Consider the following 262236-nt stretch of genomic DNA (forward strand, 5'->3'; position numbering starts at 1 on the left):
GAATGAGAGGTAGCTGATCCCATCTGCCTGGTGAGTTCCCATCCCTCAAGGAGAATTGGATGGCCTAGTAGCCAGGGGCTGGGGCAAATGGGGACCAGCACTGAAAATGTACCCACCTACTTAAGGACAGAACAGTCAACAAAGCTTAGTGCCTGGGGTTGACCTTCAGTCAGAAAATTCCTTCAAGGTCTTTAGCATCTGTATGCGGCTCTGGCAGAAATGACAACACCCCTTTCCATCTGGGGAGAAAGTCCAGGGAACCCAGCTCCTTGGAGGAATTCTGGAATGATTGGGAAGGGGGGGAGTAAGACCCAACCAGGATAGATAAGATGGGGAATTGGGACCATCTCTGCACATCTGTCACACTCTTTCTCATCACATTCAGTTTGCCCACACCTCCCAGCATTGCAGGTGTTAAGTGTATAAAGATTAGACAAGATCCTGAGCTTAAGGAGCCCATAGCTGTCAACTGCTGAGATAGAGATCCTCTAAATACTTCGTCACATGCACAGTAGCAAGAGGAACCAAGTGCAAAAGCTGCTGTTGGGGAAAGAGCCTTGCAGTGAGGTTGGTTACTCCCTCACGTTTCTCAGTGTTGTCTCCACAAAGGGAACCTGCTGGGCTGCCGTCTATGGGGTTGCACAGAGTTGGACATGATTGAAGTGACTTAGCAGCAGCAGGACAGAGGCCAGGTTTCTGCCTCTGAGCCTTGCAAGAACCTAACCCAGTTTAGAGTTCCTAGTAAGTGGGGGGTCAGTGCTTCTAAACTGACCAACCTGCCTTGAGCCCTGAAGCAGGAGTGGGGATGGGACTGATGTATTTAGAGATGACAGCCCCACAGTCTTTTTAAGGGAGAGGCAGATTAGCTTCCACAGCTGGTGAACTCAGGCTCTGCTTTCTGAAATGCCTGTTTAAAGTATGTTGCACATCAGCTGAACTGCTCTGGGCAAGTTACTTAACAGTCTCTGAGACTGTTTCCCTCTCTGTGAATGGAGAACGATGCTGACTTCACAGGATCAGTGCCCAGCTGTGATGGACACTCCAGGCAGGGCTTCACCGGCCTCCAGCTCTGAGTCTCTTTCTCTTCTTTCATCAGGCACTGGGTCTGTCTAGAACCATCCTTCTCCTTTCTACTCTGAGCCAGATTCTGTGGAGATCCAGAAAAGGATTCCTCCTGGAGGTTTGCTTTTAATGAAAACAGGAGGATTAAAAAAAAAAAAAATTTGCTTTGCCCTCCTATTGGCTTTTTGAAAGATGGGAGGTCTAACTAGGAGTAAAGACCAGGGGACAGTGGGAGTTTGCTGCCAGCAAAAAATTTGTGAGGTGAGACTTGGGTCCCATGTTGAATACTGTCTAGTTCCTCCCAAACCTGTGCATCCATTGACCATCCCTGTCTGAACCAACTTTGTCATTGGTGTTGCAAAAGGTGATTTCCTGATTTTTTTTTTGTTCCTTCTACATTTATTACCTAAACTCTGTAAAGAAAAGCTCTCCCTTGTTGCATGGGACTATCTGATTACCCTGAAATATAATGCCTTCTGAAAAGATGGGGTAAATGCTAGATTCTTTCCTTTTCATGACCAGTTTTTAAAGTAAGGAGTTGAGGACATCTTTGGGGCTGAAGATTGAGTGTGATGAAAGGTTAACATTTTGTCTTCCTTCATTTTCTCCATGTTCACCTATAATCTCTCAAGTTTTCAGAAATGGGCTGAAGCACTACATGGGGCTGACAGCCCTTCCTCAGCAGTGTGCCCACCTCAGCAGTGGACCCACTCCTCAGAATCTTCTCCTTCCAGGTGAGGTCCTTGAGTGGGGTCCGGGGAGGGGAGGCTTCATTCCTGGGTCCTGTGTTTGCTCCATTTTTGGAATGAGCTGGGAGGGCCTTTGGAGGGAGCGTACTGTCATTATTTCTCATCCTGAATCTCTTCTTGTGGGAGATCATAGATTTCATCAACCTCTTCCTGAATGTTCAGATGTTTCCAGCCTTTATTTTTGCCCCCTTCAAAATATTAACAGTGGGATCAATGGATATCTATCCATCATCCACCTGATATTTATGGAGTATGTCCTGTGGGCTTCATCCTAGGGCTAACTCCAGAAGAGGTGCCCCTTAAGGAATTCACCATCCAGTTTGGGGGGAAAGACATGTATACATTGGAAGTGGAGTAGCAAAAAGTGTCAGCCCAAATACACTTGTAGAAATAAGCACCAGTGGATTGTCTGGCTTGATAGCGATTATTTATTGAACACTTCTCCTGTACTAGGCACTTACCTTTAAAATCCCTGGAGAATAGGTAAACGTTATCATCCTATATTTCAATGAGGAAACTGGAGCTCAGAGAAATTACATAATTTACCGAGGGCTTCACAGCTCTTAAATCCAGGAGCTCAGCTCTACCTGAAAGTTCATGCTCCACTCACCACATCATGGTGTTCTGTTTCCAGCAGTTAAAAGAACCAGGAATTTAGAGAAGGTAGTAGACTAACTACAGTTATTATCCATAAGGCATTTGTTACTTTGGAAATTAAAATTTTTCCTTTTTACATGTGATTGTCAAAATAATATTGTGCTAGCAGTGTATTAAGTATATTATAATAGTAAAGAAAATATTTGCAGGAAAAAATATGTTCATAATCTCACCACTTGAATCTAATAAATGCTTCCAGCCTTTGTTCTTGGGTATTCATACATGATGTCAATCACAGTACCTGTATTATTTCATTTTTTTTGCTTGGCTTTATATGCATTATAAACATTTCTATGAAGTCTTTATGATTTTAAAGACTGCATAATATTTCATGGAAGAGATGGAGCATAATTTCCTTAGCCAATCTACTCTTTTGGGAATCTAGACACTTTTAAATTTTTGTTGTCTGATAAAGTCCAAAGGAGGACCTCTGTGCAGTTTTCCTTTTATCATTTTTATGATGTATTTCCTCAATGAATTCCCAGGAGTTGGTTACCTGGTTCACAGATCTTAGCATTTTTATGAATCGCTCTTATACACCATTCCTTGCTACCAGCAAAAGATGGAGTGCCATTTCTTCCACAGCCTGCTCAGCCCTAGGGAGGTTCTTGTGGTTTACTCTCTGCTGATATGAAAGGTATACCATGGTCCTTAGACTTTTTTTTTTTTTCCTTTTTTTCTTTTTTTTTTTTTTTCTTTTTTTACCGATTTGACATTAGAAACCTTTTATTGAGACAAGGCCAACAGAGGGCTGGACATATTACAGGGTCAAGGAAGACTGAGGAAACTAATCTGATTTCTTTCTCCTCTGTGGAAGAGTGGGCAGCCCAAATAATGAACAGAAGCCACTCGAGATTGCTACTTAAGGCAATTTAAAAAATGAGATCTTAGCCAAAAAGCCTATACATGGCATAAATGTACATCTTTTGGATGGATGGACAAAAAGGCTAAACTGTCTACTCAATTCTGTACAGCAGGAACCTGTTTTCAGCAGGTAAGCCTATTTACAAGTAAGATCCTCTTACTCTTGTAACATTGTCCTGTTTTAAGAAAATATATAATACCCACCCTCTGCAGAGTTAGTCCATAAGGCCTCTGTGACTCCACAGAAGTATAAAACTGTCTCTACTATAGAACTATTTATGTAGCAATGTAAATACATATAAACACACTTGCCCCTCGCCCCATCATACATTAAATACATTGGATACTTGCCCACCATTTGTTCACTATTGTGTACTTCTTTTTTATAAGCTATCTGTTTCTAAGTTTTTTTCATCATTTCTTGGGGCCTTTGTCATAGTTTTATATTTTGTATGAGAGGTTTTATATGAGATGTTTACACAAATGAGTCAGGTCCGGACAGGATGTAGATGGTACATTCAGCTGGATAGTTTGCAAAGGGTATAACAAAGGACCAGTTTTCTTAAAGAGGTGGGAGTACCAGACCACCTGACCTGCCTCCTGAGAAATCTGTATGCAGGTCAGGAAACAACAATTAGAACTGGACATGGAACAAAAGACTGTTTCCAAATCAGGAAAGGAGTACATTAAGGCTAAATATTGTCACCTTGCTTATTTAAGTTATATGCAGAGTACATCATGAGAAATGCCAGGCTGGTTGAAGCACAAGCTGGGATCAAGATTTCCTGGGAGAAATATCAATAACCTCAGATATGCAGATGACAACACCCTTATGGCAGAAAGTGAAGAAGAACTAAAGAACCTCTTGATGAAAGTGAAAGAGGAGAGTGAAAAAGTTGGCTTAAAGCTCAACATTCAGAAAACTAAGATCATGGCATCTGGTCCCGTCACTTCATGGCAAATAGATAGGGAAACAGTATCAACAGTGACAAACTTTATTTTGGGGGACTCCAAAATCACTGCAGGTGGTGACTGCAGCCATGAAATTAAAAGACAGTTGCTCCTTGGAAGAAAAGTTATGACCAACCTAAATAGCATATTAAAAAACCAGGGACATTGTTTTGCCACCAAAGGGCCATCTAGTCAAAGCTATGGTTTTGCCAGTAGTCACGTATGGATGTGAGAGTTGGACTATAAAGAAAACTGAGTGCTGAAGAACTGATGGTTTTGAACTGTGGTGTTGGAGAAGACTCCTGAGAGTCTTTTGGACTGCAAGGAGATCCAACCAGTCCATCCTAAAGGAGATCAGTCCTGGGTGTTCATCGGAAGGACTGAAGCTGAAGCTGAAGCTCCAGTACTTTGGGCACCTGATGTGAAGAACTGACTCATTGGAAAAGACCCTGACGCTGGGAAAGACTGAAGGTGGGAGGAGAAGTGGACGACAGAGGATGAGATGGTTGGATGGTATCACCGACTCAATGGACATGAGTTTGAGTAAACTCCAGGAGTTGGTGATGGACAGGGAAGCCTGGCATGATGCAGACCATGGGGTCACAAAGAGTCGGATACGACTGGGCGACTGAACTGAACTGAACTAAGTTTTTGACAATGTGAGTTGGGTTTGAGGAGCAGAGATAGAGTGTCAGCCTTCCCAAGCACTCTGGCACCTCAAGGAGCAAAGAGGGAAAAGGTTCCAGGCCCCAATAAGGGTGGTATATGCAAAGGATCCCTGCCAGGAGCTGTGGCTTTGAGGGAGGGCCCAACCAGCTCAAGAGGACTCTACAGGGAGGAAGCCTGGAGAATAAATCCCCACTCTACTCTCCTTTCCTGCTGGTGACCTGAGCTCAGACCTCTGAGCCCTTTCATTTGTGTTTCCCAAGTTGTGAGATGACTTCAAGAGATACATAGATAAATATTTTTTTAAAGTTTAGCAGTCATGTGTTAAAATATATACACATACACATTAAATTCTTGTATCTTATCCATGTAAAAGCATATTTATAAAATATTATTTCATAGATGTTTATGTTTAGTATAAGACTAAACTGTGTATTTAAGTTTAAAAATGGATTTGCTTTGGTGGACTGTATAGAATATAAGAGTACAGGTGCTACAGGGGTGTGGCAAAACTGACTGAATGTGGGGAAACAGGCTCCCCTCTAGGGACTCTCCCACAGCATCGTGATTCTTTGATTTTCAGTTTCACACACACTCTTATCTGAGGTGACTATCCTGGGAAGTCAAGGATTCTTGGTCACCAGTGGTCTTTGTTCCTGATGTCCCCACATGACAGAGGGGATGCAGGAATACAAGGGAAAGGTTGCTGAGTCACCATCCCAGAGTTTGCCTCACCTAATAGGGGAGCCAGAGGGGTGCCCTGTGTCTGCTTGGGGTTATCAAGGCGGGATGCCCTGAGCCCCCTGGGTCCTGACACTGAACCCTGGGCTGCAGTGAGCTCCCACAGTAGAGCCAGGAGGATGGAGAAAGGAGAGCCAGGAGCTAGGCCCATATTCTGCTCTGGGGGAGGGCAGTTAAGTACCTCTCCATTATTCCAACTGCCACTTCCCTGGAGCATGTTGGTGCACCCCAAAGGTCGACACCCAAAGGGACTCTACCTGGTTGTTAGTGGCTAGGCTCCCTCCCCTTCTCCACCTGGGAAAGTTGGTTGAAGGCCCTGCCTCTCCCTTCTCCCCGCCCCACGCCCCTCAGAAGGGGCAGTACTGACAGACGACTTCAGTAGCACAGACCACTTAGTGTCACCAGTCCTCTCCTTTGTGGGTGTTCTGCCCTGCTCAGTGGAGAAGGAAGTGGCAACCCACTCCAGTACTCTTGCCTAGAGAATTCCGTGGACAGAGGAGCCTGGTGGGCTGCTGTCCACAGGGTCACACAGAGTCGGACATGACTGAAGCGCCTTAGCAGCAGCAGCAGCCCTGCTCAGAGAATGCCCTTGACATGCACCTCTGTGTAGAGCATCTACAGAAGAAACCAGAGGACTTCAGGCAAAGGCCAGATTACATCATAATTTATTATGTATCTTATTATGTTATTCAGAGAAGTGGTTGGCCAAAATCTTTATGAGAAGTGGCTATTTCTTCTGGAAAAGTTTGAACAGTGTTTCCAGGTGTGGAGTTAGGCAGACCTGAATTCTGGGGAAGTGTTGCTTGCCCTCAACCACATCGACAGAGGGACCAGACATCCCAGTTTGCCAGGGGGTAGACCCAGTTTATGCCTGTTTGACTCCTTTTATTTAAAAAAATATCTTGGTTTGGACAATAAATTGTAGCCACCTAAACTGTAGATACCTCTGACTAGCCTCCAGCAAGAACATAAAATGTGGGGGTTGGAAAGAATTTCCTATAGTTCTTTTAGTCTGCTGTGTTGCTGGAAGACCACAAGCAAGCCCCCCAGTCCTTCCATGGAAGAGGAGCCCTGTGCTTCCCTCCCAGGTCCTGGGTCCAGTCCTTTACAGGTGTCTCAATGGGAAGATGCCCCCCACCCCCATCAGCCCCAACCAGTTCCTTTCTGCTCAGTTTTTTGATAAGAGAGAGAGGAAAAGCTGGGACTTCTGAGGAATGGCCTCTTGTTCTGACAGGGAGAAAGCCCTTGGCCTTGAAGACAAGCCCAGGAAGTAAATTGCTCTACTGACTTCCTTGGGATAAAACAAGGAGGTCATGGAGAGCCCCAGAGGGGAGGCCAGGTAGTGGCCTGTAGGAAACTGCAGGAGCAGGAGGACTGCTGCTGTGGCCCTGGCTGCGGGGTCAGGGTCACCACCACCCAGAGCCGAAATTGCCTTGAACCACTTCAGCCTGAGCAGCACCTGCCACCACCAGCACCTGCAGCAGAAGGGGGAGGAGGCCATGGCCGGCAGTCCCTGGGCCTGGACCCCTGCCTGGCCCTCTCTGGGGAGGAGTCTGCCCAGTTCTTTTCTTCTTTTGGCTCCACCCATACCCCGTTGGTCAGTCCCTTCCCAGAGAGCTGAGAGGGGACTAGAAGGGGCGTGTCCCTGGGTCAGGGAGGGGGATTGTTGGGAAGGACGTGTGTAATTTCACTTAATTGCAGGACTTGTGCTGGGCTCGTGCTGTGGGGTAGGCAGGTGACTGTGCTAGGTGCTGGAGGTACAGTGGCACTGGCTCTGGACCGTGCTTGGGTTGTCTTGGGTTTGTGGCATGATGCTCAGGGCACAGAGCAGGGCGGGGATGTTCTTCCTGGGCTGTGTGGGGCAGGGGCGAAGGGAGTGTGGCCAGGGAGGCTCCAGAAAGGAGCAGGATTTGAGTACAGTCTTGTAAGTCAGGAAGGGCTTTCCAGGCCAAGGAAAATGCTTACACACAGGTCCTAGGTGTTTGAGGAATGGGTGCAGTTGGGTAGGCTTGGAAGCTGGCACGGGTTGGAGAGATGGGGTAGGAAGGCCCTCTGGGGTCTGACAGACTGGCAGTGTGGCCTCAGGCAAGTTATTTCACTTCTCTCGGCCTCAGTTTATCTCTATAATGGGAGTAACATAACCTCCTTTCATCCTTGTGATGTAAATCAACCAGCATGAGGCCTGGCATATAAATGTTCACGAAACATGAATTATTGGCCCTGTTCCTACTGCTAATAAATAATGTAGACTGGAAAAAAAAATAATGTAGACTGTTCTTTTCTGAAACATGTGGCTTGAGTCACTGGAGTGAGCCAGCAGTGCTGCCCTCCTGAAGCAGGTCTGAATTTGTGCTCTCATTTAGGCATACATATCCTGTTAATATCTGGTAGGAGATGCTGATGGAAGAAATCTCACATGGCTGGCTTGCTCCAGGCTCTGCTGCCATCTTACTCTGACAGTTGCATAGGGCCAGCATATGGCTCCTGATGTCAGTAAATGCATTTTTACTTACTTTTTATTCCACAAGTATTTAATGCAAACCTACTATGTGGTGTCAGGTTTTTGGGTTCAATGTCTTAGTAAAAGTATGTGGGTAATAGGTGAAGGGATTAAAGAGAGAGGAGAGATGAGAACTCAGTTCCAAAACTGATTTTATAAAATTAGAAATGAGTTTGGAGGCTGAATTTAACTGCTTTTTATGACCTTGCACTTCCCAGGTGGCTCAGTTATAAAGAATCTGCCTGCCAGTGGAGAGACAAAGGAGATATAGCTTCAGTCCCTGGGTCAGGAAGACCCTGACCCAGGAGGAGGAAATGGCAACCCACTCCAGTATTCTTGCCTGGGAAGTCCCATGGTCAGAGGAACCTGATGGGCTACAGTCCTTGGGATCGCAGAGTTGGACATGACTGAGCATGCACACATACCTAGAAACTTACTGAAAGGGGAATTTCTTTTGACGTGTGCCTTTCATTGGGGTGTGGGTGCCTCAAGAGTAGCCACTGTGGGGACAGATCACTTTTATCCATTTGGTTGTTCAGCAGATATTTATTGAGCACCTGCTGTGTACCTAGCACCATTCTTTGCACTAACTGTTTGCATGTTCTTTTAGATATGAATAGTTCTTTCAGGACCATAATGAGTACTTGTAAATGGCCACTCTTGCTTTAGAAAGAACCAAGCCCACTACCTTCTGCCTTGCTCACATGGTCTTGGGAAGAGAAAGGGGAAAACCCGTGAACCTACATCGTTACTTGTGATTGAGTCAAATGCCACTCAGTCAACTGATGGGTGGGAAAGGGACTGGAGGAAGAGGAACTTTAGCTCCTGTTTCCTGCTTTTCGAGAGGAGGGATTCCCTGAAGGACAGCCTCCTCCAGTCTGTCACTTTATGCCCTCGGTGAGGGTCGGGGGGGAGGAGGCGATCCCCCCTTTAATGGAAGGAGTGCCTACTCACTCTCCCCTCACCTCCCACACACTTTGAACTCAGTCTCTAAGGAGGGAGTTTATCCTCTTGTGTTTCATGGTAGCACATAGCTGCCTTGGACACATGGAGGAGACTGCTGCTGCTGCTGCTAAGTCACGTCAGTTGTATCTGACTCTGTGTGACCCCATAGACGGCAGCCCACCAGGCTCCTCTGTCCCTGGGATTCTCCAGGCAAGAATACTGGAGTGGGTTGCCATTTCCTTCTCCAATGCATGCATGCATGCTAAGTTGCTTCAGTCACGTCCGACTCTGTGTGACCCTATGGACAGCAGCCCACCAGTCTCCTCTGTCCAGGAGATTCTCTAGGCAAGAATACTGGAGTGGGTTGCCATTTCCTTCTCCTGTGGAGGAGACTAAACGGTAATAATTCAGCTAATTTAATAGTAGCTGTCGCCATCATGTTTGAGTCCTTTTTAATATTCCAGACAAACAAGTGCTTTTCACACACTATCTCATTTAATCTTTTCAACTTTGTCAAATTCATACTGTCATCTCCATTTCACAGACAAGGAAAATTAAGACCAGAAGATGGATTAAGTAAGTAGTTCCTGGTCACATGCTGTAAACAGAAGAGCTGGAAGTTGAGCCCATTTCTGTTAGGTTTCGGGTGATTTCACCCTCACACCATCCTGCTGGAGGGATTGACTCACTTCTCTCCTGATCCTTTGCTTCTCCCATCATGCCCTCCCTCCTTCTCTTTCTTAAAGATTCTACAGCTAACAAACCAGGCTTAGAAAACCCTGAGGAGCTTTCTCTAGAGTAGGACCACTGATGACACAGCACCCACACTGGGGCTGCAAGGGTTAATGCTTGCCTGTGCTTCCCAGATGAAGGCCTTGGCCTTGGGAGGTGGCTATTAGTCCTCCTTTCTAATTAAAAATCGCCACCACTGGCTTTCTTCTCCTGCTAACTAGAAGACTGTGTGTGTGTGTGTGTGTGTGTGTGTGTGTGTGTACATAGCCTCTTTATCTTTGTTTTCTGTTTCATATTTAATTCAGCATTTTTTCCAGTTTGTGGATGTGGAACACATGTAAGGTTGGGACATGGTCTGTTAGTAATCATCCCCGCATCTTGGGACTGGCTTGCTCCCACTGAGTCCAGCCAAAGGCCTGTGGATGCTAATCTTCCTGCCTCACAGGAGTTCCTTTGTCTGATCACCCTGGTTTCTGAAGGGACTGCCTTTAGGGTGGTGGTTTGGCCTTGCAGATTGCTTTCTGGAAGGTCTGGGAGGGTTCTTGTGTACAGGTGGGGGATTGCATGGAATCCTGACTTAGTGGATGAAAATGGAAGGCTCTGGGAAAGACAGCACCTATTGGTGGTCTGTTGGGTCAGGGTGCAATGCAGCCAGATCTTTGTTTTTTGTCAAGGCTGCATGCAAGTCAGGTGAATATGAAGTGTTCACTTTCTGCCCTTTCCCTGAGGTCTGAGAGACCCTACCTTTCTGGACTGGACTCTCAGGCCGGGCTGCCCTGCTCAGCAGTGTGGCCTTGCGAACCCCATTGTGGAGTATGGGGTTGAGGCCCCAGGAGGGGATGGTGGTGCTGGGGACTGGGGACCCCTGGCTTTCTCATCAATACCTCCTCAGCCAAGCAGTGGGTCTCATGAGACAGATGGCAGTCATGTTGGGCCTTGAGTGTCCTAAGGACCCCTCCCAACATCATGGGTAAGAGTTGGGGTTCAGCGTTGGTGTCCAGGGTCTTGCTTGAATGCCCTGTTCTCCCCACTAATAACAGTTCTCATACTGCCAACTTGAGCTTCCCCACTCGACTGGGTGTTTCTGAACCTCGAAATTCTTTGTGTAATTAGCCTCTGATTGCTAAAGATTATCCCATGTAGAGAATGGAACCAAAGCAGTTGTAAAATAAGAGCTGGGAAGAAGCTTACCAGTCAGTCTGATCTGGGAAGGACAGAATTTGGGGTCCTTGGAGCCATAAGATATGCTTGGGGTCCGAGGTGGAGCCTTGAACCCCTGATGCTGCACAGTTCTGTGTGAGGGGATTTTTCTGGGAGGAGTCTGTGGCCTCTTTGAGTGTGCTAAGATGTTTGGACTTCTCCAGAACATGAAGCATCACTGGTCTAATCACTCCCTCCCTTCAGGAGGGAAAGAGTGTGGTGGAGGAGTCTCAGAGGAACATGAGACACAGGAGCAGTGCCTAAATGCTTCTAGACCTCATGCTTCCAGGTGACTCTGGATGGTAGGTAGGATACCTGTCCCCTCCCCTTGAAAGGGCAGATGAGATAGAAGTAAATAGTTTGTATTTCTTTACAGACAGGAGTAATCTACTTTTATTATTCACTCTCAGCTTGAGAATATACAGTGAGGAGTCTACAGTATAAAGAATTACAACTGGCCTAGACTCCCTGACTTTGAATAATCCATTATAAAGTACAGTTTTGTTTTGTTTTTTAATCACAATAGTCTTATCTTCTGTTTATTTCTAAGCTGAACAGAAATGCCCTAAGCTACACCCCAGCTGTGGAGTTTTTAGACCAAAGGCTACTGTTTTCTTCCTGCAGGAACCCTGGGGTGTTCGGGGGTTAAAAGGCCTGGACCAGCCATGTGTGTTTAAAAAACAAGGCTGATTCCGCAGCCGGCGGCTCCAGCCTGACTCCATCCTGCTGTTAATGGAGGACAGAGGACCACTTATAGCTTCCTCTTCACCCCATAACAAATAGCCCAGTGCTCCCCCAGGCCTTCCTGCCCCCCACCCGCACTGCCCTCCCCGTGGTGGCAGCAACAGGCCTGTTCCAGTCTGGTTTCTCGGCAGGCCCTGTGATAAGACCCTGACTAACCATGTTAGCCCCAAGTGGGCAGGCTGCCTGTCTGCTCTTTGGCTACTTCACAGCCTCTGGATAGGGTGGAGTCCCTTGTCCTGTAAACAAAGCTTGTTCCAGCTTTGAGCACTGGCTTGTGTGATACCTCTTCTGGGCAGGCCTCCTTGACTGCTCTAGCCTAGGTAGGTTACCTCTTTGTTACATTCAGTTAACTGATATTTGTTGTGTACCCTTTAAAAAAAATTCTGTATCACAGCCTTCAGGTACACAGTTTAGCTGTGTATGGAGCTTTCGGGTACACAGTTTATCATCATCATCCCTTATCATAATTCCCATTTACCAGCATTCACTCTGTCCTCAACTTAGTACTAAGCATCTCACATGAAATATTTTACAGACTCAGCACGAGAGTCCCATGAAGTTGGCACTATTGGTATCCCATTTTACAGATGTGAAAACTGAGGCATTTTTTGTATTCTCCTTTCGTAGTTTTTTATCACTCCCTGTGATCCGCCGTGTGTTTACTTGGTTACTTATTTCATATCTGGCTCCCATATTATAAGCTCTGTGAGGGCAGAGTTTTCCCATCCTGAGGTGCTGGAGAGCTGGCATGACAGTGTCCAGCACCCAGGAGGTACAATAAAGGCTCACTTGATGGCTGAATAAGATACAGGAGGCCGTCACTTGTCCACAGCCTCACAGCTTGTCAGCAGCGAAGCTGGGATTGGAACCCAGATCAGTGAGTGCAGGTACTGTCGGCAACAGCACCTCTCAGCTGGGTGGGTCCTCTTCCCCAATCAGACCTTCAGCTCCGTCAGGCAAGTCCCCGATCTTCCCTGAAAGGGCACCCAGGCTTTGGAGTGGGACCTATCTGAGTTCAAATAGTGGTTCTACCACTCAGTTGAGTGACACTTGTAAAGTTGTGTGTCCATTCTGAACCCAAGGGTCCACATTATCTGAAATAGGAAAAATAATGCCTACCCACATGGGTTGTTGTGAGAATTATAAATAATACATGGGTTTCCTGGTTTATTGTAGGTGCTCAGTGAAATGATGGCTAGCATGAAACTGGGCATTTCCTAAACTTTCAGGAAGCCAGTGTACTGCGTTGAAAAGACCTAGGAATCTGTTTATCATCTTTTATTAGATTTTAACACTAATACATGAGTACATGCTCATTGCAAGAAACAAACAACTCGGAAATCAAAAGTAGAAATTTCTATATCCTTCTCTGACCCCAGAGATGGGGTCAAAGATGGGGTGACCCCATCTTTCTCCCCTGAAGTCACTACTATTAATAGTGGTTTGGTGTGTATGCACTTACCCAAATAATACATATTTTACATAAAATTATGCTAGCCATATATAATTGTTCAGAAATTTGTACTTTTCATTAACCTATCTCCAGGAGACTTTCCCCATCACTACTTTCAGATTGACTCCAATCTTCTCAGTGGCCACAGAGCATTTCTGTTATGACTGGGCCATTACTTAAATACCATTCTTCTATTGATGACCTTTAAGTTATTTCCAGTACTTCTGTATGGCAATGAGTATTGGGATATTGGGTGTTTTTTTTTAATCTATTGCTGAGGAACAGAGCCCTTGAAACTTAGTGGCTTAAAATAGCTTCTTATTTCCTCAAGTTTCTATGGATTGAGTGGTTTTTTTACTTTATGTAGTACTGTCAAAGTTGGAGCATCTGAAATGGTCTCACTCACATGGCTGGTTTCTGGTGTAGGCTGTTGGCTGGGAACTGAGCTAGGCTGGCACCAGGAGCGCCTTGGTTGTCCTCTAAGTGGTCTCTACACATGGCTTGGGTTTCTCAAAGCATGGGACTGGGTTCCAGAATGTCACTTCTGCCACATTCTGTTGGTTAACTCCAGTCACAGGGCAAGCCCAGATGCAAGGGGGCAGGAAACAAGCTTTAGCTCTTGATGTGGAAATGGCCTCTGTGCCTGTGCAGAGGGCGGGGAATTGTTGGGGTCCCCTTTTGGGATTGGTTATACATTTATATAGGTTAATTTGTAGAAGGGGATTGTTGGCTCAAAGGGCACGCACATTTCTGATCTGGATAGCTAGAGCAAAATTGCCTTCAACAAAGCTATAACCTCACACACTCTCCTTAGTAAGGAACAAGAATGTTCATTTCTCCGAACTCACTTAGCGTTGAATATCATCAACTGTTTTCTTCTTTGTCCATCTGATGGCTGAAAAATTGTATCTTGTTTTTACTATTAATGGTATTGAGCATCTTTTTAGACTTTCATTCTTCTTTATACTTGAGAGTTCAATTTGGGGATGTGCCCACAAGTATCCTATCCCTCTGGCACCATCAAGGAAACAGGGTGATGGTTTGAGGAGCTGAGGGTCAGATATGGCATACAAGGACTCTGATTCTGGGTCTCATCAAATAGCTCTGCTGCTCGTGACCTGCCTTTGAGGGAGAGGGTTTCATGGTGTCAGCGAGAAAATTTTGTCAATCCTGCACTGTCGTCAGGCTCATTACTGACTTAGATGAGTTTTCAGAAGGCTCTGCAGTTCCTAGTAAGAGAATGTTTTACACTTCACTGTAATTGTGAGACTAGCCCTGAACTCTGAGCCCACCAGCTGGGCTGAAAAGCTCCTTCAGTAATGAGGAGGGAGTGGGATACAGGCAGCCAGATCAGGGGAGTAAAACCTCTATTTAATGCCCTCTTGTTAAGAGGCTTTTCAGGCTTTTTCCCTCTAGTATTCCCACTTTTCCACAAAAAGAAGATAAGAAGATGTTGGCGATGATACCTTTGATGGGTTAGTCTACGGTTTAATTCAGAGATACTCTCTGGTTAGGATCACTCCCACTGCTTTTCTAGCTTTGAATCCAAGCTTTGTCTTCTTAACTTTGCACACTAGCATGTCGGGATGGTTTTGGTCCCGACATGACCAAAGAGGCAGAAAACTCCAGCACACACTCTAGCTTAAGCATGGGAATAAAATACCTTAGTATGGATCACATACTATGATGTCTAGGGGTAGAGATGGGAATGGACTGGAATCAGGGCTGAGCCCAGGACTCTATCTCTCGGATCTCCTCTGCTCTCCTTTGACTCCTTGTGAGGCGTGGGGTGGTTTCTTGGACCCTCATCCTTGGGGTTTTCAGGTCAGAGTGCCTGTCTCAGTATCTGGGTCCCCGGCAGGGCCCTTGTGGCCCATTTGGTCTGGCTCCTCAGGGCCATTTTCCCATCCTGGATGCAAGCCCTTTGGCCCAGAGAACCTGGCACAGTGATTGGCAGAGGCTGGGCAGTGTGTTTCACCACAAGCCCCATCTTCTGGAACCTCATCTTGAACCTAGAGGAGTAGAACCCAAACCAGTGCTGACGGCTGTTTCGTGAAGACAGAGGAAAGGACCTGGGGATATCAGGGACACAAGTCCTCTCCCTGGTTCTTTTGTGGTGCATTATCACATGGTCATTCATTTAGGATAAAGAATCCACCATGGTGGGGACTTGGGGATCTAACAGCTCAGGTAAAGCCAATTCACTTCATCCTAGGATCAGCAGTGGCAAACAGAAAATTGTAGGTAGCCTAAGAATAATTACAAATAATTCCAAAGCCAGGGTTTCATTCCCAGTTATAGTTGGTTTTTGACCTTCATAGGGTGGGTGAGGATGCAGCCGGATGCTTCTCCTCCTCCAGCCCTCGTGCCCTGAAGGAGGTGGCCGAGTTGTTGAAAGACCCAGATGGGAGGGAGGGCAGGAGCTGGTAGAGGGCCTTCTTTCAAAATCCACGTACAGGATGAGTATCGTAAAATCAGTTATCTTTATTGCAAACTGTGCAGGTTTAAGTCAGGGGTATATATTTTCTCCAACCACAAACTTAAAACAGTTTGGAGAAGTGAAATGTCCTTCTTGGCCCAGCGGGGCGAACAACCGTGGGATGTGTTAACAGTTCCCGATGGGGTTATTAGCTTCCTGTTAATCCCTTTATGGTTTACTTTTTTGGTTTTGTTTTGTGGAGAAGATTCAGGCTAAATATTTATTGTAGAGGAAAGGAACGCTGCTCCCTCCTCTTCCTGCTTTGTCGTTGCTAGCTGTCTACTGGGCAGTAGCATGCAAACAGGATAAGCTCTAAGAGGCCCCAAGTGCCCTATGGGAAGAGTCTATATCTGGACCCTCTAGTCCAGTGGCCTGCTCACCAGCCCAGAGGTATCCTTTCTGAGAGTCCAGTCATAGAAAAATGTCCTACATACCCATTACTGAATGATGACGTATTCTTTTGTTTAAAATATTAATAAAGCAACGAGAATTTTCCACAGTAGCAACTTCAAAAGTGCCTCCCCAACCCCCCGCCCTCATCCTCCCGGAGTTGAGGCCACAGAATTAATCTGGCCTCACCTCTAGTCACACTGCCTCCAGCGGTGTACATACATCTGCATGTTCTCTTCTCAGTGCTCCCCATTCACTAGGCACCATGTTGCAAACAGCTTCCTAGCTTGCTTGATAAAAAAAATGGTTTCACTCAGCATTCTATGACACCCTCTACCCCTACCCTACTCCTTATTTGCCATCTGGACTCCAGACACCCCACAGTTTCCAAAACTAAAGCCCATCCTCAAAGGTGAAGATTCACCACCACCAAAACTGCACCATGAGACAGCTGGATGGCATCGCCGACTCAGTGGACGTGAGTTTGAGCAAACTCTGGGAGATAGTGGAGGACAGGAGCCTGGCTTGCTATAGTCTTGCAGAATGAATCATGACTTAAGAGACTGAACAGCATCAACAAAAGCTGCTCCAGAGCTGCGGGTCAGATCCTGAACCAACAAACATGGCACACAGGGCAAGACTCTACTGGGGGAGCTTTCATGTCGCCCTCACGATGTCACAGGCCCTGTGTGGGGCCCTGGGGATGAAGTGTTGAAGGATGCACAGCCACTTCCTGGCAGAGTCTCATGCCATCCTGGGGCACAGGCTTGGCTGTGACATAATTAATTGTGTGGGTCTTAGTCCCGTGGAGATAGATGACTGTGAATGAACTACATTCATTTTAGACATAAAAGTTCCGCTGGTTTTTTTTTTGTTTGTTTTAAAGTCACTCATTAGCACTGTGCCTTAAAATGCAGCAGCAGAGAGACATGGAAGTCATAATAGTAAAAATCCTTGCTTACCCATGAGCAGAAATAACTGCAGAGCATAGGGGTCAGGCTGTGTCCCAAGTGCTTCTAAACTTATCTCACTGATCCCTCAGAAGAGCCCTCTGAGGCTGAGCTGATGTTACAGGAGAGTAGGTGGCCTCAGAGAGAGATGGCAGCTGCAGGGCCCGGAACTCAGTGCAGGCAGTGTTTCACACCAGGTCCCTCTGCTTCCTTCTGCCTTAGGCCCTGTGGGGAGCACAGCCCACCTGGCAGTGTCAAGCCACTCACCCATCCTTGGGCAGTTTATTGTGAAATAGAAGACTTTTTTTAAAGTGAACAATGAACTAATTATTTCTAGAAGAACCTTGAAGAAACACCTCCCTTAGTTTGTAGTAGAGACATAAATTTTGTTCATACCACTTTCAGGTGTGCAAAGAAAGTGTAACTTCTTTTTGATAGTAAAATATACTTTATTTAAAAATTTTTTAAATCAAAGTATAGTTGATTGACAATATATTAGTTGCAGGTATACGGCATGAGTCAATATTTTTATAGACTCTACCCTGTTTAGGGTTATTGCAAAATAATGGGAGAAAGTATAACTTCTATATTTAAGGCTGTACCTGGTAGAAACCCCTGCCCTACACCTGCCTGCTGGGTGGCAGAAAAAAAAAAAGCCAATGCAGCTTATGATGGAGTCTGAACTTTTAAACAGTCTCTTGAGGTTTCACTCAGTCTCTTCTCCCTGGTCCAGGAAGCTGTGCAAGGGTCTTAAGGGAATTCACGGTGTGGAGTAAGGGCACCTTCTGTCCTGTGCTTGCCTATGGGTGTGAAGTGGCTGGTGTCACACAGGACTGTCTGAGAGTCCTCTCGCTGGGTCACCTTGGTGTCTGCCGTGTGCTGAGTTCATTCCTACTCAGCTCAGACAGTGGCTGATAGGACATTCCTGCTTGCCCGTGTCACCTTCAGTCGGTTCTCCACCAGGTCTTCCATCTGGCCCTGGGGAAGAGTTCCACCCTCACCCCCTGGCTCTTTACTCAGTGTGTCCCCGTGTAGGAGCTGAGGAAGCTGACGGCCTGCCAGACCCTCTCCTTTGGCCATGCTGCTTGGCTCACTTACCTGTATTGGAAACTCCTAGAAGCTCCATCAGAAGTAGGGCGATGTGCTCAATTGCAGTGTGCTCAGGTCCCTCTCAGTGTGCTTTCCCCACCTAATCTAGCTCCCATTTCCTCTCCGAGAGAAAGCTGAGACTGACATGCCTACATTAAGCACCTCCTGATGCTTCTGCTTGCCGTCTTCTCCCCACAGTCCTTTGGGCAAGAAAGTGTGGGCCTCTCTTTTCCTTCCTCTCCATTCTGTTCATTTTCCCAGCTCCAGCTTCATGGCTACGTCTTAATGGTCAATGGCAGTGAGAGATGCCTCTTCACACCAATCGTTTTCTCCAGAGAAATGATCATTTCTAACTTCTTCAGTCTTTTCCTTTTATGTCCTTCAAGTAGATGTTTGTCGAGGATTGTGAAATCGTTTTTGACCACCTCCTTTTCAATCTCGTGTTGATGAGTTAGTTCCCTCCTTGGCATCAGTGATTTTGTTCTTGGCTACCGAACCTCAGGGAAAACCAAGACATCAAGTCATGTTTGACGCATGGTGTCCAGAGCCTTGCAGTACACTGAGAGTGTAGCCATACACTCCATTATGAGCCTCTTGACCACCCTGGAGGGTGGACAGGTGAAATGAAGCTTAAAGAACTTAAGTTCTTGAATAAATCAAAGTGAATTGAGCTAATAAAGAAGGTCATGGTAGATGTTGAATTTGAGATGTTTCCAATTTTAGAGTTTTTGTTCTTCTGTGGATTTACCACATGTTCGTTTGATGTTGATGTTGCTTGGCTTGTCGAGTTCAACTTCCACATTAGGTAGGCTTATGTTGATTAAAATTTGTTTAATCATTTAATTTTTAAAATATTTCTATATTCATCTTTTTTGAGATGCAGAGGCCACCTTCATAGAAGAGAGTATATTTTCAGAACCAAAATGTTCCTGGTTCATGGATGGAACCAAGTAGGTAGTATTTTATGATGCCTGTTTGACTTCCAAATTCAATCCCAGTTGGTAAGTTGGCAGGGAATGCCACTTCCTGAAATGTGTCCTTATGCTGATTGTTAATAAAGAAGGAGCAGTGGCAGGAGGTGTGTGTTCCGGGTCAGAGAGGTTGGGGAAATGGCTAAGCAGAGTGAACCAGGCGTCTTAACCACTGGACCGCTCACCGCTTGTACTGCACACACTATTGTATTAATTCCAGGAGGAACCATCATAGATAGTAGTATTACTCAAACTGATTTTTTTTAATTGAAGTATATTTGCTGTGTAGTATTATATGTTACAGATGTATGATACAGTCATTCACAGTTTTTAAAGGTTATCCTCCATTTAGAGTTATTATAAAATATTGACTTTATTCCTTGTATTGTACTGTATATCCTTGTAGTTATTTTATACATAATAGTTTGTATATCTTTTCTCCTATTCCTATAACACCCCTTCCCCCTCCCCTCTCCCCACTGGAAACCACTACCATCGCTTGTTCTCTGTATCTATGAGTCTGCTTCTTTTTGTTATATTCACTAGTTTTTTTGTATTTTTTAGATTCCTCATATTAGTGATATCATATGGTGTTTGTCTTTCTCATCTGACTTATTTCACTTAGCATAATACCCTCCAAGTCCATCCATGTTGCTGCAAATGGAATATTTTGTTCTTTTTTTATGGCTGAGTAGTATTCTGTCTTATATATAAACCAAATCTTCTTATCCATTCATCTGTTGATGGATACTCAGGTTGCTCCCATATCTTGGCAATTATAAATAATACTGTTGTGAATATTGGGGTACATGTATATTTTTGAATTAGTGTTTTTGTTTTTTTCACATATATAACCAGGAGTGGAATTGCTGGGTACTAATGGTAGTTCTCTTTTAAATTTTTTAAGAAGCCTCCATACTGTTTTCCACAATGACTGTACCACTTTATGTTCTCAGAAACAGTGCACAATGGTTCCCTTTTCTTCACATGCTCGCCAACATTTTTTATCTGTGTTCTTTCTGATGACAGCCATTCTGACACATATGAGGTGACATCTCACTGTGGTTTTGATTTGCATTTCCCTTATGGTTAACCGCATTGATCATCTTTGCAGATGCCTGTCGGCCATCTGCATTTCCTCTTTGGAAAAATGTCTATTCAGTTCTTCCACTCGCTTTTTAATTGGGTTATTTGTTTTCTTGCTGTTGAGTTGTATGAGCTGCTTATATATGTTGGATATCAATCCCTTATTGGTCATATCATTTGCAGGTATTTTTCTCCCATTCAATAGGTTGTCTTTTTGCCAAACTTACTTTTTGATGAGCATTTTATGAAACTACTGTTGCATGGAACCCTCTCTGGAAAGTGCTGACCTAGAATGAAATGCGTAGACGAAAACAAGGAACTCATATTATCTTAGTATTTCCTTGTGAGCAGAATCCGTGGTCCCTGAATTGGAAAGGGAGCCTGCAGGACGGAACGATTTTCATCATCCTTGTAAACTGAAGGTCATAGTGCTTTATTGTTCTGGCCCAACAAGTTCTTTTCCACAAACAAACCAGCACCAGCTTCCCTGTGCCTCTGACAGGAGCAAATCTCTCCTGAAGAAAGTGTTGGTGTTATGCTGCTTGGCTTGGAGGTGAGAGAGGGTCTGTTCAGTTGCAAGAAGTTAATATCCTTCAACCGTCCCCTCACCCATCCCTACATCAAACACCTCAGCTCTCCTCCCACCAAAACAGCACTCCAGAAGGAAGAGGTGAGGGGAAATGAACAGGAATTTCAAGAATTTGCCTGACACTTCTTTCTTTGCCCTAGTACCATATTGCTTTAGACTGCAAATATAATCCTAGCCGTGTGAGATTTGAATGACAACTGGAATTAGTTGGAACAAGATTCCACCTCTGTTTCGTTGTCATGTAGCCCTTTTAGCCAAGGTTTTAGAGATGGTAGGATTAACTCCAGCAGGAATTTGAGTTAACTCTCAAATTGAGTTAACTCTCCAGGTTGTGAGCTAACAACAATTGAATGGCTCAGTGAGCTTTTAAGGGCTTCAAGAAGGAGCTAGGCCCCATCTTCCAGCTACACTGGAACTGTAGATTGGGTTGGCTTTTCCAGTGAACAACCCAAATGCTTGGGATGAGGGGTGGAGGGGTCAGGTTAGAAGGGCTCTGAAAGAGTCTATAGATGAGAACAAAATCTTGCCCACCTGGGAAAGACCTTTTGGGCTATATACCACCCCCTAACAGATTTATATGTCTGAGGTATGAAACCAGCTCTTGGAGAAGCAATGCCATAAAAACAAAGCCACGGAGGGTATAAATTTGCTGACTGCACAAGCCATAAATCAGTGCTGAGGTGGTCTGGAGCCCTGGAGAGGCCCAGTGCCCGCTGAATCAAGGACAGCCCAACTCACGGGACTTCTGCTGGGCTACTCATGTCCACTGCAAAAGAACCAAAGATTCCCCTCCCCCCAACGACTCCCATCATCCTCTGTTTTGGAAACTTAGATACTGTTAACAGAACCCAGTGATGTGTGGGATTTTTCCATTTCTGAAGGCCATCAGTGCTTCTTGGAACTCCTGCCATGTGACCCTGGCTGTCTAGAATCATTTTCTTACTGTTTCATATCTTTGTTCTCTTCCGAGATTATTGGATTAAAGATGTGGCTTTTGTCTTGTCTGTTTCTGTGTACTTCACAAGAGCTGCTGGCCCCTTTGCATTTAATAGATGAATAGGTGACACTTTGAAGGTGTGTCTGACCTGCCCATTGACCCCTAGTCCCTGAGAAGTGCCCCCTCCCTCATCAGAGGTAGGTCTGGGTGCCAAGTTTGTTCTGGGGGACTCTATTCCCCTGGCTGTAAGAGGTAAGCTGCTGATTGATGCTTGACTCCTCAGCTTATCTCTCATGGGGACTTGGGACTGGGAATCAGACACTAGCTGGTTTCCTCTAGCCTTGAAAGGGACATGTAAAACAGGAGCTGTGAATCATCATTGCCATCTTCTGTCATGTGCATGCAGAACAGAGGAAGGAGGTCTGCCAAGAGAGGAGAATGCAGCAGATATGCAGAGAGCAGCACAGACAAGAGGCCACAGAATCAAAGAGAGAGGAAAGTGCCTGTCCTGAGTCCCACTCATTCTCCAGGTTCTGGTTCCTGCCCCTCATGTGACCTGGATTCTCCTCCTGCCTTTGGTTCTGAGAGATATATGTGAATCCTTATAAATTCATCTTCTTTGCTTCAGCTAGTTTGAGTGGGTTTCTACTTGAAACCAGAGGGCCTTTACTAAACAATATGAAAAATAAGTGATCCTTGGTTGAATGCCCAAGTTATTTCATCAGTACATCTTTCTGACTTCACTTTTAGAATACATCTGGAATATGACCATTTCTCCCCATCCCCAGGTGGCAGTAGTGGTAAAGAACCTGCCTGCCAGGCAGGAGGCATAGAGACGTGGGTTCGATCCCTGGGTGAGGAAGATCCCCTGGAGGAGGGCATGGCAGTCCACTCCAGTATTCTTGCCTGGAGAATCTCATGGATAGAGGAGCCTGGCAGGCTATAGTTCATAGGCTTGGACAGAGTCGAACCTGACTGAGTGACTCAGCAGCAGCAGCCCCATCCCCATTGCTACTAAGTCTCTGTTATCTCATTTGGATTGTTACAACAGCCTCTCTACCATCTCCTTCCTTTCACTCATGCCTCCCTACAGTTTGTTCTTCACCCAGAAACCAGAGGGGCAAAGGGTCCTTCCCTTCCCTTCCTATTCTTTCCTTCCTGTATTTTCCCACCGTTTAATGAATAAATTGTTTTTTTTCCACAAAGCCATTGGATGGGACAGAGGAAGGTTGGTGCTTGTGTGTCTGCAGAGAGCTCCTGTGGCCCAGAATGAAGTCAGGGCCTGAAAGGAGGGTGTCTATTTATAAAGACTGCCTGACTTGAGGAGTCCGAACCCAAAGGGATGATAAAGTATCCAAGGAAGAGGCATATCAGAACCTTTGAAAGATGAATAAGGCTTCCAAGTGGTACAGGGAGCAACTTCATGTAGATAGATCAGAAGACAGACCTGGGTGGGAGAGAAGGGTGCCCGTGGGGAGATATAGACCTACACCTACATAATAGGTATATGCCCTGTTATAGGATATCAAAGTCCAAATAGAGTGAGGAACTTGCCCCCATGAGTTGTCCCAGCATGAGAGTCAGAGGGTAAGAAGGGCCTCTGGGGGAAAGGATGGTGATACCAGATTGGTAACATCAGAGTGATCAAATAAGCAGGTTTATTAGGACTAATGAGAGTCAGGCTTCACAGTGTCAGAGAAAAGACTAACAGTTATGGAAGGGATAAAACTTAAGTGAACCCTGTGATATTAGACTAGAATTGGAGATATCTATCAGAACTCATGACTTTCAGTACATAGGTAGGTAGGTAGGGTAGATAGATAGACAGACAGACAGATGTCCACTGTCTCTGACCACTGAGGGCCTGGGAACAGTGACACTTCAATAGCAATGAACACACCTAGCACTCACATTTTGACTTCCAATTATCATTTCCCACCAACAGAAACTATGACTCCTTGGAGAAATGGCTGATTCCTGGATTAGGGCACAGAAAGTACAAGAACAGCATAGAACATCTTTTTGTGGCATAGAACATCTTTTTGTGCCAGAGAACAAGTAGGTGCTCAAAAAATTGTGGGGAAATGTTACATGGACACAGAAGCCAGTTTGAAGGGGCTTCTGTTGGCCAAATCTAAGACCATTTAAACAGCAACATAAATAGTGATAGTAATCAATTATAACCCAGACTGAGTTAGGAAACCCTGACTCCATGCTAGTATAAATTATAAATGAATATTTACATAGTTTTAAGTATTCTCTCCATAAGATATTTTCAATTTCAAAAGGGAACAGTAATTTTACAGTGAAGTCTGGCAGACATCACATTAATCAAATGATCAAAGCATTATCAGCAGTGGGACACACTGAAATCATATGCCACTGATAGGATATCAGTCAGCCTTACTTCTCTGTATTCTTGCTAAAGACACATAACCAACCAGAAGCTAATCGTAAGAACCACACTGAAAGACATGCCCCAAAATAACTGACCAGTGATCTTCAGAAGTGTCTAGCTTGTGAAGGCTGAGGACCTGTTTCAAATCGAAGGAGGCTCACAAAGTATGATGCAAAGTGTGATGCTGAGCTGTCTCTTTGCCACTGGGGTTCATCTGATCTAAGCCAGGCTCTCTGGGTCTCAGCTCCAGGCTGTGGGTTGAGTCCAGGTCTGCACCATGTGTCTCCTGTCCTCCTTGGGTTGTCAGGTCCCTGAGGCACATTCTTTTCATGGACGTAAAGCAAGTCATGCACAACCATATTTCAGATTTCTTCTCACTTCACATCTGGACTGTCTTAATTGGCTAATGTAAGTCACAGGCCCACAGTCAAGGGTGGAAAAACACATTCTGCCCTCCCACCGCTCCTAGACCTTCTCAGGAGGAGTGCAGCTGTAGGACAGTAAAGAATGGAGACCAGTAGCCCCACCTCCCAGGGCTTCCCTGGTGGCTCAATGGTAAGGAAGACATGAATTCAATTCCTGGGTTGGGAAGATCCCCTGGAGAAGGAAATGGCAACCCATTCCAGTATTCTTGCCTGGGAAATCCCATGAACAGGGGAGCCTGGTGTGCTATAGTCCATGGGGTCGCAAAGAGTCTGACACAACTTAGCAACTGAACAACAAACAACAACAGCAGCGCCATCTCCCACACTTGCTGTGTACCCTAACGTTCTGCCAGGCACACTGCATGGCTTGCAGATTCCCATGTTGGTGTGTGTTAGTGCCACCCACACTGCTGAACCCCAGGAAGGTGCTTCCCCTTGACTGATCAGTAGCTGCCAAATGCTTTTGTGTCCTTATTGGTGAGGAGACTAAAATTACCCTGTGAATGTTCCCTGCCTATTCTGGTTCCAGGCAGAGGAAGCCTCTCTGCATGTAAAATGTGTCAACTTTTGGAGTCATCAGTTTTGTATCTCTGTCCTAAAATATAAGCACAGATGCAATTTTAAAGGGGGCATGAGAAAGGGTGATTTGGGGGGGGCTTTACTTCGAAGTGTACAGGACCTTAGTTCCCCAACCAGGGATTGAACCTGTGCCCCCTGCAGTGGAAGTACGGAGTCTTAACCAGTAGACTGCCTGGGAAGTCTCCAAAAGGGTGCTTCTTATAGCATAATTTATAAAAGTGACGAAGTAGAACCTCCTAAAGATCCTTCAACAGGGAAAGAGTTGAATAATGCTGGCATTTCCATAATAGTTAAGAAGAATGAAGTAGTCATGTGTTCTCAGCAGTTTTGTTAGAGAAGTGGAACCACTAGGAAGTACCCTCTGTGTGTGTGTGCGTGCGTATGAGAGAGAGAGGGAGATGGGAGATGAGATTCAACTTTACACAATTGGGAGAGATGGTTGAATAGTCTTTGTAAGGCTGCAGTCTCCTCATCTGATGCAGGAGCTTGAAGTCCACCAGGCAGGCAGGTAGAGTCCAGGAGCAATGTAAATAAAGTGCAGAGGCTGCTGGGGGTGGGGGGGGGGAGTGGGCAGGGAGAGTAGAGGGATGGCAAGGACCAGCGGGATTTCACTGAAATCAGTCTCCCTGCCTCCAGCTTCTCTGTCAGGAGAAGCTGATGCCCTTCATTCCAGAGCGAGACACGGAGGGGCAGAGCAGCTGTAGGTGAGCAGATCAGTGGCAACATGCGTGACCCGAAACTCTGCTCTCACCTTTTTGAGAGTTGAAAAGAATATGGTCACTATGTGACATCTGCCCTCCGAATCTGAGTGAAACTGTTCCCTGTCCCAGCCTAACCTGAAACACACTGGGAAGGGAGATCCCAGAGTTTGCCTTCAACCTTGCCAAATCTCTGCATTACAAAGCCACCACTCTGCTGCTGGGCAAAGATTTCCAAGACAAATTGATGTGTGAAAAATGCAAGTTGCAGGGAGACATATGTTTTAAAAAATACTTCCACAAAAATTATTTCCATCTGTACACATATAGATAGGTATAAGCATGGAGGCAGATTTGGAAAGATCGGCACTGACTGTGGTCATCTCTGGAAGGGTATCATAAGCAGGGAAAGGGGTGCTAAGGGGTCTTTGAGTTACCTGGATTCAAGTGGAATTGAAAGCAAACATTGAAAAAAAAATCCTTTCTGTGTTAGTCACTTCTCAAGTCAAGGGAGCTTGGCCACCTCATGCAAAGAGTTGACTCATTGGAAAAGACCCTGATGCTGGGAGGGATTGGGGGCAGGAGAAGAAGGGGACGACAGAGGATGAGATGGCTGGATGGCATCACCGACTCAATTGACATGAGTTTGAGTAAACTCCGGGAGTTGGTGATGGACAGAGAGGCCTGGCGTGCTGCGGTTCATGGGGTCGCAAAGAGTTGGACACGACTGAGCAACTGAACTGAACTGAACTTACTTCTCTCTCAGGGCTCTAGTGCTTCATTTCAGTTCAGTAGCTCAGTCATGTCCAACTCTTTGTGACCCCTTGGACTGCACGTCGCCAGGCTTCCCTGTCCATCGCCAACTCCTGGAGGTTACTCAAACTCATATCCATTGAGTGGTGATGCCATCCAACCATCTCATCCTCTGTCGTCCCCTTCTCCTCCCACCTTCAATCTTTCCCAGCATCAGGGTCTTTTCCAGTGAGTCAGTTCTTCGCATCAGGTGGCCAACGTATTGGAGTTTCAGCTTCAGCATCAGTCCTTCCAATGAATATTCAGGACTGATTTCTTTTTGGATGGACTGGTTAGATTTCCTTGCAGTCCAAGGAACTCTCAAGGGTCTTCTCCAACACCACAGTTCAAAACCATCAGTTCTTCAGCACTCAGTTTTCTTTATAGTCCAACTCTCATATCCATACTACTGGAAAAAGCATAGCTTTGACTAGATGGACCTTTGTTGGCTAAGTAATTCCTCTGCTTTTTAATACGCTGTCTAGCTTGGTCACAACTTTTGTTCCAAGGAGCAAACATATTTTAATTTCATGGCTGCAGTCACCATCTGCAGTGATTTTGGAGGCCCCCAAAATAAAGTTTGTCACTGTTTCCCCATCTATTTGCCATGAAGTGATGGGACCAGATGCCATGATCTTAGTTTTCTGAATGTTGAGCTTTAAGCCAACTTTTTCACTCTCCTCTTTCACTTTCATCAAGAGGCTCTTTAGTTCTTCTACGCTCTCTGCCATAACGGTGGTATCATCTGCATATCTGAGGTTATTGATATTTCTCCTGGCAATCTTGATTCCAGCCTGGGCTTCATCCAGTCCAGCATTTCTCATGATGTACTCTGCATATAAGTTAAATAATAAGTAGGGTGACACTATACAGCCTTGACGTACTCCTTTCCTGATTTGGAACCAGTCTATTGTTCCATGTCCAGTTCTAATTGTTGCTTCTTGACCTGTATACAGATTTCTCAGGAGGTAGGTGGTCAGGTGGTCAAGTGGTCTGGTATTCCCATCTCTAAGAATTTTCCACTGTTTGTTGTGCTCCACATAGTCAAAGGCTTTGGTGTAGTCAATAAAGCAGAAGTAGATGTTTTTCTGGAACTCTCTTGCTTTTTCAATGATCCAACAGATGTTGGCAATTTGATCTTTGGTTCCTCTGGCTTTTCTAAATCCAGCTTGAACTCAGTGGAAGTGCAGAATCTCAATTACTGGACTTCCAGGAGAGTCCCGTGTGTCATATTTTAGATTCTGCATACAAGTCATATATGATATTTGTCTGTTCTGATTTTTTATTACTTGATATGATAATCTCTGGGTCCATCCCTGTTGCTGTAAATGTCATTATTTTATTCTTTTTATGGCTGAGTGGAATTCCTCGTGTGTATGTACCACACCGTCAGGATCCATTCCTCTGTCTGTGGATATTTAGGTTGTTGCCATGTCTTGGCTGTTGTAAATAGTGCTGCTGGGAACACAGGGGTGAGTGTATCTTTTCTCTAGATATATGCCCAGGAGTGGGATTGCTGGATCATATGGTAACTGTATTTATAATTTTTTAAGGAACCTCTATACTGTTTTCCATAGTGGTTGCACCAATTTGCAGTCCCACCAACAGTGTAGGAGGGTTCCCTTTCTCTACATACTCTCCAGCATGTATTATTTTTCGACTTTTTGATTTCCTTTATGTCCAGTGTGAGGTGATACCTCATGGTAGTTTTGATTTGCGTTTCTCTAGTAATTAGTGATGTTCAGCATCTTTTCATGTGGCTGGTACAATTTTTGAAAAGATATCTCTCACAAGAACTTTGCTAGTGTTACAGACTGTGCCCCCCCACCAACCCTGGAACTATTGAAAGGTCTCTTTGTGAATATGGTCGCCACTGATCTCTGAGGGGTTTATTCAGGACCTATAGTCTCAGCTACTTTTCCAAAAAGTAAAACTAATAGATAGCAAGTGTCAAGCATGCCTAGTCCTCTAAAGGCAGCCACATTCCCAGGCTCAGGGGACACCATCCCCTGTGGAGCTTCTCCATACAGGTCTCTCCCTCTCCTGTCTTCTGGGAAAGCGCTAGACTTTTTCCCTTTGGGAAAGTCTCTCCCTTCTTTTATTTTCTGTTGAAATGCCATGCTTCAAATGGGGGAAGCAGTATCTTTCAGGGGGAAGAAGTATCTCATCATTTAAAATGGATTGGAGTTCTCCTTTACTCCTCAGGTCTCCCTTCAAGGCAGGACTTCCTCGCTGTCCAGCTTCGGGGCTGTCAGCAGGCAGCTCCCAGCTCCTTACTTCCTTAGAATCTGCCTCTGCTGCTGGGAACTGTCCCACCCGAGGCCATGCCCTTCTCAGGATGGCCCACATCTGATGGCCCAGGGAAATGAGTATCTAAAGGCCCGACGACTCCAGCCTGACAGGGATGAATCTGGTGCACCATTGGCTCCAGAGCTTTCCACCAGTTTGGCTGTGTACTGGACAGGCCTGCACTGCAGCTTGACTTCCTCTTCTCTGCTGGTTCTGCTTCTGCCTCCTTCCTTTTGTAGATGTTGACCACTAAGAAACATCTTGCACTCCAAACTCCACATCTGTGTCTGCTTTTGGAGAACCTCACATGTGACAGTGTGTCCAGGGGATGGTCCAGCAAAGCACGTGATAAGTTGGGGTTTGGAGCAGCCTCCCTGATCCCAGGGCTGAGAATGAGCAGAGGTGGAGCCAGGCTGTCCCTGGGATGAGATGGTGCCCACTGTTAACTTGCCTGCAGGTAAAGTGGAGGATGCACCAGCAGCCATGGAGGTTTCACAGGGCTGTATGGATGAAGGGACTGGATGGCTGTTACTCAGCCCCACTGATGCTGTACAGAAAGATGATGGACAACTGTTATCAGTAACAGGCACTGAAAGGCAGGTGTGAAAGCTCAAGGGCCTCTCCCTTTTATACAAAGATGTTCTAATCTCCAACAGGGAGCAAAGACCCAAACCGGTTCAGTGGTTAAACTTCAAAGAAAGTGAAATGCCTAACCAGCCACTTCTATCATGCTGAAGTTGAGACCCCAGAACCCTGACAAGTGGGATACAGACATTCCATGTGGGTGCCCAGAAGGTTGTGAGTTCTCTAACTCTGCTGAACCTTTGGAACCTGCAGAAGTGGCCCAGCCCTCCCTAGTAAGGAGAGCAGTGTACTGGGCAGCAGTGCAAGGATCTCTCTCCTGAAGGCAGCAGGGGCCTCTAGGATTTGTCCTCCCCTTCCTTCCTGGCCATTAGGCCTGAAATTACAGTTAAGTCGCAGCATAACCCAGTGAGGGATACTATGGCTGGATGTGGGAGAAAAGGGCCCATCCCACAGGGTAGCAGGATGGAACCACCCAGGGGAGCATGCATGGGCCTGAATCTGAGGGTGTCAATCAAAGGAACAGAATGTAACACTGAACAGGAAAGAGTTTGACTTTGGTGTGCTCTCCTGAGACACAGGACCCTAGGAGATGGTGCTGACTCACTGCTAGGATGCTTCCAGAGGCATAGAAAAAGTGACCACCCCTTGCTAAGCAAAGTTGACATTGCCAGAATTGCCATGGCAAATGATGGAGGAAGGGATGAAAGGACTCCAGGGAGTAGGTATGCTGACATAGACTGACTCAGTACAGCCAGAACACCTGCCTCCTCATCTTCCACGGGAGGCCTCAGAGCACACAGCAGTTGCCAAGGTGTGAAAAGGATATGCTGTTGAGAGAAACCCCAGCATCACTCAGAGTTCAGTGATGGCTTTCCTTTACAGGCCAGGACTAAGGATAGAGTGTCTTCTGAGACTCTCTAATAACTATGGTAATGATAGGATCTCCCAAATAATAGAGGTCAGGGACAGTGCTTTAACCTGCAGAAGCCAGGGGACCACAATGATCATGACAGCTGGGAAGACTGAAGTGGCAGCAAAGGATGCCTGACAGAAGGGTTGGTATATCACAGTGTTTCTGGGGCAAATAGCTCAGTAGTTGGTAAGGGTGCTATCTAACTTGTACCAGCCAAAGAAATCAAGGGGAGATGAATTAGAGACTGGGGTCCAATAAAAAGACACAATCTTTTGCCCTGTTTCCAGACCTAAGCCAGTATTTAGACCTGAAAGCCCCTGACTTAAGAGGTGACTTGGTCTCCAGAAAAAAGAACCTGTAATACTGTGACATGTAATACCTATATCTTTCCTTCAGAGGGATCTATGGCCATTTATTCAGGTCACTGCACTGGAGAACTGGGAATACCTAGATATCCGAAGACTGTTAGAGACAGAGTCTGCACTGATATCTATATCCTAACACTGGAAGTGTCCTGATAGTTTCCCTTTGAGGTGAGACTATAGGGGTCCACATAATAAATGGGGTCCTGGCCAAGATCCAGCTTATGATGGGTCTGCCGGCTCCTACCATTATCAACAGGCATTTCCTGCCCCATCCTGACCCCACCTCCCTATCCTCTTGGTTCAAAATTTCTTGAGAATAGGACCAGGGTCTTTTAAAAAATATTTTCTTTTATTGGAGTTTAATTGCTTTACATTATTATGGTGATCTCTGCCATACAGGCCTAGGGTCTCTAAATTAACCCCACTGTCTGGCATGATGCCTGGCATGCATCACGGGGTCGGGGCTTGCTAAATACCTGATGACTTGAAGCTTTTCTTGATCACTGCCAACACCATACCTCCCCTGGAGCTGACAGCTTTTCACATTCATTCTTCACATTTGGAGCTTTAACAATTATTGACCTTACTTATTATTTTCTGAAGTTTTTATTTTGAAGTTATTATAGACTTGAAGTTGCAAAAATAACACAGAGCAGTCCAGTCCATTCCTGTACCATTCAGTGAACTTCCCCGATGGTAGCATCTTACGAAGCTACGGTACATTGACAAACCAGGACATTGATGTTGGTATAGTACCATTAACTAGGCTGTGGATTTTGTTCAAGTTTCACTAGTTTTTTTTACCTGCACTTCTCTGTATGTGTGTGTACACTTTGTGTATGTGTGTGGTTCTATTAAGTTTTTGTCACCTTTAGAAATTTGTGTGACCACCACTATGATCAAGATATAAAGTTGTCCCATAACACAAAGGAACACTCTCTTGCTATTCCTTTATGGTCACATCCTGCCCCCATTCCTAGCCCCTGGCAACCACTGATATACTTTCCATCTCTGTTGTTGTGCCATTTTGAGAATAGTGTGTAGCCTGTAGAGCTTAGCTTTTTGAATTCAGCTTAAAGTCCTCGAGATCGCCTCACATTGTTGAATCTGTTCCTTTTCCTGCTGGCTGCTGTGCTGTTGTGTGCAGTATCACAGGATGTTTTTCTGGTCACCTGTTGAAGGACATCTTGGTTGCTGCCACTTCTTGGCAATTACAAATAGAGCTGCTTTGAACATTTATATATAGATTCTTGTGTGAACATAAGTGTTTTTGTTTTCTCCAGGATAAATGCCTGGGAGAGTAATCGCTGGGTTACAGGGTAAGTGTGTTTAATATTATAAAAAACTGCTGAGCTCTTTTTCCAGAGCAACTGGACCATTTTACTTTCCACCACCAATGTATGAGAGTTCCACATCCTCACCAGCACTTGGTAGAGTTGGTATGTATGTTTTAGCTGTATTTAGTTATCTTTGTGGTTATCTTTGTGGTTTTAATTTGCATTTTCCAATCGAACACATTTTCATGTGTTTCCATCTGCATGATTTCTGATAAAGTGTAGAAAACTTTTGCCTGTTTTCTAATTGGATTCTTTATCTGCTTACTATTGAGTTTATTTAAAGAGTTCTTTTTAGATTCTCGATACAGGTCCTTTGTTGGGAATGTGATTGCAGATATTTTTTCCCCAATATGTGGCTTGTCTGTTCATCTTCTTCTTTTATTTTCTTTTCGTCTTTTCATCTTCTTAACAGAGTCATTCACAGATCAAAAATTTTAAGTTTTGGTGAAGTCCAATTTATCAGTTCTTTGCCTTTATGGATTGTGATTTGGTGTCAGGTCTAAGAACTCTTTGTCTAACTCTAGCTCTTGAAGATTTTCTTCCATGTTTCCTTTTAAAAGTTGTATATTTTGCATTTAGATCAGCAAAACATTTTGAATTAATTATTGTATAAAGTGTGAGATTTAGCCGAGTTTCATTCTTTTGCTTGAAAAGTGAAAGTGTTTGTTGCTTAGTTGTGTCTGACTCTTTGAGACATAGACTGTACACTGTCAGGCTCCTCTGTCCTTGGAATTCTCCAAGCAAGAGTACTGGAGTGGGTAGTCATTTTTTTGACCCAGGAATCAAACCTGTATCCTTCGAATTGCAGGCCAATTCTTTACCATCTGAGCCACCAGGGAAGCCCGTTCTTTAGGTTAATTCCTGAATTATTCCAAGACTGTTTGTTAAATGCTGTCATTAATTGGTTACCTTTTTCCACAGAGCCATCTTTTTCACTGCCCCAGTAGTAAGACTAAAGGTAGGGAGCACACCTATGTCTCTTGGCATCTCGTTCTGAACTTAGGATTCATTCATTCATTCAACAAATATGAATTGAATACTCAGTATGTGCTCATTATGAGGAAGTGATCATTATTAAGAACTCAGTTATGCAAGGTGCTTAGAATATACCTCTGCTCATAGAGCTTATAATCTAATGGAGGACAAAGACCATACACAATTAAAAAATGTCTAGTTAATATTGTGATGAAGTAATTGAAAGGAGAAAGAAAACCTTACAGAGGTAAAGACCAGTGAGGAGAGAGGACCACTGAGAAGTGGTTAGGGAGGGGCACTCAGAAGAAGGTTGCCCAAAGCTAAGACCTCACAGCAGAGGACCCTGGCATGCTGCAATCCGTGGGGTCGCAAAGAGTCAGACACGACTTAGCGACTGAACAACAACACAAGAAGACCTTACAGTCTTAAGATCTGTGACACTGTTGTGACTACAATCGAGCAAGAGGGGCGAGAAGCCACAACACTTTTTTGGTCCATCCACCTCTATACCCTCTAAATTGAACAGCTTGAAAAAGTCACCTGAAAGTATGTATCATTTTGTATTAAAAGGTACAAAATGGATACAGTGCAGTTATATCTCCTGACACAGAAAAGTATCCTCAACATATTTACTGTTCAGTAAAAAGGACCAGTTTTAGGAAATTCTGTAACATTGCCCCTGTTCCTCCTCCATACCATTCTTTAGCCACCGGAGTCCCCAAACTCCTTGCCTCAGTAACAGGCAAGGAAAAGGCTCCAGATATTTGAGAAGGTGCCAAGTAGTCTCCTTTGGTTACTGACCCTCTGAGCTATGTCACGGACCACCCACCTCTGGTGCCCTCCACTGTTTCTGATTCTCAAGTCTATTTGGTGAGACTTCCCTCATGGCTCAGCTGGTAAAGAATCTGCCTGCAGTGCAGGAGACCTGGGTTCGACCCCTGGTCTCATGAAGATCCCGTGGAGAAAGAAACAGCTACCCACTCCAGTATTTTGGCCTGGAGAATTACATGGACTGTATAGTCCATGGGGTTGTAAAGAGTTGGACATGACTGAGCGACTTTCATTACTATGCTATTGCTACCTGCTGAGAAAGCAGGTATCCCAGCTCAGAGGGCTGGATGCTGAGACTTGGACGGCCGAGGCACCTGGTGAACAGGAAGTGGATCCCACCAGTGCCCCGTATGGGGGCAGAGCCCAGCAGCAGCCTCCTTCTCCAAAGGTTGTCTGCAGCCCAGCGTGGTTTTGTGGTTCCCCTTGGATTTTGGATGTTCATAAAACAAGCTGCCAGCTGCCTGCCTGCCACGTGGGTGAGGCTCTGTGGGAAGAGTGTCTTGCTAGAAGCAGGGTGGGCTGATAGGGCCTGACACAGCCAGCCAGCCAGCCGCTCCGTCAGCTACATGGAGCACTTCCCCAGGTTGGGGAGAGAGACCCAAACTACCAGCTCAGGGCCTGTTGGCAGATGAGGAGGTGGGCAGGATTACACAGCCGTGTCTCTTCAAGGTTCTCAAAGGGCTTCCCAAGGCTTCCCAGGGCTTTCATCCTTCCCGGTCCCCTCTCGGCTGTACCCCTCTCCTGTCTTGCCCTTTGGCATTCAGATCTCCAGAAGCCTGGCAGCACTTAGCACAGGCCTGGCACAAAGTGGGCAGCCTGCATCTTTCCAGGACACTCTCAGCCTGTAGATGTTTAGGGAGGCCCAGACTCTGGGGAGTGAGGCTTGATCAGGTTCTTTTTCTCTTTTGAGTACAGTTGACCAGTAAGAACTTTGGGGCAGAGACAAAAGTTGTTGCTTTTAATATTGGGGGCAATCAGATCTCTGCTGGAGGAACTGGCAGGGCCTCCCTTGCTTCTGGGAAGAGAGTGATGTAGTCCACGCACCTTGGTCCTGGCACTCTGGGAATGTGGCCGGCCAACTCTGGAGCTGGGGGCCGTTCCAGCCCTCTGGTCTCTGGGTTATTAAACCTTGTGGTTGCCCTGGTGACGCAGGTTGAAACTCACTGAGCCCAGTTACTTATTAGCTCTCCCCAGACTTGATCTGACTTGAGAAGGCAGTGTCGCCTCCTAGTATTTGGTCTGCCTACCCAGACCTATTCCTCTGGGTGGGTGGTTGGGAAGAGATGTTTCCCAGCTTCCATCCAGACATAGGGACAAAGGCCACTGAAGCTGGGACGGGACTCAGTCTTTTCTTGCACTTGACCCTGCCCTCAGACTAGACGTTTGACCCCAACACCTTGCAGTCCTTTCTGGCCCTGAAAAGAGGCCCTTTTCCTCCTCTGTGGAAACCAGAGGCATCAGGACCCCTGAGAATGGCCTGGGACTGCCAGGTGGTCTGCAGGCCACCCACTGTGTCCATGATACGTGATCTTCCTGTTTCAGATAGCCCCTCACTACAGAGACTCCAAGTCCAGAGGCCAGGATAACACCCAAGCTTCAAATCAGCCTAAAAGATTTGACCTCAGCACCAGAAAACCTGAGTTCAAGCCCTGGCACTATCATTTATCTGCTTTGTCATCTTGGATAAGTCACATGACCTTGCTGAGGTTTGGTCTCCTCTGTTATATAATGGGAACAATGATGCTACCACTTGTCTTGGAGATTAGATAAGATAATGTTTGTTAAGTGCCTGAAAGTGAAAATGAAGTCGCTCAGTCTTGTCCGACTCTTTGCGACCCTGTGGACTGTAGCCCACTAGGCTCCTCCATCCATGGGATTCTCCAGGCAAGAATACTGGAGTGGGTTGCCATTTTCTTCTCCAGGGAATCTTCCCGACCGAGGGATCAAACCCGGGTCTGCCACATTGCAGACAGACGCTTTACCCTCTGAGCCACCAAGGAGAACTGTAAAGTGCCTGGTACATTTTAATTGCTGATTAAATAGTGGTAGTTGTCTCTGTCCGGGGCTTCCCTGGTAAGTTCAGCTGATAGAGTCCTCATGCAATGCAGGAGACCCCAGTTCGATGCGTGGGTTGGTAGGTTCCCCTGGAGAAGGGATAGGCTATGTCCTCCAGTATTCTTGGGCTTCCCTGGTGACTCAGAAAGTAAAGAATCCATCTGCAATGCAGGAGACCCCAGTTTGACCCCTGGAGTTGGGAAGATCCCCTGGAGGAGGGTATGGCAACCCACTCTAGTATTCTTGCCTGGAGAATCCCCATGGACAGAGGAGCCTGGTGGGCTACAGTTCATGGGGTTGAAAAGAGTCGGACATGACTGAGTGACTAAGCACAGCTCAGTTGTCTCTGTCACCCCTTTCTAAATTTAGTCATCTAGTGTGAGGATTGTTCTTCCTGTTCACTGACAGTGGCTGATAGAAATTAACTTACTTTAGCTGGGTAAGGTATTAATAACACCAACAGTGAATCCTTATAAAGCACTTTTACTGTTCTAAGCACTTAATGTCTATTTTATACTCAATTTTCCTAAGACCTGTTGAGGATAGGTTTTCTTTTTTTTTTTAAGATTTATTTATTTTTATTTTTGGCTGCTCTGGGTCTTTGTTGCTTTGCATGGGCTTTCTCTAGCTGCGATCAGGGGCTACTCTTCATTGTGGTACACAGGCTTCTCATTGAGGTGGCTTCTTTTGTTGAGGAACATGGACTCTAGGGCACATGGACTTAAGTAGTTGCAGCACATGGGCTTAGTGGTTGTGGCTCCTGAGTTCTAGAGCACAGGCTCAGTAGTTGTAGTGATGGGCTTAGTTGCTCTGAGGCATGTGCAGTGTTCCCAGATCAGGGATTGAATCCAATGTCCCCTGCATTGGCAGGTGGGTTTTTTGCCACTAGACCACCAGGGAAGCCTGAGGATAAGTACTATTATTATACCCATTTAAAATTAGAAAAGTGAGGCACAGAGAGGTCAAGTGAGTTGAGTTGACTGAGGATACACAACTAGTGAGTGGCAGATCCAGGACTCAGAACCAGGGAATCTGGTTCCAGAAGCTACAGACACACTTGATTTGCTTCTCTCAGAAAACACAGGATAGTGAGAGAATGTGCCTTAGACATGTGTGGGGTGATGGTCAGGCTGGGCTTTTAGTGCTTTTCCTATCACCCTGGGCAGAAAGCCACCATCTCTGCTTAATGCCTGGTGTGTCTGCAGCATCTCACTATGCATTTTTCACACATTGCAATTTTACTGCCTCTTCAGCAACCAGGTGGGGCAGGCAGAAGAGAGTAATTGTTATTTCTATTTTACTGAGGCTCAAAAAGGTGAAACAACTTGCCCAAGGTCACCCAGCTAGTGTAAAATTACAGGTCTTCAGTTTTTGAATGCAAATTCTTTCTCCCATATTATCTTGCCTTTTGTTGATGCCAAGGGCAAGTACTTATACCTAAAAACCATAATGTAATAATAAAATCCAGAAAACTGAAAGGTCCCTTAGAGTCAGTCAGGCAGTTTGTGTTTGAATGTGTATTTGAATAACATATTTGAATATGCTTGACGATGAAGAGCTCACTACCTATAAAAGGCAGCTGGAGAGTGGATTCTGGTACATGGAATGGGTGGCCAGGGATGCGGCTGACCTTGGGGATGTCTGCCCTTGTGAGTGAGATGCTGTCTGAGGAATGGCCCTGCAGCCAGCCAGGCCCATGGGGTCTCCTCTAAACCCTATCCCAACACCCTCTCAATCCTTCTTCCCTAAAACCACAGTCTCTCCCTCGAAAGGGAGCCCTGTCTACCCAGACTGGTTAAGGTTTATTAGCCCTTAAAATTCCTCGGAGATGAGTTGGTATTTATTTCCCTGCAAAGCTTATGTAACCGTAAGAGGATACTGGGCTGCCAAAGCTGTCTGTGGTTTGGATGGGGCTTGCAGTGGTTTCTTCTGGGAGCTAAATATTATAATGAATGATCTCATACTATCATTTTCTTTGGACCTGAGTTGTGCTTGTCCCAGTGGTACCCAGAGCTACCTCCCAGGCCCCTGTTGTTTTCATTCAGGCCAGTACCTACAGGTAGGGTTAAGGGGACAAGGAGAGCAAAAATTAGTCCCTTGACACAACCTGGCCACTCAGCTTCTTCAAGGAGGCTCAGGTCTGGGTCTGAAGACAAGGCTGAGGTGCTGGGTGTGTCCCATAGTGATTGCGCTGCCAGGGAGATGACAGGGAAGGTCTGGCCACTGTCTCTTCCAATCTAAACTTTTATAAGGAGGAAGATTGGGGACTTGGAACAGGTCAGGGAGAGCGTGACTGCTGGGAGATCACAGACCAGTCCCATAGAAGTGTCAGAGCTGGGGCAACCTTATATTGGATCCTCTAGTTGCTTAATAAGAGGCAACATTTATTGAGCACTAACTTCATTCCTCTTTTCTTCCTTTCTTTAACTTCATACCAGGCACCAAGCCTGTTCTTTGCCTGATGTGACTCCACAGGGAGGCCATATAAGGCCATGGCTTGTAGTGTAGACGGTAGTTAAAATGGCTTGATCTTCATCCCAGCTCTGCCACTTGCTGGCTAGGTGACACTGGACAATGATGTAATCTGTCCTCAGCTCTAAAAACAGGGATGATAACAGCGCTCCTTATAGGGTTGTTGGGAAGATTAAATGTGACAATTCAAACAAAGCTCTCAGCACAGTGTCTGGCACTAGTAAAGAACTCCAAAAATGTTAGCAATTATCATTATCATCATCTCACTTAATCCTCATAACCACTCTTTGGAGTGGGGATGCTTGATTTCAATTTGCAGGGGAAGAAATGAGGTTTACAGAAGTTATGTGCTTAAGGTTATGAAGTTAATGAGCCACACAGCTGGGATATGAAAACTTGAAGGCTTCATTCCTGGTGTCCTCTTAACCTGAAGTCAGTGGAGGTAGGGTTTCCTGCATTGATTCCTTCCTTGGTGAACTTGAAAACTGCCACATTCAGGGTGAAAGGGAGGGGAAAAGCTGGATTCCCTGGCTGTAGACATCTGTCCTGGGAGACCAGTGGTCCTTGGAAAAGCCTGAGGGGCCCATGAGATTATGAGCTCCAAGAGGGTCTGGGACCAGTTGGTCTTATCCACCATGTCCCAGCTCAGAGCACTGTACCTGGCATATGGCCAGTATTCATGGTTCTTGTTTGAAAAACATGTATCTGCAGTAATCCTTTGAGTACTATCATTTAACAAATGAAGGCTGGCTTTTCTTTCTGTTATTAATAACCTCTTTGACCTCAATGATTTGGTGCTCCCAGCAGTTCCCTCCTGGGAACACAGCTCCTGGGGACAGAAGTTGGCAGTAGTAGTCTGAGCTGTGGGGCCCGAGAGAGCCCACAAGAAGGAAGGTGTGGTGGGAACTTTCAAAAACCTGGTTGAGTGCCTTGGGTTTAATGGGTAAATATAAGCCACCTACTCTGAGTGTAGTGTGCTTGAGGGCCACGAATGCAGGTTGAAGAGACTCTATAGGAGGGCACAGACCGGTGGAGAAAGAATAGCAAAGGGTAATCAAATGAGTCATTGGTAATTATAAATTACGACAATCACTATGAACTTTTAAAAAAGCTCCTATGTACAGACATAGAGAATAACAGAGAGATGGAATTCTTTTACTTTTTTTGATACTGATTTTTTTTTTTTTTTTTTTTTGAAGATTAGTTGCTTTACCCTGTTGTGTTAGTTTCTGCTATACGGGAAAGTGAATCTACTTTAAGTATACACATATTCCCTCTTTTTCACCACAGAGCATTGAGTAGAGTTCACTGTGCTATACTGTAGGTTCTCATTAGTTATCTGTTTTACACATAATACTGTATATATGTCAAGTCCAATCTCACAATTCATCCCTCCCCCTCTTTCCCACCTTGGTATCCATACTTTTGTTTTCTACATCTGTGTCTCTATTTCTGCTTTGCAGATAGGTTCATCTGAACAATTTTTCTAGATTCAACGTATATGCCTGAATATACAATATTTGTTTTTCTCTTTCTGACTTACTTCACTCTGTAAGACAGTCTCTAGGTCCACCCAGGAGGTGGAATTTTTATTTCAGAGTTGTCAGGCAGGCCTCTTGGAGGAGGTGACATTTGAGCTCCTTGGAAAGCATTTTATGACCTTAAATGGGACTCAGTCTTCCTTCTCCAGGTCATGTGGGAATTTGAGGCTCCGAGGCCCGAAGCTGGCGCCAGAGCCTAAGTAAAGCCATGCTAAGGCATTTCTGAAGGCTGTGTTGGCCTGGAATCTCATGAGAAAAGGTCCTGTCCCACCCAGGAGCTGGGAATAATTAGCAGTGAAGGGGCTCAGAGAAGAGCTTAATTAAAGAAAGGAGCAGATGGCTCTAGCCAATGGGGTGAGAGGCGCCATACGTCCCTGTTTCCTGAGGGCATACATGAGACTTGTTTTTCAAGAATTTTTCCATGTTTATCCACTAGATTTGGGGTCTTCTGAAACTTTTTAAGTGTCCCTAACAAGAAGGCAGCTCTGAATTTTTGCTTTACTCCTTCGTAAAATATGTTCACCCTCTGATGCTCTCCCTTGGTCATCCCTGCCCACATCCAACAGGCCCTCTGGGTTTCACCTCCAGAATATCTCTTAAGTTCAAATCCATCCTTTTCCTTCAAGTTCTATCACTCCTCCCACCCCATCCTGGCCCCAACTGCTGACACTGCCATCTTCACACACTGCTAGGGTCACATTTAAAGATGTTAATTTTTTTTTTTTCCTTCATTGCTTTCTTATTGCAATTTGTAACCAAATAATGAAAGCCCTTTCCATGGCCTGGGAGGCCCCATGATCTGACCCTGCCCCCTGTCCATCTGTATCTTGTACCTGTGCCTCCTTACCCTGCATTGGTTTTCACCCACATTCAGAGGCTGCACCTTGGCTGCTCCCCTCTGCGCAGGATTTTGTCTGATTGGATCAGATCTGTGCTGCACTGTCACATCCCAGCTGGATGCCTGCAGCAGAACCAGTGAGCAGTGCCTAGGCTTCAGTGCTCAGTAGCTGGAGGAAAGCTGCTCTATGAGCCTCAGCTTCTGCTCACCATGGAGCGGTAAAAAACTACCCTTGGCAGTAGATATTTAGTAAACATTAGAGTCTCTTGCTACTTAAGCTGCAAAAAGAGTGCATCCCCTTGGTGTTCCTTATACTTTACATTTTCCATTCATTTCCTTATTTAAAGTTGTTGAAACCCAGTCTTTAGACTGGGTGAGTATTGTGATCTCCCTATCAACTGGGAAGTGATGTCAGAGAGCTTAAAGTTCTGCTCAGGGTCACACAGGCAATGGACAGCGAAGCTGGGACAGTGATGACAACCACACTTGACCCAAGGGTGTGATGATGTGGAGTTGCCAGAGCAAGAGAGCAAGGCCCAGTCAGAGGCAGGGGAAGAGCTTTACTTTCAGCACCCACCCCATCTGTCTGGTCATGGGGGGAAGCTCAGAGTCCCACTTCCCTGCAACCCACACCTCAGGGTCTTAACATCCGATTTTTCATAACTTTCACCCTTTCTCTGAACTTCTCTTGGCCACTTCTCTTGTCACTGATCTTGGCTTCACCAGACTTCTCTTTCCCCTTTAATCAGCTCAGGATAAGCCAGGCAGCCCCCACTCAACCAGCAGTTTGGGGAGATTGAACCCAAAAGTGGAATGAGCAGTGAATGGGGCAGGAATCCCTGGACAGTTTAAGTACCTTCAAACAGCTTTACACTGGAGCCCAGTTCATCACCTAAATCCTTACAGGTGGAGAGCCAGAGGAAGAAGGTCTTAAGGTCTTTAACTTCCGGAATTTGCATTCTTGGGATGATGACCTTGCCCAGCTAAGGCATAACAGGACCAACTACACCCATGATGGAGGGAGGTTTGGCAAGAAGAGATTTTGCTCTGTGGCTTGGTTTTAATGCTCTCCCAGCTGGTTGGATGGGTGCCTGCTTCTTGAGGGTCAGTGGGTATGGTGAGAAGGTGTAGGGGGCAAGGTGGGTGGGGGAGAAGGGAGGCTTCTCAAAAAAAATCAAAAGGGCTGTGTAGCTACATGGGAGGAAGCTGTCTGAACCCCAGCTCTGCCATTTACCTGCTGTTTGATAGTGTATGGTGGTTTAGTCACTCAATTGTGTCTGACTCTTTTGCAGTCCCATGGACTGTAGCCTGCCAGGCTCCTCTGTCCATGGGATTTCCCAGACAAGAAGGTTGCCGTTTCCTTCTCCATTGACAGTGTATGAAGTGGCTTAACTTCTCTGAACCTCAGTTTCTTTCTCTCTATAAAAACAAGGACAGAACTTCCTTTATTTATTTACTTATTTTAAACATATTTTATTTATTTGACTGTGCCAAGTCTTAGTTGCAGCATGCAGAATCTCTAGTTGTGGAGTGAGAACTCTTAGTTGCAGCTTGTGGGATCTAGGTCCCTGACCAGGGATCAAATCTGGGCCTCCTGTATTAGGAGTGCAGAGTCCTAGCCACTGGACCACCAAAAAAGTCCTAACACTTCCTTTATTAAGCAGATAACTTGTCTGTTTCCTGTGTGCTCAAGCCTGTGCAGTGAGTAAGACAGACAGGAGACAGAATCTCTAATCCCATGGTGCCTGGGGTTGGGGGTGGAGGGTGGGAGTGGGGGAGGAAGCAAACAAGAAATACATCAACAGTGAACACACAAGATAATTTTGGTAGTTCTCAGTGTCAGATCAAAAGCCAAAGGGAGTGGGGACCATGAAGTAGGCCTCTCCGAGGAGGTGCTATTTGACCAGAAATCTAGAAGAGAGAAGTCAGTTCTATCCAGAAATGGAAGAACATTCCACGCAGAGGGAACAGCAGGTGCAAAGGCCTTTACGTGGGAATGATCTTGATATGTTTCAGGAATAAACAGTGGCCATAGAATGTATGGTATAGTGAGCAAGTGGAAGAAGCAGGCAGGAGATCCAACTGTGACAATTCCCTGTGGGACTTTCAGGTCATAATCAGGAGTTTGGAGACCATGGGATGGTTTTAAGTTAAGCAGAGAAATGACATCACTGGATTTGTATTTGAAAAGTTCACCCCCTTGAACTTTCTGAGCTTTATTCTCCCCATCTGTTAAAATGGGCATAGTAATACAAATCTCATAAGATTACTGAGGGGATTAACAGACATGAAAGCAAAACACAAATTGATTCACACGTATTAAATGCACAACAAATGTTTAGGGCCACCATGTAAAGACCTTGCAGGAGCCATGCAGCTCACTGCTTGAGAGTGGGGTGGCTCCTAAAGGGTTAATCCAACCTGTCTGGGGAAAAGCTATCCCACTCTGCTAATGTCATGGTAAGGGATGCAATTCAGGCTGTTTATTTTTTAGAGATTTGGCACCCCTATTAAGCAATCACCCTGTTTATGTCACTGCTAATTGAAGTAAATTGCTTTCTGCAATCAAATCGGGAAGTTCCCCCTTCCGATCATGAAGGGACTTGGACTCCAGTTCCTGATTTCCAGTATTTAGTCTGCCTTCAGTCTTACCCTGTAATTAATTGCATACATTACATTGATTTCCTTAACCTGCAGTTGGCTTGTTGTTGGGTCCGAAGTGCATTGATTTTGAAATTGCCCTCTGGGATGGGAAGTATTTCCACCCCTTCCCCCTCTCCCCAGCCCCGAGCTGCCTTGGGGCTGCTGGCAGATGTGAGAGGTGGAGGTGAGTGGCAGGTGTGACTGCTGTGGCTTCAGCAGTGGAGAACTTCTGCAGTGCATTAGAACCAAAACCTCATATAAATCAGGCTGGAGGCTGTCCAGGGCGTGGGTTGGGGGTGCAGTTTTATGCTCACAAATCTGCTCTACCTCTAGCTCTTGTGAGGGGCACAGAAGGGGCTCTTGTAGGCAGAAAGTAAGCACCCCAATGAAACCGGATTCTCCTGGCTCACTGGCCACTACGCCCTCCTCCTACCCACCCCCCAACCCCCACCACCACCAGACACATATACCACCAGCTCTCTCTCACGCACACAGGCCTGGCTAGAAATGGGAACTTGGGGAACAGAGTGGGTGTGGGGGAGGTTACCAGAAGACCATGAGCGGGACAGAGGCTGGGACCTGGGGCTTTAAGGATGGGTGGGAAGCTGCCAGTTCAGTTCAGTTCAGTTTAGTCACTCAGTCGTGTCCGACTCTTTGCGACCCCATGAAACGTAGCACGCCAGGTCTCCCTGTCCATCACCAACTCCCGGAGTTTACTCAAACTCATGCCCATCGAGTCGGTGATGCCATCCAGCCATCTCATCCTCTGTGGTCCCCTTCTCCTCCTGCCCCCAATCCCTCCCAGCATCAGGGTCTTTTCCAATGAGTCAACTCTTCGCATGAGGTGGCCAAAGTATTGGAGTTTCAGCTTCAGCATCAGTCCTTCCAATGAACACCCAGGACTGATCTCCTTCAGGATGGACTGGTTGGATCTCCTTGCAGTCCAAGGGACTCTCAAGAGTCTTCTCCAATACCACAGTTTAAAAGCATCAATTTTTCAGTGCTCAGCTTTCTTCACAGTCCAACTCTCACATCCATACATGACCACTGGAAAAACCATAGCCTTGACCAGACAGACCTTTGTTGGCAAAGTAATGTCTCTGCTTTTTAATATGCTATCTAGGTTGGTCATAACTTTCCTTCCAAGGAGTAAGCGTCTTTTAATTTCATGGCTGCAGTCACCATCTGCAGTGAGTTTGGAGCCCCCAAAAATAAAGTCTGACATTGTTTCCACTGTCTCCCCATCTATGTCCCATGAGGTGATGGGACCAGATGCCATGATCTTAGTTTTCTGAATGTTAAGCTTTAAGCCAACTTTTTCACTCTCCTCTTTCACTTTCATCAAGTGGCTTTTCAGTTCCTCTTCACTCTCTGCCATAACGGTGGTGTCATCTGCATATCTGAGGTTATTGATATTTCTCCCAGCAATCTTGATTCCAGCTTGTGCTTCCTCCAGCCCAGCGTTTCTCATGATGTACTCTGCATATAAGTTAAATAAGCAAGGTGACAACATACAGCCTTGATGTACTCCTTTTCCTATTTGGAACCAGTCTGTTGTTCTATGTCCAGTTCTAACTGTTGCTTTCTGACCTGCGTACAGGTTTCTCAAGAGGCAGGTCAGGTGGTCTGGTATTCCCATCTCTTTCAGAATTTTCCACAGTTTATTGTGATTCACACAGTCGAAGGCTTTGGCATAGTCAATAAAGCAGAAATAGATGTTTTTCTGGAACTCTCTTGCTTTTTCGATGATCCAGCAGATATTGGCAATTTGATCTCTGGTTCCTCTGCCTTTTCTAAAACTAGCTTGAACATCTCGAAGTTCAGGGTTCATGTATTGCTGAAGCCTGGCTTGGAGAATTTTGAGCATTACTTTACTAGTGTGTGAGATGAGTGCAATTGTGCGGTAGTTTGAACCTTCTTTGGGATTGCCTTTCTTAGGGGCTGGAATGAAAACTGACCTTTTCCAGTCCTGCGGCCACTGGTGAGTTTTCCAAATTTGCTGACATATTGAGTGCAGCACTTTCACAGCATCCTCTTTCAGGATTTGAAATAGCTCAACTGGAATTCCATCACATCCACTAGCTTTATTCAGTAGTGATGCTTTCTAAGGCCCGCTTGACTTCACATTCCAGGATGTGAATTCCTGATTCCTAAGGAGGGAGGGAGCATTGAATTCCAAGGTCTGTGTGGCCCAGCCCTCTGAAAGGGGACCCCAGAGCCTGTTCCTAGGCTCAGTGGTCAAGGGCAGAGGATGGAGAAAAAGATTTGATGCTGGAGAGAGTTGTCAGGCTGCATGACCTTGGAAGACCTCGCATCTTTGCTGGACAGTGGAGAAAGGAGGCAGAAAGTACCCCCACCATTCTTCTTCTGAGCCAGAAAGAAAACAGGGCCCCAGGATTCAGTCCAAGGTGAGGTGTTTTAGATGCTTTACCTGAGATGTGAAGAGTTTCTCTTTAGGGATCAAGCCTGTGCCTACAGAAGGCAAACTTCAAGGTCCAACTCAGTGACTGCTGCCTCCAATAAGTCCTGTCACACATGCTCAGAGGCACCCTCCCTCTGGATCCCCATGATACTGCCTCGGGGACAGCAGACACTCTGCTGGGTCTGAGGATAAAGACTCAAATCAGACACATTCCCTGCCTTAAAGGGAGAATTACTCAAGTAATCAGGAGCTAATTATACCAGCATTTCCTGAGCACTTACTGCTAGCCAGGCCCCGTGCTAAGTGCTTACATACATTGACTCATTCGTTCATTGACTCACTGCACCCAGACAAGGTAGAAACTCAGTATACTGAGTTTCCGATAATAAAATCAAGGCTGAACCACTTTGGAAATTTGTGTGACAGATTCTTAAAGAGTTAGATATCGATTTACCATACAACCTAGCAATTTCATGCCTAGATATATACCCAAGAAAATTGAGACCAGATATCTACACAAAAATTAGATGGAAACATTTTCATAGCAGCACTATTTATAATAGCAACAAACTGGAACTATCTCTCAGTAAAACTCAAATATCTATCAGTTGATGAATGTATACGTCCTTGCATGCTGAGTTGCTTCAATCATATCCAACTCTTTTTGACCCTGTGGACTGTGGTCCTCCATTTTCCTCTGTCCATGGGATTTTCCAGGCAAGAATACTGGAGTGGGTTGCCATTTTCTTCTCCAGAGGATCTTCCCGACCCAGGGATTGAACTTGTGTCTCTTACATCTCCTGCATTGGCATTGGCCATCAGGTTCCTTACCATTAGTGCCACCTTGGAAGCCAGATGAATGTATTTTATAAATATATATATATACACACACATACATATATATACATATATATACGGTACACACATATATATACGGTAGAATATTATTTGGCAACAAAAAGGAATAAAGTGCTGATACATGTTATAATATAGATAAACCTCAAAAAATTATTCTCAGTGAAAGAAACCAGACACAAAAAGGGACACATATGATTTCATTTATATGAAAAGTCAAAAAAAGGCAAATCTTTTTTGTAGATTGATGGTTGCCTGTGGCTGAGGGTTGAAATAAGGATTAACTGTAATGGTGCACAAGGGACCTTATGAGGTCACAGAAATGTCCTAAAACTCATTTATGGTGATGGTTGTACAACTCAGTAAATTTCCTAAAAATTATTAAATTGTACAGTCATTAAATAGTGAATTTTATATGTAAATTATACTTCACTAAACTTGTTCTGCTTTATTGACTATGCCAAAGCCTTTGACTGTGTGGATCACAATAAACTGTGGAAAATTCTGAGAGAGATGGGAATACCAGACCACCTGACCTGCCTCTTGAGAAACCTGTATGTAGGTCAGGAAGCAACAGTTAGAACTGGACATGGAAAAACAGACTGATTCCAAATAGGAAAAGGAGTATGTCAAAACTGTATGTTGTCACCTTGCTTATTTAACTTATATGCAGAGTACATCATGAGAAACGCTGGGCTGGAGGAAGCACAAGCTGGAATCAAGATTGCCGGGAGAAATATCAATAACTTTAGATATGCAAATGACACCACCCTTATGGCAGAAAGTAAAGAACTATAGCACCTCTTGATGAAAGTAAAAGAGGAGAGTGAAAAAGTTGGCTTAAAACTCAGCATTCAGGAAACTAAGATCATGGCATCTGATCCCATCACTTCATGGCAAATAGATGGGGAAACAGTGGAAACAGTGACAAACTTTTATTTTTGGGGGCTCCAAAATCACTGTAGATGGTGATTGCAGCCATGAAATTAAAAGACGTCTACTCTTTGGAAGGAAAGTTATGACCAACCTAGACAACATATTAAAAAGCAGAGACATTACTTTGCCAACAAAGGTCCATCTAGTCAAGGCTATGGTTTTTCCAGTGGTCATGTATGGATGTGAGAGTTGGACTATGAAGATAGCTGAGTGCCAAAGAATTGATGGTTTTGAACTGTGGTGTTGGAGAAAACTCTTGAGAGTCCCTTGGACTGCAAGGAGATCCAACCAGTCCATCCTGAAGGAGATCAGTCCTGGGTGTTCATTGGAAGGACTGATGTTGAAGCTGAAACTCCAATACTTTGGCCACCTGACTTGAAGAGCTGACTCATTTGAAAAGACCCTAATGCTGGGAAAGATTGAGGACAGGAGGAGAAGGGGACAACATGAGATGGTTGGATGGCATCACCGACTCAATGGACATGGGTTTGGGTGGACTCCAGGAGTTGGTGATGGACAGGGAGGCCTGGTGTGCTGCGGTTCATGGGGTCACAAGGAGTCGGACATGACTGAGCAGCTGAACTGAACTGAACTGAAACTTGTTTTTAAAAAATTGAAGCTGAAAATGGCTATATAAAAAAAGAAATCCCCAAACAAATGCTGGGGAGGGTATGGAGAGAAGGGAAACCTTCTATACTGTTGTCAAGAATGTAAACTGTTATAGCTACCATGGAGAACTGTAAGGATGTTCCTTCAAAAGTTAAAAATAGAGCTACTGTATGACCCTGCAATTCCACTCCTAGGCGTACATCTGGAGAAAAATATGATCTGAGAGGATTCATTCACCCCAGTGTTCATTGCAGCACTGTTTACAGTAGCCAAGACATGGAAGCAACCTAAATGTCCATCAACAGAGGAATGGATAAAGAAAGATGTGGTATATATACACAATGGAATATTACGTGGCCATTAAAAAGAATGAAATAATGCCATTTGCGGCAACATGGGTGGACCTACAGAATGTCATACTGAGTGAAGTAAGTCAGAGAAGGAGAAATATCATATGACATCCCTTATTTGTGGAGTCTAAAAAGAAAGTATACAAATGAACTCACTTACAAAACAGAAACAGACTCACAGACTGAGAAAGAGCTTATAGTTGCCAGGGGGAAGGATGGGGAGAAGGGATAGTTAGGGAGTTTGGGATGGACATGCTATATTTAAAGTGGATAGCTGACGAGGACCTACTGTATAACATATGGAGCTCTGCTCCATGTTATGTGGCAATCTGGATGGGAGAGGAGTTTGGGAGAGAATGGATACATGTATGTGTATAGCTGAGTCCCTTCATTGTTCACCTGAAACTATCACAATATTTTTTGTTAATTGTCTATACCCCAATACAAAATAAAAAGTTAAAGAAAAAAATTGAGGCTCAGTCAGATCACTTAACCTGTCTACAGTGAAACAGTAAAGCCAGAATTCAGTGGGTTACAGAGACCACATTCTTAACCACTGGGCAGTGCAGCTTCCCTGAGATAACATTGATCTCTGCCTTGCAGGGGGAAGCTCACACAGGCCTGGGAGGAGGTAAGCATTCTTGGGATGTTTCTGGAGGATGTAGTAATAGTGGGGTTGGGTCTTGAGGTCTTATGTATAAGTTTACCTTCTTCACCAGGAAGGCTTCTGGGCTCCCATCTTTGACCGTCACTTCCTCTGAAGAGCTAGATCTCACTGAGTAAACAGAAGAGGGAATGTCCACAGAAAGAGAAGGAGGATGACACCAGGCATCTTCCTGGCATGTGGAAATCCATATTAGGTACTAATGTGGCCTCCGGAGAGGTGCTTAGCTGGAGCTGGGGATGGACCGAAGACTCAGGCTCAGATCCACCGACATCCAGGGCTGAATTTCCCACAGGCTGAACTTGTCCCCTGCCTCCCTACAGGCTGGCAAGAGGGAAAACTTCACGCCCCTTGTGAATTCTTACAGGGACTTCTTGCAGAAGGACATTTGAATTAGGGTTGGGAAAACAAGGGGAACACAGTCTTTAAGAAACATTTTCAAACCCCTTCCAATCTGATTCTCAGACTTAGTCTCTGCGGTGTCTGAGGAGTAGGGTGGTTGGGAGCAGCAGCCAGTGCAGGCACTGAAGGGGCACGTTGTCTGAAGAGGATGAAAAGTCAAGAAGGAAATGGAAGCAGAGGACTACTCGTCATTCACCAGCAGTTCTAAACAATGTCAATGTTAAAACTATTCCTTCCCATGGGGCAGCCAGCTCCTCTACCCTCCCCTGGTATGCTGCTGCTACTGGCAGGTTACACAGACTCGTTACAAACTGACTTAAGCCAAAAAGGTTATGTAGTGTAAGGAACTGAGCTGTCTCGTGGAGACACCTCGGGGATACCTCTCTCCTTTCTTTGGGACCCTGAGACACACCTCTGGCCTCTCTTTGTCAGCCTCTCTGTTCCCTCTCCACATGCTGGCTTTCTCAGCTTTACTGAATTGACAAGTCCTCAATTTCAGCAACCAGCAGAAACTGACCTGCCTCTCTTAGTTATAATGCTGAATTCCTGGGAGGCAGAAATCCACTGGGACCAGAGTGGATTCTAATCTAATGGACAAAGGAGAAAGTGCTAAGATTTTAGGACCCATGCAGGACTGTGTGCTGGCCAGAACCCCCAAAGCATGTCTAAGTATTTGTCTGCATGTAGTTTGAGAGGAGTAGGACAGCTCTTGCTTTGGGATTCCTATGAGTCTGTCTGTTTTTAAATATACCCATTTACTCATGATATGCCATTTTTTACTTAAGTTAACTGTTGTTGTTGTTTAGTTGCTAAACTGTATCCTGCTCTGTGTGACCCCGTGAACTATATATAGCCTGCCAGGCTCCTCTGTCCATGGGATTTCTCAGGCAAGAATACTGGTGTGGGTTGCCATTTCCTTCTCCAGGATAAATTACCTGAAGTGGATTTTTATTTCTTGCAACAGAACACTCCTTAACCAAAATAAAACAGTACAAAACCCTATATAACTTGACTGGCAGAAGGGACCACATAAGAAATAACAAATATTCAGTCTGCAAATAATAAATACTGAAAATAGTGTGGAGAAAAGGGAATCCTCCTACACTTTTGGTGGGGATGTAAATTGGTGCAGCCACTGTGGAGAACAATATGGAGGCTCCTTAAAAAAAATAAAAACTAAAAATACAGTTACTTTATGATCCAACAATCCTGCTCTGAGCATATATCTGGAAAAAACAAAAACTAGTTCAAAAAGATACATGCGCCCCAGTATTCATAACAGTACTATTTATAATAGCCAAGACATGTCAGTGACCTAAGTGTCCATCAACAGAGGAATGGATAAAGAAAATGTGGTACATGTATGAAGTGAAGTGAAGTCGCTCAGTCGTGTCTGATTCTTTGCGACCCCATGGACTGTAGCCTACCATGCTCCTCCATCCATGGAATTTTCCAGGCAAGAGTACTGGAGTGGGTTGCCATTTTCTTCTCCAGAGGATCTTCCCAACCCAGGGATCGAACGTGGGTCTCACGCATTGTAGGCAGATGCTTTCCCATCTGAGCTACCAGGACATGTATATACAATGGAATATTTTGTTGCTGTTCAGTCACTAAGTTAGGTCTGACTTTTTGCAACCCCACGGACTACAGCATGCCAGGCTCCTCTGTCTTCCACTCTCTCCTGGAATCTGCTCAGATTCATGTCCATTAAGTGATGCTATCTAACCATCTTATTGTCTCTGCCCCCCTCTCCTTTGGCCTTCAGTCTTTCCCAGCATCAGAGTCTTTTTCAGTGAGTCGGCTTTTGGCATCAGGTGACCAAATTATTGGAGCTTCAGCTTCAACAACAGTCCTCCCAATGAACATTCAGGGTTGATTTCCTTTAGGATTGACTGGTTTCATCTCCTTGCTGTCAAGGAACTCTGAGGAGTCTTCTCCAGCACCATAATTCAAAAATATCAGTTCTTCAGTGCTCAGCCTTCTTTATGGTCCAACTCTCACATCCCTACGTGACTATTAGAACAGCCATAGCTTTGACTATATGGACATTTGTCGACAAAGTAATGTCTCTGCTTTTTAATACGCTGTCTAGGTTTGTCATAACTTTCCTTCCAAGGAACAAACATCTTTGAATTTCATACCTGAAGTCACCATCCACAGTGATTTTGGAGCCCAAGAAAGTAAAATCTGTCACTGCTTCCATTTTCCCTTTCTGTTTGCCATGAAGTGATGGGACTGGATGCCATGATCTTAGTTTTTTTAATGTTGAGTCTTGAGTCAGTTTTTTCACTCTCCTCTTTCCCTCGAGATTATCATACTCAGTGAAGTAAGTCAGACAAAGAAAGATAAATATCATATGATATCACTTATATGTGGAATCTTACAAAATAATGCAAATGAACTTATTTAGAAAACACAAACAGCCTCACAGACATAGAAAAACCTATGGTTACCAAAGGAGAGAGGGAAGGGGAGGAGGGATAAATCAGGAGTTTGAGATTAGCAATTACATAACCACTATATATATAAAACAGATATTTTACAACATTGTAAATCAACTTCAATTTTTAAAAAAAGCAATTAATACTTTTGAAAAAAAATGAAGAGTGGCAACCAGGTGAGGATTCTGAACAATTTTACCAAATCACTGTTTCTTTAATTTTCAATCTGTGTAGATCTAAGGAGTTAATGATAACTTTGCTGAATCCTTGAAGAGTTACCTCATATTTCATATTTGATTATGGATGTAAAAGCAGAAAATAATACATAAATAAATACATGAAACAAAAAGGCAGACACCCTTGGTTGTGATTGGGTCATGCTGGGAGTAGGGGGCAGCTCACCTGTGAATGAGGCACACATCTGTGTGTGTGGCAATCTGTCCTTTTCCTTGGAGTCCTAAGGCTATTACACAACTGCTTAGAGAAGACCAAAGGCTCCCTGATGGCAGGGCTGTCTGTCCCTCCTCTCTCTTATCCTGTTCTTTCTCATGGAGTTTTCCATTTTTCCAACCCACTGACAGCCATCAGTAAGGAATTCCTCGGGCTGGATTTTTCTAATGGTCAGCAGCAAGCTTTCTCTAGCCCTACCCCACCCACCCCTGCCTGGCTGAGAAATTGATTGGCAGGTCAGAGTGCGGGCTCTGAGAGTCACTTGGCCCCCTAAGGAGATGCAGTAGGAGGGACCAGCATCACTTGTAAAATACTCTTACTGAGAATGTTTTGCTCGAATCTAATCCAGCCTCCACTGCAGTTTACAGAAATAAAAGGAATACAGAAACAAGTTAAATAACTCCATGAGGAAACAATCAGACAAATCAAGAGTACAGAGTATTCCATAAGGCAGCAGGCCTGGACTCATCACAAAGCTGATACAATTAAAAAAAAATAGTTGGGAGGACCTTTCTAAATTAAAAGGATCTTAAAATACATTAAACCAAAACAAAAGAAAATAAACAAAAATACATAACAACTGCATGCAGTGTATGACCTTTAATTGGCTCCTGAGTCAAATAAGTTAAAAGATGTTTTAGGGAATACCAGAAAAGCTTGACTCTCAACTGGTTTGTTTGTTATTAGAAAATTGGTGTTAATATTCTTTGGTGTGACAGTAGTATAGTGAGTAGGAAGAGAATGTCAATATTTTTGAAGATGTGTGAAGAAATATTTGCAAATTATTTTATATTTTTCCTAAGTAAAAGTCTACATATTTATATTTATAGATAAAGCAAATATGGCAAAGTACTTACAGTTGTTGAATCTGGGCAGTTGATATAGGGATGTTCACTGTTCTATTCTTTTTTCTTTTCTCTATATTTAAAAATGTTCGTAATGAAAAGTGGAGAAATAAAAATAAAGGAATAAGATGTAATTTGAATCCATTTAATAAGTGTGGGTCTCGAGCCAATTACATAACCCTTTTGAAACTCAGTTTTCTTCTCTGTAAAATGGGACTTATAGCAGCACCCCCTCCTGAAGCCACTGTAAAGACTGAGTAAGACCATTTATGTAATGCCCTTAATACCATGCTTGGTAAGTGCTCAGTGCACACACAGTGATACACAAAAGGGCACCAAGAGGCCTCTTTCCTTTTTAGCTTCATCCTTGGTCAGAGGCTAGCTTCTCAGTCAACCGGCAAATCCATACTGAGGGCTGGGCTGGATGTCTTCTGCTTGCCCTCCAGAGCCAGAGTCTCCTTTCTTTACTTGCTCGTGTGACCCAGGTGGGGGAGTGTGTGTGTGTATAGACTGGGCTGGACTGCACCTTGGGCTCAATTCCCTCTGGTTTGATTTCTGAGCGGGTTCAGTCAAGGAGAAGCACCAGCTGGAGGCTAGAAGGAGGGGGACGGATGAACTGGATTGCCTTGGTGGGCACTCTCCCCTCCTCTGGCCCCTCAGGCTCCCCAACTGTGGCTCACCCCAGAGCACTATACTGTCCCTTGTTTCTTTCCTTCAGGTTTGTAAATTGAACTTTTATGAAACTTCCTATTCATCCAGTTGGAGTGGACCCCTTATTTCCTACCAGAACTCTGACAGATACAAGGTCTTCTATTTGTCATCCATTTTGCCAGGCAGGCCCTGAGGGATGTCACACTTAGTAAACAGAGTCCTATTCCTCCTGTCACTTATGTCTTAATCTCAGGCCTGTCCCCTTAGGGTTTTCTAAGCTGACACCAAATTCCCTATTCCAATGGACTAGTGTACACAAAAGGACAAGCCAGCACCCCCAGCTCGCCTCCACCCCCTAACACACTGAGAATGTGCATCCTGGGATCCCTTTGTTGTTGTTGTTGTTCAGTTGCTCGGTTATGTCTGACTCTTTGCAACACCTGACTTCACTGTCCTCCGTTATCTCCCAGCGTTAGTTCCCTTGGCTCATCCCAAATCTTCAAATCAAGAAGGACCTGTTGGTTGTGCACACTTCCTCTTGTACCTGTGTGTCTAGATGCTGAGGAGTTCAGTGGAACCTACTTAAGTGTCTGAGACGCACTGATAACAGACAAGCAAAGGTGGTAACACTTAGCAGGAGGCTGTGTGCAGTGTGAGGCTCCATTAAATCAAGTTTATAGTGAGAAGGACTCAGAAAGCACATTTGTCTAAGACAATAGGGTTATATCACGCTTTCCTCAGATGTTTCCTCAAGTCTTTCAATATCTGTGTAAATGGCCCCCAAATGAAGAAGTTGGGGTTTATGAGCTCATAACAGTAGGGCCTGTTTTATTTTCAATATTTATTTATTTGGCTGCATCGGGTCTTAGTTGCAACATGTAGGATCTTTATTGCAGCATGCAGGCTTCTCTCTGATTGTGGCACGGGGGCTCAGTAGTTGTAGCACTGGGCTTAGTTATTCTGAGGCATGTGGGATCTTAGTTCCCCGACCAAATCCAACCCACAGACCCTGCATTGCAAGGCAGATTCTTAATCACTGGACCATCAGGGAAGTTCCAGAATCTTGTTTTATATCTATTTGGAGAATGGTTTGGCCTTCCCAGGTGGCTCAGTGGTAAAGAACCCACCTGCCAAACAGGAAATGCTAGAAACGCACGTTTGATCACTGGATCAGGAAGATCCCCTGGAGAAGGAAATGGCAACCGACTCCAGTATTCTTGCCTGGAAAACTCCTTGGACAGAGGAGACTGGCAGGCTATAGTCCATGGAGTTGCAAGAGTTGGACACGACTGAGCTCGCACGCACAGAAACGGGAGAATGGTTTTCCCTCTCCAATTGCAAATATGAAGAGGTGGATATCATTGGTGGGCATTTGTGATTTATTTGTGACAATATGGTCACCAGTCCCCACCCTGGTCCTTCCCCTGCTGTGTTCAGTGAATGCTTTCAAACCTGCTTGTGTTCACCCAGTTGGGAAGGAAGGTCCTCGGGAGGATGGGACCTGCCTTTTTGTCCCACCATGGAAGGAGATAGCTGATGAGACTAAGTCATCTTCCAGTTTGGTAGCTCAGAAAGGATCCTCTCAGAGGGTGCTCATGTCTCTCCAACAGCCCAGTGACATAATTAGAAACCTTCCTGGGTGTGTTTCTCAAGGACCTCAGAAATCTGAACCATATGGCAAGTTTGTTTGCACTTGGATCCTATCTCCTGGCTCCATGCATTGGCTGCAAGGTAGCGATTATAGCTCCTCAGTGTAAGCCTCACCCAGAGGCTCCTTGGTGTTTGTGGTAAGCATATGGACAAATGGAAAATAAACAGCCGAGTGAAAATCTTGGGGGGGGGGGAGAGGTGGGGAAGCTGGCTCACGATAAGATGTTGCAGAAAAGGGAGCAGTCAGGGCAAGTGGACTTTTAGCAAGTACATAGGAAACCAGAGTAAAGAGTCCTTCCCCAGCACAGCTTCCCCGTGGAGCAAGGGCCCCATGAGATCATCTGATGTTAAACCGATCATTTATTTATTATGTGCCCCATACTGGGCCGAGCCTTTGATATATGTCTTCTCATTGGAGCCTCATAACAACCTCTGTGATAACTAAATGTTATTTTTAACAATAATGCTTATCTCCATACTAAAACTCTACTTTCCAAATGAGGAAATTGAGACGTAGAAGGCTGAGGAAAATTCTCTTAAGGTTATACAGTTTGCACATGGGTAGAAACAGGCCTTGAACTCAGGTCTAGTTTGCTTCAAAAACCCTACCGTTAACCACTGTGCCACACTGCCACATCCTGGTCAGATTGCTGAGGAAGTATTTTCTTGTCACATAGACCTGGCACACAGGTGACAGCAGAAGACGAGGACATAGCGTCATAAGGACAGGAATCTTTGTTTGTTTCACTGTGTGTCTCCAGTACCTGGCACGGATTCATTAAAAACAGTGATGACTGCAATGCAAGAAACTGATTTTGATCAGCAGTCTCTACCCCACGTGGTTGTAGCCCTGGGATTATGGTGTGAGGTCTACAGACTAGGGAGAGGTTTGAATTTTAGCTCTGTGGGTTGAGGCTGCAGGTCGTTGAGAAGGAAATGTTGCAGAGAACTTAGCAGACAAGCAGGGGCTGGCAACAGGTAACAGGCACCAGGGCTGGGCGCCTGCCCTGAGCGTCCTGTAGATGGTAGGCACTTTGGGGGGTGGGGTGGGGAGAGGAGGAAAAAGAGGTGGTGTGGGAAAATCTAGGGGAGTGGGGAGGGAGCAGACGACAGGAGGGAGGTTGGAATGCCCTGGTTATTGCTGCTCTGGCAGGTCAGACAGACTCCCAAGGCACCTCCTTCCTCCTACTCCTTCTCCCATTGTTGGGCGGTCTGAGTGAAAACAATGGGAATGGAATCCTTCTTCCCCTCCTGCCTGGCAGGGCTGGGCCTGCTTCCTCCTCACCCCACCGAAAGGAATGCTTTCTTGTCCAGGCTGTGTGGCACCCGCAGGCAAGAATGGCACTGGGGCTCCCCAGGGACGGAAGGCTTTGTGGCTTGAGCGGATGACAATTGGGGTTGGAGTAGGGAGGGAGTGGATGTGGGGAATCTTTTCAGAATTCCTCTTGGGTTTCTTGTGTTTCTGCTCTTTCTCCTGACTCGCTATGGGGTCTCTTCCCTGGAGCAGACCACTCAGGCAGATCTATGAACAGAGAGATAGAGCCAAACAGTCCCAGCCCTTTGAGACAGGTTAGCTGTGCCTGGGTGCTTCACATCTAGGGCTTCCCATTCAAGGCTGTACTCTTGATCTGTGGCCTCCACATAGTCTAGGAGCCTCTGTGTTTTGTGTGTGGAAACAGTTTTGTTGCCACCTGTCTCAGAAGGCTCTCAGACAGACGTGATTTACTGTTTATTTCGGCCAGTTTAGGCAGCAGTGGGGCAGCATGAGCACGGAGACAGGTTTGGAAGACGCAGAAGCTGCTGCTTCTCTTTCCCTGCACGTGATGGTCTCTAAGCACTTATTTAACCCCTCCCTCACTTGCAGGGGTAGGGGGAAGGACACCCATTCACCCACAGTCTGTGAGTCTGACCAGGAAGCTCTCAAGCGTTGGCCCTGGAGGACCAGATTCTGCCTCTGTTATCATCTCTCATTCCAGGTCCCAGACCCTTGGGGACTCTGCAGATCTCCTCCAGACTTTCAGAAAACCCTGAGGAGTCCACTGTGGACAGAGAACCATGGCTGTGGGGCTGTGAGGGCTGAGCTTACCAAGGGCAGGGAAGGGTGGCCAGGCCCTTGACGTGTCTGACAGGATGCCAGCTAAGTCTTTTCACCAGTATATTGGAGTTGGGGACAGTGGGGTGGGGCTGTGGAGTCAGAGGGAGTACCTATCTGAGTTGGGGGAACCACCAGAAAAATGTGAAAGAACGTGGGTTTAGAAAACTTGGGTGGCTGCTGGGTTCCAGTCTTGCCACTGCACTGTGGGACCAGGGGAGAGAGACACAGTGACATCACAGGGAGTTGCATTGACGACACAGTGATGAAGCCTGGCACACACTGAGTTATTCAGGGTCCTGATCACCACTCTTAGTTCCCCTGGCTGCCAACCTCCTGCCTTACCTAGGCAGGAACCCATGGGAGCAGAGGGCTGGCATATCTCCACGCACCATAGACAGACATGCACGTTTTATCCCACTGTTGTTGACTGAGCTGCTGCCCTCAGGAGAGAGACCCTTTGTGAAACAGTCTTCAGAGAGTAAACCTCCCCAGTCCAACCAGCCTAAGGAAGAGGCAAACCTGGGACTGCACGGAATGGGGACAGAAGGAGTCTGGCTTCAATTTACACAGACTTTGGATGCATCCTCCAGCTTACAGACTCCACCTTTGCTCCCACTTCTGTGGATACTTGGTGTTCTCAACCCTGAGTCCCTTGTGGGGATCTGTGTGCAAATCATATGACCTCTCAGCCTGCCCTGCTCTGGCTTAGGAGCCAGCTTTGTGGTCCCGCCAAATGGAAGACCACTCATCCATCTGCTTTCCAGCGTTCTTTTTCTTGTTGTTGCTGGGTTTTTGTTTGCTTTGTTTTGCTTTTTCTGCTGCTGTCTCTTCTATGCATGTTGTCCTTCTGAGTTTATATCTTTCTTTTAAAAAAAGATGTTCCTTCATCTTATGTTAGTGAGCTTTGGGATGTTAAGTGCATGTGTTCAATCTTCCATTTTTAAGTGGATGGAATTTATACAATCAGCAGATTTATTCCTTTATCAAACATTGAAAACTTTCAGGATTTGGGGTAACAGAAAACACTGTAAGTCGCAACCCTTAAACACATTTCAGTTTGCAGATTAATTTTGCAGATAAGTCAGTGTGTGTTGTCTCTTCTCTCAGCTCCTAAGACTTCTACCTGCCAATCTGTGCCTTCACTTTGGAGCTCAGAGCCTAGCACAGTATCAGCCCTTCTTGGAGCTTGGCGCCTATGTGTTGGGTTACTGACTGAATGACTTATGACCTAATTAGCCCCTGTCCTGTGGCATCTTTCATCTAAGGAGAGACACCCAGCGTACCAAAAAGGTTCATTTCCATAAACCTGTACTTTCTTTGTTAATTCATTTTTACTGGAAATCAAAGATACCAAAAAGTCCCTAAAAGGGACATGTAATAAGAAATACCATTGTACCCAGTATCCAGCTTAAACCCCACAACCTTACAAGCCCTTAGTCCCTCTTCCCTCCCAGAAATAATCGTAATCACCATTTTGTGTTAGTCACTTGCTATTTTTTATAGCTTTACTACCTGCACATATAAACCTAAACAGTACATTATTTCCTTCGCCTATTTTTGAAATATATATAAATGGAAGCATATATTTGTAGTTTTCTCTGACTTCTTTCACTCAACATTTTTTTTGGAGGGTCTTTCAAATTGGCCCATGTAGCTACAGTTCATTCATTTGGAGGTCATGTTCCCTTGTGAGCTAATACCAGAATTTCTTCATGTATTCTACTGTTGATGGACATTAGGATGGGTTCCCTTTTTCTACTCTTCTGAACAACAGAGGTGGGGCTACTGTGAGGCAAGAGAGGCCCTGTATGAGCTTCTGTGACTGCTGTAACAAATGACCACACATGGAATGGTTTAACACAACCAAAATTTATTCTGTCACAGTTCTGGAGGCCAGGAGTCTGTAATCATGATGTTGGCAGGACAGTGCTCCATTTAAAGGATATAGGAGAGTCCTTGCCTCTTCTAGTTTCTGGTGGCTGTAAGTGTTGCCTGATTTAAGGCCTGTGGCAGCATAACTCCAATCACTGTTTCTGTCTTCACACAACTGTCCCTCTTCTCCCTGTGTCTCTCCTCTGTGTCTTTCTTATAAGGACATTTGTTTCTGAGTAAGGGCCCACTCAGATTATCCAAAATGATCTTCTTTCTAGATCCTTAACTTAATCACATCTTCAAAGACCCTTTTCCCAAATATGGCCATATTCAGAGGTTTCAGGCCCCCTTTTGGGGGGTTACCATTCAACCCACTGCAGACACCAAGAGTGTGGTTATCAGAGGCATTGACTTGCAACAGCCTTTGGAGTGAATGCCATCTTAGCTTTAGTGCCTCAGGAGCCTCTCTTCCTCCCTTAGGTCTTATCTTTGCTAAACAACCTTGCAATGAACATCTGTTGTACATGTTGCCTTGAACTCTTGGGTAGGAGTTTATCTAGAGTGCGTAGCACAGGAGTTGAATTGCTACATGATAGAAAGTGAGCATACTCATCTTTATTAGGTAAGGTCAAGTTTTTTTCAAAGTGGTTGTACCAATTTATGTTACCACCAGTAACAGTTCCTGTTGCTTCACATCCTCTCCAAGCCCTGGGTTGACAAGACTTTCTTTCTCTTTTTTAAGAGAAAATATTTATTTGTTTGTTTGACTGTACTGAGTCTTTGCAACGTGCTGTGTCTTTGATCGTCATTGTGGTGGGTGGACCTTTAGCTGTGGCATGCAAACTCTTAGTGGTGGCATGTGGAATGTGGTTCCCTGACTCAGGATCAAACCTGGGTCTCCTTATTGAGAGTGCAGAGTCTTAGTCACTGAACCACCAGAGAAGCCCCTAGGCTGATTTTCAAGTTATGATTCATCTGGAAGGTGAGAAGGAATAGGTATGGAAGCCTAAATGTAAAAGGGTAGCTCATCACCATTTCAGTGTGCATTTCTCTGAGGATTGATGAGATTGAGCATCTCCTCACGTGATGGGCCATTTGTGTTTCTTTTGTGAAATGCTTTCTTAAGACTTTTACTTATGTTTGTAATTTATTTTACCATTTTATTTTTTATAGAAGTACTTGTATATAGTCTCTGTATTAATCCTTTGTTAGTGAAATATGTCCCAATCTTTCTTCACAAAGTAGTCTTTTTGTACTTTCTTTTAAAAAGGTCATTTAATTTGTCAGATGTTTCCTTTATCATTTAGGCTTTTTCTTCTTGATTATATTCTTGAGGATATAAAAATATTTTTAGTGACCTTATAAAGATTTTTTACTTGTGTATTTCATATTTAAGTCCCAGAATGGATGGACCTTTTGGTTTTTCAATGTAATTTGTAAGACAGGTATGCATTTTCACCTATTTCTGTTTAATTTACTGATTGAACACCATTTCTTAAATAGTTCAGGCTTTAATCACTATCTGAAATGTCCACTTGGTCATAAGTCAGACTTCCATATATACATGAATATGGTTTGAGGTTCTCTATTATGTTCCATTGGTCCATCTTCTGTCCTTGTTGCAATAAACATTGTTTTTATTAATCCAGCTTTAACAGTAAGTTATGGTATCTGGTTGGGTGCCCCCGCCGAACTCGTTCAGAAGTCTTAACTTTCTTGGACAGCTTAAATAGTTGCTCTACCATATACATTTTTGAAACAGCTTTCAAGTCCCTGTAAAATACCTGTTGGGATTTTTTTTTTTTGTAGTCATTAACATTAAAGATAAAGATGAGTTTGGCTAGAATTAATAGGACTATGATTTAAAATTTTCTTATCTAAAAACATCGTATTTCTCTCTGTCTCTGTAGGTATTTTAAAACAACATTTAAAGTTTGATCATTTTCTGCAAAGGGTTGATGTATCTTTTCTAGATTTATTCCTAGATACTATATCCTCATATGATCTCTTCTCTGTACATGCAGAGAGAGAGCAAGCTCTGATATCCTTTCCTCTTCTAATAAGGACACTAATTCTGTCGGAGTAGGGCCCCACCCTTGTGCACTCTTTTAACCTTACCTCCTGATAGGCCCTATCTCCAAATACCTTAGGGGTTTTAGACTTTGATATATGAATTTGGGGGAGCACAATTCAGTCCATATTACCTTTTTCCAGATGAAGAAACTGAGGCTCCACTAAAATAGATGATTCCTCCCAAGATACTTTAGAAATTAAGACCTGAGATTAGACCAGAAACTATGCAGTTCTGGGTGTGAGCACAGTGCTCTGGTGACCTGGTGGTTCAATAAGGTCCAGAGCTTAGCAGGGACCTCCTGGCCTCTGCTCAGAACCCAGCACTCCACCTGGTCCCTGAGATTGGGTGGGAAGGCACAGAAGCACCTATGAGAAGCACTGCAGACATGGACATCCATGTGGATTTGGGGCATTTTCCCCAAGGGGCTTTGTGAGCTGAAAGAGAAGAGCTGAGTAGACCCCACATGGTGACTGCAGTCCATGCACATGGGGTGGGGGAACACACACAGGAACTAGGGGACATAGAATTTCTACTGTTGCAAGGCAAGGGAGTCTTAAGGTAGCAGACCTTTGGGTTGGCTGCTGCAGATCACATTTATCAAGTTCTTGCCATGTGCCAGCTGTGCTGAGTGCTTTAGAAAGCTACATCATGGGACCTCCCCACGACCACTAGTGAGACAGGAGCTCAGGTAAGCACCCAATATGATACAGCTAGGAAGTGGTGGAGCCCAGACACACACAGACTGGTTGGTTCTACCGCCTGGGTCCTCCCAGTCCCTCCCTTTAAACTTCCACCTTCTCTGAAGTGAAAGACCAGCCTCTTGGTAATACCACTGAGCTTGCCAGGTCTCTTCCCACAGCCTGGTCAGACCTGGATGATTCTCATCTCCAGGAGGGAAAATAGGGAAGGGAAATGTATGTTGCTCTCCAAGCCCCATCTAGGAGCCAAACAGATCAAACAGGGTGGGGGTGGGGGCCTGGAATGTCCCAGGCTGTCTTTTCCCAAGTTGAGGAGCGGAAGCCATGACAGCTAAGGGGATTTGTGGAAATTCCTCCGTGCATTGTTACCAAGCAAAGGAAGTGTTTCAGAGCTGAGCTCTCAGTTTCTGCCCTAGGGAGCCAGGGCCAGTTTCCGCTTCTGAAGCTTGTTTGTGGGAAACTGAAGGGACTGTTTGAGGATCTCCGTATGGGGGGCTCCAAATAGTCCTCCATCCTTCCCTCCTCGAGGTGAAGGGGGCAGAGGGTCCAGCGAGCCAGACAAAACAGCCCCAGAATCTGTTCCTCTGCTTTTTCCTTCACTTTGGGGTGGATGGCTCAGAGCCGAGGCAAATGAACAGCAACATTTTTTCCAGGCCTGCTGGTATTTGTTTCTGGCACAATCAGCACAAGCAGATTAAAGAAATAGTTGCATTCTTCAGTCTGTGTTCGCCCTCTGGACTGGACCTGATCATGCTTCGTACATGTGTGGCCCTGCACGGCCACCAATCCTTTCTGGAGGGACAGCCAGTCCTGACATCCCTGGCGTGGCTGTCTACACTCTGCCAGCTGGTGGGTTGACTCCCAGCCTCTTGGGAAGGTCATCACTGACTCACCAGGAAAGCTATCCATGCATTTGTACATGTGTCTACATGTGGAGACACCACTTATGGACATACATGTGTGTATACCTAAGTGTGTCCCGTGGCTACCTGCATCCTGTCCATTGCTGTCCTAGGCTTCCTCTGGCTCCACTGTCTGATGGAGGGAGTGCTCTGTGGGAGTTCTCCACGGACCGCAGAGGAAAGGGAGGCTTGAATTCCCCTCCCACCCCCAGAAAGGAGCCAGACACCGAGGGCAGTACCAGGCTGTTCTATCCAGGCCCTGCCAGGAAAACCCTTTCCCAGAAAATCATCTTTGAGGTGTGACAGAAACCTGGCGGAGGAAGGAGGGGTATGTAGGCATGTAAGGTTATTCTCAACCCTCACATTCTCTTCGGTTGGAAAGTGAGGGTCTGTCAGCTGGGCTGAACAAACCTGAGAGGGAGTCCCCAGCCTGGGGGAGAACTTTTACAAGAAGAACTAAGCAGGAGATGCTCCCTTGCCTGCCTTTCTTCTCTACCCCCACTCACTCCTTTCCTCCCCTCCCTCTACCTCTCTCCCTTCCTTTCCCTCTTCCCTCTCCCCCTTCCCTTACCTCTTTCCTTCCTTTCTCCTTTTCCAACATTCTTTCTTTCTCTTTATTGCACCATGGAAACAGAGCACCAAGCACCTCTGCTGTTTAATCTTTTAGTGTATCCGGCCCAGTTGTAAGTACTGAGGTTGGAGGGTGGAACATGTCACAGCCCAGGTACCCAAGAGTTACAAAATGTCTCTCCTGCTCAAAACTCCATGCTGGGGGCTTCCCTGGTGGCTCACTGATAAAGAATCTGCCTGCCAGTGTAGGAGACGCAAGTTCAATGCCCAGTCCCGGAAGATCCCACATGCTGCACAGCAACTAAGCCCATGAGCCACAATAGTAAGCTTGTGTTCTAGAGACCAGGAGTCGCAACTGCTGAGCCCACGTGCCACAACTATAGAAGTCTGCCCACATAGAGCCCATGCTCTACAACAAGAGAAACCATTGCAATGAGAAGCCTGCACACCAACTAGAGAGTAGCCTCTGCTCGCCACAACTAGAGAAAACCTGTGCACCAGCAAAGACCCAGCACAGCCAACAATAAATAAATAAAAATAAAATGAGAAAAAAAACAACTCTGCACTGGGCGAGCCTTCAGGAAGGCCAGAGTCGAACCTGTCATAATTGCACCTTCAACTCCTTCATTCTCCAGCACTGAGGAAAAGGGTGTTTGTGGAGCCCTAGTTGCAGACTGAGCATGCAAAAGCCTAGGAGAAATGGAATTTGGGGTCATTTGTCCAGCGATATAGTCTATTTGGGAGCATTATGACTTCAGGGTTAACAGAGAACTTTTTTTTTTTAGTGGTTTCTATCCATAAGACTTCTGGGAAAGGGATGGTTTCCCAGTGTGTAAAAGATGAATTTTTCAGAGTCAACATTCCTAATGCCCAAATACACTTTAGGACTATGAAAACTTCATGTACAATGATATGTTGTTAGGAACTAAATCGTACTGAGCAGTGAGTTGTAAGAGGGCATTTTATGTTTTATTTTTATTTCCATTCGCGGTTTATTTTTGCTCTGACATTTTATTATAATTTCTTCCTACAGTAGGTGAAGTGCTTGGGAAGTTAATTTAAACCAGCCTGACTTTCTGTGTGTTTTTTTAATATTTGTTTAAGCTTTTATTGAGCTTGTCAGGCAAGTCAGTGTGCAAAAATGCAGCCGAAAACCCCGTTTTCCTTCTGCGGTGCTTGCCCATTAATACTAGGTGGTGACAACAAGATTCGCGCACACTTCAAATGGGGGATTATTCTGGGTTTTCAAGGAAATTCGAGCCACCTGTTTAAGAAACCTCTTACTGACTTAGCAGGATGATGAAGGCCATCTCCCCACTCAGCTGTCACTCAGAGCTCCAGCTCCTGGTTGGGGGTGGGGTGCGGCCCGGGGGGCCCCCTTCTGACCTGGCCAGGCTCTACGGGAGCAATTTACATCACAGGTCGGAGACCTGTCCTCCCAGCTTGTGGCTTGGCCTCAGCCTGGGCCAGAGAAGCAACTGCCATCTATCTGCCTGTGGGGAACTTTCCAGATCCACAGCAGGCTGGCTTCCCCTGGGTTTGGGCTGCCCAGTCTGGAGCTGTTTATCATGGACAGCAGAACAGCATGGGATCACCTTGAGGAAGTGGGTTGTGAGAGCTGATTGTGTGGCCTACGTGTCGGGGAGCCACGCTACCCACAGACTTTGGCCAAGGGAGAAACAGAAAGTCAACATTTTCCAGCAGGCTGGGAAGCAGCTGGGTATTTCTGGAGGCCAGGACTCTTTGGGAGAATAGTGTTGTGGTGGTAAGAGGCAGAAAAGTGGTGGTAGTAGGGGCACAGCCTGATCTTGGCTAGGCTGGGGGCAGTTTGAGAACCGCTGGTCAGATTCAGGCCCATCAGTTATAGGTGGGAAACAGGCCTGGTTTGGGGTCAAGACGAAGTACCATGAGCATCTGCACTCAGTTTGTTTGTGGCAAAGCCAGGACAAGGTCTGCCAGGCTTGATTTCTTTCTGCTGCTTCTCTTGCTGGTCCAGTTAGGACAAGACAGTGATTTCTGAAATTCTACCAGTTGCCACACTTGATCTGCTCGTCCCTCCTTCAGTTGGGGTTGGTCCTTTGCTCACAAAATAGCCATCTGCAAACTCTAAGGGTGATCCATTGCCTTCCTCCCAGGGCACATGTTGATCATTCAGAGGTTGGCTTTTTTGGTAAATATTGTAAATAAGAGAGCTAGATGAATTCTCTTTGGCTTTAAGAAAAAAACAGGTTCATCACAAGTTGAGTTTGCTAAATCTGGGCTCCTGCCCCTTGGCCTTCTCTTCTAAAGAAGGGCTCTGTGCCTACTGTTCCTGCTGAGGGGGCAGCATTTTTTGCTTCATGTGACAAAGCCCCTAGTCACTGACATGGATCCAGGGGTAGCCTCCTGACTGAGGGGAGGGGATAGTCACAGGCTGGCTAGGAATCTCCAAGAATCATCGACTTGAAAAGATGGTCTGGGCCAATCACATTCCTCCCCTGGGAGTTCAGAATTGGGAACCTCAGAAGCAGCGGTCATTTGCAATGGAGGTCAATGCTGACAGGCTATTTGGGATTGTGTGATGTGGAAGGGGCATGGGTAGCCCTGAGGGGCCTTGTGCAAACTGGGGGCAGGCAAGGGAAGTTGAGGAAAGTAGCAGTGGAGAGAGACCAGGGAAGAAATAGAGAAGCGGTAATCCCACGAGAAAAATCTGCAGCTATAGTCGTTGTTCCCCTGAGGCCTGATTTCTCTGTGGTTTATTTCCCTGGCATCTAGCACATTCCCTGATATGTCTTGACCACAAACATCCTTTGCTTGAGCTAACCTGAATGGATCTCTGTTTCTTGCAACTTCATGTTGCTACAACAGGGATTGGCAACTTTTTCTATAAAGGGTTGATAGCAAATATTTCAGGCTTGCTACATGGTCTCTGTTGAGTCACTGTTGCCTTCAGAGGGTGAAAACAGCCATAGATAACATGCAAAAAAATGGGCATAGCTGGATTCCAATAAAACTTTATTTTTGAACAGATTACCAGCTTGCCAGCTAAGGTTTGTCTGCACCAGGTGGAAACTTTAGTGTTGCATAGAGCTGGGATGGAAGGATCTAATTCTTAAGGAAGACTGGGCTCCTACCCACCCCTCTCCCTATCCCCTTGAGGCCATGTCTCATTTGAAGGATAGGTGGAATAGGAACCCCCCATTTCCTCTGGGCCCTCTTTTCTCGCAGTGCTCTGCCACTTCTCTAGGCTGGTCAGCTACCACATGAGCCGTGATAGGAGCCCCACACCCAAAAGTTTATAGAAGTCAGGATTACCCAGCTAGCAGACCAAGCCCAAGTTATCTGCAAAGCAAGGGCACACCCTAAACTCAGCTTTTGTTATGAACAAGGCCAAATTTTACACAAAGGAAATCTTGTTATTTCAACATGAGTGCTGTAATATACTGAAAAAGCAAATAAAATACTTAAATGGCATTTTCATAATGATTAACATGGAACAGGGTTAAACAATAGGGAGTGGTGGAGACTGTGGCAGATGGGTCAGAGGAGATACCACCTTGTTTAAAATCAGTGCCAGATGTTATTCAGCTCTGGTTCATTGTTTCCTATGGGAATGCAACCCATCTGATGTTGTTAGAGTTTCCAGTTCCTGGATATCTGAACTTTAAAAAATATAAAACCTTCTTTCTTTCTTTCTTCACCTCTCCCTCCGTCTCCTCTCTCCCTTCCCCCTCTTCCTTTCATTACTGTTAGCAACTAATTTAAATTTAGGGGAAAAAAATAGTTCTTTTAAAATAATGTATTCAAATTATACTCAACCCATGAGATTCTCAGGGCCAGTTTTCTCAGAGTTCAGCTTTCACCTGAACCCACATTGGACTGAGCTCCCTTTAGCATATTCACCCCACACCTCAGAGAAGGAAAGCCCTGCACGTATCTCTGAGGTCTTGAGAAGGAAACTGAATCCAGAAAGAGTGGCTTGCTTATGGTTTATTGAGGCAGGGCCAGAGCTGAGCTGAAATCATATAGGTCCAGGTTTCTATTTGAAATCTGTACTCTACCTCAAACTGAAGCTGGCCTTACAAGCATCTCTCTCTGCTAGCTCACACTTCCACATGTGGGCTGTGTTCACAGTGGTATCTGCCTGTGGTTGCTACAGTTGGCAGGAGGGCCTCTGAGAAACCAGCAGAGTTGGATATAGTTAATAAGTCAGAATATGAACCAGGATCTCATCCTGCGACGTGGGCAGCTCTCATCCTGCCCTTCAAGCCTGTGTTGAGAAATGGACCTTCTCCTGGTCCTCGCGTAGAGTTTCCCAGGAAGCATCATAGGTGGTTTTTTCAAATTGAGGTATATGCTTTCATCCTTGGGGTACAACAGGAAGAAATACGCTATTTGCAAAACAAGTGTTATAAGTGAGACTTCAGGAAGAAAGACTAACATATAGGAAGATATCTTCCAGAGATGTGGGTGGACATTGTTTTTCTGGAAAATCTGAGGGATGCCCTAGCCCCAGGCAGCTGGGAGGGTAAGATCTGGACCCTTTGAGGATCCTTTGCAGAGAATGTCAGCCCTGGGTACAGATTGGGGTAAAGTCCAGATGGTTTGAATATAGCTGCTCCTCAGAGAATGTCTCTGGCTGTATTCCTGAGCCAAATGAAAATGGTTTTTGGATTATCCACTGTTTTGTTTTAATTCAGGCTTCCTCTTCCTTCCATTAGTGCAAGCCAATCCATTGTTACCAGTACTGGTTCAGTAATTACAAGTTATCATTTAATTTCTTTATGGCCAGTAAGGGTAGTAGTGATATTTGGAGTCAGATTGTCTGAGTTCTACCACTCTACCAATAGTGGTATTCTATCACTCTACCACTCTACGTTGCTTTGGCAAATCACTCAATCTCCCTGTATCTCCATTTTCCCATTTGTAGAATGGAAACAATAACAGTGTCTACCTCATAAAGTTTTTGTGACATTAGAATGAGAAATACCTTCATTCAATTCTAAATATTGAGCACCTGCTTCTAGGTGCTGGAAATATAGTAGAGAACTAAACACGCGATGCTCCTGCTCTTGAAATGCCAACATTCTCACATTTGCTCAGCAAATATAAGGTGCCATTTTTCCTGTTGATGTTTTATTGATGCTGTTGTTATTGACATTCTTGCCACCCAGTTCAGAGAAAACAGGAGAGATATTATCCCAATCTGTGGCTCAATAGTTTTCCACATTAAGCAAGTTCTAAAAGATACATCCCTCACTGTACAATAACCATTTCTTAGAGCCTGCTTGGTGTCAGAGACAAGCTCCTGACATACTTGGACATTTGCAATATGTCCACAAGTTATATCATGTTTTTCTCTTTAATAAGTAGGGCTGAGGCCTTCCATCATGGCCCAGGGGTTACGAATCTGCCTTGCAATGCATGGGACACAGGTTTGATCCCTGGTCCAGGAAGATCCCACATGCCGCAGAGCAACTCAGTCTTCCTGTGACAACAAAGACCCAGTGCAGCCAAAAATAATTAAAAATAAATAAACAAAAATTTGAAAAAAGATTTAGAGCTGAATTCCATATCCGTTGAATTTGGGTTGTATTTAGTGATTTACTTCTAACAAATAGAATGTAGCCAAAATGATGGGGTAGGTGGCATCTAAGGCAGATCACTAAAGGCACTACAGCTTCCTCCTTGCTCTTTCTGGAATCAGTTTTTCTAGGGGGAGCCAGCTGCCATGTTGTGAGGTCACTGAACCGCCCTAGAAAGAGGCTCATGTGGTGAGGAACTTAGGTCTCCTTCGAACAGCTGGCAAGAAACTGGGATCTCTTAATAACAGCCATGTGAGGGGATCATCTTGGAAGAATAGCCTGCATCCTGTCAAGCTGTCAGAGGACTATTGCGGCCCCAGTCAACATCTTGACTACAACCTCATGAGAGACCCTGACTCAGAACCACACAGTTTCAGCTGCTTCTGGATTCTTGACCCACAGAAACTGCAAGTGGGTGAGGAGATCCTCCATTCAGATTGGAATCAGAACACTGCAGAATTGGTGCAGCTCGATAGCTTAGTATTAATTCTATAAACCTGAGAAGTCCTGCATGTGCTGGAGATGCAGAGGGAAGGTTTTCAAAGATTCCATCTCCCTGTCCAAAGATGGTGCCCAGTGTACTCCAGTTCTTCACCGATGCATCTACTTGGTGATGATGCCTTTACTGCCAGAGAATTCCTTCCTGACGGGAGCTGTTTGCCCCAGGAGCCAGAAGGGAAATAACTTTTCTAAAGATAGGGGAAGACAGAGACTGCAAGAGAGTCTCAGTGCTGAGGCAGTGACTCAGTTTTCCCCTCCATAGGGTAGCATCCACCAGCCTCTGGCCTCTCCCAGTTCTACCTTCTTCACCTTTGCCATCTGGTCCTGAACTAGGCTATGCAGTATGTATCTCTTCCTGGAACATGAGACCCCTCATTCCTTTCCTCCCTTAACTCTCACCTGTGTTGCTTGGTTTTATGTGTCCACTCAACTGGGCCACACAGTGCCCAGATACCGGCCAGTTGTTATCCAGGGTGTGTCTGTGAGGGTGTTTCTGGCTGAGATGAGCATTTGAATCAATAAACTGAGTAAAACAGATTACCTTCCCTAATGTGAGTGAGCCTCATCCAATAAATTGAGGACCTGTCTGGAACAGAAAAGACTGGGTAGGAAGGAACGCCCTCTGCCAGGCTGCAGGAGGAGGGCCACCACTTTGTTTCTGAGAAGAAAACATTGGCTCTTCTGGTTATCTCCAGCCTGCTAGCTTTGGAACTGGAATTTACATCATCAGTTCTCCTGGTTCTTGGGCCTTCAGAGTCAGCCTTGAACTATATCTTGGCTTTCCTGGTTCTCCAGCAAGGTGACAGCAGATCTGCGGACTTCCCAGTCTCCATAATCATGAGAGCCAGTTCCTTACGGTATGTATATATATATTCCTTTGTGTGTGTGTGTGTGTGTGTGTGTGTGTGTGTGTGTGTGTGTGTATCCTTTTGGTTCTGTTTCTCTGGAGGACCCTGACTAACACACCCTCCATCCAACATTTCCACCTTTCTCCATCACCAGTTTACCTCTCTAATCCATCATCGTCTCTCACCTGCATTCCCACTGAATCTCCTCACAGATCTCTGTGGTTGGTTGAACAGCAGCCCCCAAAAGATACAACCTCTAACCTGTGATTGTTGCCTAATTTGAAAAACAGATCTTGGACTTCCCTGGTGGTGCAGCAGATGAGAATTTGCAGGGAGTGTGGGTTCACTCCCTGGTTTGAGAAGATTCCACATGCTGTGGAGCAACTAAGCCCATGTGCCACTACTGACCCCAAGCTCTAAAGCCCATGAGCCGCAACTGCTGAGCCTGAGTGCTGCAACTGCTGAAGCTGACACACACTAGAGCCTGCATGATACAACTACTGAACCCAAGCACCTGAAACCTGTGCTTCGGAACAAGAGCAGCCTGTGCACTGCAATGAAGAGTAACTCCTGCTCGCCGCAACTAGAGAAAGCCTGGGTGCAGCAACGAAGACCCAGTGTAACAAAAAAAATTATGGTCATCATAATACTAATAATAGGGCTTCCCTGGTAGCTCAGCTGGTTAAGAATTCGCCTGCAATGCAGGAGACCCTGGTTCGATTCCTGAGTCGGTAAGATCCCCTGGAGAAGGGATTAGCTACCCACTCCAGCATTCTTCGGTTTCCCTTGTAGCCCAGCTGGTAAAGAATCTGCCTGCAATGTGGGAGACCTGGGTTCGATCCCTGGGCTGGGAAGATCCCCTCAAGAAGGGAACGGCTACCCACTCCAACATTCTGGTCATCATAATACTAATGATATTTTAAAAAAAGAAAAGAAAAACAGGTCTCTGCAGATTTAATGCAAGTTAAGAATCTCAAGATGAGATCATTCTGGATTAACAGAATGGGCCCTAAATCCAATAACAGGTGTCCAGTAAACTCACTGGACAGAAGAGACAGAGAGGAGACCATGTGAGGCAGAAGCAGAGACTGAAACTGTGCCATCACAGTCAAGAGGGTCACAGAAGATGAAAGAGACAAGATTCTGTCCTGAAGCCTAAGAGGGGGTATGGCCCTCCTGATGCCTTAGTTTTGGACATCTGCCCCCCCGAGCTGTGCGAATACATTTCTGTTGTTTGAAGCCAGGTGGTTTGTGTGTATTTTTTGTGTCTACCTTGGGAAACGAATACAGTCCTTCTTTCCAGCCTTGATCCACTGGGATGCTTCAGTACCAGGAGCCAGAGTGACCTTTGAGAAATTAAAGTTTGATAACCATTTGTATTGAAAAAACTACAGTCTTTTCTAATAGCTAGATTTCTTTTTTTTTTTTTTTAATGTTTTTATGTATTTGTTTATTTTTGGCTGCACTGGGTCTTTGTTGGTGCTTGGGCTTTTCTTTAGTTGTGGCGAGTGGGGACTACTCTTGGTTACAGTGATCAGGCTTCTCATTGTGGTGGCCCCTCTTGTTGCAGAGCGCAGGCTCTAGGGCACCTGGGCTTCAGCTGCATGGGCACGTGCAGCCCAGTGGCAACTCCTGGGCTCTAGGGCACAGGCTCGGTAGTTATGGTGCACAGACTTTAGTTGCCTGCAGCATGTGAGGTCTTCCCAGACCAGGGATTAAACCTGTGTCTCCTCCTTTGGCAGGAGGATTCCAACCACTGGACCACGAGGGAAGCTCCTACAATGTTTATTTTTAACCACATTTAGATTAAAATATACTGCTCCTGCCCCCCAGTAGCCTACAGAGCCCAACTGACCAGCCCCTGGCATCCCTCTCACTCAGCACATCCTGTCACCAGGTCATCAGTCACTGTCTGAAGCGCAGCAAGCTCTCTCCTGTGTTGAGGTCTCTGCAACCGCTTTTCCCTCTGCCTATGACGTTCTGCCCCCAGATCTTGGGAGGCTGTTCCTTGGCCATCCATTAGGCCTCAATTTGGGCTTCCCAGGTGGCGCTAGTGGTAAACCCACCAGCCAATGCAGGAGATGTAAAAGATGTGGGTTCCATCCCTGGGTCGAAAAGAACCCCTGAAGGAAGGGATGGCAACCCACTCCAGTATTCCTGCCTGGAGAAGCCCATGGGCAGAGGAGCCTGGCGGACTATAGTCCATGGGGTCATAAAGAGTTGGACACAGCTGAAGCAACTTAGTACATGCTCATGCATGCAGAGGCCTCAGTTAAATGTTATGATCACAGAGAGGACCTCGGTATCCTATCTAAGAATCTCACCATCCACACCTGCGTTAACCATGCTCTTACCACATTTGTTCCCTTCATACTCTCTGTATTCAACTCATTTGTCTAATTGTTAGATTTATTCCCTACCCTCACCATGGACACAGAGACCATGTGCTTCCCCCTGTCTGCTTGATCTCCAGGATAATGCATGGAGTAGTTTTTGACAAAATGATTGTAATTGCATGCAGTTAGGAATTGCTTCTTCCCATTTACCTATTCACTGAATAAATGTATTAAGCACTAATTTTGTGCCAAGCATATATCACAGTCACACTCAGTAACAGATGTTAAATTTTCTTTTAAATTTAAAATTTATATATTTTTAAAGTTGGCTAATATATTCTGGGGACCGAAATTCCAGAGGTCACCCAACTAATCACTTTAAATCCTCTGCACCAGTTCTATATTGTTGTCTCTCAGCTCCAGACCCATCCCTTTATGCTCAGCTTTTGGATGCTGGGGCTCTGCATAGTACATTTCTGCTTTGTAAGTTGCCTTATGAGAGACCTTCCCAATAACAGTGTCAGGGAGATTCTAAAGCCAGAGGAGGCAGAAGAAACTTGCCTCTCCTGTGGGCTTCCTATCTGCTTCCTGCGCTGTGAACAATCCCCTTACCCCATCATAATTGCTTTTTCATCCTGCCTTCCTGAAGAAATAGCTGATTCCAATCTTGTGATTTTTCTAATATCAGCCTCCTTGCATCTCCCTGGAAAACACAGCAGTAGCCATTGCTGCTCCCTCCTTAGAGGTCTGTATCCTGGCACATGATGGGTCCTCTCCCCAACTTATAAGCCTGAATCATACACTTAATTCCAGCTTTTCCCTTGAAAGTGAAAGTCGCTCAGTCATGTCTGACTCTTTGTGACCCCATAGACTATACAGCCCAAGGAATTCTCCAGGCCAGAATACTGGAGTGGGTAGCCTTTCCCTTTTCCAAGGGATCTTCCCAACTCAGGAATCAACCCAGCGTTGCAGACGGATTCTTTACCAGCTGAGCTATCAGAGGAGCCCTGTTCCTTTGATATTCACAAACTCTTCCCTTGGCACCCCCGCCATATTCACTGGAAGGGGTGGTGGCAGCTTCCTATGGTTGTTACCACCATGAGACCTTGGGGTGTTGGCCTTTCAGTCACCTGGTAAATAGTTTTATGTCACATTAACAATTCTTTATATTAAATTTTATCTGATCAAATAACTCAATGTGGTTTCTGTTTCCCGGGTACCTTGGCTGATTCAGCCTCCTTCCCACATCTGTTCCCACTTCCCCCTGTAGGTAATCAACTAACCTGCTGCTTCTGTATTCTCCAGAGACCAGGTACATTATTTATTTATTTTTTTGAATCAAATAGTTTCATGAAATGTGGAGTATGAGAGAAACCATCAAATTTTGTCAATAATTAGGGTTATGATAACTAACTCTGTTGTTAGTGCTAGGTTCTGTGTGAAGTGCTGTTTTGTGTGGAAGACCTTATTATTCACTCTGGTTTACAGATGAAGCAGACAAGGCAGAGAATGACAAAATAATCTCACTCCAGGTCACACAGTGAGTGAATGTCAGAAGCAGTGTCTGAATCTAGGCACCTGGGTTCCGACATCTTGATACTTAGCCTCTTTGCAATATTCTACCCTAGGGTAGTGTTGAGATCTTGGACTTAAAATAGGAGGCTTGATTCCTACTTTTTTACTGGCTGGTATCTTTGAGCAATGGCAACCCACTCCAGTATTCTTGCCTGGAGAATCCCAGGGACGGGAACCTGGTAGGCTGCCGTCTATGGTCGCACAGAGTCGGACACGACTGACGTGACTTAGCAGCTTGGCAGCATCTTTGAGCGAACTATCTAATCTCTTTGGACCTCAACCCCAAACATGTATAAAAATGGGTAAAAAATAAATATCTACCTCATCAGACTTTTATAAGATTTCATGAGACAACATACAAAAGCATCTAATAATAACATATGGCATACATTACTTACCATAAATGTTAGCTCTTATCATTGACACTATCCCTATGCCTTCCCTGTTCCCTCAGTTGATGTCTATATTCCCCTCTTAACACATGTTGGCAGAGGAGTGCTGATAAGTGTTCAGTAACCAGCTTTGTGAAATTAAAGCAAAGCCCTAATTCATAGCTTGCACTGATTTCCAGGGTGCTAATACTCCCATCATGGCAAATTTCAAGCTACCAACACAATAACAATTGACTGAGAACTCCTCCCACAGTCCAATGGTTAGGACTCCACACTTTTACTGCCAAGGGTGCAATTCAGTTCCTGTTAGGGCAACTGGGATCCTGCAGCATGGTGTGGCCAATTTTAATAAATTAATTAAACCCTGTTCTTCAAAAAACAATTGTCTTACAAATTTCCTAAAAATTTAACTTTCTGCTCTTGAGATCTGCTATTGAACCTGTCCAGCACACCATCACATCTAGGTCTTGGTGCAAAATCTGATATTCAAACCTTGTCTAATGAGAGCCTCAAAGGCATACACTTTCCCACTACTTAGAGTTCAGGAAGGTGAATCTGAATTGCTGAAGAACCCCTCCCTTTTGCTCTTGCATTCATGTGTCCCATAGATATCTCTGAGCTCCTGCTATTTGCTTTGTCTGGAAAGAGTTTTCGTTCAGGAATGTAAACCTGCAGCTGCCCTGCTGAACAGGCTTTGTCCTGGGCTATGTTCCCATTCCTGTCCAGGGAGCATCCTTTTCCCTCCTCAACCGCCCTTCCTTCCTCCCCTCCCAGCAGTATCTCCACTGGGAGCCTGAACTTCTGTCTCCCATGGGCTCCTGTTTGCCTGTGCTCCAAATCCTCACACACCCGCACTGGAGCCGTCCCTCCTCGTTCCCCCACTGCCCTTAGTTCAGCAGACACCTCGTGTTTGTTCATTTACCCTAGCACCTCTCCCTCTGTCTCACTAACTGTGCCCCGGGCCCCTCTCTCTCTGCAAGGTGCAGTGTCACCCACCAGACGTTCGGGTCCACTCCAGACCAAATGAAAACCTTGAGGGGGTCAGTGTCTTGTTGTGTGGTGATTTATAGAAAGTTGTGTGGAGTCAGATGAAACTAGGATCAGACCTCAGCTCTGTCATTTACTAGCATTATGAATTTGGCCTAGGCAAGTTAATTATTTCAACTTTCATTTTCTTTATCTCTTCCTTCCTTTTTCCTTTTCTTATGCCCCTTTATCTTTCCCTTTCCCTCTTTTGTTGCTTAATGGTTATCTTAGTTAATGGTTATCTTAGCCTGTTCAGGGTGCTATAACAAAATCCCACACAGAGTGGGTAGCTTATAAGCAACAGAAATTTATTTCTCAAAGTTGTGGAGCCTGGAAGTCTGAGATCAGCATGCCAACATGGTCAGGTTCTAATGGAGACCCTCTTCAGGATTAAATACCTCTCACTGTGTCCTCATATAGCAGAAGGGCCTAGAGAACTCCCTGGGGTCTCTTAAAAGGGCACTAATCCCATTCATGAGGGCTCTAACCTCATGACCCAGTCACCTCCCAAAGGCCCCACCTTCTAATACCATCACATTGGATATTAAGATTTCAACTTGTGAATTTAGGGGGACACAAGCCTTCAAACCATAGCAGTAGTTATACCTTTATGTTTTAGTTAGTTTTTTTGAAGTCAGAGTACCACCTGTACATGTTAATAGTTTACAGTCAAGTACTTCTATAAACTATGAACAAAGCTAGTGGAGGTGATGGAATTCCAGCTGAGCTGTTTCAAATCCTAAAAGATGATGCTGTGAAAGTGCTGTACTCAATATGCCAGCAAATTTGGAAAACTCAGCAGTGGCCACAGGACTAGAAAATGTCAGTTTTCATCTCAATCCCAAAGAAAGGCAATGCCAAAAATGTTCAAACTACCACACAATTGCACTCATCTCACACACTAACAAAGTAATGCTCAAAATTCTCCAAGCTATGTTTCAACAGTACATGAACTGAGAATTTCCAGATGTTCAAGCTGGATTTAGAAAAGGCAGAGGAAGCAGAGATCAAATTGCCAACATCCGTTGGATCATAGAAAAAGCAAAAGAATTTCAGAAAAATATCCATTTCTGCTTTATTGACTACACCAAAACCTTTGACTGTGTGGATCACAACAACTTGTGGAAAATTCCTAAAGAGATGGGAATACCAGATCACCTTACCTGCCTCCTGAGAACTCTGTATGCAGGCCAAGAAGCAACAGTTAGAACCGGGCAAGAAGCAACGGACTTATTCCAAATTGTCACCTTATTTATTTAACTTCTATGCAGAATACATCATGCAAAATGCTGGCCTGGATGAAGCCCAGGCTGGAATCAAGATTTCTGGGAGAAATATCAATAACCTCAGATATGCAGATGACACCACCCTTATGGGAGAAAGCGAAGAGGAACTAGAGTCTCTTGATGAAAGTGAAAGAGGAGAGTGAAAAAGCTGGCTTAAAACTCAACATTCAAAAAACAAAGATCATAGCATCTGGTCCCATCACTTCATGGCAAACAGATGGGAAACAGTGACAGACTTTATTTTCAGCTTCAAAATCACTGCAGATGGTGACTGCAGCCATAAAATTAAAAGACTCTTACTTCTTGGATGAAAAGCTATGACAAACCTAAACAGCATATTAAAAAGCAGAGACATTACTTTGCTGACAAAGGTCCATATAGTCGAAACTATGGTTTTACCAGTAGAAGGAAATGGCAACCCACTCCAGTATTCTTGCCTGGAAAATTCCATGGGTGGAGAAGCCTGGTAGGCAACAGTCCATGGAGTCGCAAAGAGTCAGACACGACTGAGCGACTTCACCTTCACTTATGATGGATGTGAGAGTTGGACCATAAGGAAAGCTGAGTGCCAAAGAATTGATGCTTTTGAACTATGGTGTTGGAGAAGACTCTTGAGAGTCCCTTGGACTGCACAAAGATCCAACCAGTCAGTCCTAAAGGAAATCAGTCCTGAATATTCATTGGAGGACTGATGCTGAAGCTAAAACTCCAATACTTTGGCCACCTGATGTGAAGAACTGACTCATTGGAAAAGACCCTGATGCTGGGAAAGATTGAAGGTGGGAGGAGAAGGGGAGGACAGAGGATGAGGTGGTTGGATGGCATCACAGACTCAATGGACATGAGTTTGAGTAACCTCCGGGAGTTGGTGATGGACAGGGAGGCCTGACGTGCTGCAGTCCATGGGGTCACAAAGAGTCGGACATGACTGAGCGACTGAACTGAACTGAACTTCTGTAAACCTTATTTTAAAATGGCAGATCTCCCCTAAGCCTATTTTCTCCTCCCTAGAGATGACTACTCTGAAGCCCTTTAGCTTTTTTTTTTTTTTTGTAATTACCTCTGCATATCTAAATAACATAGTTAGATTGATACTTCCTGCTTTTTCAATTTTAAGCATTACCTTTGGCTTCCCACTTTGAAACAGGATCATATATATCATACTATAAACTGTATGTATTTGTCTGTTTGGCAGTACTTTCACATGGTATAAAATTGGGTCAAATAATCAACTGAGAATTCTAGATTGAGATATGAGGATTGATCCTTTAGCATCTTCATCCCCTCCCACCATGTACATACTCCCCAATCCCTTTCCTGTCTCCCAATATAGTTACATCTAATATTTATTAGATCAGTATTCAGCATTCATACTATCATGACTGTGGAATGCTGTTCACAGCTGAGCCATGTAGTATTCTAGGAATATTTTTCCTTTCTTCTTTAATTGTTATTTCCCCTGGAGGTCATGCTTGCCCTGATTTTGCTTTTTTCCTAAGTATTTGCACGATTATCATAAACTCTACCCAAGAAATCCCTAATTGTGAGTCTTCTGTCAATATATTTCAATACATGGAACATTCTGTCAACTTCACCTCAGTGAAATCCCTGGAGATCCTCTGACCATCGGGCCTGGCCTGGTTTTCTCTGGGTCTCAGGCACAGCTGTGGGTTGAGGTCCTCCTACACTCTCCTCTGGGGTTCCTGTCACTGCCCTCTGCTGCTTTGTATCTACCTTTGCCAGAACCTCCTATCTCTTGGTAGATCACATTATTCAACAACTTCCTCAGACTACACATGTCTGAAAGTCCCTTATTCTACCCTTACCTCTAAGTGGTAATTTGGGTGGAGAATTCTAGCTTGGAAATCATTTCTCTTCAGAATTTTAGACATAGCTTGTTTTTTCTGATTTTCTGATATGCTTTTTTGTGACCTGATGTCATTGTGGTTCTTCATCTGAAACCTATTTTTTTCTTTCTGGAATCTTGTTTTCTCTCTGTCTCCAGATTTTAGAAATTTCACAGTGGCATGACTTGATGTGAGTGCATTTTCATATTCAGGGCACTCTGTGGACTCTTTTAATTAAAAATGTCCATCATGATAAATGCTTACTTTGTGCTGTGTCATCTTAGCTAAGCTGGAATCACATTTCCCAGAACCCCCTTCTCTATCTGGTATCAGGCTAGTGTTGGCCACAAAGGACATTTTGTACCAGATTTGGAAGGTGAAAATAAAGCAGCAGCCATATTTGTATGTTGTGAACTGTGGTGTCTGGTGTCAGGCACTGAGGCATCCCTTAGCTCACCTGATTGGTTTGGAGCAGCATCTGGACTCACAGTTCCATTAACACCCACCATATCTGTTCCTTCAGCCTTTCCATCTTCTTTGGCCAGTGCATGTGTAGCTCTGTGATGGTGAAAGGGTGCCAGGTTCTCCTATAGGTCATCAATGGCATTCGGGTTGGAGGGAGTGTGAGAAAGACATGGGTTCCAGTTTGCCCTTTTGGGTTCCACCTTATCTTTGCTCTTATCCACACCCAGGTTTCCTTCCCAACTGCCAGTCTCTATAGACTAGGCTCAATACTAGTTTGTAAAGGCAGCAGTCTTCATAGACTCCTGTCCACCAACTCCACAATGATGGAGGGCCTAACCTCTGCAAGAAATCCCATATCCTGAGTTGTGTTGGTTCTGTTTCTCTGTTCAAACCCTGACTGATTCATTTCTTTAATGTTTGATTCTCCTTCGTTTAACAGAAGATTGACCTCCTAGATAGGTCCTCTGCTTTTCTTTCCCTTTCTGTCTTAGGTTCTACCTCTTTGGTTTTTATTCTTTGTTCTGGGAGAGTTCCTCAGTTTTATCTTCCAACAGTTCTCCTGGCTTTTCAATTTAAGCTATTTGCAATTTCCAGGAGTTCTTTTTTATTTTCTTGATATTTCTTTTTTTATAGTATACTGTTCTTTTTTCATGAATGCAAAATATCTAACACCCTGGAAATAGTAATTATATATTTTATTTTATTTTTGGCAGCATATTAAAAAGTAGAGACATTATTTTGCCAACAAAGGTCCATCTACTGGTTTTTCCAGTAGTCATGTACGGATGTGAGAGTTGTATTATAAAGAAAGCTGAGTGCCGAAGAATTGATGCTTTTGAACTGTGGTGTTGGAGAAGACTCTTGAGAATCCCTTGGACTGTACGGAGATCTAACCAATCCGTCCTAAAGGAAATCGGTTCCAAATATTCATTGGAAGGATTGATGCTGAAGCTGAAACTCCAATACTTTGGCTACCTGATGCTAAGAACTGACTCATTGGAAAAGACCCTGATACTCAGGAAGATTGAAGGCAGGAGGAGAAGGGGACGACAGAGGATGAGATGGTTGACTGGCGTCACTGACTCAATGGACATGAGTTTGGGTAAACTCTGGGAGTTGATGATGGACAGGGAGGCCTTGGCGTGCTGCAGTCCATGGGGTCTCAGGGAGTCGGACACGACTGAAGGACTGAACTGAACTGAACTGGCTGCACTGGGTCTTTGTTGAGATGTGTAAGCTTCTCATGTTGTGTAGCACAGGCTCTAGGCATTCAGGCTTCTGTAGTTACAACCCACAGGCTCAGGAGTTGAGACTCGAGGGCTCCAGAGCACAGACTCAGTAGTTGTGGCTCACAGGTTTAGTTGCTCTGCAGCACGTAGAATCTTCCCAGACCAGGGATTGAATCCATGTTCCCTGCATTGACAGGCGGATTCCTATCCACTATACCACCAGGGAATTCTAGTAATGATGGTTTTTAAAAGAGATTTCCTCTCCATGTACTTAATGTACTTTTTCTGCTTCCTCCAAAATACTTTTCTTATGTTTACTTTGGTTTCTACCTTTCATTTGGCTTTCCTCAAATGTATAGTGATCCTTGTTTGTTCATATTTAAGAATGACGTATTTTTTGGAAGCTGTGAATGATTGTGATCTTTGCTGTAGGCTGACCTGGCTGGCTCCTTCATTGGGAAACTCCTGGTTTTAGTATTTTAAATCTTTCTCCTTGGGCTAGTCACATTCCCAGAGAAAGTCTTTCTTTTCTTCTTTTAGGAGAGTACAAGACTGACTGCCAGCTCTCTGGCATCCAGAGGAGAAAGGAGGGCTGGGGACTCAGCAATTCAGTGTGTCACTCACCCAGCCCCTCTTTTTTCCATAATATTAATACCTTCACTCTCAGTTGTAGGGTTTTCTCTAACCCAGATTCCTCCTGTTCCACTTTCTCCTGAGAATAAAGCTTAGGCTTGTGCCCAAGTGGGAAAGGGGGAGTCACATGGCTGACTAGAGAGGGTGATGGGATCTGGGATCCACCAGCTTCTTAGACTACCATTTAAACCAACCAGCCCCTGTTTTTAGCTCTACCCCACCTCTACTGTAGGAGATAGCTAGTGCTCCCCATCTTGAGCCCTTGGTGAAAGTCTGAGCTGTAATCTAACTGTTCCTTGGCTTTCCCCACAGCTAATTTAGGATTCAGATTTCTCAGGTCTGCAAAGTTCATTCATATTCATTTCAATTTCCAAAATTATTTTGGTGTGAGCTCAGTGTCTGTTTTATTTACTTTGTAGGTTTATTAATTTTTTCATTCATTACTTTATTCATTTATTCAGCAAATATTTATGAGCCCCGTATTATGGGCCAGACATTGCTTGACTTTTAAAAAAAATCAATTAACACTTTTAATGGAGTTTCAAATGGGAGTAAACACAAAAATTTGTGTGTATTTAGTCCTTCATTTTTACCTGGAAGTCAAAATCTTTTTTTTTTTTTTTTAAATCAGTGAACAAGGGTGGTAATATTTACTCCTGGGATGGGGAAAGGATTAATTGAGATAATGTATATAAAGTACCTAGTATAGTGCTCAGCACATAATAAGTGCCCAATAAATTATAATCACTGTGGTTAGCATTTTAGTTTTTACTGGTCTAAGGGAGACCCCAGTCTGGGTGGTTAGGAATTATATGGACATTTTGTTTTGTTAAGGGCAGTGTGTTCAAGTAGATTATGCACATTGTGGATTATATTGCAAATGTTAAATTTTTGGCAGACCTCTCCAATTAGGCCATTAGAAATGTGCCCAGAGGAAAGCTTACAAAGAATTTAGATGGTGACTTGGCAGTTTGGATGGAGAGGAAATCCTATATAAAGATCCCAAGTCAGATAGACATGACTTCAAAATTTTTACTACTGGTTCCCTCCATTAATGTGATACTTGGGAAGTTTTGTTCAATAAATGACACTCTACAAAACATGGCCACATTTATTTTCATGTCAGCTATGACTGGTGGGCAGAGCTGGTGGTGCTGTTGTATTTCATATCTCAGGAAAATGAGTTTTCAAAAAGCAATATTCCTTTTCTACTGACGTGTAGCCAACAAACAACTAAGCTGAGATTAGAGCACCGAGTTGTCACTTTTTTCTCTTAATTCTATTAAATGGAAAGAACCTAGGAGTCCTGAACTTCTATTGTATAGTCATAATAAGATCCAGGAAATAAGCTGTTTCTGTAGGTAGGAATTCAGGAAGGTCTTGACTGGGCAGTATACACTTGGGGTTTCTTATGCCGCTGTAGTCACATGTCCGCTAGAGCGGCAGCTGTCTGAAGGCTGGAGGATCCAACATGCCTGACTCACACGCCTAGCACACTGGTGCTGGCTGTTGGCTTAGGGCTGGTGTGTGGCTCTTAACTACCTGATGCTGCATAAGAAATTACCCCTAAATAAAAGGACTTTAAAAATCATTTTTTTAAAAATAAAAAATAGAATGAGGGCATAAGGTGGGCTTATTGCAAGATAAAATCTGTCTAGGAGATAGTCAGGATGTCTCTGAGGGAACTGACGAGATTGAACACTGACAAAGATGAGGAGTAACAGGAACTTTAATTCATTGCTGGAGGGGTGCAAAAAGTTACAGTGACTTTGAAAGGCAGTTTCTTACAAAACTAAATATACTCTTACCATATGACCGAGCAGTTGTGCTCCTTGGTATCTATCCAAATGAGTTAAAAACATGTCCACACAAAAACCTGCACATGGATGTTGGTAGCAGTTTTATTCGTAATTGCCAAAAGATGAAAGCAACCAAGATGTCCTTCCCTTGGTGAACAGACAAACAAACTGTGGTACATCCAGACAATGGAATATGATTCAATAATTTAACAAAAGAGGCTGTTATGCCAAGAAAATACATGGATATCATGTATTTTTATGCATATCATATTTATGATATGCATATTTTAAATGCATATCACTAAGTGAAAGAAGCAGATCTGAGAAGGCTACTTGCTGTATAATTCCAACTATATGACATTCTGTCAAAGATGAGGCTACAGAGGCAGTACAGGATTAGTCAATGGGTGCCAGAGTTCTAGGGAGAGAGAGGTATGGATGAATTGGTGGAGTACGGAAGTTTTTAGGGCAGTGAAACTGTCCTGTATATACTGCAGTGGTGGATTCCTGACATTAATGCATTTGTCAAAACCCATTGTATGTACAACATCAAGAGCAAACCTTAATATAAGCTATGGACATTAGTTAGTAATAACGTATCAGCATTGGTTCATCAGTTGTAACCAATGCACCACACTAATGCAAGATGTTAATAATAGAGGCATGTAGGAGACAGAGAATAGGGCATATGGACTTTTTCTGTATTTTCTATTCAGTTCTTCTATTAACCTAAAACTGCTCTAAAAAAATAATGTCTATTTAGGAAAAAAAAAAAAGAATGGGAATATATGGTGGGTTGGTTACAAGAGAAAACCTTTCTAGAAAACATAGCCCAGATATCCCTGAGTGCTTTGTGTTAAATGTTCTCTGAACAAATCAATTGTGAGGTAAAGATGCTTTAAGGATAATGATGTATTTGGGATAGACAAGAAGCAACAGTTAGAACCAGACATGGAACAACAGACCGGTCCAAAATTGGGAAAGGAGTATGTCAAGGCTGTATATTGTCACCTGCTTATTTAACTTATATACAGAGTACATCATACAAAATGCTGGTCTGGATGACTCATATGCTGGAATCAGGATTGCCAGGAAAAATATCAACAACCTCAGATACACAGATGCAGAAAGTGAAGAGGAACTAAAGAACTTCTTGATGAAGGTGAAAGAAGAGTGAAAAAGCTGGCTTAAGACTCAACATTCAAAAAACTTAAGATCATGACATAAGGTCCCATCACTTCATGGCAAATAGATGGGGAAACAATGGAAACAGTGACAGACTTTATTTTCTTGGGCTTCAAAATCACTGCAGATGATGACTGCAGCCGTGAAATTAAAAGACCCTTGCTCCTTGGAAGAAAAGCTATGACAAACCTAGACAGAGTATTAAAAAGCAGAGACAGCACTTTGCCAACAAAGGCCTGTCTAGTCAAAGCTATGGTTTTTCCAGTAGTCATGTATGGATGTGAGAGCTGGACCATAAAGAAGGCTGAGTGGTGAAGAATTGATGCTTTCAAACTGTGGTGTTGAAGAAGACTCTTGAGAGTTCCCTGGACTACAAGGAGATCCAACCAGTCCATCCTAAAGGAAATCAGTCCTGAATATTCATTGGAAGGACTGATGCTTTAAGCTGAAGTGCCAATACTTTGGTCACCTGATGCTAAGAGCTGACTCACTGGAAAAGACCCTGATGCCAGGAGTGATTGAGGGCAAGAGGAGAAAGGGACAACAGAGGATGAGATGGTTGAACGGCATCACTGACTCAATGGACATGAGTTTGAGCAAACTCCAAGAGACAGGGAAGAACAGGGAAGCCTGGCGTGCTGCAGTCTATAGGGTCTCAAAGAGTCAGACGTGACTTAGCAACTGAACAACAATCCTGAAATGAGGGCCTGGTTTGAATGACTTTGAGATTGTTTGGAGATCTCTATTTTTAATGCAATTGAACTGGAGGAAAAAAGAGGAGCTACTGATGTTTATAAGTTTCCTCTCCTGTACATCCCCACCCCACCCCTGCTCTCTCTCTCTCTCCCTATTATCATTACCATATTTTCCCTCAAAACCTGTGCCGTGAAGCTCCAGAGACCCAAAGGAAACTGGAAGCCTGTTCTAAAAAGACAGAGTGAGTCACACTCAATGAATAGGAATTTTCAGAGAGGGGCATTGTTCAAAACCAGGACTGATACCCCAGCCCCCACACCCACCTTGGTGACTCACACCATTACCTTTAGATTAAAAGTGCATCTGAGGACACTTAGCCCTCAGAGATTCCTGGGAGACAGATGACACTTCAAAAAACCTACCTGGGCACTGACAGTGGTACTGCTCCAGGGAGGAACGGCACCGTCCAGCAGCCATAGATCCTGATTGGTCTGAATCAATCAGTGTATCCCATCCCATGACCACGGTCATAGTTTGGAGAGGGGCATTTGTCCTTAGTTCAAGCCAAAAGCGTAGAAGGAATCTCAGCCTGTGTAGGAACCACTAGGAACACCCTCTTCCTTCTCCTAGAATGGGAGGTATAAAGGCATATGGTTTGAAACTGTGGCTACTATGGGAGGGTGAAGGTGACACTGTGGAGGCAGAGCAGAGGTAGAAAGATATGAAGTCCTTCATGATATCACTTGAAATGCTGGATCAAACCTCACCTGAAGGCAAATATTCCATGACATTTTTAGCTACATTAGCCTATATATCCTCCTTACTGTTTGAATTGTGTTTTCCCATAATTTGTAATTAAATGTGTTTTAATTTATGGTGAAGAAAGAAATATATGAATCAGGATAAGAAAAGTGATGAGTGATATTCCACATGTCTGCAGGAAGCACAGAGAAGTTGTCTGTAGTCAAGAAATTGGGGGAAATCAGTGTGTAAAAGTGATAGAGCTCCCTGCAGCTACCCAGCATCTGACTGCCCTCTTATGGAATCCTCCATTGTAAGAATCCTGATGGTAGGATCTGCCTCCTACTCCAGAAGCCCACTCCACCCACTGGAGGTAAGGGTGGGGCAAAGTGAGTGATGCTCTGCCAAACACATGTTCCCACTGGGGCTTGGGATCCAGAATAGGCAATGCAGAGAAGCTGGAAAAGAGGATTCATCCCAGGCAGTGGCAACTGCATCCAGTTTCCAATAGCAGCAAAGTGTCCAATGATGTAGTGAGAACATTGGTGTCCTCACCTGGTGGATGACTGGTCTACCTGGATTCCTGCTTGTTTTCCAAGCTTGATTCTTCACATTTCTGGCAATTTCGTGAGCTACCTCATAACCTCTAAATAAATCCCCTTCCTGCCAAAACAATCAGAATTGGTTTCTGGTGTTTACAAATGAGAACTGACTCTCCAAGGTAGAGGTCAGTACTGCTAGGAAAGGAGGGACTAGTCAGGAGAGGAGGCTGTGAACATCTCCTGGAGAGAAACAGCCTCCATGTCAATTGCCAGGGATGTGGGGACAGACACACCCAGATTGAATCCCAGCCCTGTCATTTACTCCATGGGTAACTGTGGACAAGTGACCTTGATCTGTCTGAGCCTTGGTGTCTCATCTGTGAGAGGGGTGTGGCAGTAGGTCCTACCTTACAGCAGTGTGGGATGAGTAAATGAGATGATACACATGGCAGCCTTACTCCAGATTCTGGCACAGATGTGGTCTTTAAGGAATGGTAGTGTCACTCGAGTGTATGCTCCTCGGTTCTTTGTCTCGTCACAACAAAAATTTGGAGTGACGGACATTAAAGCCCCTTGGCGGGTCACAGCTCTTGGAGGACAGAGCTCTCAGGTCTCGAATGGACCATGTTATAGCTCTTAAATAAATCAGTGTTACAGCTCAGTGTTACAGCTCTATTTATTTAGATAATAGCAGGAAAATCCATCTTCGAGGCATGAGGGCACATTGATCCAAAGACGTGAAGAGAAGATCGCCCCATCGCGTGGGGGCGGGGGGGCGGAGAGAAGAGGGCTTTGGTTCCTCTTTTTATATGCTTCTCTGTCTTATGTAAATTGGGCCAGCCAGGAGTGTTGTTTGTTTTACCTGAGGTTCTCACTCTGGTCTTCGGACCTTCCTTTGTTCTATTTTCCCGGGCTTTCCCTTCCAGGTCTTTTAGCCACCGCCATTTTGGACTCTTTTTCCCTATCTAACTACCTAACAGTAGCATTGCCATTACCTTGCTACATGGGGCTCCATTGAACCCTTTTATGAGTTTACTCAGGCATAATAATTACTCTTTACTCTTTACTTTATTCTTTACTCTTTATTTATAGGCAGAAGGGAGAAAATACTCCTGATGTTCAGTGGAAGACATTTCAGTTGGATCCAGGCACACGTGTGCTTTTAAATGTTTAACAACCAGCTCCCTGTGGAAATAGAAACACTGATTTGTAGTATTTTCCAGTTTCCAGAGTGTAAATACTCACAAGCAGCCAACATGATGTTGCTAAACGTGGAAGTGGGAAGAAATGTTCTCTAGCAGCTGAGTTGTATTGAGAGCCAGCGCTGGTAACATCTCTGGACCCAGGGAAAGATCTCTTTATTTTATTTTATTTTTTATAAGTAAAGAACATTTATTTGTTTTTCACCAAGACTTTATCTTGAGGACGTAACTAAACTGCGCCTCCACTCCCCACCCCAATTTGAAGGAGGATTAGTACAGTGGATGTTATAAAGCAGGTATGAACAGTTTGAGGGACTGGAACCAACGTTAACTGACAAAAACCAACTTCCATCTAAATCATCATAAAAATGTTTAAGTAAAAAAAGAGGGGGTAGGGGGGCAAAGGGGTCTTCAGATTGGACAAGATCATCACATTTTATCTAATACATTCAATTCTGGCTAGGGTATACCAAAATGGAAACAGGATAACTATAATACAAAACTTCCACTACAGCACACTGCACACATCTGTGTTCCAAGCCCACCCCCATTCCCCTAATGCTTCCAAACTCAACTATTTCCCAGCCTATTGGGCCTGTCGACGAAGGAGCACGTAGATTTTCTCTTTAATTCAATCTTTGTTATAAGGCTGGTATGTCTGGGTATCAGCTCAGTAAACAAGGCAGCTGAGGTCTGCCAGGTCATCAATAAAATCAAACAACTGACTGATATCATATGTGATAGAGGGGCTGTTGGGATTCATTCTCTTCAGATGTTCTTCATACATTTTACAAACACCTTCCATGCACTCATTCACAGATTCAGTCAACCTAAGTTCTGCCTTCTGGCCTCTTGGTAGGCTGTACCAGCAAGATGGTGTGAGACATCGTGCCAAAGTCTCCCGCTGCAGCCGATGCCGACTCCGCCGCCACATACGAGCTTACCCCGGGAAAGATCTCTTTAAAATGCTGGAGAAAATAGGTGGTTCCTGAACTCTGGTGCAGATTGTCTATAGAAACTCCCTAAGTACTGTTGAAAAGATGGGAGATGGAGCCATATTACGCCGTCAAACTGCAGAATTCTCTTTAAACAATACATTTTGACATCCAACACTTAACAGCTAGTCAGCTTCTAGGCCCTGACTAATCCTTCTTAAAATCTCTCCTACATTCACCCACCCCTTCCTCGTTATGTCCACCATGGCCACCCCTGCTCATGCACTCAGCTTGTCAACTCTGCAACATTATCTCTCCCTTCTGTACCATTGATGGACTGGACCAAGTCTGCCGTCCCTTAGTCAGCTTTCAGTGCATCATCCCCACTCAAGGTTTAAGGTCATATCCACTGTAAGTGCTGCTGCCTGGCCATCCCAGCCTTCCTCCAGTCTCACTCGGTCTGAAGGTGGTCTGAGTGGAAGTCTCAGGTCCTATGCTTGCTAACTGTGAGCTCCCGTGGATTACAGAACACTCTCCTAGCTTTAACTTCCTTCCCTCTCGATGGACAGCATGTATGTGGGAAGAGATGTTCTCTAAAATGATGAGGATAAAAGAACTTTCTTAGGGTTGTTTTGAAGATTAAAAAAAATAATTCTATAAAAGGCTTGGTATAATACCTGGTCTGTTGGAAATGTTGCACTGAATACGAGCTCTGTGATGATGATAATGATTATTGCTGCTCCTTCTAGTGGAAAATGGTAGCCGGTAGAAGGATGACCTTCTTCCCACCTGGAATTCTACCCTACTCTCTTTTGTTATTCCAATTTAACTTTCCCCTCAGCTTTGGTTCTTTCTTTTTCTGATATGGTTTTTCTCTGCTCTCATTATCTCCTTTTTTTTCCTCTGAGCTTTGGAGGCCGTTACACCCCACCATGGAACATTTAATTCAATACTGTCCCTTGTTGTTCCCTGTTGATGCCAATCATGTCATCCTGGCTGCTCTGTAATCATCTTGCAGGGAGTGGCCTGTCTCCTTCATTTTTCCCCCTGGAGGGTCTTGAGACCCAGCACAGAGCAGCGGCCAAAGTGGCTGATGCTGTTAATGGTCCGGAACTGTGCTGGATATTTTTCACTTGCATCATCTCATTTTTTTTCCCCAAGCCAAGATTTATTTGAGCACTAGCTATGTGCTAGGCACTGGGACCACACAGTGAATAAGGGCCTCTGTCTGCTGAGAGTCTGCAGTCTACTGGGAGGAGCTGGCCTTCAACAACGAGATCACCCAAATTGGTATCTGATGATGAACGGGGCCAAGTGCTGTGAAAGGAAAGAAGAGCTGTTGCAGGGGATTCAACCAGGAGCCTGATTTAGAAAGGGCTGGTGTTAAGTTAAAAGTTAAAACTGGAAAGAGTTACCCAAAGAAAAGATTTTCCGGGAAGCCGGTACAATGGGTGCTGAGTGGAATGGCTCAGAGTGCGAGGACCTAGATAACATTAGAGAGCCCGAGGTCCAAGCTGGAAGGACAGAGCAGGCTGCCATGGCAGGCTGGCAGATAACCTAGGGCCTGCTGAGCTTCCTAGGCCAGAGGGTATGTTGATCTCCTAAGAGCAGGAAGCATTTGTCCTCTCAGAAATCTCATGAGGTAGTTGCTATGATCAGTCCCATTTTCCAGCAAAGGAAACAGAGGCCCAGAGTGATCAAGTCGCTTGCCCAGGGTCACACAGCTGTTTGGCAGCACAGCCAGAATGTCATTGCTGCTCAATGTGGCCCAGACCCCTACCTGCCGAGTGACTAATGGCAACACTGACCACTCAAGACCCACCAGCCTCATCCTTCCCACAGGCTATTTGGAAAGGGCCCTCTAGTTAGTACTCTTCTCAAGGGAGAACCAGCCTGACACCCATCGGGCACAGAAAACCAGTTTGGCGGGAGTAAAATGTCAGCAATTTTGATGTCATAGTCAGGCGTGTATAGTGCGTGCCTTGGACACGCTGAGGACTTCCCTGGTGGCTCAGTCGGTAAAGAATCCGCCTGTAATGCAGGACCCCAGATTCGATCCCTGGATTGGGAAGATCCCCTGGAGGAGGACATGGCAATCCACTCCCGTATTCTTGCCTGGAGAATCCCATGGACAGAGGAGCCTGACGGGCTACAGTCCATGGGGTGGCAAAGAGTCGGACACGATTGAGCAACTAAGCACAGCACTGGATGCATTGCATCCCATGGTCACGTCCCTTCCCAGGCTCTGCATAGCTCAAGAGAAACTGCATTTGTTTTATTTTGTTTGTCAGAAGTCTGGGATTGTGGACCCACGTCAGGGAGGTGGTGGTTTACCGTGAGCGGATTTTCAGGAGTTTTGCTGGGATATCTTGGCTGAGAAGCCCAGGCACAAAGAGCCTGAGGAAGTCTTGTGGAGACAGGATGTGCTCAGGAATCTGAAATAGGCAGCGTTTGTCCTCACAACTCCTTGGAGTCCCCTTCAGCCTAAGACCTCCTTCCTTTCTCACCACCCCCCAGGGAGATTCAGTCTGGAGCCCCTTCCTTGGGCCTCCCTTAAAGCCTGGCTCCCATCCTGACCTCTACGGCCCCTCCCAGAACATTAAAACTTACTTAAGATGCTAATAGGTGATAATGACACCTCCCAGGGCCTGGGACCCCGGCAGTTAAGGGTGGGAATTTCAGGCACCAAATGGAGCCAGCCTTTTGGCCCCCCTCAAGTCACCCCGTCACCCCTGGGAGATAACTCCTTTTATTTCCAGAGTCTTCCATAGTTGGGAGATGTCCCCTTATCTATCGGGAGCCCCCCCACCCCCACTCCTGGTTCCGTGGTGAGGAAGGAGCCCGCAGCTCAGTGAGCCGAGGGGCCACTGGCCCGGCGAGAGGCAGGAGAGAATGAGGCAATTGATTGAGCCTCTGGGTGGCTTCCTGCCAAGGAAGGTCCCTTTGTTCACCCTGAGCCTGGCCCTTCGGCCACAACATGACCAGAGGCCCTTGGGTCAGGAGGCTCGCCCCCTTTATGGCCTTCTAATGGACCTTCCTTCCGGCCACTTGACCAAATGCCCCTGCCTGTGGAGGGGGGAGCGGCCCCATAGCTCTGCCGTTGGTCTCCCCAAGGACCCCTCCCCCTAGCCTAACCCTGTGAAAAAAACTAGCACCTCCCAGGCTGGAAGAGGAGGATGCAGCCTGTTTTCCCACGGGTTCTTTCATCTGAAGAAGCTGGAAGTTTCCGTGTCTCCCGGCCGTGAGGAGATGCCCCCATCCCCATGCCTTTCTCTATGTTGTTTAGTTAACTATCCGTTCACGGCTTCCCCGTGCTGTGTGTCTGAAACTCCAGCACCATTTAGTCAGGAGGGGTTGGCCTGCAGTTTGCATAATGCAGAAATGGTGTCAGCAGGTTCCAGGAACCACTGGGTACCCCCAAACACCACCCCCCAACAATACCGTCAGCTCACCCTGACACACCCCCCTGCCTTCTTTGTGTCCATTTACCCCCAGTGTGTACCTTGTATCCTTCCCTGCTCTTTCCTCAGAGCCACACTCTAACTTAGCACCTACTCGACTAATCTTCCAAGTGTCTCCTGCCTCCCTGAGCCGTCCTGTAAATGACTAGCATTTGTGTACCTAATCACAGCTGCTACCTCTATTGAGCCCGTACTAATGGCAGCTCACATCCTGTGACAATGTCCTGTGAGTCAAGAAGTGTACTAGAAATGTACATTAAGCTGCCAGTATTACCTCCTCTTTGCACTTGAGGAAACAGCCCAAGTCACACAGCTTGTGAGCAGCAGTCAGGATTTGAAGGCAGTCAGCCTGTGCTCATGACCGTCATTAACACGGCATTTAAAATTTTTTTTCCGAAGTGTTTATTATGAGGAAAGCCGGAGGTCCTGAGAGCATTTAAACATGAGTAGATGAAACATACTTCCTCCTGCAGCTCCCACCTCGGGGAGCTGATGATAACAGAGGTCATCTGGGAAGATGAGTAAGACAAGCCCAGAGATGACCTACTGCGGGAGAGGGCAGAGTACGTGCCGTGGTGAAGATACACAGAGGGCCTTTGGTACAGAGGATGGAGAAGCCACATCCGTTTGGGAGACTCAGGAAGTCAGGAAACGTTCCAGGGTGGAGGATGGTGTGGAAAGACAGATGGGGTTTGTGGCATGGTCCTCGGGTGAGGAAGGCCCATACTGGAGTGAGGGTGAGAGGGAATTGAAGGGCATGAGGAGGGCAGTCTGATGCTTAAAAACTGCAGAAGAATGAGAGAATCAGAGGGGAAGTAAAAGTATTCTGATTACAAGATCCAGATCCCCAAGAAGTGAGTGCAGTAGTTGAAGACCGTGCACTGCTTGGGTCTAATTTCTGCTCCAGCACTTACTTCCCAGCTCTGTAACAAGACAAATAACTCCTCCCCCATGTACCAGTTACCTCATCTGGAAAGTGGGTTTAATTCAGGGCCAGGACCAAGGTGAGGTGGCTGAGGCACTTGCCTTGAGAATAGAATTTAAGTGATGACTCATAGCCCCCACCCCACCCCTGCCAAAAGCTCAGAGATCAAGACAAATAATAATTTCATGCAATAATTTTTGAGAGTCAAAATCAATGCCAGAAATCCACAGTAAGCACACTGTCAAAAATTTAAATAATGAAGGGTCATACAGAGCCACACTGGAACCTAAAGCAAAAGGAAAAATCAGTAATATGATCCTGTTTTTAGTTAAGGTAAAGGCACTCAGCTTACCCTTGCCCTGGCCCTGATAACAATGCTAGGCTTTGGGTGGCTGCAAGGATTCCATGAGATAGACATGGTGACTGGCATGGCAACTGACCAGGGAGCATCCTGGAGAGTCTAGGAGTCCAAGGCTGGTGGTTGCGGTGACATAGAACTGTTTGAGCACCTGCTCCATAACTCTGCACCTGTGAGATTCTGGTGGGAGCCTGTTCCTTCATCTATAAATGGGGAGAGCACCTTGCTCATTAGGCTGTAGGGTAGCCTGGGATGAAAGATGGTCAGTGCTTCACCCAGGACCTGCACGTGGAGACCAAGAGTCCCCTGTGATACTCGGCAAGTGGACCTACACATCACGTAGGCTTTCTGGATGTTCTTGGCAAATTGCTGTTTGTTTGGCTTAAAAAAAAAAAAAAAAAAAAAAAAAGCAACAAAAAACCCCCTGGTTTTCATTTAATTAGATGTTGAGGTGAGGGATTTAGCTTTATCCCATGGTCCTAACCACTAAACCAGTGCCTCACTCATATTCCTCTATGGCACTTGCTTCTGTGTGCTACTCCTGACCAGGCTGGTAGGGATTGCATGCCTCCCGACTCACAGAGTCCTAATGCTCTGACTGTAGCCTGGTCCACACCTGCTACATCTCTGCAGGCCGGGAGGGGTTCTGGATTATCTGGTAGGATTATCACTTGAATGCTAGGGGGCCTTGGCCTGGCCCTTCTCTGGTGCTTTAGACCAAACCATTGTCATTCAGTGAATGTCATTAGAGTGACCCCTTTAAAATTCATCCCTGCCAGAGTCAACTTAACTGTGAAATCAGCCCAGAGCCATTTCCCATTGTGTGGCCCTCAAGGCCATCTCAGAGATAAGGTCTGACTCTCCTATACAGAAGGGTAACATGGCGCTTGCTCTACATTATGCCAGTTTCGCAGGGTAGGTCAGTCTGGACTAAAACCTGGATTCTGCTTTTTACTGGTTGTGGAACCCCAAGCAAATCTTTGCATGTCTGTAGCCTCAGTTTCCAAATTTGCAAAATGGTGCTGGTCTCTATGGCTTACCATGAGGATCAGATGGAAATTCAGTGGCTGCTTCCATGTCAGTTGTTTATCTTGACTCATTTAGAACATGAATTGAGTGAATTCACTCACTGGGCTATGTGACTAGTTCTAGATTGTACAAGGAGATACAAAGATAATATATAATCCTTCCACTTAGTCAGCCGTCACATGGAGGGGAAAAGAAACAAGAGCAAAAGATTGTATTGCAAGATAGAACTGTGAAGTGTCTGACACGATAGGCACATGATAAGTATTTGTTGAATGAATCAAAGAAAGAAAACTAGAAAGACATTAACATTCAAGAGAGACTTCCATGGGGGCAAGCAGGCAGGCTTTGTGGAAGAGACTGAATTTAAGCTGTCAATATGTCATAGTTATTAAAAGATCTTTTTAGCAGGCACCAGAGATAGAACAATATATATGACAGATAATACCCATACCTTTAAGAAGTTGACCCTTTAATGGGGAAGATGAATCATAGCAAATACTTAAGCATAACTCATAGTCACAAGTGTAAAAAGTGTTAGGCAGAGATGCTGGGGGACCTAGCATCCTATCAACTCCTGGAAGATAGGAACTGTGCTAATGTGTTTTGCTTTCTTTTCCTCTGTGCTTATGTAAGCTAGACCTGAAGGACAAAAGTTTTTAAATTTACAGATAAATTTTTAAATTTATGTCTTCTTTGGATAGGTGTTACTTATCCAAGTGGTAAGTGGTACAAAAATTGTAAATGCCAGAGTGTATAATGAAAAGTCTCTACATATCTCCCTGGCAACTGTGAAGATGGCACCTGGCCTTGGATATCATCCCAGATGTCCAGCCATGAGGAGTCACAAAAGTGGGGTCCTGCCATCCTCACTGGTCAAGACTTACCTTTCTCTTAGAGATTGTTCTAAACCAGCACATACTTTTTATGACTGATTTGTTCTGTTATAATTGGTGGACACTTGGTATGTTGTTTTCTTTTTTTCACTTAAAAGCCTTTATTATTTTTTAAAATATTTATTTATTTAACTGTGCTGGGTCTTAGTTGCAGCATGTGGAATCCCCAACCAGGAATTGAACTCAGGCTCCCTACTTTGGGAGCTCAGAGTCTTAGTCACTGGACTACCAGGAAATCCCAAGACTTCATTTTTTTAAAGAAGTTTTAGGTATACAGATAAGTGAGCAGAAACTACATACATGTTACCCCTTCCTCCCCCCAATTTTTCCTATTATTAACATTTTATATTAGTGTGGTGCATTTGTTACAATTGATGAGCCAATATTGATACATTATAATTAGTTAAAGTCCATAGTTTACATTAGGATTCACTCTGTTATACATTCTGTGGGTTTGGACAAATATATAATGGCATATGGGGCTTACCCAAGTGGCACTTGTGGTGAAGAGCCTGCCTGCCAATGCAGGAGACTTAAGAGACATAGGTTCTATCCCTGGTTTGGGAAGATCCCCTGGAAGAGGGCATGGCAACCCCCTTCAGTATTCTTGCCTGGAGAATCTCATGAACAGAGTAATCTGGCAGGCTTCGGTCCATAGGGTCGAGCAGAGTCAGTTAGACACAACCGAAGCAACTTAGCACACACATAATGACATATAGCCATAATCACAGTATCATACAGGACAGTGTCACTTCTCTAAAAGTCCCCTGTGTGTTGTCACTCTTCATCCTTCCCTTCCTCCCTGAAAACACCTGGTGAAATGTAGTTTTTTCCAATCAAAGTTATTTGTAGTTCAGCTTCACAGCCTTTGTAGCCTACTTGAGCCCTTCTTTGCAGCCTTACCTCCTGCCCATGTACTCTGGCAGCCCCATGTTACTCCTGCTCTCTGAAACATACCAGACACTAAGACATATAAGTGTCCCCTGGTCCACATTCCTGGGGGCTGCTCTTCCCAAGGGATACCCTCATATGCCACCTTCTCTCTGAAACTTTCCCTGGTCCAGTCTCACCTTCCGGCCCCCACAACATAGTCACGGTTCCTCCTCTGTGTGGTTCTTGTGTTAATTTATTCATCCATGCAACAGATATTCAAGGGAGTGCCATCCACATGCCAAGCAGGGCGCTAGCGCTAAGGATCTGGCAGGGACTTGGGCATAAAGCCCAGCTCACAGATGGCCAAAAGTTCCTTGAAGAAAATAAGACTAACTAACATGATGAAAGATGCCAGTATGGTCAGGGAAGGACTTTTGGAGGCGGTGACACTTAGGGACCAGAGGGGAGACTATTCAAGGTAGATGAAATAGCATTTGATGCAAACCTGGTGGAACATTTACCATCACTCACAGAGCTGCCTCTCCTACTCTTTGAAGGAAGGGAACAGTCCCTGGGCAAGAGGTAACCTGTGTGTGCTCAGTGACCAGCCCCAGGTCAGGGATGCAGGGGAGAACAGGGGGACGGGCTGGGCTTGTAGGGGCTCCCAGCGCACACTCCAAACCTCCCTCTCCCAGCTGGGTGCTGGCAGCTTTGTTTGCTGAAGCATTTGAGCCCTTGCTACCAAAACCCCAATTACCTGTGAGAAGGCTATTGCCTCTTTAAAGAGTTCAAAAGCCCCAGACTTTTCTTTCTTTCTTTTTTTTTTTTTTTTTTTATAAATAGCTCGTATCCTTTCACCAGCCCTTAAGACCAGGATTTATGGCCCACTTCCCCAGAAGCAGACAGACCAACAGACAGGTTACTTCCCTTGGAGTCCAGGTTCCTACAATTGTGGGATGTTCCCACTTCCTCTGCATTTTATGACCTCCTGGCTGGCTAATCCTGCAGCGGGTTACATGGGAAGGAGGTGAACTGTGGACGGCTGCAGCTGCCTGGGAAGCCAGAGGGCCACGCAGACTCAGGAAAGGGCTGGCAGGGGTGGGGAGCCAGCCAGCTCAGCCCCTTGGCCACACTGGCTCCTCTGGTTCCCAGGACCTTTCTCCAGCAAGACACCCTGAATGGAGACCTCAGCGTGATAGGTACAGGGTGGAGTCTGCCTCAGAGGGACAAACAGATAACCTTGGTTCATAATCTCAAGATCTAGTGGGGCGATGTGGCACAATTAATGAAGAGTCTCTTGTCACAAAGAAACATCCCCCTTTGACCTTTAGAACATGGGCATATTCCTTGTTGCCTTTCATTTAGTTCTTACAGGACTCCAGTGAAGTAGGTCTATGACATCCTCATGACAGACAAGGAAACTGAAGCAGAAACTAGCCCTGGTTGCACAGCCAAAATGTGACAGGTCCAGGTTCTGATCTTGGCTTCCAGTGTGAGGTTGGGTTGGGGGTGGGGGCTGTCAGAGGCAGCGAGAGCAGTGGGAGGTCAGGAGGAGGAGTGGACATTGGGACAATGGGTCAGTTTTCAAGAGACCATGAGGAGGGGCTGGATTTTCTAGGAGGGGACTTAGCATATGAAAAGGTGAAACCACTGTCAGGGCAGAGACAGGTTTGGGGAGGCACAGACTTCTGAAGATATCTCTGCAGGTCTCTTCCATTGACCTCCAGCCTCTCCTTTCCCACAGCTTTTTCTCTAGTCCTGACATCTCACCCAGAAGGGCGAGGCAGTGATCAGGAGTTGGGCTGTGAGGTTGAATCCCTTGCACCAGCCATGGGGCTTCCATTGTACCTCTCTGAGGTTGGTCTGCCCCACAACCTGATGACAGTAAGGCTGGAGTGAGCCCAGGGCTCAGCTATGAGAGCTGACACTATATTTTATACTTTCTCCCCCTCTCCCCCACCAGACAGTGCTTCTCTGTCAAATACAGCGCCTAAATTGTCATTTGCCCTGCTCAGAAACCAAGACTGAATGTGCTATTTTGGCCCTCAAGGCCCCTTGACCTTTGATCCTAAATTCCCCCCCAGTGAGACCATCTGCAGATGGTCTGAAATCCTCAAGGAATGGGGACGTACTGTGTTAATTCCCTGTGACACAGAGGAAGGAACAGTAGTTTGGGGGTCAAGAAAAACCAGTGTTCAAATCCAGGCTCTTCCAGCAGTCCCCATATGAGGGGCACCTGGCCTCTCAGAATCCAGCAGTCTTAGCTACATGGAGGGGCCTTCTTTTCTGCCAGCTGCTCTGAGAGCCCAGGACTACAAGGTGCTTCGTCTTCTGGAGCTTCGTGGGTGCTTCAGTGTGTTACCTTTCCTTCATTTCAACGATAGTCTGTTCATTCCACACCATCTCTGATTTTCCCTGTAACCAGGAGACTCACCAATAGAACTGGCACCACGCTCCCTGCACCTAGGTGGCTGGGCTTCCCAAGGGTGAACCTCAAGCCTGTCTTGCTTATCCCAGATCCTGGCCTGACAAGCAGTCAGTGCTCAGTAAGTATTTGTTGGGTGAATTAATTATTGAAGAGAAGCCCTGAGCACTGTGCTCAGTGTCCAGGAGGCATGTTTGAAACATGTGCTATGAATCTCAAAGGCCTCTGAAAGTAAGCATGAGCTTATAGAAGTTGACTCGGCAGGTACCTTCCAGCCATGGAGCCTGAACCAGTGTGCTTGCAACAGGAACGGGGATCCCTTGTGTGGGTGGCGTTCTCAGTTTGGCCCTGGTCCTTTTGGCTGGGGTCCCTCTCCCTCGGGGGAAATGAACTAACATGACACAGTGCCCCTACTTTGTCCTCTGTCCTTGGCATTTTACAGTCGTCGTCCCCTTAAACCCAACAACTGTGTAAGGTGAAAATTATGATCCCCACTTTACAGATGAGAAAATCAAGATAAAGAAAGGACAAGAAATTCATTCAGATTTCCCAGTCAGTGGGTGGTAGAGCTGTGCCAACCCCTGAGCCCATATTCTTTGGACCAACTACTCCCTCCTTCCTGCCTCCGCCCAGTGAGCCTGCTGTGGCTTTCAAACTGTGTATCTTTCGTCCTTTTCTTGGCACCCGTTTCCCAAGCTAGCAGGACCACTTTTGAAAGACCAGACCAACACATCAGAGTTTCTTTCCAGCCTCGGACAAGCCCAAACTGCTCTGTGTGCTGGGTGCTGGCAACGCTCAGCCGTGTGCTTCCGACAGTCCCCGAAGGGGGTTGAAACACAGGGCAAGTGGAAACTTCCCCCAACGTGGTGTTCAGAGATGGAATTTTTTTCTCTCTTTCCCAATTTTGAAACCGTCAGGGACCGGGGCTGCTCTCTAGACGGGACTCCTCCGGGCTGGATGATTTATTCATCAGGTGGCTTTGGTGTACACATTCTTCTGCAGGAATGTGTTGTAGAGGAAAGTAGTGATAGGAGGAGTCCCGGGCCCTTGTGTCCCCATCGGCCCGTCAACCCTCACCCAGAGGTGAACAGTGACAGTCCTCTGGCTCTGCACCCCCACCCAAGTCGGGTGCTTGGCTGCCAGAGCGATAGCATCTGGGCAGCAGGAAACAATTAGCTGCCGTTATATTATTTAGGCTGGAGCCAGAGCAAGGTTGGGGATGGGTGGGAGATTTGCAAGTTATTAGCTCTCTCCTTCCCTTTTACACACAAATGTACACAAATCCCCTGGAGCCGGGGTTGGCAAAGCCAATAGTAAGGTCAAGTTTGGTTTCCTTCCTTCCTTCTACTTTGAATGCTGGCTTTATCACTTGAATGTCAATTTGCCAAATGCCTCAGTTTCCTAATCTGTAAAATGGCAATATTTATAGTGCCTTGTGAGTTTGTTATGAGGCTCAAGTGAATGAATCCATTTTAAGTGTTTGGCACCTGGCCTGGTGCATAAAAAGGACAAACTAAGTGTAAGCTTTCACTATTACTGCTGTTGACTTAGCAAACAGTAATCATTAGCCTCCCATGTGCCGTGCCATTGTGCTGGGTGTCAGAGAGGCTTCATGCCTTCCAGTAACGTCCAACTAGTAGGAGGAGATGATGGCATATTAAATAACTAATTACAACACAGAATGGTAAGCAAAAAGACAGATGAAACATGATATTAGGACTTACATGCCAGACAATTTTTGGAGGTCATTACTTATTTCATCTAATCACAACAATCTCATGGGGCTGGAACTTTTTTTTTTTTCCTGCACTTTTTGGATGCAGGAACTGAAGTGCAGAGGAGTGAAGTCACCTACCCAAGGTCACCCAATTGTTGGAAGTAAGACTATTGAATAGGAACCAGGCAGACTCTCCCGGGTGCCAGAGTGCACCTGGCCCACCTGGGCAGGAGAGGCTGCGTGGAGAAAAAAATGTCTCAGTTGACCTGGAAGGTCCAGTAGGCCAGGAACACCAAGCAAGAGTGAGCATCGGCAGGGGGAGCAGCATCAGGGGCCCCTTCTGCTTGGGGCTTACCCTGCTGTGAAACGTTCAGTGATTGGCCAAGTTACCTTTGGCTTTAAAATGGGAGCTCCACTTAGTAATACAATGATTTGATGACTGAACAAAAGGATGTGCAGTATGTAAAGTGCCTGTCATGGTGTTAGAGTGCTTGAGTGCCCAGTCAGTTCATGTATTCATTCATTCATTCATTCATCCATCACCCAGCATGTTTTTATCAAGTTCCTACCATGAGTCAGGCACTTTCCTGGGCGTTTGGAATATAATGGTGAAAAGGACACCCTCCTCGTCCTCATAGAACTTACAGTCTAGTAGGCAAGAGAGATGACAAACAAGTAAACAATGTATGCATATGTAATATGAGAGCAGGTAGTGGTGAAATACAAAATAGGCTAAGGGGAGGCAGGAGATTGAAGGGGAACTATTTTGGACAGGGAGGTCTGCTAAGGCCTTTCTGAGGAGGTGATAATTAGGCCAAGACCTGAATGATGTGAGGGAATGACTTATACAGATGTCTGGGCAAAAGGCTTTTTGGACAAGGGACCAGCAAGTGCAAAGGCCCTGAGGCAGAGCATGCTTATTGTGAAGGAAGGTCATGTGGCAGGAAGGAAGGAAGTAAGGGAGGGGTGTTGGAGCAGATACAGTCAGGAACAGATCATGTGAAGCCTTCAGGGCCAGAGTGAGGCTTTAGATACTGTTTTAATGAATGAGACGCCACCAGGGAGGATCTGAGCAGAGGGCGGACTTCTGGCTTTGTGCTGGGTGGTGGGTATGGTCCATGACTTCCCACAACACCCAGTCTAGCAGGAAGAGATGACTCTTAGAAAACTAGTTACCAAAAAAAAAAAAAAAAAAAGAAAAGAAAACTAGTTACCATACGGCATGATGAGGGAAATGATAGACCGTACTACTAAGCCTTACTGTGTGCCAGACACTCTTTAATTTCATTTAATCTTCACAGCAGGCTCATGAGGCAGGTCCGATTATTTTCTGTCTTGTTTAGAGGCAGACTGAAGTGCAGAACAGTGAAATCACCTGTCCGAGGTCACCCAGCTGGTGAGGGTCCCCAGTCAGTTCCCTTTGACCACTGCACAGAGGGTCAGTGAACTAGAGAGGCTACAGGAGAGCGGTCGGAAAGCTGGTGCAACAATTCAGGGGAAAGAGAGGATAGGTGGCTTGGGTGGTGGTGGTGGTGACAATAGACCACATATCTGAATATAAACCAATGTGATTTGCTGCTGGAGGATCAGATACGGAGTGGGAAATCAAGAGAGATGCCAAGACCAAGCCTAAGATTTTTGGCTGGAGCTATTGGGTAAATTAAATATTTACTGAGATGGGGAAAGCTGCAGGAAGAGCATGTTGGGAGAGAAAGTCAAGGGTTTGACTTGCTTCAGATGTGTAAAAATACATGTTTACTGAATGGAGGACACTGTCTGCCGAACATCCCATATCCGCCCTTCCCACACTCTTTTATTACCTTTGAGGAGCATCTGTCGTTGAACTGATTGGAAAGTGATCTTCAGTCAAATCCTTTTCACACCGTCCACCACCCCAGGGTTCCAGAGAGAGAGAGAGAGACCCATCCCCTGTGACCTTCTCACTTTGCTTTTACACCTTTCATTTTGTTTTGGCAGCTTTGACCTGAAGAGAGCAATTTCAACTCAACTTGTGCTCAGGGTCAAGGGGAGGCATCTTGCCTTGAACTCTTTCCCTGGCTTCCCCTGGGTTCCCACCCCTAGGCATTTTTTTTTTTTTTTTGCCTATAGATTATAGTCCTGTTGGCCTTGGGATAAGGTGGAGGTGGGTTGGGGGCCTATGGGGCTAGAAAGTGTGAGTCCCCCTCACCCCTGCAGCTGTCAGAGGAAGCCTGGGTGATTCAGTGAGCGAAGGAGCTAGCATTAGGAAAGAAAATAGCATGCAGTGGAGAAATTTCTATCTGGGCCATTTGTCTGTGGCCCCCTCCCCACCATGGAGGGTGACCCTGAGGGCTGGCAGCCTCTCTTGCCTGGGAGGCGGGTGGCGACTGAATTGTGAAGAACTGGCTGTCTAGTTCATCTCCGGCCTGTTTTATTTGGGCAGTTCCTGCAGTTGACTTCCCTTTGTGGTGTGTGTGTGTATGTGCGCGCACGTCAGGCCCTGTGTGTGTGTGCACGCATGTCAGGCCCAGGTCCTGGGAGGGCCTGTGAGTGAGGACCATTTCTTTATCTTGAGGCTCAGTTCTTAGATTTCTCACTGGGTTTCAGCTCAAAGATGCTTTCCTCAGTGAGGCCTTCCCTGACTACTCTCTGGGTCATTCTCCACCAGGTCTCCCGATTTCTTTTCCCCGAAGCACTTTTTACTCTTTGAAGTGATGTTGACCATCTCTCTCGGACAGGGTCTTCATCTGTCCTTCACTCTGCTCTTGTGAGAACCATGACGGTGTTGTGGGTGACTAGCCCTGAAGCCCAGGCCTGTGCCTGCACATGTGTGGCCCGTGGTCTCCGGAGGTGATGGCAGTCCTGGGGCAGGGCCACTGCCAGGCACCGCCCCCTCCTCTCTTGGCACTCTGCTTGCTGTGTGAGAGGACCCTGTTAGGACTGTGGCACATCCATTACCCTTAGGCAGTGGGGAATCCAAGGTGAACATTAAGCTCAGCTCCCAGCATAAGGCCCGGGCAGTGATTTATGGACCCTCCACTAGAAGAGGAAGCCCCTCTGCCCCTCCTCTCCCCTCAGGACTCCTGGCCTCCAGCTCCCCGTGTTTCTCTCTGGTTCTGGGCTCTGCCTGTCTCTCCCCGCAGCCCTGTGTCTGTGATTCCCTCTGTTTTTCTCTCTCTTTCTTCTCCCCCATCCCTCTTTTTCTCCCTCTTCTCCTTTCCCTCTTTGTTCTGCCTTCTTTCATTTACTGAATTCTTCCCTCATAGCAAATGCTGGTCACACAGACCGTCACTGACCCCTTACAAGAGTCCACGTAAGACAGATTTTTATCATGCCCATTTTTCAGATGGGGAAATGCAGGCTCAGGGAGACTTGGTGACTTGTCTGTTCCCACAGCCAGTGTGTGGTCCAGCAGGGACTGGAATCCAGGTCCTCTGGTGTTTATGCTGTGTCATGGTTCTGACAGATAACCAGTGCTACCTGGTGAGAGAGAACATGGGGACCTCAGGTCCACTGCTCCAACAGGCTTCTAAGCACAGAAAGAGGAGGAGTGAGGGAGATGAGGCTCGGCAGGCTGAGGGGGTCTGGGTGGGTAGGCTGTGAGGTCATACCCTGCAGTCACCCTCCATGCACACCGTGCGTCTGAGCCCTGCCCGAGGAAAGAAGTGAGGAGCCCTTTGGGTCTCTGGCCAGGTGCTGCCTGCCAGCCAGTATGGGTTTATTTATAATCCCAAGGCCAGAGCAACTGGGGGAAGTTAGAGCTGGAAGCAGAGAGGCAGCTAAACACAGCCTCCACCAGTTCATCTGTGACAGATGTAAGTGAGAGGCTACACAGCCTCCACCAGTTCATCTGTGACAGATGTAAGTGAGAGGCTAAGTCCAGCAGATCCTTTTTTGGAGGGAAGTGAGTGGTGAGGGCAGGAATAAAATTATCTTCTTATTCAACCTACCGGTAATACGAGCTCTCCAAACTTCAGCAGGAGGATAGAATGGCGAGGATGGGTCAAGCTCAACCATGATCTTCCAGACTGCATGTTCAAGAGGAGTCTGGGACAACCTTGGAAATATCTACTCCCCAGCTCTCCTGGCAAATAGAAATAGAGAGGGAGGGAAAAAAATGCACCTAATGCATTACGCTCCAGGCCTGTCCCACTCAGGAGACCGGCGATGGTTATTTACAAGGCTGGCTTATTCATGGCCACTGAAGCTAGGAGAGGCAGGATGGAGACAGAATCTAACAAACGAGTTATTTATATCTACACCCCCCCCCCGACCTCAGAAGGAAAATTCCCATACTTAGGCATTCCTAGATGGCCTGCGACACAGGATATTTAAAGTAACAATGGGCCAAATTCCTGCTCACATTTTTGGCAGTGTGCCAGTCTGAAAGTCCGCAGGAGAGAGATTTGTTGGGGCTGTGTAGCTTTAGCGGGGTGGGGGGAAAAAAGATTGTTTCTATTTCGGGACTTATTTAAGATCTGACTTCCCCCCTCCTTCCTGGAATTACGTGGAAAACATGAATTAGAGACAACAATCCATGTAATCTACTTTGGAAGATTTTAGGAACTCTGTGGGTATCCCCATCTTGGATAAAGTGAGGATGTTAAACAAATGAATAGGACACACTTTGAAAAAACCCTTGAACTCTTCCTACATTTCTTTACCTGGGGTTGAAAATAGCCACTACCTGTGGGCAATCTAATAGCCAAACTCTGAATGCTGCAACAACTGTATGGAGCTGGATGGACACGGCTATAAAACAGTCATTGGCCCACTTAAGTTATGACCCTGTGGCATTAGTTCCAAGGAAACCACAGAAAGAGCTGAAAATGGTGACTTCTTGTACTTACACAGTTGGAAGTTACTATTGACTTCTTATAGCCCCTCCGAAGCCTATGATATGTCTAAGCACCAGCCTTGTAAGGAAGTAAAAAATCTACAAGCTCTATCAGCAAGGATGCCTTTGACAGTAAATCACGAAAATTACCCAGCTCAGACTGGCTTCAATATATGAAAGTGGGACTTCCTTGGTGATCCAGTGGTTAAAACTCTGAGCTTCCCAATGTTGTATGCCAGCCTGGATTGGAGGAGAACTTGGGGGGAGAATGGATACATGTGTATGTATGGTGAGTCTCTTTGCTGTTCACCTGAAACTATTACAACATTGTTTGTTAATTGGATATACCCCAATACAAAATAAAAAGTTTAAAAAACAAAAGCAAACAAACAAAAAAAGACCCTCCAAGCTCCAATGCAGGAGTGTGGGTTTGATCCCTGGTCAGGGAACTAAGATCCCACATGCTGCATGGCCACAATATATGTATATATACTTCGTATACATATATGAGTATGAAGAATTTATTCACTTAGATAAAAGAAATCTTCAGGTAGAATGACTTCAAGACTGGCTAATTAGGCAGCTCAGTGATGTCAAAAAGGACCCAGGTTTTTTGCCTGTTTTCTCTCTGCCATCCAATTTCTGGCCTTCAGCCTCAGGCGACCTCTGTTTATGGTACTAAGAAGGCTGTTGTTTCAGTGTCATAAGACACTACAGTATCTTCCTTTCTTCTTGGTTTGTCATTTTAAGAATGAAGAAACTTCCTGGATTTCCCCTCCCATCCTCTTGGTCATTTCTGTATTACTTATTTCTTATTACTTATATATATTATTATTACTTATTACTTATTTCATTTTAAGAATGAAGAAACTTCCTGGATTTCCCCTCCCATCCTCTTGGTCATTTCTATATTACTTACATGAACCAGTCGCTAGCTAGGAGACTGGGGTCAACATAATTTGATTACACTCCTTAGAGCTTATCCCTGCAGCTGTAATAGTTACTTCTGCCTGTAATAGTTACTTCTGCCTGGAAGAAATCCAAACAAGAACAGGGGATGGATATCAAGGTGTCTGCCTCATTAGCTATGAGGGCAAAACTTTGGAAGTAACTTAAATGTCCATCAATAGAAGATGGGTTCCTTTGGAAAAAGGGAAAAATGATTGATAACCAGTATGCCAAGAACTGTTTAGACCTGCAGATATAGCAGTGAATAAAACAACTCTTGACAGGGGGAAGACAGATAGCAATAACTACATGAACACATATATGTATAATTGCAAATTAAAATAAGTGCAGTGAAGGAGAAGACCAGGACAAGAGACAGCCCAGGAAGTCCTCTCTGAGGAGGTGACTGTTCAGCTGAGAGAAGAGACAGGTGAGCCATGGAAGAATTAAGCAGGAGCAAGAGGCAGTGCAGGGGTTCAGAAGCAGGAAGCAGCTTCCTGGGGTTGAGAGTCAACAAGATAAGGGTGGGAGGGCTGGATTAGGCAGGGTCTTATGGGCTTTGGTAAGGAGTTTCATTTTCATTCTAAATTGAGTGGGAAGAAACTGAAGATTTAAAAATACATATTCCTTTTTAAAACTTTATTTTTTAAAAATTAATTTTATTAAGTTGATTTACAATGTGTTAATTTCTGCTCTACAGCACAGTGATCATTATACATACATACATACATACATACATATATACATATACATATATTCTTTTTCATATTCTTTTCCATTATGGTTTATCACAGGATGTTATAGTTCCCTGTGCTATTCAGTAGGACCTTGTTATTTATCCATTCTATATGTAATAGTATGCATCTGCTAATCCCAACTCCCAATCCATCCCCTCCTTCCCCCTTGACTATTACAAGTCTGTTTTTTATGTCTGTGTCTGTTTCTGTTTTGTAGATAAGTTCATTTGTGTCATATTTAAGATTGCACATTTAAGTGGTATCACACAGTATTTGTCTTTTTTCTGACTTACTTCACTTAGTATGATAATCTCTAGGCTCACCTGTGTTATTGCAAGTGGTATTATTTCATTCTCTTTTATGACTGAGTAGTCAGCCCATTGTATATGTGTACCACATCTTCTTTATTCATTCATCCATTGATTATACATTTGGGTTGTTTCCATGTCTTGGCTATTGTGAATAATGTTGCTATGAATATAGGGATGCACGTATCTTTTTGAATTATATTTTTTGGGGGATATATGCCCAGGAGTGGGATTGATGGGTATATGACAACTCTATTTTTAGCAAAAACTTTGTATTTTGAAATAATTTTAGATTTACAAAAGAGTTACAAAGATAGTACAGAGAATTCCTGTATTCTTCACCCAGCTTCCTCTGATGTTAACATTTTACATAAACCATGGTAATATATCAAAACTAGGAAATTAACATTGGTATAATACTCTTTATTCAGATTTCATCAGTTTTTCTACCATGTTGCATGTCTCCTGTTTTTCCTAGTATGTGACAATTTCTCACTTTCATTCTTTTTATTTCCTTCTTTTCTTTTACTCTTTCCTTGACATTTTGAAGAGTACCTATCAGGTATCTCATAGAATCTCCCTCAATTTGAGTTTTTCTGCTGTTTTCTCATGATTTGACAGAGTCTATGAATTGGGGGTTGAATAGGAAAGGTGACAAGCCTTCTATTCACGTGATTCAGAGAGTATATGACATCAATGTGACTTTAACTGGTGATGTTTAATCTTGATGACTTGGTCAAGTGGCATCTGCTAGGTCTCTCACTGCAGAGATACTGTTTTTCCCTTTCCATGATCTATTGGAAGCCAATCGCTAAGTCCAGCTTACACTCAAGTAGAAGGAGGAGCTGGAGGGTTTTAAGGGCAGTGACAAGAAAAGATTGGATAAATAACTGTCATTGTGGAATACATGTCTCTAGTACAGACCTGGAGCTGTCAGTGAAAGTTGTGAAAGGCAGTCGTCTTTAAGATACACATTACCCTTCAGTTAATTTTCATGGTCCTCTGTAAGGTGCATGCTGTGCTATCTAGGATTCTGCTCTATGGGAGAGAGGTTCCACTTGGCAGTTCTTCTGAAGAGAGAGGACTTTGCTGTGTCTCCCAGTGGACTGCCCTGTGCACAGCCCCGCCGCCCAGCTTGCCTTGTCACACACACACACTCATGGGCCCAGTGAGGCTCCTGTTTTTAACCAGGGGCCCCCTTGGGCAGGATGAGCAGAGGGTGTGTCGAGTGTGGTTTAGTTAAGGTTGGGTGGTTGATGCGGAGAGCAGTGCATATGAAAGGGAAGGTGGGAAGAGGAGGTGGTGAGGCAGAAAATAAAATGACATGTAATACCAGCTATTAAAAATCAGAAAGCGGAGTGGTGGAGGTGTGATAGAGAGTCCAGGTGTGTTGTTGAGTGCAGGAACAGCTTTATGCAGTATGATCCCATGTATGACTTTACAGATGGAAGGATAGTCCCTAGCACATAGTAGAAACTCACTATTTGTTGAATGAATGAATGGTATATAGCAAAATGTTAAACTGAGGCTGGGAATGGGGGGGTGAGTTTTTCCCCGTTATTTTCTTTCTTTCTTTTTTTGCGATATTCATGTTATTTAAAAAAAAAATTAAGTACCACCTTGATTTTCCCCTTGAAGCTGATGAGTAATAGTTCTCAACTGGCCTGGTCTGAGTGGTGGATATTTAGTACTGACCCTTAATAAATGCTTTTGGTAACCACACCTCTTCTAGAAGGGCCAGGAGAACCAAATAGCTTAAGTTCCTAAACTGACTTCCTCTTTTCCTCCTTGGGGATGTTCTGTCACAGGCAAGTGATGAAGGGAGCAGAGGACTGGGAATTTGCCAGATTCAGTTTTGCAAACTACTGGCCCCAAAGACCTTCGCATTCCATGAATGATCCTAGAGCATGCAGCCAGGGTTCAGGTCTCTTCCCACACATCAAACATCCCCATAATCCACTGACCAGACACCCTCTTCCCAGTGTCCAGGGATGGGAGCACAGGTAGGAAAGCAGGGGTTCTGGAGTCAAGCCTGTGCAACCTTGGGCATATGACTTCACCTTCTAGAGCCTCAGTTACTTCAACTGTAAAATGGGTGTAATAGAAGTATAGGCACAGAGTGAGGACGAAACAAAATGGGTCAAAAGCACTTGGTTGGCATCAGGCCTTAAATACTCAAGTGTCAGCCACCGGAGGTAAAAGCTGGTCTTATCGTTCACATCATCCTGGTTATGTGGTGGAAATCCTCCATCCTCTCACAAGTCTGGCTTTGGGACAGAAATAAAGCCTGAGGCCACTTGTCCCTTCCCCTTTGACTCTCCTTTTGGTATATCATTAATTAATTAACACATTTAACAAATATTTATTGACTGCTACTCACATGCCAGATGCTGTGCTGGAAGCTTCCCAAGGGGTGTGGTGTGTATGGGAATGCTGATCCCCAAGCTCGGGGCAGTGGGTGTGGCTGGGGGCAGACAGAGGCCTGGACTCTGGAGTGTTGCCAGTCACCAGCAAGCGACCTGCTGCTTTACCACAGTGGACAGTTTCTAAGTGCGCCATGACAAAGGCCAGGTGGTCCTGAAGTCGAGAACAAGAAGCCTCAAAACAAGAGCTCATCTGCTGGGGGGAACAGACAGGCTGTGAGCAGACAGGTGTGAATAGGTCATCACAACACTGCATGTTGCAGGAGTGTCGGGAAGGAGCCCAGTAAAGGTCAGAGAGAAGCAGGGTGAGACCGAGTAGGGAGGTGTGTTGCTCCTCATTACTGTTGCTATTACTTTGGGGAAGTTTTTGGTAGAAGACACTATAGACTGGCACATAAGTGCTTGGAAACCACAATTTCCTAGGCAGACAGAAAGCCTGGCTCCTCTTCTTGGCTCTGCAGCTAACCTGTGGTGTGACTTGGACAAGCTGCACTCAGGATCTCATCCATATGATGGAAGTGGGTGGATTGGACCAGCGATTCTGAACACTATAGTGGGTCACATACCCCTCTGAGAAGCTGGAAACTGTCTCTCAGACAAAAAGCAAAAATACACAGAAATCTATCTACAGTGTCAAAGGGCTCCTTTTACCCCCTCCTCCACCCTCAAATCCTAGGCTAAGAATCTCCGGCTTCCATGACCTCAGATATCCTTTCTGGGACTATGACTCTGACACCTGTGCCTGAGAGACATGCCTGCAGGGTAGGCATCCTTAGGAAGCCTTCTAGATGGGGGTTGGGACATCTTATCTTGGGCTCAACTGCCCAGGGAGGCCAGTCAGACTTGACACCAGCTGGCATCAGGAACGGAGAGACAGGAAGATGATGTGAAAAAAGAGAAGCAAGGTTGGGCTAAGGGACATCAAGGTACAAACACCATGATCAGTGCCAGCCAGCACTCAGCGCAGGGGATTTGGTCAGTGAAATGTGTGTGTGTGGGGGGGGATGCTGTGCGAGAGTGAGGGGACCCTGCCCAGTTTGCAAAGGGTAGTCAGTTGCCTTTCAGCTCCAGCATCTGCTGCCACGGGCGATGGGGGGCCCAGAGCAGCCAGTGCTTTTTGTTTTTCATGAGAAGTTTTAGATCTGGCTTTGGAAGCCTCTTCATTTTCAAATAACCGCCAAGTTTCTGAAAACACTGTGGGCCACTGTCTGTGATCCATATGTCTAGGCTGCAGATGGAGACGCTGCGGCTAAGGGGCGAGGAGATCGAGTTCTTACATTCTCTACTCTTCTATGAACCATGTTTCTGCCTCTAAGATATGAGTGACAACGTTATATTAGTGCTGTGCACAACCAAAGTCAAACCCTCCAAGTGTCATTAGAAGGGCAGTAACCCTCCCAAGGTCACAAGAGAGAAGGTGGCAGAGCAGGGCCCCGGGCAGTGGGACCATCAGGCTCAGCTGTTCTTCCCCACACATGGCCCTAAGGGGAAGGGTCTGCGGAAGTGGCAGTCACTTCTCAGAGAGCCCGAAGGCCCTGGCTGTGCCCATTCTGGGAAACTGCTCCACCTGGATGGACACTAGTTCTTTAATCCGATTAGATCCGGCATCTCAGAGAGCCTTGGTAATCCAGGGCTGGCTGGAACATTGCCTGGAAACTCGTCAAGCAGTGGCCTTGGGTTGGGAGGAGCTCTCCTTAGAAACATGGGGGTCCCCAGCCCTGCTGCCTTCTGCGTCCACCCAGGCAACTGTGGCTCCTTGGTCTGTGCCTTCTTTGTGCTTTGCCCCGGAAGCCCAGAGCGGGGGTGGGGGTGGGTGGGTGTGCTGCGCCCTTAAATCCTGTGTATGCATCTCTCTGCACACAGCTGCCACCGCCCCACCCACCCACAAAGGCACCAGGCCACACTTCTGAATTATCTGGGGTAACTTAAACCCCCCCTCACCCTGTTAAGATTCTTGCCTCTGGCCACCACAGACCAAGTTAATTCCACAGGTTGGGGAAGCAATTCGTCTTTTGATTGCAGAGGAAATGAGAAAGGCTGGCCAAGAGCAATGTTGGGAGGGTTGTTACCATGTCGTGCGGTGACGCAGCATCCTTCCTGAGATCGGTTTGAGGGGCCTCAGCATTTTATATGGGGTGTTGTGAAGTGGTGCTTAGACCCAGGTTCCAGTCCAATTTCAGTCTATGTAATCTTGTTTAAATACCACCTATCCTATTGACTTCTGTAGAAGCACACGGTGGGCGGGGGGTGGGGTGGGGTGGGGGGATGGGGATCCTAGGAGAGGTGCTATTTGGGGTGAGTTTGAAAGTTAGAATAGGCCCTTAGCATTCAGTACACAGGCTGTGGGGGAAGGCCTACCACTTATCAGCTGTGTGGCCTTGGATGAGTGACTTACTCTCTCTGAGCCTCAGGGGTTTCTCATCTATAAAAGGAGACTGATTATATCAACCCACTTTGATTGTTTCTCAAGATTGTAAATGATAATGCAGCTCAGAATAAATAGCTTTTGTAATAATTTCCTAAGGCCATTTGACCTCTATAACTCTGTGAAGACTTTCTAGAATACTGACTCCAAGTAGAGCATCACCTGGAGCTCTTCTCTTGCTTTGTCTTTGATGGATTTTCTGTTCAGAGTCCAAAGCCCAGTGAGAGAGAAACCAGTCAGGAGACTGGTTACCTAGTCTCTGCAGATACAGGGAAGAAAGAGGGTAGACCCAAGGGAGAAGATAGGGGAGGAAGGGAGCAGGGAGGGTTCCAACCTTGCAACAGTTAAATTTTAATATAGGTGTCGGCATAGGAAGTGTCTTCTAATGACAGAAGGAAACGAGGGAGTTTTTCAATCATCTCCTGCTTAACAGATACAGATGTATTCATAATTATCCCTTGCCTCAGGCCTTGAGGCCCAGGTGGGCTCCAGAAGGCCTGTGTTCCTGCCAGACAACAGTCCTTAAGGAACGTCATGTAGACAATTGGAATGCCGTTTATCGTGCAAAACACAATAAAACCCTGAGCTCTCTTCCTGTCTCAGAGACCCATAAATTATGAAAATTATACCTGCCCCAGGCCATGGACATATTGTTTTATTAAAGTTCCGATGAATAAACTTAGGGCTCCTCTCGGCTTTCATCTGGCACACACCTCCAGCACGGAGCTGTCTGCTGGGGTGCGTTCTGCAAGTTCACAACCCAAGTTGGCCAAGTTGAGCTCATTTCAAGGTGCAGGTTCAGCAGGCTGCAGGGGCCAGCTGGGGAGCTACGGAAGGGGCTCAGGGCCTCCTGGCCTCATGACAAGAATTGTCCAAGGGGTTCTTGTTTTCTGCCATCAGCGTGGGGACTCCCCCTTGTCCTCACCCTTTTCTTTTTTGGATGAGCTGAGGCTTGTGGTGCCGTCATACGAGGTATGTGGTTATGGATGTGGAGAGTTGAAATCCTTCTCTATTTTTAAATTTAGTTGCTGGGGAGTCTTTTTAGTCCATCCGGTGCTTCTGCCCCAAGTTGAGTTGCTAAACCTTCAGCTCTCCATTTTCCCATCTACCCTTCAACCGTTGACAGGCCTGTAACTCCTCTCTCAATTTCTGCATCTCGAAGAGGTAACTAACAATGGTATCGGTCAAGTATGTTCAAGACTTGGCAAAAAGGAACCATTCACTATATTCTAAGCGTTATTATTACCCCAAGTCGTTTCATAATTGGGAGCCACGAGGAGCAGGGCCAGTCTAGGAAAGACGACGAAGGCGCGGGCAGGACTTTTTCTCTGGTCATCGATTTTTAAGAAACAAGTTCACATTTGTTTAGCTTGTTTCCTCAAGAGGTTTTGGGTGGGTGAGACAAACCCAACATCCTGTATAGGTTTCTGTTATTTTTAATCTCTAAACTGTAGGGAAAAAAACAAGGTGCAGGCCTGCCCCACGTCTCCACCTATCAAGACACCCAAGACTTAAAGCCTGGGCATCAGTAACTGGGACTGAGCCAAGGAAAACCACCTCCAAGTGTCATCAGTGAAGGAAGACGCCATCATCCAGAAGTGGGAGAGACCACAAGTTCTGGCTGAGGGGGAGGCTGGTGTTGTCTTTATTCTGGAGCAGTTCTAGAGCTGAGAAGACCACAAGGAGGATGGATATCCTTAATGCCTTATCCTTAATGCCTTTTTGGGCAGTTACCAGGGGATCCTTGGGATGGGTTTGGATGTCTCGAAGAGGAGCCGAAGGTTTTTAAAGACTGGAAATATGCCATCCCTGGTGACCCCAGAGACCACTCAGAGCTGGATTCAGGGCTCCAGACTGCACCTCTCTGTCTAGCTTCTTCTGTCCACCATTGTTGGACCGCTTATGGCTAACAGAAAAATACCTTTAAAACAGGAGGCATGTGAACATGAAACAGTTCAGTTTCAAAATAATAGTCTCCTTGTGATTGGCATATGCAATGAAAGTAATTAAAGTCTCTCCTCCCCACCTCCCCCCACCAGCTACATCCTCTGATTTAAGTGTCTGCGTGGTATGGGAGAGACGGATAGATGGAAGGTTTACTAGAAAGGCAGAGGCACGTCATTTAATAGATGGAAGTCCAAGGGGACGGGTTTGTTACAGTATCCACCAGTCCAGACAAAGTAAGGAAACTGTCGAGGGTTTTTGTGTTTGCCTTCTGTAAGCCTGTGTGTGGGTATGTATGTGAAAATCTGCTTGGGGAACACCAAGGTGAAAAGAAAAGAGCTGCAGAATTTGTATAAATTGGACAGGTAGATGAACCTCCCCCATTTCCCAGTCATCCCTCTGTTACCAATACACTCTTGTGTAGGGGAGGGCTTGCCAGAGTAAGATTTAGCAGCACCTGGCATGATTCAGCTTCATCAGAAAGTGAAGCTTTCCTCCAGGGGCTCTAAGGTCATCCTCGAGGCAGGACCAGGGCCAGGAAGCCCTGTCCCCCTGCCACACTCTCTGCCAGAGCCTGGTCACTCATTTCCATTTGGCAGGTATCCTTTGACAAACTTTTGACACCTTGCTGGGTGAGGATGTTGGGGGTGTGAACACACAAACACACGAGAAACGTCAGTCCTATGTATATTTAACAATATATATTTATATATATTTTCTAGATCAGTACATTCAGTTTTTAACTTGCTTTTTCTTCACAAACAGAAGAACTCTTACAATAGTAGACTTTCTAAAATAAATACTATTAAAATAGAGCTTCAAAATAAATATTCTATACAAAGGAAACCTTCTGTGGTAACTTTTGATGTAGGGTGAGAAAGGGTTACAGAGAAGAGGGAAAATGTGCCGGGATGGGACCCTTGAATAGCTTTTCTATTTCTAACACAAAACTGAACTGTGGGGCAGTGAGAAGAGAAAGCAAGACAAGACACCACACTGAGTTACCCACAGCAAAAATGGCAGCTTAAGATTTGTCATCGACTGTCACAGTAAGCAGAGGGCATGAAAATGCTTACCAACGGCATAAACCAGAAGGCCAGTGAAATTCATAGGATGCCCTAGTGACGTGTACAGTGCAAAGTGGTGGTGCCTACACCCCTCCGGACACCTCCTGGGGCAGCACAGAGACCATGAAGGTGATCGGATCTGGTCCCAACCCACACTTTCCACACTTGGGACTTGTCATAATCTAACTGGGCCTCACTCGATGTCAAGCGGGGATGTATGCAAACTCCAGAGCGCTGAAAGAACCAGACACATCACATGATAGTCTTCCATCTGTCAGTTGTGAAGGGGCCAGTATCAACAGCAGGGCCAGTGAGAAGCCTTGGTGTACCCCATCTTCTACCTAGAAAGGCTTGGCTCTCCTAGACCCAGTTCTCAGGGCGCTTGCTGGAGTGTTGGGACTTTACGAATCCACCCTCCAGAGGAAGCAGCTGTGGCCCCTTAGGACAAGGGTCCTGGGCCCAGGCTTGTGGATCCCACCCCCAGTTCCAGGCAGAACCACCAGCCATCCCAGATTGAACCTTAGTGGGAAGCAGCTGGCACTCTGCTAAAAAGGTCAAGATGAGGAGGCATAATCCAGCCAAGCAAGCCTTTGGTCACAGGACACACAATCAGCCAGAAGTGGCCCCAGAAATGCATTGTGTTCCTGAGAGCTTGATCCCTCAGTGGCCCTAGACTGGCCCCTGGGGGCCACAGACAAGCCAGTTTTATTTTTTCTTTTTGCCAGAAAAACATGCTGAGGGACTGCTATGCAACCGAGCTGGGAGAACGAAAGCTGAGTGCATGGGACACAGAATTCTGCAGACATCCACCTAGCAGGCTAGATGCAAACCATAAAGAACAAGCCAAAGCAGGAGAAAGAAAAAAAGAAAACCAAACCCAGAAAAATCCGTGTTTACAACTATATACACAAAGTCGGGGTTCAGGAGGCTACTTGCCAGGAAACAAGGGTCTTTGTAGAGATGGTGGGTAGGGGTAGGGTGTGTGTGTGCACAGCTTATGTAAATCGGTTCTCCACAGAATGGGCACGTAGAACACCAAAGATCACCAAAGTGCAACTTGCCCCTGGGTCAAGCTTCCCGTGGAGACATTTGAGGGAGGGGCTTTGGGGAAAGTTCTGAGGCCTCTCCCAGAGTGGACGTATGCCCTCTCTTTTGGGGGATAACCTCTGCACACCTGTTCTGAGCAAAAACATCTCCAGTCCCTTCAGTACACATCTGATACATTCAATTAGGACAAGTGGTTGGCTGAATGTGTTTTTTCTTCTATCATTCCCTCTGATTTGTGCAAGAACATCCATACATCCATGACAACTGTGGCAAGGGTAGCTACAGGAATCAGCCTTAGAAAATGCAGATGCAGTATTTCATATTCGCCTTTTACAAGCTAGCAAATGTTATATAAATAAAGCCTAAAATAATAAGACCATCCCCTCCTTTCCTCCAGTCAATAAATACCTACAGTTACAATTAACTTATTCTAAATCATAAGATGTTACTACCAGTCTTCAAGAAGGGAAGAAAAAAAAAGTCCTTGAGAAGCATTGGGTGCTTGACCATCACAGCTACCTGCCTCCTTCCAGGAGGCTGTTCTGTTCCTACAGAACAAACTGAAGTGCTACAAAGGCTGTGCCTAGTACACTTCCAACATTGCCCCGGGGTAGCTCTTCTGACCCAAGCTACTTTCTCTCACGGCGGGGAGGGGGAAAGAGAGGAGGCACAAATACCACATGAAGCAAAACCCCACACAATTGCTGGGGAGTAAGGACCAGACACACTACAGCTTTTGCATGCAACAAGTACCTACCCATCGGACAAGCTGCGCTTTCTGAGTCCTTTAGCACCTTGAGAGAGTTGCTACGTCTTTGGGGGTTGCTGGGAGGGGCTCATGTGGCCACGCACAGAAGCAGGGCTCAATCCCAAGAAGCCCCCCGGAGAATCTTTCCCCCACCTGCATTCTTCTGACTCCCCCCACCAGGGCCTCCGAACACTAAAATAGACTCTTTTGTCACCATCTGTCTATTTACATTAAAGATACAGACACTGTACACAAAAGGCTAGGACAGCAAGCAGCAGAATCAGGAGAGAAGAAGCCCACACCCAGCCGTCACTCTGCCAGCGCGAGGTGCTGCCTCTCTTCTCTGCTGTTAAAATCATCTTCTTGGTAGGGAGGGGGGGGATTGTGTTCCTTGAGGTTGCTCGCCCCCCAGATTTTGAAATCAGCCCTTCCTGGGGGTGGCCCAAAAGGAAGCAAGTGTTTTATTATTATTTTTTAAAACACCGTTAGTATCTGATATAAAAACATGTAATGACTGGATCCAGAGACCACAGCCTCAGACTCATTGGCAAAATGCTATTTGGTCTCAAATTTGCTGCCCCGGTCTTCTCTACCCATAGTGAAGTTTCTGGAAGGGATCTGAGTAGAGAGAACTGGGGGCACACAGCAGGCAGGTGAGTCTGTGACTCAGTAAGAGCCAAAGGACGGTATTAAGAGTGGAACACCCCCGAGAGTTAATGAGGAAGTTGGAAGGGAGAAAATGTACTGTGCAGTGGTTCCTAAATCCGTCCATGGCTCCAGGCAGAGCAAGGAACGAGGGGCGGGTGCTCCCGGGTATATACAACAGGGATTGCCAGGGTCTACACCTTCCCCAAGATGGGGCAGACTGGGGTGCAGGCTGGGAGGAGAAGAAGGTACAGACGGTAAGACTCCAAGCGTCTTCTTCCAAGTCCCCTGGCCACTCAGATTCCTCCCAGGCAGCCAGAGAGAATGCAAAAGAGCAGGGAGAAAGCGAGGGAGGAGAAGGGCCAGGAAGGCATTCAAGCAGCTGCAACTTCCGGATATGTGTCCACATCTGTGTTCCATCTTCTGAAAAAGAAAAATCGCCCCCAAACCACACCACACCCCTGCCACTGTCTGTTTCACACAAAGTTCCAGGATCCTGAACAAAACAACCCCAAAGTGCTTCTTCATCCTTTTGGGGAAGAGAGGGGTGGGTGATGGTGGTCCCTGTTTCTTCAGCAGCTGGGGGTGGGGGGTGGGCGGACTAGCAGGGTCAGCCTCAGGATGCTAAAACCTCTGGCTGTGCCGTGGTACTCTTCTCAGGTGTCAGAAGGGAACCAGGGTTCCAGGCGGAGTGCTGGGACTTGACCCCGAGCGTCAGAAAGGCTTGTCGGGTCTGCTGGCCTTGGCGTCCCCGGCGGCTGCCTTGCAGATGACGCTGTTCGTGTGCTTGCAGCGGCACCCAGGACGGCGCAGGCGGTCGTAGCCACGCTGGGCCAGCTTCACACAGCCAGTGGCGGGCAGGTAGCAGAGCAGACAGGGCAGCACCAGGGACAGGGCCCCCATGAAGGACCAACGGGCACAGCAGTTTGAGCGAGAGCAGGAGCAGGGGTGGTCGGCGCAGGAGCCCTCATCGTCCTCGTTGGTGCAGTGGTAGAAGATGCCCTGCACCAGGCACATGCAGGTGCCATAGTTGACCAGCGTCTGCGCCGAGCACAGGCACTCCTGGTTGCAGACCCAGCAGGAAGGCAACGTCCGGGGGGACGCGCACTCCTTGCACTTACACTTCCCGCAGGCCTCGCACAGCAAGAAGTGCTTGTCCAGCTCTGGGGGCCCAGCGGGGCCCTTGAGGTCCAGTGGCTTGCAGTGGATGGCCTTGGGCTGGATGCGCACAGCCCTCGGGGAGGCCTGATCAGCCACGGGTGGGGGTGCCATGTGGTCTAAGAGGCGCTGGTCGGAGGACGTGCTGCTGCTGCTGCTCACAGAGCTCGGGCGCCCGCTGAAGGAGATCCAGTGGTGGGTGACGTCCTGGTCACAGCGGGCCGGGGCTGGGGCCAGCTCTGGGGCTCCACCCCGGGTCCGCTTGGGGCCAGAGGGGGGTGCCAGGCCAGGGTTGTCGATGTAGTCATTCTCCACGTGGCTGGTCTTCATCTGGTCGATGGGAAGGATGGTAAGAGGGTGCTGGAGCCGGCTGTGGGCCGTACGGCTGTCCAGTAGGGGCTGGACCATGACTGAGCTGGGAGTCAAGGGGACGCTCTGTGGGATCGGGGGCTCCATGGGGCCGGAGGTCCTGGGATGTGCGGAGTAACAGGCTTCTAGGGGCCCTGGGTGGGGGGGGGAGGAAGAGAATGGATTCCAGGCATCAATAGGTGGCCTGTTAACACCCCCATCCACCATTAGGTCCTTGGGAGCCCAAATGAAATAGGATCCCTTTGGTGGACTACCCAGCATTAAGGCTTAATGATTAGTACTAACAGCAATGACAATTTCAAGTGGTAGAAATAATTTATTTAGCACTTACAAGGACTCTTCTAAGCATCATACTATTATGTTATCAACTTTTCACAATGACCCTAGAATGTAACTACCATTACCCCTTTTCTAGTTGTAAGAAACTAATGTTCAAAGTAACTTGTCCAAAGTCACACAAAACCATCAGTAGCAGAACTAGGGCTCAAACTTGGGCCATCCAGGTTCATTGTTCTAATCCCCATGAAACATGCTTCTGATTTAAGACAGACAGAGCTTAGCAGTTAAAAACGCGGGTTCTGTAATTAGATCCAAGTTCAAGTTCTCACCTTTGCCTAGCAGTGTTGCTGTGAATGAGGTTCTTTAACTTCTATGCCTTAGTACTGTCACCTGTAAAATGGGTTCTTGTGAGAACTAATTGAAAAAGTGCATATCCAGAACCTAGCATTTTGCATGACACACAGCACGTACTCTAATTTACCACCATCCCAGAGAGCAACCGTTTAGATTTCCTGAGCACTAATAAGCACGACTAATAAGTACCAAGTGTTATGCTGAGTGCAAGAACGTAGTGACTGCAACAGTCAGTCCCTGTGGGCTCCCATGGAGTTTTTATCACCTAGATAAACAAAAGCCTTTATTTCAGATAGTCACAAGAGAAGGAGGAGCTGTATCTGATGCCTACACATCCAGGATATTAACTCATTACCACTACTTCTAAGAGCAACAACCTCCAGTGGCTAATAACCCCTGGGCAGGTGCCCTCCGACAACTTGGATGGGAAATCCTCTCTGAGGGGCACTCACTTCACCCATTTCCAAATACTGAGCTGAACATTCAGCCTAAATGCTGTTTACTAGAATAGCTAAGCCAAGCCTGGATCAGTTTCTAATTTCACCGAGAGAGTGCAATTTTAAGTTGGAAACTGGCCAGAGATTCAACTGCAGTGCCTGACACGGAACCCCAGGAAGTCACTTAAATCAAAGAGCGGAAACGGCTTGGTTCAAATTTAGAAAGTGCACATTGTTTTCTATTAGAAGTGCCATTTCCTCGCCTGCTGACCTTTACATTCGGAATTCGGCTGGAGATCAATTTAAAGAAATAGCAGCAGAGGCCAAGACCTCTGCCCAATTTGGAATCCCAGAGAAAGATTAGACTCTGGGAAGATTCCACTGGGCTTGTGGCTGGGGGATAGAACAGACAGCCAGGGTGAAGATAGAAGGAGATCATAACCACCTTTGAAAAAAAAAACAAACCACATTGGATTAATGTGCTATGGGGTGGGGTTTCAGTAAATGCTTTTTCAAGATGCTAATGATGTTCTAATTTGGGGAGCTGACACTATACCTCTGCTATTAGGTTCATCTTGCCTCAAAGGTGATAGATACCTAAGGACTTCCCTGGCAGTCTAGTGGTTAAGACTCCCAAGTTTCCACTGCCGGGGGTGGGGATTCGATCCCTGGTTGGGGAAATAAGATCCCACATGCAGTGACAAAAAATGAGAAAAATCCTTAAACGGAATAAAAATGAAAATACAACACATCAACTTAAAAAACAATTAAACTTAAAAAAAGAACAAAAACAAAAAGTGATACCTAAGAAGAGGATGTGGATAGGTTTCTACTTCCAGTTCTAACCTCACATCCCTCCAGACTTGGGCCACAGCTGGTCATCCTAGTATTCCAATTACAGGAGAAGGATACCTGGCTCTGAGTGACACATCCATACTTATCAACGTCTATAATAAAGAATGGAGAGAGAGAGAGAGAGAAAAGCCATTCAGGACAACGCTGTGTTATACTTCCTCTGCTTGGAAACAATGGTTTGATTAGAAATGATTCAGTTGTTGGGGAAGGACTTCCTTAGATGCTTTCCAGCCTGACTGAAATAAAGAGCTCGGTCTAGGTGCAAAGTTCATGAAGTGAATGAAAGGGAGCTTATCCCCAGGGTTCTCATCTGTGTACTGCAAAATGCAGAAAAAAGCACTGTCTTTTCTACAAGGTTCATTGCTCAGTCAACTGATATTTCCCCTTCACAAAGGCCATGAACCCACAAAGGCTGTGGGCTTTGGTCCCACAGCCCTATCTACTTAAGAGATGCTGATGTTTCTGTGCAGTTTTTCCCATTTCGGAGAATGTCTGCCTAGGGATAGCCTCTCTCCTGCCTTGTGTTCCCTCCACATGTCAGGAAAGCATCATCTTCAAAGAGGAGACTTTCCTATGGCAGAGTTTGACTTCAGTGTCAGGCAGGTCTGCCACCAAGAAGCCATTCTTTGCTGAGACAGCCTGCTTTAGGGGTCCTGGGTTTGGGGCTGGATGGGAGATGTCAGTTGAGCCTTTTGGGAGAGGAGTTTTTTCCAAGGCTCAAGCCGGTCATGGGGCAGAACTTCAGAAATGCTAAAGTGGGCTCACTTTGTTCTTTGCAGGGATTCCAAAGTCTTGCTTCTAGAATAAATGGGTTTGGGGTCAAAAGAAGAGGGTTAGGAGCCCCGGGTTTCAGCTTCTTGCCTAGAGAAAAAGGTGTGACTAGGCAAAAGAATGGAAAATGCTGACAGAGGCTCAGGAGACGACTCTCTGGCGCCAGCCAAGAGGTGCCTCCGCCAGAACCCCCACCCTGGACAAAGACAACGTGATTCCCTCATGCCAGAAGCTCAGGTCCCAAAAAGCTCAGGGTCCTGCCAACAAAACGCCAGTGGCAGTTGAAGGACGTGCTGCCCGTGTAGCTGCGCTTTCTTCTCTGAGGACCGGGGCTGGGACTTGCCATGCCGTGGGTACTCCCTCCCCTAAACCGATTACCCACTCTCCTTCCTCCGATTCTATTCCTGAGAGTCTTTAAACAACAAGCACACTTTCTATGCATGAATCAAAAGGCATGGGCAGTGCTCAGGGATTTTAATAGGCCCTGGAGTCACTAGGCAGATTCATGGAAAAGTCCCACCAGGAAGCCAGGGTGGGGACAGTGACTGCTGGCGACGGGATATTGGCATTACCCCACTCCCATCACCCTCCAGAGGCAGCTGTCAACATCTGGGTCTGCACTTAGGGTCAGACAAGTGGGTGGGAGCTGGGTCCCTGATAACTCAGCTCTCTTGGGGCAAGCCACGCCCTGGATGGCTCCAGCCGGCATATTCTAAAATGCATCTTCCCCATCATAACACTCATGCAGGATTCCTTCTGGCTATAGCCAGCAGCTGGCTCAGACCTATAGGTCTCCAATCTTCTCAGGCCTCATCTCCTAGTTAGCTGGGACCTTCCGTCCTCGGTTGAATTCATTTGACTCACATGAAAAAAAAATACTTGCCGATAGCCTGAGGGATAACACTTCAGCACAGCTAAGTGAAGTTTCAAACCCCACCTCCCCATTCCTCGGTTTCAAAGATCGATCTCTACTCACTGGGACACACCTACCCTCCAGTCTACCCAACACTGCTGAACTTAAGTGCAGTTTAATATGTACTCTGTTTCCCCTGCAAGGAAGGAAGAGATTTGTAATATAAATAGGAGACAGGAGGCTTTTGCTTCCTTTAGATCGTTTGGGAGACTGATGGCCCATTTGGAAGACTGTGGACAGAGAAGCAAAGCCAGCACTCCACTTAGCCAGAGAAGCACCTCTGTGGAGTTGTAGGTGACAGCCTTATGGATTAGCACAAGGAAAGGAGACTTTTACCTCCACTCCAACTTTCTAATAATAATTAATAGTTAGGAAAGCATCTAGTATTTATGAAACATTTCTTGGTGCCAGGATCTGTGCTAAATCCTCAGTGATGTTCTCCTTAAATCCTCACCATCCCTTTGGAGAATAACACCTACTTTGCAGAGGAAGAAACAGAAGAACAGAGGGTCATAGAGCAGCCAAGTGGTCAGGGCAGGACTTGAACCCAGTCATCCCTGCTGCCCAGACTTGCAATAATTTCTGGATATTCAGGGAAGGGCGTGAAAGCACCCTTCTCTCTTGTAACTAAGAGCTCTGCCAGTCTCTCGGGTCTGCCATCAGCCCTCGGGGAATCTCATCAGGCCATCTTCGGGCTGTTAACACAACCAGCCTGGAAATGAAGCCAGACAGGGCTGGTATGAGACTGGCCTCCAGTTAGGGAAATTTTCAGTGTGAAGAATGGAGGCCAAGGGTTTGAAACCTATCACTAAAGGAAGCGTCAGTGCTTAAGACATCTTTGCTTCCAACTCCATTTTCTTTGCTTCCAACTCCATTTTCTTTGCTGTCCCTTTTGTCCTCCACACACCCCCATTTTACTAAGTGTTTTCATTTTTAGTTTTCTTAAGGTTGAATGGGTCTCACTTGTAGGATCTCACCACAAAGCAGCCCCTAAAAGGGAAGCCTATAGTGGGTGGGAATCCCCTCTTCTCCCACCTGTAAAGCTGAACTTCAGGGTCCCCAGGGCACATTCATGGATGTAGCTTCCTGGTCCAGGTCTGTGGGGAAGAGGAGGAGCTAGGGTAAGAGGAAGGCAGAAGAAAGAATACTCCATCAGTGGATATTAAAAAGCCTAGAGCACAACGCCCTGTATTTGTAGTCTGTGATACCTGCGGGGAGGGGCTGAGCGACAAGGTGACACACTCAGTGCAGGCTGGCTGCAGAGAATCAAGACCCGTGTTCAATGCCAGCCCCAGCCATCCACCACTTCCGCTGGACTTAACCCGGAGAGAGGAGTTGGGAAATATTAGGAAAATCTGACAGCTGTTTTTTGAAAACTACAGGTCAGCTAATGCCAAACTGACAAGAAGCTCTGAATGAAGGGGCACTTTTTGCACTGCCTCATTCAGTCCTAGCAGGTGCTTTCAGGGAAGGTTGTTTAACCCCTTAACAGCTCAGAGAAAAAGGTCTCTAAGCGATGAATGAAACACGGGTTCTATCCCTGGGTCAGGAAGATCCTCTGGCAAAGGGAATGGCAACCTACTCCAGTATGCTTGCCTGGGAAATCCCATGGACAGGGGAGCCTGGCAGGATGCAGTCAGTACATGGCATTGCAAAGATTGGACGCTACTGAGCAACTAAACAACAGGCTGCATGAGAGCCCACTGCTACATCTGCCCCTATCCCTTGGCTTCTTTGGGACAACATCTCAGTTCATTAAGCTCCAATTATTGCTTCAGAAAGACTTTAAAGGAGAGGAAGGGGGGAACTTCCCTGGTAATCCAGTAGTTAAGATTCCATGTCCTCAATGCAGGTTGCCAAGAGTTCAATCCCTGGTCAGGGAACTACAATTCATCAAAGATCCTTAAGATCCCACATGACACATTAAAAAAAAATAAAGGGGCTGAGGGAAAGCAGAGCTTGTCTTCCCTGTGCCCTACACAGAGGGAGATCATCTTGGCTGAGAATAAAGCATTTAGACAGCTGGATTTGTCTGAGAATCCTTGCCCCCACCCCCACTCCACCCCACCCCACTCCAGCACCACACTAGGAGCTGATCTCTGGCCATAACCTGTCAGAGATCACAAAAGAGAACAGCTGCTTATCCTCACTTTGTCTCATCCTCAGTTATCAGTTTCCAAACTTCTTTTTCCACAACCAGTCAGCTGCGCTCCAGAGCCCCTGTGCAAGGCTGAGTTGGAGAGGTTTTGTGTACTTTTTTGGTTCTGGACTATTCTAAGCAGCTACACATTTTGGTTTTGACGTGTTCCCCTCATAACTGTTGTCTGCTCAGATCCCCTTAAAGAGGGCTTAGAAGTCAAGAGTGAGAAAAAAAAATGGAGCTAGAAAAAGCCTGTTAAATACTGGTACAGTTTGGGAACCCCTGGCCTGCATCAGAATTTGGGGGTAGGGGACCAGGAACCTAAACCCCAGGGGAGGGGACCACCCCCCATTTTATTTTATTGGTCTCACCACCCTCCACTAAGAACTGGAATTACAATAATAGGTTTTAGCTTACTCCTGGGATGGGGCAGGAAATGACTCCCCCTCCCCCCAGCCAGAAAAAGACAAGGGAAACCACTTTTCTGCAAATGGCCACCTGCCCCAGAAGGGCCCCTTCCCTCCTCCACGAGATCCAGCACATCTGTGCTCCCTCCCTGGTGCCCTTGCTTCCTCCACCGACTGTCCTTGGAAAGAACAATCATGATCACAGCTGAACGGTGGAGCCTCTTAAACTCAGCCACATGTCCCGGATACATCCCCAGCCTTGTCAGCTGTCTGGATCTGCAGGGTGGCCCCAGGCCCCCTTGAGAGCTCCACATCCTCCACCCTGTACATCAAGAAGTACCCCATGTCTCCTGTGGAAGAAGGGGCTTCCTAACAGGCACCCCTAGTAACAAGGGCACAGCCCCAGCCCTGCACACTTGGCTAGCTGCTCAGCTGGCCCCAGCCCCTGGCTGGGGGTGGGGGTTTTTCTCCCCACTCTGCAGATGGGGAGATTAAGGCCCAAGTTTAGCATATTTCCTAACCTCTCATCTGCTCTGACCCAGTTCCCTACCTTGGTCTAGAAGAGGTAATACAGTCTTCCGTTATGTTGCCCTTCATCACCTTCTTCCTCTGGCTCTTTTGAAAGAGTAAAAATATATTGCAGTGAGTCATTGCTTTCCCTTCTGTCCAATAGCTCCAGGTTGGCCATGCAATGGAAGCTTCTCCACTCTTACCCTTCACCTTCCTTAAAAACAGTCATATCGACATCCCAAATCCAAAATTTTCAATTCTGTCCCTAGACCCAGAGGTTTTTCTCACAAGGAAACTTCTACCTCAGCTGGGGCCAGATGATAGACAACTTTGGATGCAGAACCAACTGAATCCCATACTTTTTACATTGAACTCCTTCTCTGAAGAGAAGGGGCTCCTTTCTAAGCACCCTGGTACTATTACCTGGGCCCTATCCAAGAGGATGGTCTGGTTAAAGAAGAAGGCTTGCGGGGGCGGCCCAAAATCTGGTGCTGGAAGATGTGACATGAAGGGACAAAACAGCATCAGAAATTGGAAGAGAATTCCACACATGTGATCCCAAGCATTAAGCTCCAGAGCAGTACATCTCAGGGGCCATTTCTGGAAGTGTTAATGGGTGTTTTTTCCTCCCTTAATTTTAAAATCACTGACTTTCAAATTTTGCACTGAAAGGCTGCCTTCATTTGTTATTCAAGTCAGCCAAACCTCTGGGCAGAGGCACTGTCTGGTTTACCAGAGTGGGGGATGGAATCCCAAGAGCCATCTCTTCACCTATTCTGGAAGGATAAAAACAAAAATGACATCTGCAAGCTCCAAATGTCTTCAGCCTCTGCCCTGCTTTAACTAGGAATCATTCTGTTCCATGTGGTCAGTCTCCTCCCACAAAGCCCCTTGGAAGCTCTAAGGAGATGTTGCCATTTCAGAGGGTACTAGAAAAGGTGGTGGCAATGAGCAGGAGAGCACTTTCTCTCCACAGAACAGAGAGTAAGAATCTAAAAAGGAAGATAACCAAGAGACGTCTTCCTCATTGAGCTAACCAGCATTTGTCCATCAAGGAGATTTTACAAATCTGCCACCAAAAAGCCTCCTACCTTGTACTAGCTATGCAGCTCAGTTGGTCAGGATGTGCACTGTTCATGTTAGAATTCATCTAGAGCCTTCTGGCAAGTGAGGACCCTCCCAAGGGCTAGGAAAGAGAGGCAGTTTGATTTTATACTGGACGTGTGTCTACAGTTTCTTTGCCACCCTTCTGCTTAAAGAGATAGAGGGAGACAGAGAAAGGCGGCGGGCGGTAGAGGGAGGGAGGTAGAGGTGGATGGATGTCAGTGGCTGTCCTCTCTTTCCTAGTCTGCCCCATACCCACATACTAAGAGGGAAGACTGAAATTTTCAGATGTTTATGCCCCATTTGTGTTACGATCCAGGGAACTCTAAACATTGTGTAATCACCAGTGCAATATTGGGTAGGGCCTCAGGCCAGACCAAGCTTAATAAGAGATTGTTTATCAATCCACATTTCCTAAATGCTCTGGGCCTTTACCTCCCAGCTTTGTATCCCTGAAAGGCTCAGAGGCACTGGAGAGCCTCCTCAGCTCTCCAGCAAACCAGACTGACAGGCACTTTCTCTTACCCAACCCCCAAAGTGGAGAGAATCATGCCACTGGTTTGGAAGCAAGAAAGAGGGGGTTCATGCCGGGTCTGGGCACCCCACTGAACACACACCCTTCCTTTCTTCACAAATCATCCTGGGGGGAGAGGTGCTCTCCAAGCCCTAATGGGCCACAAGGCAGCCTTCGCCATCATCCAGGCCTGGCAAAATGGATATCCAGCCAGCCAGCAGCTGGTGCATGAGGCAGCCAGCATCTCTCCCCTCTGCCCACCATCCAGCCCTCCAGCCCAGTTCTCTCCTTTTTTTCATCACTCAGCCCATCTAGCCATGCAACCATTTTCTACCTCTCTTGCTTCCTCTGCCCACAACCCCCTGCCCCCAGTCAAAGAGAATTGAGAAACTGGCTTCTTGCACAAGAGCAGCTACTGTCTAAATGCTTTTTGATCGTCTGCAGGGAGGGGAAACTGGGCACAGCCTGGCCCCAGCCCTGGCCCCAGTGATGGAGCCAAGCTCCAGCTGTCCTGGCTGGCCAAACCTGCCCTTACCCCCCTTCATTGCCCCCCAGGCCTTGGCGATTCAGAATTTTCAGAACATACCGTCTCTGTCCTTCTCTCTTCTCGGTGATGTCAAGCCTGGTACCACCAAGAAGGAAGGAGGGAAGGCGGGAGCCTTATCTCTCCTACGCACGCAACCTCTTCCTCCAGCTCCCACACGCCCGGCGTTATGTAAACGCACCTTCAGCCCCCACCACAGCCCCAGCGCGGCCGGGGGCCTCGGGGCCTGGCACAATTCGGTGCCAGGGGATAGGGGGACACGAGGAGGCCGAGGAACCTCGGCCCCTGCAGAGGCCGGGGAATGGAAGCTGCACAGCATAAAATGCGGCAGCAGAGCAAAGGTCAGACGGCGAGGAACCGCCTCGCCAAAGAGAGAGAGCAGAAGTGCCCAGTCCCGGGCCAGCCCTGCGCTGACCATCGAGGAGTAGGCAGAAGGAAAGAAAACCTAGTGCATCACGGCTCCGAAGGGTAAACTAAAACCTCCGTCGAGTATAGGCCGCTGCGGCGGGCTGGGGAGATCTACGGCAGACTGGCACCGTGGGCAGAGAGCCCAGGGTGGGCGAACCGCCCAGGGCGAGGGCGCCCGCCGGACCCAAGAGGTGGCTCCTCACGGAGCCCAAAGTCGCCTGTTCCAGCGCCCGAGGTGGATAGTGGCAAGCGGAAAGAGGCCAGGCCAGAAGCAAACTCCCGGGACACGCACGGGGCTTCTGAGTGGTAGAGTGGGAAAGCCCGGCTTGGCAATGCCCGGGGGTCGGGAACGCCGGTGCCAGGCTGTGAGCACCCTCGGCGCCTAGCTGGCCCAGCCGAGGGCGTCAGGGAGCTGCGTCGCACCGCAGCGGCTCCAGGAGGCGCAGGAAGAGGGAAAAGAACATTGAGGCGCGTATAGAAATAGCGCACCATTTGCCCCAGCCCGAGGGGGAGTCGCGTCGCGACTCAGAGAAGGGTAGCTTCACATCCCGAAACCGGTTGAGGACTTACTTTGAGGAGCCGCAGAGTCACAAGCATTGCTCCACGTCTATGTAAATCCCCGAACCCGAGCGGGTCGGACGTCGCTGTCCTCGCAGACGCCGGCCGGGGGAACCGGCTCGGCTGCCTGCGCTCCGCAGCGCCAGCTCCGCGCTGTCAGCCTCTCTCACTGCCTCCGCGGCGATGTTGCAACCACTGCCTGGGAAAATGGCTTTTTTATGAATGGGAGGGAAGGTAGCTCCAGTGCGCAAGCGCGCCGCTCGCGATTCTATGAATGGGTGGGCACAAGCGACCCCGCGCGCGCATGCGCCGCGTTCCTTTTTTTATGAATGGGGGGCCGGAAAAGGACTTAACCCGTGATTGCTGGGGCTGGCTCTCGCTCCTCCAGGGGCCGTCGCTCTTTTGCAAAGAGGGGTGGAGGTTGTTGTTGCTTTTTTTTTTCTTTATGAATGGAGGGCGGCGGCGACTGCTGCAGCTGGTTCAGCTGCGCGGGCTGTACCCCCTCCCAGCCTGCGAGAGGAGGTAAAGGCCACCTTCACGCCACTGCGGACCTGGGTTGGAACCGTCCGTGTTGCTGGGGGTAGGGGGGGCGGGGGACACTGCGACTTCAGGATCCTGGGCTAAGAGCTGGGTGGGGGAGGACACACCTAGATCCAGGGATTTCTACTCGCCGCAAGTAGTCAGAGGGCGGGGGAACGGGAGGACCCCTGCTAGGGGCCTTCTCTTCCTCTAGAGTAGCGGCGTCGGGGGGGAAGGGTCTTGAAGCTGTGTTGACCAAAAATTTTAAGAAAATGTCAAAGGTCCATATCAAAGAAGGGCGGAGTGGGGGCTACTGAGTGAATCTGGTTCCCTTCCTGAGGCTGAGTCTCCCTTGAGTAAGTGCAGACCACCCCTCCCCCACTTCTTGGGTGTGGACAGGGACTGGGCCGAGCCTCTTCCGGCCCCAATACCCCCCGGAGTGAACTGGCTACTCAGCTAGAGACCTGACTCTCGCCTGGTAGCGCCCCACTTCCTCCCGCCCCAGTGTAATGTCCGCAGTGCCCCGGCGTCCGCCCGCCCTCTGCTGCCCCGGCTAATGCTCCCCTCCACTCCCGCGCGTTTCGCAGCCCTCAGGGGACGCGGGCCTGAGGAAGGCCACAGCCTTTGCTGCTGTAGGCGCCTCTCCCCAACCGCCCTGACTAGTGCTCCTCCGGAGAAGCGGGAGCGGTGGAGAATTGGCCAGGTGGATGGGTGGAGCCGTCTGCGCCAAGGATGCTGCTGGGGTGGCCGCGGGATTAAATAACAACAGGGCTCTTGAGCCGCAGAGGAAATGGAAATGGCCAGGATCTTTTCTTTGCAGTTAATGATGGGGCGGGTGGGGCGAGGGTGGGGGTGGGAAGAGCCTCAGCCCCGGCGGGTGAAAAGAAAAGCCCCCGCCATTAGGCCCGACTCCGGGAAGGCGGGGAGCCCTCGCAGCAGGCCCAGCTCCGCCCAGGAACGGAGGAGGCTGTAGCCTCCGGGGAGTACGGGGTAGGGGGTGGCTTTGATGCAGGGATAAGGTTGGGCTAGGGCCTGAATCCCCCTCAAAGGTTTATTTTGGTGGTGTTTTCGCTTCACCGGGAGGTGGTGAGGCTGACTTTTTCTTCCTACGCCACCATAGGACTGCGCTTGGCAGTTGTCAATGAAGCAGATGCAAAGCTCCTAGCCCAGACCAGAGGTCTGGCCTTGGGCTGGAGCTGGGACCCAGGGGATCGGCAGAGGGAGAGACATTTTACAAACCCAGACCAGGGCCCAAGGTCACCGAGTCTAGGTTAAAATGGCTTCTCGCTAGTCAAATGCACCTGTGTAATGTGATTTACTTACTCATCTCCTGGGGGCAGAGCAGGCCCTCCGCTATGAAAGCTTAGTCTTCCTTTGAGGATCAAGATCGTACTGAATGCCAAGAGAAAAACACTTTACTAGGATAAGAGAGTATTTTACAGTCATTCAGTTCTTTTTGTTACAGGCATCCTAGTTCAATATCATTATTCCTATTCGTCAGATGTAGAAATTCAAGCCAAGGGTCCTGCTCCTGATAAACGAAAGATTTACCAAATTGTGGTGCTGATTCCCTAGACCTTTGCAACCTGGATCTTTCTATCACCCCATCGTCATATCACCAGCCTTGTTGTTGTTCAGTCACTCAGTCGGTGTCCCACTCTGTGACCCTGTGGGCCGCAGCACACCAGTCTCCCCTGTCCTTCACTATCTCCTGGAGCTTGCTCAAACTCATGATCACAAATCTAAAAACCTGTTTTTTGCAAGTCATTTAAGCATGTTAAACAAGGAGAGTTGGAGCAGTAATTTTCCAGCCAGTGGTTGCTCATGGCCTTGCTTAAACAATTAAAAGAATGAGAATAAAGAAATCCTTTCTGAACTCTACAAGAAAGTCAAGATGGGGGTGGGGGGGGGGTGGGGCGGAGTTGTTGTCCTATGTTCTTTATTAGAGAAATCAGCCAAGAAACGTGTTCCTTTCATTCCTGGTCTTTTCCCAGCTTTTCTAAAGGAGGAGTGAGGAGACCCCAGCTCTGGTGGGATGGTGGGTCCATGAAGGATACCAGTCCTGAACTGGGAGGAGCCTCTGATGCCTGAGTGGACTGTGACTCAGTGTCTGGGAGGGCACTAGGGACCATATTCCACTGTTCCTGGAAACCTAAAGAGCGGAGAGGTTTGGGGGTTACTTATGAGAAATCATCCATTCATTCATTCAATCATATATTCTGTGCTGCAGCCTGCCGTGACTCTGGGGACTTGGTCGTGAGGGACAGACAGGCCTCCCTGCCCTGATGAAGCTCACAATTTGGGGAGAAGGCGGACTACGCAATTTGAGTCTATGATAAGTGCTAAGAGGGAGATATAGCAAGATCTGAGGGTATGTGGGGAGCCAGGAAGGACCTGATTTTAATTTGGCATGGCGGTGAGGGGGTGAGTCAAGTCTCTTTCTGATAAAGTGGTTATGAGTTGAGACTTGGAGAACTCTTGGAAGACTTGGGAAGGAGTGACCTGAAGGAGGGTGAGGAGACAGGCAGAGGGAGCCCAGCGGGGAAAGAGAAGTGGATGGTTGCCTGGGGACAGCCTCATTAAGCTGCTTGTGGGAGGCCTCTGTGGCCACAACTTGGCGAGCAGGCTTGAGATCAGCCTGGTAAGGAGTTCAGATAGTGTCCTCTTCAGTGTTTTAAGCAGGGTCCTTACACACTCTGATTTGTGTTTTAATACTAGCCAGAGGAGAGGGGACAAAATGAAAGATGTTGGGGGAATGCTAGGCATCTGCGCCTTCCCAGTTTGATGGTACCACTTTCATTCTTTAGATTGAGTGGCAGGTAGACCTGGATTTCTTTTTTCCCCCTATTTCCTGGGACTTTGTTCATTCCAAAGTTGGCCTGTCTATTCCCCAGGTATAACTTTCCTGCCAGAGGTGGATCCTAACAGCCCTGCAATTCTACTTATGCAATTCTAGTCCTTTCACCCTAACACAGGTGTAAACGTCTTCACCCCTACCAGATCATGTCCAGAGAGTCCAGTGGCTTCAGTTCTGTGCTTTGTCCTTTTATTAAAATGGGAGCTGAGTACAGTGGGAGTGAGGAGAGGCAGGAATTCCCATTCAGTGCCACACATTTATGGGGAACCTACTATATGCCATTCCTGTGCTCAACCTGTTTCATATGTCATGATGCTTCAAAAAAACTGCTCTGGGTCTTATCTTCTCTTTTTTTCAGATAAGAAGTCAGAGGCTCTGTTTTAATTATTTATTAATTCCACAAAACATTATCATAGACTTCTTGTGCCTCAGGTGCAGTGCCAGGTGTTGGGTTTACAGTGATGAAAGAGATAGATGCTATTTTTACCCACATAGAGCTTACTGTCAGTGGTGACACCATGGTGTCATCCCTTACTTTCATCAGCAACCTCATTTATTTGTGTTTTCAGTTGACTTCTCAACCTTATATCAAACAGTAAGCCCTGGAACCAAGCCCCCAACACAAATAGATGACCTGCCCCCACCTATATAGAAACTGTGGAACAGCTACTATTTATATAGTCAGGAGGGGAGATAGATGTTAACAAATAATAATTTGTTTGTTTCAAAGGATGATTTAATTACAGAGTACAGAAAGCAAAGGAGGACCCTGGGGGCCCTGGCAATGCTTTCCTGCATCTCGCATCTGCAGGAAGCCGACTCAGCCAGGCGAGGGGTGGCAGAAGTCCCAGGAGCAGGAAGGAGCCATGTGGAGTGGTCCTGCAAGCTAAGATAGCCAGGGCGACATGTCAGACCTAAGGTGAGAACTCTGTTCTGGCACTAGCCCCTAGGGTTTCTGGCTCAGTGTGTTGAGGTGTTTTGAAGCCTGGAAAGCTTGAAAGACAGATGTACAAACATTGACCACAGGCTGCTGGGGTTTAGTTCCACCCTTACAAGCTCCACAGCCTTGGACAAGTTGGCTAAACTTTATGTGCCTCTCTCTTTTTCATATGACAGAGTTTCTTTCTCATATGAAAACTAATAGTAGTACTTACAAAAAGGCCTGAGTGGACCTTGAATGGACTAATGCTCATAGAGCACTTAGGATAGCCCCTGGCACATTTTGCGTGCTAAATATACATTTTGATGATTATTCAATATATCCAACCATTTTAATGTAGGGAGTGAGTGAATTTTAAGAGAAGCCTATTTATCTGGGTGGATCAAAACCTCAGAAAGAGAAAAACACTCTAAAATGCAAACAAAGTTTTCTTTATCAACAGAGTTCTAAGGGTCATACCGTGCTGTCGTTGCTGCTTTAACTAGTAGTTTTTACAGGACAAAAGTTATATTTTGAACTGTGTGGCTGGGTATCTTAACTAAGTTTGCGAAAAAGTTGATTTTAGATGTTTGGCTTTAGGTAGTAGCAGATCCTGTAATATGCTGGGAATGATGGTTCTCTTATATCAGTATTGGGAAGGGGATTGTTAAACATTTGATGACTTTACATAATTCTTAATCTCTTCAAATCTCTATTGTGAAAAAGGAGATAGTCATAGTATCTGCTTCAGGGGGTTATCATGAGCCCTAAAGGGCAAGATATTCTCCAAGTAATCCAGCTCAGAGCCAAGTGCACAAGTAGTTTTGAAATCCTCTCATTGCTCTGTTTGACAGCGAAGTTTTGAAGATTTTAGTTTGGTTATGATAATACAGGTCACTAGCCTCCTCTTCCCTATTCTTCCTTCAAGACCGTCCAAGAAGAGGGCTGTGGAAGGCTATGCAAAAGAAGCTTTCCTAAACTTTAGATAGTCCAGAGTAGTTTCCTCATAGGTGTGGACTGTAAAGTCAGAATTGCATTGTTTTAGCTTTGGCTAACTGAATCAGGATTTTTATGAATATATTTAAATGGCACAGTTCAAATTTGCATTAGTTCAGGTTCACTTACAATGAAGCACACTGCTCATTTCAGATGTGGGAGCTAAATCCAAAGCAACCACTGAGAACAGTAAGTAGGAAGTGAAGAAGAAAAAGAAAAAGAACCAGCCAGCTCTCTTGGTCCTTGCTTGCAAATCACAGAAATTCCCTGGTAATCTTGAAAAACTCACCTGATTTTGTTGTTCAGTTGTTAAATCATGTCTGACTCTTTGCAGCCCCATGGATTGCAGCATGCCAGGTTTTCCTGTTCTTCACCATCTCCCAGAGTTTGCTCAAACTCATATCCATTGATGCAGTGGTGCAGTTAATACCTCCTAAGTGTCTGTGTCCTTCATAGGACAGAATGGGGACCCTGAGAGAGAAACACAGGAATAAGGAACAGATATCTGGACTCTGGAGGGGTCAGCAACTTTTTGGAGGCTGATCTTGGCTTTCATGTCCCTTGAGAGAAGTGAGAGCTGCATCCACCCTTCCATCTTGACAGTGTGCCTTGGGCCACCTTTTGTCCCTTGGCCTCACGCCACTTCATTTGGTCAGTCGTTCATTGTTCATTCATTCAGCCAATACTTAAGCAGCTTCTAGGTACTAGGTGCCATCCTGGGCCCTAAGGGTACAACAGTGAATAAGTTAGAGGAATCTCCTGCTCTCATATACCTTAGTCTAATGAGGAAGGCAAATATTAAAATATAAACACCGAAATAATAACATAATTTCAGAGGTTGGTCAAATCCATGAAGGGAATGTGACAGTGATGAATGGAAAGATCTTTAGGGAGGTCCGAGAATGCCTCAGAGAAGTCTAAAGGCTGAGGAGCAGGAACCTTGCAGATAATTGAGGAAGGAGGTCACTTTGAGTGCAAAGAGCAGGGCAGGCGTGACCTGGTGTGTTGCAAGAACAATGACAGCTTGAGCCTGAGGCTGAAGTGGTTCCTTCATCTCTGCCTGAGGACATCCTGGCCTCCTCTAGCTGACTTGCACCACACCAGGGCTGGCTGGACTCTGGACTCAAGTACAAGGCCAAGTGCACCAGCCTCAGGCCCTGGGGAGGAATTTATATCCTCCCCATCCTGAGCCTGTTTACCACCTGCCAAAGAGCCCTTGGAAGGCACAAGCTCTTTCTCATAACTAGTTTTTACAGAGCTGTGTACAAAGCAATTCAATTGGGCAGGATTTTTTTTTTTTTTCATAAGTAGTTCTTTCATTGAAGTATAACATTTTAGTTGAACTATATGAAATTGCTAATATTCAGTGACTTTTCATGGACAAAGTAGCATTTCATATGATTCAACATAAATATGTTATTTTACAACATAAAAGTGTACAAAATCAGAAGTATATAACTGAATGAATTTTCACAAAGCGAACACCACCATGGAACTAGCATCCAGGTCTAGAAACTATATTACCTGATTCCGGAAGCCCCACTCACACCCTTCCCATCCCAAATGAGCACCAGGCTCCACCTCCACCCCCAAGGGTAGTCACTATTTTGACTTTTAGCAACATAGATTAATGTAGTCTATTTTACAAATCTTTTTTTAAAGGGAATTATACAGTAGATACTTTATTCTTGGTGAGATTCATTCATGTTGTTGCATACAGTTGTGTTTTCTTTTTTGTTGCTGTATAATAGTCCATCTTATGATTATACTATAATATGTTTATTCATTCTATTTGATGGACATTTAGGTTGTTCCAAGCATTTTAAGAATGTTGCTTCTGTGAACATTCTCGTACATGGCTTTTTGTTGGACACATGTTTGTGTATCTGTACCTATAAACTAAGGACTGAGTCATTGTTAGTATTTCCAAACAGTTATCCAAAGTGACTGTACCAGTTCATACTCTCTGTGCTGATTTATTCAATGCCTCTTTACTGCCTAGCTCTTAATCCAGGCTCAATGTAAAGAATGAAAGTGGGAATAGTAATGGGGAGGATACAAGACATGATTCATGGGATGAATCCCAGTTTGCCAAGGCATAGGGCCGCTACCATCCATGGGTAAAGTCAATCAAATTAGAGAACAGGATGTAATGATTCAGAGCACAAGTCCAGGAGGAAGTAGGCCTGGGTACGATTGTTACTCATTGCCTCTATTTACTCACTGTCTCTGTGACCTTGGACAAGCCACCCAATGTCATTAAGCCTCAGGTCCTTCATTGACAAAATGGTGTAGGTATAGTATCTTTTATTTTACAGGGTCTTTCACCCATTTTTTTTTTTTTTTTTAACTTGAGAAATGTTTGTGGAAGGCATGATAACATGCTGGGCTCTGTTCTGGCCACTGAGAATTCAAGAGTGAACAAGATAGATAAGACTATGCTATCATGGAGTGTATGTTCTAGTTAAGACAGATAGATAGTAGTGGAGCAAACAAAAAATTAATATAATTTCAAATAGTGATACTTGCTATGGAGGCCATAAAACGGTACGGTGATGGAGCTGTGGGGTGAGTGGGGTAAGGGAGTCAGGGAAGTAGTGACTGAGGTGAGACCCAAATGACCAGCAGGAGGAACCCATGTAGATCTGAGGGATGAGCACTTCAGGCAGAAGGGTTAGTTGGTGCATTGGTGATGAAGTAGGAACAAGTTTAACATCTGTGAGTTGTGAAAGGAAGGTTCATGTTGCTGGAACTGACTGAGGCGGCAGACTATTTAGTATAAAACAGCAGAAATCATTCATGTAGGGCCTTGAAGGCCATGATAAGAAGTTTGCATTTTATTTTGATATCAGTAGGAGTCATTGAAGGGTTTTAAGCAGGGGGCCAACCTGAGCTCATTTACGTGAAGATTAAGAGATACTACATATATGTATACATGTATAAAGAACTTAGCACAGTCTGTCACAGAGTGGTGTTCACTAAATGTTCACTAACTAAATGGTGTTCACTAACTAATTGTTAGTTGCTGCTACTGCTCTTATTGCTATTTACTGATGCTCTTTAAGAACCTAAAAGCGTTCGTCCTTGTTGAAGATGAGAAAGCCAAGGCACATAGCCATTACTGTTCATGTGTAAAGTCAATCAAATCAGAGGACAATGTAGATTTTAATAATCAAGGAAATGCTTTTTGTCCCTTTCCCAAATGGGAATTTTGAGGCAGAGGGTTTTCTCTGTAGTTAGCAATTGTCTGGAGCCAACCAAACTCAGCTCCGTCAGCCCCACTGTGCCAAAATGCCCAGAGTTCAGTCAGTTGGGTGCCACTGACTGTGGCCCTGGCCACCATTTAGGGCCCTGGGAAAGGCTCATGGTTGACTGTTCAATCCATCTGCCTTAGCTCTGGGTCTGATGGGCCAAGAGTGGGGAGGCACTCCCTATTCTCCACCTTGAATGCCCACCAGGTTTACTGAGATGCCATCTACTGCCCTGGCTTGAAGACTCTCCCACCATGTTCTTGCCTTGTATTCCGAAAAAATTTTTTGAAGGAAGCTGCCTTCAGTTTTGACACAATGAAATGGCAAGTAGATAATCTGTGAATGAATGAATGTAAATTTAACGAAATTGGGCAAAGCCTCTTAGGATATATAACACTTATTTCTGGGCAAAGTACCCTTCTCTTAGTAAGGATATTTTCATTTCTTTATTCATCAATATGTATTGAGCTTCTGCTAGATGCCAAGTGCCACACACTGCACATTAGTGAGCAAAAGTGTAGTGGAACACACATACGTCAAACAGTTGCACAAATATGAATTGCTGTTCAGTTGCTAAGTCTTGTCCAGCTCTTTGCAACCCTATGAACTTGCTGTCCAAGGGACTCTCAAGAGTCTTCTCCAGCATCGCAGTTCAAAAAAGCATCAGTTCTTTAGTACTCAGCCTTCTTTATGGTCCAATTCTCACATCCATACATGACTACTGGAAAAACCACTGCTTTGACTATATGGACCTTCGTTGGCCAAGTGATGTCCCTGCTTTTTAATACATTGTCTAAGAAAATAATAATACACTGTCTAGGTTTGTCATAGCTAGTCTTCCAAGAAGCAAGTGTCTTTTTAGTTTTGTGACTGCAGTCACTGTTTACAGTGCTTCTGGAGCCTAAGAAAATGAAATCTGACACTGTTCCACATTTTCCCCATCTACTTGCCACAAAGTGATGGGACTGTGTGCCATGATCTTAGTTTTTTGAATGTTGGCTTTGAAGCCAACTTTTTCACTCTCCTCTTTCACTTTCATCAGGAGACTCTTTAGTTCCTCTTTAGTTTCTTCCATTAAAGTGGTATCATTTGCATATCTGAGGTTATTGATATTTCTCCTGGAAATCTTGATTCCAGCTTGTACTTCATCAAGTCGGGCATTTCATATGATGTACTCTGTATATGTTAAATAAGCAGGGTGACGATACACAGCCTTGACATACTCCTTTCCCAATTTTGAACCAGTCCATTGAATAGAAAATTACAATAGTGGTAAGTGCTCTGCAGGAGAGAGATTAATGTCCTGAAGGTATATCATGAAGGTGGGGTTTTGGGAAAGTTCCTCTAGTAAGTAACACTTGAGCTCAGCCCAAAAAGATGAGTGGGGATGAGTGGATTTAGAGGGTAGAGTGAGAAGTATTGTATGCAGAGAACAGCACATGCAAAGGTCCTGAAGTGGGAAGGAACATACTTGGTGAAGCCAAGAATATAAGAGAAGGCCATTGTGACTAAAAAGCTGAAAGAGAGGTAGACTCTGGTCCCAGAAAAAGCTGGAGATAAGGCATAGAGGACAGATCACAAAAGGCTTTTGAGGCTATGTGAAGGTGGTTTCAACCTTCTCAAGGACTATGAGGTTCCCTTAAAAAGACTTGAAGCTGTAGATGTGTGTGTGAGTGAGTGCATGTGTTAGGGAGTATGTTAATCTGGTCACTGTGGAAGATGGATTGGAACGAGCCAGTATGGGTTCTTGTAACTGCCTAGCTCTCCTTGATCTTTCAGTCCTGGAGATGATAACAGAGCCCTATGTTTTCCAGTTCCAGGGTGTTGCGCTTATCCCTCTGGTTTCCTTATACTCTACCTGATGTTTGCCAGTAGTTCCTTTATCAAACACTTGTCACATGACCACATTTGTTCTGGTTGACTTTATGGAAAAGTTGCATATGGATAAAGCAGGAAGAAACTTTCAGTTCAGTTGCTCAGTTGTGTCTGACTCTTTGTGACCCTGTGGACTGCAGCATGCCAGGCTGCCCTGTCCGTCACCAACTCTCTTATCACCAACATCTCCATCACCAACATGAGCTTATTCAAACTCATGTCCATTGAGTCGGTGATGCCATCCAACCGTCTCACCCTCTGATGTTCCCTATGCCTCTTGCCTTCAATTGTTCCAAGTATCAGGGTCTTTTCCAATGACTCAGTTCTTTGCCTCAGGTGGCCAAAGTATTGGGGCTTCAGCTGCAGCATCAGTCCTTCCAATGAATATTCAGGGTTGATTTCCTTTAGGGTTGACTGGTTTGATCTTGCTGTCCAAGGACTCTCAAGAGTCTTCTCTAACACCACAGTTCGAAAGCCAGATCTAATCCCTTGAATCTATTTCTCACGTCCACTGTATAATAAGGGATTTGATTTAGGTCATACCTGAATGGTCTAGTGGTTTTCCCTACTTTCTTCAAATTAAGTCTGAATTTGGCAATAAGGAGTTCATAATCTGAACCCCAGTCAGCTACTGGTCTTGTTTTTGCTGACTGTATAGAGCTTCTCCATTTAGAAGAAACTAGCAGCTCCTTAACCTAGCTCTTTTACTTGTAATACGCCCCTATTACTGGATTTTGTTTTCTAGCCATTCTGACAACATTTGTCTTTTCAATGAAGAGCAAAATATTTCAGTCAGAATGAATGTATGTAAGAGCTGAAGATTATTGAATTAGTTAGATTTCTTTCTATCTTGTTTTGTGCTGTTTGTGCTGGGTGTGGGTGTTTAAGACATAATTTTTTTAGCACAGTTTTAGATTTGTAACAACATGGAAAGGAAAGTACAGAAAGTTCCTATATAACCCCTGTCCCTACACATAAATAACTTCACCTATGTCCTGGTTTTTATTTTTGTTTTTTCCTTCTGCTTTCTTATGTTTTTACAGATTGAATTTTTTAATACCCATTTTCCCCCCATTGATTGCCATGGAAGTTACAGTCTTTATTTATTCTTTTGGTGGGTCCTCTAGATATTTAACGGAGAAGACAATGGCACCCCACTCCAATACTTTTGCCTGGAAAATCCCATGGACGGAGGAGCGTGGAAGGCTGCGGTCTATGGGGTCGCTGAGGGTCGGACACGACTGGGCGACTTCACTTTCACTTTTCACTTTCATGCATTGGAGAAGGAAATGGCAACCCACTCCAGTGTTCTTGCCTGCAGAATCCCAAGGACGGGGGAGCCTGGTGGGCTGCCATCTATGGGGTCACACAGACGGACACTACTGAAGCGACTTAGCAACAGCAGCTAGATATTTAAAATTTCATCAGAATTTTTTTTTTTCCATCAGAATTTTTAACTTCTAAAACAAAACAGTGTATGCTGTGCTCACTCGTGTCTGATTCTTTGCAACCCTTTGGACTGTGCCCACATGCTCCTCTGTCCATGAGATTTTTTAGGCAAGAATACTGGGGTGTGTTGCCATCTTCTCCTCCAGAGGATCTTCCCAACCCAGGGACAGAACCCGCATCTCCTGCATCTCCTGCATTGCAGGTGGGTTCTTCACTGCTGAACCTTCGGGGAAACCCAAACAAAACAATAAAGGACCTTAAATTACTTTAACTTAGGCCCCTCCCCCCCCATCATTTATTTCCTGTTATAGACCAGTGTTTTCCTTCTGTCTTTTTTTCCAGGATAGATGAGATACCACTGTTTCTTTATGCAGTCAAATGTTGTTCATTGGTGGCTTACAGAATCACCAGTCTCTTTGTTCACAGTTCCTTTTTAAAATTAATTTAAAATTTTCGGCTGTGCTGGGTCTTTGTTGCTGTGAACAGGCTTCTCACTGCAGTGGTTTCTCTTATTATGGAGCACAGGCTTCAGTAATTGTGGCACACGGGCTTAGTTGCCCCACAGCATGTGGAATCTTCTTGGGGCAGAGATCAAACCTGTGTCTTCTGCATTGGCAAGCGGATTCTTAACCACTGGACCACCAGGGAAGTCTCCACAGTTCTTTTTATAAGAGTATCCACCTGAGATTGCCTTCCTTCTGCCTGAAATTCATCCTTCAGTGTTTCCTTCAGTGAGGGTCTGTTGGCAGTAAGTTCTCTTAGTTTTTGTGAGTTTGAAAATGACTTTCTTTTACTCTTGGAGGCTTCCCTGGTGGCTCAGCTGGTAGAGAATCTGTCTACAATGTAGGAGACCCTGGTTTGATTCCTGAGTCGGGAAGATCCCCTAGAGAAGGGAATGGCTACCCACTCCAGTATTCTGGCCTGGAGAATTCCATGTACTGTATAGTCCATGGGGTTGCAAAGAGTTGAACATGACTGAGCAACTTTCACGTCCTTTACTCTCATATTTAAGTTCTTAAATGAAATTCTCAATTGCCAATTATTTTATCTCACTACCATGAAGATACTGTTCTGGCTTCCACTGTGGCTGCTGGGAAGTCTGTGGTCAGTCTAATTGTAGTTTCTTTTTTGTTGATCTGTACTTGCCCCTGGCCCTCTGCAGTTTTCACTTTGCTATTACTGCACATGAGTATATTTTTATTATTCTTAGAATTTCTGGATCCAGAGTTTGGTGTCTTACAAGATACTGGAAAAATTCTCAGCAGGACCAGCACTAGTGTATAGCCAGTGACTTGCCTAGGGCCTCAGATTTAAGGAAGTGCTCATTTTTTGAGTTTGTGCAAATCCAGGACTGGCTTTGAGAGTGACTGTCTAAAATTAAGTGCCCTAGGTCCCTCAGTTAACTCCTCTAATTCTGGTGTTGACTCTACAAATACCTCTTCTTCCTTATTCTTTCCTTTACTTTCTTCTGTAAATACAATTAAATATATATTAGACCATTGTATTCTACTCTCCAGTGTCACATATGTTGTTATTTTATTCTTTTGTCTCTTTGTATCCCTGATCACTTTCTGGATTTCTTTAGATCCATCTTCCAGTAAATGAATTCTGCCTTTTCTGTTCAGTTGCTCAGTCATGTCCGACTTTACAACCCCATGGACTGCAGCACAACAAGCTTCTCTGTCCATCACCAACTCCCAGAGTTTACTCAAATTTATGTCCATTGAGTCGATGATGCCTTCCAACCATATCATCCTCTGTCATCCCCTTCGCCTCCTGCCCTCAGTCTTTCCCAGCATCATGGTCTTTTCCAATGAGTCACCTCTTCATATCAGGTGGCCAGAGTATTGGAGCTTCCGCTTCAGCATTAGTCCTTCCAATGAGTATTCCTTTATGATTGACTGGTTTGACCTCTGTACAGTCCAAGGTACTCTCAAAAGTCTTCTCTAGTACCACAGTTCGAAGACATCTATTCTTTGGTGCTCAGCCTTTTTTATTGTCCAGCTCTCACATGCAAACATGACTACTGCAAAAGCCATAGCATTTAACAGTATCTAATCCTCTATGTAATCCATTCTAGTTCCTTCCCCACCCCTACCCCCACAGATTGGTTTTTTATATAGTCTTTTGCTCTGGTGGCTCAGACAGTGAAGAATCTGCCTGCAGTGCAGGAGACCCAGGTTTGATCCCTCAGTTAGGAAGATCCCCTGGAGAAGGGAATGGCTACCCACTCCAGTTATCTTGCCTGGAGAATACCATGGACAGAGGAGTCTGGCATAGTACTTTCCATGGGGTAGCAAAGAGTAGGACATGATTGAGCATCTAACAAATATATTTAAGGCTCACATTTATTGTACTTGATAATTTTCAGATCTCAAATTTTAGTGAGTCTAATTGTGCTGTTTGTTGTTTCTGCGGGTTTTCACTTATGGTACCTTGTTTCTTGTGTGTTTTGTGATTTTTAACTTCAGGCATGATTTCTTAGAACTTTGTTTGCATTCTTTGAGGCAGGAATTGAAATTGTAGTCATTCAGATAGGATTTGTATTTGCTGTTACCAGTTACTGGGAATAAATTCCCACCTGAAGCTTCTCAAATTAAATTTTATACTTGATATTTTTCAGTTTAAGTAGAATACAGGTAATATGAATTCAGTTTTTAAACTCACGTAAAGGCTGGTTTGTAGTTGTGAGTTTTCAGGGAGATAGAAGTTTCCTCAGGTATCCAGTATGGAAGTTGGTCAAACAGATTTCCATGCAGTCCCTTCTGTGCAATGGATTTCTTTCTCACTGATCCTTTCATAGAGGTTATGATTCTTTGTGGACCCTTTTGAAGGGCTTCTACCAGACTTGTTACCCACAGGTTTAAGCTTTATCTCCTGTTCTCCTCATCCCTTGTAGTCATCAAAATGGAGCTTTAAGTCACCAGGTTTTGGCAGAAACCTGTAGCTTGAAGCTGTCTTAGGCACCCACTTGGGTTCCAGAGTTTCCTTTTTACTTCTTTGCTGACTTTTGCGTATTTCTTACTAGTTTGCCAATTCAATGCATTTTTGAAAAAAATATACATTTTATTCAATGCTTTGAATTGTTTTCATGGAAGGCTCACCCAGGTTACTTTGATCATGATAGTGTATGAAACTGAACCAATTTTTTACATTCCCAGAGAAAGAGGTTATATAAAGTAGTATAAAGAGTTTTAATATCAAACTATGCTAGATTCAAATTGACATTTAATTCTTGTAAGAACCCTGTGATGTTAGTTCATTCGCTCAGTCGTGTCTGACTCTTTGTGACCCCATGGACTGCAGCATGCTAGGCTTCCCTGTCCATCAGCAACTCCTGGAGCTTACTCAAACTCATGTCCATTGAGTTGGTGATGACATCCAACCATCTCATCCTCTGTCGACCCCTTCTCCTCCCACTTTCAATCTTTCCCAGCATCAGCGTCTTTTCCAGTGAGTCAGCTCTTCACATCAGGTGGCCAAAATATTGGAGTTTCAGCTTCAGCATCAGGCCTTCCAATGAATATTCAAGACTGATTTCCTTTAGGATGGATAGGTTTGATTTCCTTGCAGTCCAAAGGACTCTCAAGAGTCTTCTCCAAAACCACAGTTCAAAAGCATCAGTTCTTTGGCACTCAGCTTTCTTTATGGTCGAACTCTCACATTGATACATATGACTACTGGAAACACCATGACTTTGACTGGATGAACCTTTGTTGGCAAAGTTATATCTCTGCTTTTTAATATGCTGTCTAGGTTGGTCATATCTCTCACGCTAGCAAAGTAATGCTCAAAATTCTCCAAGCCTTCAACAGTACGTAAACCATGAACTTCCAGATGTCCAAGCTGGATTTAGAAAAGGCCGAGGAACCAGAGAGCAAATTGCCAACATCTATTGTGTCATTGAAAAAGCAAGAGAGTTCCAGAAAAACATCTACTTCTGCTTTATTGACTATGCCAAAGCCTTTGACCATGTGGATCACAACAAACCATGGAAAATTCTTAAAAAGATGGAAATACCAGACCACCTTACCTGCCTCCTGAGAAATCTGTATGCAGGTCAAGAAGTAACAGTTAGAACCAGACATGGAACAACAGACTGGTTCCAAATTGGGAAAGGAGTACGTCAAGGCTGTATATTGTCACCCTGCTTATTTAACTTATCGGCAGAGTACATCATGAGAGAGGCTGGGCTAGATGAAGCACAAACTGGAATCAAGATTACTGGAAGAAATATCAATAACCTCAGATATGCAAATGACACCAGCCTTATGTCAGAAAGCGAAGAAGAACTAAAGAGCCTCTTGATGAAAGTGAAAGAGAGTGAAAAAGCTGGCTTAAAACTCAACATTTAGAAACCTAAGATCATGGCATCTGGTCCCATCACTTTATGGCAAATAGATGGGGAAGCAATGGAAATGGTGAGAGACTTTCTTTTTTTAGGCTCCAAAATCACTGCAGATGGTGACTGCAGCCATGAAATTAAAAGACGCTTGTTCCTTGGAAGAAAAGTTATGACCAACCTAGACAGCATATTAAAAAGCAGAGACATAACTTTGCCAACAAAGGTGTGTGTAGTCTAAGTTGTGGTTTTTCCAGTAGTCATGTAGGGATGTGAGAGTTGGACTATAAAGAAAACTGAGCGCTGAAGAATTGATGGTTTGAACTGTGGTGTTGGAAAAGACTCTTGAGAGCCCCTTGGACAGGAAAGAGATCCAACCAGTCCATCCTAAAGGAAATCAGTCCTGAATATTCATTGAAAGGTCTGATGCTGAAGTTGAAACTCCAATACTTTGGCCACCTGTTGTGAAGAACTGACTCATTTGAAAAGACCCTGATGCTGGGAAAGACTGAGGACGGGAGGCGAAGGGGATGACAGATGATGATATGGTTGGATGGCATCATTGACTCAATGGACACAAGTTTGTGAAAACTCTGGGGGTTGGTGATGGACAGGGAGGCCTGGCAAGCTGCAGTCCATGGGGTCACAAAGAGTCAGACAGGACTGAGTGACTGAACTGAACTGAGATTGGTCATAGCTTTTTTCCAAGGACCAAGCATCTTTTAATTGCATGGCTGTAGTTACCATCTGCAGTGATTTTGGAGCCTAAAAAAAGAAAGTCTCTCACTGTTTCCATTGTTTCCCCATCTGTTTGCCATGAAGTGATGGGGCCAGATGCCATGATCTTAGGTTTCTGAATGTTGAGTTTTAAGCCAAATTTTTCACTCTCCTCTTTCACTTTCATCAAGAGGCTCTTTAGTTCTTCTTTGCTTTTTGCCATAAGGGTGGCATCATCTGCCTATCTGAGGTTATTGATATTTCTCCTGGCAATCTTGATTCCAGTTTGTGCTTCATCTAGCCCAGTGTTTCTCATGATATATGCTGCATATAAATTAAATAAACAGGATGACAATATACAGCCTTGACGTACTCCTTTCCCAATTTGGAACCAGTCTGTTGTTCCATTCTGGTTCTAACTGTTAGTTCTTGACCTGCATACACATTTCTCAGGAGGCATGTAAGGTAGTCTGGTATTCCCATCTTTTTACGAATTTTCCACAGTTTGTGGTGATCTACACAAAGACTTTAGCGTAGTCAATAAAGCAGAAGTAGATGTTTTTCTGGCATTCTCTTGCTTTTTCTATGATCCAGTGGATGTTGGCAATTTGATCTCTGGTTCCTCTGCCTTTTCTAAATCCAGCTTGAACATCTGCAAGTTCACAGTTCCCATACTGTTGAAGCCTGGCTTGGAGAATTTTGAGCATTACTTTGCTAGCTGTGGGATGGGTACAACTGTGTGGTAGTTTGAACATTCTTTGGCATTGCCTTTCTTTGGGATTGCAATGAAAACTGACTTTTTCCAATCCTGTGGCCACTGCTGAGTTTTCCAAATTTTCTGGCATATTGAGTTCAGCACTTTCACAGCATCATCTTTTAGGATTTGAAATAGCTCAGCTGGAATTCCATCACCTCCACTAGCTTTATTCATAGTGATGAATAAGGTCCACTTAACTTCGCACTCCAGGTTGTCTGATCTAGGTGAGTGATCACACCATTGTGGTTATATGGGTCATTAAGATCTTTTTTATATAGTTCTTCTGTGTATTCTTGCCACCTCTTCTTAATATCTTCTGCTTCTCTTGGGTTCATACCATTTCTATCCTTTATTGTGCTCATCTTTGCATGAAATTTTATCTTGGTGTCTATAACTTTCTTGAACAGATCTCTTGTTCTTCCCATTCTATTGTTTTCCTCTGTTTCTTTGCATTAATCACTGAGGAAGGCTTTATTTCTCCTTGCTGTTCTTTGGATCTTTGCATTAATATGGGTATACCTTTCTTTTTCTCCTATGCCTTTCCCTTCTCGTCTTTTCTCAGCTATTTTTAAGGCCTCCTCAGATAACCATTTTGCCTTTTTGCATTTCTTTTTCTTGGTGATGGTCTTTATTACTGCCTTCTGTACAATGTCACAAACCTCCACTCCTCGTTCTTCAGGCACTCTTATCAGATCTAATGCCTTGAATCTATTTGTCACTTCCACTCTATAATTGTAAGGGGTTTGATTTAGGTCATACATGAATGGTCTAGTGGTTTTCCCTACTTTCTTCAATTTAAGTCTGAATTTTGCAATAAGGAGTTCATGATCTGAGCCACTCTCAACTCCGGTCTTGTTTTTGCTGACTGTATAGAGCTTCTCCATCTTTGGCTGCAAAGAATATAATTGATATGATTTTGGCATTGACCATTTGGTGATGTCCACGTGTAGAGTCTTCTCTTGTGTTGTTGGAAGAGGGTATTTTCTGTGACCAGTGCGTTCTCTTGGTAAAACTCTGTTAGCTTTTGCCCTGCTTCATTTTGTACTCCAGGGCCAAATTTTCCTGTTACTTCAGGTATCTCTTGACTTCCTACTTTTGCATTCCAGTCCCCATTGATGAAAAGGCCATCTTTTTTGGTGTTAGTTCTAGAAGGTCTTGTAGGTCTTTATAGAAGCGTTCAACTTCAGCTTCTTCAGCATTACTGGTTGGGGCATAGACTTGGAGTACCGTTTTATTGAATGGTTTACCTTGGAAACTAACAGAGATCATGCTGTCTTTGAGATTGCATCCAAGTACTGCTTTTTGTACAGTTTTGTTAACTATGATGGCTACTCCATTTCTTCTAAGGGATTCTTGTCCACAGTAGTAGATATAATGGTCATCTGAGTTAAATTCACCCATTCCAGTCTATTTTAGCTCGCTGATTCCTAAAATTTCGACGTTCACTCTTGCCATCTGTTTGACAACTGTTGCCAAGTGTTTGACCACTTCCAATTTGCCTTGATTCATGGACCTATAATTCCAGGTTCCTATGCAATATTGCTCTTTACAGCATCAGACTTTGTTTATATCACCAGTCACATCCACAACTGGGTGTTGTTTTTGCTTTGGCTTCGTCTCTTCATTCTTTCTGGAGTTATTTCTCCACTGTTCTCCAGGAACATATGGGCACCTACCAATCTGGGGAGTTCATCTTTCAGTTCTATCTTTTTGGCTTTTCATAACTGTTCATGGGGTTCTCAAGGCAAGATTACTGAAGTGGTTTGCCATTCCCTTCTCCAGTGAACCATGTTTTGTCAGAACTCTCCACCATGACCTGTCCATCTTGGGTGGCCCTACACAGACAGCATGGTTCATAGTTACAGTGAGTTAGACAAGGCTGCGGCCCATGTCATCAGTTTGATTAATTTTCTGTGATTGTGGTTTTCACTCTGTCTGCTCTCTGATGGATAAAGATAAGAGGCTTTTGGAAGCTTCCTGATGGGACAGACTGACTGAGGGGGAAACTGGGTCTTGTTCTGATGGGAGGGGCCATGCTCAGTAAATCTTTAATCCAATTTTCTGTTGATGGGCGGGGCTGTATCCCCTCCCTGTTATTTGACCTGAGGCCGACCTGTAGTGGAGGTGATGAAGATAATGGCATCCTCTTTCCAAGGTCCCATGCCTGCACTCCTGCAATCAGTGGCCCCGATCCTGCAGCACGCCTCCACTGACCCACACCTTTGCCAGAGACTCCTGGCTACCCACAGGCAGGTCTGGGTCAGTCTCTTGTGGGGTAACTGCTCCTTTCTCCTGGGTCCTGGTGCTCACAAGGTTTTGTTTGTGACCTCCAAGAGTCTGTTTCCTCAGTCCTATATAAGTTGTGACAGCTCTATGGTGGGGTTAATGCTGAACTTCTCCAAGAGGGCTTATGCCATACCCAGTTCTGCTGCATCCAGAGCCCCTACCCCTGAGGCAGGCTACTAATGACCCATACCTCCACAGGAGACACTCAACCACTCAAAAAGCAGGTCTGGCTCAGTCTTTGTGGGGTCTCCTGGTGCACACAAGGTTTTGTTTGAACCCTCCAAGCATCTGTGGCAGGTATGGTGTTTGATTCTAAACGTGATTACACCCCTCCTTCTGTCTTTCCTTGGAAGGAAAGTTATGACCAACCTAGACAACATATTAAAAAGCAGAGACATAAATTTGCCAACAAAGGTTCATCTCTTCAAGGCTATGGTTTTTTCAGTAGTCATGTATGGATGTGAGAGCTGGACTATAAAGAAAGCTGAGTGCCAAAGAATTGATGCTTTTGAACTGTGGTGTTGGAGAAGACTCTTGAGAGTCCCTTGGACTGCATGGAGATCCAACCAGTCCATCCTAAAGGAGATCAGTCCTGAACACTCATTGGAAGGACTGATGTTGAAACTGAAACTCCAATACTTCGGCCACCTGATGTGAAGAGCTGACTCATTTGTAAAGATCCTGATGCTGGGAAAGATTGAGGGCAAGAGGAGAAGGGAACGACAGAGGATGAGATGGTTGGATGGCATCACCAACTTAATGGACATGACTTTTAATAAACTCTGGGAGTTAGTGATGGACGGGAAGCCTGGTGTGCTGCAGTTCATGGAGTCGCCAAGAGTTGGACACGACTGAGTGACTGAACTGAACTGAACTGAGCTGTCTTGCTGGGGCTTCTCCTTTGCCCTTGGATGTGGGGTATCTTTTTTTGGTTGGATCCAGCATTCTCTTGTTGATTGTTGTTCAGCAGCAAGTTGTAATGTTGGAGTTCTCGCAGGAGAAGATGAGTTCATGTCCTTTTACTCCGCCATCTTGTAGAACCCTATGTATGACGTAGGTCCCATTGTAATCTCCCATTTTATAGATCACAAGCCTGCCTAAGACCATAGAACGAAACCAGGAACCAAAGCTATGTGAAAAACCTAGAGCTTTTACCCTTGAACCTTTCTGAGGCCTAAACATTCAATACTTATCTAAATATAAATGCACTGAAATATTTAATGTTGGGGAAATGAAGATAAAACTAAAACTTTGGACAAGAGACACCATGATTTTGGAATCCACTTGATTGACTATGAGATGAAAGAGACAGAAAAAAAGATGACCTCACATTTTTGAGTGGTAACCACCATAAGTATGGTGCTTTTAGGAACAGGAAAGTCAGGAAGAAAGCTATCTGTTTTTTATCTGTTTATTTTGTTTAGTGCCTCAGTTTCCTCATCTGTAAAGCAAGGACTGACTTTAAGGCTTCTGTAGTTCTAAATGTCTTGAAGTTTTGTTGTTCATTAGCTCAGTCACATCCTACTCTTTGCCACCCCTAGCTCAGTCACATCCTACTGTTTGTGACCCCATGGACTGCAGCACACCAGGCTTTCCTGTCCTTCACCATCTCACAGAGTTTGCTCAAACTCATGTCCATTAAGTTGGTGATGCCATCCAACCATCACATCCTCTGTCATCCATTTCTTCTGCCTTCAATCTTTCCCAGCATCAGGGTCTTTTGAAATGAGTCAGTTCTTCACATCAGGTGGCCCAAGTATTAGAGGTTCAGCTTCAGTATCAGTCCTTCCAGTGAATATTCAGGGTTGATTTCCTTTAGGATTGACTGGTTGGATTTACTTGCAGTTCAAGGGATTTTCAAGAATTTTGTCTAACACTACAGTTAGAAAGCATCAATTGAAGTTTAAACGATTGGCAAGAATAATTAATTAAATAAATCAGGAGGAATTGTCTGGTAGGCAGTTGGAATTCAGAGCTGGATGTCGATTAATAGAAGATGGTATCTTTGTGGGTAATGGTTTGTTCAGTACAGGGAGTATATTAGTTTTCTAGGGCCAAAATAACAGAGGACCATAGATTGTGTCACTTAAACAACAGAAATTAATTCTCACTATTCTAGAGGCTAGACATCTGAGATCAAAATGTGGATAGGTTTGCTTTCTTCTGAGGCCTCTCTCTTGTCACTTGTAAATGGCCATTCTCTCCCTGTCTTCACGTGGTCTGCCCTCTGCCTGTGTGCTAATAGCCTCTTATAAGGATACCGTTGGATTCAGGTCCATCCTAATGACCTCATTAATTACTTTTTAAAGATCCTTTGTCTAAATATAGCCACACTGTGAGGTACCTGGGGTTAGGACTTCAACATATGGATTGGGGAGATGGGGAGGGGACACAGTTCAGCTCATGACAGAAATCAGCAATCAGGCACTGAGATGAGAGACAGGTGGATAACTGAAGACTATAGTGTCCCAGAGAAACCCATGGAGGAGAAATGTGCTGAAAGAGAGGTAGTTGTTGTTCACTTGCTAAGTCATGTAGAAATGTTTGTAATGCCAGGCTTCACTGTCCTACAGTATCTCCCAGAGTTCACTCAAATTCATGTCCATTGAGTCAATGAGTCTATCTATCTCACCCTCTGCCATCCCCTTGTCCTTTTGCCTTCAATCTTTCCCAGCATCAGGGTCTTTACCAGTGAGTCAGCTCTTCACATCAGGTGGCAAAGTATTGAAGGTTCAGCATCAGTCCTTCTAATGCATATTCAGGGTTGATTTCCTTTAGGATTGGTTTGATCTCCTTGTAGTCCAAGGGACTCTCAAGAGTCTTCTGCAGCACCAAAGTTCGAAAGCATCAGTTCTTTGGTGCTGAGTGAAAGGTAATGAGGAACAAGAGTGGAAGATAGTGGATTAACGGTGGGGTCTCCAGAGGACTACTTGCAAGGAAGCCATTCAATAGAGAGGTGGGGGCAGCTGTGAGGGGTTGAGACGGATGCTAGCATAGGACGAGAGTAGAGGGGACAGGGCCAAGAAGGGCCCTTCTGGCTTCAATTTCAGGCACAGTAGATGCTCCTTATATGTATTTTTAAAAAGCGTTTGTTTTTTTGGCTGTTTCAGGTCTTAGTTGCTGGGCATTTGGGATCTTTCTTGTCGTGTGGGGTCTTTCCTTTGGTGCATGAAATCTAGGTGTGGCTTGTAGGGGGGTGGGGTATAGTTGCATCACGTGGTCTTAGCTTCCCTGACGCCTATGGAATCTTAGTTCCTTGACCAGGGATTGAACCCCTATCCTCTCCTTTGCAAGGCAAATTCTTAACCACTGGACTATCAGGGAAGTCCCAGATGTTCCTTATATGTATTTATTGAATGACGAAGTAAATTTACTTTCCTCCTTTCTCTGATACTCCATGGTCCTGGGAGGCAGCTTCTCTTTAGAAATTGAAATGAGGCTGCATTCCAGGACCTTGGCCTTCACCTCATTGTTTTTATTTGGCTAGGTCTTATGATCAAGCTAGGGAAAAAAGGACATCTTTTCTCCTAGGAATAGAGAGAGGGAGAGGGAGAAGTGAGAATGGGGTGGTGTGAGGTTGGAGAGACCTTAGAAGTCATTTTGCAATTTTCTTATCTGCCCTCCAGAAATGAAGAGGTTATTCATTCATTGACTGAAAAAAAAGTCTTCATTAATCACCTGCTCTGGATTGTGCACTGTGTTAGGCAAGGGGGACATATATCAATGAAGCAAGTATAACAGATTGATTGACTGCTTATGGAATGCCAGGCCCTGTGTCAAATGCTTGGTGTACTTCCTGCTCTCAAAGGTGGTAAATGACAGGGACTGTTGATGTTGCCTTTTTTTTTTCCCATCAATAGGGAATTGACCCAACTGAAGCTTAGGATGATTTGCTAACTCACTTGAACTCAGCCCAGGGGCACTTTTTTCAGCCCTAGCTTCGGCTAGGCCCCTGGGTCTTCTCCCAGGGTATAGTAAGTGACTGGCTTAGGGTGTTCTGCCTGATTCAGGCCAAGCTAGGGATAAGCAGTCCCAGTTCCTGCACCTATATCCTGTCCTTGGCCTGAGAAAGGATGCTGTGTAAAGGGATGGATGTGGGTTAGGATAATAATGCCGAGTCACTGCCTATGAAAGCCCTGTGTCTTCCCCTTGTCCCAGCCACCACCTATAGCCTGGCTCAGCCACTGTGCTTGTTGTCACACTCACATCCCTCCTGGTCACACTAACAGCAGCTGGCATGTTTCTCATGAACCAAAAACATGTTTCCTTCCTTCTTTGGAACTTCCTCAGAGCTACCAGAGAACATGGCCAGATTCTGAAATCCTATCCCCCAATGCCAGGGATTTCCCTTGTGGTTCCAGAGAAAGAGAGAAACGGGTGTTCTGTGACTTCTATTGTATGATATCATGAAGAAAACAGTCCAGTGGCCTGTTTCTTCTATTTTAAGGTGAGGAGGAAGGTGGTCCTGCAGCTGACCAGTGAGTCAGTGGGTCCAGGGACTGAATGCTAGGTGTGGGTGGAGAACTCAGGAGGTAGAACCAGAGTTGAAGAATCACCTCCAGTCTGGCCTAATCTGGCAATCAGAGGCTTTAAATACTTAAGGAGTCCACAGATTTTTGTCTGTATCTATCTCTTTTTATGTGTGTGTGTGTGTGTATGTACATATATACACACATATAAGTATGCATATGTGCATAATTTTTATACTTATATAAATATATATATATATATATATATATATATATTCATCACATTGTTTTAGTGGTAGCAACCTACCTGCCCATCTGGAGGGGATTCATGAAATTAGTAAAGGTTGTTCTCTACAAAAGAAATCTAAATTGCCATTAATTACTGTGTGGTGGACCTATCAAGCATGGGTGGATATGGAAGGGTGTTCAGGACGGTTATGTGAGTGAAGCAAGCCACAGATGGTGTATGTGTGTGTATATGTTTCAATAGCCATGGTTGATTTCTAGAAATACTCTTGAGAAACTGATAATTGGTTATTTCCGAAGAGCAAGAATGGAGCTTTGGGTGGTGGCGAGACTTCTGCTCTTGTGCAAAGAAGACTTTACACTCTTCTATACTTTAAAAAGATTGTTTTTTTAAATAATGAATATGTATTGCTTTAATAATACAAGAGAATGAAAAAGGAAAGTAGAAGAAAAAAAGGCCTAAGAAGTTTCACAAGCCAAAGACACCAAAACAATTTCAGTGTTGAATTCAGGAGTGTTGAGGGCAGGAGGAACAACACAGTGGGGCCTGAGATGACCTTGCATGGTGGAACTTATTCCTAGTCACTGTTTGCAAGATATGCTTTAACCAGCCAGGGGTGGACACAGAGGTAGGAACTGGCAGGAAATCCTATTTGCCAGGCTGACTCATGACCGTAAGTCTAAAATAAAATCCAGGCCAAAGTTCAACTTCATGAACAGGGACTGGAGTCTCTTATAGCCCTAGCTAACATATATTGAGTGTTTACCATGTTTCAAAGTAATGTACAAATTGCTTTACTTAGTGCTACCTAATATATCTTTACAACTCTGAGGTAGCACTGTTCTTATCCCAGCGTTACTGAGGTTGAGGGCTCTGAGGCTGGGAGGGTCCAAATCACTTTCCCAAATACATACAGTTAATTGGTTAGGCTGGGGTTAACCCAGGTCTGTCTGTGGCAGAAGGCAACTCTCTTATTACTTCCTGAGTACTACTACATGTTGAGCTCTTAGGGTCTTAGGAGCCCTCAGGTAGAAGAACAGGACATCCTTTCATCTGTGCCATCAAGGAGCACCCAGGGTGGTTGGAGAAAACCACACCAACCTAGGTATATAGTGACTGTATAGTGACTTACATAAGGCAGTCATCTGGATTTAATTGGGCTGCAAAGTTGATAAGTTCTATTTGGATTTTAAACTTGGAGAGATCAGCAAGGCCTGAAGTTGTCAATGAAGGCATCTTGGAGGAGGAAAGATGTAAACCAGGCCTGGAAGGATGGATGGAATCAAGAGAGGGGTGGGGAGGACATTCCAGAGAAGAGAATGTGCAAACTGTGCAGAAGTCTGCTCTGTTGTTTCTGAAACAGTAAAGCATCTTGCCTAATCAGCATGAAAGTTGTATATGTGTGATAAGTGAGCTGATGTGTAGACAGGGAAAAAGCAATAGAAGTCATTCTAAAGGTTGAAAACTGGAAGAAGAGTCGAAACTTAATGTGGAAAGAAATGAAGAGCCTCCGAAGGCATTTTGGGCAGTGAAGAGACACTATGAAAAGTGATGATTCAGAGACGTTAATCTGATAGAGCCGTCAAAGTGACAATGAAAGAGAGAGCCATGTGAAAACCTAGGTGTGGGGTGATGGGGGCCTTGAGGGAAGGTACCAGCAAGAAGAGTGGAAAAGAAAGGCCAGTGTGAAAGCCATTTATGAAGGAAGAGGAAGCAACAGGACTTGATGATTGAGAAGAAACAGACTATGAAGGAGCAGGTCTGAGCCAAATAATTCCTGGGCTCAAATCAAGGTGTCCAAAGAAAGGAACACGTATATCTGGAAAAAGGAATTGGGAGAGGGTTTTGGTTTGCTATGGGGTGGGAGGAGATGATGGATTGTGTCTTCATTCTAAACCTCTTTTTTTCCTCCCAAGTTTTTAAAGACAGCTTAGGGACTTTTTCTCGCTTAGTTTTCTTAGTTGTGTAATACATAGGACTTCCTTTGAACCAGTTCATTCAGTCAGCAGCTGTTTATTAAGCTATCTTATGGTCTGGTTGTTGAGAACATAGCAGTGAGCAGGCAGACCTGGTCCCTGTCCTCATGGAAGACAGATATTGAATAACAAATCATAAGGGTTCTTTCTTTGCTCCTAATATCAAGGTGGCATTTCTTTGCCAAGACCATTTCTGTTCTACCTGAAAAATGTGAAGCATTAAGGGCATTTGTCAAATACTTTATTATAGACTGTATCTTGTAATAAAAAAGCACCAAAACCATTCATTTATTCCTTTGCTCTACAAATATTTATTGAGTGGCACTGTGGCTCTGTATTTTTAGCCCTTATGTTCACAAAGTAGGGGAGGACATAGACTAGTAAACAGGTAATGATAATATGGTGTAATAAGTGTAGTAAGAGGTAGACACCAGGTATTGTGGGAACAAGTAGGAGGTGTTCTGATCTTGGAGGGGCAGGTAACTGGACAAGAAAATGTCCCTGATAAGACTAATGAGACGTTAGCTATACAGGGGCGGGAGTGAAGGTGAATGTATGTGTTCCATGCAAAGGGGATATCTAGTTCAAAGACCTGGACACTAGAGAAGCCTAGACTTGTTGGGGGAATGATTTGTAACCTAGAATTTTATACCTAGCACAATTACCTATCAAAATGTGAAGAAAGAATAAAAGAAAAGGCATGTTTGGATATACAGGGTGGCAAAAAATTATCTCCCATGTGTCTCTTCCCAGGAAGCTAGTGGAGGACCTGCAACGGCAAAACAAAAGAATAAAGCAAGAGGATAGACACCATGGAAATAACTACATGGACCTCAGGTAGGAAGGGCTGAATCAAAAAGGAGGCATAGTGAGCAGTTGGGACTTCATTATAATGACAAAATTACTTAAAGTAGTAATAGAGTCATATTCTAAAATAGTGCTCCCCCCAAATTTGAATTCTAGGGACATCTTTGAGCAACATTGTGATGGGATTCAACCAGGAACAACGGTTTTACTGTTTTTCATATTTTGTATTCCTTTGAATAGGATGCTGCTGAATTTTAAAGAATGTGGAAGTCATTGTACTAGGGAAACCTAAAAATGTGTGTAACTACTTCTTCAGTTGCCTTGTATAATTTGGCAGTGCCCCCAGAAATTCCCAGCATCAAGAGGTTGTAGAAATGTGAAGGTCTATACGGGCGGCCACAGGGCTACGAAAGTTCCTGGAACAGTGCATTGTGGGAGAGCGATTGGTATAGGGAGGTAAGGGCCAGCTTCCAAATCCCAACCAAACTCTTTGATGGTCATTCTTTCTTCCATAGAAAAGGAGACCCCTAGAAGAACATTTCTGCTAGAACATATCTGCTTACCAATTAAGTGCTGAAGCTGCCCTCTCCAGTGATTTTCAGACTGCCCAGAAATAAAATTTTAAGATGCCACCACAGGGTGACCAGAGATCCTTTCCTGTTGAACTTTGCTGTAGCTGGAATAAGGCAGTGTATGTTTGAGAGAGAGAGAGACAGGAAGGGAAGGGAGGGGGGAGGAGAGAGAGAATACATGTGTGTCTGTTCACTGGACTCAAAAGAAATTTATGGCTATGTTATATTTTAGCAAATCATGGTCAAAGCCAGAGCAGGAATCCAGGTGTTCCCTAAATCTGAAGCTAAGCAGAACATTTTATTTATGGATTCAGCAGACAGACGTTTGTTTTCTTTGTTATATCTTCATTTCAAGTTTGGATGATAAAAGATCAACCCAGAAACCGAGCAGCATGTTATGGTGTTTACTGGTTTTACTGGCCATAAAAAAGGGCGTTACTCAGTTCCCCATCAGCTGAGAGAAATCCTTCCCCACCCACTCCTGGCCAACCTCTCTCCCTCCCCCTAAGCAAGTGAATTTTAAACACCACTCTAAAGTTGTTGGCTGGTGACCTGGAAAATTCCTTTTGCTTTGTTCCGCTGTTAATGGCCCATCAGTTTAAACCTCCTACCCCCAGAAACTTACTTTCTCATAACTAGACAGAGGAAGGAGGAAGTAGACGTTAAAAAGAAAGAAAGAAAGAAAAGATTCCTATTCTAAGGGCTTTGAGAAGATTCAAAGATGGCCCAGCCTGGATGAATGGAAGGAAGGAATTTCATTTGTCTTGACCTGTCTGTACAGAAGCCAGCACAAGGGCATATGTAAATAGGGCCTTATTGAATACTTTTGATGAAGTGATAATTTTTGAATGCAGCAGTGGCTCAACCATGTGGGATTTTAGTGGACACAGGTCTGGAAGTCTTCTAATTCTGGAGGCCAAGATTTGGATTTATGTTTGAGCTGTGTAAGCTAGTAAACCTGTGAACCTCATTGAGCCACTAAGCTCAATAACCTTCCTTATTCTTAACGTATCATATTTATTGATAGTAACTGTTTTTGTTCTTATTGTTATTAATAACAATAAACTGTATTTAAAGATACAGTTAGTAACTGTTTTGGATCTTACTGTTACTAGTCCAACTCTTTGTGACCCCGTGGACTGTAGCCTGACAAGCTCCTCTGTCCATCAGGATTCTCCAAGCAACAATATTGGAGTAGGTAGCCAGTTCCCTTCTCGAGGGGATTTTCCCAACCCAGGTATCAAACCCAGGTCTCCTGCACTGCAGGCGGATTCTTTACCCTTTGAGCCACCAGGGAAGCCTTGTTCTTATTGTATCATATTTAAAGATACAGTTAGTAACTGTTTCGGATCTTACTGTTATTAGTTGCAAAAACCAGTAATTATCATTGACTGTGTGTGCCAGGTATAGGTCTCAGGACACTTCCTGTATTATCTCGTTTAATCCTCACTGAACAACTCTATGAGGTAAGTACTATTATTTTTTCCATTTTAAAGAAAAGGAAACTGAGGCTTAGTGAGGGTGGTAGAACTGAGATTCTTACCTAGGTTCTCTGTCTATTAATAGCTGATGTCCTTAACCTCAACATTATTCTGTTTGTAAACTACAAAGATCTGAGAAAACATAAGAGGAAGCACAGAGTAGCCTTGCAGTTCTCCCTAGAGCATGACAGTTGGTCACCTTGAATTTGCTGAGCTATCACTGGAGGGGACCATTCTACATATAATGTTGAAAGCAGGTCACTGCCCCTGGCCATTCAGATTTCTGGAATAAAGTTCTATCCACAAATCTCTCTCAAAGTTTTGGTCTGTCAGATTCTATTTCTCAGCTGCCAAAACAACAACCTAGACACACATAGAAATCAGAGCCTTTGAACACTAGTGCCACGCCCTTTACCCATCCCCACCACCAAGCAGCACCTAGGGCAGTTTCTGCCTCTCAAATGAAGTTTGTCATCTCTTACATCAGTTGGAGCTGGCAGATCTTAAATCTGTTTTCTGTAACCCAGAAATGCCAAGGAATCCTCCCTAGCTGGACTGGAGGCAGCTGACCAGGAGAGACTGCCACTGACCTGACACAGCGAGGACAAAGCAACTGTGGAAGAGCAATGGGACCATTAACACCAGCTAGAAAGCTCTGAAATCATGGCAGTAGTACAGGTTTACTGAGCCCTCGCTCTAGACCCCAGGAGTCGCAACTACTGAAGCCTACATAGCTCAGTTGGTAAAGAGACTGCCTGCAATGCAGGAGACCTGGGTTCGATTCCTGGGTCAGGAAGATCCCCTGGAGAAGGAAATGGCAATCCACTCCAGTATTCTTGCCTGGGACAGAGGAACCTCCCCATGGACAGAGGAACCTGGCGGGCTACAGTCCATGGATCGCAAGAGTCGGACACGACTTAGTGACTAAACCACCACCACCACTTGCCTTAGAGCCCGTGCTTCACAACAAGAGAAGCCACCAAAATGAGAAGCCTGTGCACCGAAACTAGAGAAAGCCTGTGCAGAGTAATGAAGACCCAGTGCTGCAAATAAATAAATAAAAGAAAAAACAAAAACAAAGTAACAATCTACATCCAAATAAAATTACCAAAAAAAAAAAAAAAAAATGGCATTGCTGTGGGTGTACCCTGAGTGGAATTCCCAAGGCCCAGGGTGGGCTTTTATGTTCTCTCTTTATTTTTTATTTTTTTTTTTAATTTTTTTTTTTTTATGTTCTCTCTTTAGTGAAAGTGTGTCCAACTCAGTTGTGTCCGACTCTTTGTGACCCTATGGACTGTAGCCCGCCAGGCTCCTCTTTCCATGGGATTCTCCAGGCAAGAATACTGGTGTGGGTAGATGGCATTCCCTTCTCCAGGGGATCTTCCTGACCCAGGGGTCAAACCCAGGTTTCCTGCATTGCAGGCAAATTCTTTACCTTCTGAGCCACCAGTGAAGTCCCTTATTAGAAGTATCTTTATCTTAAAAAATTAATACATGTTTTTGCCAACAATTTAAATAATATGGTTATTAATACAGAGAAATTAAAAGTATATCATTAACAGAACACACTCCCTGACTCCCCTCCCCTGATCACTGCCCCCTGCCCCCATGCACCAGTCCTGGCATTACTAGTAACAGTTTGATGTCTCTCCTTCCAGATGATTCTGCTGATTTCCTGTGTATGTGTGTGACATTTACAGAAACATCAGTGAGAAGATCCTATTCTGTACCTTGTATATCACAAGTACATTTCTAGTCTTATCCATACAGCTCTCTTCTCCTTTTTGACGGCAGCACAGTATTCTACCATAAGGATGGATCAACTTCCTTTTTCTCCTTTTTGTTTTATTTTTATTTATTTAATTTTGTCTTTGCCATGTGGCATGTGGGATCTTAGTTTCCTGACCAGGAATTGGACCCATGCCTCCTGCAGTGGAAGTGTGGTCTTCACCACTGGACCAGCAGGAAAGTCCCCAACTGCCTTTTTTTCTAATCTCTGCTTTGACAGATCTTTTACTCTCCTGAGAACCTGTCTCAGCTCCCACTTAGCAAGCCCTTGTCTGGGTCCTGCCTCAGGAAACTGCACAGATGGGAAGGTGGTCAAGAGGTGAAAAGGACAGTGGTGGGCACCATATGGGAGAGTGTGGGGATGAGTGTATTCTATCCTCGCCCTACTGGGATACACAGGAAGCTCTTTTCTCTCTTCCTCACCCTGCCAAATGGTTCCACTGTCTAGCTAAAAAGCTGCACATTTTATGGGAATATCTTTGAAAACGATTAGGAGGATCAGTTTAGAGAAACATAAAAGGCTGTCGTCTTAGAGTCACACTCTGTCATTTGGGACCTCCGCTCTGGGCATGCACGCCTTGGAGCTGTCAGGATCACCAGAGGTCATCCAGGCCAGTCTCCTGCCTCTGTCCAAGATGGATGAGTAGCTCCTACTGAAAGCACTCCATGCTACTCTCTTGGTAGCTACTTTGTGTGACTAACATCTCCATTAATTACAAGTGTGCTCTTTCTCCCTGGAAAGGCATTCTAGCTTAGAGGATTCAGGCAAGACCACTTATTAGCTAAGTGCTCTTGACCAAATTTCATATTATTTCTCTTATCTCAGTTTCCTCATCTGTGGAATGGGGATAATAGTATGTGTCTAATTTGGTAGGGTAACTTGTCTTTTTTTTTTTTTGTAACTTAAAATATATACATAGCACATTTGGTGTATTATATAGTACATGCTAAGTACTCATTGATGGGAATGATTATACCCTGAGTCCAAACAAGATCACTGGCTTCTAACTCTGGATGCACACTGAACTCACCTGAAAGTGAAAAACGTTAGTCTCTCTCTCAGTGGTGTCCTACTCTTTTCAATCCATAGATTGTAGCCCATCAGGCTCCTCTGCCCGTGAGATTCTCCAGATAAGAATACTGGAGTGGGTAGCCATTCCCTTCTCCAGAGAATCTTCCCAACCTAGGGACTGAACCCGTCTCCTGCGTTGCAGGCAGGCCCAGGCTCCATTACCAGTGATTCTGATTCTACTGGTCTGTGGTGGAATGGGATGGGATGATTGAGGGTTTTTGAAAATCTCTCTGGGAATTCTAATTTGTACCAAGGTTGAGAACTGATTCAAGTCTAGTGATCTCATTTTCCAGATGAGACCTGGAGTGGGGAAGGACTTGCCCAGGTTATACAGCCTGACCACAGGGACCCAGGTCTCTCTTATCCTGGATGCCAACCTCCAAGACTTGTCCTCATGAAGGAAATCTGTTCTTTGGGTGCCCTTCAAGTGAAAGTGGAAGTCGCTCAGTTCTGTCCAACTCTTTGTATAGATGGACTATACAGTTCATGGAATTCTCCAGGCCAGAATACTAGAGTGGGTTGCCTTTCCCTTCTCCAGAGGATCTTCCCAACCCAGGTCTCCTGCATTGCAGGCGTGTTCTTTACCAGCTGAGCCACTAAGAAAGCCCTTCAGGTGCTGCCCCAACTTGCAGTCTGAGAATACTATATAGACTGCTCAACTAACTCTTACCAGGAATGGTGCTTTTTCCCCCTTCTGGTCCCAATCAGATTGTCCCCTGCTCAGAGAGTTCTCCAGCTCAGAAGCTGCTCTTCTAGAAAATACGACCCTTTAATCATAGCACTTAAGATTATGTGAAATTAAAAAAAAAAAAAAAGTATGTGAAATAATCCTGTTCATTCGTTTGTTCATTCATTCAAGAATCTAAGCCCCTTGGGGGCAGGGACCGATTCTGTCATGTTTCTGCTGGACAGGGCCTAGAATGCTGACCAGCCCTCATTAAATGACTGAATGAACGAGATCTCAGGAGGGCAGTTGAATATATTTTATTTTTCTGTCCTAGCCATCTGATTCTCATTACTCCTACAGCTCGGGAAGCCTCTCTGCTTTGGCGTTTTATAAACCTCGTGTGCGTACATGGACATTTTAACCATAAATCCAGAGTTTAGGGGTGAAAAAATTCGAGGCCAGGGGATTGGAGGAGAGGGATAAAAACTACCCGGAGGTCCGAGGCTGAGACGGCGCTGCCCCAGGGTTGGGGTGGGGAAGGGAAGGGAAACGTCAGCAGGGGTTGGTGGGTCCCCTTCTGTCCGCTGCGTGTCCCCTTGGCGGGACATTGCCCCGGGCTGCGACATCAGAGGGGTGCTCCGCTGCTGCCTTTACCTCCGTCCTGGGATGGGGGCAGGAGGTGGGAGGACGCCCCAGGGGAGGGGACACTGCCCGGGTCGCGGCCCGGGCTCAGGCCGAGGGACCGCCTCGCTCAGTAGCCACCGCATTCCGGCAGCGCGCGCCCCGGGAGGTGGCGCCGTAGGGAGGCTGTATTTTTTTTTTTTCTTTTTGGAGCACAGGGGAGGGGGGAAGGGAGCCAGTGTGTGTCCCTTTAAGAGTCGGAGCGCTGCCCCCGCCTCGCAGGCGCCCAGAGCCTCACAAAAGAACAGGATGTTGTTGATTTGTCACCAAACCACAGAGAGGAAATGATTGTAAATTTCCTTTAAACATCCCCACCGCTCTCCAGCCGCCCCCGCTTCCGCCTCCGCCGCCCCCGCCCGGCCGGGCGCAGCGGGGCCTCGGCGCTCCCGCGGGGCGCCCTCTCCACGGCCTCCCCGGCCAGGCCACAAGCTCGGGCCGGCTCCGGGGAGCCTGCGGGAAGGGCCCCCGCCCCGCCCCCCCTCGTGTTCCAGTTGCTTTCTGCTGATTATTTTTTCAGCAGCTGCCACAGAGAAAGGGCCTCAGCTCGTGTGCAGCCTCGCGCGCCACCCTTGTCTCCTCGGCCTTTTCTTCCTTGAACGGATGACACCCGCACCGGCACCCAGGAAGAACCTGAGCGTGCCTCCGCGCTGAGCCTCTGGATTCCCTGCAGTCGCAGTGATCATTAGTTCCAGAGTCGCCGTGGTGGGTGGGGGCCGCACTGAGGCCCAGGGACATTACCGGATAGCTGAATGGTCACCAGCTCCTGGCACCATCTGGGGACTCTTGGAGCACCCTACCTAGGAAGTTTAATTCACCCTGAACTTATGTTTGTAACCCCACGGCCACACTGCCACCAGAACATGTGAGAAGTCTCAGGTCTTCAATCGTGGCCGTTTCCATTGGGAAGTCCAGTGTAACCGGTGCTTAAGACCAGGTTGCTTCAAGAGGCGCATCCCCCACCATTTCCAACGGGACACCCCCGCACCCTTCCAGGAGCTGCTAGGGTCTTGGTTACACCTGTGATTTTTTGCATTCTTACTTTTCCCGACCTCTCCCCACAAGTCTTTGTATGATTTCTGGAAGCCTCTGGTACAGTTAAAGTTTGCTCCCAACCTGCACCCGTGGTGGAGAGGTCCAGTCTGGTCTGTGGTCTAGGGAAAGGTTGGCTTTGTTGCACACAGTGTTCTTTTGGAGCAGTTAATGGTTATGATTCCTGCACTAGCTTAAATATTTAGAGCAGCAGCTAGAGTCTCAGGTGTAATGTGCGGCGGATTTTCTCATTTCATCTTTCCAATATTGCCATGAGGTTGGCATTGCTTTGGTCTTTATGCAGATGAGGAAACTGAGGTTCATAGAGGTTGAGGAACATGACCAACTCACCCAGAATAAGGGTGCAACTTACTTAGTACTCATTTAGTCGTCACTCTGGTTACTGGTGGTGTCCTTCTTTGTTTGGTGCTTTAAATATGATTGAGGGGACTAGTAGTAAAAGGATGCAGGGGATTTTTGTTGTGTCTTTTGTCACCCCAGCCTTCAGGGAGCTCTGGGTCAGGTCCCACTTTCTGGGGAAAAAAACCCAAAAAACCTGAGTGGCTGACACCCTCAGGCTGGAATCTACCTTTTTAGGACTGTACCCTCGGGTCTTGGAGGAGGAGGGGGCCTGGTGTGGAGTCTTAGTTCTTTTCCGTCTACTTGAATGGGAAAACGGGATCCTTGAAAAAGATTTACCTGGTGCTGGATTCCTAAGGTCAAATAGCCCCCTTCATTTCAAGACCCTGGATTCTAAGCTCAGAGGCCGTGAGGTGGAGGTGGGTAGGGGGAGGAGGAGTGTTTGCCTCTGGATTTCATCAGTGTCCTATAGAACAGTTAATAGCATCCTGTACCTGCTCTGTGCTACACACGGCCCACATGCTGTTTCTGGGCTTTCTCATTTGATCCTGTGATGGATCCTAAGAGATGAAAAGTTAGTTCCCAGAGAGGTTGTGCCCCTAGGAATGTTGCAGTTGGGGTTTCTATCCTTCCCCACGTGGTCTCTGTGTGTGTGTGTGTGTGTGTGTGTGTGTGTAAGAGGGAATCATTCTGTAGAAGCAGGGCTGCAGTGCTTGTCTTTAGTTGGTGCAGAAAGCCAAGGGGGTCCTCGATGCTGGTGGACTTGAGAGAGAAGTGCAATGGCTTTTGGCTCCTTTATGCTGCAGCTGTCTGCAGTCCCTCAGCACTGAGCCCATTTGTTGATGGATTTCCAGAGCGGCTGTGGTGTCTCCACCTGTCCTTGTTGCTTTTATAAACTACCAGTCACTGGGCCTCTGGGTCCCGGGCACTTGGGAGGGAGAGCCATCTGCTTAATTGTTTCCAGTCCCCAGATGAGGAGCACTGGGTACCAGGAAGCTGAGTCGTTGGTCTGAGCAGGCTGGCTCGAGGCAGAGCAAGGCACCAGGAGTCAGGGCTCCCAGCCTTCACCACCGCAAAGTTCTAGGGAGGCTGGAACCAGAGGGCAGCTCGTCTGGTGTCTCTCAGCTTCAGTTTCCGACCCTGTGAAGAACTCTGGCCTGTGTGGTCTCTTGTGGCCCTTCTTGTCATCGTCATCAGAAAAACAACTTCTGTTTATTCATTCAGTTAATATTTATTAAATGCCCACTGTATGCCAGGAACCTTTTTTATAGGTGCTGGAGATACAGCAGTCAACAAAACCAAAGCTCTGGCTTCTTGGAGTTTATCTTTTAGGATACAGAAAATTATATACACTTATTTATATACATTTAAAAGAAATACATGTACCTTTGACCCTTTACCCAGAGGTTAGGAGCCCTTACCCCACTCAGTAGAAAATCCACATACTACTATCTCTGCCTCAAAAACAAAGGATTTGATAAATGACTCATCCAAGCACAAGAACCTGAAACAGTTTGGAGAGAATCAAGACTCAAACCCTAGTTCTTTGAATTCCATGTGTTATGATCTCTAATTGAACACAAAGTTGCCCCACACTTAAAGATCTCTAAAAGAAAAATACAGATACTATAATGAAAAATGTGTGTATAAATGGATCTACACAATTTGAACTCACATTGTTCAAACTGTGTGTGTGTGTGTGTAAAATGTCAAGTAGTGTTTTGTGCTGTGGACCAAGATGAAGAGGGGATGCAAGGTGTGTGTATGAGGTGGGGGAGTAGTGTTTTATTTTATTTAAGGTAGTGAGGGAAGGCTGGTTGATAAGGTGCTGTTTGAGGTTTGAGATGAGGAAAGGGCTGAGCTATGCAGCTTTTTGGAAGTTTGCTTTAGCGGTAGGAACAGCACAGTGAAGACTGGGATTTGGGAGTAAGTTGCATAGCACTTAGAGTGTGTCAGGTACTGTACTAAGTGCCTCATATTCTACATTTAATCCTGTTATTGCTGAATTTTATTTGAAGAAGCTGAGGTTCAGAGAGGAAGCCGGGGCTCAGAGAGGTTAAGTGATTTGCCCAAGGCCATGCAGCTAGTAGGTAGTGGAGATGAAATTCAAATGCTCCTCTTAACCATCATGTTGCCTCCCACTTAGGGACTCTTCTTATGGATCTGGTACTTACTTTATGACCTGCTTTAAAAAAAAATTTTTTTTTTCCTTCTCTTTGCATGCAAAATCTTGGTTCCTAGACCTGGGATTGAACCTGGGCCATGGCAGTGAAAGTACCAAGAGTCCTAACCACTGGACCACCAGGGAACTTTCCATGACCTGGTTCTTAGATTTTGTGGGAAGTAAGTGTCAACAGTGGCCAAGTTAGCTAACTCCTGGCCCCTGAGTTGCATGGTTCTGGCGTTGAGCTCAGGGTCTGAAGTTCCATTTTATGAGTGGAAGAAGGTAATCTGTTTGATGCTGGAAACATCCCATGTTGTGTTTATGGCAGAAGAGGGAAAAACACCATCACATTAGTGTAAACAAGAGAAATGGAAGAATGGGGTAGCCTGAATCCCTCTAGCCCCCTCCTTGGTTTTAATTTCCCTATGACGGGGCCCAACACAGCATGCTGTATTATACAGCGATAATGAAAACACTTGGATTAGTGAACTGAGATTTATAGGGCAGACGGGAGCCAGCGGAGAAGACGGCAGTCATCTCTCTTATTTGCAGGCAGATATCCAAATTGCCACTTGCTTGCTTTTTCTTCCTGACACTATCACCTACTCTGCTTAATTAGATCCTTTCCCCCTCCCATATCATTTCCAACTCCTGCCCAGCAGCTGGCTGCTCAGCAGAGTTGGTGAAGCTTCATGCAGAATGTTTTCCCAGAGTCCAGGGAAGATGAGTCAGAAACACAGCACATGAAAGTCAGGGATGGGACCTGTGCATCAGGCTGTGAGCCTGCCTGTTCATCAGCAACGTGTGGCAGGATGAGGAGGGCTGGACCAGGGCCACGTGCTTCTCAGGTTTCCTCAGTTTCGCCCCTGAGCATCCTCTTTGTTGTGGGGAGCAGAGACAGTGAATTCCCCAGACAGCAGACCACCCCCAGCACACTTTTCCAAAAGCACATCGAAAGAGTTCAGTCCTGCCTCTGAAGCATTTGGAATACTTGACGATGCTCAAAGTATCCTTCTGGACCCTGAGGAGGGTGAGAGGTAGCTGGGGACTGAGATGAACAAACTGCTGCTAAAATCTAAAATGGAGGAAAATAGAGTGGAATGGCCAGACTAATTTTTTCAGTAAGTATTTATTGAGTACCTGCTATGTATCAGGCATTGTTCTGGGCACTGAGGAGACCCAGCAGTGGCAAGACATGCAAATAAGTCCCTGGCCACGTGGACTTACGGCCTACCTGACTGGGGCAGGGGCGGGACAGTAAGTTACTAAAGGGTCTAAGAACTATGGAGAAGAACCAAGTGGGGGAGGTGGTGAGAGAGTGCTTGGCCTTATAATTTTAAAAGGAAGTCAATGAAGGCAGGATAGTGTGGTGGAGACTGAGAGAGCTGATCTGGAATCTAGGCTTTGACATCTAGACTTTGATTTTTTTTAATTTCTGTGATCAACTGATCTCAACCTTATTTCTTTTCTGTGAAGTGGTACTAGTTATAGACATTCCTAAACTGATTAAGTGAGGGGGAAAAAATATACAATACACACTTAATTAGGGCTCTGTGACTGTTAACTGTTCCAAGTATTTTGTGTGCTTGTAATATAGAGTAATGGGAAGCTGAAGGAGTGACTTATTCTGTTTGGGGACAAAAAAAGGATTATTATCCATATCACGTTTCTTTTTTCTAGGAATCACAGTTTGCCTGTACACAAGGAGAAGGCAGGAATGCGGATGAACTCTTGAAGCTAAAATTCAGATTGGAGGGGATTTAGATAAGGGTTTGGTATGTGGGATGTAGGTGGGAGTTGGTATTTTGTTGGTATTTTGCATTCTCTTTTTAAAATGATTTTCCACATGCTTTGTGTTTGCCCCAATACTCCACAACAAGCCTGGCAGGGAGGCTGGGGCTGCCCATTAGACAAATGGGAAAACAGGCACAGGATATGAGTGCCCAGCCAAGGTCACCTCCAGTCTCCAGAGGAGATCTCTCCTGCCGGTCTTGAGATGAGTCATCCTGGAGTGTTGCTCCCGGGGTGAAATCACAAAGGAAGGAAGGCTTGGATTTATTGCAGGCAGTACGGGAAGTTCTTGAGAAAGCTCAGAAACAGTAACCCTCCACCTGAGGGGCCTTATTCTTCAGAGGTCAGCCTCCTGTGTAGCCCCAAACCCTTCAGAAGATATGGGATCTGATTTGGGGTGAGGGAGAGGGTCTTAAAAGCTTTTGGTGTAAACAGAGGTGAAAGAAAGGAGATGAAAAGAGGGAAAATGTATAGTGGTTAGAGGGAAAATGTATAATGGTTGAGAGCTTGGGGTCGGTTTGGTGGTTCCGCCAGTTGCCAGCTGGGGCAAGTCCTAGAACCTTCTCCAAGCCTCATTTCCTCATTTGTAAGATGGAATAGTAATGGTCCCTAACTCCCTGGTTGTTGGCACAGTGAAACACAATGATGAATGCCAAGGGTTTAGCACAGCGCCTGGCAGAAAGAGGCCCGTAGTTACATGAGCTGCTATTACTGGAGAGGAACAGGAGGCCATGCTGGGGAAGCAGTGAGGGTGAGGGGGTCCCCAGGTTACTGCATCTCTCCTGATGCTAAGCAATTTAGATGGGGTCTTTTTGTTTGTTTGTTTGTTTGTTTGACTGTGCTTACTTTGGCATGGCATATGGGATTTAGTTCCCTGACCCAGAATTGAACCTGGGCCCTCTGCATTGGAAGCATGGAGTCTTAGCCACCAGACAAGCAGGGAAGTCCCTCGATGAGGTCTTGATGAGCTCTTTCTGCCTGGGGTACTTTCTACTCAAGGAGTTTCTGCTTTGACCAGCAGCTCATTTGTGTGTGGTCACTTCAGTTGTGTCTGACTCTTTGTGATGCTATGGACTACAGCCTGCCAGGCTCCTCTGTCCATGGGATTCTCCAGGCAAGATTATTAGAGTGGAGTGCTGTTTCTTCGATCTTCCTAACCCAGGGATCGAACCCTTATCTCTCGGGTCTCTTGCATTGGCAGATGGATTCTTTACCACTAGCGCCATCTAGTAGACAAGCACACGATGTCCTCTGGTCCTTACTCATATTCCCTGGCATCGTGGTTCAGTGGGCAAGGCGGGCCTGGGATCGTCCTCTCTTGTTTCCCTCTCTCCCCCTCTCCTTAACCCTTGCTTCTCTGGCTCAGACCTGTTATCTGTCCTGTCTCTGCTGACTCCATAGAATGAAAATAATGAGCCTGTCTCCACTGGTAATTGTCTAGGAACAAATCAAGTCCCCTCCCAGTCATCTGCCTCTGATTGAACACACTCCGCCTGCTGCAGACAGTCCTGCTGGAGCGGGGTGCCCAAACACAGGCACTGGGAACCCATTGGCTAGATGTCATTTCAAGGGTGGTGACACCCCACTGGACAGCCTTGAGGTTTGCTGAGGATGTTACACCTTGGTTCTGGGACCAAGGCAGAAAGCTCTGAGAGTACCTCTGAGTGTTTACCCAAAACGCTAATTATTATGTTGTCCAATTATGAATCTGCTCTTCATCTTCCAGCTTCACTTCCTGTCCTCTCTTGGACGTAGAAGATTTCCTTAGGAAAACTGACTACAACCTTTTCCAGCTGGGCTGAAGAGTTGCATGGACTTGGGGTCAGGAAACTCCAGAGGCTCCATATTTTTCTGATTTTTATAGAAATTGTCCCAAGATCAGACCTCTTAGGAATAGCTTCTATTCCTAGCCTGAGTGAGAAGGGCAGAGTTGTGGGTCAGAGGAATCTTAAATTTAATTGTATTATTCTGTTCCAATAGATTCTAGTCCTGTTGATATTTGTGTATATTTTATTAAGATATAACCATCTTAAATGGAAAACAAAATAAAACCCACCACGTCCTCTTCTTTCTGAAGGACCCTGTGCTTTTTGCCTGAAATCCATTCTTATCTTTATCCTCACACACGTCCACATATTGTGAGCTCTTTCACCAGGAGCCTGGATTGTGCTAAACCTTTTATGTCTTTTCCACTTGATCTCAAAGTAACTTTAGAAGGACAGAATTATTATCCCTATTACTTTGATGAGAAGCCTGAGGCTCTGAGAGGTCATGTGGTCATGGCTGGCAAAACTGGAGTTCAAACCCAAGTCTGATTCCAACCAGAGCCTGTAAACTTAGTATATGATTTCTGCGACAGTTATTCATTCAACATTATAGTCTAGATCTTTCCCCCGGATGCCTTGATAAAGTTCCTAATTACTGTTTAAAACGAGAACACAGGATTCCCTGAACCATCACTGGGTATCCGTTTCTCCTCTGGGCCTTTATGGGCAAGGTCACTGGCCAGGGACTGCAGAGCAGTTGAGGCAGTAAAAGTACACAGCGCAGTAAGGGGGGAGGTTTGGGCTGTTGGAACCAGGAGCACACCGCAGCTGAGAGGAGCACACGGAATGCATACCCCCTTGCTCATTTTTACATTAGGGACTCGAGTTGGCAGCTCTGTACTACCTGGCCATTGGTTCATCTGGCTAGTAGGTGTGGGGCTGGGTGCCCATGGCAGCAGCTTTCAGCTCCAGTGAGGGAGGCAGAGAAGAATCAGTCCTCTTGAGGTAGACAGGAGAAGAATTTCTATCTCCATCTTACTGGTAGGGGATCTGATCTTGGAGATGGTGGGAGATTTTCCCTCCAAGTGTAGGTCTGAAGTGGCAAGATGAAGAACAGAGCGTTGTGTTCAGACTCCTGGTGCCTCCTTTCTCCTCCGTTGACATAGTGTTTGTTTCTCTTCCTCTGGTTTATCTCCTCCAGGCCTGTTTTCTTCCTGATAGATGGGGATGCTTCCCAGGTAAACTTTAGGTATACAAGTGCACATTAGACACTTGCTGTTACAGCAAGGCTAGCCCCACGTGGATAACCCATTTCTAGAGAAGGGCAGAGCGGTTGGCAAATAACTTGTTTCCTAAAAACTTCCAAGTAGTGGTGGGTTTTTGTCTTGTTGGGCCAGGGTGCAAATGGTAGCTCAGTTTCCTCCCTTAAATCTTCAAGAAGCCTTTCATCTGCTGCCTGGAGCAGTGCTATAAACATCTTTCTCGAGTCCAAGTAGTGGTCACTGCACATTTTTCTTTCACGGTAGGAAGATTGGAGTCCTTTGCAAGAGTGTTGACAAACAGCGTCCAGTTCTTAGGATGACAAGCCAAACTTAAAAAAAAAAAAAAATGTTGTTAATGTCAGCTCTGCAGCTTATCAAAATAAAATGAAGATTCAGATTCATTTATATGAATGAAATAGACCATTTTGGGAGAGGGGTGTTAAAAATTCATGTATCTTTGCTAATGAAACCATTTTCACATTCACAATGGGGGAAAAAACCCAAAACAAAAAATTAAGGTTCATACAAGTTTTCCTGTTAACCAGAAAAAAAGTGAATCCCTGAAAATACAAACTTGCAGTATTATCTTTGCATATTAGCAAAATTCTTCAGGCTTTTGAATAGTAAGACCTGATTTGCTGTTCCATGAATTTAACATTGTCTTTTAATTTATACCTTCTGTAGACTGAGTTTCTCTACACTCTGAGCCACACTATGCTAGCCCATTTTGCACTCAAGTGGCTTTGCATCCTTACAACTCATCTTTGACACAGTCAGGGCTCCAAAGAACCTCAGTCCAGGAACAGACTAAGAACAGCTCCCCCTAGAGTTTAACCACATGGAACACTGGAGGTGTAGTTATAGTGATGACCATGCTCTGAAAAGCTTCTAAGGGGAAGTGAATGGCAGAGGCAGGATTTGAATCCAGGTCTAGATAGCCCATAGCACATACTGTTTTCCACCACCCAGGTCTGCCTTGAATGGGCAAATCTATGCTGAGCCTCTTCTTTGGAGTAAGACACCCTGTTAGGAAGGTACCTCAAAGGAGATGCTGAAGTGAGTCATACTGTTCCCTGTCTTCAAGGTACCTTCAATCTAGCATGCATTGGAGGATCATCTTTTGTTGTGTAGAAACATTAATTTGTAATCTTCATTTTACACAAAAGGAAACAGTGAATCAAAGAGGTCAAGTGACTTGCTTAAGGTCATACAGCTATGATGAGACAGACTTTTACTAGATAACTGTTGCTGGGAGCCCTTAGCAGTCTGAGATACTTATGTGGACCACCTCATTCCTAGATGCAAGGCAGGTGAATCCCTTACAGGTCAGACAAGGGATGAGGTGCCAATGCTTGATAGGTTCAGGTCAGTGCTCCTGAATTGAGTGGAGTGTCTAAGACAGATTTATCCCCAAAGGACGCCTTGAGGCTTCTGGGTCTGTGACTGTATGTGCAGCAGAACTCACAGGCTCACCTACTTCTCTCTCCCTGTGGGGAAGGGTCCCTGCTTTGGCAAGCTGACTCCAGAGACCTCCCATCCCCAAAGATTCACTGAGGCCTGCTGAGTTGAGCCATGCAGTGTAGAAATATTTGCTTTAGGATGCAGGAGATGAGAAAAGCCTGGAGGGGCAGGGCAAGAAGGTGGGGCTGGGGGATGCCCTTTGTTGTCGCTATGGGCCTGAGGGCCCAGGTTTTTTAGGACCTACCACCTAGGAGCTTCGGGAACACTCCCAGCCTATCTGCTGCACTTAGAAGTGGGCAGTAGGATAATGTGGACTCCCTTGGGAGGATAGGTGAGAAATAGCTAAGTCCATTGTCGGACATGAGTAGATGCTTCACAAGGGTTTCTTTCCTTTATCTTTCATCCTTGCCTCTCTTCCCTCTTAATGTCTAGTTGATTAGCCCTATAGGGCTTTCCTGCTGCCTTCACATCTTCAGTGTCTTCATAGCACTTCCCTGTCTTGTACTCCCAGAGGCTGTCCTGCCACACATGAAGCTCATGGAAGTCTCACAGAGGAAGAGTAAAAGATGGTGGGGTCCATCTCCACCTCCCCCCGCCCCATCCAGCATAACATCCCAGGAGGGAGTCCAGTGAAGCCAATTCTATATTTGTCAGACTGTAGAGTCACTCAGTCTGGGTGTTCATCCTAGCCTCTGCCACATTGGCTGTTGAGACCTGGACCATGTTATTTGATCTCTCTGTGCCTCTGTTTCCAAACTTGAGAAATGGTAATGAGAATAGTACTTACTTCATAGGGATACAGGGAGTACTGGACGCAATAATGCATTAGAACCCCTGGCTCAGGTAAGTGCCGAGAACTGTTAGGTAAAACAGACACCAAATCCAACTGGAAGGGACTTTAGACAGCAGGGCCCACCTCTCTATTTTAAAAAATTAATTTATTTAAGTCATTGACAGTAATAAGAACTAATAGCTAACAGTTATTGAATACTTACCATGGGCCAGCCACTGTGCCAAGTACTTCCCATACATTAACTTGTTTAAAAGTGTGGAAGTTCAAGTGGGGTGTCTCCTTCCCACCTCAGTCCCCTTCCACAGAGACAGCCACTATTACTGATACTCTGTGAGTCCTTACTGATGTCCTCTGTGCATGTACAGAGATTTAAATATCTTTTTACCCCTTCAACTTTACATAGAGGAAACTTGGACTCGGGGAAGAAACACAGCCATTTGTCCTAATAGTTCCTGTTCTGTGTGTGGAGGATTGCTCCTGTCCTGTGTGATTTTGAATCCTTGTTTCAACCCTGCAGTATGAACTGTATTATGTAGAATAAATGCTCCAAGGCTTAGTTTACCCCAGTGCATTAATTGAGGATTAAATTAGATAATCCATGAAGAGAGATTTATCAGTATTCCTGACACATCAGAACTATTCAGAAGATGATGGCTGTAGGGGAGGATCAAGGTTTTATGGGGACCTGAAGCTTGTACAATTTGAGAGCCATCTATATCAGAAATAATACAAAATTATGAATCCAGTATTAAAAATACTTGTTTAGAGAAAAGAGATACAACAATTTACATATTTCAAAAGCCACCATATACTTGCAGCACTGTAAGAATATGTAAGAGAACATTTTTGTCAATTAACTGCTGGGCACGCTCTGTTATACTTTCCATTCCTACATTTTCTGGCTTCATACTCATTGTGATCGCTTCTTCCTTTGATAACAATTTTATAAAGCAATTTTCTGGGAACTCCCCAGGAGTCCAGTAGTTAGGATTCCACACTCATACTGCCAGGGCCCCAGGTTTGATCTCTGGTTGGGGAACTAAGATCCTGTAGCCAAACATACAAACAACAAACAAACAACACTTCTAAAATAATTGTATGAAACAAGAATAAAAGATAATTCAGCCTTTTCTCTGGTGTGGTTGATCAAAATTTGCTTTTTGTTGTTATTTATTTTTTTAATTTTTATGGAAGTATAGTTGACTTACAATGTTGTATTAGTTTCAAGAGAACAACAAAGTGATTCAGTTATACATATATCTATATATCTGTTCTTTTAAAGATTCTTTTCCATTTTTGGTTATTATAAGATACTGAGTATAGTTGCCTATGCCATGCCATAGGTTCTTGTTTATTTTTTATATGGTAGGGTGTATATGTTAATTTGAAACTCCTAGTTTATCCCTACCTCTCCTTCCTCCCTTGGTTACCATAAGTTTGTCTTCTATGTCTGTGGGTCTATTTCTGTTTTGTAAGTCAGTTCATCTGTACCTTTTTAGTTTCCACATGCAGCTGATACTATATGATATTTTTCTTTCTCTTTCTGACTTACTTCACTTCATATAATAATCTCTAGGTCTATCCATGTTTGCAAATGGCATTATTTTATTTTTCATGGCTGAGTAGTATTCCATTGTGTATATATTGCACAACTTCTTTATTCATTCATCTGTTGATGGGCACTTAGGTTGCTTCCATGTCTTTCCAATTGTGAATAATGCTGCTATCAACACAGGGGTTGTCGTTTAGTTTAGTTGTGGAAAATGAGCAAATTCACACACACTGTTTGTAGTGCTCCTTGTTCGTGTCTCATAAACAGGAATTTTGGTGAATTCTATTTTATACAGTTCCCATCAAAAATGTAAAAGAAGCTCTGGTATGTTATAATTGTAAAGCTCTGGTATGTTATAATTGTAAGCATGGAGTGTGTTTCTGACAGAAGGGAACTTCCTGCAACTAGGGGAACCAAATCTTCCACTTAGGATTTTACAGGTCTAGGAATTAAAGCATTTTCCACAGGCTGGTGTCTGACGCTGTACATTTTAAGCCTTTCTCCTTTTTTCCTACCACACATGTCAATGTTGGGTGCTGCCAGACATGTTCCTGTGGCTTCAGGAAGAGGCTAGTGGGCCCTGTGTATAGGAGGACTCCTGGGAGTTGGGCCTGCACTAGATGTTAGCATTAATTCAGCATGCGTGGAGGTGACCGTGAACCACATAGCCCACTAGCCTCAAACTTTTTTTGACTCCTACTTGAAGAGTTCTTGGATGCCCCAGGCCAGTGGGACATCACCCAGCATGAGGGCGGGAGTGACAGAGGGAAACTGGGGTGAGGCGAAACAGTGCTCTTTCCCTTCGTGGCTTAGACTTGACTTTGGCAAAACTTAGAGAAACCCCAAATCATGTGAGCACGTTTCTTTCCAGGACCCCTCCTAGGGCTTTGGAAGGGGCTTCTGCAAGCCAGGACTCTGAAGCTTCAGGGCTTTGAGCTCTGCCAGCATCTGGTTAGCTGTTGTTCATGTTCTGGTTAAGAGAGGGTCTCTGGGAGTCATGCAGCTTGCTTGGGAGCTGTGTGATCTTGGCTTATTGATTCCTCCCTGAACTCCTTACTAAGGAGTAAGTGTGACACTCCTCCTAGTATTTACCTCTCTGGGGATGTGAACTCCATGAGGGCAGGCACTGGTCTGTTTATTGCCATGTCCACTGTGTCCAGGACACACAGTGCATACTCAAACCTCTGCTTTGTGGGTTTAATGAAAAGCAGGATGTTTGGGTGTTGAGCCTCAGTCTCTCAAAGGAAAGGAATCCAGGGCACAGTGAGCTTAAGTCCCTTTCCTGTACTACATGCTGCCTCTGGTCAGACCTAAGGGAGACCTTGGGTCTGTAGGCCTCCTTTCGTTCCTGCTGACCCTCCCATATGAGCTGAATAAGGGGAAGCTTAACTCAATTCCGAGAACCTGAGATGATCGTCTCCGTTATTCCTCGTGTTATGGACATGAGCCAGGGTCCCTGGATCTCGTATCTGGAATTCGCTGTGACCGATGGAGCCCACTGTTCAGAGACTCACCCACCTTCTCCCCTTCCCTGACCTGACTTGGGTCCTGGGGAATGTTGAGAGGCAAGGAGAGAGTTGGGAGAACCAAGGTGAATAGTTTTGAGCCATGAAATAGTCTGAAAAATCAAGTCTGGAAGATGAATGGCTCTAGAGGGTTTAGCAGGGACTGCCCTCGGAATTACTGACATTACTGCCTGAGAACACCAGGAGCCTCCTCCTTTGTAGCTCCCCTGGATTCTGAGAGGTCCTTGAGCACAGCTGGAAGTCACTGTGCTACGGAACCACGGAGATGAGGCTGGAGGGGCCACCAGTGAGTGGTCACCTTGTCACTGACAGGAGCTATGATCTAAAGAGCCAGGTGGCTGCAGGTGGGCACTCACCCAGCTGTGCAAAGCAGGAGACAAGACTCCAGTCCCAACCCTGCAGATGGAACACATCTCTTTGCCCTACTTATGCTCTGTTTGGCATAGATTTCTAGACAAGCCCTTCACAAGCTTCCATCTCTGTTTTATGACAAGCTGCCCCATGGGGAGTGCCCGTGCTGGAATGCTTCCCTTTTGATGGAGAACTCAGGGAAAAAATGGGGGTACTCACCTCCCCCCCACCCCCACCCCCACCAACCCAGTACCGTTAATAAGACAACTGGGATGTTGGAGCCTCTGCTTCCAGCCCAATTCTATTCTCCCTCCAGCCCTGGGATAGTATTTGTATGCAAATGTTGGCTCTGATCTCCACCCAGGAAAACACCAGCTGAGACTGAAACTCTTTTTGCTTGTAATAGAGAGCAGAGCATGGGGCCTCACGTGGGCCCCCTTGAGCTTCTCTGGATGATGCTGGGGAACATTTTATTTGTGTTTTCCGTACTTATCCCAGGGCTGTGTCCTGGCAAATGAGGGTCTGTCAGAGCCGAGAAAACATCTGATTCCTTTTAGAAAAGACAAAGGGATTAGGTGTCCCAGGGACTTTGACAAATGCCTAGCTGGTGGTTTTGATCGAGCTTTCATTTAGGGAAGGTTGATTGCAGAAGCGGGAATGCCAAAGACCCAGGCAGCCAGTGTTGAGAAGATTCCTAGACACGGGCACGCATACACCATTCGTTGGCAGGGATGTAAAGTAGTGCAGTCTTTTGGAGGGAAATTTGGCACCATGTTTCAAATAAAATGAGAATGACTTTTGATGCAGACATTCCACGCCTTGGAACCTACCCTAGAGTGTGCCTGCCTGTGTATACAAAGACCCGTGTTCACAAATTCCCACTTCTGCAAAAGTAGGAAATCACCTGTTTCTCTCAGCAGGGGGCCAGCTCGATAATTCATGGTTTATCCAGATGATGGAATACAATTGTCCATTAAAAAAGAAAAAGCAGAGTAAATCATAGCAATGGCCAATGTGTAGAGAACTTACTCCATCCACTATTCTAAGTGCTTTATATATTTTATAATATTTGCATATTTACGATGTTAACTCATTTAACCTTCACAACAATCCTCTGGTTACTTTCATCAGAATATTTTTATAGATGAGAAAAGAGATGTTAAGTAACTTGTCCACAGTCATATAGCTTGTAAGTTAGGGAGCTGGGCTTCAGGTCTGCTGGCCCTAGGTTCTATAACTACTTCATAAACCCCTGCATGTCTAGGTATGGAAAGATACATTTGATTTATTAATAAGTGAAAAATTCAAGTAGCAGTGATATAGAGTGTGATTTTTATTGACGTAGAAAAAATAGTGTGTGTGTATTTGCCCATGTGAATGGTCCCACATATTTGTAAAGGTAAAGTAAAGGTCTGAAAGAACATATCCAATCGTCAGTTCCCTTCAGGGAGATGTTAGATGTAGTAAGTAAAGAGGATTTTTTTGTTTATAGATATAGTTTTTTTTTAAAGTTTTTTTAAGTTGAGGTATAGTTGATATACAATATTAAATGTTTCAGGTATACTACATAGTGATTCACAATTTTTAAAGGTTACACTCCATTTATAGTTATTATAAAACATTGGCTATATTTCCTGTGCAGTACAACATGTCCCTGTAGCTTATTTATATTATGCATAGTTAACTGGGTACAGTTTTATATTTTCTTGAACAAGTACTTTTGGAATTTTAGAAAAGTAAGTTTGACCACATCATCAAGATAATCATAATAAAATAATAATCATTTAGTTTCTATTTCTCAATAACTTTCTTATTTTAATTGAGAAAGGAGAGGCTTCCTATAAACACAGGCTCAGAGTAAGCCTTGTGATTAACTCCAAAGTGAAAGACAGTAGAGCGAAGCCTAACAGACAGACTTTGCCATAAATTAGATAAAGATAGTCCAACGGATTGCTCTTCTGATTGACTAAAGGCTTTCTGAGATGATAATTCTTTTTTTCATTACTTTAGAAGTCTCACCTCCTCCTGGAAGCCTTGGCCCAGACAGTGGAAAAGAAATGGTAATTCTGTTGGCATACTGCCCTTCTCCACTCCATCTTGACTCCCCCACCCCACTGCATTTAATGAGTTCACTTAGTGCATTATTGCATCTTATGTAAACACTCCAGGTACTTGGACTTTGTTTAATCACTGTCCCTTCAGAGTTATCCTGTAAAAATGGACTCGTGATGCATTATATTTTTAGGTGCTTTACAGCTTGCAAATCCTACCCTCATCCATGATGTCAGTGAACTGGGGCTGGTGCCTTGTCACTTCAAAGCCCTGTGTACAACTTTTTCAGAGTTAACCAAGCAGAGGCCTAGAAGAGGGGCTGATGAGGAAAATGAGGGCTATCAAAATTTTAATCCCCATTTAAAAATCCGCAGTATTTAAATATTGATTTGTGAAATGTGACCCAACAGAGAGAATATAGAAAAATACCTCTACTTACTGGGTGAGGTCAAGAAGCATCCTGTGTTTCCATGTGCTTTCTTATTTTAATTCTCAAAGCAAATGTAGGAATAATTTTTTTATCTCCCATTATTTCCATAAGGAAGCTGAAGCCCAGGGAGTTAACATCAAGTCCTCAGAGTTAATACACGTGGACATTGGGCAATGGATTTCTCACCCAGGCCTGTCTGTCTGCAAAATCTGAGTTGCTGAGCCTCTCAACAGAGGAATAATAGAGAAAAAAAAGTATCACTCAGATACCACCTCCCTAACACACTGTTGGCAATTTAGGTTTATTTCCTTTGTTTATCTACCTAAACAAAACTAAATTAGAAAAACACCGATTTGGTAATCAGAAGTAATCATATCAAATGTTTATATCCTGTTTTCTTTCTTTCACTATTGTCCTTGTCTTTGTGATGTCATTTTTAAATGATTGCATACTTCTTCCAACTCAGTAGTTAAAAAAACCAATAACCCAGGACTTTCCAGGTAGTCCAGAGATTAAGACTGCTCTTCCACTGCAGGGGGTATAGGATCATCCCTGGTTGGGGAACTAAGACCCCACATGCCAAGGGGTATGGCCTAAAGAAAAACCCCTAATAACCTGATTAAAAGATGGTTTAAGAATTTGAATAGACACTTCTCCAAAGAGGGCATAGAAATGGCCAACTGATATGTGAAAAAAATGATCCGCATTACCATTCATCAGGGAAATGCAAATCAAATCACAGTGAGATGTCACTCATGGTCAGGATGCCTATTATCCAGAAACAAAACACCCACTGAGTGCCTCAAAAAAACTTGAGTGAAAATGATATTGGAAAACATTAAGGCTGTGCTTTTGAGCCATGGGTCTCAGCCACTCCAATCATTGACACCTGAATCCTAAGGACAGTAGAAGTGAACCTTCTTTCCTTGTGGCCAATTGCTTTTCAACTCTGGAGCGTTTATTCTACTCTGTAAAGGAAAGCCATGTACTGATTAGGGCTGTTTGTCAGTTGCTTGCTTCTTCTGAAATGTCATCGCTACTCTCTGATGAATCATTCAGATTTCCTTGGGAAAGAATAAATAGCTATAAACACTTTAAAACAAAGCAAACAGAAGAAAAGTATTGGCGAGGATGTGGAGAAATTGGAACTCTTGGACACTGTTGGTGGGAATGCAAAATGGTGCAGCTGCTATGGAGAGAGTAGTATGGAGCAAAAAATTCAAAATAGAACTACCATGTGATCCAGCAACCTCACTTGTGGGAATTACTAAAAGACTTGAAATTAGCATCTTGGAGCCCTATCAGTACTCCTATGTTCACATTATTCACAGTAGCCAAGATGTGGAACCAAGTTACATGTACATCAGTAGATGAATGGATAAACTGTGGTGTATGCACAAAATGGAATACTATTCAGTTTTTAAAAGGGATGAAATTCTGCAATATGTGACAACATGGGTGAAGCTTGAGAACATAGCTCTAAATGAAATAAGCCAACTACAGAAAGACAAATAGTACATGATTCCACTTAGCATGAGGTTTCTATAGTAGTCAAATTCATAGAATCGAAGAGTGGAACAGTGGTTGAGGGGCTTCGGGGAGGAGGAAGGGGAGGGTTACTAATCAGTGGGCATAAAATTTCAGTCAAACATGATGAGTAGGGGCTTCCCTGGTGGCTCAGCGTGCAGTGAAGGAGACCTGGGTTTGATCCCTGGGTTGGGAAGATCCCCTGGAAGAGGGCATGGCATCCCACTCTAGTATTCCTGCCTGGAAAATTCCATGGATAGAGAAGCATGGCAGGCTACAGTCCATAAAGTTTCAGAGTCGAACACGACTGGAGCAACTGAGCACACACATGATGAGTAAGCTCTAGAGACCTGCTGTACTCTAGAGACCTAGCCCTGTGTCTAGAGTGAGTTATAATGTACTATATGTTTAAAATTTTAAGAGGGTAGATCTCATTTTGTGTTCTTGCTACAATAAAATTAAAAAATCAAACAAAAAACAACTCATTACTTACCATTCTAGGAGAGTGATGTTCTTTGGAGAGATACCTAGACATGGAATCAGTAGGTCTACAACTGTGAGTATTTTTTTAATTGTAATTTAAAAAATTGTGCTATAATTGACATATAACATGTAATATAAGGTGTACAAAATATTTTTGTGGTTTTGAATACACATTGCTAAATTACTTTTCAAAAGGGCTGTATTAATTTGCACTTTAACAACTTCAGTATCATTTTCATCACATTTTTTCAGGCATTAGTTATTGTTAAAAAATGAAAAACACACCTACTGACTTGTTTGCTTAATATATACCAAACTGTTCACAGTGGTGAGTTTGGAGTGTGGACTGGGGCTGGTGGTGGTGGTGGGAATGGTGAAGGGGTTGTCCCCTTTCCACTTTAGGTAATATGATGCTATTACAAATATTTTACTGTAGGCATATATTACGCGTATCAGTTCAGTTCGGTTGCTCAGTTGTGTCCGACTCTTTGCGACCCCATGAACCGCAGCTGGCCAGGCCCCCCTGTCCATCACCAACTCCCGGAGTTTACCTAAACTCATGTCCTTTGAGTTGGTGATGCCATCTAACCATCTCATCTTCTGTTGTCCCCTTCTCCTCCTGCATTCAATCCTTCCCAACATTAGGGTCTTTTCAAATGAGTCAGCTCTTCGCATCAGGTGGCCAAAATATTGGAGTTTTAGCTTCAACATCAGTCCTTCCAATGAACACCCAGGACTGATTTCCTTTAGGATGTACTGGTTGGATATATATTTTAAATTCTTGAAATAACTTTTCTTACAGACAGTTGCAAAAATAATACAAAGAATTTCCTTTGTAATATATTTTTTGTATAAAAGATTTATTTACTTTTTAATCCATTTATGACTGTCATGGGCCTTTACTTCTGTGGACAGGCCTTCTCCAATTGCGGTGGGCAGGGGCTACTCTAATTGCGATGTGTGGGCTTCTCATTGCAGTGGTTTCTCTTGTGGAGCACAGGCTCCAGGTGTGCGAGCTTCAGTCGTTAGCAGCACGTGGGCTCAGCAGTTGCAGCTCGCAGGCTTTAGAGCACTGATTCAGTCTCGAGCGCTGCCTCGGTCTAGAGCACTGTCAGTCTAGAGCACCACCTTGGTCTAGAGCGCCGCAGCAGTAGTTGTGGTGCATGGCTTAGTTGCTCCGAGGCACGTGGGATCTTACCACTCCAGGGATTGAACCTGTGTCTCCTACATTGGCAGATGGATTCTTTATCACTGAGACACCAGGAAAACGTTGTAATATGTTTTGTTTTTTGTGTGTGATATGTTTTTAAAAGATAACATAATTGAAAGAAATGTGCCCCAAATGTCAGATGTAAGAACTTACACCACCAAGGCTCTGTTAGAGTTTCTTATTAGGTAGACTGGAACCTAACATAAGAGCAACTTGGGGAAATTCTCATTAAAATGCAGACTTGTAGGCCTGAGCAGGATCAATGAAATCAGAATGTTTGGGGAGGAGCCTGAAAATATGCCTTTTAAACACTTACCATCTTCTGTAATTCTGGGGCCCTTCAAAGGCTGAGAACTATTGTAGAAAAGGTTCCTCCTCTTGATATTATTTCTTCCAGCAATATTGTGGCTTCCTCACTTGGAAAGCCCTCCAAAGTGCAGGGATTGAGAAAAGTTAGTGAAATCTGAGCATCCTTTTTGCAACTTTTCACACTTTGTGCTGCTACTGCTTAGCTGCAGCCAAGCTGTAATTTGTTTCCTCAAAAACTTGCTGTCTCCCTCCAACTAGAGAAGGCCGTTCCCGGGGAGGTCTGGTCCAGAAAGCCATGTGGTGTGGATGCTGGTGCTCCTCCTTCCCCCCAGTCCTCTTATCCTGACTGTTCCCGGGTGTGGGGACTGGAGGCCTGCCCTCTCCTGGCTCCCTTGCAGATGCAGCCAGGAGGCCCTGAAATGGGGAGGGAGCCTATATTCCAACTCCAGGCCTTTTTGCTGTTTCTTTTGTCTAATGCTGATGCTTTTCCATGCACACTGTTTTTCCTTTGGCCGCTGTGGGCATGTCTTTTCCCTGTGTGTGTTACATGTGTGTTACATGTGTGCTAGATTGCCAGGGCATCTTCACGAGGGCCACCTCTACTCAGTCCCTCACCTGCCCCCACCTTCTGCACCACCTGCCTCCACTGTCCACCTTCCTCACTGCCCCCAGAGCTGTTCTTTCTAGCTCGTGGATCAGACCATGTCACCAAATAACTTAGCTTGGGGACTGAACGACTATTGAAAAGGAATAGTTAGAAATGTGGCCAGAAGGATAGCAGAAAGCCAAACTGTGGAGAATTTAAGATGAAAGAATTGATATTGCCTTGTATGTTATTTAGTGTAAGCTTATTGTTTTCCATATTAAAAAAGTAGTACGACCCATCAGATGTTATATGCCTCTATGAGCTTCGAAATGGAAAGAAAAACTTAAGGAAAAATGTACTAATAGTTAATACAATTTGGAAAATAAAGTAGAAAGTAGAGGGACAGAAAAAAAAAAAAAAAGAAAGTAGAGGGACAGTAAGTTGCTAGCTGTTTCTCTAGCCAGGTCAAGCTACTGTCTGCTTTTGGGTGTGGTACAGCAGGCAGTGTAAGGGCATGAATTGGACACATCTTGTTCAGATCCCTTCTCCCCACCCCACCCCCACTGTTAACGGTGGGTATCCATTGGGCAGCTTCATTATCCTCTTGTAGCTCTGGTTAGGTGACGGTTAAAAATCGCTCCTAACTGGTAGGCTTGCCGTGAAGGTTAAATGAGACAAGAAGGTAAAGCAGTTAGAGTGCTTGGTAAGTGTTAGTTCTTTTTCATCTTATTCATTTCTTTTCAGTCCTTTCACTGTAAGTAGTGTTTTTGTTTTCAAATATTTGTGATCACACTGTCTATATATTTATTTTCTGTGTGTTTTGCTTAACATGGTAGCCCAAGCATTTTCTATGCTATATTCAGCTCTTCATAAACATACATTTTAGTGGTTGCATAACAGCCAGTTGAATGGATGGATCAGATACATCATAGCTTAGTTAACTATTTCGTTATTGTTAGCCATGGGCATTATTCCAGGTTCATCGTTTGAGATAACTCTATGTATGAACACTTTTATGTGTAAAATGTCACCCTCCTACTCCCAGTCACTGCCAGTTACAACCATTTCCTTAGGGAAAATTCTTAGAAGGGAGATTATAAAGTCAGAGGGCATGAACATTTATTAAGGTTTGTGACCTATCCTGCCAAACTGGTTCCTGTAAAGTTGGCCTCCGCTTTTATCTTCAAGGCAATGGATGAGAGTCAGGCTGAGGGGCCTGGATTTTGTTATGAAGGGCAGCTATTGAGAGTGTCAGTCAGTTTTGGAGTTTTAATGGATGCATCTGGCAGTCACTGGGTGTGTGGATAGGGGTATGGCCAATGTTAGTGGGTGATGTGGTGAGACTCTGCATCAGGGCAGTAGTGTCCTGAGCTGATATGAACCTGGCCTTCACCTCATAGCAGCTGGTACTCTCATCTATAGGAGAATCTGTGGTCACAGTCTCACAATCCCACTTTCTTTTTCATAGGTTCCATACAATTTTTAAAAATTTATTTATTTTTCTTAAAAAATGAAGTATAGTTGATGTATAATATTAAATAGGTTAAAGATGTACAGTATAGTGATTCACAATTTTTAAAGGATATACTCCATTTATAGTTATTATAAAATATCAGCTCTATTTTCATCTTGTACAGTATATCCATATAGCTGACTTTATACATAATCGTTTGTACCTCTTAGCCCCCTACGTGTATATTGGCCCTCCTCTTTTTCCTCTTGCCACTGGCAACCACTACTTTATTCTCTCTATGAGCCTGCTTCTTTTCTATTATATTCACTAGTTTGTTGTACATTTTGGATTCCATATATAAGTGATAATATACAATATTTGTCTTACTCTGACTTATTTCACTTAGCATAATAGCTTCTGAGTCCATCCATGATGCCACAAATGGTGAAATTCTATTCCTTTTTAAGGCTGAGTAATATTCCATTGTGTGTGTATATATATATATGTGTGTGTGTGTGTGTGTGTGTGTGTGTGTATACATCCATATATATATATATCTTATATATCTATTGATGAACACAAGTTGTTTCCATATCTTGGCAATAATAAATAATGCTGCTATTGGGGTTCCTGTATATTTTCTAATTTGTGATTTTGTATTTTTCAGATTTATACCCAGGAGTGGAATTGCTAGGTCATAAGTTAGATAGTTCTAGGGTTTCCCAGATGATGCTAGTGGTAAAGAACCTGCCTCCCAAAGCAGGAGACAGAGACTGTGAGTTTGATCCCTGGGTTGGGAAGATCCCTGGAGCAGGGCATGGCAACTCACTTAGGTATTCTTGCCTGGAGAATCCCATGGAAGAGGAACTTGGGGGGCTATAGTCCATGGGGTTGCAGAGTCAGACATGACCGAAGTGACTTAACACACACATGCACACGCATGGTAGTTCTATTTTTAATTTTTTGAGAAACCGTGTTCCACAGTGGCTGCACCAATTTACATTCCCACCAACAGTGTATGAAGGTTCCCTTTTCTCTCATGATCCTGCTTCCTTAGTGTTTTGCTCCATGTGTGTGAGTTTATGTCTTTTCAGTCTCACATAAGTAGCTTCATGTTGTTTCTCTCGCCTGTGGTCAAAATGACAAGGCCTCTTTATCTTTACAGATCACAGATCAATATAGTGAATTAGTCTGTGAGCCCTGGTGTCATTGCCTGTACTGGGCTGCCAACCCTACCACTTATTATATGTGATTCTGGGCCTCAGTTTTCCAGTCTGGAAACAGTACCAACCTCATAGATTAATCAAAACAAAGTACTGTATATACAGCAAAGTGCTGCAGGTTTGATATTATTCTTAACCTATTTTCCTCTTTCTAAGTTAAAGGCTTTGGTAGGAGGAGACAAATTCAGCCTCTGGATTCACCACTTTCCTTCCTTCTAAAACACAGCAAGGGCATCAGGATTAGGGAGCAATACCAGGAAGTCCGCTTTTCCAAAATATGTGCCCACATGAAACTGGGAGGAAGGGAGGGGAGGAGGTTGGGGAGTGATAAATAACCCACCATCCTGGGATGCATAACTTTCAGTGCTAAAACCTGGACAAGCCCCCAGCAACCCGAGTGGCTGGTCACCCTAACTAGCATGATGGTACTCGGTGACAGCATCGGGTAAAATTGCCCTAGCATGACAGAACCGGAATCTGGAATATTTGAGAAGGGTTTCTATTCCTTTAATGGTTGCCTGCGTGCTAAGTGGCTTCAGTCGAGTTCGATTCTTTGTGACCCTGTGGACTGTAGCCTGCCAAGCTCCTCTGTCCATGGGGTTCTCCAGGCAGGAATACTGAAGCGGGTTGCCATGTCCTCCGCCAGGGGATCTTCCCCATCCAGGGATCGAACCCGTGCCTGCTGTGGCTCCTGCACTGCAGCCTGATTCTTTACCTCTGAGCCACTGGGGAGGCCACATTCCTTTAATTGCTGGGCAAACCCATTTGGAAATTCGTTTTACCTGAACTTAAACGGGCTGCCACTAACCGAGGTCCACCTGTGGTGGGAGGTGGGGTGGGAGAGAGAACTGCTTCTGGGAGACCGGGGCAGGCCCATTTAGTAGTTCCCAGATTCCAAGCGTGAGAGGGGGATGAGTGTCCTGCCGTGAGGGCTGTGTGGAATCCGCGTTTTCCAGTTCTGGCCGGTTTTCTGCTCTCGTGAAGCCTTCTTTCTTGGCGGGGGAAAAGGGGTCAGTAGCCCGTAGTGGATGACTGAGGGTTGGTTCCCGTTTCCACCAAGGTACCTTCCGATTTTCTGGGTCTCTGTGTGAACAGTACCCGCAAGACAGAGTGAGCCGAGGGGAGAGTGGGCGCGCCTAGGCTGCAGGTCAGTGCAGGGGGTGGTCAGTAGTTGCTATTTCCTCTTCCAGCCCTTTCAAAGCATTTTTAAATCGCATTAGCTTTTTGACAAACACTTGAAGGTTTGCTCTCCTCTTGAGAGGCTGAAAGGGCTGAGGAAGAACCTTCATCTGTTTACTTTTTTCCTTTATGTGGAAACCTACTTGGGCCGGTTCTACAACCAGCTCCCCTCCCCGCCTTCCAAGCTAGCCGCTGGAACTCACCAGCCACTAGGGCGTGGGCCTCCCTGCCTGGCTTTCCGTCCTAATGAACTCTCCTGCCTCCCAGGCTTGCTGCTCTGAGCAGTAGAGTGCAATAGGGCTCAGGCAGCTCACTCTGCTCCTCGCTGGCCTTCTAAATTTGTGGGGAGCGGAGAAGTGAGCTGAGAGGGGCTGGCCTGTGGAATCCATCACCCTCTTGCAGGGCAGCCCACAGAAATGGTGTCTTTGGCGGGGGCGGGGCATAGGGGGGCAGAGAAAGTCAGGAAGATGGGGAGAAAGAAAGATGGGGACAAAGTTGGGCTTGGTTTTGTTTTGTTTTTTAATTTGTTTTATTTTTATTTTATTATTGGAGTATAATTGCCCTGGGTCAAAAAGATCCCCTGGAGGAGGGCATGGCAACCCACACCAGTATTCTTGCATGGAAAAATCCCATGGACAGAGGAGCCTATGGCAGCTACACTCCATAGGGTCTCAAAGAGTCAGACAAGACTGAAGCAACTTAGCAGGCGCACATGATTGCTTTACAATGTTGTGTTAGTTTCTGCTGTACAGTGAAGTGAGTCAGCTGTAAGTACACATAGATGGATTCCCTCTGGCGCCTCCCTCCCACATCCCCCCATCCCACTCCTCTAGGTCATCACGGAGCACTGAGCTGAGCTCCCTGTGCTACACAGCAGCTTCCCACTAGCTAGCTATCTTATACACCATAGTATGTATTTGTCAATCCAACTCTCCCAGTTTGTTCCACCCTCCCCTTCCACTCCTGTGTCTGCATGTTCATTCTTTGGGCTTGGTTTTAGAGAGCAGACAGCTGGTCCTAAGAGGGCTTCTCTTCCTCGCCCCCTTAAAAAAAATTTTCTTTTGACTGTGTTGTGTGGCATGTGGGGTAGAGCAAGGAGAGAATAATGGGGTTGGTTTTTATGAGCAAGGCCCGTCTAGGGGGGTGATTTTAAGGCAGAAATTTATATCATGTGAAGAAGCCAGAATTTCAGACACCCCAGAAGAATGTGCTCTGGTTAGCGGCAACAGCAAGTGCAAAGTCCCTGGGGCATATTGAGGAACAGCAGGGAGGAGGTAGCACGCCAGGGTAGAGCACACAGGGTCTTGTTGGTTGTGATAAGAAGGGGTGAGAGGGCAGGAAGGAAGGATAATTTGGAGCATGTGCAAGGTGCATGAGGGAATGTGGGTCAGGGAGGGCAGAAAGGAGTGTTTCTGAAATCCTAGATGTACGATGTGGGAAAAACATAGGGGGCTGTGGGGCCAGAGTAGAGGAAGCTGGAGGGCAAGAGCGGGAGGGGGAGATCAAGCAGATCCTTTGCCATCTCAGTCAGGGTTTCTCAGTCATGTAAACGAGTGCTCTGCCCTTGCATAAAAATTGAGCAATTCAGGGAGGAAGGCCTCTTCCCTTAATTTGAAGGAGAACTACAGAAGCTGGGAAGAAGGGTTGGTGGAACTGGCCTAGCCCAGTCGGCTCCCCTTCCTATAAATAGCGCTCTCGCCGTCTTGGAAAGGCATTGGTAGGATTGTAGCAGCCACTGGGGAACCTCCTTCCTGTTGGAATGCGCTGGCCTTGGCTGCGCATGTATATCTGCGCCTGTGTAGTCCCTGGAAGCAGGATATGAGGGCGCAGGAGAGGTGGAGACCAGCGAGCCCACTCATTTTACCCTCCCGGGCGGCCCACTCCAGTATTCTTCTTGCCTGGAGAATCCCATGAACAGAGGAGCCTGGCGGGCTACAGTTTGTGGGGTTGCAAAGAGTCGGACACAACTGAGCAACTGAGCATGTGGCCCACTTCCTCTGGGGGTCCTGGCTTCCCTTTGGCAGGTCATCAGCTAAGAAATCTGCAGAAGTCATTGGGTAGGCTTAGAGCAAATCTTTTGTGCCAGAGGGGTTGGTGGTGCGGTGTGGAGGGGTTGGGGCTCCTTGGCTGAACCAGGATGCACTTCACTAGTGGTGAGCCCTGCTGAGCACCTGAGGTTTTTGGGAGAGAGAGGGAAATGGGATTGGGTGGCCAGGGTAATTCAGCCATGTGTGAGTTAAAAAACAGATGAAAACCCACAGAGTAACCAGACATTCTTCTCTTTGCTTGCAAGATCCTGCCTAATATTGCAAGAGGAAGGAGTATTTTTCTTGCTTTTTAGACATTACATCCTGTGAGGGGAAGATTTGGAACAGATGGGGGCCAGGGGACCCCATTGTATTTGCTTGTTTCCCCCTCCCTTCCTCCCACAACCAGAAGTGTTTCTTTTTTTTTACCTAGTGAAGTTGACTCAGGAAAAAAAAATTTTAAGTCCTATAAAGTAGGAAAGTGAGATATAAAGGGTCAGGAAGAAAAATCCACAAAATTCCAGGAAGAATTTACTTTACCTTGTAAAGCCTTCTTCTGTGTCTAAAGACAGATAATTACCTCAAAATTTCATTTTAGGTTTAATGGCTGCTCCACTGATATCTGCATTAATGAGGGGGAAAAGAAAAAGGATCCCTCACTGATGGAGAAAGAGTCCCCCTGGGTAGTGAAAGGTAAGGCATGTTTGTGAAATCCCACACAGTGTGAGAACAACAAAGTGGGTAATGTCTTATGGGAGCTGTTTAAGTATTTGCATGACTTTCACCACCACTTGTGTTCTGCAGGCTGGGTTGCCTGAGAGCAGCCCATAGGAGAGGTGATGTAAAGTGGGCCGTGATGTATTTGATTGGCTGCCAGGGGAGGGTCCCCAGTAGAGTGATGTCTCTGGCATGGCTGCAGGCAGCTGGACAGCTGGTAGGATGTTAGCCCCCAAACTGCAGCTGGTCCCTGATGCTGATGAATGTCCAGAGCAGGACTCGTCTTCTTCTGGAGAGTGGAATGGGGCTCTGCTAGTGGGGTTGGATGGTGGTAAGCAGCTGGGGTGAGGCAGCTGAACTGCTTGGCCACTGACCAAGCAGTTGTGTCTGACCCCCAAAGGGACTGTGGGCTGATTGCATGTGAAAAGAAGGCAGGAGGGAAAGAGAGCAACCTTTATGTTTTACTTCTGTCCTACCTTTCTAGCTCACTGAAGCGTGTTGGACTGGTCTTTTCCTTCTTGGGAGAGGATTTTGTGCTCTGGGGTCTGCTGGAAGAGATGGATTACTATCTCATGATATGGAGAGCCATGTCTTGGGGGCGGAAGGGGCTAGGAAGTTGGGTTCCTCCTTATCCGGCGAGATACATGCGAGCTTCTGCCAGAAAAGCACAGCTTAAAAAAAGTCACATGACGAGAGAGAAATAAAGCCTAGTGCCTAGGTAGGATGGGCTCCTTCGTCTTGATCCTCAATCTTCTAGAACTGGACGTTATAACTAGATGCAGGGCAGTAGGAATGCTAGGTTCACCCTCATTCTGTCATTAAAATCCCCAGGTGTTACCTGGTTGTTGGAAAGGATGCTGGAAGCACAACAGGCATTGCCTGAGTGCCTTTACCTCCTGGGCACTGCATATAGGACTTCAGGGGGACACGTCAGTGAGAGAAAGAAAGGTCCCATTCCCACAGAGTCCAAATGAAAATGTAAGGGCATTTCACTCTATAGTGGCATCAACAGGGTCAGGCAGGCATTGACAGGAGAGACCAGATGAGTTCATTTCACAGAAGAAATTGAGCACCCACTCTTCAGGAGGCCCTTGTGGATGCCTGCAGTGGAGGACAGAACACATCCAGGTCCCACCTCCTTAGAGCCGCTGCCTGCTCAGGTAGATGGACTTGTAAGATGTTCTTGAGCTACAGACTGTGAGCAGTGCTGCAGCAGAGGACCTGAAGGGTGCTGTGGGCCCTTCATGCAGATTTGGGGAACAGAGAATACTGTTCAAGTTAATACATGGGAAAAGAGCTAACAGTAGAGTGATAATTCTTAGCTGGCCTGATAAGGTCCTCTGGTTCTGACATTGTTTTTTATGTACCCTCTTTTAACTCTGAAAAGTACTCAGTTAAGATGGTGAATTGCATGGCACCCTACTATGTGCCGAACAGTGCTGCAAGAGCTTCCTCTTTAGCATTGTGCTGGCTCATAGTGAGTACTCAAAACTGAGCTATTTGCTAGTCACTTACCTCAAGTCAAAGCCTAACAGTGGCTTTAATCAGAATGACATTGACTGTTGATTAAACAGGAAATCTGGAGACTGCCTTGGATCCAGTGGTTAAGGTTTTGCCCTCCAATGCAGGGGCTGTGGATTCGAACCCTGATTGAGGATCTAGGGTCCCACATGCCTTGTGGCCAAAAAACCAAAACATAAAACATAGAAGCAATATTGTAATGAATTCAATAAGAACTTTAAAAATGGCCTACATTAAAAAAATCTTAAAAAAAAATAACCAACCAAGAAATCTGGAATTGGTGGGCCTAAGGTTGGCAGTGGCTTGCCAGTGACCAGAAGGATGAAGATTCTTTCTGCTCTGCCATCAGGGCCAGCTACGTAGTTTGTGGGGCCCAGTGAAAAGTGTGAGATCCCTTTTAAAAAAACAGAAAAAAAATTGCCACTTAAGATACTAAAACAGAGCTTTTGACTTTCCTTTTGTCGGCTCTCGTCATGATATTTTTTGTTTGCTGTTGAACATTCTAGATAAAGAAAAATTAACTTATTAACATGAGTTTTGCCGTTTATATTGTGCAGTGCCAGTGTTAGGTGCAAATATAACAGCATTTACCTTGCCTGCAAAATTACCCATATTACACAATTATACTCACAATTATATTCAAGTAAAATAGTAGTTAAGTGGTCTTTTTAAGAAGCTAGTTTTCTTCTAAAATACTTAGATTTATCTATTAAAAGTAATTAGGCAGAATACAATTGATAATTAATATTAACATTTTAGTCAAAATTCTTTAAAAACCAAAAGTCATTTAATGTTTTGAAAATTAAATCTTAGTTTTAGTTTTTAAAACTTAATGTCTGTAATTACAGTGCTCAATATCCATTTCATTTCCAAAAATGAGAATTAGTATTATGCTTCATGCATGTTTTATTTCATATATGTGTGAGTTGTGTATCTGCATATAACATGTATCTATGGAAAAATGATACAGTTTTGCAAAAAGTTGCTCAGCCACTGTGTACCACTGGTGCCAATATAACACTAATCTGTGGAACTTTGAATAGGAACAGAAGCAAGAAAAGGGACGTTCAGCCTTCTTGAATTTCTCATTTTGCAAGAACGTGTTGCATTTGTGCTGAGAGGAAGGGTTTGACGAGCTCATTTGTCTGCTCTCCTCAAGTGCTCCCAACACTCTACAACCATATTTGTCTTTTTTTTTCCATTGGACGCAGTTACCTTTTGTTTTCAAGACCTAGGGCAGAGGTGTGAAGTATTTCTCTGGGACCTGAACGTGTTAGTCTTCAAAGCAGATGTTGAGGGTTATGGATGATGCCGTGTGACTCTGAGGGATGGGGTGCCGACGTGTTGTTTAACTTGTACCTGTGGACTGTGATCACTGGGACCCTCCTGCCCGCTGGGGCCCTGAGCAGGGGCTTTTCTTGCCTGATTCTAAAAGACTAGTACTGTATTTTCCAAGAGTCCTCTATAGATTTCCTCTTACATTGCATTGGCCAGAATTAATCACAGGCAAAAAGAAGGCAGGTTTCTATGAGTGATACCAATCACGATGGGTTCACCGGAATGAGCATGTGGCCCCTGAAAAGATTTGAGATTCTGTTAGGAAGGAGGAGAAATGGTTTGGTACCTAAACAATGATGTCCTCTCAATAATCACTTCCATTTTCCTGAAGGATTAAAGGCACACACCTGTGAAGTGGTGAGACTGTGATTGGAACCCAGGAAACCCGAGTGTACTCTCACCCTCACCACCCTGCTGACTGCTTGTGGCTGGTGAGTAGGGATTAGCTCTACTGGGGAGTGAGGACATAAACGGGGTGAAAAAGGCATGCTGGGCAGAGAAAAAGGGATGTGCAGAAGCCTAGAGGGAGGCAAGAGATGGTGTGGTCTGGCTGAGGATTGAGGTATTTTGAGAGAACCTTGGTCTATTCTGTGAGAGGTGGCATTGAGGGATGGGGCTACTGGGTGCAAACAGAAGCAGGCAAGACTGGAAACAGGCTGGGCTGGGAGGCTGTTGAGATTCCAGTAGTGGGGAGAGAGCAGTAACTGAGATAGGGGAAAGAATGTATGTAATCAAGAGACACTTAGAGAACAGAATTGATAGGATTTCTATATCAGAGAGGAGGAGGAAGAAGAACCAAGGTTGAAACCTAAGTTTGTGACTTGGAAATGGGTTAATGGATGTGCCAGTCACATGCAGAAAATAGGAGGTGATGCCAGGGATGAGGGAGGTTGGGAATATGAGTCCACTTTTTCCTGGTTTAGTTTGATTTTGGACATGCTGAGTTCAAGGAGGTAATAGTGGAGCTGCCCTGTATTCATTAGAACCTGAAACTCAGGAGAGAAGTGTAGAGAGATGAGGACTTCTTCCTCATGTAGACCCTATGGTTTCCACTAAGGGTGAGCATGGAATGTGTGAAATGAGAGTCCAGGACAGAGACTCAGGATCCCAGTGTATATGGAGAGGGAGCAAACTGTGAAGAAGCTGCCTCCAATACAGTAAGCCAGGAAATTTGGTGTCACTGAAGCCAAGCCAAGAGAGCTTTAAGATGGAAAGAGAGATGGTACTTGAGAAGTGAATGCCGAGAAGGTCATTGATGATTGTAGCAAGAGCAGTGTCCTTGAGTTCAGGAGGAGACGGCCAGAGAGTGGGCCGTTGGTTGGACACGGGGAGTTGGGGAAGTCGAGGGAAGGTGATACATCATTCAAAGTATCTGAATATGAAGGGAAGCGTAGTGGTATGGGAGGATCCGGGGAAGGTTTAAAAAACTGGGGAAGACTGGAGCGTGTTGAACTGTGGGAGAAAAGTAGACCTCTGGGAGACCAGAAGTTGAAAATGCAGAGAGGAGATGGGGAATGAACAGTACAAAAACCGAGTAGGCACGAGTGCGTGGGAGTCAGGCCTGAGGTGGAGACTGTCTGAGGGCGGGAGTGGCTCCCATCTGAGTGGGTGAGGATGCAGATGTGGAGAGTGTGCGGTACGGGGAGGATGATATTTGTTTCCTCTGTAAAGTTGCTGGAAGAGAGGCCCAGGTAGGTCCTATGCAGTATCTGGGACATACTTACATTAAAAAGTATTCATGGTATATCTGAAACTCAAGTTTAACCCATTTTATCTGGCAGTCCCATCTGGGACTGGCAAAGGAGGTAGCTGGTCCTGTTGGGGAGACAGGACCATAGCAAGTGGTGTCGCAGGCAGACTCCAAGGAGCTTGCTCTGAAGTGTCGGAGCAGGGCAGGTGGTGGGTATGAAGGCGGTGTTGGCTGTGGCTCTTACTTGGGAGGCCCTGAAAAGGTCTCCAGCAGGACCCAGCCTCTTGTGTGTCGGTGTGGAGAAGGCAGAGGGTGTGGGGTGTCTGGATTAGACAGTTTGCCATCTCACTTGGGTGAAACCTAAGAGGTTTCATCACCCTCTTCTGTGAGGCCCCGCCCTCCCTCCCACCTCATCTCCTGTCCTCTCCATGGTTGTGATCCCTGCAACCTCTGGGCAGCTTGCTATTCCTCAAACACCCCAAGCCTGTTTAGATCTCAGGCCTCTGCTCCGATGATTCCTTCTGTCTGGAATGCTTCTCCTCAAGGTAACAGCAAGGTGTCTGCCTTGCTTGCTGTGCGTCCCTCGGAGGCTCTTCTTGATCCTTTATTGCAATGGCACCACCCCCTCCACGTGCCAGCCTGCTCTGTTTAGATTCATGTCATTTCTTACTTCCTGATGAACTGTGTGTGTTTATCCATTTTTGGTCTCTTCCCGTTAAACTGAAAGTGCCACGAGAATAAAGTAAAGACGTTATTTTGCTCTTGGATGTAACCCATGTTCCTGGGTATATATAGGAAATTTAAGCATTGGGGGTGTGGGGTGTGTGTGTGTGGGAGGGTGTGTGTATCAATGATCAGCAATAAAAGGAGTGAACTACTTGACACATGCACCAACATAGATGAATCTCAAGTGCGTTCTAAGTGAAAGAAAGTGAGTGAAGTTGCTCGGTCGTGTCCGACTCTTTGCGATCCCATGGACTGTAACCTACCAGGCTTCTCCATCCATGGAATTTTCCAGGCAATAATACTGGAGTGGGTTGCCCCCAGACTTAAAAGGCTGCACACTGAAGAAATTTATGATATTCTAGAAATATAACTTCATGGTACTCAGTTATAAGGCTTCACAGCAAATCAGTGGTTGCTAGGGGCTGGGAGTGGGGAATATGGAAATGTTCTATACCCTAATTGTGGTGGTAGTCACACATGGCTGTGTGCATTCACTAACATTGGTAGAGCTCTTTACTAAAAAGTGTGAATCTTACTATATGTAACTCATACCTCAAACGTGAGTTTAAAAAAAATGCATCCTCACTTAGATTGTTGTAGTATTTGGGCATTTCTTCTGAATGTACACTAATAATTCATTTTGCCCTGGTGGCAAACCAGCTCGGTGTTGTCATTCATGCTTACCACTGCCAGTGAATGCCTCTGCCAAGAAACTAACATGTTCTTAAAGTAGGAGATTCATTAAGATGGAACTCTGTTTTTTTTCCTTTCCAGCAGCTCCCACTCCCTTCTAGGAAGAGAATACCTTTTCCTTGTGACTGGAAGGCCTTTGCCCCGTGTCCCTAGGAGTAGGCTGTTGAACGTAGCCAGCTGAGTCCTTCCTGGTACTTCTCTGCCAGAATTCTTGGGGAAGATGATGTACTTTTACTGGGATTGATAGGGTATAAATGTAAGCCTGTTGGTGAATACCTTTTTTATTGAAAAATTTCTTCCACTGAAGGCAATTTATTGGTTCTGTTGGTGAATATCTTGGTCACTAAATGGAGAAAGACAAATAGAGCCCTGATGTTTGAACACCTAGATCCCGTCATGCCTGAAGCTATATGTGCACTCCGGACAACCTAGTAACGTGAGCTAATGAATTCCATTTTTCTCCACTTAAGCCATCCCACGTCAACTTTGGTGGCTTCTATTAATCATGGCTGAGTGATTTCTGACTCATATGTTGAAAATAAGAAGTCCTTGATCTATGAGGTGATAGGATTGTAAAAGATTAGATAGTTAACTGTATTAATGAGTTGTGAGAAGAGGTTCACCTCATTTCTCTGAACCTTTTCATTTTGGAATCAGGAACAGGGACAGGGTTGATACGGGGATGAATGAGGGAAGTTGAAGGGTGAGCAGGCAGGCATGCCCCAGCCAGATGGGGCTGGGGATGCCAGGGCCCCATGCCCTCCCAGCTAGGGGTCCCTGGCTGGCTGAGGAGAGCCTGCAGTTGGTGGGATTGGAGAGAGCTGTAAGCCAGCTCTGGGCTCCTGCCCTCAATTCCTGAGTCTTAACTTTGCTCCTAAACCCTGAGTGCTGCCTGCCTGCCCTCAGTTTATAAGAAAGAACCCAAGGAGCTGACAGTCTCTGAAACAGTCATGAAAACCGGCCCTCTGTGTCTTCATTTGCTTAAAGGTAGAAGGCTGGACAAGAAAAGGACTAGACAGACCCTTGGTGTATGAGGGACTTGGAGTTTCAATCCACATTCTTTGCGTGAATGGAGAGTGATAGATCTGAGGTGAGAGGAGGATGAGTGGAAACATGAAAGTAGGGCCCAGGGACTGAGAGTTCCTTAGGGGTCAGGGGTGTGCTTGAGGAAGAAGTTTTCTGAAGAGTGTGCTGGGCAAGGGGCCCGAGTCAGGTTCCTGGCTGGAGTTGTTTGTTTAATGCCTTCTACATATTATAAAGAAGGGAAGACATCTTTTTTCTTTTTTGTTGTTCAAAGAGTTTTCTGTTGTTTCAGGGTTTTTCTGAATATAAAAGATTTTTTTTTTTATTTAAGGATTTTGAAAATACAGAAAAGTAAAATAAGAAAATAAAACCAGCCATGATCATGCCACTTCCAGAGATAGCACTGGTAATACTTTTGTTTGTCCTTTGAGTATTTATTTGTGTTCCTATGTGTATTAGAGATGACTTATATGTAAAATTTGGGCTTACCTTGTGGCTCAGCTGGTAAAGAATCTGCCTGCAGTGCAGGATACCTGGGTTCAATCCCTGGGTTGGGAAGATCCCCTGGAGAAGGGAAAGGCTACCCACTCTAATATTCTGGCCTGGAGAATTGCATAGACTGTATAATCCATGGGGTCACAAAGAATGGGACACAACTGAGCGACTTTCACTTTCATATGTAAAATTGGATTCTATTGTCTATATAGCTTTAGAATTTGTCTTTCACTTAATAGGAAATATAAACATTTCCTTTATCTCTGCATTTTTTTGCAGCCTGATTTTTTTAGCTTTATTGTATTTCACCATAGAGTTGTGTCCTTATTAGAAGATCGTTGCCAATTTTTACTGTGGTTAAATCTTTAAAGATGTAATTTTTTTATACACATTCTTGAATAATTTTGTAGGACAGAATTTTAGAAGTAGAATTGTTGCAGGAAGGGGGACCCTTTCCAGGACCCGAAGCTGGGCTCTTATCTAACGCTCAGAAATGAATTGTCCAAGGAGACACATCTGCTGACAAAGCAAGAGATTTTATTGGGAAAGGGCACCTGGGTGGAGAGCAGTAGGGTAAGGGAACCCAGGAGAACAGCTCTGCCACATGGCAGTCTTGGGTTTTGTGGTGATGGGATTAGTTTGTGGTGCTGGGTTGTCTTTAGCCAATCATTCTGACTCAGAGTCCTTCCTAGTGGTGCACGCCTTGTTCAGCCGAGATGGATGCCAGAGAGAAGGATTCTGGGAGGTGGTCGGACATGTGGTGTCTCCTTGACCTTTCCTGAACTCTTCCAATTGGTGGTGGCTTATTAGTTCTGTGTTCCTTAGCAGGACCTCCTGTCATAAAACAACTCATGCAAATAGTTACTATGGTGCCTGGCCATAGTAACGGTTTCAGTCAGTGTGTTTCCCCTAACAGAATTATTAGGTTGCTTGAGATGTCCACTTAAGAATTTTTGTTGTCATCTGGCCAGCTTGCCACTGGTTAATTCAGGCTGCCTTGCTGTCTACTAGGATTTGAAATTCTCTGAGTCCCAGACCTTGATGGGTATTATTGAGATTTTAGGAACTTGCTAATTGACGTGTGGGGAAAGCGCTCTCATTTTTATTTTAATTATGTCCTTTTTCTGGTTACCATTAATAAAGGATTTCCATCCCCCCCCCCCCCCACTTAGAATTAAGTTATTTGTATGTTTTTGTGAATTGCTCTTCGTGTCCTTCATTCATTTTCCAGTTGAAGTTCTTGTATTTTTCTTACTGACTTATGAGAACTCTGTTTAGTGTGAGATTATTAGCCCTTTGTGGGAATTGATACATTTCTAAGAGTGTGGTGAAATACTTTAATAATGGATCTTTTATCAAGGTCAAGGCAGAAGTCTTAATTCTGGTGGGAGTCGGGTAGAGTCTGATAATGTCCACCAGCTTCCCCACACATAAATCCAGAACAGCGTGTGTCTTACTATGTTATAATGTCTCAGTGCAGCCAGGCTGTTACCGTTATTTCACAGACAGGTATCCTTAGCCCAGAGATGGGAAAATGGCTCAACCTGGCAGGGCTGGCTACAGACAGAGCTGAGGCTCGACATGTGTGCTCAGATGACCACTTTGCATCACTTGGAACATCTCCATCTCTTCTCCTAGGTTTCTAGACCCTCCCTGGAGGCTTGGGGCCTAGATGATGCATGTCTTTATACTAGCCACTCTACTAGAAGACAAAATCTGTTTGAAAACCTGTGTTACAGGTTTTTCCAGAATTTGTAGCTTTTCAGAATCCCTCTGTTCCCCTTGCCCTCAGCACTTAATGTTTGGATTTCTCAGTCTGCAGCTTCCTTTGTATCATGCCTTCACTGGGTCCAAAGGACCCTCCCCCCCCCCCCCCCCCCCCCCCGCCCCCGCCACCCGACTTGAGGCAGGCTCCCCAAGAGTGGTCCCTCATGCATTTCTTCAGGTCACTAAGGATGTGGGCTCTCTCCCTCTCTCAAAGGTTTTTTTCATTTAAATATGTGCATACATTTTTTTCTTCTGCTGCTCTTTCTTCCTAAAAGAATGAAGTTCGAGGTTTCAATTGCTAAATTTAGCTCTTGCTGACGCACTGGCCTTCGCCAGCAGTCTGCTCCTGTCTCGGTGTTTCTCTTAGCCTCGCTTTGGGTAGACGAACACCATCACATCCTACATAATGTTTAGCTCTGAGGCGTTTCCAGATGGGGAATGCATTTCTGTATTTTCGTGTTCTCTGCGTGCATAGACGGCTGGGAAGTGGTGGGCTGGCAGCCAGCCTGTGAGAGGCAAAGATCCACAGGGCAGGGAAGCAGTGCCTTGGTTGTTGGAGGTTTGCTTGTGCTGAGCAGGAGAGAAAGGTTACTTGCAGGAGATCTGGGATGGGATTTGACTGGGACATAACTGGAGAATTTTCAGGAGGGAAGGCCCTCATACTTGAAGCAAGCCTTAGGGTAGTTAAAGAAAAAATTATTTTGATGCTTGTTAGAATGATAAAAAATGTTTTATTCAGGGATATTTCAGTAGGGATACTGCAGTATCCGGTTGAACTCTGAACACGAAGACAGGTAGGGATTTAGCCCCAAGGAGCAGGATGAAGGCCTCAGTGGATGGAAAATTACTAAGAGGAGGCATCCAGGGCAGGGGATTCTTACTAAACTGATCTAACAGGATTCTTGCTAAAGGCAGGCCAAGGACTGACACATCAAAGGTGGGAGATTCTCTCTAAACTGACTTAGCAGGATTCTTGCAAAGACTGGGCTATGCAGGCCTGCCTAGGAAGGCCAAGGTCAAGGCCCTTTGAGAAGAGGGCTTGGTGCTCAGAGAAGCCTAACGAAAGTTTGATCAAGGGGAGAGTCTTTGTCGCCCGTCTTCTTGTTCAAGGACAGAGGAGATATTCTTCTTTTGAACAGTGTAAGTTCATTTCTTGTTCAGTCACCTTTTGTTCATTCAGGACAAGCTGAACCATCTGTGGGACTCATGCAGTGGAGGATGTTTGCTGGATAGTGTGAACTATCAGGCATTTAAATGAGAGAGTTCATGATCTGTTGTGGTGGTGAGTCTTTTGAAGTTTTTATCACATTGTAGTCTGACTTCAGCTTGTGAGACTTCTTTAGATCTGGAGGGGAAGGTCAGCCACCACCAGCTTGGATTTCTGATAAGGTCAGGTTGTAGTTCTCAAGGAATCCATGCCAGGAAAGTGGGAAAAAATGGGAAACTAGAAAAATGGAGAATTTGGTGAGGACAGAAACGTCTAAGATGGCAAGATCCAATCCAATTTATGGTGGGGGGCGGTAACAAAGTAAAAGTAATTTACCAAGAGGTGAAAACTACGTCAATGACAAAGAGCAGGACCAGAACTGGATACCCATAAGGGTGTGCTGTAGTTTTTTATTGAAACATAACATTTTCCTCTACTGCGTTGCTGGTCGGTGAGTGGGTGTGTTAATGTCAACGTGGAGGTGGCCTGGGGTCAGGCAGGCTGGGGTCAAATCCCTGAACCATATGAGAGATGTCAAGCAAGTTGGTTGCCTTCCTAGTTGTCTGTTTCCTGGGTTACGAAATAGGATGTAATCATGAACTAACATTTATTGAGTGTTTCTCACGGGCCAGATACTGCTGTAAGCATTTGACATGCTTCAGCTCATTGGGTAATAACTAAAGGCAGGTAAATGACCATCTCTTCCATAGAAAAGTAAACTGAGACTTTAATAGATCACATAACTTGTCCACAGATGAGCTGACCTGCATGGAGAGTTTGGGGCTCATGCACTTAAAGTGGGTTGCATACTTGCTAGGTGCTGGCAGAGCCCCTGTCTTTTGCCCTCTGGGAGCAGCTCTGCTGTGAAGCAGAGGGAGCCTCTGCCCCAGCCTTTTGTGGCCCCTGGGCAGGACCCACCTGGTGGAAGTGGGGGAAGTGTGTCTATCTGGCCCAGAGCTCATGCTCTCTGATCTGCTGTGTACCCTCAGTGACCAAGGAGGCTGACCCAAGCTAGGGGAGAACCTGTGTGGGGACCCAGAGGCACTGGCAAAATAGTGGGTAAGGGTATGGCCCTTGAAATCAGACAGACCAGGGTTCAAATTCCTAGCTCTGACACTTCTTAACTGTGTGTTCATGAAAAGTGAGTTAACTTTTCTGACTCTTGGTTTCCCCTCTAGATTGAGGGGTCATGACTATGAAGGAAAGTGTGGGGAGGATATGAGGCAAAGTCTGTACATGAGCATCCAATGTGGACTTACTGGTGGCTCAGGGGTAAAGAACCCACCTATCAGTGCAGGAGATTCAGGTTCCATCCCTAATCTGGGAAGGTCCCTTGGAGAAGGAAATGGCAACCCCATCTAGTATTCTTGCCTGGAGAATCCCATGGACAGAAAAGCCTGGTGGGCTACAGTCCATGGGGTTGGGAGGAGTTGGACACGACTTAGTGACTAAACAACAACGAGAAGCATCTAATACATGGTGGCTGCTGTGGTTGTGCAGGATTTGTGGAGCCCTTTCTGATCTTTAGGAAGGGCAAACTCTGGAGGGCAAGCCTCTCAGATACAGGAGAGACCTTGGGCTTTATTTACTTCTTGGGATGTATCCCTGCGAGCTTGTCAGAAATATAGCCACTGAAGTTTGGAAGGATGATGGGGAAGACTGGGGCTGGATATGGCACTCCTAGAGTGATCCACCTCCACTCTTCTTGGTGATGGCCCAACAGAAGAGACCAGTAGGATATGGTAAGGATTAAATGCCCATGTACATGACTCTGTTAGCCTCGTGCTTTACGCGTGAGGAGTCACCAGTTTCTAACTGTGGCTCATTAATTTGATTCAGCACTGTTTTAGATTCAGAGTTCGCAGTGATGAACCAAGTCCCCATCCCCACGGAGATTCCATTCTAGAGAAGATGCATAGTGAAAAAGCAGGCAAATAGGTTTGAATGCAGTATTGGTGAGTGTAGAATAAAACAGCAGCAAAAGGGGACAGAAGTCTTTTTGGAGTGACCAGGGAGGTGACATGTGAGCAGAAACCCTAGTGAAGCAAGGGTGCCAATCTTGGGAATGTTGAGGGGGGGCACATCCCAGGCAGAGGCCCCAGGGTGGGGCTGGTATAGTGGGAAGCCCCCCGGGAGTGGGGGGGTGGGGCAGGGAGAGAGAGGTGGGAAATGAGGCCAGGCTGGAAACCACCAGATAACATCAGCCTTAAATGAGTGGAATGTTTTAGACGTTCATTATTTCCAGATCTCCCCAGGCAGGTTTAGCTCTCCTTCCCTGGTCTGTGTCTTGTGTGTGCACAGTCATTGTTGCAGAGGTCCCAAAGGGTTAGGATTCTTGTCCTTTGCACTCTGAGTCCTTGAAGCCAGGGACCATATTGTTTTGCTTATGCCTGGCACCTAGCATCAAGTACATCCTTCATACACTTAAGAATGAATTTGAGTGATAATGGGTGCTGTCTCTGAGGGGTTTCTATGTGCCACTTACTGTGGTAAGAACTTTGTGTATTTTATCGTCCTGTTCAGTCATTAGAGTAGCCCTTCCCTGAGGTGTTGTCTATTTATCCTGTAAAGAAATAAGCTCTAAGGCAGGCCCGTGTCCCAAGGATACACACCTGGGGAACCTGCAGAGCTGGGATTTGAAACCAGGACTGGCAGGGCTGTGCTTTCAGCTGCGACACAGCCGAGAGCAGCTGCGGTTTCTGCCCTTCCCGGGGCCGTGGTGTGCACTGTCGAGGGTCCTGGCGCCGGTCAGTTGTCTCGGTCCCTGAGGGGTCACCTTGCATCCTGCCTGCCTGTGGCATCCTGCCGGGCCATCCGTCAGCCCTCCTCACTGCTTTATAATCCACAAAAGGAAAAGTGGCACTTAGAGCGAATTTATTCAGGTGGGAGCTGCCTAAGACATGAAAATAAGGCTTTTGAGCTGCTGCAAATAAATTGGAGTGTAAATGAAAAGCTTTTTATTTGGTTTCAGAGCCAGACTTTGAGCAGCCAGTGGGCCGTGTGGTCTGGAAGTGCGCGTTACAGGCAGTGGGTCGGAACGGGGGCACTTTGAATGGCCAGGAGGGTGACTGGCTCTGGCGCAGCTGGACCAGCCAAGAGGCAAGGATGTCAATAAACAGGACACAGAAAGCCTTTGCCTGAAAGATGGAAGGCAGGGAGGAGAGGAAAGGCCATGCCTCGCTCCCGGCATATTTGAGAAGGAACATGTTTGAGGTAACCCGTGTTGGCAGCTTTTATAGCTTCCTCCCAGTAATGTGCTGGGCAGGCCCAGAACAGACTGGTGTTTTATTTTCATGTAATGGAGCCCAGTGGATCAAGGGCAGCTCTCCAGCAGCGGCTTGCCTGGGACCCTGCCTGTGGAGGGAGGCGGGGGGCCTGGGTCCAGGGCAGCAAGAACCCGCCCACCGCCTGCAACAGCCTGCTGCCAGGTGAGCCTCAGGGAGGCAGAGGCAGGGGCAGGATGCCCGGCGCCTCTAGATGCTGGCTTGGCTTGTCGTGATTCTTCAGCGTCCCCTAAGGTTGGTGTCAGTGAGGGAAGTGGTGGCAGTGGGAGAAGGCAGGCAGCCATAGGTCCGTGTGAAGTGCTGGGGCTTGGGACCTCCATGGGCGCCGTATTGTGGGGAACTTACAGAATGGTGTCTGTGCTTTTGCTTACGGCATGCCAAGGCGCTTTCCATAACTAGATTTAACCTGCATTTAACATCTCCTCTCTTTGGTAATGCGTACCTACGTGTATGAGGTATATTTGGACATGGGATTACATGTGTGGTTAAAAATATATCTTCATTACATTTTTTGACCTGTATGAGTGTGCTCCACCCCATGCTCTCTCCATATTTTTTGAGAACCATGGACTGTGGGACACACATGACTAACTACTATGAGACACTAACAAAAGTCAGACTTCCAGTAGGATCTGCTATTTTGTTTTTGTTACAAACTCTTTCCCCTAGTTTTCTTCCATGTGTTATATGGAAACAGTATGCACATTAAACATTTTTTAAAGCATTTTTTTATCCTAAGAACTGTAGGTTTGTTTTTACCTTGTATTGATTGTAGGAAAATTAGAATATCAGCAAAAATAAAAGTCCTTTGCAACCTTATCATTCAGTATTACATATAATATAGCTAAACAGCAAGAACAAGAAGCACAGGGAAATAAATTTAGTATCTTGTAACAACCTATAATGGAAACAAATTTGAAAAAGAATAGATGTATATGTAACTGAATCACTTTGCTGTATACCTGAAACACTGTAAATCAAGTATACTTTTATTAAAAAAAAAATCCATCATTCAGAATAATGGCCACTGATGGTTTTGTTGCTTGTATGTTCTTCCAGACTCTTTCCTAATGACTATAAATTAATGTCAAATAAAATCTAATTGATGGCTAATATATGAATGTTATTATTTGCCAGCACTTTACATGTATGCACTGATTTAATCACTCAACAATCCAGTGATTGGTTTTATTATTATTATTAATTTTATCATTTTATTGTGAAATTATATCTCACATACTGAGAAGTGCGAAAGCAACAAAGAATACAGAATGTTAATAATATTTATGATGCAAACAATTTCGTAATTAACACCTGAATCAAAAAATAGAATACCTCTATCAACCTAGATGTTCTTGTGATAGTACAGCTTTTCTTAAACAGTCATTAGTACAGTTCAGTCACTCAGTCCTGTCGGACTCTTTGCGACCCCGTGGACTGCAGCACACCAGGCTTCCCTGTCAGTCACCAACTCCCAGAGCTTGCTCAAACTCATGTCCATTGAGTCGGTGATGCCATCCAACCATCTCATCCTCTGTCGTCCCCTTCTCCTCCTGCCTTCAATCTTTCCCAGCATCAGGGAGTTTTCCAGTGAGTCAGTTCTTCATATCAGGTAGCCAAAGGATTGGAGCTTCAGCTTTAGCATCAGTCTTTCCAATGAATATTCAGGACTGATTTCCTTTAGAATGGACTGGTTGGATCTCCTTGCAGTCCAAGGGACTCTCAACAGTCTTCTCCAACACCACAGTTCAAAAGCATCAATTCTTTGGCACTCAGCTTTCTTTATAGTCCAACTCTCACATCCATACATGACTACTGGAAAACCATAGCTTTGACTATAGGGACCTTTGTTGGCAAGGTAATGTCTCTGCTTTTTAATATGCTGTCTAGGTTTGTCATAGCTTTTCTTCCAAGGAGCAGGCATCTTTTAATTTCATGGCTGCAGTCACCATCTACAGTGATTTTGGAGCCCAAGAAAATAAAGTCTGTCACTGTTTCCATTGTTTCCCCATCTATTTGCCGTGAAGTGATGGGACTGGATGCCATGATCTTAGGTTTTTTTAATGTTGCGTTTTAAGCCAGCTTTTTCACTGTTCTCGTTAACTTACATCAAGAGGCTCTTTAGTTCCTCTTTGCTTTTTGCTATAAGAGTGGTGTCATCTTCATGTCTGAGGTTATTGATATTTCTTCTGGAAATCTTGATTCCAGCTTGTGCTTCATCCAGTTTGGCATTTTGCCTGATGTACTCTGCATATAAGTTAAATAAGCAGGATGACAATATACAGCCTTGACATATTCCTTTCAAATTTGGAACCAGTCCGTTGTTTGATGTCTGGTTCTAACTGTTTCTTCTTGACCTGCATACAGATTTCTCAGGAGGCAGGTAAGGTGGTCTGCTCTTCCCATCTCTTTAAGAATTTTCCACAGTTTGTTGTGATCCACATAGTCAAAGACTTTAGCATAGTCAATAAAGTACAAGTAGAAGTTTTTCTGACATTCTCTTGCTTTTTCTATGATCCAGTGGATGTTGGCAATTTGATCTCCTGTTCCTCTGCCTTTTCTAAATCCAGCTTGAACATCTAGATGTTCACGGTTCACGTACTGTTGAAGCCTGGCTTGGAGAAGTTTGAGCATTACTTTGCTAGCATGTGAGATGAGTGCAGTTGTGCAGTAGCTTGAACATTCTTTGGCATTGCCTTTCTTTAGACTTAGGATGAAAACTGACCTTTTCCAATCCTGTGGCCACTGCTGAATTTTCCAAATTTGCTGGCATATTGCGTGCAACACTTTCACAGCAGCATCTTTTAGGATTTGAAATAGCTCAGCTGGAATTCCATCACGTCCACTAGCTTTCTTCATAGTGATGCTTCTTAAGGTCCACTTGACTTCACACTCCAGGATGTCTGACTCTAGGTGAGTGATCACACCTTTGTGGTTATATGGGTCATTAAGATTTTTTTTTTTTTTATAGTTCTTTTGTGTATTCTTGCTACCTCTTAATATCTTCTGCTTCTCTTGGGTTCATACTGTTTCTATCCTTTATTGTGCCCATCTTTGCATGAAATGTTCCCTTGGTATCTAATTTTCTTGAAGAGACCTCTAGTCTTTCCCATTCTATCGTTTTTCTCTGTTTCTTCGAATTAATCATTGAGGAAGGCTTTCTTATCTCTCCTTGCTATTCTTTGGAACTCTGCATTCATATGAGTATATCTTTCCTTTTTTCCTTTGCCTTTCCCTTCTCGTCTTTTCTCAGCTATTTGTAAGGCCTCTTCAGACAACCATTTTGTCTTTTTGGATTTCTTTTTCTTGGGAATGGTCTTGATTACTGCCTCCTGTACAATGTCACAAACCTCCATCCATAGTTCTTCAGGCAGTCTATCAAATCTAATCGCTTGAATCTATTTGTCACTTCCACTTTATAATTGTAAGGGATTTGATTTAGGTCATACCTGAATGGTCTAGCTGTTTTCCTTACTTTCTTCAATTTAAGTCTGAATTTTGCAATAAGGAGTTCATGATCTGAGCCATGGTCAACTTCTGGTCTTGTTTTTGCAGACTGTATAGAGCTTCTCTGTCTTTGGCTGCAAGGAATATAATGGATCTGATTTTGGTATTGACCACCTGGTGATGTCCATATGTATAGTCTCCTTTTGTGTTGTTGGAAGAGGGTGTTTGCCATGACCAGTGCGTTCTCTTGGCAAAACTCTGTTAGTCTTTGCCCTGCTTCATTTTGTACTCCCGGGCCAAATTTGCCTATTACTCCAGATATCTCTTGACTTCTTACTTTTGCATTCCAGTCCCCTGTGATGTTAGTTCTAGGTTGGTGTTAGTTCTAGGAGGTCTGGTAGGTCATCATAGAACCTTCTTTGGCATTAGTGGTTGGAGCATAGACTTGGATTACTGTGATACTGAATGATTTGTTTTGGAAATGAACAGAAATCATCCTGTCATTTTTGAGACTGCACCTAAGTACTGCATTTCGGACTCTTTTGTTGTGAGTAGACGGTCATAGTTTTATTATTAAACATCTTATTTAATGAGAAAGCTGAGGGTTTACACAAAACCTCAAATTTTGAGAAAGCTGAGGGTTTACATAAAATTTCAAATTTAGATTTTTGACCTTATTTTTTAATAACATTTTAGATGCAGTAATATCTTAGTGTGTTTGTCAATTTTTAAAACAACTTGTTTTGAAATAGTTTGACTCAGAGGAAGTTGCAAAAATAGTACAGAGAATTGCTGAGTAGCCTTTACCTTGCTTTCCCCAGTAATACCTTCTGTAATTGTAGTAGACTGTCAGAACCAGAAAATTGACTTTCCTATTAGGTTAAGTCCCATGTTTTTTATTAATGTTGAATTAAAAAAAAATAGATAACTTAAAATGCATCATACCTGATAACCTAGTTCAGTAGTTCTTTGTTAAATATATAGCGTCTAAGTAAGAAGCTGATGTCACTCAACCCAGCCAGGCCCTTTCTTTTACTGCTTTCTCTTCCACCTTCATTCAGAGCTTTAGCTGCCAGTCCACTCCACTTTTGTCACTCCCAAAACAGACAGAATCCACCTGCTTCCCCTGCCTTCCCAGCCACAGTCATGGCCTGTCAGCAAAAGCAAGGCTCACATATGGAATTGAACACTTGTGTTTCTTGGGGAAATCAGGGTGCCCTCTAGTTGGCCCCGAAGGAGCTCTGACCAAACTGTTGCTGGATTTTGTGCATGGAGCCGTGGGTGTACAGAGTAGGGTTGTTCTAGACCCCCACCCACCCTGCTTCAGTAATCCCAGATAGTTGACCTGTGCAGTGTATATGTGTGTGTGTGCACGCTTGTGTAGGTGTAGAAGAGCATGTGGTGGTCTGCATGGACCTCCTGAGCACTGGGGACCAAGCCCTTGCTTGCTGAAGCTTCTGGCCACTCTTGGTGGAGAAGGGGTCCCAGAACAGGGACTGGCAGGGCCAGGGTGGAGGATGGTAACTTACAGGAGTGCCGTCTGAAACAGCAGTGAGAGCTGGTCTGCCAGTTAAGCTAGGGTTGCTAAAAGGCATCACCACCCTAAACTCATTACATGCTGAGTCCTGTTCCCCACCATCTCTGAGACACACAGAAAGATGGAATTGCTTCACGTGAAGCCTCTCCAAGCTGATTCAAGTGAAAGGAGATTAACTTGCTCTGGCCTTGGAACTGTACTTCCCTAGCTCCACAAAACTCAGTCTGCAGAGCTGAGACCTCTGGTCTGCAGGGGTGAAGAGCTGGTCTGCAGGGGTGAAGAATTGCCCTCCCTAAACAAGGTGGTGGGCTACAAGGTGAACATTCCAGGTCAGCAGTTGACACATGGCTGCCAGAGGGTCTTTCTGAAGGGCAACTAAATGAGAGAAATAGCAGGAGTTCAGTTGCCCTAGTTTTTAAAGTAGATTGCAGCAGTTTAATATTCACTCATTCTTCCAGCCTTGGACCATGCAATATATAATACAAACATAAATAAGACTTGGTCTCTGCCCTCAGGGATGGTCCATAGTCCAATAGCATCAACAGCCCCAGGAAACCTGTTAGAAATGCAGAATCCCAAGTCTCATCCCAGCTTTATTAGAATTTGCGTTATCACAAACTTTTATTGTCCAGGAGTCCCCCCTTCCCGCCGTGCTTCACATCTCCATTCAAGCCCACGTTTGCCTCTGCCTTATTTCTTCACCTGTGACAACACTTGTCCTTTGAAGAATTTTTTTCACTAATTATATGTTTGAGTTGGCACATGTGATAAAATCTCTTTGTCATCCTTGTTGGAATAGAAGAGAATTCACTAGAAAATAATTAGAATGCAGCATGATCATTGCACTAAGGTACAGGCTGTGGACAGCTAGAAGAGAGACCAGCGCTTTCTGTGAGGAGTTCTATGTTGTAATATGTCCCCTTAAAAGATGAGCGAATCTCAACCCCCAGTACGTCAGAATGCATCCTCATTGGAAGTAGAGTCATTGCAAATGTAACTGGTTAAGATGAGATCTTACTGGAACAGGCTAGGCCCCTAATCCCATGTGACTGGTGTCCTTATAAGAAGAGATGGAGAGGCAGTGAGAAGGCCACGTGAAGATGGGGCAGAGATTAGAGTTATTTAGCTGCAAGCCAAAGAGCATCAAGGGTTGGTGTTGATACATGCCTGAAGCAGAGAGAAAGTAGAGAGAAAAGTTTCTTCTGTAGATCCTTTAGGGAGCACATGGCTCTGTTGACACCTTGACTTGGACCTCTAACCTCCAGAACTGGAAGAATATGTTTGTTGCTTTAAGCCCCACAGTTGACAGTACCTGGTTATGGCAGCCCTAGGAAACAAACACAGGGGCGTGGAAGGAACAAACAGGGGCAGCGGAGTGGATTTGCTGGGCACACCCAAGGGAGGCAGAGGCAGGTAAGGGAGAGGGAGCAGGGGCTTGTTCAGATAGTCAGGGGGCAGGTGCTGGGACTTTAAACCCTGGGACGGGGTAGATCTTGCTGTGGAGAGAGAAGCTGGGGCTGAGAGCAGCCTCAGTGCTAATAGAACAGCGGCGAGGTTGTGTAGGTCTGCCTCCGTGTGAACATACAAATATTTTAAACATTTAGGTAGTGAAAAAGGAAAGAGAGGCAAGAATCTTCATCTGTAGGACAGGTAGGTAGTAGGGTTTCCATGAAGCTCTTAAATTCTCTTGTTGAAAGTTTGTGGTGTACTCTGCGCCTGGTGCTGTGATAGCAGAGGGATGTAGCTTAAGATCAAAAGAGGTTCTTGCCCGGAGGAGCTTAAGTTGTGGAGGGCAGATGATAAGCAGGAGGAAACATGCAAACAAGATAACTGTGGATGGTGATAAAATTCTTTGAAGGGAATAACCAGGTGATAGGAGAGAGTGATCTCCAATGGGGTAGTCAGGGAGTTGAGGATTAAGTGAGATAACTCCCTATAGCATGTGATAGGTGCTAGATATGGTTATTACCCTTGCTTCAAGGATGAACATTTTATCTACTGGCTCTCTTTGGGGTTTTTAATTTGCAGCAGTAAATGATGGATTTCCACCTTCAAACAAAACCTCTGTTTTCTTGATATGCTGGGAGCAACCTCTGTCTTCCTGCCATGGTGGCCAAATGGGCTTCTCAGTCTCTGATCACAGAGTCCACCTCTGCTGGCTTCTCTGTCAAAAGTAAGGGTCTAAAATGGGTAGAGGATTTCAGAGCCTTCTGCTGTCTCCTCCAGTCCTGGTAGTTCTCTTCTAGTGGCTTCTGATTTCTGACCTGGTCTAGCTCCGCATGTTGGAGAGAGGCTTTTTCTGTTCATACATTGCCTTCTCCTGTCCTCCCTTGGAAACCAGATCCCCTTCCCCACTCCGAGTTGGCCACACATCTCACCTCATCCTCTTTCTGCTTCTGCCTGATCACACTGGTGCCTGTAAGCCTCCCCTTCCTCAGTCTCCTCCTTGTTGGTTGAGTGCTTATTCTGTGCCCAGTTCTGTCCTTGGTGCAGGGAGTAAGTTTCTGAGTTAAGAGGCCTGGCCCCTACCCCTGGAGTACAGGCATGTAGACTAAGACACTGCTCCCACTGGCCAACCTACCAAAGGAAAATCCGCTGGGACCCAGACTGGCAGTGAGATAGGTGCCTGGTACTGTGAGAGTCTACGGTGGGGGATCTGGCCTGGTTTGGAGGATTCCCTGGAGAGCTGAGGTCAAGGGCACAGCTATTCAAAGACAGGGTGGTGAGAGGGAGAAGCTGGGAGGGGAGGGCAGAAGCCTCCTAGGGGCAATGAGAGAGCCCTGCCTACCTTGTCTGTGCCAAATAGCACCCCAAATAGCCTGGCTGCCTGCCCTTCTAGCCCTTCTTGTCCAATCCAGTGGTCATTTCACCAGCCTTGTCTTAATTGACTTGTGAGCACTGTTGGGCACAATTGATCACACCCTTCTCTTTGTAACAGTTTTTCATGTGGCTCCCAGGATACCACGCTCTGCTGGTGTTCTTCCTGCCCAGCAACTCCTCCTCAGACTCCCTTCTTGATCTTCCTCTTCCTGCAGGCCTTACCTATTGAGGTCCCCAGGGTTTTGTCCTTGGATCTCTTCTGCCTACCCTCACTCTCGTGGTGACCTTCACCTCTAGCTTCAAATGACCTGACTCCTCAGTGTCAGACTCATATATCCAACAAGTCAGCCTCCCCACTCGAATATCCATCAGTCATCTTAAAATTAACAAGGCCCAAATCAGTTTGTCTGCTTCTCCCTACAACTTTATTCTTCCTGCAGTCTTCCCTGACCCTGGGAAGTAATTATTCCAAGGTGTATTTAAGCCACAAACCTTGGAGTCAACCTGGACCCCTGTCCCCGCCCCCCATCCACTCACACTCAGAGCTTCAGTGAACCCTGTGTACTTGGTCTTAAGAGTTTATCTCGAGGCCATTCACTTCTTTGCACCTCCATCACCAACTTTGCTCTAAGACAGCAGTGTCTCTTGCCTAGAATATAGTGATCAGACCCTGTTTCTTCTGTTCCTGACCCTGCCATTCTCAACACGCCGCAAGAAGGATTCTTCTAAAGTGTAATCGGGTCATGGTTATGTCACTCTGTTCAAAATCCTTCAATGACTGCACATGTCACCTGGAATAAAAGCCAGTCTTTTAAAATGACAGTGGCCTACAAAGCCGTACTGGAACTGGCCATCTGCTGTTTCTCTGATCTCATCTACTGTTACCCGCCCCTTGCTTACTCTGCCCCAGCTGTACTGCCTTCCTTGTTGTTCTTAGAACATTGTAGGCTTGCTCCCATCTAACAGAATTTTTGTTATTTCCTCTGCCAGGAGTATTTTCCCTCCAGGTATTGATAAGCCTCACTTCCACTCTTTTATCTGGTCTTTAAGGTGACTCCACCCCATCTGAGTTTTCATTCCTTTCTCCTGGGTCATTCCTTATCCCCTTCTCCTGCCTTGTTTTCTTCCCTAGCACTTGAACTTTGCATTTAAAGTACATATTTTGTGTATTTTGTCTTTCCTGATTAAAATGTAAGCCCTTTGGGGGCAGGGTTTTTTTTTTTTTTTTAATGTTTTTCACTGCTATGTCTTTGGCATTTAGAACAGTGTCCAGTACATTTTGTTGTTCAGACACGAAGTTCTGTCTGACTCTTGGTGACCCCATGGACTGCAGCATGCCAGGTTCCTCTGTCCTCCACTATGACCTGAAGTTGGCTCAGATTCATTTGAGTCCATTGAGTCAGTGATCCTATCTAACCATCCAGTACATAGGATATGTTAAAACATATTCAAATGAATTAATTCATACTGATAAAGTATTTATAGATTCAGCTTAAAAATAGTGAATCTTCAAATCTATGCACAAGATAGACCTTTCTGTTTGGTTTGGTCTATTTTCCTCCTGGCAGTGGTTTGTAGTTTTCAGTGTATAGGCCATGCATGTCTGTTGTTAAATTTATCTGTACATATTTTAAGTTTTTAAAGTGCTGTTGTAAATGGCACTATTTTAAAATTAATATTCCAGTGCTTATTCCTGGTATATAGAAATACAGTTGATTATTATATATTAACTTTTGATTTTCTGTCCTGCAACTTTGCTATATTTGCTTATTAGTATAAGTAATTCTTCTGTAGGTTCCTTAGGATTTTCTACATATACAATCAGGTTGCTTACAAATTACAGTTTACTTGTTCTTTTCCAATTTAATGCTTTTTATTTATTTTTCTGGCTTTGTGCCCCTGGCTAGGATTCTAGTCCAGTGTTGTAGTGCTGAGTGGACACTTTCACTTTATCCTATACTTGGGCAAGTTTCTTTTCTTTCTACCTCTCTCCTGGCCCATATCTGTATCTCTGTAGCAATTTTACAGTCCTCTATACATTGCGTCTGAGGACCTTCACTCCAGAATCAGGGCCCATGTTAGTGGTTTGGGACCCTGCCCTTTGTGGTGATGCTGGAAATGTGGCAGGAGCAATACCCAGCTCTCCTCTGCCAACTATCAGACCATCTGCATCTTTCATCTTCTTAGGTGTGTAACTATAAAGGAGTCTTAGGATAGGCAGGCGGAGAAGGCAATGGCACCCCTCTCCAGTACTCTTGCCTGGAAAATCTCATGGACGGAGGAGGCTGGTAGGCTGCAGTCCATGGGGTTGCTAAGAGTCGGACACGACTGAGTGACTTCACTTTCACTTTTCACTTGCATGCATTGGAGAAGGAAATGGCAGCCCACTCCAGTGTTCTTGCCTGGAGGATCCCAGGGGAGGGGGAGCCTGGTGGGCTGCCATCTTTGGGGTCAGACAGAGTCGCACACGACTAAAGCACCTTAGCAGCAGCAGGATAGGCAGGGTTCCCCGGGCAAATTAATTTTTTAAGATGTTATTTTGTTTTTTGGCTGGTCCTCAAGGGTAGGACACTGAATGAAGTGTGTGCCTCTGTGTGCAGCACAGTCTTGTCATTGTCTGTGCAAGGCTCCTCCTGCCTCTCCTGTGATGCTGATGGTTCCCATTCCTCCTCCTCCCCTGCTTCCATTTCCTCCTTTCCTTAGGCTTTATGTGTAGAAGAGGTAACCTTTTTTTAATGCATTTTTAGAAAGTTTGTATAGTTAATTATGTTGAAGTTTCTAAAACCTTTAATTATATAATTGTGGTATTTTAATATCTAAGTGGTGTTGTTACAGAAGTCATTTTGATTCTTAGTTCAGTGTCTTTAATATCTTTGTGTTGCTAATGTATGATAACATAACCAGCTGCACACACAAAAGATTAATGCTATAATTGAATTTAAAAGGAAAGATGAAAGGAAGTTAGTTTATAATAAAATATATAATTTGATATATAAATGCACAGGCACTAATGTACTAGAAGACTTGAAATTGCTGCTTTTAAGGAAAAACTTTAGATTTAAGAGAAGTTAAGGAAAGATTCAACTACAATTTTTGAAACTTAAAGTTTTTGGTATTTTGAAGCAAGAACTAAATAGAATATCCATGTGACTATAAGCAGTTTACCCACATGAATATTTGGCAGGACATTTGAGAGTCCTGTGGTGCATGGGGTGTTCCCTGTGCATTATAAGTCCTTGAGCATCCCTGCCCACCAGTTGCTGGTTGAGCACCTTTCCTCAGTCACTGTGGCAAAAATGCCCCCAGAAGTGTCCAAAATGCCCTCTGGAGATGGATCACAAGCCTAAATCTAAAGCCTAAACTATAATACTTGTAGAAGAAAACATAGGAGAAAAATCTTTGTGATCTTTGCTTAGGCAAAAATTTCTTAGATACGACACTAAAAGCCTGATGCATCAAACAAAAAATCGATAAATTGGACTATATCAAAGCTGAAAACTTTTACTCTTCAAAAGATACTGTTAAGAAAATGAAAAGACAAGAATTAAAAGCCACAGACAGAAAATATTTGCATAGCGTAATTCTGATAAGGAGTTTGTTTAGTAATTTATAAAGATCTCTTAAAATTGAATAATAAAACCACCCAATTAAAGAAAAATGAGGAAATAATATGAAAAGACACTCCATCAAAAAAGGAATATGGATAACAAACAGATGGAAAGATGTTCAGCATCATTAGTCATTCAGTTCAGTTCAGTTCAGTCGCTCAGTCGTGTCCAACTCTTTGCGATCGCATGAATTGCAGCACGCCAGGCATTAGGGAAATACAAATTAAAACAATTTATATGTTGAATGATGCACACTATGAGAGAACACTAGTACCTGTTAGAATTGCTGGAAATTGAAAGACTGACCATACTAAGAGTTGGCAAGGATGTGGATACTTGACTCTGCTACACTCCTGGTGGGAAAGTTAAATAGTATGGCCACTTTGGAAAATAGTTTGGCAAGTTTCTTAAAAAGTTAAGCACACACACACACACAAAAGTTAAACGCATACCTCCTTTGTTACCTAGCTATTCCACTCCTAGTTATTTACCCAAGAGAAAAGAAAGAATGCAAGCTGACTCACATATGAATATTCATAGCAGCTTTATTTGTAGTAGTCAAAACCCAGAAACAACACAGAAGTCCATTTACAGATGAATGGATAAAGAAATTGTGGTATATCCAAAATGCCCCTAGAGAGGTGTTTCCCCTCTGACAACCTCCAATCCAAATTTCTTAACTTTATACAAGGTCCTTCAGCCTCAATTTCAATTTCTCTTTCCATCCGTTCTTTCCTGGCATTTCCTTTCTAGAAGCTGTCTGTATTGAATGATCGAAGTTCTCTGAACACCCTGAGTGCTTTTATAAGATCTTATAAAATCAGATTGCCCTGTCTCTTATTGTGGCTTTCTTATTGCAGCAAACTCCTACTGCAGGCACTTCTTAGCTGTTTGTTCTCAGGCACCTGCATCTCCTCCAGACTGACATGCTCCTTCACTTTGATCTAGAATAGCTCTTAAACATGATACAGAACGCACTGATGACTGTGTCTGCTGCCTGAATCCTCAGTTCCTCAAGTGTAGGAAGTGAGGCTTGGTCTTTTGTTTAATTTAACCTTTTGGGGTTAGGATAGAGTTTGGTAGACCAGAAGTACTTATAAATGAGTGAACAAATGAATGATTTGGTGTTCAGTTGTATGTTTGTTGAAAAACTAGTGATCTCGGCAGCTGGGATGGTTTTATATATATGTTAGATCTTTTATTAAACTGAAGATATGCTCTCTTTCATCACTGATACCAGACGTCATAACCCTAACCAGTTGATGGGTCACTGGGACCTGTCAACTAAAGGTTCTTATGATGTATATGACTGAAATACCAATAATCCAAGTGTTTTTCAAGTAACTGATTAAATTGTAGTTGATGCATATAATGCTGTTGTGTTGATTAAAAAGACTGAGGTAGTTCTGTACAAATATTTCTAATGTGGAGATATGTAAAAAATACAGTATTGAGTAAGAAGAAGTTTCAAAAGTATAGAATATGATCCTGATTTTTGAGAAACAAAATGGTATATGCATATAAATCTGTATGTATACTATATTAGTATGTTCTTGGAATAGTCTTGAAAAATACTTAGGTTGAACCCAATGGGGAAAACTTCTTTTCTTTCTCATTTTCTCCCTTAAAAAAAATCACTTTATATGCTTCAGCATAATTTGATCTTGTTATGAGCATGTTTTGCTTTACTAATTAAAAAACCCACAGGGCTTTCCTGGTGGCTCAGTGGTAAAGAATCCGCCTGCCAATGCAGGAGACATGGGTTCCATTCCTGATCCACGAAGATCCCATATAATGTTGAGCACCTATGCCCATGTGGCATAACTATTGTGCCTGTGCTCTAGAGATTGGGAGCTGCAACTACGGAGCTAATGGGCCACAATGACTGAAGCCCTAGAGCCTCTGCTCCCCAACAAGAGAGGTCATTGCAATGAGAAACCTGCACCACAGCTAGAGAGTAGCCCCTGCTCACAGCAACTAGAGATAAGTCCACACAGCAACAAAGACCCAGCACAGCCAAAAATAAATGAATAAATAAAAATTTTAAAAAACCCTACAGAGATTTAAAATATATGTCTGACCAGTAAGACTTACTATTGTAAACTTATTTCAGATACTTCCAAAAATTAATTCTTAGGTTAATTTTAACATTTTAGATTTATGTCACATGTTCCTAAAATGCAAGCCGCTTTTACCTTATGATCTGATTTTCACCTTCAGTTAACTTTTTGGGGCGGTGAAGGGGGAGGTGAAGTCCAGGAGGGGTGGATGCTGTGTCTAAGTTAGTGTCTGAGTGTGGACTGCAGCCTTGTTCTCCTGCTCCTAGGAAAGCTATACCACCAGTTGACAGAAACAGGATGTTCTCATTTCTTCAGGTGGGTAAGCACATGGGCTTTGCAGTCACACACCTGTTTTTGACCTCTGGCTTTACCACCTACTAGCTGTGTGACCTTGACCAAGATTCTTAAAGGCTATGAGCTGAACATTAGGATCCTTGTAGTATATATGTCCTGGGGTGGTTGTGAGACTTAGATGTAAGGATCTGAAATCAGTGAGGTGCTTAATAAATGTTAGCTTTTGTTGTTACTTTTATGAAGGAAAACATAGCAGTAGAAAGAAATGAGACCAGATTAAAGGAAATCAAAGGAAGAAAAGGACAATTTTTTATAAGGGCTGGAGATATGATTTCTAGTTACTATCTCCCCTCAAACCCTTCTCTTTTTTTTTAAACTGTCGTGGGAGTGTGTAATTTCCTCGGTTCTGTCTCGTCACAATGAAAATTTGAAGCGACGGAAGTTCAACAGAAGTTAAAGCCCTTGGACAGACCGTGTCTCAGCTCTCGGACAGATCAGTGTTACAGCTCTGTGTTACAGCTCAGTTTTACTTAGAAAATAAAAGGAAAATACATCCTCGAAGCGTGAGGCATGTTGACCCAAAAAACGCGAAGAGAAGAGAGAGAGCGAGCGCGAGTGTGTAAGAGAGAGGGATGGAGGGAAGGAGGCCCCTAGCCTTTTGGCTCCTCTTTTTATGTTTTTTTTTTTTTTCCTCCCCCTGGGCCTGCCGTAAGTAAATTGGGCTAGCCAGGAGTGCTGTCTGTTCTACCTGAGATCCTCACTCTGGTCCTGGGACCTTCCTTTATCCCTATTTTCACGGGCTTTTCCCTTGTCTTTTAGCCGCCACCATCCTGGACTCCTTTTTCCTATTCTAACCACCTAACAAAACTAAGCCTTCTGTTGTTAAGTGCTAGCAGATAGCATCACTGTTAGCTTAGTAGGAATTGTAGGAAGAACTGGAGAAAACACTTTGCAGTGTGAGGAGAGTTGAGAGAATTGCGTGGACTGGTGAAAAACATAGGCAAAGGACGGAAAGCCTCTTTGCAGTTCTGTAGTGATCCAGGGAGCCAGGCCTGCCAGGCTTCATAGCCCCCAGGGTGATGGCTGGTCCTGAAAATGCTGTGGAAGGAACAATGCAGTAGCCCTGGGCTAAAAGCTCCATGAATCCCTGAGCAGGACCACGCTTTCCAGTGGGCTCTTTGTGCCCAGAACATCTCTGTGACTAACGGTGCTCCCTGAGGAGGCATCCTTAGCTGCCTGGCAGAGGTCCTGAGTTCACTCTCACCCCTGGGGAGTGAGGGGACTAGTAAGGAGAGATGACTGATATGCATTAACATGCAGTGTCTGGAATCCTCCGTGGTCTAGGTACATGGAGTCCCTGAGCCTTGGGATGCTGGCAGTAGAAGCAGAGTGTCTTCTCACCCAGCCTTTGCAACTGTGCGAGGCTGAGGTGTGTGCCCCATGAATGTATCAGAACTAATGTCTCAAAGTGTTGGCTTCTATGGGAACTTCTTGAGAGAAGTTTCTCATTTGTTCACATAAATTATAAATTTAAAAAATATTTGTGGATATGAATGAATGTTTATAAAAGTGTCAGGCACTCCAAGATGAGGAGTGTTTTTCAGCCCTATTTTCCCTGTGAGGTCATCATGTAGAGTAACGCAGACTTGAACTTTTTTCCAGGTCTGTGCTTTGGTTACTGTATTATTCTGCCTTGCCTTGGGGCCTGGGGGTTCCTCTGACCCTGTTGGAGATTCTATGGTAAAGGCTGATAATTAGAGCAGAAGAAATTGCAATACTGAAGGAACCGAGTGTAAAATAGCCAACAGCCCACGTCTGTTTTTGTCTGCATAGAGTAGACCGCTACAGGGCATAGTGGGCTCTCTAGAACTATTCATTGAGTGAAAAATAGACCATAAAGAGTTATTCTTGAAGAGAAGAGAGAAACCTGACAGTATTTCAGAACGTGAATCAGCACTTCGTATATAAGTTTTAAAATACTTAACTCCTCTCCGCCCCTTACTGCTAGAGGAAATACCCTGCTTTTTCTAGCAGGATTTTTGTTTGTTATTAGAAATAAAAAAAAAATACTATGTGGCCCATTTCTCAGGCTACTTTTTATTTTAAAATTCCCAGAATTCTCTTGAAGCAGTTTGAAAATTAGAGTATGTGCTAACAAGAGCAGCTGAGGAAGAAGGTTTTGGCTTGGGTATTGTCTAACCAGGTGGGTTGGGATCCTTGAACTTCAAGAAACTTTTGTGTTTCCAGCTGTACCAGGGGGATTAGTAGCTTAGTCTTACCTCATGGGAGCAACTTTTATTGTTACCTCTTTTAGGACTGAAACTGTAATGTTAGGGTTTTTTACATAGCACCATCTGCTTCAGGTGCTCAATATGTTTAGTTTTCTCCCCGTTGTGACCCCCCTTTTCCAAATAAGTTCTCTATCTGGCAGAGTGAATTCACTTTGAACATAGCTACAGATGCGCTTAGTAATATGTAAAATTCAGTCAGTTTGTTTTCAGTCAATTCTGCTGTCACTGACTGTCTAACACAGGCAAGGTGGCGTGCCAGACTGTGTGATGGGAACAGAGTTAACCAAAAGGTGGTCCCTGCCTTAAGGGACCCAGTTGGGGCATATAAGGCAAAAGCATGCAAGAGTATAGTTGCTATAGGAAATTAAAAAATTTAATAAGAAGCAAAAGGGAGAATATGCAGCCCATGATGAATTTCCAAATGAAGGCCACAGATGTTAAGAACTAGAGGAAGTCCGAGTTCTCTTTGATAAGGTTCCTCCTTGAGACGCAGCAGAGTCCAGAGTGAATGTTCACAGTGCAATGAGAAGGGACACTTTGAAGGGGAACAAAGCTGCTTGTGTGGGAGCCAGGGGGAATGCTGGCCTCCTCAGCGTGGTCCGGAAATTCATTCTGTAACAAAGAACTGTAATTCCAAGTCAATGACACCTTCTAAATCCTCTCAGACTATGCCCAAAATTACAGAGGAGAAACGGCGAGTCAATTCTGTTCAGCCAGAACTGGATAGCTGTGTACTTTGCTCAAATGCCTGGGATCTAATGGCGATGGGACAGCAGCCAGAAGATAAAGCAAGTCAATACAGGATTGGGAGGACTCTGATGCTGGAGCAGATAATGAGGAAGGGGCCAGGATTTGAAAGCATGACCTCTAAGTCTTCCTGTGTAATGAACAGAATATAATGGAGGGCTGAGATCTGAGACCCAGGTGCACCTGTGTTTGGAGCTGCCCAGCCAGTGGCCTGTCTGCATCCCTGGAGAACTTGGGTGAGCTTTATGGGAACCTGACAGCCTCAGACTATCTTTACTGCTTGTTGAAGAGAACAGAAGACCAGAGGTTTTCTCTAAAGGCGATAAGTGTGTGACTTCGTGGCTAAGAACTTGAATATTGGCATCAAGACCTGTCTCCCCCTCTTACTGGCTGTGTGTGGCTGAGCAAGTCACTTACCCTTTCTGAGCTTCAGATTCATCATCTGTAAAATGAAAGGAAAAAATGATAATCATTACCTTGTAACTATGAAGACTAAGTAAGATAAGGGATTAAAAAACCTGTATAGGTGTTATGGCCCGTATGAGAACATGATAAATCCTACCTTTATTTTTAGTAAAGGAGTTGATCTTGAAATGCCTGTTATAAATTACTTTTTCATTCTTTAGGTTCTGGACCTGGATTAGAGGCAAAGTGGATATTATTCCATTCTTCCCCTTAGTTTTCCATTTGTAGCTTTTGAGATGACAAAGAAATAATTCAAGCAGTGGATTGAGGATGGTGGATTGAGGACAGGAAAGAGATTTAGAGAAGGGTTCCTGCTTCATAGCCTCAAAACCCAAACTTACTTAAAGTTAAAAGGAAGATCTCTGGAGGCATCGACTGCTGAGAGACTGCAGTATTGTTATTTCTCTCCTCATAGAGAATCCGAGATACCTTAGAGCAGTGCTTCTTAAACTGCGTACAAGTCACCTGAGATTCTGCATTTCTAACAAGCTCCCAGGTGACACTCCTGGTCCTCAAACCACCTTTAAAGTAGCAAAGACCTGAAAGGCCTTGGCTCACTGAGTCCAGGATGATTGAACCTCTTTATTACCTCCCTGAAAATGCTCTTCCAGTTTTGCTTGCATATCTCCAGTGAAGATAAGCTCCCCCCACTTGCCAGACAGCCCTTCCTGTTTCCAGATGGCAGGACATGATAGAAGTCTGTGTCTTTTTTTTTTTTTTTTCTTTTTTAAAGAAAGCTTAATTTTTCTAAGCAGTGATTCTCAACTTAGACTGTGTGTTTGCATGCTTGTGTGTTTTTGTTTTTTATTGAAATATAGTTGATTTACAATGTAGTGTTAGTTTCTGGTATATAGCAAAGTGATTCAGTTATACATACTTATGCCTTTTCATATTCTTTTCCATTCTGGTTTATTCAGTTCAGTTCAGTCACTCAGTCGTGTCCGACTCTTTGTGACCCCATGAATCACAGCACGCCAGGCCTCCCTGTTCGTCACCAACTCCCGGAGTTTACGCAAACTCATGTCCATCGAGTTGGTGATGCCATCCAGCCATCTCATCTTCTGTCATCCCCTTCTTCTCCTGCCCCCAATCCCTCCCAGCATCAGGGTCTTTTCCAATGAGTCAACTCTTCACATGAGGTGGCCAAAGTACTGGAATTTCAGCTTCAGCATCAGTCCTTCCGATGAACACCCAGGATTGATCTCCTTTAGGATGGACTGGTTGGATCTCCTTATTGTTTATTAGAGGATAATTGCTTTACAATTTGTGTTGGTTTCTGCCATATATCAACATGAATCATATGACTACTAAACACGTGAAAAGATGCTCACCATCGCTCATTATTAGAGAAATGCACGATATTTTTGTTTTTTAAGGAACCTCCATACTGTTTTCTATAGTGGCTGTGCCAGTTTACATTCCCACTAACAGTGTAGGAGGAAGAATGTGTATCTTTTACTGAGCTGATGCTTGCCTCCTTATAATAGCATCCATTGGGGCTTCACAGGTGGCACTAGGGGTAAAGAACCTGTCTGCCAATGCAGGAGATGTTAGAGATGTGGGTTTGATCCCAGAATCGGGACAATCCCCTGGAGGAGAGCATGGCAACCCACTCCAGTATTCTTACCTGGAAAATTACATGGACAGAGGAGCCTGGAGGGCTCCAGTTCATGGGTTGCAAAGAGTTCCCCATGACTGAAGTGACTTTGCATGCACACGTGCTCCTGTCTCATTATTGTGGCAGGAGTGAGTGTGGGGACATCACACAGGTAATGCCTAATCCTGGTGAGGATTTAGCTTGGTTTTGGTCTTCTATAGAGGAAGTCCATGGATGGGCTTCTATGGAAGTTAGGGGTGGGGAGGCAGCAATCCCTTGAAATATTTACAAAGTTTTGTTAGCATGTACATTTTCCTGGAGAGAATTTCCATAGCTTTCAGTAGTTTTTCAAGTGTGTCTATTCCCTCTAGAAGATTAAGGAGCATTGGCTTCCTACTTCATGGAATGCTGTGTCCCTCACACATCTTCTGTTTGGAAGGCTAGACCCAAATCTCTGTATCTCTTGTCTGTGTGTCTCTCTTTTTAAAATGTTTTTTCTGTAATTCTTTGTGTAACATGGTTTGAGGCACCCAATTCATCCTGCCAAATTTTCCTAGTTTGCCTGTGTCCCTCTGAGGTTGCCCCCCGCCCCAGTATCATGCACAAGCTAAGCTCCAGGAGTCATCTGACCAGCCAGAAGGCTAAGACATATCCCCTTGATTTGACCTGAGTCTTATTTCATTTCTTCTTTAAAGTATGTCTCCTTTGGAAACCTCAGTGTACTTGACAGTGCAGTCTATTTGGAGTGTTTATGTTGCAGATTTTAAAAAAGAAAATTCATTATTTAGAGTTTGTTGATAAATGTAACAGAGGTGGGCTGGGGGTTGGCCCTGCTTTCAGGTGAGGTTTGATCTAGCAGTTCAGACACATTCACCAAGGTCCCAGCTTCTTGTTTTCCCTCTGCATTGTCAAAACAGTTCCCAGTCATTTACACATGTACTGCATTGAGCCCCATTTTCCACCATCCTGAATGCTTTGTGTTGTTTTTGGACCACATATGCCAGACCAGATATTTATTGCTTTGACATGTCTTGTTAGCCCATAACCCAGATGATACCATCTCTCCTATAAGCCTCCCTGTTCAGCTTAGGGTTATCTTCAGACCTGATCGGCATGCCAACAGATTAATGATGTTGAACCAGATAGGTTCAAGAACAGAGCCACAGTTTGCTTCCTGGACACACCTGCCGACTGGTGTCATGTACCCTTTGGACTTGAGTGAACAATTCTCAGAGTGTATTCTGAAGGATCCTAGACTGCAGGATGATTCTCAAAAATGGAACCCTATCATCAAATACATGGGGATCGGGCTGCAGACCATGACCCATTCTTGAAGACTCATGATGCTTATGAGTACATTAAAAAAAATCTAATAAAAGGAATTGTTAAACATAGTTTTCTAGATATTTTTGACCATAAGTTCTCCTCCCCTGCCCTGCTAATAATTATACACCTAATAAAGATCTGTAAACAGATATTCTAGAGAGCACAGTCTGAGGGAGAAAGGGCTCATGTAGATGTTCAACCAGTTATCAATTGTTTAATTGTCTTATCATCTGGCCCACGTTCTTCTGTTTTTACCCACAAGGGTAAGATGAGAGATAATGTAAAATGCCTTGCTGAAAACCAGTTTATCTTGCCAGTCTTTCACCCATTCAGAAAGGAAATTATTTAAAACCTGGGGCTGCTCTCATCCTCAGTCTGCCCAGTGAAGCTTGAGTGCCCAATAGATGGGTGTTTTCTCAGGTGTTAAGGGCAGAAGGCAGACATATGAGGAGACTCTTAGGGAAACCCAGAACCAGGGCGTGCTTGTCATCATTTGCAATAGTAATCGTCAAGGAAATATTATAGTAATGATAACTCAGTTACTGAATGTTTACTTTATGCCAGACACATCACTCAAGGCTTCATATGTAGTATCTCCAGGAACTGTAGGAGTTGAGCAATATGGTGCTCCTTATTTTATGAATGGGGAACTGGAAGCATCAAGAGCTTGGAAAAGTTACTCACGGGGACACAGCTAATGAGAAAAGGAGCCAGGTGTCAGACCCAAGTTTGACTAACCCTAAAGCCCATATGTGCATCAGTTCACTGTTTTTCTTTTTTCTTCTTATAATCGCCTAGTCATTAGGCATCTATTAGATGTTGACTTTGGATATGGCTCGTTTTTTGGTGAAACTGAGGACACCAATAGAACAGCAGTCCTTGCCTTAAGATACTGACACTTCCTCTGGGGGAACTTTTGTTGTTGAGTGAAGACAGCGCTTATTAGCAAGCAGAAAGAAGGGAATGTATGAAACACGAAAGCCAAGTACCACACAAGTGGCATCTCTACAGTTTGCTTTCAGAGACCGCCTTGCCTGCGCATGTCTCCCTCCCGTTCTTCTGCTCTAGCTCTCTCACAAATTCCCTCCTTGGTCTCTGTCTCTCCCTCATCCCCTTGGCCTCTGCGTGTCCCCAGGGAAACCTCTGTCAGTGATGGACAGCTGACACCCACAGCACTTGGAGGTGACCTAGTTTGAGTGAAATGCTGGCTTTTCAGTTACATCTTCAATAGGCTGAACTGGCAGCTTGTCAGTGGGCTTATGTCACCTCATGACTGTGTCAGTTCCCTTCTTGCCTGGCTTCCTGTTAGTAAGTATCCTCAGGATGCTTTTGGAAGCCAGAAGGTGTAAGAGGCCTGGTAAGGGAGCCAGAAAGAAAGGGAGAGAAAAGCAGAGAAGACCTGCCCTTTCCTGGAAAAAAAAAAATTTGTACACTAGGGGGAAAAAAAATCTCATTAGAATGGAGGGAGGGAAACTTTCTGAAGGTGTCTCCCTGCAGAACAATTCTGCTTTAAGAAGGACATTAAAATCTTTTTTTTTTTTTTTTTACCGACTCTGACCTCCTTTATCCCCCACCTGCCCTCCCTTCCTGTTTGGCACTTTTAAAATGGTATTACTTCTCTTCCACAATGGTGACCTGCTGGGAGTAATAGCAGAGACATTTCCTCTCCTGTGGTTCCAGTTGTCTTTTTAATAATGATCTGCTCCTCACCCCCTACCCCTCTGCTGCCTTTCATAAACATATTCCCAGGGGCATGGGTGGAAAAGCTTCAGAGGTGTGCTTTTGTGACCCAAAGCCTAGCTGTGTTTGAGGCTTGATTTCCCCCCACCTCTGGGGCTGCAGCAGCCTGAACCGCAGCCTTAAGTTTGGATGGTACAGACTTGGAGGTTTGGCTCTTATGTTTGAGGGTAATAGTAATTGTGCGAGCTCATTCCCAGGAAGGTTCCTCTAGGGATTCGAGGTGCTTCTAGCTCAGTGAAGTTGGGGTAAATTTCAAAGAGCATTGGGGGTGCTTGTCTGCCCAGTCTTGCCTGAAGCACGTCATCCTGGGCAGTTCCATCGTCCTTTCCAAGGACTGCCTTTTTAGAGGGCAAAGTTCATGTTCACAGGAATCAGAACAGATGAGCCAGTTGGAGTTTTCTGTAGGTCACTTTCTCCAGAACCGTGGGCTCATAGTCTTGAAGTCTTGTCTTAATTTTTTCCACCAAAATACCGTTACTCTTAGTGAAGGCTTATCTCCCAGAGTTGAAAGCCTAAGGTGGCAGTACCTCCTCTCCTGGATCTCTTCCTTCCTTTCATTAATGAGTTCACTCAGTTCACCGAGTTGTTTGTACATCTAGTAAACGTTTGACTGCTTCACTGCTGGCTGCCAGGTGAACAAAACAGAAAGGTTCCTGTCCTCATGAGCTTTATGGGGCAGTGAGGAAAACAGTGTCCAACTGTAGAAGGCGACCATGTGGCCGCCCACCGGGAGCCCTGCTGTGGAGAGGATGACCGTGGTGCTGGGATGGAGAAGCAGAGGAGACCTGGGCAGGGTCGTCAGGCGGGGTTCATCCGAGATGGTGAAACCTGAGCCAGGGGACCAGCTGGCTGGAGACCTGGCAAGGTCTGTGGAACAATCCCAGCAGAGGGTCACTATGTGTGAAAGTTCCTTGTTGGAAATGAACTTGGCACCTACCAGAAACTGAGAAGAAGCCAAAGTGGAGAGGGGGAGGTGGAGAAGAGCTTGGAGGGGTGGGTGAGCAAGGCCTGGGTGTTGAAGTTCTATATGTTATCTTAAAAACAAAAAAACCCAGAACTCATGAGATATGCAACTCATTCCATGACATTGCTTTCTGTTTCTGTAAAGTGATTTGAAGAAAGGCCGTGTAGTGTAGTGGTTAGCAGTGGACTTGAGATATATGCCCATGTCTGAACCCCACTGCTGCTGCTTGGTGTCTTTATAACCTCAGGCAGCTCATTTAACCTTTCTGGGCCTTAGTTTCTACATCATAAAATGGGGGCAACTCATAGTACCCACTTTGTGGGACCAATTTGAAGATTAAACGAACTGACATATGTACCTGAGACATAGAAAGTACTCCATATATGTTGTTGTTTAGTTGCTAAGTCATGCCCGACTCTTTTGTGACCCCATGGACTGTAGCCCACCAGGCTCCTCTGTCCATGGGATTCTTCAGGCAAGAACACTGGAGTGCGTTGCCATGCCCTCCTCCAGGGTATCTTCCCAACCCAGGGATTGAACACACATCTGTGTTGGCAGGTGAATTCTTTACCACTGAGCCATCAGGGAAGCCTGTTTTAAAAAAGCTGAAGAGTATTAGATTGACTGTCCAGGAGGGTGTCCCTTCTTGTCCTGTGGCTTTGTGTAGTCCTTGGCATAAGGACGTACCCTCAGATGTACACATCCAGTTTTGAGATGGACAGTCCCAAGGCAGGCTGGGCTGATATGGTGTCCTTGGCCTGAGGCAACTTCAGGGTAGTGCCTTTTCTCTCCTTAGGCGGTGCTTGGATGTCTCCCTGTTGCTCTGAGCATCCAGGTCCCAGGTCTTCCAGGGCAGTGTGGGCTCCATCAACCTGGAGCCTTTTGTTTCTTTTCTTTTTTTTTTTTTTTTTTGAGCCTTTTGTTTCTTGCCTTCCTCAGATGGAGGGGTCTCTTGGCTGAAGCGCTCATTGCGATTCTTTTTGGGGATTGGAGGTTCACTTCAGCTCGGCAAACATTTTTTTGTCATTGGAAGTGTTAAGCAGAGGTGCTAGGTGCTGGGGAATGCTGGGGATCCAGCCCACTCCCTACCTGGAGGAAGGTAATACCTAGTTGGGGAGTCGGGCTCATGGACCTGTAATTCCAGTTTAAACTAATTAAATGGGAGCCTGTGGGACCAGAGGAAGGGTCTTTGGCTCCAGCTGTGGCTTTCCAGAGCACATCCTAGAGGAAGTGCCCAGTGAGTCATCAGGAGTGATAAGAGTTAGGCAGAGATGAGATGGGAAAGGCCTTCCGGGAGGCAGAAAGAGATAGCAAAATCCCGGGGTGGGGGGGAGTGGGGGGGGGGAGGGGAAGCTGCAAACATTTTGATAAGATGAAGGAGGAAAGGACAGCATGGAGGCTAAAGCTGCAGAACAAAATGAAGCTTGTGTGCTTTCCTAGGGACTGTGGGATGGAGCCCGCAGGCCATGGGGCCCTGGAGGATCCCAGGAAGGGGCTTCTGTGCTCCGAGCATTATAGTCAGACCTTTCTGATGGCAGAGTGGAGGGTAGATGTGGGGAGGGGAGGGGCATCAGCGTGCATAGCCAGGAAGACTGCGGGAGCCAGTGGCTCTAGTCCAGTTGAGAGGTAATGAGGACAAAGTTAGGCCTCTGGTCGCTGGTGTGTGGGGGGTGAACTAGACGGAAGTCAGGAGATACGGGAAGGCTTTGGTGGAGAAAGGCTCCGTGGGGGACAGATCCCACAGAAGGTGGCTTTCAAGGATGTTGGGACATAGGACAAAGATCCTGTTCATGGACGCGGGCACTGATTCTGCTTCCTGCTTTCCCCCCCAGGGTGATGATGTCTCCTGAATGCCGAGTTTGTTCAAGGACCAGAAGATCCCCATGTGGGCAAACACTTCCCTAAACAGAAACACAAAGAGTTTTGAGTTCAATTCTCAGTTGGTGATGTGTGTGTATAAAATAGAAAAGACAGTAATGTACAAAGGTTCAGTCTTCTCAACCCTCGTAGGACCCTTAGGTGAAGAGTGTAATCATGTCAGGTGTTAGGCTTGTGAAAATCCTGGGCCTAGGAGTGGCAAGGAGGGATAAGGAATGAGAAAACGTATGCAGCATCTATGCCTCCTTTGTGTACCCACGTGGCCCCAGCAAGTTTTACAACCGTGACTGACTGAATACATGATGAATTTGTAGCAGGTATCTGTGTGCTGTCTCTCCTAATTGAGTCTGTAACCCCCAACAAGCCTGATCTTTCATACTCTCCCAATTTCTGCAGGTCATCTGTTCAAGGGAGCGGTTTTCCTGAATCCTGTCACAGTTTTGTAGTACTCTGTGCAGTGTGTATCATTTACAACATGCTGGGTTATCTGATTATTGTCTTCATTTCTGTTCACAGTCTCATGAGGAAGGTGTTGGCCACCATTCATGGCAACTGGAACTGTGTTTCCAAGAGGTTAAATAATGCACCCAGATGGGGAGGGAGGTGTGAATCAAACCTGCATTATTGGACTGTTTTTTCCACCATGTTGAGTTGCAGTTACTGAAATGGACACCAGTAGCGTACAGTTTCTGTTTGGAGTCTTCCTGGGAAGGGATGAACAAGTGAAAAACAGCCCCGTAGTTAAATCCACAGAGCTTCCAAAACTTCTATCCTGCATATCTGCCCCTCCTGCCACCCGTGAAGGCCATTCTGCTTGTCCCACCCTGGCAAGACTTTAAAGCTGATCCCTCAGCTGAAATGACCAGATGGAGTGAGCAGTGTGTTATTATTATTTAATAAAGCATGTGTTGTTCCCTATTTGGCACTGCGGCCAAGTCACTGTTCTAGCAGGTGGTGGGTAACTGGACCCAAGCCCCCTGATTCTGGCTCGGGAACTCCCTGGTCCAGCCTTTGATAACAGAACAAGAGGAGAAAACAGTGACACAGGACACTTCCTGTCCCAAAGGGGATGTGATACAGGACACCTGAAACAACAGGCAGAAGAAAAGCTTCTCTAGAGCTGCTTGAGGAGAGCCAGCCCCAGCCTGCCCTCCGCAGGTCATCTAAGATTGGTGAGGCGGGGGCTTGGGCCAGCCCACTCAGTGGAGTACCGCATGTGCTCTGTGGGCTAGGCACAGGTTTAATCACGGACATCTCAGCTTCTGCCCTCGTGAGGGGTGCGATTCTATGATGGGGAGCAGCAAGCAACCAGGCAATAAAAATTAGTATGATGAGATTTAATTTTTTATTCAGAAAGGAGAGGGCTCATGGGAACCCAGAAGGAGGGTTCCTAAATTATCCTGGAGAAATCAGGGAAGTCTTCCAGGAGAAAGAGGAGTCTAGGCTGGGAGTTGAAGGGTGAATAGGAGTTTGACCATGCAGAGTTGCACAGGCTCTAATGATCATAGGTGGAAAAGAAAACAAGAAAGATGGTTTTAATAATTATAGTAAAAATAGAAAATTAAAACTTCATTGCTGGTCTTTCTCCCTCTACGACTTCTGTAACTCACTATTATTAGAGGTATAATCCACGTAGCATGTGGGGGCAGGCAGAAAGGGTTTATGTTTGAATGTTTCTGGGCTAGATATATGCAAATGAGAAGACTTTTATTTTATAAGGTAAAATGTCTGGAAGCCTGAGTCCTAGATTAGTCACCCAACATTGTTTTGGTTTCTTTGAGCTGGCGTGTATCCAACCAGTAATTCAGTTCAGGGCCCTGAAATTTACCTGTTTGAAACTATCACAAGTCCAGGTGAGTCATTTGCAGTGGAAATGTAAAAAGTCTGAGAGTTTGGATATTTCAGTCAAAATCTCAACCGTGCCAGAGGCTATGCATATGATCTTGGGCAAATCATATCAATTCAACCAAAAATGAGAAATTGAACTCTTCTTATTTGCTTATTTATCCATCAGTTTATTCTCCCCTGCCCCTCCCCCTTTTTACTTTGAAAAACCTACAGAAAAATTTCATGGAGAGAACAAATGCAATGTGTGAGTGTCTGTAGACATACACAAATATATTTATTTTTGCTGAACTTTTGAAAGTAAGTTGCAGACCTCATGGCACTTCCCTCCTAAAGTATTTGTCTTTCCCTAGTTTAGAATGGTGAAATTATCAAATTATCAGGAACTTTTATATTGATGCAATACTTTTGTCTGATGTTCAGCCTGTGTTAGAAGCGCCATTATGGTCTCAACTATGTCCTTTATGATTATAAGCTCTGTTTCTGATTCAGTCTAATCAAGGACAAATGGTATTCAATCGTCATGTCTCTCTGGTGTCCTCTGATCAAGAATGTGGTCCCCCAGTCTTGTTTCTTTGCCAAGTGGATGTTTTGGAGGTGTTCACAACAGGCATTTTGCAAAACCCACAACATATTTACTCAGCAGTTCTCACTGATTGAACAGCTCCTATGTGCCAGGCACTGTGCTGGTGGTAGGAAAACATCACTGTCAGGGCCAGTGTGATGCTTTTCCTTTTGGAACTTGTCTAGTGGGAGAGCCTAACAAGAAATAAGCAAATTGTGGAAAAGTGAAAAGTGCTGGAAGGGACTGGAGAGAATTCCTGGTTGGACACATATCTGAAAAAGAAAGAAAATAGGCTTGAGATGAGACTGAGCGGGAAGAGTGTTACTTCTGATGATGTGACTAATATAGAAGGCCTGTCTTTTAGGTGATAATATTTAAGTTGAGATCCAAGGAAAGAGAAAGTGCCAAGGAAAGAGAAAGGGAGCAGGTGGTTATTGCATTCCTGGCAGAGGGAATAGCATGTGCAAAGGCCCGGAGGCTGGGGCATGTTTGACCTGGTTGAGGAACTGAGCAAAAGGGCATTTTGATTGCAGAATGGTGGGCAGGGAGCAGTGGGGATGAGGTGAGCTTGATGCCGTGGATAAGGGCCAGATCAAGGAGTGGCTTTTCAATCTCATTTTAGATGCAGTGGGAGCCATTGGAAAGTTGAAAACTGGGGCACCTCATGAGCTGAGGCATGTTTTATAAAGATCGCTGGCTGCTATTTGAAGCACCTCTGAAGGTAGTTGCCAGGTTGAAATGAAGTCTCTTCTGCAAATTGAAAATGATTGTACATTGAGGGTATTGTTTGCAAGAATCAGAGGTACCACAAAAGATGATTTTTAAAATTCTGAGTTATTTTTGTATTCGAAATTAGACTTGAGTAATTTCTGACTCCGCCTTCCAGAGAGCTTGGTGGGGACATGTCTTATATCCTCATCTTGTGTTTGGTTTGTCACTGATGGGAGCTGACATTCTTACACACCCAGTGGTCCCGTTGCCTCCCAGGCAGCTTGTACCTTGGTGGGGGGCTGGTGTCTTTGGGGAATCCTGCCCCTGCTGGCCATGGAGCTCTCTCCCACCTGTTCTTATTCCAGCTTCTTCCCAGAGCCCACTCAGCTTTGCCTCAGCTCCTTCCAGTGGACCACACTGGAACCAAACCAGAGCTTATTAAGGGGAAACAGGACAGGAGGCACAGTGATGTAACTGCCTCATGGGCACCGGCTGTTCCCTCTGCTGGAATGCTTTTCCTGCCCCACTCTCTTGAGCAGCTGCTGCCCAGGAAATCCTTCCTCCTCTGACCACCCTCACTATGCCTGATCACTTTATTACATGCACGCACGGGGTGATCTCTTGTCTTCAGAGTACATGGTTCTGTTTTGAATAATGCATGCATGAATGTATGTGATTACTGTTTGTCTCCCCTACTTGGCTGTAAACTCTGTGAGGGGCGGGAACACATCTGCGGTTGCTCATCACATCTCCCCAGTGTACTCCCTTACTTAACCCTTTGGTGGCTGGGTTCTCCAGAGCACCGCTAGACACAGATGGAAGCTTGGGAAGTGTGTGCACGTGGGTGGCTCCCGAAGCTGGAGGGCATGGCTCTTTCTCCCAGGGGCCTGAACTAGTCAGTTGTTGACAAATCCTCTCCAGACTTCAGAGAATGCAGTAAGATGGAAATGAGAGAGGGTAGGAATGCTAAGTTTTAGAGAGTGTTGGGAGATACCGGGCATGTCCTTTCCTTCTTAACCCCAGGAGCTCAGGACCCCTGAAATAATAATCACCCTTTTACTTTCAGAGCAGGCCACCAGGCACCTCCCTCTTTGTTCCCCTGATCTCTCTCCCACCTCTCCCCTTTTACATCTTGGCCCCTGTCCCCATGTTGGGATTTTCTAGAGAGGGACCGGGGTGTGTTTCATTTTTCTGTTCTATGCCAAGTGTCCATGAGGGAGAGGGTACTGTGCAATCAGAAGTTGTTTTCCCTTCTCAGCTCCTTCGTGAGGACGCTGCTCTGAAAGAATGTCCCATTTTATTGAAGGCCCGAGCCAGCCTCAGCAGGATCCCTTATTTCTCTTGGATTGTATTTTTTCCCCAGTGGGAATAGATACACTGGTTCTGGGCAGATATACTTCTGTGTCCTCTCTTCCCTGGGATGTTTGCTGGACAGCCTTTTGAATGGAAACTTAGAATCCATGTGGCAGTGGGTGGAGAGGGGGTAGCAGCAAGATGGAGGAGGGACTCTTCTTGGGTGATTCCAGATAGGAATGCAAGCATGTAGCAAGCAACCTTGCTCCTCAACCTCCTGACAAGATTAAAATATTAACAGTCAGAGGTCAGAGGCTCAAATGTCTATGAAGACGAGGCAGTTGGGGAGCTCTCCAACACTTGAAGACTGTATTCTCTGGTTAGCCCCAGTCTCCACCACTCCCTTTTGCCCTGAAGATAAAAATGACTGCTGATTCAAAAGGATCAGACTTCTTCAGTGGGCACATAGCTGTGTTTCTTTTGTGGGTGTTAGATGTTTGGGGTGAGGACTGTGGTAAACCAGAAGTCCTGTGGTTAATCAGGAGGGCAGTGCCTCCACTCAGAGCAGTTGTTGGCTCGTGAGGATGTGGACCCAGTGTCACCAGATAATCTGGGTTTCCAAGAGATTCTTGAGATCTGGATTTGTGTGTAGAATGGCCTGATTTTTAAATGTTGATGACAAAGCCATGTTTCAGAAACGTGTGTGTGTGTCAGACACAGCTTCCCTGTGAGTTACCTTTTCCCTGAAGACTGGCAGTCCCCAGACCAGCACAGGATGGGTCATCAGGAAGGTTCTGTTGCTTTGATTGGCAGAACACAAGCAAATGGGTATAGATGAGAGAAGAATTTAAACCCAAAGAAGAGCTGCAGGGAAGCCGCCCGGGGCGGTGGAGGGAAGTGGCTTTGGCCCAGGGAGATACCATCAGCCCGCCTCACTGAGCCTCAGCTTGCTGGTGAATGAAGTGGGACCAGTGTCATTTGTTTCTTAGAGCATTTCTGGGTGTCCTGCCCAGAGCTCGGTAGCTGTCACTCCAGCAGCCTGCCTGCAGTGCGCTTGCTCACACTGCACTTGGCATGGCCCCTGGGTCTTCCTGCTGTTTTTTTTTTTTTTTTTTTTAATTTTTTATTTTTCAGTGGGTTTTGTCATACATTGATATGAATCAGCCATAGAGTTACACGTATTCCCCATCCCGGTCCCTCATCCCACCTCCCTCTCCACCCGATTCCTCTGGGTCTTCCCAGCCCACCAGGCCTGAGCACTTGACTCATGCATCCCACCTGGGCTGGTGGTCTGTTTCACCACAGATAATATACATGCTGTTCTTTCGAAACATCCCACCCTCACCTTCTCCCACAGAGTTCAAAAGTCTGTTCTGTACTTCTGCGTCTCTTCTTCTGCCCTGCATATAGGGCCATCATTACCATCTTTCTAAATTCCGTATATATGTGTTAGTATACTGTAATGTTCTTTATCTTTCTGGCTTACTTCACTCTGTATAATGGGCTCCAGTTTCATCCATCTCATTAGAACTGATTCAAATGAATTCTTTTTAACGGCTGAGTAATATTCCATGGTGTATATGTACCACAGCTTCCTTATCCATTCATCTGCTGATGGGCATCTAGGTTGCTTCCATGTCCTGGCTATTATAAACAGTGCTGTGATGAACATTGGGGTGCACGTGTCTCTTTCAGATCTGGATTCCTCAGTGTGTATGCCCAGAAGTGGTATTACTGGGTCATATGGTAGTTCTATTTCCAGTTTTTTAAGAAATCTCCACACTGTTTTCCATAGTGGCTGTACTAGTTTGCATTCCCACCAACAGTGTAAGAGGGTTCCCTTTTCTCCACACCCTCTCCAGCATTTATTGCTTGTAGACTTTTCGATATTCCTGCTGGTTTTTAAAGAGCCCCATGCTCCCAGTCCCCATATGGGCTCATCTTTCCCCAGTGACCCCTGAGGCATCACAGGCTCCTGTCCCTCCTGTTTCTGCTGGTTCTCTTGAATCCCTTCCCTCCTCTTCTCCTGCCACCCTCCTCTCTAGGTTGTTGTTCAGTCACTCAGTTGTGTCTGACTCTTTGTGACCCCAGGGACTGCAGTGCCCCAGACTTCCCTGTCCTTCACCATCTCCCGGAGTTTGGTGAAACTATTTTCCATTGAGTCAGTGATGCCATCCAACCATGTCGTCCTCTGTCATCCCCTTCTTCTGCCCTGAATCTTTCCCAGCATCAGGTTCTTTTCCAGTGACTCAGCTCTTCACATCAGGTGACCAAAGTATTAGAGCTTCAACTTCAGCATCAGTTTTTCCAATGAATATTCAGGATTGTTTTCCTTTAGGATTGACTGGTTTGATCTCCTTGCAGTCCAAGGGACTCTCAAGGGTCTTCTCCAAACCACAGCTCTAAAGCATCAAAAAGTACTCAAAAGTACTCTTCCAGTTACCCACTACCTTTTCCCTGGATTGTGTTGTTTCAGTGCCTCTAGCCCTGCTTCCTCCTAAATCTCCCGATTCCTGTTTCCAGATGACCTTCCCCTAGACAGAGCTGTGCCTGCCTCAGTGTCGCCTTCCCCCAGACCTGTGGGCGGAGGCTTCCAGGCCTGGCCTGTGTGCTCCCTGTGGCCTGGTTTCCCACCACTTTCTCAGTCTTCTCTGCTGCCAACCTCTCCAATCTCCTCTTCTGTCCCCCACCTCCCTCACCTCCCTTGTGTACCCCAGTCTCTCCACTTTCCGTCATTTCCTCAATTTGCCATGTTCTTTCCAAGGAAGGTCACTCTTCACTCGGTGAACCCTTGAAAGGACCTGCCTCAGATTTCTCCTCACCACTCCTTATCTACACCCATCACATTGTAAACTTTTCCTTGCCGTGTGTCCCAGTGGTTATGAGTATACATCAGTAACGTGCATTAACTCATCCGTCTCTGGCTTTCTTGCTAGACTGAAGCTCCAGAAAGCAGTACCAGGCTTGGCTGTCCTGTGCAGCTTTCATGTTCATTGAATGAATATATTAATAGATGTCTCTTTGCATCTCCTTTTCACCTGCCCCTGCAGAGAAATGGAAGGACTTGCTGTTCCCTGCATGCACTTCAAGTCATTCTGTGCCTGGACTCTGGCATCATCTGCCTAGCTTGGTCCTCCTCCTACCCACCATGGGCTGTACCAAGTTGGACAGGTCTGTTGACCTCTCTGTCTTCGTTCCTTCAACTCTAAGATGGAGCTGATAATAGTACCTACTTGGCAGCATCCCTGCTCCACCTCCAGATAGCTGTGTTCTCATAGGTTGCTTTACCTCCCCGTTCTTGGGTTTCCCCACGAGTGAGATGCTGGTGGGGTGACAGTACCATCGTCCCCATGCTGGGAGGAGTAAACCAGGGAACACAAGGCAGTGCCTGACTGCTGCCTGGCACATGCCCCACGTAGTAAGTGATTCTTGCTGTTCTGATTGTTATTAGTCTAGCAGTGGTTCTGCACTAATGAGAGATCCGTGTTTCTGCTAGTGCTTCAGGGTCATCTGTGGGAGGTAGTCTCAGTCGTCCTGTGCTAACCATCTTGTGCTAACCTTTTCATGGTTTGTTGGTGGGGGAAGAGAGGATTAGATGGAACAACCCTCAGGCTAGTACTTCTCTTTTGACTTGTTCTCAAGCACTTATACCTTGGACCTGTTAATTGCCTCGAAAATAAAGAATTAGCAAGATAGTTTCATTTTTCTTTTTTTTTTTTTTTTGATCACTGGTGCAGCCTTAGGACTTACATTGGAGCAGCCTTCCCATACTACCCCACCTCAGATCCTGTCCTCAGTCACTCTCCACCTCCTACATGGAAGGAAGTTAATTTCCTTCAGAGGACTTTTCCTATGACTTTATGTTCTATCATCTTCCTTCCTAGACTGTAAGTTCCATGAGGTCAGACTGGATTATTCACTGTAGGAAGGGAAGTGGGAGGGATAGAAGAAAAGAAAACCCCATAGAGGTCCTTAGATAAACTCTCAAGGTCTAGGATTTTGGTCTGGTGTCAGCTCTGATCTGGGGACTGGGAATGATAAGAAACAGGAAAGCGCCTTTCTCTGTGTCAATGCAGGGTGACTTAGCTGCTGGTGGATTCTCTAAACTTCACACAGATCTTCCTTCTGAATAGCCTGTCAGTTTCCAAGGAGGACGCAGAACCTCTTCACCCCATTCCAGCCAAAGATGTTTTCTCCTTGGTCAGTTAGTGCTTGTTGCGGGCCTGCTGGACCAGCTGTCTCTGGACCATCTCTGGATGACCTGGGTCACTGTGGGAAGAGAACAGATAGTAGTAATAATAGCAAGTAACATTCACCTCTGGAACTTTCCCTCCATTCTCAGTAACTTAATGAGACTTATTGTCTTCATTTTATGGAGGAAGAAACTGAGGTTTAAAGAGCATAAGTTACTAGCCTAAAATCTTAAAATTTATAAGTAGCAGGGCCAATGTTTAAACCATGTAATTTGTCTTAGAAGCAACTGCTGAACTGTGGAAGACTTCAGATCACTGAAGTTTGGCTGTAGGATGTGTCATGGGCTGGGAGAGAGGGGGAGAGAAAAGGAAGGAAATGTTGCAGATTTATCTTCGTAATTTTCCTTGGCTTCAGCTAATATTAAAATTATTTTGAGCACTCCACTGACAAAGGCGGAAGAGAGAACCCAATTCGATATTAAATATTTGCAATGGAAAATTCACAAAGTCTTTTTGAATGGAAGATATTTCCGAGTGATTCCCATGGGACTAATTCGGCCAGTTGTTGCTTCTGCTGCACGCTTCCTGTGGTTGCTTCACTGTTCTCAGAAATGAACATTCCTGACTTTGAAGTCCTGGGGTTAGGCCAGGCGAGATGCTGAACTCTGCCTTGGTTTCCCAGGCAATGCATGAATAAAAGGGAGAGGGCTGTGCAGGGCACTTCATTGCTTGCCTGTAACTCTGGGCTTTACAAAAATTACATTAAGTTTGGCTTCTCCAGGCAGGGAAGTGGGATCTATCACTTCCCAGTCTTCATACCCCAGTAGCTGATGCTTAGCACCATGAAGGGTGCTCAGCACTCCACATGCCCTAACTCTCTCAGTCCTCACATGCAAAGTCCCAGTAACCCTTAATCCTCTTTTATAGACTAAGACAGAGGCTCAGAGAGGGTAAAGTTCTGGGCCCACTTGGCACGTGGCAGAGCTGGGACAAGAAGCCAGTTCTGTTTGATTAAAAAAATCCCATGCTGCAAATTACTGCGCCCTGTGCCAGAACTGTGTTCAGAACTTAGAACTGGTTGATGGAGGGCCTGGAGATCATTCCATACCCCTGGCCACCGTGGGCCAGAACTGCCAGCACAGGGGAGAGAGGGGTGCTCCCCTCGTCTGACTGGGTTGGCCGGTCCCCTGCCGCATCCCCATGGGTGATTTCAGCCTGGCATCCATCCATGCAGGGGAAAGTGAGAGTTGCTGTTCACTCAGTGTTGGTGGCCCACACTCTGAGCCTTTGGGCGAGAACACCCTCGTGTATGAAGTGGCCCTGCCCATCGCGTCATCATGGATTGCTTCATCTAGGCAGCCTGAATTACTGGTCGCTCTGCTGGCGTCTGGTTTCTGACAAGGTAGCATCTGGGAAGTAAACTGCAGAAGGACAGGGCTTTTGTGAATTATGTTCACTGCTGTGTTGCTGGTATTGGGTATATCACCTGGTGTGTTGTGGGGCTTGATACGCATTGGTTGCATCTTTACTCATCACAGGTCTTTTGCTAACTGCTGACTCCTCCAATCTGACTCCCGTTCAGTCAGACTTTCTCATATGCTGTTCCTTTTGCATAAAATGCTGTTTGCTCTGCATATCATACTGTTCCATGGTGAGGGAACATCATTTGTCTCCCTTTCAGCTTAAATGTCACCTTTTTAGATTGGGCCTTCCCAGGTCTTCCTGTAGCCTGGCCCCCATGTCTAAACGGTGTCTGTGTTAATGCTCTCATAACACCCTATACTGTAAGGTATGTGACCTAGTTTATAGTTATGCATGTATGAGTGGCAGTGTTGAACATCTGGCCTTTCAGTGAATTGTTAGCTCCACAAGGGCAGAGATCTGTCTGTTTGGCTCACTCTTGTCCTCCCGGGTATGGTAGGCACTCACTAAACACTTGAGAGTGAGTGAGGTCTTCACCCTCCCCTCTGACACTGCACGTCTGCCTCTGGAGTGATGGCTTCTAATGTTTTGACTGTTTAAAGCTGAATGGAGAGTTTTACCTCCACACCACCCCCCATCCCCAGCCACTTCCGTCACGTGAATCAGACTCACTGCATCATGGAAGGGCGTGGTTTCTTTTCCCTTTGGATCTCAGAACACTTAGGTTCACAGAAGGCTCTGTCTGCCCTCATCATAGTTACCATCCCCAGGCCGGGGCTGCTGCTTTGAGGGCCACTGGTTATTACTTGAGTATTTTAGGATTCTTAAGAGTCATATATAAGAGTCTTAGTTCTCAACCACAGAGTCAGTAGGCAAGGTGAAAGAAGGTGTGTGTCTGCAGACCTGCCTGGCTACCTCTGTCTCTCCTTTTCCCACCTCATGGTGTCTTTGTTAGTCTTGAAATGAAAGGAATCTTGCACTAAGGACATTGGAAGAGGTTGGGAAAAATCAAAGCCCATCATCTTTCTCATTAAGTGGGAGCTGGCTTAGTGCAGTCTGGGGTGAGCAGAGAGCTCTCACGTTTGAGGCCAGAGCAGGAGGGAAACACTTGTACAAAACCTGCAGGCTGGGAGCTGTCGCTGGGTTCCAGTGCTCTAGGCCTCTCTCACAGGAGGCCATCCTGAAGGATAAGACCTGCAAGAGAGACCAGAAATCCTGTTCCGGTCCTTTCTGTCTGGCTCTTTCCTCCTTTCCGGTTTCTTCTTATTGATGAGCACCGCTCAGGCTCATCCTTGCTTGGCCCTTCTTCATCAGTATTGGCTTTCAGCTTGCCCGACCGACATCCTGTGGACGCTGCAATTCAGACAAACAGCAAGATCATCAAAGAGCAAAGCATGAATGAAAAACTGTTTTATGACATGCCTTCAAAGTGTCCTTTTAGGAGTTCAAAGGATGTGGAGAGGAGGCAGGGGAATCAAAGGAGACAGGGAGAGCAATGAACTCTCCAAGGAATTATTGGGTTTTTCATTGTATATTTTCTATGACGCTTGTGATTTAAAAATCAAAAATAATCTCGGGCCTCAAGGGTTCTCTGTGTGCAGTTTTGATGCACAGAAGGACACAGCTCACCTTGCTGGCTGGAAGGCTTGACCCTACCTTGTAAGTCACCTGTTTGGCATTTGCGTTTCCTGTTTGGACCTCGATCGAATATTTTGATCTGGGAAGACTGTCCAGAGATGAAGATTGAATACTGCTTATGTTGTTCGATGGAGATGAATAATTTAGTCTATGCAGAAATTCCCCATTACCTTTTGCATTTAAAGACAGGCCAGAGTTCAGCTATAGCAGTAGATATGCAGAGCTCAGAAAAGATCTGACAGATTGCAAGATTCCAAAGACTTCTGTTCTAACAGACAGAAGGGGAATGGAGACTGTACTTGAGGATGGAGCTGGACCTAATTAATATACTTGTGGGAACACCATTAATATTTTGATGCGGAAGTGCATTATGCCTAGTCCACTCAGAATGTCTTGGCAACTAACGTCATTCCATCCATGGAGGATGTTGAGTGAAATGAATGAATGACCGAACAAATAGACAGCTCTGATGTGGTAACCCTAGCGCAACTTCTATCAATACAGTGTTTTCTCTTCTTTGGGGTCATTCAGGCTCAGCATATGAAGACGGTCTTGAGGATGAGCTTTGAATTGCTATTTCAGTTAAGTTTACAGGGGATTTCAACTGCAAGGGACAAGCTGGGCTGAGGTGGAATTTTGTTGTGTATTGAAAACTCCAAAGGGAGGTTGGATTCCTGGCTTGTCTGGTGCGGACAAGCACCAGACTGAATGTTTGTGTCCCTGAAAGATTTGTATGTTACAACCCCCCCATCCCCCAAGGTGATGATGGTATTAAGAAGAGGTGGGGGCCTTTGGGAGATGATTTGGTCCTTAGAATGGAGCCCTCATGCATGATACTCCTGCCTTTATAAAGAGACTCCAGAAAGCTCTTTCATTCCTTCCACCATGTGAGGACACAGTGAGGTGACATTCACCAGATATTGAGTTTGCCAGCACCTTGATCTTGGACTTGCCAGCTTCTAGAGCTGTGACAAGCTTGTTGTTTATATGCTTCCTAATCTATGGCATTTTTGTTACAGCAGCCATACGGTCTAACAACTGGTTCAAGGGGCCCTGAAAATGTCCTCAGGACTCTTGTTTTACCTTCTCTACCGCTCAGCTACGCTTTATGTGTGTGTTACCTCTCTGTTTTCTGCAGGCCAAGGTGATGCCCTTGGGCACAGGAAGTTCTGTTTCATGGTTAAGAACACATCAGGAATTCCCTGGCGGTTCAGTTGTTAGGAATCCAGTCTTCCACTGCAGGGGCGTGGGTTTGATCCCTGGTTGGGGAACTAAGATCCCACAAGCTGCGTGGCGTGGCTAAATAAATAAATAAAATACCATCTCTAGAGCCAGAAGCAGTCTTGATTCAAATCCCCAGGCCATCACTGACTAGTTGCACAACTGCAGACATATTTCTTAACATCTCTATGCCTTAGTTTCCTTGTCTTTAAATGGGACACGAGGATGATGGTGATAGTGACAGTGATGGCTGAAATTTTGAGCACTTGCTCTTCTGCCTTGTGTTCTTCCCAGTACTCTGTATAAATAAATTAACTGATTTTCACAACAACCTGTAAGGTAGGTGCCATTAGTAGTCCCATTTTACAGATGAGGAAACTGAGGTGCAGAAAGTTTAAATAACTTACCTGTTACACAACTAGCAAATGATGGAACCAGAAGTTAAATCCAGGTAGTCTGGTTCCAGAATTAGTACTATTGATTCCCAAACTATGCTGCCTCATATAATAGAACTTACAGTTTACGAGGTTGATGTGGGAAGTCAGTGAGACAGTACACATAAAGACACTTAAGGCAGTTCTTGGCACATAAGGGTCATCTTAGAAAAAACCACTGCCAGTAACTTTTGGCCTATATTCTATGCTCTCAGTAACCGCAGCAGGGAATGATTCTCTTCTAAGTGTTCCACAAAACTCTCAGAACCAATCACTATGGCCAAGAGATTACAGTGTTCTGGTAAGCCAGCCTGGTACTGGGGGTAGAACTGACACCGGCTGAACCACATCAATTGAAAAATGAGGGAGGGTTGTTTCATCAGAGTGAAGAAGCCGACTTAACTAGAGGTAGAAAGGGAGGGAAATGTGAGGAACCCTCCTGTATGAGGTGTCCACTCTGGCAGTAGGGTCTGTCTGGGTTTCTCTGGGAAATCAGTTTGCAGCTGACAAACGAAGACAAGGTGGTCAGAGACCCTACATCTAAGTCTACTGAGTCTTCCAGCATGAAGTGTGAGGGAAGAGGGTTGATCAGGTTGAAAAGTACGATTTTTAAGGCTAAATTCACCGTATCACTCAGGGCGGCACACAGAGGTTAAGTCAGGAAGTGAAATGCTTGTTCATCTGGATCTGCAGGAAGGTAAATAGGACGTAATTACCCAGATGGCATGTGGGCAGGCCCTGAGGCCACCTTGTGAGAAGTGCTGGGCAAGCACTCGCAACCACTAATGATGCACTGACAGCCCTGGTGCTGCTCAGAGATGGCGCCACTGGCCCCAGAGTGCCCATTCCCATGGTCTGGGGTGAGTCAGGCCGTGCTGAAGCCGGGCCCCCGCCTGATTCACCAGTCCCACTTCCTCCCCTACCCGGTGGTCCCCACCCACACAGCCACCACGCCCAGCTGAGCACTGACCAGTTGGTCCAAAATTAGTATATGAGGCCAAAATGGGAATCTTGGCCCAAGGTCTTGTGGGTGGATGAATTACAAAGGGGCCCAGAGGTAAGATATCAGTTTACCAGTTTCTACTTAGGTCCCTACCAACTTCCACTTCCTGGGCTGTGTGTTTGCTGGAGGAGGCATTAGAGAGACATTGCCTTCAGTAGCTGAGTCTAGGCAGCTGACTCCTGTCAACCATCTCAAGGTTATGTTGGAAATGTGAGTGTGTGGTGGCTACCACCACTATAAAAATAGTTCGATGATAGTCACTCAGCTGCCTTCTCACAGCTGCTTATTTTTGTGTGTGTCTGCATCTGGTCAGTTCTGCATACTATTGCCCATGCTGATTACTCCAGACTCCTCTTCTACCCTCTCTTTTTCTTGCACTGAAGACTTTTTAAATAATTTATTATAGAAAGACAGCCTTCAAAACTTTCTCATGGCTCTTTACTGAGTCTCCAGAACCATCTCCTCCTGCAAACTGGATGTTTTATCTACAATATATATTTTCTTCTCTCTCCCTGGCTTTATTAATGATTTCTCTTTTCTGACTCTTCCCTTCAAACCTATGTTAAAATGACCCATCCTACAGGTCATCACCTTTCTTCAACTCTCCTCTCTACTTGGAGCTGTATGTATCCTTTCTCCCACTCTGTCTTGAAAAAAAAGTTTTCTTATTATCGTCACTTCTCAGTAACTATCACAATATAGTTTACACTTCTCCCCACCCCATTGAAGCTGCCCTTCCAGGCTTGCAACACCAACCAATTGGGAGGTCTCCACATGTTCTAAATGGTTTGTCCCTAAATCAATGAAAAAAAAAAAAGTAGTGTGTGCCTTAGTATATGAATATTCACTTGTAAATTACAGTTGGCCCTTGAATAGCATGGATTTGAACTGTGCAGGTCTGCTTATTTGCAGATAGTTTTCAATAAACATAAACCACGTACTGTTTGGTCTGTGGCTGGTTGAATCTATGGATATGTGCATGCTGAGTCATGTCAGTCATGTCTGACTTTGTGTGACCCTATGGACTACAGTCCACCAGGTTTCTCTGTTCATGGAATTCTCCAGGTAAGAATACTGAAGTGAGTTGCTATGTCCTCTTCCAGGGGATCTTCCTGGCCCAGGAACTGAACCCCCATCTCTTGGGTCTCCAGCATTGTCAGGCAGGTAGGTTCTTTACCACTAGCGCCACCTAGGAAGCCCCACAGTTGTGGAGGGCCAACTATAAAGTATACAAGGATTTTCTACTTCATAGTTTCCAACTCATAGGAGTTGGAACCCCTAACCTTTGCCTTGTTCAAGGGTCAACTACATATACATATGCTAGTGTACACATTCTATACTATAAAATAGAAGCCAAAATAAATATTTTAAAGGATGGTTTTAATATAGAAGATTGAATATTTTCCGTAGTGGATGGTCTTTACAATGCTTGAGTCTAAATACTGACTTCAGTGTATTTTTTTTTGTTTCGTCTTTGAGATATAATTTAATACAATAAAACCAGTTTTAAGTGTACAAGTCAATGAGTTTAGATAAGTACAAAAAATCTTGTAACCATTACCCTGGATTTACCAGGTGATGCTAGTGGTAAGGAATCCGCCTGCCAGTGCAGGAGACATAAGAGATGTGGGTTGAATCCCTGGGTTGGGAAGATCCCCTAGAGCAGGGCATGGCAACCCACTGCAGTATTCTTGCCTGCAGAATCCCATCGACAGAGGAGCCTGGTGGGCTACAGTCCATAGGGTCACAAAGGGTCGGACATGACTGAAGAGACTTAGCAGACCCTCGTGCGCTTACAACCACTACCCTAATCATGATGTAAAGCATTTCTATCACTCCAGAAAGATCTCTCGTTCCTGTTTGCAGTTAATCCCTGACCTCTTCTCCAGCCCCTGGCAACTACTGACTTGCTTTTTATCACTATAATTTTGTTTTTTCTAGACCATCAGGTAAATGAAATCACATAGTATATAGTTTCTGTGTGTCTGGCTTCTTTCACTTACCATGATACTTTGATTCATTTATGCTGTGGTGGTTCATTCATTTTAATGGCAAAGTAGTTACCACTGATGGACACTTAAGTGGTCTCTAGTGTTTGACTGTTATGCCTAAAGTTGCTTTGAGAATTGACATGTAAGTCTTTTTTGCAGATATATGTTTTGATTTCTCTTGGGTAAATACATAGGAGATGGATTTTGGGGTCATATACTGAGTATATGTTTAGTTTTATAAGAAACTACCAAGCTGTGTTGTAAAGTGGCCGTGCCATTTTGCATCCCCATCAGCAATGTGTGGGACATCCAATTGCTCCCACATTCTTTTCAACACTTGATATTGCCAGTCTTTTAAATTTTAGTTATTTAAATGGTCATGTAGTGGTAGCTACTGTGTTGATTGGCCATTGGTATCTGCTCTTTGGTGAAATATGTCTTCTGCCATTTTATTTTTATCGGGTTATTTCTCCTTTCTGTGTTGTAAGAGTTTATCATATACTCTTTGTATGCCTTTTATCAGATATGTGCTTTGCAAATATTTTTTACCACTATGTAGCTTTTTGCTAACAGTGTAATTTGAAGAGTAAAAATGTTTAATTTTGATGAAATACAAATTATAAGCTTTTTCTTTTATAGTTCATACCATATTTAAAAAAATTTTGCCTCACCCAAGTTCACTTAGATTTTACCTTATGCTTTTGTTTTAGAGGTTTAATAATTTTAGCTTTTACATTGAAGGCTTTGATTGGTCTTGAATTAAACTTTTTTTCGTTGTGTGAAGCAAGATTTTTTAAATGCTTGCTTGTTTATTTGTTCCTTGTGTAAGAGTATCCACTGGCTTCAGTACTGTTTGGTGAAGGGTTGGTTTTTTCCTCACTGCATTGGTGTGACAACTTAGTTGAAAATCAGTTGACTATGAATACATGTATGTATGTCTGGATTCTATTCTGTTTCATTTATTTGTGTGGCTGTCTTTTATGCCCATAACACACTGTCATAATTTCTGTAGCTTTACATGAAGGTCGCTCAGTTGTGTCTGACTCTTTGTGACCCCATGGACTAGCCTGCCAGGCTCCTCTGTCCATGGAATTGTCCAGGTCAGAATACTGGAGTGGATAGCTGTTACCTTCTCCAGAAGATCTTCCTAACCCAGGGATCAAACCTAGGTCTCCCACATTGCAGGTGGGTTCTTTACCCTCTGAGACACCAGGGATGAAATCAGATAGTGTAATCCTTCAACTTTTTCATTGTCAGAACTGTTTAGATGGTTCTACTTTTTAACATGTTTTAAAATCTATTGTATTGCTATTTGTTTTTTATTGGTGCCATCTGATTTTTGTTTTGATTTTTCTTTTCTGTTTTTTTTTTTTTTTTTTTTTTTTTTTTGAGTAAGTTGTTCTTAACTTTTTAGCACCTTTCTTGAGGTGATTTACATGCCATAAATTTATCCATTTTAAATATACAGCTGAGTGATTTTTAGTAAATTTACAAAGTTGTGCAACCATCGTCACAGTCTATTTTTAGAATATTTCTAAGACAGTTGATATGATTCCATTTTATCTCCTTTATTGGTTTAGTTGACTATACTTATTTTTATTTTTAGAGGTTCCTATAGAGTTTACCGTATACATCTTTGACCATAGTCTTTGAAGGAATATCCTACCACCTCAGGTTTAGTATAAGGATCTTAAACGGTTCATTTCCACTTTTTTCCTCTTCCCACTGTGCTATTGTTATCATTCATTGTGTTTCTACAAGTCCTGTGAACCCATCAAAGCATCTTTGCTAAATATGTTTCCTTTAAACAGTTGTTTCTCCTGGAAGGAGTCTTTTTAAAGTAAGAAAGAAGTATTTTACATTTCCCTACATGTTTTTCACTTCTGGTGCTTGCCATTCCTTTGTGTAAACCCGATTTTGCATTCCCTGTCATTAATCCTCTGAAAAACTTGCTTTAACTTTTCTCATAGTGGTGGTCTGTTCATGATGAATTCTTTCTTTGTTTTAAAATGTCTTTATTTAACCCTTGTTTTTTTGCTGAGTGTAGAATTCTAGGTTAACACTTGGTTTTCTTTAGTCTTTAAAAGATGTTTCTGTTTTCTGGACTGCATTGTTTCTGAAGTGTGCTGTCAAAATTTAGACTCCTTTGTCTTGTCTTTTCTCTTTTCTAGCCTTTCAGAATTTTTCCTCTTCATCTCTAGTTATAACCAGTGTGATTATGCTATACCTTGGTGTGGTCATCTTTATGTTTCTTATATTTGAGATGTGTTGCACTTACTGCATTTTATAGGTTTCAGTAAGTTTGGAAAACTTTGAGCCATTATTTTTTCCAAATACATTTTTATCCTTCCACTTGTGTTGTCCTCTATTTTCTTGGACTCCATTAACAAGTATAATAGTCGACTTCATGTACTCAACGGCTCAGTGATGACTCTCTTTGTTTCTTTTTCTGCAATGTGTTTTTTTTACCCCTGTCAGTATTTCATCTTGGATGCCTTTTATTGCTATCTCTTTAAATTCATTAATCTTTTTCCCCCCTTGCAATATGTAATCTGGTGTTAATACCATCCAGTGTATCTTACATATTACATTATATTTTTCATCAACAGAAATTTTACTTGAAACTTTTTTGCTATCTTTATGTCTCTCCTTAACTTGCTTCTGCTTTCCTTTAACTTTCTTGAGCTTGTATAGTTATAATATTGTCTTAATGTTTTTGTGTGCTGTTTCTATCATATATGACACTTCTGGGTCTGGTTTTTTTTTTTCCATTCTCATTATGGGCTTTATTTTAACTTTTTTACATTACTAGTCCTCTTTTTATTGGATTCCAGATATTGTGAATAATCTTCAGTGCTGAAATTTTTTGCACTCCTATAAATGTTGTTGGTCTTTGTTGTTCTGGGGTACTGTTAAGGTCCTTGGGATTAATTTGATATTTCTGAGCTGTGTTTTTCAGTTTTGCTAGGGTGACTCCAGAACAACTGTTAGTGTCAGCCAGGGGTTGGCAAACTGTGGCTCATAGGCCAGCTGCCTCTTTTGGGAAATAAAATTCTATGTCCATTTGTTGACATATTATCTGTAAAATGTTTTATATTGACGTATTTTATGCTCCAGCAGCAGAACTGGGTGGTTGTTGGAGAGGACGTGTGGCCCATAGCTTAAAATATTTAGTATCTGATCCTTTAAGAAGTTTACAACATCTTGTTGAAGCTCCTTGGGGCTCAGCATTGAAGCAGTACCCTCCTGAGGACACACCTGATGCTCTTGGTATTAGGAGTTCTTTCCATTCTTGTCATTTGTAACATGAACTTCTCCTGGCCCAGTCTGGGCCTCTGGGGGTTGTTCCACCTGCTTCACTAGCCCTTCCTGCATTGCAGCCTGGAAATGCTCTCCAGACAGTGAGTGGGACGCCCTTAGGGTTAACTCTCTGTTTTCCTTTTCTCAGGGGATCATTATTTTGTGCTTTTTGTTGTTTAGTGCCTGAAAACTGCCTCATAAATTTTGTGTGTTTTTCTGGTGATTGAAAGTAGAGTAAGTCAATCTCTGTTGCCCCATGGTGGCTGAAAGTCGACATCCCTCAACTTTCTCTTTTTAACTTTTTTTGCCTGATTGGAAGAGTAATGTGTTTCTACTGATTTCTCTACAGTATTGGACCAGATTTGCCACTGCTGACTTTTATAATTATTCAACTTTCACAGAAGCATCTCCCCGTCTGTAATCTATTTTTCCTCCTCTTTGCCTCTCTATCTGCATTAAATGTTAGGATAGCTGATAGTGCTAACCCTGGTCTTCCCGCCTTCCTGCATTCTCCAATAGCTTCAAACGCCATCTGTATGGGGATGTAATAAATGCTTAGGAATTTAAAATATTACACAACTTGAAGATGTCTAGTCCTGGAATGGAATGTTGGTTTTTATGATGTGGACAAAGTCAGATTCTCTAGGAGTTATTAAGAATAATGTCTATTATTTTTTTGGTGACCTTAAAATATACTTGGTGATACACTAAATATTTTGCTCATATCGTCTCCAGTCTTTCAGTTCAGTCAGTTCAGTCACTCAGTCATTTCCAACTCTTTGTGACCCCGTGGACTGCAGCACGCCAGGCTTCCCTGTATATTACCAACTCCCGGAGCTTACTCAAACTCATGTCCATCAAGTCGGTGATGCCATCCAACCATCTCATCCTCTTTCATCTCCTTCTCCTCGTGCCTTCAGTCTCTGCCAGCATCAGGGTCTTTTCCAGTGAGTCAGTTTTTAGCATCAGGTGGCCAAGTATTGGAGTTTCAGCTTCAACATCAGTCCTTCCAGTGAATATTCAGGACTGATTTCCTTTAAGATGGACTGGTTGGATCTCCTTGCAGTCCAAGGGACTCTCAAGAGTCTTCTCCAACACCACAGTTCAAAAACATCAATTCTAAAAAAAAAAAAACAAAAAAACAAAACATCAATTCTTTGGCACTCAGCTTTCTTTATGGTCCAACTCTCCCATCCATACATGACTACTGAAAAAACCATGGCTTTGACTAGATGGACCTTTGTTGGCAAAGTAATGTCTCTGGTTTTTTGTATGCTGTCTCAGTTGGTCATAGCTTTTCTTCCAAGGAGTAAGCATTTTAATTTCATGGCTTCAGTCACCATCTGCAGTGATTTTGGAGCCCCCCAAAAATAAAGTGCTACTGTCTTCATTGTTTCCCCATCTATTCCCCATCTATTTGAAGTGATGGGACCAGATGCCATGATCTTAGTTTTCTGAATGTGAGTTTTAAGCCGGAATTTTCACTCTCCTCTTTCATTTTCATCAAGAGACTCTTTAGTTCTTCACTTTCTCCATAAGGGTGGTGTTATCTACATATCTGAGGTTATTGATATTTCTCCCAGCAATCTTGATTTCAGCTTGTGCTTCATCCATCCTGGAATTTCACATGATGTACTCTGCATATAAGTAGTCCTTCACTGGAGATTGCATATCTCCAGTCTTTCATAATAGTTCTATGAGGTAGATACTTTTGTTATACCCATTTATAAATGTGGAAACCAAGGTTCCAAGAAGTTAAATCATTTTTCGTGGGTGCACAAGCCAGAATGTGAACCCACATCTGTCTAACCAGACCTAGAGTAGGTCAGGAATGAATTTAATGCCTGCTCTTGGCTGCAAAGGCGCCAGTCTCTGTTGTCTTGCCCGTCTGGTAATTCTGTGAATAGCCAGGTATCCTTTAGTAATTCCCTTATCTATTTGAATTAGGCAGAGTTGCTTTCTTGTCTCTGCAGCTGAGAGCGCTGATTGATAACATGCACTGTCCGGATGTTGTGGGCACTCCAAACTTAATGGTGTCCAAAACAGAGCTCATTCCCTTCCCTCAGAGACCTACAGCACTTCACGCTGAATCTTAAGTACAGCTCCTCAGTACATGCTGGATTTATGAAAATAGAAACCGAAGTCACTTTTAACTCTTTCTTCCTACGCCCCAGGCCCCTCAGTATTTACCAGGGAAGGTCCACCTCCTCTGACTTTTTCTCTGTTTTTACTGTCTCTGTCTTCACCCAGATCTTGTCGGCCACCTCTTGCCTTGATCATGGGACAGCCTCAGATCTGGTCTTTCTGCCGTTCTCAGGGCAGGAAGAAGAGAACGTTCAGTATGGCTTGCAAGGGCAGAAAATGAGGACAAAATACAAGAGAGTGTGAGGATGAAGGTGGATTCAAACCTGAGAAATTCATGCCTGGAGTGGAAGAGAAAACAAACAAACTTACTTTTAAGGGTTTGAAAGGAGAGAAAGTAAAACAATTGATTCTTATTATTCACAGACATGGTAGTTTCAGTTTCACCTACTCACTAAAATTTGCAACCCCAATCAATGCTGGTGATGCTTTTGTGGTTATTTGGGACATGCTCAGAGTGGAGAACAGAGAGTCCCCTGACGTGAACGTTCCCAGTGGAGGTGGAACAAGATGACGCTTTGCCTTCTTTGCAGCTCTTGTGCGGAAAACATGTCCTTTTCACATTCTGTTTTGTGCCACATTTTTCACATCTTTGGTGTTTTTTTCTTGGTGTTTATGCTGTGTAAAATAGACCCCCAGGACACTGTGGAAGTGCCAGCTAGTGTTGCTAAGCGCAAGAAGCCTGCAGTATGCCTTATGGAGAAGATAGGCATGTCAGATAAACTTCCTTCAGGCATGAGTTACAGTGCTATTGGCCATGAGTTCAGTGTTAATCAGTTGTATATATTAAATAAAGTTTTAAACAGAAGCATACATAAAACGAAGAACATACTGATCAGTTGATGAAATGTGATGAGAGGCTCACAGGAACCTAACTATCTCTTTCCCTTAGGAGCCATGGCTTCCTTTCCTTAATTCAATGTTCACGGTCATTGTCTGGAACAGAACTCCTATGAATAAAAAGAACCAACTGCATTCTGGTGCTCACATTCAGCCTCTTGATTCTTAACAGTGCTTGATATGGAAAATGGGAAGTGGCTCATTACATCCCCAGGTTTACCCTCTGGGAAGTGATTATATCAGCCTGGATTCAACCAGAGAAGCATAAACCAGTAGGAGATGTCTATTTGATAGATATATTACAAGGCTTATGTAATTGTGCAGGTTGGCTGTGTGAGTCCCAAATCTTGTAGAGAAAACCATCAAGAAGGCAAGAAGCCCCAAATCTTGTAGGGAAAGCCATCAAGAAGGCAAGATGAGAAGCCAGCTGGACCCCCATGGGCAGGGTGGAAGCTGTGGCCCACAGGCAGCTGGGAAGGGAAAATCCAGCAAAGCAACTATAGATCCAGCTGCTGTTGAAGTCTTTTTCTCCACAAAAAGCTCAGTCCCTTTTAAAGGATCACCTGATTAGGCTGGACCCTTTGAGGATAATCATCCCTCCTTGATGTCAACTGAATGGAGCCTTTGATCACATCTGTAAAATGCTTTCACAAAAATTACCTACCTTAGTGACTGAATCGTTGGGAGGGGGTGTGTGTGCACCACAAACGGGCCTTTGCCCTTTTCTGTCCTTGTCATCGAGTCTAACCAAGTTAACACCTCTAAAGACCGTCACAGCGATGCATCAAATGTAGATCTTGATGCAGCTGATTTTTCAGAGTTGGGATGATGGGTTCTGTGTGAGTGAACTTACCCGACTTCATTTGGCTACCTTCAGACCAATCTGAGTTTTATTCAGAGGATCTTTCCCCTCTCCCAAGACCAGGCACCATTCTAAGTGTTTTCCATAGAGAAAGGTACGTACTTGGACAACATTCTCGTTTTACACGTGGGGACACTTGAGCACAGAAGTTAGTCAGCTAACTTTAACTAACTTCAGTTAGTTGATGGAGCCGGGATCTGACTCCAGGCAGCACAGACCAAGAGCCTGTGCTCTGCTCCTTCATGCTGGCCTGAGTCCCACTGTGGCATCGCGACAAGCCATTTCTGTTCTAGACTCCAGCATGTTTGGGAGGGCAGGGTCTCTACGGGAGCACGTGGGAACCTGTGGGCCTTGGTGGTCTGATGGCACGGGGGGAGTGCTTGCTTGTCAGGGACATTAGTGTCCCATGAAAGGGCTGGGCTGTTAAACTCTACTTCCAGAACTCTGGTCTCTCTGACTTTTCTCTTGAAGCATGTGCCACCCAGAGTCCCTTGAACCATCTCAGCCTCTGTTTTGCAGAATCTCCATTTGCTCCACACCCTGGTCTTATTCCACAGTCATCATCCCAGATATTTCCTGAGACTTCAACTCAATCTCCTGGCTAGGGTTAGAACCTCCACAAAACTTTCCTGTGGGACTCTGGCTGCTGAGGCACCCAAGCAGCCAGTGCGGAGTCCTTTATTTAGGTGCCAAAAACAGCTTGCTGGATTCTAGGGATGCAGCCATGAATAAAAGAGACAAGCCCTAAGAACTCTCAAAGCCATTACACCCCCAGGTCCCAGAGAAAAGGCCTGGGGAGTAGGACTGCCTATCCAACAGGAAAAGTGGACACACTAGGCCTTGCATACTGCCTTTCTTCCTCATTCAGCAGATATTTGCAACTTCTTGTGATTCTCTTTTATAAGGTGAACAATTAAAACAATTTTACATTGTTAAGAGTCCCTCTTCATCCTCCATGTCCCTGCCCCCCGCCACCACCCCAAGGATGATGACCCTATCCATTTAATGCCTATCTTGACAGATCTTTCATGTGTTTATAAATAAATATGAATATATTGTATTTGAAAGTGTTTATAATTGCACACAGTAGTCATTCCATAAATGCTTATTGGTGAATGAATGGGTCAGTTTTCACATGTGTTTCTCCCAGTTTCCTTGCTGCAATCCCTGACTTTTTTTTATCCTCTCCAGTCAGATGAGGAGGGTAAGGGCCCTGGATTCCTGGTTTTTCTTGTGAACTACAGTGACTGGATATGTTAATTAGCTCAGGTTGCCATATTTAAATATCACAGGCTGGGTGACTTAAAACAGAAAAATTTATTTCTCACATCTCTGAATGCTAGGAAGTCCAAGATCAAGGTGCCAGCATGGTTGGTTTCCAGTGAGAACTCTTCCTGGCTTATAGATGGCTGCCTTCTGGTTATATCCTCACATGACTGGGGGAGACAGAGAGATGGAGAGATCTCTTCCTCTTCTTAGAAGGCTGCAGTCCTATTGGCTTAGGGCCCCAACCTGTGGTTTCATTTAACCTTCATTACCTTCTAAGGATCTTATCTTCAGATACAGTCACATCGGGCTTTAGGGTTTCAGTATAAGGATTTAAGGGTGCCACACTTCAGTCCAGAGTACTGTCTGTCATGTCTGCATCTGCGTCAGGGCCACCAAATACAGAGCTGGGCTGCTCCTGGGCAGTGCCCTGGTTCATGCTCTGCCTGCAGTGGGCATGCTCTTGGATGTTTGTGGAAGCATGCATTTCTTAGGATAGAACAACTTGCCTGGGACCTTGGGAAAGCCAAGGGCCTCCCAGTGGCCTCCTTCCCTAGCATTCCATGTGAATTAGTGGAAATTTCAACCACCACTTCATGAATGATTCCAGATGTGCAGGCTTGGGGAGAGGGAGGCAGCTGGAAAGCCAAGCTTGAATTAAAAGCTTGGGTTGGTACACAACTACTATCTCCTTAGGATCCAAGAAGGGGAGGCAGGAGCATCATGAGATGCCTTCGGCCTTTTGAAAATAGGGGCTTGCCCCACGCCTTGATGAAGCAAGTGTCATGTGAAAGCCAAGTAATTAACCTAGTCCCTTGGCTCAGATCTCGGTCGGTTGTAAAGGCTCAGAAGGACAAAGACAGAGAGGCAAGAGAAGGAAATAGAGAGTCCACACAGAGTTGCAAAGAAGAGAGATGAGTTCACTGGGAGACTGAGGGCTAATTAGTTTTCGGAAGGCAATTTCAAAGGAGAAATTGTCCAGTCCTCAGAAATCCTGTCATGGGGACTGAGTCACTGGGAATGGCTCTGAGACACATTTCTGTAGTGGTTCAGATGCTAGGATGAAAGAGGGTGAATGCAGGGTTTTAGGGGGATGGAGTGCATAACATTTGTGGAAGAATATTGGGGGGAAATGAGCTGCTGGCTTGATGTGGCAAGAATTCTTGTAAGGCAAGCCAAACACAAAGACTGTATATTATTCAGAAATGTCTGCTTGATGTGGCTGAAACATGTGGTAAATGAGACTGAAAGTTAGATCAGCAAAAACCAAACCATTGATCAAGTAATAGGACTATGAAGCTGGTAACCTGCTATCTGGGTGGGTCAACTTATATCAGTCTTAAACTTGGACTTGGGGATGGTTGTTCAGCATGGGGCATCCCTTCTGGGTACCTGTAGTGGGGAGAACCATCATGCATCATCAGGTAGTACAGAAAGATCTTACCAGGATGGTTAAGATCAAACAAACTCTAGCACTTCCTATGGGCAAGTCATCTTCTCTGTAAGCCTCGGTTTCCTCACTGGTACAGATGGGTAAAAATGGTACCTACCTATTAGGACTGTCGAGAGGACTAAACTAGGAAATACCTGGTAAATGCTTAACAAGTGTTTGCTATAATATCTCAGTTAACAATACAATTTCACTTTGTGTCCTTGTGATAAAGAAGGACATTTTTACTTCACTTTCTTAACTACAAAGAATAGGCACGTGAAGAAGGAAATAAACAGAGCACAGGTGCAATCAAATGGATTTTAGCCAAAGTCAAACCAAAGGGAGCAGAGGAGAGGCCTCAAGCTATGTTTGAGTGTTTATCAGTAAGAAGAGGGAATTGGGTAACACAGGAATGGGAGGATTGAAAGGAAGAGAAAGGAGAAAAAGGAGGGAATTTTATCCCTGTTACCCGGGCTGTCAGCGGCCTGGATAGAGCTCTGTACAGTGTGCCCTGTTAGATATGGGGTTATCTGGGGATAGATGGGCTGGTCCTGTCACATGTCCTCATGGCCCACCTTGTCAGGATCAGTGGAGTGAGTGTAGCAACGACAGAAGAATGAAGTCCTGCACATGGGCAGGAGCACTAGTTTAGCAGAGGCCTGCTTCTACCTGAGCAAAGGCCCATGCCCTCAGGGACTCCGTGTATCCAGGACAGAATTGGAGTGCCCGCTTCTATACTGCATTTCTCCAGGTGCTCTAGAAGCATGTAGTCTGAGTTCCGTTTTTCAGTCCAAGTTCGGAAGAAAGTACTCGGAGAGAACATTCAGGAGTCTTTGATGAAATTCTGGGCACAAGGAGATGAACCCCAAACGGGGGGCCAGTGAGACTGAAAGACAGAGGCCAGATGCGGGAGCCAGTGTTGGCAGTGATCAGCAGGACTCAGTGAGAATATGGGAGAAAGGGGAAGAAGTCCAGGGGTCTGCCTTGGGTGACCGGAACATCCTTTTAGCAGAGCTGGGGACACTGGAGAAACTTGGACCACTGGTCTTCATATTTTAGGGTGTTTGAGTCACTTGTAGGGCTTAATACTACAGATTTCTAGCCCCATCCCAGACCTCCTGAGTCTGGATTTTTGCAGTGGGCCTGGAATCTGCCTTTTTAGCAAGTACCCCAGAGGATTCTTATGTAGGTGGTCTGCACCTCTTGCCTGCATACTCAGTTGTGTCTGACTCTCTAGGACCCCCTGGACTGTAGTCCGCCAGGCTCCTCTGTCCATGGGATTTCCCAGACAGGAATACTAGACTGAGTTGCTGTTTCTTCCTCCAGGGGATCCCCGATACAGGGATTGAACTCATGTCTCCTCAATTGGCAGGTGGATTCTTTACCACTGAGCCACCTGGGAAGCCCAGTTTGCATATCACGCCTTGAGAAATGCTGAATTAAAGAAGATAAACATCTTAGCCTAGCCCTGTTGAAAGCAGTCTTGAGTTAGGGGCAGAGGCACTTAGGCTGTATCAGAGAGAGCAACTCCCAAGAGTGGGAGGAGAAGTGGCGAAGATGCGGTAGGACACATGGAATTTTCACTATTTCGGAGTAAGCCATGGAGAATCAAGCAGGTGACTCAGCATGGAGGCTGCTGCAGGCAGCTTTTGGGAGGAATGGCACCTCAGCGTAGCTGCAGGGCAGTGGGTATTGGGGAGACTGGCTCTCTCCCCACCCTGCCTTACCTCTGTTTCCCACTGGTGAGTCACCCCACTGGAGCTCAACCCCCTGCCTTTCAGGATGTGTCTTCTGTCCCCTTGGTGGCCTCACAAAGCCAGATCCCATACCCTTGGGATCCAGGGTGGGTGGGGTGCTGGCCTAGAGAGAAAGGAAAAAAGAAGCAGCGAGAAGAGGCCCAGCTTTGTCCCCTAATAGAGGAAGGAAGTCAGGTTGGAAAAGGTAGATTGTCAGTTCCTGTAATGAATTCAAGTTTTGAAGCTGAATAGTAAGAAAAAAAATTTCTAGGGAAATGATCTAAATGGAATTACATTATCAGTGATAATAAGAAAGGAAGAATTTTAAATTTTTCTTTAATTTTAGCCCCAGAAAAACTTCCAGTAAAAGAGGACACTGGTAATCAAATAACATGTGTGAGCAGTGGCTGGTTTTGGCAAAAGGGAGGCAACAGAAATTTAAGGTATCACCTGTTTATTTTATATCTTGAATTAACTTCCTCCCTTCTTAGCCCAAAGTTCTAGTAAAAGGTTCCACTTGGAGTAAAGAGCAAATGAATTTGTGACTCTCATTAGAAATTCCACAACCTTTTTTTTTTCCCCTCTGAAGATCTGTAAGTTCCTAAGATGCTCTGAAAGGAATATAAAAATAATAGTTATAATTCTTAAGGGCTGCCAATAGCATACCAGCTTCCAGAGAGTAGTAACCTCACTTAATGTTTACGTGAAGCTTTCCATCTGTGTGTTACCAGAACTCGGTAACATTACACACTGGCAGATGCATTAATCTGTTATAGAAACAGGGGGAAGTTAGTCCCAGGAAGTTTAAGTGACTGATCATGTTGTATAAGGAGCTGACAATGAATAGATGCTTAGATTTATCTTCTGCTATTATCATATTTATCATCCTGAATAAAAATATTTCAGATGGCTTTGAGCTAAGATCCTAGGAAGAAATACCTCTTGACAGATGTTGATAACTCAGTTGTGAGGAGTTGATTTTAGTTTGTACGTGTGTGTTTTCTGGGGGCAGAGAATAGAAATTTGCAACTGTTTTGTAAATTGCAACTGTTTTGTAAATTTATCTTGTTGAAGTGTAGTTGATTTACAGTGTTGTGTTCATTTCTGCTGTACAGGAAGGCGATTCAGTTACACACACACACACACACACACACTTTCTTTTTCTTTTCCATTATGGTTTCTTCAGGATATTAGATATAATTCCCTGTGCAATACAGTAGAACCTTGTTGTTTATCCATTTTCTCTGTATACGGTAGTTTGCATCTGCTGATTCTAAACTCTCAATCCATCCCACTCTTCCCCCCTCCCTCTTGACAGCCACAAGTCTGTTCTCTATAAGTCTGTTTTGTAGATAGGTTCATGTGTGTCGTATTTTAGTTTCCATATACAAGTGATATCATATGGTATTTGTCTGTCTTTCTCTGACTTCACTTAGTATGATAATTTCTGGGTCCATCCATGTTGCTGCAAATGGCATGATTATATTCTTTTTTTTATGACTGGATAATATTCCATTGTATATATGTACAATTTTTTATCCATTCATGTGTCAGTGGACATTTAGGTTATTTCCACGCCTTAGCTATTGTGAAGAGCACTTGTTATTATAAGGCAATCGCTGTGCTTGTTAGTAGAGGTAAAGGATGGGTGAGGATTGGTAGATAACTCATGATTTGAGGTAGAAGTTAAAGTATAGACAAGTGCATAAAGGGTGGATTATTATGTGCCTATAGGTAATGTCATTACTTTCAATTAAGAAGTAAAGGTTTTGAGCAACTAAAAGGGCAAAATGGGGAATAGAAAGAAATGCCAGGCTGACGTCATGTAAAGAAAGAGAAAAGGATGGAGAAAGAGACTATGGTAGGAACTAAAAGTAATCCACTAAAGCATATGTTGCAAGAGATGTTGGCCTTACAGAAAGAAGACTCATGAGCTGCATGTTTTAAGGAGTGGTTATTGGAAACTGGGTCTGTAACGCTCATTCAGTGTTTTACTGATTGATGGTACATATACAGCTCTGAGATAGTAGTGAGAAGAGCTTGTCTCTTGCTTCCTGAGTCACGTCTTTCCTCTCTGTACCATCAGGTACTACATACCTGTTTAGAAAAAGACAGAAAAGGTGGCTTAAAAGGATGCTTTGTCCTCAGGGTCTCTTCTAAAATCAGGGCACCAAGATCCGTGCAATTTCACTGAGGCTATAGCAAGTGTATATTTTGTGGGCTGGATCCCTGTAGGATTGGATGGTGGTGGTGGTGGTGGTTCTTTTAATGTCTTACCTCCCAATCTTATTTCTACCAGATAGGACATTTATTTATTTTTTTTTTTTACAAGTTGATAGGAAGCCTAACCAAAGTCAGCTTAACCGTGAAAGTAATTTATTGACTCCCAGTACCAAAAAGTTGTGAGAGTGGATTCGTTTAGGAATGGCTGTATCTAGAACCTCAGGTGCTATCATAGTGTTCTGAGTTCTGTCTTTCTTTCTCTTTGTTCTGCTTCCTATGGTTTGTTTCCATTTTCAGAGCTGCTCTTCCCTGTGGCCACAAGGTGACTGCCACAGCTTCACACTCATCACATATCCACCGCCAGTTTGGCTATGGAGTATGTCTACCCAAGCAGGAACTCCTACGCACATCCTGTAAGTCATACCAATTGTACTGGTTTGGGTCAGATGCCCATCCTTGAGTCAAACGCTGCGACTGGAGGGATCACATTGTGCTGATTGGTCAGGACTGGGCCATGTGTTCCTTGTGTCATATGGGGCGCTTGGGACAGCATAACCAGGAGATGACAGAATGGATTCTGGTGAGCAAAAATTAATACTTCTCTACCCCAGGCTCAGTAAAACCTAGGGAGATACCTGAGGTTCTGATCCAAAAAAATAGGAAGAGGTCAGAGGGGCAAGAAGAACTTCCAGTGCAGAAGCAGCTCCGGGATGGAATGACGTGTCAAGGGTGGCAGCTCACCACCCACTCAGCATGCTGTTTATTCCATGGACTGACCAGGGATTTTGTGTAACCCTGGTACACAGTTTCAGGACATTAAGGGGCAGTGTGTGTGTTGGGGGCTGGGGATCCTCCACTTCCTGTTTAGGATTACACTCTTCACCCTCCCCTCCCACGCAGGCCATATGTTCATTCTAAGCCTCACCATCCAGCCAGAAAAGCCCTTTGTGTTTTCTTGGCAAAACTAGGGCCCAGTAATTAAAGTCCATATGCAAAACTGCTCCCCCCAGCCCACACTGAGGGCTTTTAATTAGTATGTAATTGGTCAGAGAGGTACTATCAAATCGCTCCCAGTCTGGCCGGTTGAAAATGTGGTATTTGAAAAGTCCCAGACCAGAGAAGGATAATAAATGCTTTAAGTCCCATCTGTTGGAATGATTTGTTTAAGGTAGAAATTTCTGTTCTGTTACTATTTTTAACAATTCTGCTTACAGTGTTTCTCCAAACCCTGTAATGACTACCAGAGTATTTGTAGGAGGTAGGATGGTGAGTATGTGAACTAGGAGAAGGCTTATTAGCAGACCTATGTTTCTCCCTTCAAAGAAATTCATAGAATTCAATGGGAATGGGGAGGCAAAGAGGTGAGCTGGGCATTCGGTTTGAGTAGCTGGGCAGGAACTTCATGGTCATGTCCACTCACACAGAAACTGTCAGGGAGATCAGCCCATTAGCTCTGTGGTCTTTGAAGGGCACCGTGTACCCCAGAGCACCACGTGAGTGAGTCTGTCTTCATGGGAGGAAGGACTTGGAATTCACCATGGTGGACAGGGGTCATCAACTGTGGAGAAGCCAAGGAAACAAGGAGGAGGGAGGCAGAGATCTCCTTGCCCTGTGGAAGCCATGCAGAGTAAAGTGAAGCAATAATGCAGTAATAATGATGATAACAAGTATTATTGTAGTAGCAGTATGGTAGATAGTGTGTGCTCCGTGCTCGGTATGTGCTTGGCCCTGTGCTCAGCATCTTTGGATTGTAATCTTCACACTGTCTGTGATGTTGCTCCCATAGTGTCCCTGTTTCCTAGATGAGGAATCTTAAGACTCTGATGACTTACTTGAGGTCACCAGCTAGTAAGTAGCAGAGCTGGGATTTGAACCCCGGTGGTATGACTCCAGATTCTGGGCTGTCAACCAACAGGCTTGCTCCCTCCTACCCTTCATCACCAAGGGCCTGAATTTGCTTGAAGAACATGTCCTGAAAGAAGGAATGTCGGACACGATCTGTCTCAGTTCCTGTGTTTTCCCACCAGGCTCTCTCTCCAGTGTGGAGATGAGGAGAAATGTTGATACCCACTGGTACCACACCCATAGGACCGAGTGAGAACCTGTGTGGAAGGAGTAGAAGGAAGAGGCTGGAGCATTTCAGCCCCTGGAAGGCCCACCTAACCTCCGAAGGGCCTCTCTGTTCCTTCATGTGGCTGGAACCCTAAGGGTCCAGGTACTGTCCTTGCAAGAGACTTTGTTTCCTGTGTTGTCACTCTGCTACTTGGGGGCTCGGAGACAGCTCTGCTCCTGCCCCGTTGGCTCGTTGAGATGGAAGTCAACTGAACTTGTGCCCAGTCATTTGGCTTGAGGCCTGTGCTCACTGGGAGAAGGCCTGGCTGTCTTTTTCCATCTTCTTGTTCTTTTATCTCCCTGCCCTTTCATTCTTTCTTGGTCCTTCCCTCCAGTGCATTCACTCCCTCTCCCTTGGCCAGAGGGAATCTGGGGAGGTGGCCTGGGTTTACTCCACTCTGAGCTTGGGGTCCATCACCCCATTCCCTGCTTGCTTTCTGCCTCATGTGTCATGGTGGTGGCTGGCTCTTGTCAGAGGCAAGAACTGGACCTGCAGTGAATGTTCAGGATGGTCCCTCATGCTCAGCTTGCTCTAGTTGGGAGTGCATAGCCCAGCTGTTCTTACTGGAGTTCTGCTCAGAGCCCAAGGCCAATCCCAGCCAATAATAAAGTGTTGCTTGGCCTTGCTTTGTTCTCTGTGTGCCCCTTTCCCCCCAGGAGACTTGTGGGGACAGTGGCTGGTTTGTGGCAGGGCTTGGGTTTTTCTGTGTCCCTGCCAATCCCATCATGATGCCGTGTTACTCTCACTCCTTCAGACTCCATGTGCACACACCCTGTACTTGCCCGTGGGCGCTGGACAGACAGTTGCCAAATAAGATGGGTCAGTTTGGGTGAATGGGGTCTGGATTGAAGGAGACGGGAAGGGTTTGTGCTTGCATCATGGTGCCCTGAACAGAATGCAAGAGATGAAAGCATTTGCATAAAGTAGCATAGAACCAGACAACAGGGAAAAGAAAGGGGGGTGGGAAGGGGCAGTTGTAGGAATTGACAAGAAAGCAAAGTCAGAAAGTCTGGCTTCTAGATGGAAGTCCTTTGAAGAGAAAACTAGTGATTGTTTAAAATACCATATTTAACATAAATTAGAGGGGATTAAGGCCAGAATCTAGAGTAGATGTTATTTGTCTCACACTTATATCCTTGCTTTTAGAATGCCTTCTCCTTGAAAACTAACAGTATTCCAGGTTTGGGTTGTGATGCTGTATGAGTGGATCTTGGATTAGAATGTTTATTTACTAGCCACTCTGTAAGAGCTGTTTATAGTATCTTTCCTTTCTGTAACATCTAAAACAAAGGTTGGTTTAAAAAAAAAAAAAAATCTTTTAGCATTCCCAGTAGAACTAAGGGCCTGACACTGCATGTGGTTTGGTTTATAATCTAGGGATGGTTCCAGCATTCAAAGATCCAAAGTGGGTTTCTTTGTGGCTTGTCTGCACCTGCCGGAGATCTGGTGCACCGATTAAAGTTACAAGGCAGCTATTAGCCACCAACTGACACCAAGATTATAGGTTAAAGTTTGAATTGGTTTAAACGGTGTCATGTGTCCACCAGGACAGAGAGTAAGGTGGGGGACATGTGTTTGACAAATGTTAGGGAGCCACTCCAGTCAGGGGAAGGAAGTCTT

General features: G+C 45.0%; 1 protein-coding gene, 1 long non-coding RNA gene and 1 pseudogene across 14 annotated transcripts; 1 reads left to right on the plus strand and 2 right to left on the minus strand.

The window, feature by feature from the left end:
* Positions 1–88009: 88009 nt before the first annotated feature.
* Positions 88010–88731, minus strand: LOC136168299 (enhancer of rudimentary homolog pseudogene; annotated as a pseudogene).
* A 26012-nt stretch (positions 88732–114743) lies between these two features.
* On the minus strand, positions 114744–129085 carry SPRY4 (sprouty RTK signaling antagonist 4). 13 transcript variants are annotated; one of them, XM_065918800.1, is made up of 5 exons: positions 128902–129085; positions 123740–123801; positions 120970–121112; positions 119704–119764; positions 114744–119229 (listed from the first exon to the last, which is right to left on the minus strand). In XM_065918800.1, the coding sequence occupies exon 5, from the start codon at positions 119180–119182 to the stop codon at positions 118283–118285; it is 900 nt and encodes a 299-aa protein (XP_065774872.1). In that variant the 5' UTR covers positions 119183–119229; positions 119704–119764; positions 120970–121112; positions 123740–123801; positions 128902–129085; the 3' UTR covers positions 114744–118282. The 13 variants fall into 13 exon arrangements, with proteins under 13 accessions (XP_065774872.1, XP_065774873.1, XP_065774874.1 ...); XM_065918801.1 differs by having other exon boundaries at positions 123740–123820; XM_065918802.1 differs by lacking the exon at positions 123740–123801.
* A 152-nt stretch (positions 129086–129237) lies between these two features.
* Positions 129238–229241, plus strand: LOC136168305 (uncharacterized). Its single transcript, XR_010663295.1, has 5 exons — positions 129238–129411; positions 156303–156386; positions 189750–189844; positions 193059–193158; positions 228341–229241. It is a non-coding gene; the product is annotated as an uncharacterized lncRNA (long non-coding RNA).
* Positions 229242–262236: the final 32995 nt, after the last annotated feature.

This window comes from Muntiacus reevesi, chromosome 1, assembly GCF_963930625.1.
Source record: "Muntiacus reevesi chromosome 1, mMunRee1.1, whole genome shotgun sequence".
NCBI lineage: Eukaryota > Metazoa > Chordata > Mammalia > Artiodactyla > Cervidae > Muntiacus > Muntiacus reevesi.

Coding starts and splice junctions, on each gene's coding strand:
- SPRY4 (XM_065918798.1), bottom strand. CDS start 128,928: ATGCTTGTGACTCTGCGGCTCCTCAAA. Junction 125,867..128,901: donor TGACTCTGCGGCTCCTCAAA/GTAAGTCCTCAA, acceptor CTCTTTCAAAAG/AGCCAGAGGAAGAAGGTGAT. Junction 123,802..125,801: donor ATTACCTCTTCTAGACCAAG/GTAGGGAACTGG, acceptor TCTTCCCCACAG/ACCTGGACCAGGAAGCTACA.